The sequence below is a fragment of the Bufo bufo genome, chromosome 7 (assembly GCF_905171765.1).
Source record: "Bufo bufo chromosome 7, aBufBuf1.1, whole genome shotgun sequence".
Classification (NCBI taxonomy): Eukaryota; Metazoa; Chordata; class Amphibia; order Anura; family Bufonidae; genus Bufo; species Bufo bufo.
The window spans coordinates 35,318,833-35,607,190 of NC_053395.1; the positions used below are offsets into that span (position 1 = coordinate 35,318,833).

The following is a 288,358-nucleotide window of genomic DNA, read 5'->3' on the forward strand; positions in this document are numbered from 1 at the left end:
AATGCACAACGTGAGGTTGACTTTGCATCACTACATCCCCCTTGTCCTCCATCATGTGTCTCCCCCGCAGACGTCATTTTGCCGGTGACTCATTTGCACCTTAGCACTGAGAGCAGCAAAAGTTGTGGAGAGAGGGGCGTGTCCTGTGTGAGGGTGGGCGTGGCCTGGAGTGCAGGTGACAGCTGGGAGCAGGTAACACAGAACAGGGCGATCGACCTCACAGGAGGCGGGGAGATGGCAGACAGGAAGGGAAGAGTCCTCGCATCGGATCCCTAGAGAGATCTCCATGAATCCTATTCGGCTCCAGAAGCAAAAGAAAGTTTTCCACTTTGGGATTATCCGGTAAACTGAGCGACATCCAGAAGTCTCTCCTAAGTCTGGACACCGGGATCCGCAGAGGTACAGTACCTGCATGTGTAATGCTCAGCCTAATGTACAGAGGCGAGGGTCGCACCTGGGCTGTCAGGTGCCAGATTTACTAAACCGTAGTCGCCGCGCCAGGTCCAGTCGCTGACTCGTTTGGTTTAGGATTTGTTGCATGTGAAGCCGTTAAAGCAGGCTGGACTTTCCAGTCCCTTATCAGCCGCCTTCTGGCATTAATTAGTACTGGATGGTTAGAAATCCCTTAGGTCCCTTTCACACGAGCGAGTTTTCAGCGCGGGCGTAATGCGTGACGTGAACGCATAGCACCCGCACTGAATCCCGACCCATTCATTTCAACGGGTCTGTGTATATGAGCGTTGTTTTTTTTTCACGCGTCAGTTTTGCGTTGCGTGAAAAACGCAGCATGTTCTATATTCAGCGTCTTTATACGCAGCCCCGGCCCCATAGAAGTGAATGGGGCTTCAGTGAAAAAAACGCGTCGAATCCGGAAGCAAGTGCGGAGGCGATGCGTTTTTCACTGATGGTTGCTAAGAGATGTTGTTTGTAAACCTTCTTCAGTTTTTCACCACGCGCGTGAAAAAAACGCATTGCACCCGCGTGGAAAGAACTGAACAGCTGAACGCAATCGCAGACAAAATGGCGCGAGTTTCACTGAACGCATCCGGAGCCAATCCGTCACGCCTCTGTGAAAGGGGCCTTACTCTACACGATACCGCGACAGATATTAACGGGGTTTTATGATGAGTCTGTGGCACAAAGTCCGCAGCGTATGAACATATCCTCAAGGCACATTGGGGGTCATTTACAAAGAGCGGCTTTTTACGCCCCTGCGCTGCCGGAGGATTTGCCTCATCATAAATAAGGCGTACCTCGAGCCGGCCGTGCGCCTGGAGTAAAAACTACTCTGACCAGCAAAAAACTGGCGTAAAAATGTTCATAAATGACCCCCATTGTTGTGATACATTGATGCCTGATCTCTGAGGGTCGCACCGCTGGCACCACCACTGATCCAAAAATGCAGATTATGCCGCCTGCACACTATGCGGGATACGTGTGTTTTTTTTTTTTTCTTCTACGTGGATTCCCGTGCAGAAAAACCGCAGTTCCAGCAAAGTGTATGAGATGACACAAATCTCATGTGCACTATGTAGATTTTTTTTCAAAATCTGCAGCATGTCAAATATGTTTGCGGTTTGAGCAACGGATTTCACCCTTTTCAATGGAAGCGAGAAATCTGCGGCGAAACCGCATCAAATCAGCACCAAGAACCGCCGTTAGACATTGCGGATATGCTGCAGAAACACATACATCCACACAGAAATGAGTGCGGATCTTATGTGCGTTCACCAACACTCGTGCAGGTGGCCTTAGACCGTAGAGCGCGCGCTGTTTTCACAAGGGGATGTACATAAGCAGGTGTCGTACATGTCTGGCGCCGCTTTTCTTAGAGGGAAACAAAGGATCAGACAGGTTAAATCCAAGCCATGTTCTGCTGGACAGGAGCTATCCGGTTGGCTCCATACGAATCATATCGTGTCTATGACCAGCTTCAATGCAAAAAAATTAAGATACTTACTAATTAGCAGTCATTAAAAATTGCAATCCACCGCCTATATGATGACATATCCTCAGGTACCCCCGCCGATCAACTGTTTGAAGAGGCCGCGGTGCTCCGGCCTCTAATAGCTTACCAAGCACAGCGCCATCCATTGTATAGTGGTGTTGCTTGGTATTGCAGCTCAGGTCCATTCACTTGAACGGGACTGAGCTGCACCTAGGCCATGTGACCACTGGCCTAGGAAGAGGGTCTGAGAACTCGCAGAGCTCAGCAGCCTCTTTGTACAGCTGATCAGCAAAGGTGGCGGGAGGATAGGTCATCAATACGTAAATCCTTGAGATGAGGTCACCAGGAAATTCCGTGTTACACTAGGGACAATGCTTTGTAGGGCTCGCTCAGCTGAATGTAATGATAACTTTTACTTAGGGCTCTTTCACACTTGCGTTGTTGGGATCCGGCATGCACTTCCGTGCCGGAGGTGCCCGCCGGATCCGGAAAAACGCAAGTGTACTGAAAGCATTTGAAGACGGAACCGACGGCACCCAGGACGCTATTAAAGTTCTGGCTGCCATAGTAGGAGCGGGGAGCGGGGGAGCGGTATACTTACAGTCCGTGCGGCTCCCGGGGCGCTCCAGAATGACGTCAGAGCGCCCCATGCGCATGGATGACGTGATCCATGCGATCACGTGATCCATGCGCTTGGGGCGCCCTGACGTCACTCTGGAGCGCCCGGGGAGCCGCACGGACAGTAAGTATAATGCTCCCCGCTCCCCACTGCACTTTACCATGGCTGCCAGGACTTTAGTGTCCCGGCTGCCATGGTAACCATTCAGAAAAAGCTAAATGTCGGCTCCGGCAATGCGCCGAAACGACGTTTAGCTTAAGGCCGGATCCAGATCAATGCCTTCCAATGGGCATTAATTCCGGATCCGGCCTTGCGGCAAGTGTTCCGGATTTTTGGCCAAAGCAAAAAGCGCAGCATGCTGCGGTATTTTCTCCGGCCAAAAAACGTTCCGTTCCGGAACTGAAGACATCCTGATGCATCCTGAACGGATTTCTCTCCATTCAGAATGCATTAGGAGAATCCTGATCAGGATTCTTCCGGCATAGAGCCCCGACGACGGAACTCTATGCCGGAAGACAATAACGCAGGTGTGAAAGAGCCCTTAGCGGGCCTTTCTTCATCCTGCAGAAAAAGTTATTTTAATACATATGCAAATGAGCAGTTAAGTGCACTGAGGGCGGGCACAAGCCACTGTGCACCTTTGATCCTCCTGCTTCCCCTGCCAGTCCCTCCCTCTCCTTCTTGATAGGACCAGGTTCCTTCATAGCCATATTGCTTGGTCTTGTCAATCAAGCAGGAGAGGGAGGGGCTGGCAGAGTAAACGGGAGGAGCAAGGGTGCACAGAGTAGTTTGGGCCCGCCCTCAGTGCACTTAACTGCTCATTTGCATATGTATTAAAATAACTTTAAAAGTACTTTCTGTCCAGTATGAATGGATTGCTTAGTGAAAAGTATCATTGTGCTTGGTGTCACAGTGAATTTCCTGGTGATCCCTTTAAGACCGGTTGTGTTCATCGGTCATGTAATAAACCGGTACTCGGTCATATGACCTATGAGCGCTTTGACTAATCGTAAGTGGTCACATAGGACTCATTGTAGACTGTACAAAAAGCATGACCCAAGGGGGTGATATGTACATGAGACCACAGGGCTTTTGCAAGGTGGTGGCCCAGCAGTTAAATGGAGGCCAAGGTAATCAAAACCCCCCAACGGTGCCTTCATTTGAGATAATAAGCAGAATTATATAGGGACGTGTCAACAATATGGGTCCAGGAAGAAGGGTGGGCATCCAACGCGTCGCTTGGTTTTTAGGCATCTGCTGGGAACTGTTCTGCCACGCGCAACACTCGTCATCTTCGTATAATGGGAATCTCTGTTTTATACTGGTTTTGAACCTGCAGGTGTGAGAGTGGCGGCTGGGAGGGGTGATGCTAATCCTCCCTGTATCATCACTGGGTCATGCAGCTTTCATGACGGCTTGTGTCTTCCCTGCCGGAGAGTTGGGAGCACCTGTGTGAGTTTATATTGTTGTACCGTACATCAGTCAGGTGTGGCCTTCCCATAATCCATTCCGGATTATCTGTCGTTACAGGAATTTATAGGATTTTTATAAAGGAGGCTAAAATACCAGAGCACTAGACGCATGGACGCTTCTCTTCTAATACAAATTCTGGTCCCTCGGTGTAAATGTTGAGGACCGCATCTGTAGGAAGTGAGAAAGAGGAGCCCATGTGTATGGGTGGCCCTGTGAATGGCAGGTAGATCTGTATGGACATATAATTTTCTGCTCTAGGGATGGCATGCACACGTAGATTACATGCACTGAATGGGCACTTTGCTAGAGACACCTATCTAGCAGCACTTTGGACCTCCTTTGGCCTTCAGAACCACAGCAATTCATCATGGCGGAGATTCCACTAGATTTTGAGACCATTCTGCAGGACTATTTGCTCATGTCAGTACCCATAAAGTACTGGCATCCTCTGAACAGCCTGTTCTACCTTGTCCCAAGGATGCTCTATGGCAGTGTTCCTCAACTCCAGTCCTCATCGCCCAACTGCCGGTCATGTTTTTAAGATTTCCTTAGTATTCAGCAGGTGATACAATTAGTGTCAATGCATCAGGATTTACTACAGGTATTCATTCTGTGGCATATTCTCAAATCATGACCGGGCCCTGAGGACTAGAGTTGAAGAACACTGCTCTATGAGATCTGGAAGGCTGTGAAGGCCAGGGAAGCAAGGAAAACTTGGTTGTGTTTCTGGAACCAGTCCATGACCCTTGTAGCATGGTGCAGTGTCCTTCTGCTATGACAGGATGAACTTAGCCAGCCACAAGCTTTACTGTCCAAATGTCCAACCACAGGTTTTAGAGGACCCTGGGTGTGCCAAGAAAACATTGCCCACACCATTACACTAGTCTGAAAGGAAGGGTTCATAGAATTCTAACCCGCATCAGCATGGTGTAGAAAAAAACCTGGGTCCATCTGACCAGACCTAGATTTTCCACCACTTGGTGAGCCAGTTTTTTGTCTTTCTGTTTCACCTAACCAGTACCAGTACCATTGCTGTTTATCTCTCGTTGGTACTGGTTATCTCTCGTTTTAGCCCATTCATGCTCAGAAACATGTTGTGCATACATAGGTGTTAGTTGGAGCTCCAGCATTGCATTTCCTTGACTGTGCACCACCTGAACGACTCCTGATCTCCGCCTTCGACCCCTTTCGTCGGCAAGTCATGTGCATTCACAGGAACCCCTTTAGACCTCGTGCACACTATCATATCCATTTTGCGTTCTGCAAACTGCTGATACGCAAAATACAGACACCGACCATGGGCATTTCAAAATGTTTTCACTCCCAAAACGGACCAGAATAGGACTTGTTCTATAATTTGCAGAAAAGCCACATGGATGCGGACAGCACACAGATCACATCCATGATTCAGTGTAGACCTCCTCCAATGATGGATCCAGTGTGGATCAGTAATCCATAACCTCTGGCCCTCCAGCTATTGTAAAACTACAACTCCCTGAAGGTTGAGAATAGTAGTTTCGCAACCACTGGACTGGTGTAGAGGCTCAACGCACGCGCTATGCTGTTGATGTAGCATTTCCTCAAAAGCTTGAGAATAAGCAAGACGGAAGGTAGTTTATGAATCACAATGAAGTGAATTTATGTCACAATGACTTGCAGGCCTTCAAAAAAGATTCTGCCAAAGCTTGCATGCAGTTGGGTAGCCGTTATGTAGGTTCTTTGGAAAATATATATGGAGGTCATATATATAGAGAGCCATTATACTCACCTAAAGAATTATTAGGAACACCATACTAATACGGTGTTGGACCCCCTTTTGCCTTCAGAACTGCCTTAATTCTACGTGGCATTGATTCCACAAGGTGCTGATGGCATTCTTTAGAAATGTTGGCCCATATTGATAGGATAGCATCTTGCAGTTGGTGGAGATTTGAGGGATGCACATCCAGGGCACGAAGCTCCCGTTCCACCACATCCCAAAGATGCTCTATTGGGTTGAGATCTGGTGACTGTGGGGCCATTTTAGTACAGTGAACTCATTGTCATGTTCAAGAAACCAATTTGAAATGATTCGAGCTTTGTGACATGGTGCATTATCCTGCTGGAAGTAGCCATCAGAGGATGGATACATGTTCCCATTCTGTTTAGGCCAAATTCGGACTCTACCATTTGAATGTCTCAACAGAAATCAAGACTCATCAGACCAGGCAACATTTTTCCAGTCTTCAACAATCCAATTTTGGTGAGCTCGTGCAAATTGTAGCCTCTTTTTCCTATTTGTAGTGGAGATGAGTGGTACCCGGTGGGGTCTTCTGCTGTTGTAGCCCATCCGCCTCAAGGTTGTGCGTGTTGTGGCTTCACAAATGCTTTGCTGCATACCTCGGTTGTAACGAGTGGTTATTTCAGTCAACGTTGCTCTTCTATCAGCTTGAATCAGTCGGCCCATTCTCCTCTGACCTCTAGCATCCACAAGGCATTTTTGCCCACAGGACTGCCGCATACTGGATGTTTTTCCCTTTTCACACCATTCTTTGTAAACCCTAGAAATGGTTGTGCGTGAAAATCATAGTAACTGAGCAGATTGTGAAATACTCAGACCGGCCCGTCTGGCACCAACAACCATGCCACGCTCAGAATTGCTTAAATCACCTTTCTTTCCCATTCTGACATTCAGTTTGGAGTTCAGGAGATTGTCTTGACCAGGACCACAACCCTAAATGCATTGAAGCAACTGCCATGTGATTGGTTGACTAGATAATTGCATTAATGAGAAATAGAACAGGTGTTCCTAATAATTCTTTAGGTGAGTGTATAATGTTATAACTTTCCACCTGGGCACTTGTCAGGCTGTTGCCTTGCACACTAGGTCACAAGTGGATGCCACCAAAATCATAAGTCCCAAATCGGTACCTTTGAGGATCTCACTAGTTCATTTAAAGATTGACTCCAGTAGTAAAAGGATGTGCTGGTGGTTCGTAAGCACAATCAGCTTTTCTTCGGCAGAGTGGATGACTAGAACTCCAGAACCCACATAGAATCACGGAGGATAATTTAAAGGGGTAGCAAACCTTTGCTAAAAGCTTCTTTCTCTATTAGAAATCCACATGTCTTACATTCTTAATTTGGGAAGACATTTTGGAGGCTTTGGAACCAATGACTAGACTAGTGTTGCGGTCTCCAGTTAAAATGGTCCCAGAACCAATTCATATTGTAACCTGCGGATCCACCATCAGATTTTCTAAAAATGGATGTCCCTGACAGAAACTTCCATGTGCTTACATCTTCTTCAGACGGAGGTAGCATGATATTTTCCACCTTAGGGTCCACTTCTACCTTGAGTAGGTAGGCTTTGACTTCATTATGTAGACCTAGTTAAACATTGCACTATTTACCCTCTACTCTCGCTTGCGTATCCTGTTAACACTCTTTTCCACACAAAGGTCGGCATGTGTGATTTGTGGACACGCTTACTGGAGTAGTTTAGTGCTTTTCAGTCAAACTGTGACCTGATATTACAGACCCACACTCCAAAGTGTACAGGTGAAGGCCACTGCAAACATTGACAGGCTTTAGTCAGTGTAACATCAGTTGTGTGTGTTATGGAGTGAGGAGGGGGCACCAGGACTGGAATACTAAACCTCGTACCTCAGTAAAACATCCTAGGAAAATAAAAGAGGTTGTCCATCTAGATTTACTTGTAAAAAATCTGATTAATAAAGCATGAGGAGATAGAGAATGATTTGAGGGCTTGGGCTAAGCTCTTCCTCTCATTCCTGCTGTCAGTCCAGTGATAATGGCTCCTCGCTCCGGCACCATCCTCCTGCATCTTGTTAGCATGGCCAGCAGTGGTGTTGGGAACAGGACATGGCAGCTGGACTCTATTCAGTTCTGGTAGCTTATTTAAGCAAGTAAGGGCCTCCTGACCCTTGTCTGAGTATCAGTTGTCTTTCTTGGATTTCACAGTCTTTGTGTTGGACTCTTGCCATGCCCCCTGGATTTTTTTTCCCGCCTTTCTAGTTTGACCTCTGGGCAGTGAGTGTGGACTTTGTGCTAACTTTAAGGGCATTATTCTGGCAGTCCCCTGGTTTTAACCCCTGTTCAGGGATCTGGACTTCACAACAGGGTAGCTGACCCATGAGGTCAGAGACACCGAGGGGTCAGGCAGTATACGTAGTCTGTTAACAGGCCGAGGTCAGGGCATGCAAAGTAAAATGAATCCGAGAAACAAGTCTGAAGTCAGGGCAGGTGGCAATGGGACAACAGGCTAAGGTAGGGGCAGGCAGGTAGGGAGCCGGTTGTCAGGCTGAAATTCAGTACACAGATAATCAGGCAGAGCATGACACTTGCTGGTAACTAGAGACTAGGTAACCTAAAGCTCAGGCAACCTCCCACTGGGTGCCCTAAATAGTCATAAATACTGGCTGGGGAAGGATTTGGATGCACTTTCTGGCCCTTTAAGTAGCCGAAAGCGAAGGCAGTCCCTAAGGAACAGGCCAGCAGGACTACAGAGTAGACATGAAGGCTGTAGCCTGCAGAAGATGCTGGCGGCCAGAACATCCATGGCCAGAGAGAGAAGAGCAGTACCAAACAGCAGGGTGAGTAGCACAGCGCCTGTGCCTGCAGAAAAGAGTGGGGCAGCCGCAGAAACAGGACTCCAGCACAACATGGACTTCTGATTCTGCCTCTGCTTTGCCCACTGCATTTGTCCACTCTCCCTGACTACCTAGTTCTGACACCCTTAGCAAAATGCTGGTTCACTTACTTGAACTGACCCAGGCATTTTGCTAAAATTTGAGCACTGGACCTGTTCAGTGCAGAGCGCACATCTGGGAGTCCTCAGAGTCACAAGCTCCTGGCTCCCGTCCATGTCAACGATTGCTATATGAAAAAAGAGATGTCAGTGAGTAGCAGGGGGCATGAAGAGCTGGGCACCAGAATTTTTATATTTCTTGCTGTACAAAGGGTAACTTTTTCATGCCTTACCTAGAAGCTCTTAAAAAAGTGACAACCAATATGGCGGCAGGTGCAAACGTCACTTTTAATTTCAAACGGACGCTCCAGTCACGTAGAAACGTGCCAACATCTTTACAAATAAAGACAAAATATTACTATCGCCTTTTGGAGCATGTTGACATCATACAATGGGGTCTTGCTCAAAGACCCCTCTGAGTCAGATCGGAGAGTCTCTAAGTAAGAGCACCCCTCTTCTGGTCTGTTCATATACTACATGTCATGTAATACCACATTTCTCCTCCTCCATTACATTTGATTACCTGATGTTCCAGTAGTTAGGCCCACAACAATAGGCTGATCCTCAAGGTGGTTGGTTTCTCCTGGTAAGACAACCCTTTTAAGTGGTTTTTAGGACTTTATGAACTACTGGGTGTTGGGTAAATCGCTACCTTGGCTTTTATGGATATTCTCCACTTTTCACAATCATGTTGCCACCATTTGCCATCATGGATTTGCCACATTTAGATGTTGGGTTCAGACCTTCAAAACCCAGTAATGGGTGGTGATGTTTGTGAAGGCAGGTCCCTAATCAATCCACCGTGTATAAAATGTTCTTCCTTCTTTTAGGCTCTGTTCACTGTGACTTGCATCCTTATTGGAAGCCATAAGGCTATGTTGGATCAATTGTAAAATGGATCCCAGTAGCCAAAATACCCCCCCCCCCCCCCCCCCGAGTTGACTTACAGTGGAATCCAATGGGGTACCTGACAGACTGAACTGTTGATAGAGGCTCATATCGAAGCCTCCAATGTCAGTGGGAACTGAGCCTTTTATGCTCCTTTAAGCCCAACTTTTTATTTCGAGAATAAAATGATGAATTAGGGCGGTCAATGTCACTCCGGTGGATGGTACAAGAGGCATGCCTGGAATGTACGACTATATTGACTGCAGGGGATTCAATATTGTTGACTTCCTGTTTGTATTTGACAGTACAAAATGTCATCCTCTCCTCTAAACGAACATCAAAGTCGACCAAATCTATAAAAGCCTTGAAAGATAAGAAACACAATAGAAAACCACTAAGATCCTCTTCTGTTGGGCTTGTGCATTAAATAAATACCTTGTGGATTGATTGCATCACTTAGATGTCTACCAAACAATCAATCCATGTATCTTCTCCATGATCCGCAACCCGCAGAAGATGGGAGTGGGTGGTGGATATTTATTTACAGTGGCATCCTAACACCAATGCTCCCTAGGGCAGGGGCAGTGACTGGAGGACGCACCCTTTCTTCCCTCAGGGCACACCCTGATGTTGGGGTTCCTGTCTGATGGTAGTTTTGGTGCCCTTGTATGGGTGCGAGGCAGAGCGTTTAGGTGCTGTGGCTGGCAGATGGTGCTGGAGTCAGTAACCAGCTGTTTGGAGGAGATGCCAGGTGTCGGGTCTTCTATTCTTGGAAACCCCTTTAACAGTAATAACTGTCAAAGAAGACCTCATGTCTCTCACACCAATGTTCTCGGAACTGCCTGCTCCCGGTGACCGCATGTGTTTCAGAGCGGCTCGCGGCGTAGGCACAAGTAAGGACTTACCTCTGCATCGCCGGGCTTGGGAATAAAGATGGCAGATTGCATGTGTTCGTCGGCGAACACTGCGAACTGGCCATCACTGATGATTGCCCCAATTGCTATAGTACCGCTGTAATTGACAATCTTCGGCAGTCCCATAGAGATATATGGAGCGGCAGGGCACATGCTCAAGCACTGTTCCATTCATATGGGGAGACACGAGTCCCCCATTCTCAGTATCGGTGGGGGGCCCAGTAGTCGGCCGGATCAGACTCTTATCTCTTATGCCTTTGGATAGAGGAGTATTTTAAAAATTGCCACCAACCCTTTAAGAACAGAAGGTTCATCAATACATATAATTGCTTCTGATTTATCTTTACAAGAGGTTCTGCAGCAGCTAGAATCCATGTATTGTAAGATACAATGTTTTTGTATGATAAATATTGGCTCCTGTTGCCGGATAGATATTGTATTTCTATTAGGGCAATGGCAAGATCCAAACTATAACTTGAAGCTCATTGGCCCAAATGCAAAATCTGTACCAGGGCCCCCACCTCTCATGTGCCATGGCCTGGGCACGGCTTATATCTCTGCATCCCATGTAATCTTAGCCTAGCACAGGCTGTGATGGTACAGGTCTACCCGAACTGTGCCCGGGTGCCAGAAGTAGACTGTCTAGATGAGGTGGCCTTCAGGGTGAGCAGAACTTGGAATGGGGTCAGGACACTTCTTGGTCTACCACTGATCTGCATTCATTTTCCTAACCTTGCCCCCCATCATCCACAGCGATACCCAACTAACCTAGCACCTCTGAGTGGAGAAGGCACCCCAAAAGTTGTTTGACCCCCTAGCCGCTGCTATCCTAGCAGTTCCTCCTATAGATGTCTTAGCATAGAACTAGGCATATTTGCCCTTCAGAAGTCTGGGAAAGCTGGGCAACAACTGCATTTGTGAGAAATAGTTACGACAATACTGATTGTCACCCAGGTTTCCCAGAAACAACCACAACCAAAAAATCGTTTTGGGAAGTGTAATGTAAGCATGCAGACCGGTGACGATGCCATGGGCCATGGCTGAGGGTAAGGGTTAGTTACAGGCAGGCGACATGCATTACACCAGGACTGACAATAGTAACAAGTCATCCTCCTCCTCCTCCTCCCTTGGGGAAGATGATCGCTGATGAGTTACAGACACAGACCATTGAATTATTCATAGACCCAACCTACAGCAGAAGTCAAACATTAATGAAGCTTATCTATACTATTAATTACATGAAGCTGGGGGCATGACCAGCCTGACCTAAAACACCCCCGTCCTCAGTCCACTGCACAATGATATCGCCTGGATATGCATTATATTTATGATAGCCTTGAGATAATACAGCATATGTGCCTTTTTTTTTTTTTTTTTACCTTTCAGTGGCCTGGACTAATACATCAGGGAATCGCATAAATAGCAATTCCCCATTCTGTACGGATTTGCAATTGCAGTGGCAAACACCCTGGAGCAGGGAGTAGCTATATGGGTGCAGAGATTGGAGTCACATAGGTGCCCAAAGAGGCCCAAAACCAGTGTAGTAAACGGCACATGGTGGCTAAGGGGCCCTATTGCCAAGCGAGCGTGAGCAGAAGTGCCATAACAGTGAATAAAGAGGGCAAAACGCATGCTTAGCCACCTCTCCACTCACTGCTATGGTAAATACAAATAAAGCCAATGAGCGTGAGCAGAAGTGCCATAACAGTGAAGGAAGAGGACAACACACATGCTTAGACACCTCTCGACTCACTGCTATGGGAAATCCAAAAATAGCCGAGCAGGAATATGTATACTTCTTTGAGTAAATATGTTTTGCCCTGCACATTGTTGCTTCATCTGTCTAGGTCACTGACACTTGGAACCGCTGAAATGTCACATTGGCGCCACGACACATATTGATCGTCAGTTCTGCACCCACCTAATGCAAAGAATGAGATGAAATTTGAAACGCCAGAGGAGGTGAAGTTGTCAGGATGGGATCTCGCATTGTTACCCTATGCAAAGCTACCGTTCAGAATGAAAAGGAGCAAATATCTACCGTGCTTTAACATATCCCAGTCCTCCTACTGGGATGATGGAGGAGACCAGGGCTGGCACCAATTCACGTTATCAAATTCAGATTCTAATGTACTGTCTTTCAAAATGTGACACCCTACCACCCCACCCACCTCCGGGTTCAAAGCTGCCTGGAGAGACCATGACTGTATTGGCGATACATTTCACCTTTACCCCTCTTTGGGCACGGCTGTACGCGACACTTCATGTAAAGATTGTCAATAGTGTCCTAATGTGGCATGTGACATACTGGGACGCCACAGTTGCAAAAAATCCAGAAATGCTGGTTTTTGTGTCGCTGGTCACGTGTCTCATGCAACATTTCATCCATTGACTTTAATGTAAGTTGTGCGCCACACGACTTGACTGTTTTCACAGCCAAAACAACAGCTCTAAAATACTCGATCGACTGCAAGTCGCACATTTTTTTTGTATTGCGCAATGCATGTCGTGGTGTAGCCGTACCCTCATTAACACACATTTGGTAGGTGATCTAGAAGTAGAGTACGATGCAGGATCCCAATACACAGGATTTGTTGGTAACGTAATCATGGAAACTTATAGGTCTGCATAGAAGCCGTATACACAAAACGGCATAAGATTGCTTCCATAGTTTTTTTAAGCAACAACCCCTAACTATACACAGAGGGTACTAGGATTCAGGCCGGCACTAGCAATCTACCCTACCAAGCAGATTCCCGGTTGGCCCATCTCTTTTAAAATGCGATAAGCGCAAAATTGTGATAACCCTGCCGTGATACTGCCACAATTTGAGCAGAACTGCATTATTTCTAGTGCGTTTATGGGAAAATTCAGGTAAAATTGCAGTGGTTCTGCAGCAATTTTGCTCCAGTCGTCTCAAAAACAAAACAAAAATGGGTGAAGGACCTTTGGTGACATTACATGGAAATAGTCACATGAAAAAGGTCCTTCAACACCAGCAGACAGGAGAAGGACACAGGCTGGAAGGGGATGGAGCAGGAAGGCACAGATAGGAAGGTGTAGGAGGCCACAGAAGCAGATGGACCGTTCTGTGTAAGAAAGGGGTCACCTTGGGGAGCTGCGTGTCAGAAAGGGGAGAGGACCATGGGGAAGGGTGGGGAATTAGGAAAAGGGGGACCATGGAGAATAGTATGTGAGAAAGGGGGAACCATGGGAAATAGTATCTGACAAAGGAGGGAGGATCGTGGGGAAAAGTAGGGGGATGATGGGAAGCAGAATCTGAAAAAGAGGCGAGACCATGGGAAGCAGTATGTGAAAAACGGAGGGATCATGGGTCGGAGAATGTGATAAAATTAGGGGGATGATGGGGAGCAGTATTTGACAACGGGGGGCATGGGGAGCAGTGTGTATGTTAAAGGTGGGAACCATGGGGAGTGGTATGTGATAAAAAGGGGCATGGGGAGCAGCATGTGAAAAACGGGGGAACCATGGGGAGCAATATCGATAACTAGTGACATGCGGAGCAGTGTGTGATAAAGGAGAGCTGCCTTTATTGTTAGTGATGTGTGGACACGTCATCGCTGAGGCCAGTCATTGGCTGCAGTGGTGCAGATGGCCCTGTCCACCCAGTAGTTTACAGGACAGAGACAGGAAGACCACTGAAGGGATCCAGGGAAGCAGAGCGGAGCTGCGAGGAGCAGGCGAGTATGATTTGTACAACAGGCTGGGGGCGTTAACAAAGTCCAAAAAACTGGACAAATCCCTTTAAGGTCTCTGACTGGATGCATCACTCATTATTGGGCAATACAAGAACCTTTCTGACTTCGCTCGCAGCCGTGATGGTCCGCCACCTCCCTACCAGGCATTTTACATGCTTCAATATCCTGTATGACGTCCATGATGTTTTTCACTAGTGTTTTATCTGCTGGGAACCTGGAGGTGTCAAGTAAGTTAATAATAGGGCAGCGGTTAAATATTTACCACCAAGTTCCTGGCGAGCACTGGTACCTGAGAAGTGGGTGCTAAGAAAAAGCATTATGAGTGGAGCTTACTAAAAACATCCGCTCGGTACTGTCAGGCGGCAAATCCCGTACTGAACAGGTCCAACCGGTGAGACATTTCTGACCTTTTCCTAGAAAAACAGGTTCTTAAATCCACTTAAATGTGCGATACAGTATGTAGGCAGCAATCAATAAAATAATTTGTACTCCCTTGGCGGCAGTCTTCGGCAGTATTGAGCCATAAGGTATTGATTTTACACACCATGCGACCATGATCAGTCGGATACCTACCAAAGGACCTATCACTGAACCACACTGGTATATTGGTATCTTCCAGAGTTCCTTAGGGGGCGCTCACTGCATTCAGAGCTATACAGCTCCTGTTGAGTTCAGTATGCAGTTGGCTCCCCCTAGTGGTGGCTGCATGTAGCCAGAACACATCCATTTTTTTATTTTTTTTTGTACGGACACAAATTTCAGACTGTCCATGAATTTACAAATGGTTGGCAATCCTGAGCCTCCGTCAAAGTGCCGCATGCTGCACTATTTTTTACAATAAAATGTCGGACACCATGAAAGAACCCATTATAAGTCAAATGTAGGTATTTTTACTGCAGTGACTTAGGATTTTCACCCTCAATGTGTGGACATAGACCCCATTCACAGGTCATTATTATTATTATAATTATTATTATTATTTATTATTAAAGCGCCATTCATTCCATAGCGCTGTACATATGATAAGGGGTGCACATACATAATACAGACAATTGCACTAATCATAAACAAGATAAGTTACAAAACTGGTACAGAAGGAGAGAGGGCCCTGCCCGTGAGGGCTTACAATCTACATGGTATGGGAGAAGGACACAGTAGGTGCGGGTGAAGTTGGTCGTGGCGGTATAGAGGCAGCAGGGTCACTGGTTGTAGGCTTGTCTGAAGAGGTGGGTTTTCAGGTTTCTTTTGAAGGATTCCACTGTAGGTGAGAGTCTGATATGTTGGGGTAGTGAGTTCCAGAGTGTGGGGGAGGCACGGGAGAAATCCTGGAGTCGATTGTGGGAAGAGGCGATAAGAGGAGATGTTTTTGAGTTGGAGGCGACAGGTGGTGGAAAGGGCTTGGATTTGCGGTCGGAAGGAAAGGGCAGAATCCAAGGTCACTCCAAGGCAGCGGACTTGCTGACCGGGGAGCAGGGCCGGTGCAAGGATTTTTGCCGCCCTAGGCAAGATAAAAATTGGCGCCCCCCCCCCCCCACGGCTTCACTGAGATCTGTGGATGCCGCACTGTTATGGGAGGGGATCTGTGGATGACGCACTGTTATGGGAGGGGATCTGTGGATGACGCACTGTTATGGGAGGGGATCTGTGGATGACGCACTGTTATGGGAGGGGATCTGTGGATGACGCACTGTTATGGGAGGGGATCTGTGGATGACGCACTGTTATGGGAGGGGATCTGTGGATGACGCACTGTTATGGGAGGATCTGTGGATGACGCACTGTTATGGGAGGATCTGTGGATGACGCACTGTTATGGGAGGATCTGTGGATGACGCACTGTTATGGGAGGATCTGTGGATGACGCACTGTTATGGGAGGATCTGTGGATGACGCACTGTTATGGGAGGATCTGTGGATGACGCACTGTTATGGGAGGATCTGTGGATGACGCACTGTTATGGGAGGATCTGTGGATGACGCACTGTTATGGGAGGATCTGTGGATGACGCACTGTTATGGGAGGATCTGTGGATGACGCACTGTTATGGGAGGATCTGTGGATGACGCACTGTTATGGGAGGATCTGTGGATGACGCACTGTTATGGGAGGATCTGTGGATGACGCACTGTTATGGGAGGATCTGTGGATGACGCACTGTTATGGGAGGATCTGTGGATGACGCACTGTTATGGGGGGGGATCTGTGGATGACGCACTGTTATGGGGGGGGATCTGTGGATGACACACTGTTATGGGAGGGGATCTGTGGATGACGCACTGTTATGGGAGGGGATCTGTGGATGACGCACTGTTATGGGAGGGGATCTGTGGATGACACTTCTGTCATCCACAGATCCCCATAAGTGTCATCTACAGATCCCCCATCAGATGCATCAGTGTGGAGGGAGGAGGCAAAGACACTCATGGTGGGGCCCGTTGCAGTGATTCTACTCTAATACACTGGGCCCCGCCGCAGCTGTTAAGTACATTCAATCTGAATGGGTCCGCAATTACTGTACTTACTGTAGTACCTTATGTATAGCATTAAGATGGCGCAGACCAGCAGCTCCCTCCTCATGCGCCGCCTGCCTGCTTATCTCACTTTATGAATGAACAGGCAGACGGGCAGACGGCGCATGAGAAGGGAACTGCGCAGGAACTTCTCATGCGCCGCCTGCCCGTCTGCCTGTTCATTCATAAAGTGAGATAAGCAGGCAGGCGGCGCATGAGGAGGGAGCTGCCGGTCTGCGCCATCTTAATGCTATACATAAGGTACTACAGTAAGTACAGTACAGTAATTGCAGACCCATTCGGATTGAATGCACTTAACAGCTGCGGGGCTCGGTGTATTAGAGTAGAGTCACTGCACCGGGCCCCGCCATAAGTGTCCCCGCCTCCTCCCTCCACACTGATACTTCGCTGGCCGCGCTGTGCAGCATAGCGGCCAGCGAAGTATCCGCAATCCGCTTTATAAGACGCACGGCCATTTTCCCCCCACTTTTGGGGGGGAAAAAGTGTGTCTTATAAGGCAAAAAATACAGTAAATAATAAACATATTGCATTGTCTACTGACTACTTACCAGTCCAGGACAATAAGATGAGCTGGTCTCTCGTCTCTGGCTGCAGTCTGGCTCTGGGGACTGGCCCTGGAGACAAACACACGGTAGTAAGTACACCATTCACTGTGACCAATGTCGCCCTGGGGTCCGTCCTGGGGAAGAAGAAAGCAGCTGCACCTGTCCTGCACTCCAATCCAGGTAGGATGGTCTGGAGCCCACTTCTGTTCTGTCCCAGAACTAGGAGAAGGCAATTTAGGCACTGCCTACGCTGGTTCCTCACAGGGGGTCGGGGGAGGCAAATTGCTGGTGGTGGGACTGCTGGACCGTGGCCGTGGCTGGCTGGCTGGCTGGCTGGCTGCTCGACTGCTGCTCAGTGTGCGGCCTGAATCTCTCCACCCCTCTCTCTGCGTCACGTGATGTGCTCAAGGTGGGAGGGGTCAGGTGGTTCAGTCCAGATCAAGATCATTCAGGGAGGGCGGCAGAGCTCCGCCTCCGCTCCACCCTCAGCAGCCCAGCAGCCACAGCCAGCCAGGTAAGCTAGCACAGCAGCAGACGACGCAGTTAGTCACTCAGTGACGACAGCAGAGCAGTCATCACTGAGCGGCGCCGGCGGCCGGAGATTCTTAGAGCGGCAAAGCGCTCAGCCTCAGCCGCTCAGGCAGCGCAGCATGAGGGGCGCCGCCGGCCGGCCGCCTGAACCCATATTATAACCAACATTTTTTTTTTAAACCGAAACGGGCGCCCGACTGCCTAGTTCGCCTTACTGGTGGCGCCGGCCCTGCCGGGGAGAGTCTGCAGCCATTGATCATGATGGATAGATCTGTTGGGGGGGTTGAACAAGATGGGGGAAAGATTATGAATTCTGTCTTATCTATGTTAAGTTTTAGAAAGCGAAAGGAGAAGAAGGATGATATAGAAGATAGACATTGTGGGATATTGATAGTAAGGTGGTGATGTCTGGACCAGAGAGGTAGATTTGTGTGTCGTCAGCGTAGGAGTGATACTGAAAGCCATGGGACTCTATGAGATGTCCCAGGCCAAAAGTGTAGATAGAGAAGAGCAGGGGTCCTAGGTCAGAGCCTTGCGGGACACCAACAGAGAGGGAATGAGACGAGGAGGTGGTGCGAGAGTGGGAGACGCTAAACGTCCGGTCTGTGAGGTATGATGTGGTCCAGGAGAGGGCCAGGTCAGTGATGGCAAGAGATGAGAGTTTGCAACAGAAGGGAGTGGTCAACAGTGTCGAAGGCAGAGGACAGGTCAAGGAGAAGGAGGACAGAGTATTGTTTCTTGGTTTTGGCTGTCAGTAGGTCATTGGTGACTTTGGTAAGGGCAGTCTCGGTCGAGTGGTGGGGTCGGAAGCCAGATTGTAGGCGGTCAAAGAGGGAGCAGGAGGAGAGGTTGGAGGACAGTTCTAAATGGACATGTTGTTCAAGTAGCTTTGAGGCATACGGAAGAAGTGATATGGGGCGATAACTGGACAAGGAAGATGGGTCAAGTGAAGGCTTTTTGAGGATGGGTGTAATGGTAGCATGTTTAAAAGCAGAGGGGAAGACACCAGAGTTTAGTGATAGGTTGAAGAGATGAGTTAGGGCTGGGATAAACACTGTGGTGAGGTTAGGGATGAGGTGGGATGGGATTGGGTCAAGTGCACAGGTGGTCAGATGAGATTTGGAGAGTAGAGTGGAGAGTTTTTCTTCTGTAATGATGGAGAAGCGGGTTTTGGGAGAAGAGGACTGAGCAGTTGTGTAGAGGGTCTGTGGGGACTGTGTAGTAAAGCTTTCTCTGATGTTGACTATCTTTTGTTTGAGAAGAGAGGAGAGGGCTGGGGGACGGAGAAGGGAGTTAAAAGTGCTAAAAAGTTGTTTAGGGCTGTGTGACAGGGAAGATATGAGAGATGAGAAGTAGGCCTGTTTTGCATAAGTAAGTGAGGATTTGAATATGAGGAGGGATTGCTTGTATGCGGTGAATTGATCTTTAGAATGGGATTTCTTCCATCGACGCTCAGCAGCCCTGGAAGCTTGTCTTAGTTTTTTGTTCAGGTTGGTGTGCCAGGGTTGTCTGTTGATTTTTCGGGTTTATTTGTGTGTGAGGGGGGCAACAGTGTCCAGAGCTGTACTTATTGTGGTGTTATATAGGGTGGTAGCAGCTTCTGGGTCTTAGAGGGAACAGATGGTAGAGAGTGGGAGAAGAGAGTCAGAAAGCAAGCGAAAATCGAGATGTTTGAGGTTCCTGCGGGGGTGTGCTAGTGTGTGGACCGGGGGAGCTGCAGAAGAGACCAGTGAAGAGAAGGGGAGTAGGTTGTGGTCGGATAGGGGGAGAGGCGAATTAGAAAGGTTAGATAGGGAGCAGAGGCGGGTAAAGATCGGATCCAGAGTGTGACCATCTCTGTGGGTGGGAGCTGAAGACCACTGTGATAGGCCGAAGGAGGAAGAGAGTGACAGGAGTTTAGAGGCGGCCAAGTGGCACGTGTCAATAGGGATGTTGAAGTCACCCATGATGATAGTGGGGATGTCGGCAGAAAGAAAGTGTAGTAGCCAGGTGTTAAAGTGGTCAAGAAAGATGGTGGCTGGGCCTGGAGGGCGGTAAATGACGGCTACTTGAAGGTTGGAGGGAGAGTAGATGCGAACAAAGTGCTCTTCAAATGAGGTGAGCGTAATAGAGGGTGGCAGTGGAGTTGGGCTGTAGGAGCAGGTGTCTGATAGGAGAAGACCAACTCCTCCACCATGTTTGCAGCCGGGGCGGGGGGTGTGAGTGAATTGAAATCCACTATAAGAAAGTGCAGCAGGGGAGGAGGTGTCTGAGGGTGTCAGCCATGTTTCTGTGAGACCCAGAAAGGAAAGGTTCTGAGAGATGAAAAGTTCATGAATGTAGGACAGTTTGTTACAGACAGAGCGTGCGTTCCATAATGCTCCTGCAAGAGGAACGAAAGGAGCAGGGGTCAGAGGAATAGTAATTAGGTTTAAGGGGTTGCTGAAATTTGTAGAAGATTTGTAGTGGGACGTGGAGGTGATAGTGGGGATTTGTTGACTGGGTCCTGGATTTGGAGAGATATCACCAGGAGTAAGGAGAAGCAGAGAAAGTGTTAATAGATGAGAATAAGAGAGGGCATGAGGTGTCTGTGTGTGTTTGGGAAGGAAGTGTTTTATGTTGGCAAAAAGGTTTGTGCAAGCTGTCAGATGAGAAGGTAAGATGGAGGAAGAGATGAATAGTTCCTTGCTGGGTGAATGGATGTGTGGGTATTTCAGGAGGTTGTGGAAAAGTAGGAGGAGTAAGAGGAAAAATTTAAACATTGTTAGCATTGACTATGTCTGTAAATACCTGTGGTCCAATTCTGGTATAATTCAGTCTGTGCACTTAAGAGTTGCACTTGAGAGATGTTGCATTTGGAAAGACCAAAGGTCATGAATGATATATAAGGGGGTAGGGAAATCAGGGGCAGATTTTGCATTAATGGGGCCCCCAAGCAAAGTTTTATGTATGGGGGCCCCATTGTACCGCTAAGCTCTGCCCCATCTGCCTAAAAAAAAACACACTCAGCTTAGCGGTGCAGCCTATGTACTTCTGCAACCACTCTACAGTTCAAAAGGCCCCCCCCCCCCCCCCCCCCCCGGCCTCAAGCACTTTCTTGGTTTGCATGGTGGTACAGTCCGACCCTGGGGGCAATGAGCTATGTATTTGCCTCTTGTGACAGAAGGTCTAGATTCGATTCTGCATAGATCTAATCATTTTATCCCTCTGATCTGATGACTGGTTCGATATTCTTTATCATCAAGACACTTGTCAGGAACCTGACTGCAGTCCTATGTAAAACCATAGATAACAATATTGCTATAGGCCTTAAAACAAAGTCAGCTCTGCTACATCTGTGCATCATCTGCTCTGTGCCATGCACATTGCCCCTCCTCTTGTATGAGACGATCATTGCTTCTGTAACCCGTCCTGCGCCTGTCATGTGTCTCTGAATTTACCTTTGCACCTTTTCTCCCTTTACAGAGATTGACAACACAACGGCAGAACCGATGGAGTTAAACGTGTCGCTGTCCACTCAGGATCCCACGCCGGTGGTTCAGAACACGCTAAGCACCCTGGCAGAGTTATTTACTATGAAGGTTAATACCGCCGCAGAGCTTCGGACCGCTTCCAATACTTCCCTCTGATCTGATGACTGGTTCGCCCGCTGTGCCACCATGACTGTCTCCTGCTCCGTATGCTAATTACTACTATTGGGGCAATGGGGAGGAGACCTCAGCTTCTCTCCTGGGCGTTCCTTCTCCCTGGCTGTAGCGCTGTCCAATCGCAGCACAGAACGTCACAGCAGGGAGAAGGAACGCCCAGGAGAGAAGCTGATGTCTCCTGCCCATTGCCCCAATAGTAGCATACGGAGCAGGAGACAGTAATGGCGGCACAGCGGGCGAACGGAGCGGTGCCCAGGAATAATAGTAAGTGCAGGGAGATCCCTGGGCGCCGCTCTGTGTAGCCTGCTCATGAAACGTCGTCTTTAACTTTTAATACAGGAGGCGGGTGCCGGCAGCAGAATCATTTTATCCCTCTTATCTGATGACTGGTTCGATATTCTTTATCATCAAGACACTTGTCAGAAACCTGACTGCAGTCCTATGTAAAACCACAGATAACAATATTGCTATAAGGCCTTAAAACAAAGTCAGCTCTGCTACATCTGTGCATCATCTGCTCTGTGCCATGCACATTGCCCCTCCTCTTGTATGAGACGATCATTGCTTCTGTAACCCGTCCTGCGCCTGTCATGTGTCTCTGAATTTACCTTTGCACCTTTTCTCCCTTTACGCAGATGGACAATACAACGGCAGAACCGATGGAGTTAAACGTGTCGCTGTCCACTCAGGATCCCACGAAGCTGGTTCAGACCACGCTAAGCACCCTGGCAGAGTTATTTACTATGAAGGTTAATACCGCCGCAGAGCTTCGGACCGCTTCCAATACTTCTGCAGATGGGGAACGGTTATTTCTGACAACTGCTGCTGCGAAGGGCATCTCGGGCTTGTTTGTCTGGACGGCTCTGCTACTGACGTGCCACCAGGTAAGAAAAATGCCACTTGCATCATTGTAGGATTGGACGTATCATTGTAAAATTGGAATGTATTGTTGTAGGCCTGAATGTACAGTACAGACCAAAAGTTTGGACACACCTTCTCATTCAAAGAGTTTTCTTTATTTTCATGACTATGAAGGCATCAAAACTATGAATTAACACATGTGGAATTATATACATAACAAACAAGTGTGAAACAACTGAAAATATGTCATATTCTAGGTTCTTCAAAGTAGCCAGCTTTTGCTTTGATTACTGCTTTGCACACTCTTGGCATTCTCTTGATGAGCTTCAAGAGGTAGTCACCTGAAATGGTCTTTCAACAGTCTTGAAGGAGTTCCCAGAGATGCTTAGCACTTGTTGGCCCTTTTGCCTTCACTCTGCGGTCCAGCTCACCCCAAACCATCTCGATTGGGTTCAGGTCCGGTGACTGTGGAGGCCAGGTCATCTGGCGCAGCACCCCATCACTCTCCTTCATGGTCAAATAGCCCTTACTTTCAAAGTTTTCCCAATTTTTCGGCTGACTGACTGACTGACCTTCATTTCTTAAAGTAATGATGGCCACTCGTTTTTCTTTACTTAGCTGCTTTTTTCTTGCCATAATACAAATTCTGATGGTCCCAACCCCATTTATAAGGCAAGAAATCCCACTTATTAAACCTGACAGGGCACACCTGTGAAGTGAAAACCATTTCAGGGGACTACCTCTTGAAGCTCATCAAGAGAATGCCAAGAGTGTGCAAAGCAGTAATCAAAGCAAAAGGTGGCTACTTTGAAGAACCCAGAATATGACATATTTTCAGTTGTTTCACACTTGTTTGTTATGTATATAATTCCACATGTGTTAATTCATAGTTTTGATGTCTTCATAGTCATGAAAATAAAGAAAACTCTTTGAATGAGAAGGTGTGTTTAAACTTTTGGTCTGTACTGTATATTTATAGAATTGGATGTATCGCTGTAGGACTGGGTGTATCGCTGTAGGACTGGGTGTATCGCTGTAGGACTGGATGCATCGCTGTAGAATTGGATTTACAATTTGACGTATCATTGTAAAATTAGAATGTACTGTTGTAGGACTAAATGGTATAATTATAGGATTGGATGTACAATTGGACATGTCGCTGTAGGATTGGATGTATGATTTTAGAATTGGATGTATCATTGTAGGATTGGATGTAGGATTGGACACCTTGTTGTAGGATTACTCAGCTGTGTCTTTCAGGAGTCTGGAAGTTGAAATGGCCACCATCTTTTGTGCCTCACTGCTTTACAGAAAGCTGTCAATGACAATTACCAAATAAGACGCCACAGTCAGCCCTATATACTCAATGGCTGACCAGGCAGACTTTGTTCTAACGATCAGATTAAATCGTATCTGTTGGACCCCTACCCACTGGACTTTAATGGTATATTTTAGGAATTGTACAGAATAAAAGAAACATGGCTTCTTTGATCTAAAAAAAAACAGCGCCACACCTGTGCACAGGTTGTGTGTGGTATTACAGCTCAGCTCCATTCACGTCTGTGTTCAGCTGCAATACCAAACCCTACCAACAGACAAGTGTGGTGCTGTTTCCCGAAGAAAGCGGCCATGTTTTTCTAATCCTGCACCGCTCCTGCTGTTTTCTGACTGCCTGCCATTATCTGATAATTGCAGCTCTGACTGTGTAATTATCAGGGATCTCACAACTAAAAGGAATGTAACTGTTAAAATGTCTTAGTATTGAATATATGGAAGATAGGACCAGTATATTACATGCCATAAAGCATCAGAGCCACAGACAGTCATCCGCAAGAGAGCCCCTGACATGATGAAGTCAATCACTGCCAGCAGTCTCTGACCGATGGAGAACCCCCTTTTTAATGACACCCTGTCACTAGGACCCCCGCTCCTCGCATTTGCTTTCTATGCCGGACATTAGAGCCTGTATATAGAGCAAAAAATGCAATTCTCAGATGTACTGATCTCTCTCGAGCTGAAGGCTTGTTCATTCAGAGAGCAGCTTCCTGGCATTGACCACAACTAATGGTCTGGTCTGATTTCAGAGTTGGGAGAATATGGCGCACCCTGTAGGGGCCCCTTGTAGGGACTGACACCTTATTTAACCCCTTCTTCCTGTATGCATTTTTGGGGTAAATAACACTTTTTGATAAAAAAAAATTGTGTTGTTGCGGGTATTGAAATTTCGATACCCAATTGATACTTTTGTCCCCGTATCAATACGATACCGGGATTTCTATTTTTTCTATACTGGGCTGCGGTGCTGCGCAGTCTAGTATCACAGAACATGAGCGCGCTGCTGTCAGCACGCTCATGTTCCCTCAGCAGCACAGGGGAGAAGGAAGCAGTGTCTCCCTCCCCCCTGTACTGCTGCCGCCGCTGCCACCAATGAGGAGACAGGGGCGGGCGCACAGCGCCACCAATGATAGGAGGATTTTAAATGGGCCCGGACTTTAAGTTACCAGGCTACATAGAGCGGTGCCCAGGGATGTCCCTGCACTTACTATTATTCCTGGGCGCCGCTCCGTTCGCCCGCTGTGCCCCCATTACTGTCTCCTGCTCCGTATGCTAATTACTACTATTGGGGCAATGGGGAGGAGACCTCAGCTTCTCTCCTGGGCGGTCCTTCTCCCTGGCTGTAGCGCTGTCCAATCGCAGCACAGAACGTCACAGCAGGGAGAAGGACCGCCCAGGAGAGAAGCTGATGTCTCCTGCCCATTGCCCCAATAGTTCACTGTGCAGGATGAATTAGGTGATAATTGTATAGTTTGGGTCATTACAATCATGACGATACCAAATATTTGGAGGAGGTTTTTTATTTTTGCATTTTTTTTTTTCCACTGAAAATTTTTAATGGAAAAAGGTTTTTTTTTTTTTTTTACCACTTAGTCCCTTTTGAAGTGTGATCTTCTGATCACTTCTATAATACACTGTTCTACTTATACCCTACTACAGTATTCTAAATCCTGGCAGTGGGATACTGACTATGAGGCTGTGCCTCTGACACAGCCTTATAGGCATATACAGTGGGGCAAAAAAGCCACCAATTGTGCAAGTTCTCCCACTTAAAAAGATGAGAGGCCTGTAATTTTCATCATAGGTACACCTCAACTATGAGAGACAGAATGGGGGGAAAGATTACAGGAAATCGCATTGTAGGATTTCTAATGAATTAATTAGTAAATTCCTCGGTAAAATAAGTATTTGGTCACCTACAAACAAACTTCTTCTTTAAGAGGCTCCTCTGTGCTCTACTCGTTACCTGTATTAATGGCACCTGTTTGAACTTGTCATCAGTATAAAAGACACCTGTCCACAACCTCAAACAGTCGCACTCCAAACTCCACTATGGCCAAGACCAAAGAGCTGTCGAAGGACACCAGAAACAAAATTGTAGACCTGCCCCAGGCTGGGAAGACTGAATCTGCAATAGGCAAGCAGCTTGGTGTGAAGAAATCAACTGTGGAGCAATTATTAGAAAATGGAAGACCTACAAGACCACTGATAATCTCCCTTGATCTGGGGCTCCACGCAAAATCTCACCCCGTGGGGTCAAAAATGATCACAAGAACGGTGAGCAAAAATCCCAGAACCACACGGGGAGACCTAGTGAATGACCTGCAGAGAGCTGGGACCAAAGTAACAAAGGCTACCATCAGTAACACACTACGCCGCCAGGGACTCAAATCCTGCAGTGCCAGACGTGTATCCCTGCTTAAGCCAGTACATGTCCGGGCCCGTCTGAAGTTTGCTATGGATGATCCAGAAGAGGATTGGGAGAATGTCATATGGTCAGATGAAACCAAAGTAGAACTTTTTGGTAAAAACTCAACTCGTCGTGTTTGGAGGAGAAAGAATGCTGAGTTGCTTTCAAAGAACACTATACCTACTGTGAAGCATGGGGGTGAAAACATCATGCTTTGGGGTTGTTTATCTGCAAAGGGACCAGGACGACTGATCCGTGTAAAGGAAAGAATGATTGGGGCCATGTATCGTGAGATTTTGAGTGAAAACCTCCTTCCATCAGCAAGGGCATTGAAGATGAAACGGGGCTGGGTCTTTCAGCATGACAATGATCCCAAACACACCGCCCGGGCAACCAAGGAGTGGCTTCGTAAGAAGCATTTCAAGGTCCTGGAGTGGTCTAGCCAGTCTCCAGATCTCAACCCCATAGAAAACCTTTGGAGGAAGTTGAAAGTCCGTGTTGCTCAGCGACAGCCCCAAAACATCACTGCTCTAGAGGAGATCTGCATGGAGGAATGGAGTGTGAACACCTTGTGAAGACTTACAGAAAACGTTTGACCTCTGTTATTGCCAACAAAGGGTATATAACAAAGTACTGAGATTAACTTTTGTTATTGACCAAATACTTATTTTCTACCATAATTTGCAAATAAATTCTTTAAAAATCAGACAATGTGATTTCCTGGATTTTCTTTTTCTCATTCCGTCTCTTATAGTTGAGGTATACCTATAATGAAAATTACAGGCCTCTCCTATCTTTTTAAGTGGGAGAACTTGCACAATTGGTGGCTGACTAAATACTTTTTTGCCCCGCTGTATACAGGCAGACCTAGGGGCCTTCATTAGGCCCCTGGATACAGTGTATAGACATCGGCACCCCCCAATCTCATTTGCAGGGTGCCGATGACTGAGAGAGGAAGCCCCTCCCTCTAAACCACTTAGATGCCGCAGTCGCTATTGACCGCAGCATCTAAAATGTTAAACAGCCTGGATAGGCCCTTCTGCTGATCCAGGCCGTTAAAGCAGTAGCCCAGCCATCATGTGAAAGCTGGGCTCCCGGAATAGAGCCCATTAATGACTGCTGTAAAAACATGCATCAGCTCTCATTAAAGGGGTTTTCCGGTAAAACATTTTTAATCAAATTTCTGCAGCATGGGCCATGAAACAAAAGATTCCTACTTGCCTGCTCCATGCCGCTCCGGGCCTCCATGCTGCTCCCGTTCTCTCCATCTTCCGGTCCTGGCACTGCTTGCATCCAGCATGGTCACATGCACCTCTCCAGCCAATGACTGGAATCAGCGGTGATGTGACCATAAGCAGCGCGTCACTGGTAAAGTCAGTCATTGGCTTTCAGCAGGGGTGCACCTAGTCTTTCTGCCTGCCTGAGGCAAAAAATGAAACTGCCCCCTCATGTACCTACCTGTGATCGCCTCACCTGGCCTCATTGGTGGTGCACCCCTGGCTGGAGCGGTGCATGTGACCATGCTGGATGCAAACAGTGCCAGGACCGGAAGAAGGAAAGAACAGGGGCAGCATGGAGGGCAGGAGCGATGTGGAGCCGATAAATAGGAATTTTATGTTTTACCGGAAAACCCCTTTAAGGAAGTTAAAGGGGGCTGTACGAGTATCAAAACTTACCAGTCCACCATATAGGTGATCACTGGGATCTCCACTGATCACAAGAACAAACCTCCTATTGGACCGGAGCGGCGAGCGCGTACGGTTCTGCTCCATTCAAAGTCTATGGGACTGACTGAGAAAGCTGAGCGCAGTACTTGACTATCTCTGCCAGTGCCTTAGAGATTGACTGAAGCCGTAGTGCACATGCTTCACTATCAGTCCATTCAAACGGGGGGGCATGAGACCCACATTCTTATGTTCGTTGGAGTCCCCAGCAGTCGGAGCCCTGGCGGATTGGTGGAAAAGTTTGGATTCTGGCACAAAGCCTTTTACAGAGAAATATACATATCTGACCAAGCGCTTTTTCAGACACGTCGGAAAGTTCTGCCTCTCTCACGTGAAGGCGTTGATTCCCTGATCATTCACATATTGATGGCTTATCCTATGTACGAGCCTCAGGGATATTAGAAACCCCGTATATGATAATCTCCATATCTTCCCAGTCATATGATACATTATAACATGTGACCCTGATGACGTCATGTCTCCCCTACTATAAATCCGCACGTGTCACTCATCTCTTACATGTGACACATGAGTAATTGTCTTGCATCCTTATTCCCTGCCGTCAGCTATAACTCAGCCGTTCAGTCCGGAGGTGGGGGTGGGAGGCTATGAGATAATGGCTGATCCCACATGAGGTATTGAGTCATATATGACATAAGGCTAATCGCCAACCCTGTGGCGTGTAATCAGCAGCTGAGCATGCGCAGTGAGGCCGAGCCGCTCGGATCCCATGCTTTATTGCCTGTTGTCATACCTACAGCGATATCTCCATCTGCCACCGGCCCAAATGATATTTGATCAGGGACGTGACCCTTGTACCGCGCTCGCTGACTGACTAGCGTCGCCCTCAGGGATCGATTGGTCGGTATGCAGGTAGAGTAGACTTTATTGTACTCATGGCTGGGTCATTCCCAACACGCCTTTTCCTACTGTAAATCCGTAACCTGTGTTTTTTCTTATCCTATTCACAGATCTACCTTCATCTACGAAATTACACGATTCCCAAAGAGCAGCGTTATATCATCCGGATCCTCTTTATTGTGCCCATTTACTCCTTCGACTCCTGGCTGAGCCTGTTGCTCATAGGCAACGACCAGTACTATGTGTATTTCGACTCAGTCAGGGATTGCTATGAAGGTGAGGAGGAAGAATTAAAGTGTAACTCCACGGTCATAGCCCGGTTAAAGGGGTCTCTCGGGACTTAAAGGGCATCTGTCAGCAGTTTTGTCCCTATGACACTGGCTGACCTGTTACATGTGCACTTGGCAGCTGAAGGCATCTGTGTTGGTCCCATGTTCATATGTGCCCGCATTGCTGAGAAAAATGAAGTTTTACTATATGCAAATGATTCTCTAGGAGCAACGGGGGCGTTGCCATTACACCTAGAGGTTATGCTCTCTCTGCACCTGCCGCACTGTCTGCATTTTTATGGACCAAGCAGTGCAAACGTCATCACACCTGCCCGGCCCTGACAATCAAAGTGCAGAGGGAGTGGCAGTTGCAGAGAGAGCAGAGCCTCTAGGTGCAATGGTAACGCCCCCGTTGCTCCTAGAGGCTCATTTGCATATATTAAAACTTCATTCTTCTCAGAAATGCGGGCACATATGAACATGGGACCAACACGGATGCCTTCAGCTGCCAAGTGCACATGGAACAGATCAGCCAGTGTCATGAGTTTGAAGAGACCCTTTAAACATTGATGACTTACCCTCGGGTTAGGTTATCATTGTCAGATTGGTAGGGGTACCCGCTGATCAGCCGTTTTATGGGCCGCAGCACTTTGGTGAGCACTGCTGCCTCTTAGTTAGCCTGTGACATCATGTTTAATGGTCGTATGGCCTTTACGCAGCTCAATGGCATTGAGCTGCAGTACCAGCCATGGCCACTATGCAATGTATGGCGCTGTGCTTGGTATAGTATGAATATTCAGCATTGCTCGTCCAAGTCCTGCAGCCCCTTCAAACAGCAGATTGGAGGGGTTTCCCGGAGACAGACCCTCCCACTGATCGGATGGATATTGATGACCTATCCTGAGGATACCTCCTTAAAAACCTGTCACCGCTCCAGACATGTCTGTTTTAGCAAGTAATTGTATTCCTCGTGAAATAGCACTAATGAATAGCGTTCTATCGGCCTCATGAACTCCCCTTTTATTTTTGTCACGCAGCCTTTGTTATATACAGTTTCCTCAGCCTCTGCTTCGAGTATCTCGGCGGAGAGAGCGCCATCATGACGGAGATACGTGGAAAGCCCGTAAAGTAAGTGCCTTCATGGATGATCTGTATGCCGAGTGCTCGGAATCTGGCTCACGGTCTGCACGTCTCTCCATCAGATCCAGCTGCTTCTATGGGACCTGCTGTCTCCAAGGAATGTCCTACTCCATTGGCTTCCTCCGATTCTGCAAACAGGTAAGGAGAGGTGTTTACGCCGGAGCTTGGATAGGGTTACTAGCCCACCAGAGGATCGTTCGGTGGGCCCAAGCTCTGACAATAATGGACCCATAGCGGGCCCTTAAACTCCTATATACACAGAGGGTGGGCCCTCAGAATCATTTCCTGACTATAGGTATATGATTCCTGGATATAAAAGGCAGCAAAGTAGGGGTTAAAGGGGTTTTATGAGACTCAGATATTGCTGACCTCTCCTCAGGATAAGTTCTCAATATCAGATTGACTCCAGGCAACCCCCGCCAATCGGGTGTATGAAGACACGATGACGTCTCTTCCTAGGCCAGTGATGTCACATTCATCGGTCACATGACCTAGGCACAGCTCAGTAGTCCCATTCAAATGAATGGGGCTGAGCTGCAATACCAATCACAGCCACTATGCAATGAATGGCGCTGTGCTTGGTAAGCTTACCGAAGACCTGCAGCCTCCTCAAACAGCTGACACCTGGGACCCCCTGCCGGGCAGCCATTACAACATCATTCTGTCCGTAGTACTGAGATATGGAGACCCACAGGAGAAGTCCTGCCGATGGAAACGAGAGTATGTAATCGGGGAGGATGAGCGTTGTAGGTCGTTGACTGAGCAAGAACCAAGAGAGGGTTGATAGATGGAGACGAGAACTGAAATAGATCTATGGACAGGGGTGCACAGCATGGCGGATGGGTCCACGATACAGACCCCGGTAGCAGTCCATGCGCCTCCTGTTGCTTCCGAAGGCTAAAGGCACACAAAAAGACTGCAAGAAGGAAACCGACTTCACAGGACTGGGTGGATTCCTTAGTGTCTACCTATAATTAGAGAGGAATTCGAGAGCAGAGAGAGAAACCGGGATGAGTCAACGCTCGGCTGTTCCCAGGACGTATGCACAGTGCAGAGCCGTCGCAGGGTTAATTAATGCAAAAGACTGCAAATAAGGTGGTGACTACCTAGACCAGGGATGCTCAACCTGCGGCCATTAAGCTGTTGTAAAACTACAACTTCCATCATGCCCTCCTGTTGGCTGATGGCTGTAGGCTGTCCGGGCATGCTGGGAGTTGTAGTATTACAACAGCTGGAGGGCCACTGGTTGGGCATCCCTGACCTAGACAAAAAAAAAAAAAGTTGGGAGTCTGACTGGTTAGTCCTCGGTGTACGTGAACCTTGGGGGTACATTGCTTTGTGGGAATATGGTCTTCTAGGAAGATTTTCCTTTAAATGATCATTTTAAGAATGTACCACAGTGTATCGGTGAGGAGGCAGAAAAAGTGGTTCCACTGGGGCTCGAACCCAGGACCTTCTGCGTGTAAAGCAGACGTGATAACCACTACACTATGGAACCATCTGCTGCTCCCAGTCCTCAGCTGTGCACTAACGTCACGTGTGGGGGGGGGGGGGTCTCCAGGACAAGTGTCACTGCCCCTTTAACCGTTACCCATGTGAGGGAAGATATGGATGGGGGGGAATGAGCGATTCAAGGGAGGAAGCATTACATGGCGTCCATAGGAATGAATACACTCTGTCCGGCAGAGATAACTGTGCGCCTCCGAGTGGCTCTCCACAGTACTACAGCTAATAACGGGAATAACCTCATGATGGGGTCTAACCAAATAATAATAATATAACTAGTTACCCATTTCACATTTATTTGTATGTACAGTATTCAAGATGGATAGATATTAGATAGATATGAGATATAGATATTAGATAGATATGAGAGAGAGAGATAGATATAAGATGGATAAATAGATATGAGATATAGATAGATATTAGATAGATATGAGATAGATAGAGATGGAAGGATAGATAGTATAATATTACACAATCGGAGAAGGACTTGTACGTTCTTTCTACACGGTATATCATGGCGGTATTCTCTTCTCACAGGCCACCCTGCAGTTCTGTATAGTGAAGCCCATCATGGCGGTCGTCACAATAATCCTACAAGCATTTGGGAAATACCATGACGGGGATTTCAAGTGAGTGATTATTAGGTGGTATTAATACTTTTATGCAGATATGGCTCTGCACCCTCTTCCCGCCTCTGGACCTACTATTACGTATGGACTTCGGGTAGATGGCACAGGTACACAGCTGTGTCGTGTAACGGCATCTAAGGGCTGCCATCTCTCCCCCCGATGGCAGATACCAGGGGAGATGAGGAACGGCTGTTGAATTCCAACATGACCGATCCCCTGTTCTCAGGGGTGGTAACCCATCCCCAGAGGAGTCTGGCAACGACTTTCACCCCTGTCATCGTTCAGCACACATGCATGCCCGGCTGAGCTGAGTGTGCAGATATATGGATCGGGGAGGCGGGAGGGATGGCCATCATCCAAACAAACCTGATACAATGCTTCCTAACACTAGAATGTATTTTATTTATAATATTCCATCTTTTAAAAAAAAAATGTTTTTTGATTTATATATATTTTTTAAATAATTCATAAATTATGGGATAGGTGATTGCACTGGTTACTGTATTTCTGGACTATTCACCCCTTACATTCCCATATAGAAGATACCATGTGACAAGCGCTACTCCCTGTACATAACACTATATTAAACTGGTGCCCTCTACAGGCCAGCTGTGGAATTACATGCCATTGTAACACTCTTAAAGGGCCAGTAAACAAATGAATGAACCTAAAGGTTTTTTTTCCATCTCAGACAATGGGGGCATCTCAATAGGATATGCCCCCATTGTCTGATAGATGCGGGTACCACCCTCTGAGACCCACTTTTACACTGAGAACGGAGCCCTGAAAGTGGTGGAGGGCGCACTGCACATGCGCAGCTGGCCTCTATTCATTTCCATGAGGTTGCGAAAAATAGCTGAGCGCTGGATCGGCTATTTCCGTCGTGGCCCGTAGAAGTGAATGGGAGCGGTGGCCGCGCATGCGCGGTGCTCTCCCATTGACTTCTATGGGGAGAGCACTTGGTGGTGGCCGGGCCCAGGGTCCTCCGGCCACCACTTTCCCCGCTCTGTTCTTGATATAGGTGTGGGTCCCAGCGGAGTATTCCAGTTCCGTTAAGTTATCCCCTTTCCACAGGATAGATGATGCAACCCCCACCTATCATGAGAAGCCCCCAAAATGAACGGAGCGGGAGTTCCAGAGATAGCTGTACTCGGCTATCTCCTGAACTCTCATAGAAATAAACGGAGCGCATGTCCAATCAGTCGATCCATTACGAGGGGCTGCGCCGGGTGTGGGGGCCCTGTACTTGTGATCGTGTGGGTCCCAGTAGTAGGACCCCTACTGATGTAATAGTTATCACCTATCCTGTGAATAGGGGATAATGTAACGCAGTCAGAATCCCCCTTTAAACAAGTATTCCTGTAACGTTTTTTACTAGAACTGTTCACAAACATCTTGATTACTCTGCTCTTCTCTTTCAGCGTTCAGAGCGGCTACCTGTATATCACAATTATATATAACTTCTCCGTCAGCCTGGCTCTCTACGCCTTGTTTCTCTTCTACTTTGCCACCAAGGAGCTGCTGCACCCCTTTGAGCCCGTGCTGAAGTTTCTAACCATCAAAGCGGTCATCTTTCTATCATTTTGGCAAGGTTGGTGCACATCACTGGCTCAATACTTTCTAATCCCCTTGGTGGCTCTCCTGACCGGATTCCTCCTAGTCATCACACCCTCAGTGGCTACCTGGAGTGATGTCATGGTCCACGCTATAGATACGTCCGCTGGATATGATCTGACACAGAGAGCGTGTATATGACTGTGGACTATGACAACACTTACGGCTATGGTGGTCATGATCAGGAAGATGCAGGCAGCAAGAACCCCCAAGATCTCTTTCTCATGGAGGGTAGGATTTGGGAACTGTATTTTTATCCTTGATTAACTACTTAAAGGATCACTTTGGACAAAGTGAGGGGCGGTAGATGGCACATATTCAAAGAACACATGGAACAGAGTGAGAATCCCTGTGTCATACCCCACCCCCTTAGAATGCTAGCGTGAAAATCCCTGTGTCATACCCCACCCCCTTAGAATGCTAGCGTGAAAATCCCTGTGTAATGCCCGCCTCCTTAGAATGCCAGAGTGAGAATCTGTCATGTCCCACCCCCTACAATGCCAGAGTGAGAGTGTCATGCCCCACCCCCTATTGACTTAGAATCTTAGACTGAGAATCCTTGTCATGCCCTACCCCCTTGGAATGCTAGAGTGAGCATCCCTGTCATGCCCCACCCCCTTAGAATGCTAGTGTGCAAATCCCTGTGTCATGCCCCACCCCCTTAGAATGTCGGTGAGAGTCCCTTTGTCATGCCCGCCCCCTAAGAATGCCAGAGTGAGAATGTGTCATGCCCCACCCACGCCAGAGTGAGAATGTCATGCCCCACCCACGCCAGAGTGAGAATGTGTCATGCCCCACCTCCTTAGAATGTCAGAGTGAGAATCCGTCATGCCTCACCCCCTAGATTGCTAGAGTGAGAGTTCCAGTGTCGTGCCCCACCCTCTTCGAATTCTAGTGTGAGAATCCTTGTCATGCCCCACCCCCTTAGACTTCTAGAGTGAAAATCCCAGTGTCATGCCCCACCCCCTTAGAACTCCCAATAATTCCAGTCATGCCGCCCCCACCCACCCCCCAGAACACCAGAGGACACCAAACTGAGCACCCCTTGTCATGCCCCGCCCCATTACATCCAGCACCAGAGATAATACAGTGTATCATTTTTGCTCTGAGGATTCCTTCAAATAGACATTTGCTCTGGGATTTGCTGTCTCACTATCTCACCCATTTTTCCTCTAGGAATGCTCCTGGCAATACTGGAGAGATGCGGGGTCATTCCCGAAGTACAGATCATCAATGGTAACCCAGTTGGTGCAGGGACAGTAGCTGCCGGGTATCAGAACTTCATCATCTGCATTGAAATGCTGTTTGCGGCCATTTCCCTGCGGTACGCCTTCACCTGCCAGGTTTATCGGGAGAAGAAAGAGAACTCAACAGGTAATGTCTCCATTCTAGGATTGGGAAATAATTTGGGCATCATTGACACCCCTCGGTGGAGAATAGGACCTGTACACTGTCACTGTGTGGCGGCAACTGTACCGCCCTGCATCTTTCCATGGCAGATGTCAACTATGGAGAGAGTATGGTATTACTCAAGATATTGACTCTTTAAATGCAAAATTTACCATCTCCATAGATAATTTAAGAACCTTACCAGTGATGAACACCGCCATGCTAAAACTGTTGCTGTCCCACTTTTTGAGACCTGACTGACAGTACTGGATCTTTATGAGAATTTCATGATCTGGTCGTGTTCTTCTGCTAGCTCTGATGCCAACATGATCTGAGATTTTTTTTTTAGGGGTTTTCCACTTTGTAGGGTCCCCAGAGATAAGCAGATCATGTGGTCTGCTGGGACTGCCAGCGATCAGCTGGTGAGTTTCTCCACAGCACCACCGCAGGGCAAATTAAGCATTACATATTTTGGGTCCTCCAAAGCTGAAATTTTCCATAACGCTGTTCCTTGTTTCTTACAGCAAACGTGGCTCCCATGCAGAGCATTTCCAGCGGTTTGAAGGAGACAATGAGCCCCCATGACATTGTGCAGGATGCCATCCACAACTTCTCACCAACGTACCAACAGTACACCCAACAGTCCATGCAGGACATGCAGCAAAAATCACAAGGACAGAACGGGCATGCAGGTGCCAGCAAAGGACCGTCGAGCAAGAGAAGGAAACAGAATGAGAAGATGATGCTTATTGTATCTGACGATGAACTCTAGGGACTAACCAAAACTCTTGGTTTCTGGCCCGGTGATTGTAGCTGCTTTGTGGTTTACCAATGTTTCTGACTAGTGGGTGTCTTAAAGGATCCATTCAATGCATGGGATTGATGACCACCCAAAAAACTGTACAGAGACATATATGTAATGTATTGGTCTGCATCAGGTCATGACCTTGCCAAGGATGGAGCATCTTCAGCCAATTGTCTTCTGTTTGTTGTATTGTATTTGTGCAGAGTAGATGCGTTTTACTTTTTTTTTTAATGTTTTTTATAATAATTTTTGCATCCAGCCAAAAAATTATTTTTTCTATTCCTGTAATTTTTATTTTATTTCTGTAAATCGCTCTTCTGCAATCCCAGAAATCCACGGTGGAGTAATTTTGAGTCCAAGGTCAGTTTGGCGGACAGTCTTTTCTTCGTTTACATTGATATTCTTCTCACACCCAATAATAACAGATGCAGAATAAAAAAATGGGACTATGCGTCAAAGTCATTTCAAAGAATACGGTCTGTGTGCCGCTGTTTCCGGAAGATGAATGGAATCATTTTATGGACAGATCTCTCTGGATTACAGAACGATGGACTGGGATTTTCTTAATATTTCCGTCAAAATGGGAGTTTATTAAAGATATGGATTCAGAAAAAGAGTCAATTACGTGTTTTTGTCATTTCCAGTATACGTTCAGAGTCAGGATAGAGCAGATAAATGTTATCAGTTCATTGTATGCCTTCAAATATTGGTGATCTGCACCCCTAACTGGAAACCAGACAAAGACACAAGCTTGTCGCCCTGATGGAAAATACAAAATCAACCACAATGCAACAGCACTCTGCAAACACAGAATATATAAACTAATGCTATACTCACTATATAAATGAATGTGAGGTTCTAAGAAAATACATTATCTACCACAGCAAGGTGACCTCTACTGGATAGGAACCTATGCTAATTGCTACCTTTGCTGGTGTCAGTCGGCCGCCAATGGATAAGCAGATTCTACATGCAGTATATACTGGACCTGTAGGCTACCGCTACTGGAGCTAGCAAGCCTCCAATGAATCCATTGAAGGCTGAATGGCATCAGAAAAGATAGCATTTAGCGTAGGTTCCTATCCAGTAGAGGTCACCTTGTTGTGGGGGATGGGCACAAATAATTTTTATTAAAATGCATTTGCAAATATCCTTAAGGGTACTTTCACACTAGCGTTAGTGTGATCCGGCAGGCAGTTCCGTCGTCGGAGCTGCCTGCCGGATCTGCCGATCAGTGTGACAGCATTTGTAGACTCATCCGGGTGCGGATCAGTCTACAAATGCATTGCAAGAACGAATCCGTCTCTCCGCTTGTCATGAGGATGGACGGATCAGTCTTGCAGTCTTTTTCACAGGATCCGTCCTTCAGTTGTTTTGCAATGCCAGATCCGGCACTAATGCAAGTCATTGGGAATTAATGCCGGATCTGGCATTCCGGCGACTGATCAGGCATTTTGGACGGATATAATACCGCAGCATGCTGCGGTATTATGTCCGGCCAAAACGCCTGACAGTGACTGAACGGAAGGCAAACTGAACGGACTTCTATCCATTCAGAATGCATTGGGATATGCCTGATCAGTTCTTTTCCGGCATAGAGCTCTCCTTTGCCGGAAAAGAATAATGCTAGTGTGAAAATACCCTAAAATATATATATATATATGTGTATGTATATATATATATATTGTGATCATGTACTTTATATAAGCAGAGTGCTGATAGAGAACCAGGAGAGGTGAGAACTAGAGATGAGCAAATTTAATATTTTGAAATTCGTTCACGTTTTGTTTGGTGGTAAAAGCAGAATTGCGTTATGGATTCTGTTACCACTGACCATAACGCAATTCTATGATGGAATGCATAACAGAATGCCTTTAGAGGCATTCCGTTATTCATTTAGTCATAATAGAAGTCTATGGGCTGCAAAACGGATCCGTCCCATTTCTGTTATGCAGGGGAGTCCTCTCCTGCATAACCGAAACGGGACGGATCCGTTAATAGAAGTCTATGACCTGCATATGACTAAATGAATAACGGAATGCCTCTAAAGGCATTCTGTCATAGAATTGCGTTATGGTCTGTGGTAACGGAATCCATAACGCAATTCTGCTTTTACCATCAAACGAAGCGTGAATTAATTTCATAACATGAAATTTGCTCATCTCTAGTGAGAATTGATTATCATCACTAGTATAAGGGACAGGAGAGGTGAGAACTGATTATCTATCACCACTAGAACAATCGCTGTTTACAGTATAGAGACAGGGGAGAACACAGGAGAAGTGAGAACTGATTATCTATAACTTCTAGAACACCCTGCTTATCACTGTTTATAGTATAAGGACATGTGAGAACACAGGAGAGGTGAGAACTGATTTTCTATCACCACTAGAACACCCTGCTTATCGTTGGTTATAGTATAAGCACATGCGAGAACACAGGAGAAGTGAGAACTGATTATCTATCACAACTAAACCACCCTGCTGATCACTGATTATAGTATAATGACAGGAGAGAACACAGGAGGGGAGAGAACTGATTATCTATCACCACTAGAAGACCCTGCTTATCACGGTTTATAGTATATGGATAGGACAGAACACAGGAGAGGTGAGAACTGGTTATCTATCACTTCTAGAACACCCTGCTCATCACTTCTCATAGTATCAGGACAGGAGAGGTGAGTACTGATTATCACCACTAGAACACCCTGCTTATCAACGTTCTTAATAAATAGGGGCATTTCTAAACTTTTCTAAATTTTTATGAAAGTTATAAAATTTATTACACACCATTAATAACATATAATATTTGTACATTTCTTCTGAATTCACAGCCCTGGGAATAACCTAATGTGTGATACATAACACATTTTCCTTTTCCACATTCTGGACGGTGAGAGACAATGGAAGGAGGGTGATATAACCGAGCTGCTGGACAGTGTAAACAATGGGGGCAGATATTTTATTTAGAAGGCCTATGTAAATCACACATTTTCCTTCGATGTCACTTATGTTTGTTGTTTACAGGCCTATGCTGTGATCTTTGTATGTATCAGTTTACCCAGAAGAACATCTACCATGGCTATCAGCTTTCACCATCAGCAGAGATAGGGGGGGGATTTCACAACCTAGTTAATGTAACACTCTGCAAACTGTGCTGTTCCTTTCATATTGAATTTCTGCACTGTATTATTTCTTGTTTTACCTATGTTGTTTAAGTCTATTGTTCTCTGCTGCCATCTGCTGGCCGGAATTCGTATGCTGCACGCCTTCGTTCTTGTTAAATAAAGTTTTTCCTCTGGGCGTGGTTTTAGCAGCCTTGGGCCTGGTCACTTCCTGTAGCCTTTTTCAGTGCTGCAATCTTTGTGACTGGAGACACACACCTCGGCTTGTGAAGGCATCAGTTTTTGACCAGCAGTTGCCTCAGCAGTTAGCCTCAGGAAAGACATCCACATGACAGCATCTACTGCATTCCTGTATTGTATCACTGTATGTCACTGCTCTGGATCAAATAAACCCACGTTTGATTGCATCCTCATGTCCACGTCTGGATCCATCTAACCTGAGCATCTGCCGGTCCAGTCTGCTCCACTGCTTGGATACGAAGGTAGGCCAGTCACAAAGTCATTATCAGTTACACCTTCATTCGCCTTCATGTGGGGACAGAACAGTCAAAAACTGCCTTAAAGCCTTATACCCCAGTCAATACCCGTCTGAATGTCCAATGCCCGGCTGCAGGTTCCCTCAGAGCCCAGGGCCACACTCAGGAACCTCCCCTGCAACAGGCCCACTCCCAGCAAATCTGCCCAGCAACAGTGCATGTCCCATAAGCCTAAGGGGAAGCACGGCGTGTCCGCAGTAGATATACCCTCGCCTGGAAGTCCTCCACTACTCGCCAAGCCACTTTCTACATCCTATGCTAACCCTTGCTCGCATGATATAAGAACTGTTCACGCACGCGGGGCCTCCCTCAAACCAAAACCCTGCAATTCACTCAAAACACCTTGGGAAACTCATCGGGGTGCCTCATCTGAGCCGCACTGCAATTTTCAACCCCCAATTCAAAAGTTCATTTTCTTAACCACCTCAGCCCCTATGGCTTAAACACCCTGAAAGACCAGGCCACTTTTTACACTTCTGACCTACACTACTTTCACCGTTTATTGCTCGGTCATGCAACTTACCACCCAAATGAATTTTACCTCCTTTTCTTCTCACTAATAGAGCTTTCATTTGGTGGTATTTCATTGCTGCTGACATTTTTACTTTTTTTGTTATTAATCGAAATTTAACGATTTTTTTGCAAAAAAATGACATTTTTCACTTTCAGTTGTAAAATTTTGCAAAAAAAACGACATCCATATATAAATTTTGCTCTAAATTTATTGTTCTACATGTCTTTGATAAAAAAAAATGTTTGGGTAAAAAAAAAATGGTTTGGGTAAAAGTTATAGCGTTTACAAACTATGGTACAAAAATGTGAATTTCCGCTTTTTGAAGCAGCTCTGACTTTCTGAGCACCTGTCATGTTTCCTGAGGTTCTACAATGGCCAGACAGTACAAACACCCCACAAATGACCCCATTTCGGAAAGTACACACCCTAAGGTATTCGCTGATGGGCATAGTGAGTTCATAGAACTTTTTATTTTTTGTCACAAGTTAGCGGAAAATGATGATTTTTTTCTTTTTTTTTTTTTTTCTTACAAAGTCTCATATTCCACTAACTTGTGACAAAAAATAAAAACTTCCATGAACTCACTATGCCCATCACGAAATACCTTGGGGTCTCTTCTTTCCAAAATGGGGTCACTTGTGGGGTAGTTATACTGCCCTGGCATTCTAGGGGCCCAAATGTGTGGTAAGGAGTTTGAAATCAAATTCTGTAAAAAATGACCTGTGAAATCCGAAAGGTGCTCTTTGGAATATGGGCCCCTTTGCCCACCTAGGCTGCAAAAAAGTGTCACACATCTGGTATCTCTGTACTCAGGAGAAGGTGGGGAATGTGTTTTGGGGTGTCATTTTACATATACCCATGCTGGGTGAGAGAAATATCTTGGCAAAATACAACTTTTCCCATTTTTTTATACAAAGTTGGCATTTGACCAAGATATTTATCTCACCCAGCATGGGTATATGTAAAAAGACACCCCAAAACACATTCCTCAACTTCTCCTGAATACAGAGATACCAGATGTGTGACACTTTTTTGCAGCCTAGGTGGGCAAAGGGGCCCATATTCCAAAGAGCACCTTTCGGATTTCACAGGTCATTTTTTACAGAATTTGATTTCAAACTCCTTACCACACATTTGGGCCCCTAGAATGCCAGGGCAGTATAACTACCCCACAAGTGACCCCATTTTGGAAAGAAGACACCCCAAGGTATTCAATGAGGGGCATGGCGAGTTCATAGAATTTTTTTTTTTTTGGCACAAGTTAGCGGAAATTGATATTTTTAATTTTTTTCTCACAAAGTCTCCCGTTCCGCTAACTTGGGACAAAAATTTCAATCTTTCATGGACTCAATATGCCCCTCACGGAATACCTGGGGGTGTCTTCTTTCCGAAATGGGGTCACATGTGGGGTATTTATACTGCCCTGGTATTCTAGGGGCCCTAAAGCGTGAGAAGAAGTCTGGAATATAAATGTCTAAAAAAATTTACGCATTTGGATTCCGTGAGGGGTATGGTGAGTTCATGTGAGATTTTATTTTTTGACACAAGTTAGTGGAATATGAGACTTTGTAAGAAAAAAAAAAATAATTCCGCTAACTTGGGCCAAAAAAATGTCTGAATGGAGCCTTACAGAGGGGTGATCAATGACAGGGGGGGTGATCAATGACAGGGGGGGTGATCAATGACAGGGGGGGGTGATCAATGACAGGGGGGGTGATCAATGACAGGGGGGTGATCAGGGAGTCTATATGGGGTGATAACCACAGTCATTGATCACGCCCCTGTAAGGCTTCATTCAGACGTCCGTATGCGTTTTGCGGATCCGATCCATCTATCAGTGCATCCGTAAAAATCATGCGGACATCTGAATGGAGCTTTACAGGGGGGTAATCAATGACAGGGGGGTGATCAGGGAGTCTATATGGGGTGATAACCACAGTCAATGATCATGCCCCTGTAAGGCTTCATTCAGACGTCCGTATGCGTTTTGCGGATCCGATCCATCTATCAGTGCATCCGTAAAAATCATGCGGACATCTGAATGGAGCTTTACAGGGGGGTAATCAATGACAGGGGGGTGATCAGGGAGTCTATATGGGGTGATAACCACAGTCATTGATCATGCCCCTGTAAGGCTTCATTCAGACGTCCGGATGCGTTTTGCGGATCCGATCCATCTATCAGTGCATCCGTAAAAATCATGCGGACATCTGAATGGAGCTTTACAGGGGGGTAATCAATGACAGGGGGGTGATCAGGGAGTCTATATGGGGTGATAACCACAGTCATTGATCATGCCCCTGTAAGGCTTCATTCAGACGTCCGGATGCGTTTTGCGGATCCGATCCATCTATCAGTGCATCCGTAAAAATCATGCGGACATCTGAATGGAGCTTTACAGGGGGGTAATCAATGACAGGGGGGTGATCAGGGAGTCTATATGGGGTGATAACCACAGTCATTGATTACCCCCCTGTAAGGCTTCATTCAGACGTCCGGATGCGTTTTGCGGATCCGATCCATCTATCAGTGCATCCGTAAAAATCATGCGGACATCTGAATGGAGCTTTACAGGGGGGTAATCAATGACAGGGGGGTGATCAGGGAGTCTATATGGGGTGATAACCACAGTCATTGATCATGCCCCTGTAAGGCTTCATTCAGACGTCCGGATGCGTTTTGCGGATCCGATCCATCTATCAGTGCATCCGTAAAAATCATGCGGACATCTGAATGGAGCTTTACAGGGGGGTAATCAATGACAGGGGGGTGATCAGGGAGTCTATATGGGGTGATAACCACAGTCATTGATTACGCCCCTGTAAGGCTTCATTCAGACGTCCGGATGCGTTTTGCGGATCCGATCCATCTATCAGTGCATCCGTAAAAATCATGCGGACATCTGAATGGAGCTTTACAGGGGGGTAATCAATGACAGGGGGGTGATCAGGGAGTCTATATGGGGTGATCACCACAGTCATTGATTACGCCCCTGTAAGGCTTCATTCAGACGTCCGTATGCGTTTTGCGGATCCGATCCATCTATCAGTGCATCCGTAAAAATCATGCGGACATCTGAATGGAGCTTTACAGGGGGGTAATCAATGACAGGGGGGTGATCAGGGAGTCTATATGGGGTGATAACCACAGTCAATGATCATGCCCCTGTAAGGCTTCATTCAGACGTCCGTATGCGTTTTGCGGATCCGATCCATCTATCAGTGCATCCGTAAAAATCATGCGGACATCTGAATGGAGCTTTACAGGGGGGTAATCAATGACAGGGGGGTGATCAGGGAGTCTATATGGGGTGATAACCACAGTCATTGATCATGCCCCTGTAAGGCTTCATTCAGACGTCCGGATGCGTTTTGCGGATCCGATCCATCTATCAGTGCATCCGTAAAAATCATGCGGACATCTGAATGGAGCTTTACAGGGGGGTAATCAATGACAGGGGGGTGATCAGGGAGTCTATATGGGGTGATAACCACAGTCATTGATCATGCCCCTGTAAGGCTTCATTCAGACGTCCGGATGCGTTTTGCGGATCCGATCCATCTATCAGTGCATCCGTAAAAATCATGCGGACATCTGAATGGAGCTTTACAGGGGGGTAATCAATGACAGGGGGGTGATCAGGGAGTCTATATGGGGTGATAACCACAGTCATTGATTACGCCCCTGTAAGGCTTCATTCAGACGTCCGGATGCGTTTTGCGGATCCGATCCATCTATCAGTGCATCCGTAAAAATCATGCGGACATCTGAATGGAGCTTTACAGGGGGGTTGATCAATGACAGGGGGGTGATCAGGGAGTCTATATGGGGTGATAACCACAGTCATTGATCATGCCCCTGTAAGGCTTCATTCAGACGTCCGGATGCGTTTTGCGGATCCGATCCATCTATCAGTGGATCCGTAAAAATCATGCGGACGTCTTATGGAGCTTTATAGGGGGTTGATCAATGACAGGGGGGTAATCAATGACAGGGGGGTGATCAGGGAGTCTATATGGGGTGATCAGGGGTGATCAGGGGCTAATAAGGGGTTAATAAGTGACGGGGGGGGGGTGTAGTGTAGTGGTGCTTGGTGGGACTTTACTGAGCTACCTGTGTCCTCTGGTGGTCGATCCAAACAAAGGGGACCACCAGAGGACCAGGTAGCAGGTATATTAGACGCTGTTATCAAAACAGCGTCTAATATACCTGTTAGGGGTTAAAAAAAACACATCTCCAGCCTGCCAGCGAACGATCGCCGCTGGCAGGCTGGAGATCAACTCTCTTACCTTCCGTTCCTGTGAGCGCGCGCGCCTGTGTGCGCGCGTTCACAGGAAATCTCGCGTCTCGCGAGATGACGCATATATGCGTGACTGTGCGCAGGGCTGCCACCTCCGGAACGCGATCCTGCGTTAGGCGGTCCGGAGGTGGTTAAAGAGACAGCGCACCTTAAATCAAAATGGCCGAAAAGGACCTCGTACAGTTCCCCAGTGATGAAATAAAGCAGATACAACCTGATACTGATCATTATGAAGAGCTGGAGGTAGAACCCACACTTCCAGCAGACCAAGTCACGCGACCAAGGCGCTCTCTCAAACCAACTATAAAGATCACAGAAAACTATCACACCATGAAAGATGAGCTATGTGACAACCTGGAAGAGCTATGGGAACGAGTTTCCTCCCTCATATCAGGACTTAAGTCCTCCTCAGGCGATGCCACCAGTTTACAAGTTGCCGTCGGGCGGCTGAACGCAGCCCATGAAAGATACAAGAGACTGTCCACAAGGTATATAACCTTTCTAAAAGACTCTAATATTGAAGAAGCCCCGTCAGAATTGTGCAAGGCAGAATCAATAGACAGACAAAGAGACGCCATGGTGCTGGACGCTAAAAATAAAGTGGAACTCCGCATCTCTCATTTGCAAGAAACTAGATCACACAGATCGCATTCATCCAAACATTCCTCGCGGTCCTACAGATCATCATGCTCTAGAAGCTCCAACCTGAGCGACAGATTACTAGAGGCCCGCATAAATGCAGAGCTATCCAAAGTGAGGCGTTCCTTCACCGAAAAAGAAGTTCTTGTGAGAACAGAAGCACAGACGGCGGCGGCCAAGAGGGCAGAAGTGGAGGCTGAAGCCAAGAGGGCAGAAGCGGAGGCAGAAGCCAAGAGGGCAGAGGCAGAAGCCAAGAGGGCAGAAGCAGAAGCCAAGAGGGCAGAAGCAGAAGCCAAGAGGGCAGAAGCGGAAGCCAAGAGGGCAGAAGCGGAGGTAGAAGCCAAGAGGGCAGAAGTGGAAGCAGAGGCTCGAATAAAGATCCTCGAATCAGAGAGGGAAGAGGAAATCGCATTAGCAAGAGTAAGACTACTTGAGCAAGCATTGAGCCAAGGCCTTGATTCAGTCTGCTTACCACCAGAGGAGATAGACGATCCAGTTGATCGCACCAGCGACTACGTACTGAAACAGTTATCTGCACCACCCCCAGTGTGCAGTACCGTCCAAGCCAACAAAACTGAAACTTCCAAGTCAGCTCTACCTGCAGTGCCAGCGATACCCGCAGCACCCGAGCAATCCAATAACAGTTGCCCAGACGCGCCCTCTCAAGGGCAGTTATTACAGCAAGATGGCTACCAGGTGTTTCCTGGCCTACCTCCACAGCTCAAGCAGCAGTCATCAGAATCTACAGAGGCTAGACCACAGCTCAACCCTGCAGCAACATCATTCTACCCGGAAGCATCTCACCCTTTCACGCCACGCAGCCTATACGACCCAGGGGCATCACAAGTTGTCATGGCAACAAGCAGTGAGAAATCAGATATGTCTGAGTTTGCCAGGTTTATGGTGAGCAGAGAGCTAATTAACACCAGTCTCTCAAAATTTGATGACCATGCGGAGAGCTACAGAGCCTGGAAGGCAACCTTCAAAGCCGCCATCGCCAACCTCAACCTAACTGCAGAGCAGGAGCTCGACCTCTTGATCAACTGGCTGGGCCCAGGCTCCACAAATTGCATCAAGAGCCTTAGAACTGTCTATGTGGGACAAGCACAAGCAGGTCTCGCTGCGGCCTGGCAGAGACTCGAACGCACCTTTGGCAGTGCAGAAGCAATAGAGAAGGCACTATTCAGGAGACTGCAGAACGTCCCCAAGATCAGTCTCAAGGATGTCCACAAGCTTCAGGATCTAAGTGATTTGCTCATGGAACTGGAGCTTGCCAAAAGAGACCCTCGTCTGTCCGGGCTGTGCTACCTAGATACAGCCCATGGGGTGAACCCAATTGTCGTGAAGTTACCATACAGCCTGCAAGAGAAGTGGGCGGCATCAGTCTCAAGGTACAAAAGAGTGCATGACGTCACTTTTCCCCCATTTATTCATTTCTGTAGATTCATCGATGAACAGTCCCAGATGAGGAATGACCCCAGCCTCGACTTCCTGGAGTTCAATACTACAGCTTCAGTGACACCATCATCAAGGTATGAAAGTATTGTGCATAAACACAGAGACTTTAAGAGCAGCGTGAATGTTAGAAAGACTAACCTACCATCATCTGCAGTACCCACTGGTAGACAGTACACTACCTCATCAGGAGACAAGGCCTTCAATCGTGAATGTCCCATTCATAAAAAACCACACTCACTGAACAAATGCAGAGGATTTAGATCCAAAACCATACAGGAGCGCAAGAAAGTCCTCACCGAGCTTGGGGTATGTTTCAGGTGCTGCGCCTCATTGGAGCACATGGCTAAGGACTGTAAATCCATTATCAAGTGTGAGGAGTGTCATAGTGATAGACATGCCTCAGCTATGCACCCAACTCCACTCACAAGGGACTCACCTGCTGCAGTCACCACCAGTCCTGCTCCAAGTCATGGCGGGGAGCCCCAGAACCACGCTAACACAGCCACTGCTGTTTCCTGCTCATGCTCGGACGTATGTGGGGAGGGCCAGAGTGAGAAATGTTGTGCCCGCATATGCCTAATCAAGGTCTACCCGGAGGGGCTACCAGAAAAGGCAGTAAAAATGTATGCCATCATTGACGACCAAAGCAACCGCTCCCTAGCAGGACCTAAATTCTTTGAAGCCTTTGGAATAAAGGGACCGTCAGAACCCTACATCTTAAACACCTGCTCGGGTCGCATAGAGACTAGCGGCAGGAGGGCACAAGGATTCATCGCTTGTTCCGTCAGTGGAAATACGGAAATACCTCTACCGACGCTGATCGAATGCGATCAAATACCCAACCATAGGGATGAAATTCCTACCCCGGAAGCTGCATTTCACCATCCACACCTAAGGCACCTAGCCAACGTTATCCCACCTATGGACAACAACGCTGAGATTCTACTCCTGCTTGGCAGAGACAATCTAAGGGTACACAAGGTGCGTCAACAGTGTAATGGTCCCGACTATGCACCATATGCCCAGAGACTGGACTTGGGATGGGTAGTCATAGGAAATGTATGCTTGGATCAACCAAAAATCCGCTCATTCAAAACGTACGTGCGTGGAGATGGACGCACAACTTGCATTAAGCCTTGCCCTCATCACTATGAGGTGAAAGAGAAGCCTCCAGACCTCATACAACCACCTGACGACATTCCTCCCTTTGCTGACAACTTGGGAAGATTAGTCTTTCACACAAGCAAGGACGATGATAAAGTAGCTTTGTCAGTAGAGGACAGAGAATTTATCAAGATAATGGACAATGAGTTCCTTAAAGACGAAACCAATCACTGGGTTTCTCCATTACCCTTCCGAGCTACCAGGGTGAGACTCCCGAACAATAGGGAACAAGCTCTGTGTAGATTTAACTCTCTTCAGCGTACCATGAACAGTAAGCCTGAGATGAGAGAACACATCGTTGCCTTTATCGACAAAATATTCCGCAACAACCATGCAGAACCAGCTCCATCCTTAGGGAAGAACGACGAGTGCTGGTACTTGCCTTCATTTGGAGTGTATCACCCACGGAAACCTAATCAAATTAGGGTTGTTTTCGACTCAAGCGCCAAACATCAAGGTGTATCGCTTAATGATGTCCTTCTCACAGGTCCTAATCTGACGAATAACCTAGTTGGAGTGCTGATGAGGTTCAGAAAAGAGCTCGTTGCCATCACCGCTGATATTGAATAGATGTTCCACTGTTTCGTAGTCAGGGAGGATCACCGGAATTTCCTCAGGTTTCTGTGGTACAAGAATAACGACACCACGCAGAGATGGCAGAATATCGTATGAGGGTACACGTATTTGGAAACAGCCCTTCACCTGCCGTGGCAACTTACGGCCTTCGGCGAACTGCATTAGAGGGAGAATCAAAGTACGGTAAAGACGCCAGAGACTTTGTAGAAAAGGACTTCTACGTAGACGATGGACTCAAATCACTACCGACTGAAGAAGCGGCTATCGATCTGCTCAAAAGGACTCAAAGTATGTTGTACCAAGCTAAACTTAGACTACACAAAATTGCTTCAAACAGCCTGGCCGTTATGAGGGCCTTCGAATCAGGCGATCATGCACCAGGATTCAAGGACATTAACTTGGGACTGGACAGTCCACCTGTGCAGAGGAGCTTGGGCCTCAGATGGGATCTCTCGGCTGACTCCTTCGGTTTTCAGATAAGTTGTGCAGACAAGCCATTCACAAAACGAGGTGTCCTATCAGTGGTAAACAGCCTATTTGATCCGCTGGGATTTGTAGCGCCCATCACCATACAAGGTAAATCTCTACTGAGACAGTTTTCTGAAACAGTCAAGGATTGGGATACCCCACTTCCCTCCGAGAAAGAGCAAAAATGGGAAGCCTGGAAGCGATCTTTGTGTGGCTTGGATGAGATCCACATCCAGAGATGCTATATTAAAACTTCACTTTCCTCTAGCATAAAGAAAGAACTCCACGTGTTCTCGGACGCCTCCACGGAGGCCATCGCAGCGGTTGCCTATCTGAAAGTCACAGAACCCAACAACCAAAATCACGTTGGATTCGTCTTTGGTAAGGCTAAGTTAGCCCCCAAGCCCGATCATACTATTCCCAGACTGGAACTCTGTGGGACTGTGTTGGCAGTGGAGATTGCGGATTTCATACAACAAGAACTGGGTGTCGACATAGCTGAAGTCCAGTATTACACCGACAGTAAGGTCGTTTTAGGTTACATCCACAATCGGACCAAGCGATTCTATGTGTACGTTAGTAACCGCATAGAGAGAATCAGGAGGTCCTCCAAACCTGAGCAATGGCACTATGTACCATCCGAACTTAATCCAGCAGATCACGCCACTAGGCCTATGTCTATAGGTTCCTTTATTAACTCTACTTGGCTTACAGGTCCAGAGTTTCTGCTTGAAGAGGCGGACGAATGTGTACAGGAAGTTTTCAGCATCCAGGATCCGGATAATGATCCAGAAATCCGCGCTGAAGTTAGTGCACTAGTCACTGGAACAAAGCAGAGCGCCAGCTTCGGTTGTCAGCGCTTTGAACGTTTCTCCAGCTGGATGAGACTCGTCAGAACTATTGCAAGGTTAGTGCACATTGCAAGATGTTATCATAATACTCACCAAGATAAAGATTGTCATGGTTGGCATGCCTGTCATAAACCCTTCTCTGCTGAGAACATCTCTCATAGTGAGTACCTCATAATACGTCACGTCCAGCAAGAAAATTTCAACATAGAATGGAAGTGCTTGCACAACAAACAGCAGATTCCTTTAAAAAGCCCTCTTGCCAACTTAAATCCAGTTATCGACAGTTTTGGCTTGCTAAGAGTTGGTGGTCGTTTGAATCAAGCCCACCTGGGAATTGCAGAACAAAATCCTCTCATCATTCCCAGCAAACATCATATCACCGTCTTGCTAATCCGACACTACCACGAAAGGGCCGAACACCAAGGCAGGCAAATTACTGAGGGCAAAATACGGTCTGCTGGCCTTTGGATTATAGGTATGAAAAAACGTGTGGCCCAAGTACTGCATGAATGTGTGCACTGTCGTAAAGCAAGAGGAAAACAACTACACCAACAAGTGGATAGACTATGCACAGAGCCGCCTTTCACCTATGTTGGCCTAGATGTCTTTGGGCCATGGATGGTGTCCGCACGCAGGACCCGCGGCGGTCACGCAAACAGTAAGCGTTGGGCTGTACTATTTACTTGCATGAGTGTGCGAGCAGTTCACATAGAGGTGATAGAATCTATGGACACATCCAGCCTTATCAATGCCTTAAGACGGTTCTTCGCAATCAGAGGACCAGTTAAACAATTGAGGTCTGACCAGGGAAGCAACTTCATCGGAGCTTGTAGAGAACTTAACATCGACACCAAGTCCATTCAAGATCAGTTGGCGGAAAAAGGTTGCACCTGGATTTTCAATCCTCCTCATAGTTCCCACATGGGAGGCTCCTGGGAGAGAATGATCGGCATCTCACGCAACATCTTAAATTCTATGCTGATGGATGTAAATTCGTCAAGACTCACACATGAGACTCTAGGCACCCTTCTCGCTGAAGTTTCAGCCATTATCAACTCAAGACCCCTTGTGCCAGTGTCTATGGATCCTGAAACACCAGCCATACTGACTCCGGCTATTCTGCTTACCCAAAAAACTGAGAATACGCTAATACCTAGTGGAGAATTTACTCATGCTAACATCTACCAAAAACACTGGAAGCGTGTACAATATCTAGCAGATTACTTCTGGAACAGGTGGCGAAAGGAGTACCTCAGTATTCTTCAAGGAAGAAGAAAATGGCAACACAACAAACCAAACTTGAAGGAAGGAGACCTTGTATTGATGAAAGAGCAACAAACCGAAAGGATTGACTGGCCTATCGGACTAATTTCAAAGGTTTTCCCTAGCAAGGATGGCAAGGTCAGAAAGGTGGAGTTGAAGATCTTCAGGAAAGGCGAGCTTAAAACGTTCTCAAGACCAATCAACGAACTAATTTTAATATTACCCATCGAGAACGTCCCTGCTGGGTGAACAGGACTGTATCTAGCTTCGCAGATCTTCTCTATTTCAAGTTGGAAAACAGGACTTTCTATGTTTTTGCATTCTAACATGTTTTCTTTTACAGGTTGTTTATATTTTATGGACATTCGTCATAGTGAAATCCCCAAAGTGAATTTCAGACGGGGAGTGTGCTGTTCCTTTCATATTGAATTTCTGCACTGTATTATTTCTTGTTTTACCTATGTTGTTTAAGTCTATTGTTCTCTGCTGCCATCTGCTGGCCGGAATTCGTATGCTGCACGCCTTCGTTCTTGTTAAATAAAGTTTTTCCTCTGGGCGTGGTTTTAGCAGCCTTGGGCCTGGTCACTTCCTGTAGCCTTTTTCAGTGCTGCATTCTTTGTGGCTGGAGACACACACCTCGGCTTGTGAAGGCATCAGTTTTTGACCAGCAGTTGCCTCAGCAGTTAGCCTCAGGAAAGACATCCACATGACAGCATCTACTGCATTCCTGTATTGCATCACTGTATGTCACTGCTCTGGATCAAATAAACCCACGTTTGATTGCATCCTCATGTCCACGTCTGGATCCATCTAACCTGAGCATCTGCCGGTCCGGTCTGCTCCACTGCTTGGATACGAAGGTAGGCCAGTCACAAAGTCATTATCAGTTACACCTTCATTCGCCTTCATGTGGGGACAGAACACAAACTGAGACGCCAAAATGGCTAATTTAGCAAATGCTGTGGCAGCCAAAGAATGGCTATGAGTGCACAGGCCTGTTAAAAGACATTACTGAAGTGGGACCCTCCAGACATATGCTGTATATACATTATTGTAATGGACCAGTTGGCACAAGTGACAGAAGCTACAGCTGATGTAGGATCGTAGATAGGAGGCTTAAAAGGGAACTGGTCACCAGGAAATATTACAATTAATTATTGCTCCTATGGATCATGCACACGACCATACCCTGGTTTTTGGGCTGCAAATTGCGGATCCCGACCGCGTGCATTCCGCATTTTGCAAAATGGAATGTCTGGCCATAGTAGAACGGTCCTATCCTTGTCATTAATGCATACAAGAATAGGACATGTTCTATATTTTTGCCGGCGCCATGGAACGGACAGCACATGGCGTCTTTTGCGGCTCCATTGAAGTGAATGGGTCTGCATCTGATCCGCAAAAAATGCAGATCGGATGCAGAAAGAGTATACGGTCAGGTGCACGAACCCTTAAGCTAGCTGCACACTGGTGCGCATTTAGAGATTTTTCACAGATTTACATGCAGACTTCTCTGAGTTTCTGTTCCAAAATCCGCATGTGCTGCTTGTGGATTTGCACCCGGTCTCACCCTTTCCATTGCAGCCGCAGCATTTCATTTGTTGCTGTGTATTTTTAGTTCAGATTTAAAAATCCGCACTCCAAGTCAATTTCTGTACTGACGTGTACATGAGGTTTGTCTAATCTCATACACTTTGCTGGTATTGTATTACACTGCGGTAATAATCTGCAGCGTGTGCACCCATACCTCCCATCATGTTGTATACAACAGCAGCACAACACATGCTGAGCTCCAACCAACTCCTCTATGACGCCGACGTGCTGGTAAGGAGGGTTGGAGAACTGGAGAATCCTGTTCCATTGATTGGTGGGTATCCAAGAAGTCAGATTCCCACCAATCTAACATTTAGTACATATCCCGTATAGAAGTGATACATGATTAAAGGGGGTATTCCAGGACTTTACTAGTCCTCGGGATAGCCCATCAATATCTGATCGGCGTGGGTCTGACGTTCTGCTGTCACGGTTTCTCCCGTGACCAGGGTCAGAAGATCTAAGAGACTGGCTGCAAGTGATGTGATCTGACAGCCTCTATGGTTTTGTGTTGTTGCTGGTTAAGACCACACTTCTCGTCTCAGGTGTAGCTTATGTGGTCATTCCAACTCCTATATTTAGTCTGGTCTCACCCATCATGCTATGCGGTTGTTCGCTCCTTTCTGGTTGTGGAAGTGCTGGGTTCTCCATCGAGTTCCTGCTCATCCGTGTACTTTGGAGTTAAGTGTCCTTTTCCTATTTCTACTTTGTTCTATTCCCCTATCTTTTGGTATTAGGCCTGAGGGAGTCCCCTGTTCCTTCAGCTGGGAAGGAACAGGTCTCATTTATCCTGACACTGTTTCCAGGGCCCTTTAGGGTCAGACAGGGCTCTAGATTCCTGTGTATGAACATTCCTACCATTGAGGCCTGTTCATACTGATCGTAAGTGAGGGCTCGGTTTAGGGATTCACTAGGTAGTGACCTTTCCCTAGTTTCCAGGTCCAGTAACTCTTCACTTCCCTCCTGTGTTCGGTGTGGAGATTACCACCCACACTGGCAACTGAAGTCAGCTACAAAATTGTACAGCTCCATCCAGTGTCTAGTGGACGTAGCTGGTTACTCCAGCGCTGCTCCTGCTGAAGCGTATAGTAACCAGCTCCATCCACTTCAGATCAGATCAGATGTGGATGGGCCACCAATACGATAATCCTGGTTCTCCCATGACTGATGTAAAAACAAAAAATAAATAAAGATATATATACACACACACTCACCTAAAGAATTATTAGGAACACCATACTAATACGGTGTTGGACCCCCTTTTGCCTTCAGAACTGCCTTAATTCTACGTGGCATTGATTCAACAAGGTGCTGATAGCATTCTTTAGAAATGTTGGCCCATATTGATAGGATAGCATCTTGCAGTTGATGGAGATTTGAGGGATGCACATCCAGGGCACGAAGCTCCTGTTCCACCACATCCCAAAGATGCTCTATTGGGTTGAGATCTGGTAACTGTGGGGGCCATTTTAGTACAGTGAACTCATTGTCATGTTCAAGAAACCAATTTTCCAGTCTTCAACAGTCCAATTTTGGGGAGCTCGTGCAAATTGTAGCCTCTTTTTCCCATTTGTAGTGGAGATGAGTGGTACCCGGTGGGGTCTTCTGCTGTTGTAGCCCATCCGCCTCAAGGTTGTGCGTGTTGTGGCTTCACAAATGCTTTGCTGCATACCTCGGTTGTAACGAGTGGTTATTTCAGTCAACGTTGCTCTTCTATCAGCTTGAATCAGTCGGCCCATTCTCCTCTGACCTCTAGCATCCACAAGGCATTTTTGCCCACAGGACTGCCGCATACTGGATGTTTTTCCCTTTTCACACCATTCTTTGTAAACCCTAGAAATGGTTGTGCGTGAAAATCCCAGTAACTGAGCAGATTGTGAAATACTCAGACCGGCCCGTCTGGCACAACAACCATGCCACGCTCAAAATTGCTTAAATCACCTTTCTTTCCCATTCTGACATTCAGTTTGGAGTTCAGGGGATTGTCTTGACCAGGACCACCCCCCTAAATGCATTGAAGCAACTGCCATGTGATTGGTTGACTACATAATTGCATTAATGAGAAATAGAACAGGTGTTCCTAATAATTATTTAGGTGAGTGTATATATCAATCATCATATGGTACAAGAGAATCTCTAACAAAGATAGAATCAGCCCTGTGCCTCACATGTACCCAGAAATCTCCCCATTCATTGCTCCAATTGCTTTGGTAGAAATCTCTTTAGAGTGGCTGCTCAGAGGGCATGTCCTTTTTGCTGCAGCTCTAGGATGCGTGTCGGAGGGTCCTTACTGCTGCAGCTTTCTCCTGGTTACTGTCAAAGTTTCCAACGGTAGACACAGCTGGTGGCAGCTAGAGAATATACCTGAGCACGTGCAACCACCTCAGTAGGTGGACATGCACATTACTATACAGATTAAACACCAGGTGGTGCCGTTATAATGAAGTAAAAAGATTATCAATAACTGGAGCATTTCTGTAACAAAGTAAATTACAAAAGTAACTCGTTTTTCATGCTGAATTATATTAAAATAAAATTTAATAAGGACACAACCCCTTTAGATGCCACATATTAATAGCAACACCATCCGCAATACCCAGTCCCCATAGCTCTGTGTGCTTTTATTGTCTAAAAAAACCCGATTTGATACATATGCAAATTAACATAAAAGAGTCACATCTTACTTGTGTGACCAGAGAAGAGTCATATTTTTAAGCTCTGACTCATCTCAGGTTAATTTGCATATGTATCAAATCGGTTTTTATACACAATAAAAGCACACAGAGCTATGGGGACTGGGTATTGCGGATGTGCTAGCGGCCATCTAGCAACCCATGTCCTCAGCTCTATACCCCAAATCCCGGTGACAGGTTCCCTTTAATTTATTTATTTATTTATTTAACACAACTCACATGAAGTCACAGATCTTTCAATGAGAACTCTTTATTGGAAAGGTACAAAACCAGTCACAGCAGTATTATATACAGCAATAAATTACTTTGTGGCTGTCATATAAGGAGAAATTGGTGCACACGTACAGTACACAGGATTACGGTCTTGACATACAAACATAAATCCACAATTACTTGGATATATCCCAATAATTTATTTTTTTATTTTATTTTTTTAAAATTTATATATGTATAAAAAAGCAGCACAGGAAAAAAATAAAATAAAAATAAATATTGAAAATCAGCCTACTGAATAAAACCACAGAGACGAAATCAGGAGGCGATGAACTCTACAAATGATCTCTATTCTTATTGACAGAAAAGCAAAATTTGACTGCCCTCGTGGTTGTCTTTAACCTAAAGACGCAGAAAAAAATAAAAGATGTCGATATGAAGATAAAAAGGAGGAAACAAATCACATTTGAAAAACAGCATTTGAAAAAAAAAAAAAAAAAAAATAATAATGATAAGAAGAGGTATTGGGTATAGGAATAATGGACTGTGAAATCACGCTTACATCCAGCTGAGGTTCCATACGTTTACAGCTCCGGATATAAAGACGGAGGATAAGTTTTTCGTAATATTCTCGTGAAGGAAGCGATAAGACGGGTGCTTTCACTCTTACAAACGTGTGCAATATAACATTGTAAATGCTCCACCATACAATCACTGTTCACTTCAAAAAAGTATATGCTTTTTAAACATTTTATCAGGGGATTATAATATATATTTTTTTTGATAAAGAGCAAAATTTTGTGAGCATGTTACTGAATCACAGACACGCGGCACGGACAGGTGCAATACACACGGTGGCGTTTTCAGCTGCGGAGGCGTGACGCCATAGGGGGGGGGGGGGGGGGGGGGCGTGCCTCCATTGACATAACCAGATTAAAAACCCAAAAACACTCACAGCGGCTTCTTAGCTTGGACTGATAACAGCTACGACACCGAAACAGCAATTGGGTTATGTTGGCTTAAATAGATGCTTGGAGATTAAGGCAAATGCACCATTTAATAGTCTGGATGTGGGGGGGGGGGGGGGGGGGGGGGGGGGTGGTATGTGACGCTATACCGAGTCAGGATTATTTTTTCTGTTTTTACAACCTTTCACATACGAGAAAGAAACACTGCAGCTACCGAGATGGTAAGAGGACGATTTTTGAAGAACACAGCGCGGGTGGAACGTATATACGGCGACGACCTGTAGAGGCCGTAACACAACAGTACAGATAGCATCACGGGACGACATCTGAAGGCTTACGTTGCGGATACGTGGTGAATAACTTAAATCTGGAAGAAGACGCAGCATGTTAACCCCCCCGGGACCATTGTTACAGAGCAACATATAACAAGACTTAACCACTAGACTGTGAAGAAACACGTGGGACTCGGTCTTCAAGGTGATGGACAGCAGCATAAACTGACTACATGTGATAGCACAGAGTCTGAAAAGACAGCGAGTAATGGGGTTCAACACGTACAGTTGTTTAGGATTTCCGAAGGAGGGAGGTCGGACATTTTCTAATGCACCCCCCCCCCCCCCCATAGATATGCGTTCACCGATCCAAACAGGTGCGTGAAGTACATGTATATTAAGGCAACCTTGGACAAAGGTTAATACTGCAAGTGCAAGTCATTCTCATGGGGAACCTGTCTCGATGGGACGCTCCATCCGCTCAAAATGCAAATCGGGAGGGGTTTAATAAACCAAAAAAATAAAATAAATAAACAGCTTGACCCACAAACCCCTCCCCTCTGTGAGCGTCTCCAGCCATTCAGGGGAGTCAGCAGTGGTCACGTGATGCTTCCTAGCAGCCCCAGGGTCCCATTTTAATTAAGAGGCGGATTGCCCTTCTCCCAGCTGGCACTTTGGGGTCGTTCTGTGGATGCCAAAATTAGTACAAAAATGTTACAGTGAGGCCTCATGCACACGAACACGATTTTGTTTCCGTGTCCTTTCCGTTTTATTGGCGGATAGGATGCAGACCCATTCATTTCAATGGGTCCGCAAAAAATGCTATCTGCATCCGTTCTGTAGCCCCGCAAAAAAATAAATAAAATAGAACATGTCCTATTCTAGTCTGTTTTAGGCATTGTTACAATGGATCCGCAAAACGGATGTCATCCGTTTTTTTTTTTGTTTTTTTGCAGACCGCAAAACACATACGGTCGTGTGCATGTAGTCTAAACCAATTTTTTTTTTAGCTGGTATCAATATTAGATAAATTATCAATATTCCAGGTGTTTGATCTTATTCCCACCCAGGTGATCACAAAGCGTCATCAACCTCTAGCATCAGCTTAACGCCTCATGCACACGACAGTATTTTTTTCACAGTCCGCAAAACGGGGTTCCGTTGTTCCGTGATCCGTTTACGTGTGTCTTCCTTGATTTTTGGAGGATCACCAGACATGAAAAGTGAAAAAAAAAGACCTAAGTCAAGTTTGCCTTGAAAATGATAGGAAAAAAAACGGACACGGATCACGGACGCGGATGACAATCCTGTGTGCCTCCGTGTTTTTTCACGGACCCATTGACTTGAATGGGTCCGCGAAAAAAATAGGACAGGTCATATTTTTTTGACGGACTGGAAACACTGATCACAGATGCGGATGACAAACGGTGCATTTTCTGAGTTTTCAACGGACCCTTTGAAAGTCAATGGGTCCGCAGAAAATCACGGAAAACGGAACAACGGACACGGAACACAACGTGTGCATGAGACCTTAAAGGGGTTGTACAGGTTTAGGGAAAAAAAAAAAACTGCTTTGTTCCAAAAAGCGCCACCTCCGTCCATTGGTTGTGTCTGATACGGCAGCTCAGCTACAGTGAAGCTAAAGGAGCCGAGCTGCGATACCACACACACCCCGTGGCTAGGCGTGGCGCTGTTTCTGGGAGAAAGCAGCTATTATTTTTCCAGTCCATTACAACCCCTTTAAATCTGAACTAGCAGCCCAATGGCAGAGCTTTGATTTAGTTTAGTTTTTTATATAATATAAAACACAAACTTGAACTGGGGGAGTAGGAGGTCAGCTCAGAGGAAGAATAAGATCACTTTCAGCGAAATTCCTGGACAAAAAGGAGTGCTTGGGGGACGAATTCAATTAAGAACATCCACAGAATAAAAAAAAAAAAAAAATAATAATAAATCGGTTAAAACAGAAATGACATACATTATATTAACCCATAGATGAAATACAATTGTGCAGAACGAAAGAAAGAAAATGAGGAACGTTAACCCCTTGTGCACCACATCAGCCTAACTGTACTCACTTGTAGGCTACTGCAGGAAGCAAAGGGGTCACAATTATTATTAATAATTTTTTTTTTCTCTAATAATTTTTGATCTTGAAGTCAAGTCTGGCGGGGCCGATAGAGATCAAGAGGGAGGACATTATTTTTCCTCTTACCCTACAATATTATTTTCACAGTAACCCATACACGATTGCATCGTCTTCCATCAAAAGAACTGCATTTACTAAACGTGAAGACGAAAAAAAAAAAAAAAAAAAGTTTTTTTTTTCCTATTAAGAAAAAAAAAATCTTTGTATGATAACTTTTTTTTTTTTTTTTTAAATCTCTTTAAATATTTCCATATGTTCCTTATGGATATCCAATATGGATTACCTACCATTTCCATGGTATCAACAGCATAATGACACCTAGGTCCCTGTTCTCCCTTTTTCTCATTTAGCTTATCCGCCTCCTATAGGGCAGGAGGAGAGGAGTCACTTTTTTTTTTTTGCTTCTTTCTTTGATTCGGGCTAGCAACTTCGTAGCCAAAATAAATTATTTGGCACACGTCAAATAAATAGATAAAATCTAAAATAAAAAAAATAAAAAACATCATAGAATCCTTTTTTCTGTTCCTTTCTGTAATATATCACTATAACCTATGTGAGGACTGTGTGTGGTCATATACCCTACCGCTAGGGAGCACAGGCTCGGCTATTTAGACACATGTCCCTGAATGAACAGGACTTCGCAGACAGATGACGGTAGGAGGTTGTTTTTTTGTCTCCCCCTCCCCCGTTACTTAACTGTCTTTGAAACTTCATCGTCCAATTCAGGAACTATGAGCCTTGCGATAGTACCAAGGGAATCTGCCCGGAACATGTGATGGATAGGACTCGGACACCTTCAAAAACCTCTTGTCGCTGAAACAAAAAACAAAAAAACCCACAAACACTTAAACTCCCCACCATCCACATTTTGAGTAGTTAGCGGGTTGGAGTCTGACAAAGGATAATGCGCATCACCGATGTAACAGCCACTAGTTGCTGCAATGTAGAAACCATACTGTAACATACCGATGGCCGTACACATTAGATGAACACGGTCGTTATAGCCGAGACTGCACCAAGACAGGACACGTCCTTTCTCAGCACGATTATGGACGTAAACCGCAGCCTGCCATTGAAAACAATGGGAGGTGGGTTCCGTGCAGCCACTTTTTGGCGCGGAATCTGCTCCAAATTCTCACAAAAAAAAAAAAAAAAAAAAAAAGACGCCATCTGGACATCCCCTAATGTGCAGGGCCACCTTTAGGGACACACAGAGGAAGATTTAGCAAAACAGGTGCAACGGAAAACTGGCTTAGCTGCCCATAGCAACCAATCAGGTTCCGCGTTACATTTTTCCAAAGGAGCTGTGAAAAATGAGAGGTGGAATCCGATGGGTTGCTATGGGCAACTAAGCCAGTTTTCCTTTTTCACCAGTTTTGATAAATCTGCCCAAGAATGTGAAAGCTCATTTCCCAATTCTCAATGTAGTTTTTCATTAAAGTTGCACAAAAATAAATAAAAAATTTCACAGCGGCCATGAAACTAGTGCTTTTGAAATGATTATAATAATAAGATAACAAGTTGGAAGTTGAAAAAATAATGGAGGTCACTGCCGTCGTTCTTCTCCCATAGGCACTTTTTCAGCCTATGCAACGCAAAATCTTTGCAGGATAACAGTCGAAATGAAGGGCCACCAATGAGCAGCAAAGTGAACAGGAACATGCAGCATAAGCGAGTTCTGACGTGGATCTGATGGTGAATTATAAAAAATTATATTATGATAAAAAAAAAAAAAAAAAAAAAAAATATATATATAAATATATATAAAATGCGCCTACTCTCCAAAACCAATGAAATCTTGCGAGACTAAATGCATTGTCCTTCAGTCACCTCCTACACAAAAAAAACCTTTTGGTCGCTGACCTCTTCTTGTAACACACAAGTATATCAACAATCCAATAATCGCCCCTCGATCGATAGTTTTTCTCGATGGGCCTCCCCCCCCTGACCATCTGCCTTATAGCTGCAGTCCGACGTCACTTGCACAGACTTGTCAAGCATCAAAAACCCCCACAAAGGTCCAGTCGAATAAACTACTACATTCTGTATACAATTGTGTAACTGGTTCACATTAAAACGATACCATCCGATGCCATCCCTGCCAATACAGCAGTGGTCGATTCGAGCCAGGGACGTAAAAACCGCCTACAGAATACCTACCAAGTGCCAAACAAAAAACTCTACAAGAACGATTTCGTCATGGCCTCATCAACTAAATGGTGGAGGAGATCTGTCCATGACTATGTCCAATACTTTCAGGATAAATACAAGTTAGCACTCCTAAACCATACAATACGTAGAATAAAAAAAGAGAAAAAAAAGAAAAAGAAACAAAAAAAGAAAAAATACCAAAAACCACCTACAACACAATACAGGTCTTTAGAAACATACAATGTCTGCTTATCATACAGATAACACTTACAGAGTCCATCAATACATCTCCGTCTATATAACGCTAACTCTCTATAAGGGTGGTTTCACACTCCCCCCCCCCCCCCCCCCCCCCCAAAAAATACCATATCTTTTTATTTATTTTTTTTTTGCAAAAAGGCAACGGCTAGGTATTACACGTTGGCCTATAGCAAACTATGAAACAACCTAAAAACAATAGGGGAAAATCTAACTACTCCCCTGGGTTTGCAACTTTTTGAACGCCCCTGCGACTAGATTTAGTCGCATTTTGTGTTTTACACTGCCATTGCCACTTTCCAAAAATGGGGGGGGGAAGGGGCGGTGTGGGCGGGGCCTCGGCACAGTTATCCTTTACGCCAGTTTTCTGGTGAAAATGATGACCGAAATCTACACCGGCAGATCTACAGGCGCGCGGACTGCCGGAGGATGCGTTTAATTAAAGGATTTATCCGGGAATTTATATTGATGACTAGGGATGGGTGAAATGGTGTTTTCAAGTTCGGCGTAGTACAAGGTTCGGGTTATCTAAGAATTCAGTCATGGATTCCGCTACCACGGATCATAAGTTAGATAACTCAAACCTTGTATGCCGAACTTGAAAACACAAGTTCGCTCATCCCTACTGATCACCTATCCTCGGCGCTGTCCTTGGAAAGCTCCCGGGAGTCGGCTGCACTCACAAGAGCTTCAGTGAGGGCGGCTGTTCCTGGATAATCCCTTTAATGACAAAGCGTGCGCCTCATCAGAAGGCCTCATGCACACGAATGTATTTTCTTTCTGTGTCCATTCCGTTTTTTTTTGCGGACCATATATGGAACCATTCATTTAAATACGGAACGGAAATATGGACATACGGAATGCACACAGAGTAACTTCCGTTTTCTTTGCGGACCATATACGGAACGATTCATTTCAATGGGTCCGCAAAAAAAAAAATGAAGTTACTCTGTGTGCATTCCGTATTTCCGTTCCGCAAAAAGATAGAACATGTCCTATTATTGTCCGGATTACGGACAAGGATATGACTGTTCTATTAGGGGCCAGCTGTTCCGTTCCGCAAAATACGGAATGCACACGGACGTCATCCGTATTTTTTGCGGACCGCAAAATACATACTGTCGTGAGCATGAGGCCTAAATGAAATGCCTCCTCCGGCTGCTCAGGGGTTAGCACAGGCTGGTCTTAATACATCTCCCCCGTGTCTTTTTGTACTGGCGTTTTTGGTTTTGTTTTTTAACTAAAAAAAAAAACAAAAAACAAGGGACCAAAATCAGCCACCCCCCCCCAACCCAAAAAAAAAGAAAGCGTGGCAGCACCGTCACACCTTCATAGCACAAAATCATTACCAGCTGTAACGTTCAACCACTGCAATATCACAACACTAATAAAGGAGCCCTCCGAGCACAACAGACCGCGCTGTGCCTAGTGCAGGGAATAAGGAGGCGTAGCGCGACACAAAGAACATTACATAGAAAAGTCATGCTGCGCCACCTCCTCGGGCCCTGCCCTAGGCATATAGCGTGGTAACAATTTATCTGGTGGTTCCTTTAAGCCATCAACAATACTACTATTTGGGGAGCCGCAACGTTTCCAGCAGAATGTACGGCATTCGCTGGAAATCGAATATGACTGGATCGGCCAGCCAATACAAAACAGTGGGTAGCAAGCCAGTCTACCTCAGCCCGTCACTTTGCCCAATGGCTGCGGGATTACAAATGCATCAGTGTGAATCACGAAGATCAATCTACAAACAAAAGAAATAAAAACAAAACAAAAAACACACAGAGTAGAAAAATTGCGCTCTACAATGGTTTTACGTCATCACCAGCTGTGAAGGATTTGTGAGGACGGAAATTATTACAAACACGTGGATGCCACCTTGGTACATTTCAATATTTAAGGAAATCCTGAGATTCTTTACAAAGGCCATTAAAAAAAATGGAAAAAATTAAATAAAACATCCCACCGGAGAACGACAAGCGACAACTCCACAGGCGCTGACCACAATCCTCACAAGGACATGACGTCGGCAACATATAAATTATTACATATTGATATTCTGCTTTCATTTCTGGTTACCCAGAAAATAAACAAAAAATGTCTTAAAAAAAAATTTAACAAAAATAAATACAAAAAAAAAAAAAAGAAGCCCCTGTCACTTTCCTAAAGTGATGTTTATGAAGGGTCCGAGAAGATCCATAATTTAAACATAAAGTCCTATTGAGAATGAAATTAAGGAACCTCATCCAACGCAACGAGACATATTCCCTGGTACAACTACGACAAGGCCATAGTGTTGTGAACCTGCGTGTAACCTCTATGCGTCATGTCGGGGTGGGGTACGGAATCAAAGGCAATGCCTAACATCTGAATAGGCCGGGAAGGAACTGAGAAACGATATTAAGCGAGTCCCATAATGTCCCTCTCAGAACAGGCATCTAGTTCTCTCCACCGCTCGCTTTTCTGGATACTAGGACGCTGCGGAGAACGGTATGGACGCCGAGGACAAGTCGGCAGACTTCACAATGGTGATGACGCTGGTGGTGGCAACCTTGGTCGGGGTGATGGGGCCCCTGGCGACTGTGCGGGCGAAGGTCTGGAGGGCTTCGTACTTGGACCGTAGAGCATCCAGCTCAAGCTTCATGCTGGAGTTCTCTCGCGCCAGCTTGTCCACTTCTTGCTGCAACTCCACGCGCTGTCTCTCGAGCTCCTCTTTTTGGGTGACGCGCTTTACTCGGCAGCTGGCAGCGTAGCCGCGGTTTTTCAGTGTGCGCCTACGTTGCTTTAGGCGGATGATATCCTCTTTTGAGAGACCTCGGAGGTGCTGGTTTAGCTCCCGCACAGACATTGACACAAGCTCATCGTCGCTTAATACTGGGGCGTTCTCTCCCGCCTCCTTCTTTACCTGGAAGAAAGGCGACAGGTTACTACAGTGGCCCAGAGACATTTACCACATTACATAGGTAAGCGATCATCGATTATAAGCCGGTTCCACCTTTTTATTGTTTTGAAGCATCTAGGGATAGATGAAGAAGCTTTGAAAGTATTTTCATCCTATTAGCCGCTCTACAATATAGTATATTGAACAGGACGCTGTGCGCCAGGGCCCCTTTAAACGGCTGACTGGTGGGGGTGCTGGGAGTCAGACCACCACCAATCTGATACTGATGACCTATACTAAAGAGTCCTGGAAAAAAACATTTAAATATTAACCAGATTTCCCCTTTACGAATGAATCAGCCCACAAAATATTTGGTGAGACGGGAACTTCCATCACGATTAACGATGCGGATCGCTCCATGTAAAAGACAAAGTTCACGGCATAGGTTGTGGCAATTGACGTGAAGCAAATTTAGCATTTTTAGCCGTTTCCAGATTAAGGGAAAAAAAAAGAAACAGAAAATGACAAAACATGAACCAGGTTCTCTATAGCTTCTACTTCAGCTGCCAAAAGCAAAAAAACGTTGCCTATAAAAATATCACTAAACAATAAAAAACTGTGGAATTTCCTACACGGAGACTGGACCCTAAGCCGATGGCACGTCAGATAATTTATGGCGGCTGTTGCAAATAGAGATGTCTAGGGAAGACCACAAAGAGAAACTATTTTAACTAGAGTTGAACCAGAGGTGCTGCAGGTGATGGTGCCAACCTAAAAACGACCCCTGGGTGATGGAGCAGGAGGCCATCAGCACCCATCATCACGTAGCGGCTGGTTTAGATGGGATGAGAACGGGGGGGGGTCCACCTCTTTTCTGGTACCGCAACAATCCCATAAACCCCTTTAACATTTTATAGACCTGGCATTATACGGTTTGATATAAATAAGGAGGCGTCAAAATGGCATTTTTACATTTTTGCTGCAATCTTGCACAAATCGCAGCAAAGAAATGCATGTTGATTGCAACATATAGCTGTGTCTTGACAATATGAAGTCAGGAACGGCGCTCACAGCAGAGAATGGTCTGTTTGCTCTATGTAGTCTATACATGAAGTACGGCGCTATGGCTGCTGTGGCTCATAATGACCACTTGTACGGATAAGTGGGCCATAAACAATGTGTGGTATCCACATCCACAAAGGACGCGCTAGGAGATGTCATCTATAGTTGGCTTGGGTGGCAGTACTTATTCCAGAACATTATCTGGTCATATAGATCACGGCTATGTCATGCCCAGGCCCGGCCCTTAGGCGCTGATCACGGGGTGGGCAACCTGCAGCACTCCGGCTGTTGTGAAACTACAATTCCCAGCATGCTCCATTTATTTTTACGAGAGTTCTGAAGAGCAGGGCAAGTATGCATGCTGGGAGTTGTCGTTGCATAACAGCTGGAGGGCCACAGGTTGCCGACCCCTGCAGTAGAGTCCTCGTTCCAGGATGGCCAAGCCACGGCTATTTTTAAGTGGACACAGAGGAAGGATTACGAACCCCTCTGACTGATAAGGGGTCAGCCAGGTTTCCATTAGGGATTTGAGAACAGCACTGCAGACTGCTCTTCTTGCTTTTAAAAAAAAAATACTGGAAACCCTGACTAATGTGAACACAGTCCTCCTAGCATTAGTGCGACCTATTGTATTCAAAAGCCTAATGCTGTAATTGACCAAAGCCAAAGCCCATTATGCTTATAACAGAAGAGGTTCACCAAAATGATAATGAATGTATGGCTGATGGTTCATCATCAAATGCTAGGTAATCGCTTATGGCTATTTTGGATAGACATGTACATCTATCCAGATCAATGAACTCATACTTTGGGGGAGGACCATAAAAACACACTGATGTTTGCTTCAAGGTTTCTCTTAAAAGGTATCTGTCAGCAGTTTTGTCCCTATGACACTGGCTGACCTGTTGCATATGCACTTGGCAGCTGGAAGGCATCCGTGTTGGTCCCATGTTCATATGTGCCCGCACTGCTGAGAAAAGGGATGTTTTATTATATGCAAATGATCCTCTAGGAGCAACGGGGGCGTTACCATTACACCTAGAGGCTCTGCTTTCTCTACAACTGATGCCCTCTGCACTTTGACAAGACCAGGTGTGATAACGTCCTCACACCCAGCCCTGTCAAAGTGTAAAGAGTGCAGCAGTTGGAGATAACAGAGCCTCTAGGTGTAATGGTAACGCCCCCGTTGCTCCTAGAGGCTCATTTGCATATATTACAACTTCATTTTTCTCAGCAATGAGGGCACATATGAACATGGGACCAACATAGAGGTGAAAATGCCCCAGGGTCTAATGGGGCAAATACTAATGAGCGCTTCCATTATGGAAACACTCATTAGTACCGGAGGACCGGGAAGCGGTGAAGGCTCTGTACTCACCGCTTCCTGGTCCTGTGCTGTGGCTGCGCACAGTGAGAGGGCGCCCTGTGAGCGTCAGATGTCACAGCACAGCCAACGGTAGGAGGAAGTAGATCGCGCTTGAGTAGAGGAGCGTCGGCGTCCGGAGCAGGAGAGGTAAGTGGATAGAGGTCGCACTACGTTTTTTGCAGAAGAGTAAAAATACTTCTCTGACCATTTTTAAGGAGTATTTTTACCCGAGGAGGAGTACGAAAGTTACGGTAGTTCAAATACATAATACGTAGGCCTACACTTGTTCAAATCTGCGTTTGGAGCCTCTATTTCAGATTATGTCGGAAGACCACACAAAAAAAGCCTTGCATGCGGCACTTTGTTGTCCGGTAAAAAGAAAGGATCCCGTACAGAAACTAACGGATCCCATCATAGTTGGTAGAGTCTGTTCAGTTTCTTCCCTGTGGGGTGACAGGAGGAGGGGGGAAGCAAAGTCACTAGTGGTGTGACAGGAGGAGGGGGAGAAGCAAAGTCACTAGTGGGGTGACAGGAGAAGGGGGGAAGCAAAGTCACTAGTGGGGTGACAGGAGGGGGGGGGAAGCAAAGTCACTAGTGGGGTGACAGGAGGAGGGGGGAAGCAAAGTCACTAGTGGGGTGACAGGAGAAGGGGGGAAGCAAAGTCACTAGTGGGGTGACAGGAGGAGGGGGGAAGCAAAGTCACTAGTGGGGTGACAGGAGAAGGGGGGAAGCAAAGTCACTAGTGGGGTGACAGGAGGAGGGGGGGAAGCAAAGTCACTAGTGGGGTGACAGGAGAAGGGGGGGAAGCAAAGTCACTAGTGGGGTGACAGGAGGAGGGGGGGAAGCAAAGTCACTAGTGGGGTGACAGGAGGAGGGGGGAAGAAAAGTCACTAGTGGAGTGACAGGAGGAGGGGGAAGCAAAGTCACTAGTGGGGTGACAGGAGGAGGGGGGAAGCAAAGTCACTAGTGGGGGTGACAGGAGGAGGGGGGGAAGCAAAGTCACTAGTGGGGTGACAGGAGGAGGGGGGAAGCAAAGTCACTAGTGGGGTGACAGGAGGAGGGGGGAAGCAAAGTCACTAGTGGGGTGACAAGAGGAGGGGGGAAGCAAAGTCACTAGTGGGGTGACAAGAGGAGGGGGGAAGCAAAGTCACTAGTGGGGTGACAGGAGGAGGGGGAGCAGGGTCACTAGTGGGGTGACAGGAGGAGGGGGGAGCAGGGTCACTAGTGGGGTGACAGCAGAAGGTGGGAGCAGGGTCACTAGTGGGGTGACAGCAGAAGGTGGGAGCAGGGTCACTAGTGGGGTGACAGCAGAAGGTGGGAGCAGGGTCACTAGTGGGGTGAATCCTGTTAGATTTTCTGTCTCCCCTTCTTGTATTTCTGTAGGTCATGTCCTCATCATACCTATTCTGCACACCTAGAGACTACGCTCCTCATTATCCTGCAGCCGGAGGGGGGTGCTAGTTATGGGGTGATGGCAAGGTGGACAGGACGACAACTCTCCCACCCCCCTCTACCCGGGGGCAACACATGCCTGGGGGCAGCTCTTCTCTCAGACCAGTCATATGAGTCCGCGGCTCCTTACCTCTCCAGCGACCCCGTCATGTTTCCTGGGGTCCTCAGACAGCGCGCCCCACTCTCCTTACAACAGCCACCCCGGAGCCAGCCCCTCCTCCTTCCAGCTCCCGCCGGCTTCCCCTGCTGCAGGACCTGTAAAGCTCCGGCGTGCGCCTATACAAACCAATAACAAAGCTCCTTGCTGTAAGGAGCTTTGCTATTGGTTATTTGAGGCACAGGCAGCATCGCTGCGCTGCCCGTGCCGTTCACAGCGCTCACGACTGTGGGGGAAAAAGTCTAAGGCGCATTGGTATGCCTTAGACTTTTTCAGGGAGAACAGGCTTGTACAGGCGTTAATTGCGACCTTTGTAAGTGGATTTTTTATTTTATATGCTCTGTGGCATGGGGGCTGATATGAGAGACAATGGGGCTCTTATCTGAGGTCTGATTGGGGGGGGGGGGGGGTCATTCACATTGGGGTCTGATCTGAGGTCATAGGTGGTCTGACCTGAGGTCTAATGAAAAAATTTTTTTTCCTCCTCTAAAACCTAGGTGCGTCTTATGGGCCAGTATGTCTTATAGGGTGAAAAAATACGGTAAATGAAAAAATAAAATGGGGAGTTTCTTACCTTTAATGCCTTGTTTGGTTTGAGATTAGTCGTCATAACCTGTAAACAATCACCAGGACAGAACGGTGCAGAAAAAGCAGCTAAAAAAGAAAAATGTAAAAATACTTAAAAGCATTATAAAAATCTTCACTCTACTTAATGTGCATATATTCATAATTCATGTAATATAGATAAAAAACTAAAACAAACAACAACCCACAAGATCCCTTACAAACGGCCTTACCATGGAGGTATACAAGGAAGTGGATCACCCAAAACAATAACTTTTAGCAAATGTCAAGGAACCTAAACGGTATCTAGAGAGGTGTTGGGAGATCTAGTAAATCTGACCAGTAAGCACATATTAAAACCAGCAGCTGCTCGGTGCAGGGGCCATCCGGAGAGAGCGCAGAATCAGAGGTCGGGAGCCTCCCTCCTGGCAATCAAATAAAACGGCACCGGAACCGGATTCGTGCCTCCACACGATATGACAAAAAAATAAAATAAAAATCACGCACTGCTTATTACAAACCCCGGCATTTAAATCATTGATGAAAAGAAAATGTGGCTGAGACACTACAGATTTCCCAAGGATGGTTGCCATGGAAACCATGAAAAAACAGCCAACTTGGAGACTGTAACCATGGAGACAAACGACGATGAAGAAGGGGGAAAAAAAAAAAAAAAACATAAAAGTCCAAGTGTGCAGATGACTCAAGGGCAAGTCCAACAAAGACGGCAGAAAAAGAAAAAAAGAGCGAACCGTCTCATTGATGGCGCTGGAGGAGGACGTGTTGGGAAGAGAACCGCTGGAAAGATAAAAGCAAGGCATCCTGGGCGCTCACCGTTGTAGGAATTAGATCAAGACGGCTCAAAAACTGGAAAGGAGCGTGGGGGGAAAAAAAGTGGCCTATGACGTCTTATTTCAATATTATTAACACCCCTATAATGATGACTTTTTTTGTCACTAGTTTAAGCCAAAAGGATTAGCCTGGAGCAAGGTACAGCTCGTTTCACTCGCCTTGGTCATGATAGGCTTCAGAAATTCATAAAAGAAACCGTAAAAAAAAATAAAAAAGGGAATGAAGAAAGTCATTACTAACTCACACGACGCTCGCAGTTGGCTGCCCGGCGATATCTCGTAGTGAAAGGAAGAGGTCACAACCAACAGCGCACGCTTTAATGAAGAAGGAGGACTATTTCTATCGCGTCTCATTCTACCGGGAGGGAAGATATCTCATCGAAGCAATCTCTTTCAGATATTCGCCCTAGACAGGGGAGGGGTCGGATAAGGCGCTGGCCATCCTGCACTTACCAGAAAAGGGAAACCACTTGAGATTGAAGCTTCCAAAAAAAAAGGAGCGCCATCCTTCTTTTTGATAGGGCCAATGCGCTCTTGCAATAGATTTGATAATCAATGTTTAGGCTCATGCACAGGACAGTAGGTAATTTGCGGTCCGCCAAAAAATACCAATGACGTACCGAGTGCATTCCTTGTCCGTGATGCGGACAATAATAGGACATGTTCTAATTTTTGCGGAACGGGCCACACGGACGAGTAACTTTTGCGGACCCATTGAAATGAACGGTTTCGCAAAAAAAAACAAAAAAAAGTAACGTAACGGACATAGAAAGAAAATACGTTCATGTGCATGAGCCCTTAACTTCTATAGTAAAAACACACAACCTTGAAAAAAGTACGATCTGCTATCTCCGTCCATTCCAATCATGTGCAATGCATTGCCCCAGCATACCAAGATAAAAACAAAACAACTTTTTAAAAACCTCCATAAAAAAAATAAAAAAAAGTTTCCTTGCGCCATACCTGGCTGTTACTAACTAGCATCACTGGAGGGTCTGGATGTTATAAATTGGCGGCTCCTGTGGTCGGCACTGGGGTCCTGACCAAGGACGACATCTGCATGGAGTTTGGAGCGTGGGGAGGACATACAAATAGATGGACAGTGAGCAGCAATATTCTGTAAAGCGCTATATAAGTGAATAAAATGTATTAAAAGATTACGCAAGCGTCAGGCCTGCGACTCTACTACTCGTGTCCTCCTCACGCTCTATTATCAAAAAATGGGGGAAATAAAGAAATATAATAATAATAATAATAATAATAATAATAATAACGCAAATCCAGCCATGCCGGACTCTGCGTTCTCACCTGGTACTGAGCGCGGTGCTTAAGTGTAAATATGCTGGAGGAGGCCCTGCTCCCTGTAAAGACATTGCCTGCGTACACCCCACCAGCTCGCACAGAAGGGAAGCCACACTGAGGGAGGCCCTCTCGCTGGTGTGACATAGCAATGCCGTGACTCATCGGCTGTTTACAGGCTTTGCAGAGCTCGCATCCCACAGACAGACCAACACTCCCCCCGACTCCCACGTGCTTGTGGCTAAAAAACTATAGTAGTACCATAAGGAAAGTCCCCCCCCCCCTCCTAAATTTGTATTTATAACTCTGCACATGGGAAGCCTGATGCAGCAGCAGTTTATTTATTTATTTATGTTATTTTTTGTATTTTGTTTTTTTTTTTGCACAAAAAGTACCAAGTGGAATAAAAACAAATAATATTATTATAGGAAAAAAAACGTAATCCAAACCCAATGACAAAAATGAAACATTCCCTGAGGCGTGGAGGTGTAACCGTTTCTGTGGGGAAAACAAGGAAACGAAAAGAAAAGTTGGAACGGCTTAAGAATAAGAAGATGATGCGGTTAGAAAAAAAAAAATAATAATTTGAACATTGCCAAATCTAGAGAAATCTATGGTTCCAGGCTCTGCACCAGCAAGGTTTTGGAGGGGAATTATATAGCGGACGTAGCGCGTTTTCATGCCAGTCTAGCTTAGGGGAATTTTACAAGACGCACAGTAAACAACCTCCAGGACAATCTGCTAGTCACGCTGCTGGACGCTGACTTGGTGTCTGTGAGCAAAGTTTGTTTTTTGGTTTTATGCACATAGCTGTATAATGTATGACCTGTAAGCTGCACAGAGCCAGAACGCTGCATCCGAACTCTTAAAGGGGTTATACGGCTTCCACCTCCAGGGGGGATCGACTTGTAATAAAGAATAAATGGTGACTTACCAAGGGGGTCCTGCGCCGCAGCTTAGGTTTTTCCCGACTGCAGCAGAGTAGTTCAAATTGACAGCAAGTCACCTCTGCAGCCAATCCCTGGACTCAGAGGTGACTGAAGCGGACAGTGATTGGCTACAGCGGTCACATTTTGTCAACGTGACATCACCTCTGCAGCTGGGAAAACAAGAGCCCTGCCGGACAGAACCGCCATGGCGGCGCGGGATCTGTCAGGTAAGTAATCGTCTATTCTTTATTACGGGTCCACTGGAAAAAGGACAATCCCTTTAAGGCAGGGCTTGACAAATTTCCTTGGAATCTAGGAGCCAGCTAAAAAAAGTTAGGAGACGTTTTTTTTTTTAACCTTATAAAGCCATATTTCAGCGACAAAAATAACATATAAAAGAAGTCTAGAACCAAACAACATGGGCATTAACAAGAAAATATTATGATGTGACACCAGATTATTTATATGAAATAGATCATTTTTTTTCACTTGGCTTTTTGTGGCCATGATTATTATTATTATTTTTTTTAAAGCACTGCACCCCTTCTGGTTAGTAACCCTGATGTGTATCTTTACACAAACGTTTGCCTCTCGATTTTTTCGCCCAATTAACTTTCTAAGAAGCCAAAGTAGATGAAAAATAAACCCGCAAAATCAGTGAATCAACTTGCACGTGTCACATCGGACTAATAAGTGACGTCTCCTTGTGGGCCCCCTCTCCCCGTGGCTGCCCTGTGCCAAATAACATGACCCATGAAGGATAGCGGCAGCACCGCACCCCAGTCACCATAAAACCAGTTCACAACATTATGACATTTCTCCATGGTGAAAAATCTATCAGATGTTTGTGGGAAATGCGTTGGTTTTTCACCCAAACTATTTGCAGAGGGTGACATCATGCTCGGTTTCCGATGATGAAGATGACTGGACAAAATGAGTATTTCCCCAATCAATGCTCCAACTTTTGCCAGTTTTGTTTTGTCTGCGCTGCCGTAACAGCAGCCAAGTTACAAACGCCGCACGTTGCCTCCTTCCGTGGAGATGCGACACCCCCTCTGCTGGAATACGAATGTGTTACCTTATTAATATAACTAACACATCAGGACTTTGCCGCCCGCGTATTAGGGCATGTCAGAAGAAGGATTTTGGGGCGCAGATTGAGCTAAAAATGGGACCCCGAACATGCGCTGAAATCGCCTCCCACGTTATTAATAGGAGGCAGAGCCACCAGCTTCACGTGGCCAAGTATTTTGCCACTCCGCAACGGACCCCCTCACAAAGCCGCAGTGGGAGTATGCTCGCGGTTTTAGCGCCAATCAAATGGAGCTAAAAATAACAGTATTCTAGCGGATCTGCTATAGGGTTAATTCCATTGTGAGGTACCAGTGCCAAAGAACGAGGATGCCTGTACATTTTAGGCGGGGTCATAACAAACCGTGAGCAAAACCCGGCGCCACATGGAAACTGCAGCACAGCCTCCTATTGAGAAACAATGACAGGTGGCTTCAGCCAAGTTACACTGAAAACTGCCTCAAAATCCGACATCTGAACATAACCCACCTGCTGCAATATTTCCCGTAACTGAAATGGGGCAAGCGGAAACCCGTGTGCTCAGCTGCCCCCAATCAAACGAATGGAAACTGATTTTCAGAAGCAGAAAGTCCTCAAAACAGGAACGTATGGAGCCTGTCTGGCAGTGTGGGGAGCCAAGAGGCTCCATACTAGAGACCTGCATAACCTCCACATTCAAGGCTCCGCCGAGCGCAGGATACCAGATGCAGTTTGTGGATCCAGCCCCCACTCATCGTTCGGGTGCACAGAGCTAAAGGACTGCATACATAGTGTTTTCAGTGGGGCAAGTTCTATGGGGACCTCCACGACTCTCCCCAAACATTATTAGCGGTTGATCCATTTGCCGGTCTCAGGAGATCACCACCACTGGCTCTTCTCTCCCCCCACTGAAAGCACATACTGTTCATACATATATGGGGGAGTCAGGGGAGACTGAGGGTATATGGCACCTCAAGATATGTAGAATCGGCCCTCATGTGTAAGGTAAGGGTCGGCTCCTACCTGCGCCGTCCCTCCCCGTCTCCATCTGACATCTCCCAAGCCGCTCACCTCGTCCTGCAGTCGCAGAGTCACAGTTCTGAGGAGGAGCAGACGCGCCGCAGCGATGAGGAGCCCGAGCGGTACGACGAGGACAGCCTGAGCCAGTAGCGGTCCTCTTCACTGTAGTCTGGGGCGGGACTAGTAGACGCGGACTCCTGCATGACGCCGCGTCTACTCTAAACTTAAAGTGATACTGCGCCCGGCTGCTGGGCCTATTTTCAAGCAGGGGCAAATACCCAGGCGCCAGGACAAAATTCATGATCGCCATGGCGACCTGGGATTTGTCAAGCCCTGCCGGCCGGGCCCGTGCTATGGACCGCAAATTGCGGTCCACAATGCACGGGCACCAACCGTAGGATCCATTCACTTGAATGGGGTTCACGATCCGCAACGCAAAAAAAATGCGCATGCACAATTTAATATTTTTTTTTTTAAAGTGCGGAGGCATGGACAGAAAACCCACGGAAGAACTCCGTAGTGCTTCTGCGCCGCACCATACCTTCCTGATTGCGGACCCATTCAAGTGAATGGGTCCGCATCCGTGATGCGGTGCACAAAGGGCCGGTGCCCGGTGTATATTGCGGATCCGCTATGTGCAAGCCGCAATACATGGGGATCTACTATGTGCAAGCCAACAATGGTGGTGTGCACGAGCCCTAATACAGAGACATACAGAGGTTTTGCTGTCTGATTATGTAAAAGAGAGAAAAAAAATTAATAATAAAAGACCAAAACTGTGCAATGTTCACGGCAGGCAGTAGAAGGTCGCTTTCACACAGTCTGCGTTTTGGTCAGGGATTTCCATCAGTGATTATGAGCCAAAACCAGGACTGGAGCCTCACGGAGATAAGGTATAATGGAAAGATCTGCACCTGTTTTGGCTCCGATCACTGATGGAAATCACTGACCAAACACTGACTGTGTGAAAGAGGCCTTACAGCAGGCATGGCCAACCTGCGGCTCTCCAGCTGTTGTAAAACTACAACTCCCACCATGCCCTGCTGCAGGCTGATAGCTTTAGGCAGTCTAAGCATGGTGGGAGTTGTAGTTTTGCAACAGCTGGAGAGCCGCAGGTTGGCCATGCCTGCCTTAGGCTGGGTTCACACTTGAGCGTTTTACAGCGCGTTCAAACGCGCTGTAAAACGCTCAACACATGAAAACCAATAGCTTCCCTATGGCCCTGGTTCTCACTTGAGCGTTTTACAGCGCGTTTGAACGCGCTGAAAACGCCCCTACGCTCAAACAAGTTCTTGAGCTTCTTTGGGGCGTTTTTGACGCGCGTTTGTGGCCATAGGACACTGCAGTCAATCACACAAAACGCGCGTCACACGCGCGTTTACTATTGCAAAAATGCGCACAAAAACGCGCGTTTAAACGCGCATATCAAATACGCTCAGGTCTGAACCAGCCTTAGAGGGAGTTAGGCACGGCCACACGGGATCGGACTTCTGCTGCTGAATTTCAGTAATGGAAATTCAGCGTTGAGTTTTTTCTGAAGTCTACGGCCTCATGCACACGAACGGAGATGCGAAACGGAAGCACGGATCGAACCCCATGGAAAGTGTTACGTGGCGTTTCTGTCCATGCCTCCGCACCGCAAAAAAAAAAATAGAACTTGTTCTATTTTTTTTCGGTGCGGACGGATCACGGACCTATTCTAGTTGAATGGGTTCTCGACTCTCTCCCCGGCCGCCCACACAGACGTTGCCCGTGCATTGGGGACGCAAATTGCGGCCCCCAATGCACAGAACGGATGCACAACATTCGTGTGCAAGAGGCTTAAGGGGAAAACACTATACATAAGGCGCGCAGCCGCACAAACAACGACATGCTGCGGATCATGGCAGGTGTACACAAGATTTGGCAAATCTCCTTCACGCTGCGGGTACTGTATTACGCTGAGGTTTTTCTGCAAAATATTCTGTTCAGAAAAAAATACGCGCAACCACCATAGTGTGCAGTTACCCTAATAGGGGTTAGCCTGGGACTGCAGAAAAAGGCATCACCCCCCACCCCCCCCCCCCCATAAACAGCACCACTCTTCTCCACTGGCTGTCTCTGGTATTGCATCTCATCCCCTTTCAAGTGAATGACGCTGACCACCAATGCCAGACACGGTCCGTGGAGGGGGTTGAGAAGAATTGTTTTCTTTAATCTGGACTTTAATCTTTTTCACAACAGAAGAGGTCTTTTTGGGCATGGAAATGCCATTTAACCCTTTCATGTTTCTTCCTCAGTAAATTCTGTGAAGTGAGGAAAGTAATAATAATAAAAAAAAGAAAAAAAAAAAAGGAGAGTTGAAAGAAAAAAAGAAACGGCAGAGGAATTCTGACAGCTCCAGAGGAAGCACTGGGACATACTTCTCCGCTGACTCACGGCTGGACCTGGCCAATAAAGAGAAGCTCGCTGCAGTAAAGAGGCATAGAAGGGAAAACACTGGAATATAATGGAAAGACATAAGAGGAAAGAGAGATGATATAATACTAAAGGACTTTGGGGGGAAAATCAACCGACGGTTCAGAAAAATATTCAAAGTCATAAACTAATCAAAGGCGAAGAATCCATAAGTTTTACGCCACAATACGGCACACAAAACGTGTGGTTTTTCCATGTGGATTCCTGTGCGGAAAAACCGCAGTGTATACAGTACCAGCAAAGTGTATGAGATTACACTAAATGATTTTTTCCGTGTGGAAATTGATTTCAAATTAAAAAGCCTGTCCATTATGTTTGGGGTTTTAGGGTACTTTCACACTAGCGGTTTTCTTTTCCTGCGCTGAGTTCCGTTCCTAGGGGCTCTATACCGGAAAAGAACTGATCAGGCATATCCCCATGCATTCTGAATGGAGAGTAATCCGTTCAGGATGCATCAGGATGTCTTCAGTTCAGTCATTTTGACTGATCAGGCAAAAGATAAACCGCAGCATGCTACAGTTTTATCTCTGGCGAAAAAAACCTGAAGACTTGCCTGAATGCCGGATCCGGCATTTTTTTCCATAGGAATGTATTAGTGCTGGATCTGGCATTAAAATTGCTGCATTGATGGATCCAGTATTCGGTCTGCGCATACCTTTAAAAAATAAAAAATAGATCTGTTTTGCCTGATGACACTGGAAAAACGGATCTGGTATTGAAATGCATTTTTCAGACTGATCAGGATCCTGAGCAGTCTGAAAAATGCCATGCGTTTGCATACAGTTTGCCTGATTAGACAGGCAGTTCAGGCAACGGAAGTGCCTGCCGGAATCAAACAACGCAAGTGTGCCCTTAGGTTACTTTCATACTTGCGGCAGAGTCGCCGGAACTGCCTGCCGGATCCAGCAAAACGTATGCCAACCGATGGCATTTGTAAGACTGATCAGTCTTAAAAATGCCTGGTCAGAAAAATGCATTGAATGCGTTTACGTAGCGCAGCAAGTCTAATGTATTTCATGTCGGCTTGTTGCTTTAGCGGCAGCTTTCTGAGCATTTACTAGCCGGTCCGATATTATAAGGGCTCATACACACGAACATGTGCCGCCCATTGGGGACCACAATGCACAGGCACCATCGGTGTGGCCTGCGCTAACGGATGCAGCCCTATTCAATTTGAATGGATCCGCAATAAAATAGAGCATGTTCTATTTTTTCCGAAATGCCACGGAAGCGTTCCATAGTGCTTCCCTGGTCTTCCGTTCTGTATCTCCCGGATGGCGAACCCACTGAAGTGAACGGGCCAATGCCCATATATTGCATACCCGCTGTTTGCGGCCGGCAATACGGGCACGGCCGGCACACGTTGGTTTGCACAAGTCCTAAAGCAGGGGTGCACAACCTTTTTCTGGTTGGGGGCCACACTGTCAGACTGAAGGAATCCCAAGGGCTGAAAATAAAGGTTAAAGGGGTATTGCCAACTGAAATATTGTATTTATGGCGTATTGTACTTACAGTATATACTATAAATGCCAGGACTCTCATCTAATGGGAGAATACATGAAAAATGCATGTGAGCAGCCACAAGACATAGACATACATGTCTGTCACCAGATGGTTGGGGGGGGTCGCACAGAATGATATTGAGGGCTGCACCCCTGTCCTAAAGCAACTGGAAAGAAAAAAAAGGAAAGAAAAAGAAACGCAAAAACAAATAAGAGCGTAGAAATATATGCAAGATCAGGCTTACATCTGGGTGGCTTACGTTTTCAATTCTGGCACAAAGTCATGCGGCAGTGACTGAGTTTGGCAGGGTCCTGGGTGACCCCTTCCATCAGACACAGGCAGTGGCCTCTATGCCAGGTGCACCCAGTACCGTTACCTACTATCTTCACCATGCAAGGACTGGGCAAGCACAATCCACTGCCCAATGCAAAGGGCACAGCGGCCCATCGGGTTCATCTGTCGGTTACCTCTGTCCACAGCACAAGGCGGATGAGATCGGATCCCGTCAAGCACAGTATGAATCACTTACGATATCCCACTAAGACACCCTGGCAACTTGAGTAACATTTAGAGGGAGGTAAATGTTGAAATCACCTCTCCTATGTGACAGTCACATTCATGTGACATCGGTGTGTGACAGCATCTTTTCCAGGAAGCCCTGGAGCTCTGTTGCTGCCGCTTTGTTAGTAAAGCTACTTTCACGCTAGCGGTTTTTTTCAGATCCGTCATGGATCTGCAAAAACACTTCCGTTACAATAATACAACTGCATGCATCAGTCATAGACGGATCCGGTTGTATTATGTCTTCTATAGCCATACGTCTTGAACACCGTTGAAAGTCAATGGGGAACGGGTCCATTTTCTATTGTGCCAGAGAAAACGTCAGACGGACACCAAAACCCTGCAAGCAGCGTTTTGTTGTCCGCCTCCAGAGCGGAAAGGAAACTGATCGGAGGCAAACTGATGCATTCTGAGCGGATCCTTATCCTTTTAGAAAGCATTAGGGCAAAACTGATCCGTTTTGGACCGCCTGTGAGAGCCCTGAACGGATCTCGCAAACGGAAAGCCAAAACGCCAGTGTGAAAGTAGCCTTGTGCTGCACCATGAACATTGTAAATTTAAAGTGCCAAAAAACGGAACTGTTTTTCATTACCACACCAAAGAAATAAAAGTTATTGTCATCAATATGTTTTATGTACCCCAAAACTGTGGCGCTAAAAAATACAATTTGCACAGCAAAGAAAAAAACACAAAGCTCTCAAATGGCTAGATTGACAAATAAAAATAAAGTTGATAATGGCGAGATTATTTTTTGGTTTGGCCAAATCGCCCGGCAGTAAGTGTGGAAAAATAGAAGAAGTCAGAAGTCTGGCTTAAAGGGAAATGCCGGCAGGAAGGTCATGTATATGACAGAGGGGGAGACGCCGAGCTCTGCCAGGCATACATTAGGTTTATATGATTTCTCAGAGCCGATCCCGGCAGGACTCCTAGGAGAGCCAGTGAGAGTCCTGATGACCCCGCCCACCCAGGATGAGTGACAGCCTTCAGTCTATACACTCTGAGGGCTCCTGCAGACGGCCGTTGTCCAGACTTTCCCTGCAGGGGTGAACGGCCAATGAGGCGAGGCGATTGCCTCAGGCAGCACCAGGTAACGACAAGTAGGGGGCAGCGGAAAGGCCTCGGAAAAGGGGTGCTTTCATTTGTCGCACAATATGTAATGTTTTCCAAGTATGCCTTTAACAGTAAAGCCTCATGCAGACGTACGCGGAACACGGTCCCCGAGATACCGGACTGGCATTGTAGGAGCGCACAGCATCATAGCAACCAATGACGCTGTGCGCTCCTACAATGCCAGTCCGGTATCTCACGTACCGTGTTCCACGGACGTCTGCATGAGGCTTTAAGGCTGGAGGAAGGTGGTTGAGTTGAGAATTTGGCATGGCGGAGGTGGATTGTCATTTCAGTTTTCTCCTCAGACAGCAGAAAGGCTAGATGCGCCCTGATTTGGTCCAGTAAACTTGAAAGGGTCCGTGGATCCATCTGCACCGCAAAAAAGTTGTGCATACACTGCTTTTTTGCGGTACAGAGGCACAGAGAGAAACCCCACAGAAGCACTCCGTAGAGCTTCCGTTCTGCACCGCACCTTCCAGATCTGTGACGCGGTGTAAAAAACGGCCAGGGCTCTCCTAGGTTTCCTGCCGGGATGTACTCTGTTACTTTTAAAGGATACAAGAGATCACCTGACAGGTTTCGCTTTAAATACTCAGTGCCACAAGGCGGCCGGCACATGACTGCGCGGTTGCTGTAACCTTAATAAACGCCTATTCTTGTGTTTTGAACTAAGCTACTAACTATATCACCTTTATCTGTAAATAGCTCAGACAGAATAAAGGTCAGAACTGCTGCCGCATTCCCCTGCCAGCACGAGCACAACAATCCATGCAGACTGCTCTCCTGGACAAATTCCAGAACCTCCTCGGACACCGACGGCTACGTTTTTGGAGCCACTTCTTGGTTTGTTTGACGACTGAAGTTATTTCGACCATAGTCACTTACCTGTAACTTCATAAGACTTCCGACACGTCTAATATTTATACTGGAAGCTGATCCCCCCCCCCCTTCCTTCATGATCACTATAAAGCCTCATTCACACTTCAGTGTTCGGTCAGTCATTTCCATCAGTGATTTTGAGCCAAAACCAGGTGCGGCTCTAAACACAGAACAGGAGCAGATCTTTCCCTAATACCTTATGTCTGTGCGGGCTCCAGTCCTGGTTTTGGCTCATAATCACTGATGGAAATCACTGACCAAAACACTGAGGTGTGAATGAGGCTTAAAGGGGTTGTCCGGGTTCAGAGCTGAACCCGGACATACCTCCATTCTCTCCCAGACCGTTCCCCTGACTTAATCATCACAGCAGTCCATGCTCCGATGCTCTCCTTTGCCCTGCGCTAAATCTCACAGGGCAAAGGCATTTTCAGGAGATCCGGTGACGAACCAGGCTCTCCATGGGGCCGCCAGGAAGCTGAGTGACGTCACTGATGGGCGGGCTTTAACGCTGCCCTAGCCAGTCAAATGGCTAGAGCAGCGCTAAAGAACGCCAATCAGAGCCGGTGACATCACCGAACACACTTCCGGACGGAAGCTTCCACCAACAAAAGAGCATGAGATGCTCCGATGCTAACATCAGGGGGGCTGCCTGGGTGAAAATATGGGTATGTCCGGGTTCAGCTCTGAACCCGGACAACCCCTTTAAGGATGAGGCAGCAAGCCTAAATGAGACCTCTGCCCTGTCTGCGTTTTGTCAGCTCTCCTGTAAATACAGCTTGTAGAGACTGCACAACCAGAAGAGATGCAGCCAGACGATCAGTTGGGGTCTCCACACCCAGACCCTCCACCCGATTAAATATTCCAACCTGAAATAGTTACAATGTAAAGGGGTGCTCTGCTTTCTGCTAGAAGGGCTCCTCTGAAAATAAGTGGATCACAGGGTGTCCTGCTGCGAGGATCCCTAATGATAGACTCTATTCTGCAGGGAAACCTGGCAGCGAGTGCTCAATGTCATTGCAGCGCCACCACAGGGGAAATGAAGCATTACATGGTGAAATCGATAGGCTGTTCCGGGTACTGCGGAGCGACACGCTTTTCCTTTTTATGGCCGCTGTCAGCTGTGTTTCATTGATGGAGGCCTTCTATATAAGCCATATTAGGGCATAAGGACGTCATAAAAGGGGGTCCCACAACCAGGACCTCCTCTATAAGGGTCCATTCAGACGCCTGTAAGTGTTTTGTGGTCCAGAAATTGCATATCCGTTAAACACGTATACCGGCCATGTGCATTCTGCGGACCACACATGGCCGGCCCTATGATAGAAATGCCTATCCTGTCCTTGATTGCGGACAAGAATAGGACATGTTTTATCTTTTTTGTGATGCCGCGGAACAGGACTACAGAGGCGGACAGCACACAGTGTGCTGTCCACATCTGTTGTGGCCCTATTGAAATGAATGGGTTCGCACCCGTACCCTTACACCTAGGAGACACTGCTCTCTCTGCAAGATCCTCTAGGTGTAATGGTAACGTCCCCGTTGCTCCTAGAGGCTCATTTGCATATATTAAAACATAATTTGTAGATTGTAAGTCTGTAGTATGTATGTGCACCCCTTATCATATGTACAGCGCCATGGAATGAATGGCGCTTTAATAATTAATAAATAATAATTTTTCTGAGAAATGCGGGCAAATATGAACATGGGACCAACACAGATGTCTTCAGCTGCCGTGCGCACATGTAACAGGTCAGACAGTGTCATAGGGACAAAACTGCTGACAGATGCCCTTTAATATCCGAGAGAAGCCGGCCCCTCTAAGTGCAGCACGCTGCGCGGTTTCGTCCAGTAAAATGCTGGGCTCCTGGATGGAAACCTGAGGGACCCCATTAAAGCTGATGAGCTCCGTACGTTTCCTTCCGATGACGAATCCAGTGCTGCATTTTTCTGCTTCGTTAGAGGAACATTTAGTGCAAATATGAGCGCAGCCTTATTCCGGTCAGTGATTTCCATCAGTGATTTTGAGCCAAAACCAGGTGCGGCTCTAAACACAGAACAGGAGCAGATCTTTCCCTTATACCTTATGTCTGTGGAGGCTCCAAATCAGTGACGGAAATCATTGACCAAAACACTGATGTGTGAAAGAGGCAATAAGCCCCATTCACACGTCCATGTTCAAATCCGTGAGCAGGTGGTCAGTGATGCGTCCGTGAAGGATCCGTGTTGGGTCCGTGTGTCCGTTTTTTGCTGTCCGTGTTTCGCCGACACTGAACAGCTGTAAAATAATTTTCAAAGCATCTCTTCTTAATGATCCGTGAAACACGGATGCAACCCGGATTGCAGCCGTGGTTTTCACGGACCCATAGACTATAATGGACGTGATGGATCCGTTAACAAGGACGAAATAGAGCGTGCATCCGTGCTGAAAACACTGACCCACGGACCGTGCTAAAAAGCACCGATGTCTGAATACACACATTAAAGTGAATGGGAACGTGTGCGGTTCGTGCACATGTCCGTGAAACACTGACGTCTGAATGAGGCTTTAGTACGCGTTTTTTTTTCTTCTATACAAAAACTACATTCACAATCTTACGTGCATTTAGGTAACATCAGAGAAATGCGAAGTACTAGCCCAGCCGTATAGCTCAGGCATGCTCAACCTGCGGCCCTCCAGCTGTTGCAAAACTACAACTCCCAGCATGCCCGAACAGCCTACAGCAGGGCATTGTTGGAGTTTTACAACAGCTGGAGGGCCGCAGGTTGAGCATGCCTGGTATAGCTTACACACGACTACTACCAGGACAGGCACATGGAATTGCACTTGATAAACTGTCCATTAGGGTCCATTCACACGTGCGTATGTGTTTTGCCGATCCGCAAAAAACGGACTGCACATCGCCGGCACTCTCATAGAAAAAGCAATTTTTTGTCCGCAATTACAGACAAGAATAGGACATGTTCCATTTTTTTGCGGATCCGGAAGTGCGGACAGCACATTACAGCCCCATTGAAAATAAACGGGTCCGCATCTGTTCCGCAAAAATTGCAGAACGGATGCGGACCCATTTTGCGGACGTGCGAATGGACCCTTACTTAGATCTCCTATTTGCACCTCTATCGAGAGGAAGCTATAAACCCTGCAGCAATGCGCTTTTACGCTCCAGGAACCCCGAGGTCCACGCCGTGACACAGGTGGTAGACCGTCACGTCGGACACACGCTGGAGTCCACGGGGGCTGCGGAAAACAAGGTCTGACCTGTTGCCGCCGGATTAACGCTTTTATTTTTGTATATGATCGATCATCGTAAAGTTCTAGTTGCCATGGAAACAGGGCTTGGAGCATTAATGGACGTATGGCTGTGACAGCGGTGTCACCGGGGAAGGATTTGCAGCAGCATACCACAAAAAGATAAAACATAAACGTAAAAAAAATGTAAAGTAACGGGAAGGAAAAAAAAATATGATGTGACCTTTAACGTCACCTACAGGGAACCGAATTGTGAGCCCAAAGGGGGAAAAGAAAAAACAAAAAAGCATGGGCGTGGTACAAAAATGTGTGACTAAGCTTTATGTGCAGAGAACTGAGTCATCAGCCGGTGTCCGCACCTCGCACCGCCGACCTTTATACAAGGAAAATGCTGATTAGTCACCTTTGCCGGGGAGGACGACCGTTAATATTAAATGTGCACGCTTTAACCCGTTAACCGCCACAACAAAGTGCTTGCCGAGGGGCGAGTGAGGGGGACGCAGTGTCCCATGACGAAGAAAATGTCAGGCATGGAATGCCTAAAAATAGTGGGACTGGGGGGGGGGGGGGGGGGGGGTAATAATGATTAAGAGGGTGCGGGGCTTGTGAGACCCAGATCTGACAGGTGACAATTATTATAATAATCCTCACTCGTAAATGATCGGTTCAACCAAAACCTCAAAAATTGGTCCCCTGTGCTGCAAGATCACCATCCTCAATCATCCTATATGTAATATAGTCCTTCTGCGGGAGAAACAACCTTACAGATTGCACGGCTACCAATCTGATACTTTGTGTCTCGCAGATAAGCGGCGCCAGATACAGAGAAATACTACATTCCTTTGGTATAGTATTACTAAGGCCTTGTTTGTGAATCCGGCACAGAGCAGCCTGCCAGATCCCAACTGACTGCAATGGAGTCCGGCAGTGATCCGCTGGGTTTCGGCTGGAATAGAACCAGCATGGCCGGCCCTGTGAGATCCGGCAGACGGCTCTGTGCCAGAACAGGAACCACAAACGGAGATGTGAACGGAGCCCAAGGGAGTCAGGGCGGAGAGGTGATGGCAGACATTAGATGAGATTTGGATGTCAGGTGCCCGATCCCTTGGTCAACAGAACAGAAAACCCAAAAAAATCGACCACAACAAAAACTTCAGGATACTCAGCGAAATGATCCAAATGAAAATACGCTCCCAGATTTTCTTCCAACTCAAACTGACCCCATACCAACCCCAGAGCAGCGGATGTGGAGAATCCGGGAGGCAAGTCTCCTGCAGAACTGTCCAGTACAGGCTTCTTTCCTACTCCCACGAGAAATATTCTGTGTATGGCTGGCCTAAAGAGCAGCTGTCAGCATGATCAACCCTATCAAACCAGGCATATAACCTGGTAGGGATGATCATGCTGAAATGAGGGTCCATTCACACGTCCGTTGTTTCTTTCCTGATCTGTTCCGTTTTTTGCGGAACAGATCTGGACCAGTTCTGTACCCATTCATTTTCAATGGGTCCTGAAAAAAAAAAATCAGACATTGAGCTGTCCGATTTTTTTTTCAGGACCCATTGAAAATGAATGGGTACAGAACTGGTCCAGATCTGTTCCGCAAAAAACGGAACAGATCAGGAAAGAAACAACGGACGTGTGAATGGACCCTAAAAACGATACCCTGATTATGTATTTCTGTTATCCCATTCCCGATATGTATGAGATTACTGGAGTCCCGGGCCGAGCCCTCTGAGCACCAGTTAGTGACACCCCTACAGCTTTTGTCCTCCCACACTTTCCCCATCTAGCCCTGTCTTCTTGAGCCTGTTCCGTGTCTCCTGGTCTTGGCGTCCTGCTCAGTTGGAGCGCACTGCTTTAGGGCGCAGGCTCAGATCCACTGCGCAAGTGTCAAGATCAGGAGGCACTAGAGCTTTAGGTGTGTTACTACCTAGTGCTCCGAGGGCTAGGGCCCGGACACTCGGTGCTCCGGTAAGCTCATTTACATATCAATAACAACCGGCTTTTCTCTGGAATGGGATAACAGGAATACATAATCAGGGTCTATAGTCTTTGTCAGCATGATCAACCCTATCAGGTTATATGCCTGGTTTAATAAGGTTGATGATGCTGACAGATGCTATGTACACCTACAAAACCATTTTTTTTATTTTTATTGAATCGTCCAAAATAAAAAATAAAGTCTTCATTACAAAATGTTCTACCATTTTGTGTCTACAGCTGCGATGTCTCTATGGTAACAGACTACAAAGAAACCCTGTGTAGTCTGATCCCCCGTTCACGTTCTCTTTGGTCACCAACTAATATGTCTAGTGTAAGCCAAGAAGAAATGGTTAACCATGGAAGGTAGCGTGACCGCGCGATCAGACTGTCGCCGTGGAGACACACAGGACTGCATGGCCGCTGTAGACACAAGAGCAGGATAGTTTTAATGAAAACCATCAGCAGTGTTGCTTCTCTTTCTATTCTCGATACACTGGAGGTGTAATAATAATAATAATAATAATAAAAAATAATACTAGTTACAAAGGCGCACGTAGCTTTCATTGCTCTGCTACTCCTCTATTGAAAGGGATTGTCCCACAAAAAATATTCGACAGTTTTCAAACCAGCACCTGGGTCTGAACAGTTTCGGAATCGCACGTAATTAAAAATGTATTATAGCCACTGAGTTCGGCTACATGCACACGACGGTTGTGCGTTTTGCGATCCGCAAAAAACACAGATGGCGTTGCGGAACGGCACGGACAGCCTTTAATATAACTGCCTATTCTTGTCCGCAAAGCGCGGACAAGAATAGGACAGGTTATATTTTTTTGGCGGGGCCGCGGAACGGAGCAACGGATGCGGACAGCACACGGAGTGCTGTCCGCATCTTTTGCGGCCCCACTGAAGTGAATGGGTCCGCACCCGAGCCGCCAATACTGTGGCTCGGATGCCGACCAAAACAACGGTCGTGTGCATGAGGCCTTATTCAATTGATGTTATCTGTATAGCGCCACCTGCTGTCTGTTCTCTTTCTAATTTCTCTCTACTGCTCAGTGAGGTGGATGCACATGCTCAGTTGCATCCTTCAACTGCCGCTACCTCTAAAAGGACACGCCCCCGTGATCTGCTAGCGGGATATAAATCGAGCAGAGTACCTGGAACAATGAATGGGGAGATCTCTGGATCCATGTGAGGTACAGGGCTGGTTCTAGGTTTTCTGGACATTGTCATGTACTGCATGATGTCCGATTTTCATGGGATAACCTATTTAAAGGAGACTTCTCTGCTCCAGAAAATTACACTGATCAAGAAGCGAACCTCCCTGTGTGTGCACGGAGCAGGTCTCTGAGGTATGGCCCACTCATATCTGGCATTTATGGTATAGCCTAGCGATATGCCATTCATTTCTGAGACAGGTCAACCCCTTTAAATGGGTTTTCTGAGATTTCTGGCCTAACAGATTGGCAGAGGTCAGACTCCTGGCACCACTATCAGTTAAAGGGGTATTCCAGTAAGATTAAGTTATACCATAACCATAGGATAGGGGACAACGATTAGATTGGTGGAGGGCCTACCACTGGAACCACCACGATCATGAGAACGGGGGTCCCGTATCCCTTGCAGCCCCCCCTGAAAGGAACGGATGTGGGATCTGCCGCTCCATTCATTTCTATGGGAGTCCCGAAGATTGCCAAGCACAACGCTCAATCCCTTAGAAATGAATGGAGCGGCCGCACGCATGCCTGACAGGCTGCAGGGCCCCCATTCTCGTCATCAGTGGGACCTCCACCGATCTAATAGTTATCCCCTATGCCAGGGATCAGCAACCTTCGGCACTCCAGCTGTTGTGAAACTACAACTCCCAGCATGCTCCTTTCACTTCTGTGAGAGTTCAGAGAACAACCAAGCAAGTGTGCATGATGGGAGATGTAGTTTCACAACACCTGGAGTGCCGGAGGTTGCTGACCCCTGCTGTGGATAGAGGATAACAATCTAACCGGAATACTCCTTTAACTGGTTCCACCTGTGAAGCTCCAGCACCGGAGATACTGCAGAACGGCTGATCGGTTCTGTGCCAGGAGTCGGACCCCCGCCAATCTGCATAAGGATCAGCTGTCAATAGAAGCGTCCGGAGAAGCAGACCACCCTTTACCAGACTGCCCGCTTGGCCTTGGTGAGGCTGGTATACCTCCGTGCACCCCTACTCCATACGCAAACATCACACACAAATAAAGCATAGGGCGCAATGATGGGCGGTTTTTAACATCGTCCAGTGAATGTCTAGGCGTGGGCATAGGTCGGAGGCACCCATGTGCAGAACGCAGAGGAAACCCAGTGTGAACAGGCCCTAATGCTCACACATTTCAAGGGCTACTCTGACATTTTAAGAAAAAAGGTTGAAAGTGGGCAGAAACTGTACATGTATAATACTGTTACCTGTCTGACAGACGTTTTTTGTATTTGAAAAGCCCCTGGTGTTCTGCACTGAAACATGCCCTTCTCCAGCTGTTAAAGAACTACAACACCCAGCAAGCTCAGGCTGTTTGCTGCAGTCAGCTAGGAGTCGTAGTTCCAGCAGACTGCAGAGCTGTGGTCAGCACCTCGCTGTGTGGAGAGCAGCTCCTCCGGTACCGCACATGGCCCGCTGTCATGGCCCCTCCATGCTGAGGCCTACTCCCCACCTGTCATGCCTGAGGCCTGGGAGACCCCGACCACTCGGCGCTCACACCGGTCACTCACACACACACGACAGTGAGACGCAGTTACCGGAACTCCAGCCCGCTCGGTCCCGGCTCACTGGGCTCCCCGCCGGCAGCTTACCTGCTAGGGGTGCCGGGGGCGCGCCTGACACTTCTCACCGCCGCCACCACAACAACAACGGCCAGCTCCGCCGAAACGCACTCCACTTCCGGGAACTCTCGGTCACAGCTGACGTCATCGTGACGTCGCCACGACCTCACTCCCCCCTCCTGCGTTATCCATTCATTCGAAAGACAGGGGTGACGTCATGGGAAGGGTCACGTGCTCGTGTCAGGACAGTAGAGCGGCTTGTCCTCCCTATAGAGATATAGCCTTCGGGGATTAATTATATTTCTTCCTTTATTCTTGCGTCCTATTAGTCTTTATTATTATTACTAATGTAAGCTAGCGTGGTTGCTCATAGCAACCAATCAGATTCCAGCTTTTATTTTCCGGTAACAGAATGAGAAACGTCATGTGATTGGATGCTATGGGCAACCAATAAGATTCCAGCTTTCATTTTTCAGTAACAGAATGAGAAACGTCATGTGATTGGTTGCTATGGGCAACCGATCAGATATTCCAGTTTTCATTTTTCGGTAACAGAAAGAAAACCGTCATGTGATTGGTTGCTATGGGCAACCATGGTTTTTGTTTTTTGTCCACCCCCCCCCCCACTTTTTCTTTCTGTTACTTGTACTTGAAAATGAAACCTGGAATCTGTGGGCATCCCAAAGTGTCTTCTAAAAAGATGAGGCCTTAGTTCATTGATCTCCAGCCTGTGGCTCCAGCTGTTACAAAGATACAACTCCCATCATGCTCCCTATAGTTTTGCAACAGCTGGAGAGTCACAGGTAGGTGAACATTGCCTTAGAGCAGGGTTCAGCAACCTGGGGCACTCCAGTTGCAGTGAAACTACAACTCCCAGCATGCACACTTACTCGGGTGTTCTTGTAAGGCTACTTTCACACTTGCGTTCGGGGTTCAGCTTGTGAGTTCCCTTTGAAGGCTCTCACAAGCGGCCCCGAACGCATCCGTACTGCCCCAATGCCAGACATCCCAACCTGCAAAAACTCATTTCAGGGAGCTGCACTTCTCATTTCAGGGAGGTTTTCTTTTTCTTTTTTTCACAAACTTTTTATTACATTTTCCAAACATAAGCAGTATCTGCACACTTTGCTCTATGGTGTGGAGGACTGGGCTCATTACCCTGTCCCAAATTATCCTATTTATATATATGATTAAAGCATCCAGGGGGTGTGAATTTAACACTGGGGTAAATAATATAATTAAAATGGAGGGTTAAATGTGTAAATGTATTTTCAAAAAAATGCATCTCTCTCAATAGTTCTATAGCTACTGAATGAGACAGAAGAAGGGATGCCTTTAACATATATATCTCCTTGAGAAGCCAATTTGACCCTAAAGGGTTAATTCAACCTGTAAACTAAACTCTGTGTCCTGTCACTTCTCTTATCTCTCTGCTATCTGACTGAGATAAACCTTTCGGGATATATTGTCTCACATGCAGGCGTCAGGGAGCCAATAGCGGGAGACTCCCTGAACCTCCGGGAGACTTGAGATCCCTGCAATGCATTCTGAGTGGATGCGGATCCGCTCAGAATGCATCAGTTTGGCACCGTTGGCCTCCGTTCCGCTCAGCAGGCGGACACGCGAACGCAGCTTGCAGCGTTTTCATGTCCGCCTGGCCGTGCGGAGCCAAACGGATCCGTCCAGACTTACAATGCAAGTCAATGGGGACGGATCCGTTTGACGTTGACACAATATGGTGCAATTTCAAACTGATCCGTCCCCCATTGACTTTCAATGTAAAGTCAGGAGTTAATATACCATAGGATCGGAGTTTTCTCCAATCCGATGGTATATTTTAACTTGAAGCGTCCCCATCACCATGGGAACGCCTCTATGTTAGAATATACCATCGGATTTGAGTTAGATCGTGAAACTCAGATTCGACAGTATATTCTAACACAGAGGCGTTCCCATGGTGATGGGGACGCTTCAAGTTAGAATATACTAAAAGAACTGTGTACAAGTACATGACTGCCGCACTGGCCACCAATGATGGGGGATTCGGAACGTGATTTTAACTAGGGGGGGGGGGGGGGGGGGGGGGAGAGGTGAGGCCGCACTGGCCACCAATGAGTTAAAAACAGGGGGGGGGGGGGGGGGTCTGCCCTTGAAGCGTCCCCATCACCATGGGAACGCCTCTGTGTTAGAATATACTGTCAAAGTGAAAAATCTGATCTGAAAAAAAACTGTTATGCAAACGAATCCGTTCTGAACGGATCCAAGCGTTTGCATTATAGTAGCGGATCCGTCTGTACAGACACCAGACGGATCCGCTCCAAACGCAAGTGTGAAAGTAGCCTTACTCCTAAAGAAGTGAAAGGAGGCTTCTGGGAGTTGTAGTTTCAGGAGGGCAGGCCTATGGGCTGCAGGTTTCCGCTGCAGAAATTGCAAATCAATTTAGGCTACTTAAATGAGTCTGGATCCGACAGTCGCCTAGCGCTGCGTGCCTGCTGGACCCTATTGACTATAATGGTATGCGGCCGCTCCCCAGTATATCAGCCAGGATTCAGCTGGACAAAAATTGCTGCAAGCAACAGTTTTTGTCCATTTGAATCCTGGTCGGATCCCCACCGCATCCCATTATAGTCAAAGAGGTCCGGCAGGCACGTGGCACTATCCGGCGACGCTGGATCCAGAGAACTCCGGGTTTCTTTGACGCCTGTGTGAAACTAGCCTAAGGCTTCGTTCACATCACCGTTCAGCCTTTCCGTTCTCCTGCTCCGTTTAGGAAAAGGATGGAGAAGGGACATAACTGAGGCAAACGGAGCCCTTAGGACCCCATAGACTATAATGGGGTCCGTTATCTTTCCGCTCAGAAGATGATTTTGGAGCGGAGACAAAAGTTGTGCGCGCAGGACTTTTGTCTCCGATTCAAAATCATCTTCTGAGCGGAAACATAACGGACCCCATTATAGTCTATGGGGTCCTTAGGGCTCAGTTTGGCGTCAGTTATGTGCCTTCTCCGTCCTTTCCGTGAACGAAGCCTAACACTAGCCTCTTTTTTATTTTTGCATGGTAGGGGTGACATTTCTGAGAACACATTTCAGAGGCACATCCCAGGTGGCAAACTGACAGCAAATCTCAGCATTTTCACGTAGCTAATTTGCTGCGGCAGATCTGCAGCTTTTTACAGTGCCAGCAGAGAGGATGAGACTTCAAGAAACCCCATCCATATGCTGCAAAAAAAATGTAGGCAATGCATCATGCACACGACTGTGGGGCCGCTGTGCCCATGCTCCAGTCCGCAAAAAACGGGCATTGGCCGTGTGCACTCCACATCGCAAAAGATAGTGCTATCTATCGACCCATCTTTCAGATCCTAGACCCATCGAAGTCAATGGATCCGCGCCGCGATGCGGAGTGCACACGGCCGAAGCCCGAGTTTTGCGGTCCGCAACATGGGCATCGCGGCCCCATGGTTGTGTGCATGAGGCCTTAATTTGACCCGCAGTGGGGATTTTTAAAGGGTCACTGAGTTTTCTTAAAACTTTTCATATATCAGAGCAGGCATCCTCAAACTGCGGCCCTACAACTCCCAGCATGCCCGAACAGCCTACAGGTATCAGCCTACAGCAGGGCATTGTGGGAGTTGTAGTTTTACAACAGCTGGAGGGCCGCAGTTTGAGGATGCCTGTCATAGAGGCATAGCAAATGTTTTGATCGGTGGGGGTCTGAGTGCTGAGACCACCACCAATCCCTAGAATGAGGAGAGAGAAGTGGCGCATATCGCACTCTCTCCTTGCCGCAGGGGACGGAATTGAGACGGGCCCATAGACTTCTATGGAGTCGTCTCGTGCAGCGAGGACAGACAGCACGATATACCCTCATTCTATGATTAGTGGGGGTCTCAGCACTCAGACCCCTCACCGACTAAAACCTTTGATATATCAGAAGTTTTATGTAAATTAATTGACCCTTTAAATACGCAGCATGTCAATTTTTTGCCGCAGATTTCACGCTTTGCAATGCAGAGGGAGAAATTGGCTGCAAAATCCGAACAATGCAGTGCTGAATCGCCACTGCAAATGTGGATATGCTATGTGTGACCGTACTCTTAAGTCTCCCCGAAATCTTGTGCAAGGAAACCTATCAGCTCCCTTCTGCTACCCTGTGTGAGGGGAGCATAGTACAGAGACATTCTGATTTCAGCCTTCCGTCACTTATGTGGATGTGTGGTTTTCCAGAACTTACATATTATACGCTGCAGCAAGGATGGTCTGACAAGATAAAATATAATATTTTCCATCAGACCTCAGAGCAGACTTCCGAATCAGACCCCCATTCTTTATTAGACCTTCAATCAGACCCTTATGAGACCCCCAATCCTCATCAGACCTCAGATCAGACCCCCAAGCTCCATTAGCCTCAGTAAGACCCTTCAACCACCATTAGCCTCATATCAGACCCCCCCCAGCCTCCATTAGCATCAGATCAGCCCCCTATCAGACTCAGATGGGACCCTATCAACCTCAGATCAGACCCCCCAGGTCCACTCAGCATCAGATCGCACCCCACTTAGCCTCAGATAACACCTGCCCCAGCACCCATCAGACCCCCCCCAAGTCCTCTCAGCATCAGATCGGACCCCCCATCCCATATCAGCCTCTGATCGGACCCCACTTAGCCTCAGATAGCACCTGCCACAGCACCCATAAGACCCCCCCAGGTCCTCTCAGCATCCGATCGGACCCCCCAGCCCCTATCAGCCTCTGATCGGACCCCACTCAGCCTCAGATAGCACCTGCCCCAGCACCCATAAGACCCCCCAGGTCCACTCAGCATCAGATCACACCCCACTTAGCCTCAGATAGCACCTGCCCCAGCACCCATCGGACCCCCCCAGGTCCACTCAGCATCAGATCGGACCCCCCAGCCCCTATCAGCCCTATAATCGGACCCCACTCAGCCTCAGATAGCACCTGCCCCAGCACCCATCAGACCTCAGATCAGACTTAAAAAATAAAAAAAAAAATAAACTTACCTCGCTTGCTCAGGACAGTGCCGCATATCCAGGGCTCACCGCACCACTTTTTCCAGGTCCCGCAGTGTACTGTGACCTGATGATGCACAGCGCGTGGTCAGGACACCACAGCGAGACCCGGGAGAAGACCAGGGGAGGTAACTACAGCCAGCGCAGCGCTGCTCTCACCTCCACATGCCTCCCGCATGCTAATGACTACTTCCATAATGGAAGCGGCCATTAGCATTCATACTATAAGATGTGCTGCCATATAACAATTCAAATCACCTCCCTTTGCCCATAATAAAAATAAACAATAAAAAAAAAATACAGATCCTTTGCCTCGCCACATCCCCAAAACGTCTGTACCATTAAAACATAAACGTATTCATCCCATACGGTCAACGCTGTCATGGAAAAAAATAATCACAACGTCTGATTCACAGCTTTTTCGTCGCTTCACCTCCAAAGAAACAAAAAGTTATGGAAGGCAGGAAGCAAAAACGCAAAAATGGAAAATTGCCCTGTCCTTAAAGGGATTGTCTCACTTCAGCAAATGGCAGTTATCATGTAGATAAAGTAATGCAGGGATGGAGAGGTGGTCACTGTGCATCGGTCTAATCACTTCATTAGCACTTCCGAAAAGAGCGAAGTAAGCGCACTCAGCCATTTTCAGAAGTGACACTGAAGTAAATGGAGGCAGACACGCACGCCTCTCCATGCCCATCTGGGTGTATTGGGACCCAGTTCTTGAGATGGGAGTGAGTCCCAGAGGTGGGACAGACATCTATTGGACATTTATGGCGTATCCTTTGGAATACCCCTTTAAAAACCACACATCCGTATAAATGACAGACGGCAGAGATCTTACACCATGCTGTCCTGACAGAGAGGAGCTGGAGGGACCTGATGGGTGCAAAGGAGAAGGGACCACAAGGGCTCATCACGCCGAGGTGCTGTCCGAGTGCAGAACAGATTCACATTCGCCAACTATTACACCGACCATTTGGTCCATGACGGGAAAATGGAAGCCTGCCCCAACCGGCTCCGATGTTGACGAAAGACTCGCTGATGTGAGTGAATGGTCTGCAGGAAGCGTGAGTTTACGACACTCAGAACTGACATGTTCGTCTGATGTTGATATTTTCTTAAAGTCGTGAAATGCAAATCTCAGAGCGGGTGATTCTAATGGCTGGTGAATCAGTGAGACCTCTGGTCACTGGAGTGCAGCAGGCACTGTTATGACTGGCACCATGCCAGGGGCACTTACTACTAATACTGGAAATAGCAATGTATTAGACCCCTGCTCTCTAATCTGTGGGAATCCAGCTGCTGCAAAACTACAACTCCCACAATGTCCTGACAGCTGCAAAACTACAACTCCCACAATGTCCTGACAGCTGCAAAACTACAACTCCCACAATGTCCTGACAGCTACAAAACTACAACTCCCACAATGTCCTGACAGCTGCAAAACTACAACTCCCACAATGTCCTGACAGCTACAAAACTACAACTCCCAGAATGTCCTGACAGCTGCAAAACTACAACTCCCAGAATGTCCTGACAGCTGCAAGACTACAACTCCCAGAATGTCCTGACAGCTGCAAAACTACAACTCCCAGAATATCCTGACAGCTGCAAAACTACAACTCCCACAATGTCCTGACAGCTACAAAACTACAACTCCCATGATGTCCTGACAGCTGCAAGACTACAACTCCCAGAATGTCCTGACAGCTGCAAGACTACAACTCCCAGAATATCCTGACAGCTGCAAAACTACAACTCCCACAATGTCCTGACAGTTGGAAAACTACAACTCCCACAATGTCCTGACAGCTACAAAACTACAACTCCCACAATGTCCTGACAGCTACAAAACTACAACTCCCAGAATGTCCTGACAGCTGCAAAACTACAACTCCCACAATGTCCTGACAGCTGCAAAACTACAACTCCCACAATGTTCTGACAGCTGCAAAACTACAACTCCCACAATGTCCTGACAGCTGCAAAACTACAACTCCCACAATGTCCTGACAGCTGCAAAACTACAACTCCCACAATGTCCTGACAGCTACAAAACTACAACTCCCAGAATGTCCTGACAGCTACAAAACTACAACTCCCACAATACCCTGACAGCTGCAAAACTACATCTCCCAACTTTCCCTGACAGCTGCAGAACTACAACTCCCAAACTGACTTAACAGCTGCAAAACTACAACTCCTAGCATGCCTTGGACAGCTGCATGCTGGGAGTTTTAGGTCGGTCACCAGCCTATTATATTGGGGCTATCACTCCAGTGCCCACATCTCAAGGATCTTGTATGAGGTTCGATCGCCCCGCCCCCTCCTCGCATACAACCACTCACAAGAAGGTCTTGCCTCCAGGGGGCGGGGCGATGTGTCGTACGTCCTTGCGCTGCAATGACGTCACCAGGACGCGGCACCCGGAAGACTTGGAAGTAGAGAGGAGTCGGCGCAGAATGGCATTGTTGTGCTGAGGAGCGAGGATTCCCGTTCTCCCCTTGAAGCCCCGGTCACAGGCAGCTAGTGATGGGGCGGTGTGAATCCCGGATGTAGGACAGGCCGGAGCATAGTCTGCGTCTTCTCCCGGTGCCCTTTTGTGGTGTGTACGGTGCCGTGTATGTGGTATACGCTGTTTTGTATGGAAAAGTCTTGGGAGATTTTATAGATGGCGCTACTTTGTCCTAGACGTGCGACATGTGATTGAAATGTCGCACAGTGACTACCATGACAGCAGCATAAAAATGTCTCATGTTCTGCTTGTTCTCTGGGGGAGATGTATCAGAACTCCATAGAAACCAATCAGATTGCTGCTCTCATCTTCCATAAGGTCAGAAAAAGAAAGCTTGAATCTGATTGGTCCGGGCTCATGCACACAAACGTATTTTTTGTATTTTTTTCATTTCGATGGGGCCGCTAAAAAACGTAAGTGACTGTGTATTCCGTGTCTGTCCACAAGTCCGTTTTGTGGAAAAGGACAGGCATTATTACAATGGATCCTCAAAAAACGGATGTCGTGAAATCCGCCGCAGATCTCCACCAAAATCCTCATGTGTTGGGAAGAACTTGCTGAGCTGCAATGCCAAGCATGGCCACTATACAATGGATGGCGCTGTGCTTGGTGTCGGTACCTTCTCAAATAGTTATCGGCGGGGATCCTGGGTGTTGGACCCCCACAATCCGATACTGATGACTTATCCTGAGAAGAATTGACTATTCATGGCCTATCCATCAGATTGACAGGGGGTCAGACTCCTGGCACCCACACTAATCAGTGCTCTGTGAGTGCCTCGGCCTCCTCGCGGGTCGCCGAGCACAGCGCCGTACATTGGATAGCGGTTGTGCTTGGTATTGCAGCTCTGCCCCATGCCTAGACCAGGGATGGCCAACCTGCGGCGCTCCAGCTGTTGGAGAACTACAACTCCCAGCATGCCCAGACTGTCTACAACTATCAGCCTACAGCAGGGCATGGTGGGAATTGTAGTTTCACAACAGGTTGGCCAGCCCTGGCCTAGACCATGTTGACTGATGAACATGACGTCGCCGGCCTAGGAAGAGGCTGCTCTTCTCCCTGGAGGACGGCGCCCTCTTTACGGGGACCATATTGTCTACCACTCAGGCGCAAGTCCTGATGTGTTCCACTCCATCTTTCTACTGAAACGATCTGTCATTTTGTAGTGTACTGTGTATCTTAGTTCATTTTCAGGATCACTGTTTGCTGTCAGTGAATCAAGCTGCTAATAATGACTTTTGATAGAATCAGAAGGGATCTTGGGCTCCGTCAGTTGACTCCTAGGAAGTCCCTTTCAAGTCTGTCTCCTCCTATGTAATAAGTGAACACGGACGTCGTCACTCTCTGCCTATGACTATAGCCGTGCTCCCCAACCCTTTAGTTTGTCAGCTGTCAGAGCATGCTGGGAGTAGTAGTTTTGCACCAGGTAGAGGAACATTGGACTATTTGCTGGTAGTAAAGAAGCATTATGTTGCTTTACGCCCCATATTTCTTTTTGTTTGCAGGCACCTGAGATGTAGAAGGATTCCAGAACCTCCTGCTCGTCCTTTCACCATACCGTGAAGATATTTTAGGTAAGGTTATTTTCATTTTGTAGGTTTAGCCGGTGGCTACATGGTGATCATTGGTGGCAGTAAAAGCGTGGGACCACTGTAATACGGCCTCAGCGTTTCCTAGAAAGCTAGTTCACGTGCAGTGGGTCAGTGAAGCAGTATGTTCCACGTCCTGGGGAGAAGGTGACATAACGTGGAAGCAGAGAATAGAATAACTATGGCTTTGGAAATGTGAAGAGGTGGCACAGTGCATCCTGGTGTTATACAGTGCATGCGCCGCCTGGTTTTGGGGTCTGTGCGGGGGATACATGTGACTGGGTTTTGGAATCTCTGCACGGCTCCTATGATGGGGTCACAATATATTTATCTTCCATGATGACCTCGGTTGTTCTTAATAATGTAGTGCTGCGGGCCCTATTCCGGTAAGATCATACATTTCATACCTCAGAATTTGGAAAAAGCACCATCGTTCACTAGGAAAATGTCGGCTCGTCTTATTCATTTTTCTCCATTGTGCTTTATTTTCCATAGGGTTGACACGATGAATCGCCCGAAGGCAACTGCCGTGCGTCGGCCCAGCGCTGCAGGGAAATCCTCAGGTATATCAATGTTGTCCACAATGTGAAGAATGTTCTCTGTCAAATCCCCTTCAAAGGGGTGTTCGCATCTTAGACAATGGGGGCACATCGCTAGGATATGTCCCACCGCTGGGACCCGCACCTATATCGAGAACGGAGCGGGGAGCGCTATGGCTGAAGGACCCCAGATTTCTCGGGGTCCGTCCACCACCAAGCCCTAATCCCCGCTTCTCCCATAGAAGTGAATGGGAGCGTGCCACACATGCGCGGCCGATGCTCCCATTAGTTTCTATGGGGCAGACGGCAATAGCCAAGCCAGTGCTCGACTATTTTCGGCGGCCCCATAGAACTGAATGGAGGGCGGCTGCGCATGCGCAGTGCACCCTCCTTCACTTTTGGGGCTCCGTTCTCGATATAGGTGTGGGACCCGTACCTATAAGACATTGTCTGAGATGAGAAAACCCCTTTAATTCTCATTATTATATATTTTTTTTATCAAATTTTCTTTGAATTGTATAACAACTAAATTGTAACCAACCCACTATATAAGTGACCTGTAAAGCTGCCCGCACATCTTCAATAGCTGTTGGTGGAACGGTTGACGACTATATCCCCCCGACTCCCCCATGTACATACTAGCTCTATTTGGCCAAGTATGCATGCCTTGTCAGAGAGAGGAGTTATCTGACAGCTCTCTCAGGAAAGCAAAAGAATCCGGCATGAATTCAAAGCACCCAATCCTTCGCTCTCTCAACATCAGGGGAGACTCGGGAGCTCTCCATACACATTAGATTGCTGATCGGTCCGAGCTAAAATGGCTGGGGCAGCCAACCATACCCTAATATGTATGGGGGCATGCATTTAAAGGGGTTTCCCTTGCTTTTAATAATAATGATGATCCATCCTCAGGATAGGTCATCAATATCAGATCGACGGGGGCGCAACACCCGGCACCCCCGCCGATCAGCTGTATGAAGAGAAGGCGCGCACTGTGCGCGCGTGCCGTCTCCTGTCTCTCTCTTCCTGCTTGCCATACACATAGCAGCAACGAGCAGGAAGACAGACAGGAGACAGCATGCAAACACGGCGTGTGCCTCCTCTTCATACAGCGGATTGGCGAGGGGTCCCGGGAGTCGATCTGATATCGATGACCTATCCTGAGGATAGGTCATCAATATTAAAAGCCCTTTAATGGGGTTATCCGGTGATTATATAATGATGACCCATCCTCAGGATAGGTCATCGTTATCACATCCGCGGGGTCCAAGTCCCGGCACCCCCCGCCGATCAGCTGTGTCAGGGAGCCATCGCACTCACCGGAGCTCTGGGGACTGCAGATATTGCTCTGCTCCCAGTTTCTTACTGGTGACTATTTAGTGACCACGGTTTTGTCCTCTTTGTAAATAATTCTTTGTGCAGTAACGGGTTCCGTTCAAAGAGTCACAGTGCACTTCCCTAGTAAACTCAGAATCATAAATGTGGGCAAGTGCTCTTACATAATGCCTGCCTTAAAGATTGTCAAATTAATTTAGGGGTTCTGCAGGCATACTCCGCTGCCCGATCTGACATTGATCGACGAGAGTCGCAGCTTCACATTGGGTGATACATTTCCCGAGGAAAGCGTACAAAGCTCAGCAAGTGTCTGCACAGGTTCTTTTTCAGCTAATTGGACCCATGCTGGATACTAGCTTGACTGGACAGTCACCTCGCCATCCATGTGCCCAGTGTGTGGTTGCATCTCCCCATACCCAGTGTCAGATCGGAGAGCATGCCTCCTGGAAAACCCTCTTAGGGTCCGATTTTTTATTTTTTTTTTCCCTGCATTTTTTTTATAGGTCGTACAAATAAACTACATACAAGCTTTTTTTTTTTTGTAGTGTTTTTAGTCTCTATCCCCAAAATGCTGTATGTATTTTATTTTTCTGTCATTATTCCCATATTCTTCTCCTGGATTTTAAAAATACGAGAATTTTTCTTTTTTTTTTCTTTAGATATTTAAAAAATAAAAAAAGACGCCAATATTTCTTGTAAAAAAACAAACAAAAAAAAACATGGAATTCACTTCAAATACAGGGCATTTTTTATACAAGTGTTTTGTTTCTTCTGTTTATTTGCAGGTCATCCTCCTCCAGGGGATTTCATTGCTTTAGGCAACAAGGGGCAAGCCAGTGACTCCAAAGCCCCCACCAATCTTCTTAAGCCACCCGCTCCTGGATTGACCTCTGAAAGGAAGCGTGAGGCCTCATCTGCCTTAGCCAGCACTTCGGCGCTGACTCAACTCACAAAACGCCCTAAGCTTTCTTCCACCCCCCCTCTGAGTGCATTGGGACGACTGGCTGAAGCTGCCGTAGCTGAGAAGAGGGCCATCTCTCCATCCATCAAGGAGCCGTCTGTTGTCCCAATTGAAGGTGGTCATCCTAATTCTGATATTCTCTATTGTATTGATGTTCTGTACTGAGTTTTGTAACCTCAGAGATCTAGAAGAAGAGTTGCTGATGTACTTAAGACATGCAGTATTTATCGCTCGTATCATTGGGGGACACAGGACCGTGGGTATAGCTGCCGCTAGGAGGCGACACTAGGCTGAAAAGTGTTAGCTCCTTCCGCCGGCTATATCCCCTCCAGCCTGGAGAGAGCAGATCAGTTTCTGCTATTTTTTATTTTTATTTCGTTCCTTTTTCAGGTTGGAGGAACAGGGCAGCCTGGCCTCCCGGGGACCATGGCCTCTTCCCTCCCAGTCCAGCCTCCCCAAGAAGAAAAAGAGGTCCAGGGCAGCCTCGCTACCCGGCTTCCCGCCAGCCAAAGGGTCACCTGGATCCTGCCCTCCCTCCTTGCCAGCTTCCTGCTACTTTGGTGGACCCGTCAAGGGAGGGTGAACAAAAGAGCTGGAAGATGGGGTGCGTAGGCCGGATTGGGTAAGTATTCCTGTGTTCCCCTTCCCCCTATTCCCCACTCCTTCACTTCTTCCCTCCCTGGGGCCGAAATGTCCTCCTCCCTTGGGATTACCTGGCTATGGGTGGTTCCCGCCGCCCGCCCCTCTAATTTAGGCTTCAGTTCCTATTTGGGCCTACCTCGGTTGGCGGCCTTCCCAGTCCCCCGTACGCCTCGGCCCTTTTTTTTCCTTCTCCCCTGGCGGCCCCCGCTCCTCCTGTGCCACCTTTTTGTTTTCGGCCAGCCAGAAGTGCTTCACAGCCGGCCGCCGCAACTAATTTAGCCCCCGGTTTCCTTTGCGGCCTACCCTGGTTTGCTGCCTTTCCGGCCTCCGCGTGCCTCGGGCCCTTTTTGTCCCCTCTGGTGGGGTCTCCGGTGTGCGCCCTCTCCTCCAGTTAGCCTCCGATGCTCCTGTGCCTTGTCCCGGGCAGTAGAAGACCTATCGAAAGTTTCCCAATCCACCCTTTCTCTCATGGGTCAATTGGTTGACCAGCCCTCACCTGCGCATCCCGTGCCTTCCTCGGGCGACCAACCTAGGGTCAGACCTTCCCACAAGTGGTCCAGAACAGGACATTTTTCCTCTTCTGACGCCTTGGTGTCTCCACCTCCCCCGAGGCCACGCTCGCACATGTCCTCCCTCCCAGGCGAGACACTGTCCGAAGGGGAGGTACTTGATTCAGACTCTGATCTGGCTCAGGAACAATCTTCTAAGATTGCTTCCATGGCAGATAGCCTGATCGTGGTTGTCAGCGACACCTTTCAGGTTCAGTACGACTCTCCTTCGTCTAGCTGCCAGGGAGTTTCGTTTCTCCGTTCGAGACAAGCTCCTAAGACCTTTCCCTTGCATGACGATTTTTCTGTTATCGTTGCCAAGGCATGGGACATCCAGATCGCCGTTTCAGCGCTTCTAAGCACCTCGATCTGTTAAACCCCTTTCTGCCAGACTTGGTTGCAAAATGATCATCCCCGCCCGTCGCGTGTCTCGCTAAGCATACCACTATCCCCGTGGCCGATGGCACGTCCCTTCAGGACCCGTGGATCGCCGCCTAGAGTCTTTTACTAAGTCTGCCTTTGCGGCGGCTGGCTCCGCGCTTCATCCCATTTTTGCCTAAGCGTGGGTGGCTAAGGCTGTCTCTGAATGGGCCCTTTACCTGCACCAGGACATCGTGGCTGATCTTTACCTGGCAGACCTCCAGTCTTTGGCCCTGCAGATCTCTCTGGCGGGGAAGTACCTCTGTGAGGCCTCTTTGGACACGGGCTCTCTTGTTGCCCGCTCATCCGCACTCACGGTCGCCATACGGTGTGAGGTGTGACTTAAAGTGTGGGCTGCAGACTCCTCGTCAAAGTGTTCCCTTACAGGGCTTCCCTTTTCTGGTTCTCGTCTGTTCAATACTCGGTTTGACGAGATCATCTCTGAGGCCACGGGCAGTAAAAGTACCCACCTCCCACAGGGCAAGGCCAAGTGTCCGGTTTGCTCCAGGCCCTCAAGCTCCTGTTTGCACTCCTTTCGCTGCTTCTCCGGCACACTCCCTCTCGGGTGGGGGGTCGGCTCCTTCTTTTCCAGAATGTTTGGCGGTCCCACATTTCTGACGAATGGGTATTCAGTTCGTGGCTCTACCCTTCGGCCTAGCAACAGCACCACAAGTGTTTACGAAGGTGCTCGCTCCTCTCCTCGCCCTTCTCCGTTACAGGGGCATCGCCCTGATCCCCTATCTGGATGACATCCTCGTCAAGGCTGCGATCTTCGGTCAGAACGAGGACAGTTTACGCATGACTCTGGACACCCTGGCACGTTTCAGCTGGCTGGTGAACTTCCAGAAGTCAGCACTGCATTCCAGAAGTCAGCACTGCATTCCAGAAGTCAGCACTGCATTCCAGAAGTCAGCACTGCATTCCAGAAGTCAGCACTGCATTCCAGAAGTCAGCACTGCATTCCAGAAGTCAGCACTGCATTCCAGAAGTCAGCACTGCGGATTATTTTCCTCTGCATGATTGTTGACACGGCCGCGGCGACGGTCTGCCTCCCCTGGGCGATATAAACGATATAAATTTGGCCAACGATAGAGATTTAGTCTATATCACCCTACCGTGATAGAACATGGCATGCGCCGCTCTCGGCGCGTACCATGTTATCCTGAGCCGGCACAGTGGAGAAGGAGGAGTCCCTCCCTCCCCACTGTGGGCAGCTGCCGCTGACCACCAATGAGAACAGAGAGGAGCAGGAGGGGTGGGACGGTGGGCACTGCGCCACTAATGAATATAGTTAACGCTTAAATACAAACGTAGCCTGTGTGTGCCGGGCATATCCCATACCCAGCCTCTATGACTGCATGCTGCGATCTGTAGCAATTAATCCCTTAGGAGCTGAGGGGTTAATTGTGGCGGATCGCAGCGCGCAGTAATAGAGGACGGGTATGGGATATGGCCGGCACCCGCAGCCTTTGTTTGTATTCAAGCATTAACTATATTCATTGGTAGCGCAGTGGCCACAGTCCCTCCCTTTTACTCCCCCTCTTCTCAGTATAAATTGCGGTCCCTTTCTTCCGAAGGTAATCTCCGCCTTCCATGTCAACAAGGACATAGTTCTCCCCTCATTTTGTCCCTCGCCTTCACATCCTAGGGAACGGGCCCTCCACCAGCTGGACGTGGTTCGTGCCCTGCGGATTTATTTATCCGCTTGAGTCGTTACGGTGTACCGACTCACTGTTCGTTATTCCTGAGGGTCCTCGCAAGGGTTTGCCATTGCCGAGGCGTATCACTCCCGGCCATTTGCCATTGCCCCTAACGTATCACGGCTCATTTGACCAGGGCGGTGGGCGCTTCTTGGGCCCGTTTCCACCAGGCTTACACTTTACAGTTGTGTAAAGCGGCAACCTGGTCTTCCTTGCACACGTCACATACCTTTGCATCAACAGACGCCACTCTGGGCCGCAATGTCTTGCGGGCTGCGGTGTCTTAGACTCCCGCAGCTGTGACTTCCATGGAAGTGTGGTTTCTCCCTCCCCGTGGACTGCTTTGGGACGTCCCACGTTCCTGTGTCCCCCAATGATACGAGCGAGAAAATTAGATTTTTGTGGACTCGTCTGTAAAATCTCTCTCGCTGAGTCCATTGGGGGACACAGCGCCCACCCGTTGGTTTTTGTTTCTAATTTTGCTGCAGGTGACGGCAGTTGATTAACTGGTAGGGTCCTCAGTTTTGGGTTCGGACCCACTGGTTGTTATTTAATTTCTGTTTTCTTTTCCTCCTACTCCTTGTGCACAAACTGATCTGCTCTCTCCAGGCTGGAGGGGATATAGCCGGCGCGAGGATCTAACACTTTGTAGCCTAGTGTCGCCTCCTAGCAGCAGCTATACCCACGGTCCTGTGTTCCCCAATGAAAGAAGGGAAGTGTTGATATTAAGCCTAAAAATTCACAGCCAAAACTATGTGTCAGTACTTGAAGTTTTCTAGGGGGACATTTTTTGTCTCGTACCTTGAAACTCTCCACACGATCTGCTGCCTTCACTGCTCTCATCTCTTGTAATGCTGGGTCGGGATGTTCATGTTCAGATGACTCGGGAACCCCCAACAACCCAATCCACCTTAGCTGGTAAGCTTCCTTGTGTCAATGCCGAGGCTTCAGTTTCCTAGGGGTTGACAATATGACTTTGTTCTCTTAGTTGCCCCGGCTTCACTGCTGGATGACGTTGAAGCTTCGGAGCAAGATGGAAACGATGACAGAATTGAAGGAGTGCTCTGTGGAGCCGTAAAGCAGATGAAGATGAACCGTGCAAAGCCCGACCCCACGTTGTACCTGAGTCTGATGTTTTTGGCAAAAATGAAACCGAACATCTTTGCAACCGAGGGTGTCATTGAGGTAAGAATTTCTCAAGCAGGTTTCTCTGCTCTTGTGTTAAGGTTTTGTAACTAATGTCAGATCCCTTTGATCACAATAAAATAAGTAGCACTCATCTTACTAATCCTCCGCCACTCTTATTCTGATGCTTCCCGGGTCCTCTTCCAGTCTCTACTGTGGCCAATGGTTGGCTGAGCGGCCACATGTCCCTGTCTGCAGAGACCGTCAGGGAACCATCGGAATGCGAGCGGCAGAGGAACAGTAGGTTGGGTATTACTTCTATTATTCTGATCAAGCATTCTGAGTTTATTTATTTCAAATGGGCAGACAACCCCTTAAAATATAATTATAGCCATTAGGATAACTATATTGGGGTAATACACTGCTGTCTATTTCATCGGGTTAAGGCTACTTTCACACTCGCGTTTGGTGCGGATCCGTCATGGATCTGCACAGACTGATCCGTTCAGAACGGATCCGTTTGTATTATCTTTAACATAGCCAAGACGGATCCGTCTTGAACACCATTTAAAGTCAATGGAGGACGGATCCGTTTTCTATTGTGCCAGATTGTGTCAGTGAAAACAGATCCGTCCTTATTGACTTATATTGTGTGTCAGGACGGATCCGTTTGGCTCAGTTTCGTCAGATGGACACCAAAACGCTGCAAGCAGCGTTTGGTGTCCGCCTCCGAAGCGGAATGTAGACGGAACGGAGGCAAACTGATGCATTCTGAGCGGATCCTTTTCCATTCAGAATGCACTGATCCGTTTTGGACCGCTTCTGAGAGCCCTAGACGGATACCACAAACGGAAAGCCAAAACGCCGGTGTGAAAGTAGCATAAGTCGTGACAGGTGACCCCTTTAATATCTGAGCCATTCACCACAAGTCCAACCTCCCCCTTGACATCTTGCTGGTTTTGGCATGGGAAGCCAGCTGGACATTTCCCTGAAATACATGGATGACTAAAATCGCCAAGGTGGGTGCCACTCGTAGAGAGCAGCTCTCCAGTCTTACTCCAGGAGGGTGGTCCTAAGCAGGGGCCTCCACTCTGATGTCTTTATGGCCTTGTAGGACGTATGGAGAGGGGTTGCCATAACGAGTCAACTCGTTTAAAAGGGTTGTGATTACTTGGAACTCAAATTAAGGTGGTAATGGTTAATGAAACGCTCTTCTGCAGGCCCTGTGCAGCTTGCTGCGAAGAGACGCCTCCATAAATTTTAAAGCCAAAGGAAACAGCCTGGTGTCCGTGTTAGCCTGCAACCTGCTTATGGCAGCTTATGAAGAGGATGAAAACTGGCCAGAAATCTTTGTTAAGGTAAGTGTGCTATTTTTTTGTAAAAATAATAAAAAAATGAATAAATAGAACTATTGATAGAAATAGTTGCCTATTTGAAGTTTAAGCAGTGTTCACATACGGTTTTGAGCCTTCATTTGGCATTTAAGGCACAAAAAGCTTCTGGCGTGTACATGTAATGTATCCATAGGGCTCCATTCACCAATGCCAGCTCATACTGGCCCAGTGGAGGCCAAAAAGACAGTCTTTTGGCCTCCGTCAGGTGAGTGGAGCCCTGTTGATACTTTGGATGTGTGCGCTGAGAGTTTTCTCGCTTTGCACTGACTGATTCTTTTATACAGTAGGACACTACATACGGCTGCTTTGTTTCTTTATGACGTTTCATAACCAGTTTACCTTTTTTTTTTTTTAGGTGTATATCGAGGACTCTTTAGGAGAGAGGATTTGGGTGGACAGCCCTCATTGTAAAACCTTTGTTGATAACATCCAGACTGCGTTCTGCACAAAAATGCCCCCAAAAAACATGGCACTACAAGGAGAAGCTGGTCGTGTAGCCGGGGACCTGAGCGCTGGTACTGATTGAATAATTAATTCACGAATTGACTTGCCTGGTGCCTTAATCATTAATTTTGATGAAGCTCTTCCACGGAGTGTGAGAAGCTACTGAAAAAGCTGCATCTTCTATTTTCCTTTCAGGCAACAGTCCTCACCCGTCTATGGCAGAGGAGGAGGACAGTCAATCAGAGCTGCTCATCGCAGAGGAAAAAATGAGCCCAGAGCAAGAGGGACAGTTAATGCCTCGGTATATTATCTCCTAGTGCTCATCTTGTTTGCCATTCATAACTCTTAACCTCATAACTCTTGATTTATTTTTCCCATCACATTATACACTGCTCGTTACCAGGGAGTAAGACCACCGTGCAATCCAGCAGTGGTGGTCGTGTTTGCACACTATAGTAAAAAGCGCCTTTTTCTCTAGTGTGCAAGCACGTCCGCTGCTGCTGGATTCCAGGGTGATTGGAAGTAGTGTTGCGCGAACTTGTCTTTTAAGTTCGGGCGTCTAAAGTTCGAGTTATCGAAGAATCCCGTTATGGATTCCGCTACTACGGGCCATAACTGGATTCTTCGATAACCCAACGCCGAACTTAAAACACAAGTTCGCTCAACACTAATTGTAAGCTCTGGAAACCAGCAGTGTATAATGTGATGGAAAAATAAATCCAGCCACCAAAGGAAGCAATATGGACAATCACAGTACATTAGTAAGTGCCTTGTATTAACTTGATCTACGTGATAAATGACATTTGCTAAAGTGCGACAACCTTTTTTAAATTAAATGAAGTTAAAGGGGTATTCCCCATCCTGAAACTTGTGGCATATCCTGTGGATGTGATGTCTATATGGGACAGACTCTTTATTCGGAACAGTACCCCATTTTGACCAGACTGTTGATGCTTCCCTCATTTACAGACTTTTACAGTAGCAGTCTGACAATGCATGTCACCCACGTCAATACAGGAGCTCTTGGAAATGTCCTAAAGCTTTCTCGCCGGCATCATGTATTACTCCACATATAGGGAATGGCAAATGAGACACTGTTCTGAGCCCTGCCCATTATCTAATGTGTATGCTAAGGCTACGTCTACACGATGTCATTTGTCGCGTGACAAACAGGGCAAAACTACACTGCAACATTTGTAGCGCAACGTTTTGTTGCACGAATGTCGCGCGACAATTTTTATAATGGCAGTCTATGGTGTTGCACTGCAACATGCAACATGCTGCGACTGCGACGGAACAGTTGCAGAAAAATCCATCTCGAATGGATTTTCTGCGACTGTTGCGTCGCAGTCGCAGCATGTTGCAGTGCGACACCATAGACTGCCATTATAAAAATTGTCGCGCGACATTCGTGCAACAAAATGTCGTCGTGTAGACGTAGCCTTATTCCCCTCGCCTTCCTGAGAATACATGCACACCTGGCCAACCTGACAGAGGGGTGGGCTGGGGGTTTAGCTATCGTTTAGGGGGAAAGTTTTAAGCTGACTGATGGATTTTGGAGGTCTGATTGGCTCCCTAGGTATGAAGAGTTGGCAGAGGGTGTGGAGGAGTATGTCCTAGATATGCTAAGAGATCAGCTCAATCGCCGACAGCCCATGGATAATGTCTCTAGAAATCTCCTCCGCCTGCTCACTGCTACTTGTGGATATAAAGAGGTGCGACTAATGGCGGTGCAAAGACTGGAGATGTGGCTGCAGAACCCAAAGGTACCGTCTGAGCTTCTTTTCAACTGATTTTGGGTGAAAACCCTTAATTGAATTAGTAGGCAATGTAATAAAGTAGTACATGCATAATCTGTCAGAAATATTCAGACATTTTAAGAGAATATCCAGATATGTTAAAACTTTTCTCTTCCAAGGCAGTATTAATTTTCAACAGTGGAGAGAAGTGGTGGCCATGTTGTAGACTGTGACCTACTGGTAGACCTCAGAGCAGCGACCAGTAGATCTGGATGTCGCTAGCTTCAAGGTTGAAGCAGAAAATTGTCTTTTTAATATGTTTTTAGTGGGTATGCCACTCACTTTTGATAGTAAAATGCTAATTCCCTAGTCATGTAGGGGCTTAAATGGGTCGGGCAGTGATTTATGTTGATGATCTATCCTCATAGGTCATCAATATCTGATCTGCGAGGTCCGACACCAGCACCCCCGCTAATCAGCTGTTTGACGAGGAGGCAGCGCTCCATGCGAGCTCTGCTTCCGGGTCTTTACACTGCATGTTGTCTCCTGTGGAGCGGCGTAGTGCAATTACAAGTACTTGCTCCATTCAAGTGAATAGAATGAAAGTGGAAGAAGTGCTCACATGGAGCGTCGCCTCCTCTTTAACCAGCTGATCAGCAGGGGGGCCGGGTGTCAGACCCCTGCTAATCTGATATTGATGACCTATCCTGAGGATAGGTCGTCAATATACAGTGGATATAAAAAGTCTACACACCCCTGTTTAAAATGTCAGGTTTCTGTGCTGTAAAAAAATGAGACAAAGATAAATCATTTCAGAACTTTTTCCATCTTAATGTGACCTATAAACTGTACCACTCAATTGAAAAACAAACTGAAATCTTTTAGTTTTGATCAATATGCAAATGAACCTGATATGAGTCCTGTGTCCGGAGATGAGTCCAGCGGAAAGGAGCCCAGCACCGCCGCGCGTCCTCCGAATCTCCTCCTTGCTGGCTGACGTCACAGAGCTGGAGCGCCGAAATCTCGCGATGCGCGAGCTAGCGCATGCGTAGTTCATTCCCTGTGCTGATGCCAGCACAGGGAATGAACATGATGCCGACACTGCGCATGCGCTAGCTCGCGCATCGCGAGATTTCGGCGCTCCAGCTCTGTGACGTCAGCCAGCAAGGAGGAAATTCGGAGGACGCGGGGCGGTGCTGGGCTCCTTTCCGCTGGACTCATCTCCGGACACAGGACTCATATCAGGTTCATTTGCATATTGATCAAAACGTTTTTTTTAACACAATAAAAGCACACAGAGCTGTGGGGACTGGGTATTGCATATGTGCTAGCGACCATCTAGCAGCCCATGTCCCCAGCTCTATGCACAAAATCCTGGTGATGGGTTCCTTTTAAATAGAAGTCAGCATACACCGGCCATCATTTAAAGCGCCTCTGATTAACCCCAAATAAGGTTCATTTCGCCGGCCTCATAGAAAATGAATGGAGGGCTGCTGCGCATGCACAGTGCGCACTCCTTCACTTTCGGGGCTCCGCTCTTGATGTAGGTGCGGGTCCCAGTGGTGGGACTCGCACCTATAAGACAATGGGGGCATAGCCTAGCGATATGCCCCTATTGTCCATGATAAGACAACCCCTTTTAAAGAGCACCCTCTATTTTTGAAGACTGTATATTCCTATGGGATTATAGTATTTACCAATATCTTCCACTGGTTCATAGTGGGATTTCTGTCTCCCATCCACCTGATTGCTATGGCTTTCCGTGCCAGAAACAAGACTTCCCGTAGGACGGTTCTAGTGTACTGTGGATAGGTGGCTTCATCAAGAAATCCAACTAAGCATACAGGAAGGTTCAATAGGTTAGATAGAAAATCAGTGATGTCTTTCCAAAACTTTTGGCTATATGAGCATGCCCATATAAGATGCCAAAAATGTGCTCCCTCCACTGTGCATCTGTGGCATCTAGGGTGCGAAAGCCTGCCCATTTTATATAGTCGTGAGGGGGATAGGTAACTTTGGTGTATAATACATAATTGTATGAACTTATTATTGATGGCAGGTGACACCAGTGTGGTTGGCTCTAAAACATCCCTTATATTATCATCCTTGAGGTCTGGGCCCATGGCCCTCCACTCATCAATAACTGCTAGCTGAACAGATTGCAGTTTGATACCCGACAAGTGAGTGTAAATAGCAGAGATGAATCCTCTGGGGCCCTGGGAACGGAACACCCCAATTAGCGGGTAGGTAGATATAGCCATTTGAGTGCCACTAAAGGGTGAGCTCAGGGCATGCCCGAGTTGAATATATCCGTAGAATGTCGTTCTAGGTAGAGCACAGCGAGTGCGTTTTGCGTTGCTGTTACTTCATTACTCTTGTCTTTTTGCCCATCACCAGCTGACTCGGCCTGCCCAGGACCTGCTGATGTCCGTCTGCATGAACTGTAACACACATGGCTCCGAGGACATGGAAGTCATTTCTAACCTGATCAAAATCCGACTTAAGCCCAAGGTTCTCCTCAATCATTACATGCTGTCTGTGCGGTAAGAATGTGCCTCGCTGACTGTAAGCGTTGAACGGCGGGCTAATGAAAGCACGCTAATATCAGCCACCGATGCTAACGGATGCCTTTGCCTTGTTTCAAGCGGCTCTGTCCTTTTGTTTTCGTGCAGGGAGCTTCTGAACGCTCACAGAGACAATCTCGGAACAATGGTGAAGTTTGTGATTTTTAACGAACTCTCGAATGCCAGAAACCCAAACAACATGCAAATCTTGTACACTGTGCTGCAGCACAGCTCCGAGCAGGCACCAAAGGTAACGACGTGGATTTATTAACCCCCATAATGGCCACCTTTTTCTGTTTTTGTCCTTCTCTTTTTCAGAAGGACCAAGAGTTGGGGTAAGATTTAACTGCCCTTTACACTAAGTGATGTTCGGGCACATTATCGGTTACGAGCGTTCATACGGACACTTGTTAGCGTTAATCTGCCTGTGTAAAGGTGCCGCTGGTTACCCGATGAACAAACAAAACGCTTGTTCATCAGGTAATAGATGGTTGGTGTGGTCACCTAAATCATTGCTGTGTAAACAGTGATCTGCTGGCTTGTTTGTATGGGGATGAGAGATGGCGATAGCGATAGCGATCACTCCTCCCTATACTGTAGAGGGGATATCTGCATGTAAATGGATAGTTGCGATAGTTGGGAAGGAATGTTTCCTTCCCCACAATTGGTTGTTACATTGGGCCATGTTAAGGGACCTTCAGTGTGCCATTACAGCAGGCTTATTGTTCAGACAGGCCAAGGGTTGTTTCGAGGTCCCCAGGGCTGAACGTACAAGGGTCTCCCAGACCCCCGATCGAAGAGGGCAGTCCCTTCTTGATTGGGTTGCCCAAAGGGTTATATGGCCAGGACTGGAGGTTCCATTGATCCCGGCCATTAGAGCAGCCTCTCCAGAACACCGCAAGACACCTATGCAAGGCTTGCGTTTATAGCATTGTAAATGAAGACCCCTTTTCAGCCACCAAAACACAGTTGAGCAAAATAATTTTCGCTCCTCACTTGCAGAATGTCATGGATGTATAAAAAAAAAAAATGTAAAAGGAGAAAAAAGTTGGTAAATTTTCCTTAGCAACCAATCAATCGGACAATTGATTCTAGTGCAGGGATGGGCAACCTCGGCCCTACAAATCCCATCATTACCAGTCTGCCTACAGCAGGGCATGATGGGATTTGTAGTTTTAACACAGCTGGAGGGCAGAGTTTGCCCATCCCTGTTCTAGTGTCTAACCAGCACAACACAAATAAGCACTGCCATACGGCTTAGGCATGATTATGTTTTCCCTTCTTAGTTTTTAGCTATGGTTTTCCAAGACTTGCTCACCAATAAAGAGGACTATCTCCGGGCCTCACGTGCCCTGCTTCGAGAGATAATCAAGCAGACGAAACACGAGATCAATTTCCAAGCCTTCTGCCTGGGACTCATGCAAGAGAGGAAGGAGGCTCTGTACACGGAAATGGAGTTTAAGGTAAGGAATGATTCTCCTGTATAGGAGACCACCCTCTCAACGCTGTTCCACAAGGGGTATATGAAAATGGGCTATGGAAAGTGGACTGTCCCTTTTAAAAATAATATATATATATCACCACATTCCGCATAGAGATTCTCCCAGAGCTTCTGGATTTGTCCAGAAGAAAAATATATTCACCTTAGGCTACTTTCACACTTGCGGCAGGACGGATCCAACAGGCTGTTCACCATGTCGGATCCGTCCTTTCCGCTATTTCGCCGTGCCGCTGGACAGCCGCTCCGTCCCCATTGACTTTAATAGTCGGACATGCAGGACTTTTTAGTCCGGCAGCTTTCGCCGTGCTGCGCCGGAGCTCCGCCCCCGTCCCCATTATAGTCAATGGGGACGGAGCGGCGGCACGGCGAAATAGCGGAAGGACGGATCCGACATGGTGAACAGCCTGTCGGATCCGTCCTGCCACAAGTGTGAAAGTAGCCTAACAGGCCTAGTTCGCAGTGTTTATACATATTTAACAGGGTTGTGCACTAAAGTCCAAACATCTGAGCCCAGACTTGCAGCACAGTCGGTGTTCCCAGGGAGGCCAGGCACTGGCCTCAGTAGCTTATTAGCAGGGTTCACGGGAAGAGCTAAATTGGCAGATTATCTGCATATCCTCTGGGCTGGCAGCACGGGATAGAATGCACCTTGCAGAGGACAGACTGTGCTGTAGTTCATTGGACATGATCAGAATCCATGCAGATTTTTCTGCTGGGTGGGGGAAATGGCTCTTGGACTACACCATTCTTTCTGTGCATAGCTTCCGTAGCTTATGCCTTCGCTTTGCTCATTCTGTGCTGTAATAATGAAGAAAAGAAAAAGTAACTCGTGTGCTGGACCCAAATAGATTAAAGGGGTTGCCCCACCGTTTCATAAAATTTTGTTTTATATAGATCATGAAACGGGCATATGCATTTACTTAGATAATATGGCGCCAACTAGTGTTCAGTTTGTATATGAATTTGCTTTTTCACCTACTGCAGGGATGCTCAACCTGCGGCTCTCCAGCTGTTGCAGAACTACAACTCCCAGTATACCTGGACAGCCTACAGCTATTAAGGCATGCTGGGAGTTGAAGTTTTGCAACAGCTTGAGGGCCGCAGGTTGAGCATCCCTGACCTACTGGTTGGCACATATATTCATTCACTGTCCCCACAGCCAGTACTCTGCATGGAGATCAATAGACATAATAGAGCAGAGTGTTTGCAGTAGCACTCATTTATAGCTGAGAAGACTCCTTCTGCAAGGAAAGTAAGAGGGGTCATAATGTCATCTAGAGATGCCTTGCTGGTTCGCCCAGCGGTCGTTTCGCGGCGAACTTTGCTTGTTCGCCGAACATATGGCGATGTCCACCGGTGCCATATTCTTTTGCATTGTGCCGAACTTTGACCCATGACACCTCCATCAGGTGGTACAGGACAGCCAATTAAGATGTTTCAGCCCATGGACACACCCCAACCCTATCAAAGAACTTGATCTGGCGGCCGTTTTACATTCTGTGTTTTGCCAGTGTAGGGAGAGGTTGCTGTGTAGAGCAGGGACACCAAACACTAGCTAATAGGGCCACAAAAGTCCTTTAAAGCACTGGTATAGGGGTGCTATTGAAACGTGTGATATAAAGGGGTGTGATATACCTATAATATACCTTCTAACATAGAAAGTATATTATAGTGCATTTGTATTGTGCAGCAGTTGTGTGCGGTTCTGCTGCGATACTTCATATAGATAGAGGGACAAACGCTATTCGAATAACTAATTGCAAATGGTGTGATATACCTGTTGCCCCAAAAAAAACGATTGAGGGGTGTGATATACCTTCTTCCACAAAATATTGATTGAGGGCTGCGATATACCTGTTGCTCTAAATAAACAGGGTGGTGTGATATAACTGTTGTGGCAAAAAAAATAATTGAGGGGTGTGTGATATACCTGCTTCCACAAAATACTGATTAATGCTGCGTTCACACGGGCGAGATTTCTGCGCGGGTGCAATGCGGTAGGTGAACGTATTGCACCCGCACTGAATCCCGACCCATTCATTTCAATGGGGCTGTTCAGATGAGCGGTGATTTTCACGCATCACTTGTGCGTTACGTGAAAATCGCAGCATGCTCTATATTCTGCGTTTTTCACGCAACGCAGGCCCCATAGAAGTGAATGGGGTTGCATGAAAATCGCAAGCATCTGCAAGCAAGTGCGGATGCGGTGCGATTTTCACGCACGGTTGCTAGGAGATGATCGGGATGGGGACCCGATCATTATTATTTTCCCTAATAACATGGTTATAATTGAAAATAATAGCATTCTGAATACAGAATGCATAGTAAACTAGCGCTAGAGGGGTTAAAAAAATTAATAAAAATGTAACTCACCTTAGTCCACTTGATCGCGTAGCCCGGCATCTCCTTCTGTCTCCTTTGCTGAACAGGACCTGTGGTGAGCATTAATTACATAAATTAAATAAACGGTGCCAATCTGCTGAGCGCACTGAAACAGATCAAAATGACACACGTGCCGTGCATGGCACATGTCCTGAACTTAGTCGTGCAGCGATTCGTTGTCAAATACCCTTGGGTCCAGGACGTCTTGCGGCAGGCCACGAAAATCTCTGGGCATTTTAGATCTTACACGGCCATGGCTCGCCTTGCTGACGTTCAGTGGCGCCACCACTTGTCCGTCAGACGTCTGATTTGTGACTGCCCGACGTGCTGGAACTCCACCTTGTATATGCTCGATAGACCGCTCCAGCAGAAACGTGCTGTTAACGACTACCTGTACGAACTCTGCAGCAGGACAGGTTCTGGGAAGCTTGGTTTCTTTTCACCGCGCCAGTGGCTGCTCATGCGCGACGCATGCAGACTTTTGCACCCATTTGATGAGATCACCAAACTGGTCAATCACAGCCAAGGCGCCATCAGTGACATCGTACCTTATGATGGCAAACTGCATATGCCTGTACGAAAGCTGTAGAGCAGAGAAAAGTGCTGGTTCGTGTGGTTAAAGGGTGCTGTACTGATACTGACTCTCTCTTTAAAGGAACGCTTTGTGAGCCATATAACTGATCTGCTCGCGGTGTCCATGATGTTGGGGATTACCGTTCAGGTCAAAGAAGCCGGTGTAGCATGGGACAAAGGAGAGAAAAAGAGTGAGTCCCCAGTGATGTTGAATCTATTGTCTTTTGCATTGTGTTAACCATTCATGCTCTGCAAATTATTTATTTTGTGTTTCCCTTATCTATCAATAGGTTTGGAGGTCCTACGTTCATTTCAGAACCAGATTGCAGCAATTCAGCGGGATTCAGTGTGGTGGCTTCACACAGTGGTGCCGTCTATCAGCAAGCTCTCTCCTAAAGAATACGTGCACTGGTATGTGGCCTTACCGTTCTGTGATTTATTTATTTTTTTTTTATTTTTTTTTTAAATAAAATGGTTAGGGTACTTTAACACTTGCGGCAGAGTGATCCGGCAGGCAGTTCCGTCGCTGGAACTGCCTGCCGGATCCGTCAAAACGTATGTCAACTGATGGCATTTGTCAGACGGATCAGGGTCCTGATCCGTATGACAAATGCATTGAAATGCCCGATCCGTCTCTCCGGTGTCATCCAGAAAAACGGATTCAGCATTTATGTTTTTTTCAAATTTTTTGCGGTCTGAGCATGCGCAGACCGCAATGCCAGATCCGTTATGCCGGATCCGGCATGTGTTTACGGAATTTTGGACGGAGATAAAACCGCGGCATGCTGGGGTATTATCTCCGTCCTGAAAAGGCGAAAAGATTGAACTGAAGACACCCTGATGCATCCTGAACGGATTGCTCTCCATTCAGAATGCATGGGGATATACTGATCAGTTCTTTTCCGGTATAGAGCCCCGAGGACGGAACTCTATGCCGGAAAAGAATAACGCTAGTGTGAAAGTACCCTTAGAATGGCCCTCTAATAATTTGATCCTGTGGCTTCTCACTGCTGGGGAAACCAGACAGCAAGTGGTCACTTGTCCTACAGATCCATTCCAAGGAGTTGTACCATAATCGCAGTTTATCACCTATCCACACAATTGGTGATGTCTTTTTGCCAGGGTTTCCATCTCTGAAACCTCCTCTGATCATGAGACTGGCGTGTCCACCGTTTGAATTGATCGGTGGTCGCACGTAGGTGCTGCCACTTATGCCACTTGATCGGTGGTCGCACGTAGGTGCTGCCACGAGGACTGTACTCGTCCTTCTCTGTCAGTTCCCATAGAGATTGGATGGAACGTCAATGTGCATGCGTAACAGTTGCTCCATTCAACTGAGGGACGCTCATGATCAGTGGGAGTCTCTGCGACCAGACACTTATCTATCCTGTGGATAGCTGATGTCCTGTTATTGTGGGGGCAATGCTTTTAAAGGTATCAGACTGCTGGGACCCCCAGCAATCCCAATAACGAGAGTCCCCTCTCTGAATAGGGTGGTAGAGCATGCTGGCCCCCTGCCTCATTCACTTCTGTGGGACTGAATTGTCTGTGTCACTCCCATAGAAGTGAATGGAGAGGTGGATGAACATATGCACTACTGCTCCATTTGCGGAAAGGACCTCTTATTCTCAGGATCACCAAGGGTCTCAATGGTTAGACCCCTCACGATCTGACATTTATCACCTGTCCTATGTGATCTTTTGTGGGATAATCACTTAAAACGGGTATTCCGTTTATAACAAGTTATCCCCTTGCCACAAGATGGGGTATAATTAGGTGGACCCCCACCGATCACGAGAATGGGGTCCCCCGCCCCCCTGTGGACCCCTCACCCCCCCTGAAATGGATGTAGCGGCTGGTTGGAAAAGCGCGATCTCTCCAGTGCTCCCATAGAAATGAATGTAGGGACGGCACACATTTTCAAACAGCCGCTCCGTCCATTTCAGGTGGGCTCTGCAGGGTACATGCACCCCTGTTCTCGTGATCGGTGGGGGTCCCAGCAGTAGGACTCCCACCAATCTGATGGTTATCCTCTATCCTGTGGCAAGGGGATAACTTGTTATAACCAGAATACCCCTTTAAGTACACCGTTCCCATAGAAGACTTCTCCAGTGCAAGAGACTATCTTTGTAGCTTTGGCTAATTAATGAGCGCCCCGATCAGTCCTCCCAACTCCTCTATAAACCCCCTTCAGCTTTGTAGAGAAAGCACATAGAATAATATACACTACATCATCTAAACCGTAGTATAATGGCGAATGCATCTCATGGCCCTCCTGTGATCTCGACCGAATCCAGTAATCTTCTGGCCATTTCTAATCTTGCACTTATTTATAATGAAAACCCGACATGAGATTGATTGACGGTCCTTCAGTCTTGGTCCCATCTTGATCAGTATGGGAGTATTGAATTGCTTACCGATGAATATGAGCAATCGCGCCTCAGCCACTTTTTATTACCCGTTTATTCATTTGCTTTTTTCGTATTTCCATTCTGTTTCGCAGCTTGCACAAAGTTCTGTTCACTGAACAACCGGAAACTTACTACAAATGGGACAACTGGCCACCAGAAAGTGACCGCAAGTATGTCATCGTATACTGCTTCCTTCATTTCCCAGCGTGCCTGTGACTTTGCAATGGCATCACCTAGTGATCCGTATATGAATTCATTCCCAAAGTATTGACTCGTAAAGACCGATCAAGAAAGCTGAGAGGTTCTCACCACAGATATTGCTGGCGTATCGCTAGGATCTACCCTCACTTTCTTATTGTTTGGGGGCCATTCGCTCTTATGAAGTAGCGCTAGCAAAGTGCATCCTTTTTAAAGGAAAAGTCCAATTTACCTAAGGAGTCCCGGCAGATGTGTCCAAGCTTTCTACCCACTACTTTTTTTTTTTTTCTTTGTCCGTTTAAGCTTCTTCCTTCGTCTCTGCTCTGAAGTGCCCCTGTTAGAAGACACCTTGATGCGTATCCTGGTCATCGGTCTGTCACGTGATCTCCCTCTTGGTCCAGCTGACGCCATGGAGCTTGCTGATCACCTGGTGAAAAGGGCAGCAGCTGTGCAGGCCAATGGTACACAATCTAGAGTGGAAGCGTCCGTATGAATGATCTGATGGACGATTGACTGAACGCCTTGTGTCCAATCAAAATCTTGTGTGAATGGCCGGTGTGAGCGTTGTAACAACCTAATCATAGATCTATATTTTTCACTCTCTTTGTAGACTTTGACGTCCTCAAAATAGAAAGGATTCAGCTCCTTGATGCCGTATTAAATCTCTGCACCTACCACCATCCAGAAAACATCCAGCTTCCTCAAGGGTATGGCCTTGCTTAACTTCAGTTGTTTTTGTTAATTTTTTGAGTTTTCATTTACCAGGTTTTTCTCCAAATTAGGGGAAATTATTTGTGTGTGTTTTCCCTCTCCCCTTGTATGTAACGCACTAAGGCCCCATTTACACGACCGTGTCTGTAACATGCGGATCGTGGACACATTGAAGTCAATGGGTCCGCACTGCAATGTGGGGTGCGCATGGCCAGTGCCCGTGTTTTTCCAATCTGAGGTTTGCGGTCTGCAAAACTGACATGGCTTGTGAATGTGGGCTAAGGCTCTGTTCACTTAAGACACATGCTGCTGTAGCGACACATGGGGACTTACAGTAGTTAGGCCATTGACTTCCATCAGAAAAAAAGTACAGCACGAAGTATACACTTTTTACTGTGTCGCTGTATAGGAAAGTGCAGCTACTGTAAAGAAAGGAAAGGTATGGCATACACTGGGTGCAATGGACCTGATGAAGAGTGATGCAAAATGCCGCACTTGTGTACTATTCAAATGAATACTATCCATCAACCAACCAATCGCACAAAACAAAAATGCATGTGAGCCTTGGGCACCTGTTTGACAGTCTGTATTCTGGACTTGACAGCCAGACATCCCTGTGGATCTCCTGAACTGAACTTAAAGTACTATACATCTGTAGGGTTTCGTCATGACTCATTTCATCAAAACTGCTGGAGGTCCGGGTATTGAGTCCATGATGCATGCACCGAAGTGCAGCTGTGTCAACCCCAGTCAAAAACCTCCTCAGAGGTGTGTTATATCGGTTTTGCTCTACTTTAGTAATGTGGGGCATTGCTATACGTTCTATTCCTATATTGATAGGCCTGTGTATGCCTTCCATTCCTATTCTATGCCTGTCTTTTAATAGACCGTAAACGGACGATATTAGTGACTTGTAGTGTTTTGTTTTTTTTTTTGTTTTTTTTTAATGATTTTCTTTTGATATTTCTAGGTATCAACCTCCTAATTTAGCCATTTCAACACTGTACTGGAAGGCCTGGCCACTTTTGCTTGTTGTTGCTGCCTTTAACCCTGACAATATTGGTAAGCAATGTAATGGCTGGTTATCTACTTTTGGGTTTTCCTTTTTAAATAAATGACTCTTTAAAGATCAGTTCTGATTCTTTGCTTTCACCCCCTGTTGACTTTAGGCTTGGCGGCATGGGATGAATATCCAACTTTAAAGATGCTTATGGAGATGGTTATGACAAAGTAAGTAAAAAGGGGCTGCAAAAGAAGGTAGAAATGCAAAGCATTTATTATCTTAGTCCTTGAAGTTGTTACAGGGTGTATTGCTTTCTTGGATACCCTGCAGGTGTTTTGGTGCACATTGCCAAATCTTTTGCTGAGTAAAAACCGGTAAATTTTGTCAAGTTGCAGCGATTAGAACTTATATAAAAATTGTATAAATGTTCACATTTTATTTGCTTATATATAGTGGCAACATATTTAGCAGGGCTTTACAGACATTAGCATTGCGCTGTCCCCAATGCAGCTCAATATATGAATTCCCTGTCAGTATGTTTTTGGAGTGTGGGAGGAAACCTGAGTACATGGCGGAAACCCACACAAACACGGGGACAACATACAAACTCCATGCAGATGTTGTCCATGGTGGGATTTGAACCTAGAACCCCAGAGCCGCAAGGCACAAGTGCAAACCGATGAGCCACCGTGCAACCACTTACATGCAGAAAGCCTAATATCCTTTAATGACTATAGTATGTGACTATTCCTTGTGCCTTTTGTACTGAGGTTTTTATGCTCAATCCCCGGCATATAATATATATATATATTTTTTGTGATTTTGCAGCAATTACTCTTTTCCACCGTGCACCGTCACAGATGAAGAAACCAGGACGGAGATCATAAACCGAGAACTTCAAATTTCTCAAAGGGAGAGGCAGGAAATTCTGGCCTTTGAGAGTCACCTGGCAGCGGCTTCCACCAAGCAAACCATAACCGAGAGTAACAGTCTGCTCCTGTCACAGCTAACCAGCTTGGATCCACAGTATGTAGTTACCTGTTGTGTCTGAGCTATGTTCTGCCAGTTTACATTATACTTGTCTTGGATTTTATTTGTAGAGCTTTTGGCTTTGTTAAAGGGGTTTTCTCATCTCAGACAATGGGAGCATATCACTAGAATATGCCCCCATTGTCTTATAGGTGCGGGTCCCACCGCTGGGACCAGCAACCTATATCGAGAACGGAGCCCCGAAAGTAAAGGAGGGCGCAATGCGCATGCGCAGCCGCCCTCCATTCATTTCTATGGGGCTGCCGAAAATAGCTGAGCGCTGGCTCGGCTATTGCCATCTGCTCCATAGAAATGTATGGGAGCATGGGTCGTGCATGCGCGGCACGCTCCCATTCACTTCTATGGGAGAGGCGGGGATTAGCGCTTGGTGGTGGACGGACCCTGGGAAATCTGGGGTCCTCCAGCCACAGCGCTCGCCGCTCCATTCTCGATATTGGTGCGGGTACCACCGCTGGGTGGTCTATCAGACAATGGGGGCACAGCCTAGCGATATGCCCCCAGTGTCTAAGATGGGAATACCCCTTTAAATAGCCCTTCACGTAAAGGCCTGATAGCCTGTACTGTAATGTTTTGCATCTGTGCTTTCAGAGGGCCGCCGCGTCGGCCACCCCCTAGTGCCATCGAGCAGCTCAAATCCTTGAACCAGTCATTACGCCTCGGTCACTTGCTTTGTCGTAGCCGCAATCCTGACTTTCTTCTGAATATCATCCAAAGACAGGTTTGTTGAAAATAATATAAAAATCCATTTGTACAATGATAGCCTGGAATACCTGCGTGCAGGTATAAAAGTGCCAGATGGTAGTTATCTTTACAATGGACAGACCACAATCACACCGTCTCCCCCAAAATCATGTCGAGTGTTTGTGCTGTTTCTATGGCTAGTGGAGATGATTGGCACCCTTTTATCTAGGTTAAACAAGCAACCAGTCAGGTAAATATCCAACCTGTTTGCTTGGTTTTCCCTGACAGGAGATGCCCGGGGCTGTCCCTATAGATATCTGGTGCCAATTTCAAATGGATCCGTGGACAATCTGGCAACAAAAATGTCAGTGTCTGCAGCCAGCTTCACTGTACAGAAGATATGTAGTATATTGACGACGGTGGATGCATTAAACCTGTCGTGAACTGTTTATTTCAGGCATCATCGCAGTCTATGCCCTGGTTGGCAGATTTGGTGCAGTCTAGTGAAGGGTCCTTGGATGTGCTGCCTGTACAGTGCCTCTGTGAATTCCTCTTACACGATGCTGCTGATGAACAGGGGGAAGACGATGAAGAGAATGAGAGCAAAGAACAGAGAGCCAAGAAACAACAGGTTGGCTGGGACGCGAGACTTTGTATTAGGGTCACGTCACACACGTTGGGAAGATTTCTTGATGCGGACGCCTCAGATGTTTTGCTACTGTCTAGTGATATAGTAGCATATGCTCAGATTTAGTTTTTGAGGATGCTTCTATATGGAAGAGCGCAGCAGGCTGAAAAAAAAAAGTTTTAACTTGTACCAGCCTGACTGAGGCCAAAAGGACACTCTTTTGGTCTTGGTCAGGTAAATGGGGTCAAACGGACAATTCAAAGGCAATGTGAATGCAACTTTTGTTTGTATACAATGGAGTGTAAGGCTGAGTTCACACGGGCGAGTATTCCGCGCGGGGGCAATGCGGGAGGTGAACGCATTGCACCTGCACTGAATCCGGACCCATTCATTTCTATGGGGCTGTGCACATGAGCTGTGATTTTTCACGCATCACTTATGCGTTGCGTGAAAATCGCAGCATGCTTTATATTGTGCGTTTATCACACAACGCAGGCCCCATAGAAGTGAATGGGGCTGAGTGAAAATCGCAAGCATCCGCAATCAAGTGCGGATGTGGTGCAATTTTCACGCAAGGTTGCTAAGATGACAGTCTATTCACTGTATTATTTTTCCCTTATAACATGGTTATAAGGGAAAATAATAGCATTCTTTAATACAGAATGCTTAGTAGGTGGTCAATTGAGGGTTAAAAAATAAAAAATAATTAACTCACCTTCTCCTCTTGATCGCGTAGCAGCCGGTCTCTTCTTACTTCTTTAATCATGAGCTGCCGGCTAAAGGACCTGTGGTGACGTCAGATCACATGGTCCAATCACATGGTCCATCACCGTGGTGATGGACCATGTGATTGGACCATGTGATCTGGCGTTGTTCCTGCTCCTAGAGGCTCCGTTCTCCCAACTTTGTCGCCTCCCTCCAAGTCCTGATAGATGCGAGCATTGCCTGGCCCTGTCAGTCTGCCAGCCCTGTGCTCTGGTGAAATCTCGCGCCGTTCAGCATTCGGCGCGGTGAGTGAAAGATGCTCGCAGGCTGCCAGGTTCCTCACCGCGCCTGCGCCGAATACTGAACGGCGCGAGATTTCACCAGAGCACAGGGCTGGCAGACAGATGCGAGCGCTGCCTGGCCCTGTCAATCAGGACTTGGAGGGAGGCGACAAAGGTGGGAGAACGGAGCCTCTCGGAGCAGGAACAACGCCCCCCCCCCCCCCCCCTGCAACTAGAGGCTAATTAGCATATTATAAAGTTAGATTTCTGGTGTAACGGGGGCATAGATAAAAGTAGGAATAGACTAGTTAGCTTTAGCTGACATTAGCACATCGCCTATGTCATCTAGCTTAATAGGGTTAAATCTGGTGACGGAATCCCTTTACGACCGGTGTCTAAAACGCCGGTCTTAATAAATGACCTCCAAAGTGCTCTGAACAGTTCTAAAGTAAGCTATGACGTTTTATGTGATATTTTTGCTGTATATCTGTTCACCTCTTAGAGGCAGCAGAAACAGAGGCAGCTCCTTAGCCGGCTTCAGGATTTGCTTCTCGGACCAAAAGCTGATGAGCAAACGACATGTGAAGTGTTAGATTATTTCCTGCGACGCCTCAGCTCCCCGCAGGTCTCTTCACGCGTCCTGGCTATGAAGGTAAACCAATAGTTTCACCACATGGGATTTACATTTACTGAAAGTATCTGATAATATTGGTGAGAACCGACTGAGTTTGGATGGTTTTTTCCTGTTTTCTCAGGGTCTGTCCATGGTGCTAACATCCAGAGATCTTCAGGACGGAGAGGAGAAGGATCAGTCAATGGATGATGTTTCTTCTGACTCTGAGCTGATTCCTGGGTATCAGTGGCTGCTTAGAGACTTACCTAAACTGCCGCTGTTTGGCAGTGTCAAGGGAACTACAGCTGTGGCATTACAGCAGGTACCTGGACTTGTCTTAAGGGCATCATAAATGGAATTGACATTTCACACTGGCAAGGGGTACACTTCCTGGGATTGTGCACTGTAATGATATTGATGACCCATCCTTTTCATTGTATAACTGCACGACATCTAGGTCATGGCGGCAGTGCAGTGTAATTACTGATGCTCGTCCCATGCAAGCTAGATGGCGTGCAGGTAAACATTGAGGAGGTCTCAGCGCTGTGTCCTCTTCAAACAGCTGATCGGCGGGGGTGCAGGCAGTTGGACCCTTGCAGATCTAATATTAAAGGGCATCTGTGAGCAGATTTGTGCCTATGACACTGGCTGAGCTGTTACATGTGCGCTTGGCAGCTGAAGGCATCTGTGTTGGTCCCACGTTCATATGTGCCCGCGTTGCTGAGAAAATGATGTTTTAATATATACAAATGTAATATAGCAGATGATCTTCTAGGATCAATGGGGGCGTTGTCATTACACCTAGAGGCTCAGCTCTCTCTGCAACTCCTGCGCCTTCTGCACTTTGACAGGGCCAGGGAGTTTAAATGTGATCACACTTAGCCCTGTTAATAAAGGAGAGGGCTCGGCAGTTGCAGAGAGAGCAGAGCCTGTAGGTGTAACGGCAACGCCCCCGTTGCTCTTAGAGGTGTTTTTGTTTCTCATTTATTATTTTCTTCTTTCAGGCTATCCATATGGAGACTGACCTAAGAACCATCAGCGCTTATCTTGTCTACCTCTCCCAGTATGCACCAGTTGAAGATCAAGGACAACATAATGAACTTGCACTGGTGAGGGCCAATTATTTTTCAGTTGGAGTCGCCTATTAGCAAGGGACTCGGAAGAGGGGAAGTAGATATAATATGAAATTCAAGGCGTTGTCTCCTCAGAGACGTTTGCCACCCTTGTCTGTCATGAGACAACCTCTTTAAAGGGGTTAGCCAAACCCTATAATGCCCCCTCTAATTCCCGGACCTCTAATCACCCGCGATGCCAGGGAGGCTCGTCCCTCTTGCGGCCTACTATTGGCTCCCCCATAGACACACCCCCCCCCCCCCCCCACGACGCCGGATGTTTTGATTTGCACGAACGGGAAATGCAGCAGTGGTTGTGCAGGCATCATACGCGACGCAGGTGTCGGGGAGCAAGCTAAGTACAACCTGTGTGAGGGGCCGGGCATTATAGGGATTCCCTTTAACCGAAAGGGGATTTACGAGGTTTTTAAAAACTTTGCCTAGAGCAGGATACTGTGTGCTATGAATAAAAAAAAGAACATGCCTTTAAATGTCCTGCCAGTTCCAGGTCGCTCCTATTCTCGTGACCGCTGCAGTTGATTGCCGACCACAGTCATCACATGTAATTGATCGGCATGTAACTGCTAGTGGCCAGTGATTGGCTGTAGAGGTCACATGACTGAGTGATTTCTGCAGGCTCAACAGTGATTGAAGTGACGGAAATGCGAGGTGGGTCATTTAAAGGTGAGGTTTATTCTTTTCGCACAGTTCCCTTCTCTAGGATAACTTTAAAAATCGCAGAAAACCATAGTTTTTTTTTTTTTTTTTCTCAAATGGTTTGCATAATGACCATGTTTGTCTTCTACTGCGCAATAAGGTGAATGGGGCTAAGCTGCAGGACCAGCCCATGGGTAGTAAGAGTGGCATTCTTCCTGGGGAAAAAGGTAGATTATTTTTTTTTTTTCCCCTTCCCTATCATTTACAACCCTGTTGTGGTCTTCTGTCTGGCATTTTGATGGAATTCAGGGAACCCACTTGAACGGTTTCAGCGGGTGTAAAGACCCATTTGGTTCATAGGGCCTCTACCCAGTCCACACCTCAGAGCCTTGCTATCACTTAGGATGCTCAATGGTCATTGCATCTGTTTGTCCCTCTGTTGCAGGATGTGGCTCGTCTGACAGTGGAACGCTCCACAATAATGGGTCACCTTTTCTCCAAGCTGTCTTACTGCCCAGAATCCAATGCTGTTCTGTCCGCCCTCCTTTCCATTTTCTCACGCTACGTCAAACGTATGCGAAAAAGCAAAGAAGGAGATGAAGTGTATAGCTGGGTATGTATTTTCATTCATTGTTTGTTCTCTTGACCTCAAGTTTGATTTTATTCCTTAACAATTACCCTACTTGTACTCCAGACGTTGGGTCTTTAAAGATGGTACCCACTCAGGAGCTGAGTTGGCGCCATAGATGCCAGACGCCTAATGTTTTACACAGCAGGCTCCCAGTGGCAGAGTCCGTAATTGGTCAGTTGTGACCACAGCATCTGAGCAGTTATTTGTCTCCCCCCGCTCAGAGATCGAGGGATCTGTTCAGTTGCTCTGGCAGCCTCGGGCCTTCTGAAGGCTTGATAGGAGCATAGTGATTCTCCCATAGACTGCAATAGTAAATCCTTGCAGTCTGTGGGAGAAGGGATCAGACCATGTCATGTTAGTCACTTAGGGGGGACTAAAATAGTGGTTGAGGTTTTTAATTATAAGTGATTCATGGTGTAGATTACTAATCTGTTGTAGATTTTTTTTTTTTTATTAATCTCTGTCAAAACCGTATGGTTGCTTAGGTTAGTTTCGTACATGTATCAAAGAAATCTGTTTGGCTGTTCAGGCAGAGAACAGCCTGCCAGAGTTCTGTAGATCCGGCATGGGATGCAGCGGAGATCCAGCCACTCCCTTGCATATATGGCGAGATTGCGTGCTGTGATTTTTGTCCATTCAAATCCCGGCTAATATGCCAGGAAGTGGCGGGATCCACATTGCATCCCATTATAGTCAATGGGGTCCGGTGAGCACACAGCACTATCCGGCTATGCCAGATCCAGAGAACTCCAGCAGCCTGTTCTCTGCCGGAACAGCCTGTTCTCTGCCGGAACAGCCTGTTCTCTGCCGGAACAGCCTGTTCTCTGCCGGAACAGCCTGTTCTCTGCCGGAACAGCCTGTTCTCTGCCGGAACAGCCTGTTCTCTGCCGGAACAGCCTGTTCTCTGCCGGAACAGCCTGTTCTCTGCCGGAACAGCCTGTTCTCTGCCGGAACAGCCTGTTCTCTGCCGGAACAGCCTGTTCTCTGCCGGAACAGCCTGTTCTCTGCCGGAACAGCCTGTTCTCTGCCGGAACAGCCTGTTCTCTGCCGGAACAGCCTGTTCTCTGCCGGAACAGCCTGTTCTCTGCCGGAACAGCCTGTTCTCTGCCGGAACAGCCTGTTCTCTGCCGGAACAGCCTGTTCTCTGCCGGAACAGCCTGTTCTCTGCCGGAACAGCCTGTTCTCTGCCGGAACAGCCTGTTCTCTGCCGGAACAGCCTGTTCTCTGCCGGAACAGCCTGTTCTCTGCCGGAACAGCCTGTTCTCTGCCGGAACAGCCTGTTCTCTGCCGGAACAGCCTGTTCTCTGCCGGAACAGCCTGTTCTCTGCCGGAACAGCCTGTTCTCTGCCGGAACAGCCTGTTCTCTGCCGGAACAGCCTGTTCTCTGCCGGAACAGCCTGTTCTCTGCCGGAACAGCCTGTTCTCTGCCGGAACAGCCTGTTGCGTTTCTTTGTCACATGTGATTTGTTTTATTAATCAATTTCATGTAGTAGTAATAATCTTTATTTTTTTATAGCGCCAACATATTCTGCAGCGCTTTACAAATGTAATTTATTTTTTTTTGCTCAGTCTGAATCACAGGATCAGGTTTTCTTACGTTGGATCACTGGGGAGACTGCTACAATGCATATTCTGGTTGTCCACGCCATGGTCATTCTGCTGACCCTCGGCCCTCCTCGTGGTCAGTATTTTTGTTAGTATAGTTCCTTGAAGAATCTGTAGATGCAATTTACACGATTGTGTACCTTTTTTTTTTTTTTTTTTTTTTTTTTTTTTTTTTTTTTTTTATTGTTTTTAATGATAGGCCCTAGTGACTTCTTTGCCTTGTTGGACATTTGGTTTCCTGAGAAGAAACCTCTCCCTACAGCATTCTTGGTGGACACTTCAGAAGAAGCGTTATTGCTTCCTGACTGGCTAAAACTCCGGATGATTCGTTCAGAGGTTCCTCGTCTTGTGGATGCCGGTAAGTTTCAAGACCATTCGGGACAAACGAGGTCACATCTTGGTTTTTGGCCATGTGTACATCAGGAGCATTCTTATATGTGTCCATGTACCCCTGTGCATCCAACATATACCAGAAGAGAGCAGCCTATCTGAAAGCATATTCTATAATGTCCAAGAATGTTCCGGAGTGTACCTCCAAGGGAATGCAAAAGGATATATGAACAGAGCCTTAGATTTCATGTTCAAACAAGACGTCACCTGCCTTGAAGTTTTTTGGGAGCCCCTCGTAATGCAAAGGAGGATGGCGTGCTCTGTGTAGACGGTGATTGTCCATCAGGTCCTGCCTTCACCCGAACACTTCAGATTGTCCTGCCGATCCTGCGTCTAATGAGGGGATCTGCCAATGAAACAATGTTCTTTGATCACTGGGACTGGTATCTACATGTTTGCTTTAGGAAAAGGCATAAAACGTGAAAAAGATTAGTCAAAATGATCATATCTAGTGTAAAGGACCTAGTAGACAGTCTGAACACAAGCATACATATCAATCTCATGTTTTAGCGCATCTTTTAGAAAGGGCATGTTATTTTTCTTAATGTTGGGTTTGCTTTTAGCATTGCAGGATTTGGAGCCGCAGCAGTTGTTGCTTTTCGTCCAGTCTTTTGGTATCCCGGTGTCCAGTATGAGCAAGCTCCTGCAGTATCTGGACCAGGCGGTGTCCCATGAACCTCAGTCGCTGGAGCAGAACATCATGGATAAGAGTGAGTTCTGGAGCCTGAGCAGCTTGGTGTTCTTTCTTGTGTATTTTGGCACGTGGCATATTTTATTTTTTATGACCTTTAGGTTGCATAAAATGAAATATCCATCTTCTCATAAACAGCAGAATAAAAAAAGACAGATCTGTCCCATTTTTATGATTTTTTTTTTTTTCTTTTTTTTCTTTCAGATTACATGGCGCATTTGGTGGAGGTTCAGCATGAGAGAGGTGCAACTGGGGGGCAAACTTTTCATAGTCTGCTGACTGCTTCAATACCACCTAGAAGAGGTGGGTAAAAATCTACTAACTTGTGGCAAAACAGGGGTCTCAGGACCCCCTTCTAGTGATTGGTGGGGGTCCCGGGCGTGGATCCCAATTATCACCTAACCTGGGGATAGGTGATACGTGTTATTTGTGGGATAGCAGATTTAAAGAGGAGCTGTCCCCTCTCCTGACATATTTGTGTTAGTAAATATTTGCATTCCCCATGCGATAACACTTCTGGAGTATTCTGGTTAAGCTGCACCGTTCCTCTATTATTCCTGTAAGAAGTTTATGGATAAATTGCCAACTGGGCATTGCAATTCCTGTTGTCAAAGAGGTACGTCCCTGCACAGCCTGCCGCTGCCAGCACTGATTGGACAACGTCAAACTGTGCAGAGACACCTCCAACTGGGGACAGCAGATAACTTGGCCGTAAACGTCTAATAGGAATAAGAATTGTCATTTCATTTGGAATGTAGTTATGTTACTAAAACAGCCATGTCAGGAGAGGTGACAGGTCCCCTGTCAGTGATTGACAGCTATCTCTGCATACACAGTCATAGAGGGAAGGCTGTCAATCACAGATAGGACCTCCTCCACATAGAGGGAAGGCTGTCAATCACTGATAGGACCGTCTCCTCATAGAGGGAAGGCTGTCAGTCACTGATAGGACCGTCTCCTCATAGAGGGAAGGCTGTCAATCACTGATAGGACCGTTTCCTCATAGAGGGAAGGCTGTCAGTCACTGATAAGACCGCCTCCTCATAGAGGGAAGGCTGTCAGTCACTGATAGGACCGCCTCCTCATAGAGGGAAGGCTGTCAGTCACTGATAGGACCGCCTCCTCATAGAGGGAAGGCTGTCAGTCACTGATAGGACCGCCTCCTCATAGAGGGAAGGCTGTCAGTCACTGATAGGACCTCCTCCTCATAGAGGGAAGGCTGTCAGTCACTGATAGGACCGCCTCCTCATAGAGGGAAGGCTGTCAGTCACTGATAGGACCGTCTCCTCATAGAGGGAAGGCTGTCAGTCACTGATAGGACCGCCTCCTCATAGAGGGAAGGCTGTCAGTCACTGATAGGACCGCCTCCTCATAGAGGGAAGGCGGTCAGTCACTGATGAGTTTGCCTCCTGGACTTCAAAGCTCAGAATGAGAAGTAATTTAAATCAGTCACACGTGCTGCTGAATCTTTTCCCGTAATTTTATATCTGCTCAGCTCCTCCTGCTCTACAACATGCTGCTTGCTGATTTGCACTGCATTTTCATGGTGACAGATTTCCTTTAAAGACGACCTGTCCATTCTCCTGACATGTATTTTAATAAAATGCTTACTCTCCCTATAAAATAACAAATTTGGGGCACCATTTGTGCATTGTGCCATTCCTCTGTTCATCCTCTGGGTAAAGATATACATTGAGAACTCGCCAGTGCCTTTTGCACAGATTTGACAGTGGTTTATTCATACATTTCCATGTAGGATATGAAAGGAATATCACACGACTAATTACTGAAGCAGGTCAGGAGAGCTGGCAAGGTCTTTGTAAATGTTTGTCATTCTAATTTATACCTACAAAGAAATGCCGAAATTTCCCCACACCTCACACCACGTTTTCTGTGTTGGGCTGCACGTCACTTTGTTTGCTGGCTGGAAATGGAGAGAGGGTTTAACGCGTTTCCTTTCTTTGTTGATGCCTCAGATAGCGCAGACGTAATAAAACGTAAACCCAGCACTGAAGTCCCTCAAGGACAGGTGCGACCCAGAGGTCTCACACAGATCCCCGTGCTCGGACCAGAAGATGACTTAGCCGGAATGTTTCTGCAGGTAAGTGATGCAGGACTGCTTTACGTATCTTGCACTAAGGACATTGGGGCTGATTTACTATTAGTGTGGCACTTTGCACTGTCTACTAAGAATATAAAGGGGCACATTTATTAAGGCCGGCGTTTTAGACGCCAGTCTTAAGAAAGCCCTAAGCTGGCGGTGGATCCGCGGAGTTATGAAGTTACACTTCTGTACTCTCTATACTATGTCTAGGTATGTGTACTTTGAGTCTAGGGTGTTGACAGGATTAAGTGGGGGGAAAATACAAAAAGTAAGATGTTGCTAATAGTAAACAGAAACTTTGCAAAAAGTTAAAATGTGGGGTAAATTGAGGATTTTTAGATTATGCCTTTAGAAAGCATTTGAGACTGCACCATACAGCTCAGACACATTCAGATGAGTGGGACTATATTGCAGTACCAGACATAGCCAGTACCAAACTAACGGCTCTGCCCCTTTAATCAGCTTTATAAGTAGGGGTGCCAGATGTCTGCCCCAACCAGTCTGACACTGAAGGTCCATACTATGCAGGTGCATGAAGTCCAATTCCTCAAACCATGGCAGGAGTCAGCAACTTCTGGCATCCCAGCTGTGAAACTACAACTACCAGCATATACCATTTTACATTGCTGGAGTGCCCAGAGGTTGCTGGTCCCTCCATGTCCTTGTGCACATTGTTTTATGGCTTTATACGCATTTCAATTTGTGTGGAACTGCAAAATGTTACTATACAAATCCGGGGGCCTCTAATGTGACTGTTGCTGCTGTTTTCATGTTAAATGGGTTGTCTCCGTTTATCATGTAGTGGCATTCATCCTATAGACGAAATTAATACAAGGCCCTTACTAATGTATGGTGATTGGCCATATTGCCTCTTTTGCTGGCTGGATTCATTTTTCCTTCGCATTATACTTCTCGTTTCCATGGTTACGACCACCCTGCAATCCATTAGTGGTGGCCGTGCTTGCACAATATAGGAAAAATCGCCGGCCTCTCTGGTGGCCAGGACCGTTGGAGCCCAGATATTCCAGCATATATTTTTTTTTTATAGTGTACAAGCACGACCACAACTGCTGGATTGCAGGGTGGTTGTAACTATGGAAACGAGCAGTGTATAATGTGATGGAAAGATTATAGCCAGCAAAGGAAGCAATATGGACATTTACAGTACATTATTTAAGTGCCTTGTATTAATTTTGTCTACATGATAAATGCCATTTGCTGAAGTGAGACAACCCCTTTAAGGAATGGATGGGTTTTATGGGGGGATGGGGGGGAGTGCCATGTTCCATCGGAAGGTGTTCTCTAGGAGCCTTCCAGGATCATATCATACAGCAGCACACACAATAGACGTGTGCATTTAAAGTATTACCTCTGTTTTGAAAGTTTGGTTCATGCAGTGAAATCCCTCTCATTCTATTCCTATGGCCTGCTTTCCCCCTGCATTGCCACACCGTAATGGCTTGCGCTTCGATGTGACAGCAGTCAATCTGTGCTGGCATTTAATTCCAAATTTTTTTTTTTTTTTTTTTTTTTAAAGCTAACCTTTATTGCTTTGCTTTTTACGTATAATACATGGGTGATATGATATTTACTAATTAACTTTTGTTCCCTTTTTTTTTTTTTTTAGCTTTTTCCTCTTAATCCGGACCCAAGATGGCAGAACTCCAATCCAAGGCCTATATCCCTTGCTCTGCAGCAAGCGCTAGGTCAGGAGCTGGCTCGTATCCGGCAGGGCATCACTCAGCTGTCCGGTATTGCCGTGCGTTTGCTGCAGGCTGTGGCAGCCCTGCTCAGCTCTCCTCACAGCGGTGCCCTGGTTTTGGCTATGCACAGGAATCATTTCATCTCTTGCCCACTTATGAGGCAACTCTTTCAATATCAGGTGAGGTCAGACACACAATGTACTCTGCATAGTTATTAACTGTAGCCTAAAATGATTGCTTCACATACTGTATGTAAGGCCTCTATTCACATTTATAGCTGAGGTTCTGTCATCTTTTACAGAAACAGTAACTTAAAGTTAGGGTTTTCAGGAGTACAACCTGTCCTCAGGATAGGTCATCGTTATCTGATTGTTGGGGGACCGACACCCAGCACGCCCCCGCGACAGCACTCGGACAAGCACTGCTGACAACTCATGGCTTAGGCTAGTTTCACACTAGCGTTAAAGAGAACCATCGGGCTGTTCCGGCAGGAATTGCCGGACGCAGCCTGATGAGCATGCTGGCCCCATTGACTATAATGGGGACCTGCAGAGATCTGGCCACCACTCTGCAAATATGCAGAGAATCAGCTGGGGAAATACCATTTTGAATCTTACCGTGGGTTGTATGGCAGTTTTGAATATTATTGAACCATTATTGAGATATTACCGTATTTTTCGCCATATAAGACGCACTGGCCCATAAGACGCACTGGCCCATAAGACGCACCTAGGTTTTAGAGGACGACGATAAGAAAAATATATTTTTTATTAGACATAAGATCAGCAATCAGACCCCCAATATTAATCAGACCTCAGCTCACAGCCCCAATCAGATTACCAATTTTAATAAGATCTCAGATCAGACTTCAGCTCAGACCCCAATGTGAATGACCCCCAATCAGACCTCAGATGAGACCCCCCCCCTAATCAGACCTCAGATGAGACCCCCCCCCTAATCAGACCTCAGATGAGATCCCCCCCCTAATCAGACCTCAGATGAGATCCCCCCCCCTAATCAGACCTCAGATGAGACCCCCCCCCTAATCAGACCTCAGATGAGATCCCCCCCCCTAATCAGACCTCAGATGAGATCCCCCCCCCCTAATCAGACCTCAGATGAGATCCCCCCCCTAATCAGACCTCAGATGAGATCCCCCCCCCTAATCAGACCTCAGATGAGATCCCCCCCCCTAATCAGACCTCAGATGAGATCCCCCCCCTAATCAGACCTCAGATGAGATCCCCCCCCCTAATCAGACCTCAGATGAGATCCCCCCCTAATCAGACCTCAGATGAGACCCCCCCCAATCAGACCTCAGATGAGACCTCCCCCCCCCCCCCCCCCCAATCAGACTTCAGATGAGACCCCCAGCCATATGTGAGCAGCCCCCAGCCTCAGATCACGAAATAAATAAGCCACTTACCTCTTCTGCTCCTGGACGCCGCCGCTCCTCACCGCCCGCGCTCTTTTTCCTCCTGCTGTCCGCTGTGCTTTGAACCGGCGCGCACAGCCGACAGCTGACGACCAGGTAGCGGGGAGTACTGAGCCTTTACCGATTCCCGGTCCTCCGGTACTAATGAGCGCTTCCATAATGGAAGCGCTCATTAGCATTTACCCGAAAAGAGGCAGGTAAATTTCCCCCCCACTTTGGGGGGGGGGGGGGGGGGAGAGTGCGTCTTATGGGGCAAAAAATACGGTAGTAAGTGCCATGTAATTCACAGTAAAATTCTCTGGCATAAAGTTGAAATAAAGTTTCCAACCCCTTTAATATTATCAGATTTCCTTTTTCTGATAAAAATAAGTCTATTAATAAATTGCCCACATTACAAATGTGTGTGTGATTCTTCTTCCAGCGCTGTGTGCCCCAGGATACGGCCTTCTCGTCGCTCTTCTTTAAAGTGCTCATGCAGATGTTGCAGTGGCTGGACAGTCCTGGTGTGGAAGACGGGCCCCTAAAGGCTCAGCTCAAGTCATTCGCTACACAGTATTCGTCAAAGCACCGCATCAGCGACGGTACAGCGATCTGCTTAATATTTCTTATACTCTGTTTAATAGTTTGGAAATGTCATGCAACCATTGAGGGAGATTTATCAAGACTGGCCTTCTCTATGCCGATGTTGATATTCCCCCAGAGGATGCTCCTAATTTATGACGAGGCGTGTCCTCTGGCAGTCCGCGCGCCTAGAAGGAAATCTACGCCAGATCGCAGCGTGTATTTCAGTTATCATTTACACCAGATAACTGTCATAAATGATAACTCTGCCAGTGCCTTTGATTGCAACTTTTTACTCTCCAGTTTTTTGATGTACAGGGCTCATAACTCCCCCAAAATGCAGAATCTGGAGATGAGGTGGCCTCATGAACTGATTGTCCCATGTCCTGCTCCCGGTACTCCAACAAACTATTGATTCTGCCCAGGGTAGCCACCGCCAGCCATTCAGATGAATGATCTTGAGCCTGCAAGAGTCACTCCTACAGAAGGGCTCTTTGTTTTGGCTCATTGATGAGGGGCTACCCTTCTCTGTGATGTCCATATAGCCTGCAGTTGTCTTCATGAAACAGCCCCTTTTAATGTCAGATGTTAAGTGACATTTTATAAGCTTTAGGCCTCATGCACACGACCGTTCCGTTTCTTAGCGGTCCGCAAACTGCGGATTTGCCAAAAATGGAAGCCGTCCGTGTGCCTTCCGCAATTTACGGAACGGGCGGCCCATTGTAGAAATGCCTATTCTTGTCTGCAAAATGGACAAGAATAGGACATGTTATATTTTTTTTGCGGGGCCACGGAATGGAGCAAAGGATGTGGACAGGACACTGAGTGATGTCCGCATCTTTTGCGGACCCATTGAAGGGAATGGGTCCGCATCCGAGCCGCCAAAACTGCGGATCGGATGCGGACCAGAACTACGGTTGTGTGCATGAGGCCTTAGGTTAGGTTCACACTTGGGTTTCTAATGCTGTCTTCTGCACTTTTAGTGCCATTTATTCGCACTTGTATTTATTTTATTTTTTTTGCAGCCAGCTTCAGATTTTAGCTGAGTCTATGTTCCATCTTTGAATGGATATACGGAAACGGAAGGCATACGGGGGAGTACCTTCCGTTTTTTTTTTTGTGGATCCGTTGAAATGAATGGTTCCGTATACGGAACGTGAATGGAAAAAAAAAACATTTGTGTGCAGGAGGCCTTAGTAGGTGTTTTTTGAGACTCTAGTATTTTTGTAAAAAGGCAGCACGCTGAGTCATTTGGTGGTGTTTCTTTTATTTTGTCATCTCCTCTATAGGAGAAAAACTGCAGGAAAAAAAAAAGTTGTTCCCACAGTTGTTTAGAAAAAGAAATGCAGATAAAAACATAAACCGCTTGCAGTATTAAAAAAAAAAAAAAAATGCCAGAGGTTTCTATGGCTTTTTTTGCGGTAAAAATCATGTGTGTAGGGGCACAATTTCGGTCACTCCTGATTTACTATAACCAGAATTGGTGTGAATTCAGTCCAGAACCTCTGTACATCTCTCTAACAAGTACCAATCTTTCTTGGGCAGTGCGCGGCGGGTTTTTGCATTTGGCAGAAGCATTGGCATTTTGTCGGGAACCAGACGTGATCAATTCCACCGTATGTGCCATCATTACTACCCTGAAATCTGGAGATAAATGCAACGTGGAACCTGAGCTGATCGGCAAAGGTGAGACTTCTGTCCATAGGGAGGTTGTTGTTTTTTTTAATTTTTTTTTATTGTCTGTCTCCTTATCAATATTTTTTTGTAAAATACCCTGGAGCAAAATGGAGTGTAATAATAACGTTCTGGACACTGTATTCATGTACCACCTATGCACACACATAGCATCTAACTATATAGGATGACCACACCTATGACCGAGCAGAGCAGCAGGGGGTACTGTATTGCCACTTCATTTTCCAACCCTATAGAAGTCCGGATAGTTAGACCCCCTCTGATCAGAGGATGATGGAGTCATTCCCCATAAATGTTCGGGATAGAGATGCAGATTTTGGGGTTTTCATTCTTTAGAACTGGGAGCTTCTCCAGAGATGATGATGATTCCTCTTTCTTTCTTCACATTTTATCACGGTTCTCAGTTCTCCAGGGACTGATCGAAGCAAAATCTCCCTATTTGGAAGAGTTTCTGTCCGTCCTGCTGTCAGTAACAATAGAAACCACATCGCGGTTCACTGCCACCGGCCCCGTAGCTGTGGTGAGCTCTCTACTACTGCAGGAGCAGGAAGAGACACCAGGAAAGAAGGGAAGTGAAAACTGCAGGTAAGTCGTTCTTTTCTGTGCTTTGTTCTGTACCATAGATCACCACACGAGGGTGCCTCTGCATAGAAAAGTGGAGTTGACAGACATATACAGGTCTCCGGCCTCTGTAGGATGAAGCATACAATGCATTGGGAAAGTCTTCAGACCCTTTCACTTTTTTCACGTTTGTTATGTTCCGACATTGTGCTAAAGAAAAATGAATTTCCCCCATAAATCTGCTCTCGATACACCATAATGAGAAAGTGAAAACAGAATTTTAGAAATTTTAGCAAAAAGGAAAATCTAAAATTTCACCTGGACATAAGTATTCAGACCCTTTACTATGATGCATGAAATTTAGCTTTGGGGGCCTTCTATTTCTACATTCAGTTGATTGGACATGATTTGGAAAGACTCTGCCCCGTCTATATAAGGTCTCACCACTGATAATGCGTATCAGAGCAAAAAAAACAAGCCATGAGGAGGAAAGAACTGCCTGTAGAGACCAGAGACAGGATTGCGTGCAGGCAGAGAGAAGGGTACAAAAATCCTGCTGCACTGAGAGTTCCCAATAGCAAAACGGCCTCCATACTTGTTAAATAGAAGAAGTTTGGAACAACCAGCACTCCTTCTCGAGCTGGCCGCCCCACCAAATTAAGTGTTTGAGGGAGAAAGGTGAACCAAGAACCCAATGGTGACTCTGCTGAGCTCCAAAGATCCTGTGTGCAGATGAGGGAAGCTTCCAGAAAGTCAACCATCACTGCAACACTCCAACACTCCACCAATCTAGAGTGGCCAGAAAGAGGCCTCTCCTCAGTAAGAGACACACGAAAGCCGTCTGGAGTTTGCAATAAAGAACTTTGACTGTGAGAAACAAGATTCCCTGTTCTGATGTAACCAAGATTGAACTTTTGAGCCTCATTTCTAAGCGTTGAGTCTGGGGGAAACCAGGCACTGCTCATCACCTGTCCAATACCATCCCTACAGTGAAGCATGGCTGCAGCATCATGCATCGGCGTTGTCACGAACCAGCGGGTGTGAACCCACTGTGCCACGGGTCCTATCTGCCCTAAGGGCGTTGTCTAAGTGAACCCCTCGATTCTTCTCAGTACCCCTGATGGTGGGGATGGACTTTCCTGAGGGGAATGCCAGGTCACTACCTCTTGAGAAGGGTAGGCACACGAGGCAGCTGGTCTAGGAGGTACCTGAGATAGGTACCAGAAGTACAGGCGTAGTCAGGCATGCAGAGTCGTTACCAGGAGCAACAGTGCAGGACCGAATGATGAGGCAGGGGCGTAGTCAGGCACGCAAAAGGTCAGGGCAGGCGGCACAGGTACAGGTCAGGAAGTCTGGATCGTCAAGCAGGCAGGGTTCAGACAGTTAGCAGAAGTCAGGAACACACGTGAGTATCAGGATCTTTACCAGGACCTTGACACTGAGGCATCTGGGAAGGGGGCTGAGCCACTTATATAAGTGCAGGAGGGCTAGGGTTGGTCAGCGAAGTCACATGACCTAACCCATAAAGCCCAGGAAGTGATGCGCGCCGGCCCTTAAGGAAGTGCTGCAAGAAACCAGCAGCAAGCATGCCGTGGCCAGGGCTGAGGGGAACCTGTGGAGTGGATCCTCAGAACCACAGCACCTACACAGACAGAGCCCAGGGCTGCAGCGGTGAATGGGAAGCACTGGCAACAGATCACCCGGGACCGCGGTGGTAAGCAGGGGAACAGCGGCGCACAGCTGCCACTGTTACAAGCATTGGCTTCAGTGGATAGGACAGAGAGACTGGTCAGGGTTGAGGGAAAGATTTTTTTTTTTTTTTCTTCTTCTTTTAGCACAAGGCCGCAACATAACAAAATGGGTAAAAAGTATAAGGGTCTGAAGACTTTCAGAATGGACTGTAGATCATTTTTAACATGGTGGCTTCCCGGGATTATGACCTATCCATGGTCTAGTCCAAGTGTGTTCAGGATCAGCAGTTGCCTGACAATCTTCTCATTCTCACTAACGTTTTAGTAGCTTATAGTTTATAATAATTCAGTCTTTGATGTCAGGGAAATCTTCTCTTCGTGCATTGATGTCCTGGGTATCTTGCTGTGCGCTGTCTCACAGCAGCTAGTCTGGTGAAGCAGAGTTGTAGTGTAAAGCATCCAGTGCCTGTAGAGATAGTTGTCTTAGATTTTCACGTTGGCAAAAGAAAAACAGAGTCCTAAGAGTGACGTTTATGGACCGTTAATGCCATTTTATTCTTTTGTTGCAGCTCTGAGGGATCTCGTGCCAAACCCTCTTCTGGTCTTCTCATTGACTGGCTGGATCTTCTGGATCCTGAAGTGATCAGCAGTCGTCCTGACCTGCAGCAGCAGCTGCTATTTTCATGGAACAAGGCATGTAGTCATGGTCATAGTTTGTCAAATCAGACAACACTTTGTAGGAGGGGGAAAAAACAACAGCTTCTGGTTTAAAGGAGTTCTCCGCTTTTATGACAAACTCTACTTATAGTGAAGGGTACCATGACTATAAGTTGATCACAAGGTGTCTCCCTGCAGGGACCCCCGGCAAGCAGCTGTAAACCTGTGGGGAAAACCTGGGAGTAAGGCCCCTTTCAGACGAGTGAGTTCCACACTCCGGACTCGTAGCGTGAATATGCAGCAGCTCCCGTCCTGACCTCCCAGCACTGATGGGGGCGCATAGCATTATATTGATTTATGATACTATGTAACCCTTAGCGTTCTGGAATGTACTGGATAACAGTGACCTAATGCTGTTACATAGCATCATAAATCAATATAATGCTATGGACCCCGGCAGTGCTGGGAGGTCAGGGCGGGAGCTGCTGCATACTCGCGTGTGGAACTCGCTTGTCTGAAAGAGGCCTAAGTGTCCAGTTTCTCTGCAGCGCCACCCCATGGCAGATTGAGCATTACACAATGCCCATTTAGGTCAGTGGAACAGAAGGCAGCCTCTGTTAACTCAGCATTCCCTAATAGTGTATGAAGATAGATTTTCTACACTTGACTAACCCTTTAAAAACTGGCATCAGACTATGGAGAGAATGCTTCAGAGCTTATGGACGTAGCCATCAGTGGGGTTTTCGGTAAACTTTCAGTAGCGATGAGCTGCAGTATCAAATCCCTCCTGTTGACGAGAGCTGTAATAGGAGATTGGTTGGTTGATTTTCAAATTTTCAGTTATATCCACCAATAGTGTAACATAGAGCCTTTCCAGGCGTGATCCGGCTAATAGCATATTCATGGGATACCTCCATTACAGTGGAGTTTTGGAAACATGCCCCCAATTCTCTCACCTGAAGGCCAGATCCTAATGTACAATGTGAGATATGTCTGTGGATATGTTAGAAATATCTTTTCTCATACTTTTTTCCATTGGGGGACACAGACCATGGGTATAGCTTAGAGATATTAGTAGGAGGGACACTATGCAAATGAAAGAGCTCCTCCTCCTCGGGCTATACCCCCCGACTCCACCAGGAGGAACTCAGTCTTTGCTTAGTGTCTGGTGAAGGAGGTTGACACTTTCATTCGTCTCCCTTTTGTTATTTTTCTTCCAGCTGGGGACGCAGGTCGGCATGGCGCCTTCCTGGTCCCCCATGGAGTGCCCGCCGCCGTCTGTTTGACGTTGCCAGGCTGCCTCCATTATCCCCCCAAGAAGGCAAGTGGATCCGGGCTCGACCTGTCAGCTCCGGCATCCCACCAGCTCCTGGGTCACCTGCTGCCACCCTCCTCCAGAGCACTGCACTCCTGAGCAAGGAGTCAGATGTCTGAAGAGGTGCATCCCTGCTGGTCCTGGAGTCGAGGGAGAAGATCTGCAGGAGCAGATAAGTATGAAGCTGCAAGGCAGCCATGTCCTCTGTGTCTCCCCCCTCCCTCCTTCCTCCCTGCTCTGAGACCTATGGGCCTCCTGGGTGAATGGGGATCTAGGTGGCATTGTTGTTCTGTCTGGGCCCCCCCTTAGCAGCCCCCCCCCCCCCCCCTTCCCGGTCACTGCGGAGCCTGCGGCCCCCGCTTGGGCATCTGCCATGTCCAGCGCGGCCGCTGATTTGGCCCTGTTCGCCAAGGCAGCCATGTCTTTCATAGAACGTATGTCCGTTTCCAATCCTGCGGCGCCAACCACTCCGTCCCCTCACAGTGGTTCCTGCAGCGGATGCCTGACTACTAAGAGGCAGCGTGAGCGACAGCATCCCTCCTCGGATGACTCCGCTTCTTCCCCTCGGCTAGAAGCTTGCTCAGACTCCTCTCCCCCCCCCCCCTTAGGGAGTGCAGGTCTGAAAGGGAATTGTCCGGCTCGGACGAGGTCACGGAGCGGGACCTTCCGCCAAAGCTCTCCACCATGGTGGCTGATCTAGTAGCGGCTGTCCGTGACACCTTTAATCTCCAAGGGGATTCTCCTCCTTCCACTAGGAGGGAGTTCGCCCTTTTTCCTCCCAAAAAACTGGAGGCTGCTGTCTTTCCGGTCCATGAGGAATTTTCCGCTGTCATAGCCAGGGCATGGACCCGTCCTAATCAGAAGTTTTCCGCCACAAAACGCATGGATACTCTCTATCCTTTCCCGGCGGACAGCGTGGAGAAGTGGTCTTCTCCCCCTAGGGTGGACCCCCCGGTAGCCAGGTTGGCCAAAAACATGGCCCTCCCTGTCCTGGACGGCTCCTCTCTGCAGGACGCTGTGGACAGGCGCCTAGATTCTCTGGCAAAATCCATATTCTCACTGGCGGGCACGTCCCTGCGACCTGCCTTTGCCTCGGCATGGGTGGCCAGAGCTCTCTCAATGTGGCTGCAGCGCCATCACCAGGACCTGGCGGACCAAGGTGCGTCGGCGGACACGCTGGATTTGATTCTCCAGATGTCTCAGGCCTCCAAATTCCTCTGTGAGGCTTCCATGGACATTGGTCCCTTTTTTGCCCGCGTTTCGGCCCTCTCGGTCATTCAACGCAGGGAGGTCTGGTTGAAGGTATGGGATGCTGACGCTTCCTCCAAGCGTTCCCTTGCGTACCTCCCCTTTGAGGGTTCCAGACTTTTTGGGGCTCAACGGGATGAGTTCATCTCTGCCGCTACTAGGGGCAAAGCACTCACCTTCCTCAGGCTAGGGCTAAGCACCCTTTCGGGCGAGGACTTCCGGTTCTCGGTACCAGTCCTTTCGCCGCTTCTCTGCGAACAAGTCGCCGCCTGCTTCCTCTGCAGGAGGGTCACAGGACTCCCGCAAGCAGCCCTCTTTCAAACCCCAGCCTACCTGGCGCCCGAGGACACAGTCGACCCGCCCTTCCGCTCCCAAGCAATCTTCTGCATGAAGTGGCGCCCCCACCCCTCGTGGTGGGGGGCCGCCTGCTTTCTTATCAGCAGATTTGGACTCCTGTTCAGGACGCATGGGCTCTAGAGATTGTAACGTCTGGTTACAAGATAGAGTTTGCGTCCAGACCACCGGAACGTTTTTTCTCCCTCCGCTCCGTTATTATTTCTTTTCTTTTCTTCCAGGGGAGTTCCTCGCGTCCGTGGACATCCATGGCGCTTATCTGCATGTTCCGATCGCAGAATCTCACCAACGATTCCTGCGCTTCGCCATTGGGGCTCGTCACTATCAGTTTGTCGCCCTTCCTTTCGGGTTGGCAACCGCCCCTTCGGTCTTTACCAAGATCCTGGCACCGATCATGGCGCTTCTTCGTACCAGGGGAATTCCTTTGCTGCCCTATCTGGACGATATCCTGATAAAAGCCCCCTCGCTTCCGCAGGCCGAGGACAGCATCTGGATCACTGTTCAGACTCTGGAACAGTTCGGCTGGATAATCAATTTTCCAAAGTCCTCTCTGCTCCCATCCCAGAAGCTCCCCTTCCTGGGAATGGTTTTTGGACACCTTGTCCGCCAGAGTGTTCCTGCCACCCTCCAAGTCCTCCCAGATCCAGGGGGCAGTGTCGAATCTACTGCGATCCCAGTTCCTCTCCATACGGGAATGCATGCGGGTCCTGGGTCTTATGGTGGCCTCTTTCGAAGCCGTTCCATATGCCCAGTTTCACACTCTCTTGTTACAACAGGAGATCCTTTCCCTCTGGGACAAAAACCTCTCGGGGTCTAGACGATCGCATCCGCTTGTCTCAGCGGGTTCGGGCAGCTCTCCGTTGGTGGCTATCCCCATTGAGAACTGAGGGTGATTTTTCTATCTATCTATCTATCTATCCAGGCGAGTGGTCTATGCATCCAGAAGTGTTCGAAGAAATCTGCCACAGATGGGGCCGTCCGGATGTGGACTTAATGGCGTCCAGGTTCAACAACAAGCTCCCAGTGTTCCTGGCTCGCGCCCGAGATCCGAAGGCGTACCGATGGACGTGCAGGTGTCTCCGTGGCAGGACTTCAGCCTCCCCTATTTTTTCCTCTCCTACCAAAGGTTCTACGCAAGATCGAGGCGGAAGTGATCCCGACCGTTCTCATCGCCCCAGGGTGGCCTCGCCGCGCGTGGCTTTCGGACGTGGCTCGGATGCTGGCGGACGCCCCATGGCCTCATCCCGACAGACAGGACCTACTGTCTCAGGGCCCGCTCTTCCACTAGAATTTACGGTCTCTTCGTTTAACGGCGTGGCTGTTGAAACCGCCATCCTGAAGAAGAGGGGGTTCTCGGATTCAGTGATTAGGACCACGATCAGAGCGAGGAAGTCTTCTTCCTCCCGGATTTACTATCGTACCTGGAAGGCCTTCCTGTCCTTTTGTGAGAGTTCGGGGTTCCCTCCCCTTCGCTTTTCCATCCCGATGGTACTGTCTTTTCTTCAGTCTGGGCTTGAGCTGGGACTGTCGCTTAGTTCCCTGTAAGGTCAGGTTTTGGCGCTGGCCGTCTTTTTTTTGCAGAGGTCCCTTGCTCTTATGGGTCCTGTGAAGACCTTTCTTCAGGGGGTGGCACATTCGGTTTCCCCGTATGTTCCCCCTTTGTCTCCTTGGGATCTCAATTTGGTCCTGCGCGCTCTGCAGTCGGCCCCCTTCGAGCCTTTGAGGGAGGTCTCTCTGACTGTTCTCACCTGGAAAGTGGTCTTCCTTGTGGCCATAACTTCTAATACAGCTACATAGCGTAGTGATTAAAGTTCTGGGCTATTATGCAGGAGCTGTGAGTTCAAATCCCATCACAAGCTTTTAAATCAGACTGGTGTTGGAGCTGGCCGCTTTTTCCTGTCAGGAGCCTTTTCTGGTTTTCCACCAGGATAAGGTTGTGCTCCGTCCGGTCCCCTCCTTTTTGCCCAAGGTGGTCTCTCCCTTCCACCTTAATGAGGATCTTGTCCTGCCTTCCTTTTGCCCTTCTCCGGCTAACCCAAGGAACTGCATTCCCTGGATGTCGTACGGGCCCTGAAGGTGTATCTCGCGGCTACTGCTTCCGTCCGCCGTTCATGACGCTCTGGATCTGCTTGGCTATTTCCGCGGGTTATCGCGCTTGTGGTAGAGTTCCCCCGGCTAGGATTACCGCTCACTCCACTAGGGCGGTGGGGGGGCTTCCTGGGCAAGACGCAATCGTGCCTCTGCGTCTCAGCTGTGTAAGGCGGCCACCTGGTCGTCCTTACATACCTTTACGAAGTTTATCAGTTGCATCACTGGCTTCGGCTGATGCGGTCTTTGGCCGCAGGGTTTTGCAGGCTGTGGTTCCTGTTTGACCGTTGGACGTTCCTCCTGGCGGTGCTGAGATTTTTTCCCACCCCATGGACTGCTTTAGGATGTCCTATGATCTGTGTCCCCCAATGGAAAAAAGTACGAGAAAAGGAGATTTTTGTGAAACTCACCTGTAAAATCTTTTTCTCGTCTTTTCCATTGGGGGACACAGCTCCCACCCATTCTGCCTGTTGCAGGAGGGGTCTTCAGTTCAGTTTCTGTTTATGGTTGGACCTTATGGCTTGGTCCGATGGTTTCCATAATTTTTTTTCTTGCTCCTTCTCCTACTGCTTGTGCAACGCCTGAGTTCCTCCTGGTGGAGTCGGGGGGTATAGCCCGAGGAGGAGGAGCTCTTCCATTTGCATAGTGTCCCTCCTACTAATATCTCTAAGCTATACCCATGGTCTGTGTCCCCCAATGGAAAAGACGAGAAAAAGATTTTACAGGTGAGTTTCACAAAAATCTCCTTTTGTCCTAATCCCTCTATAAGGGTAGGCCACTTGCGATGGATTTCGGAACTTCAGTCTGCGTGAAATCCGCAAATTTCCACATGGACTTCTGGGTTCGTAGTGGAAGAAGTGGCACGTCGGTTAATTTGGATGGAAACATTGACTGACAGTGGGCTAATCCTTGTTGGTTTCTTCTGCGTATCCGCAGCACATTCGCAGTAGAATCCAGAGAATGCAATCTCGGATTTCCGTCACTGAAGTAGATGTCTGATTTTAATCTACAGTGTGGGCCATACCCTATGTCTTACATCTTTTTATATTGTGCCCTCCAGGTGAAGTCTCCCTCGGGCTCACAGTCTCTTTCCTTCCGACCCTACCTTCTGGCTCTTCTAACCCATCAGTCTAACTGGAGCACTTTACACCAGTGCATTAGCATCCTGCTGAGCAAGCATCGAGAACAGAGGTAAATGTTCATTTGCTTTATTATGTTATATATTTTTTTTAACTCCTACACCTGATGCATAATGTTAGTAGATGAAGTAAACACGTTTCTAGAAGGGTCCATTCACACGTCCGTGGTGTATTGCGGATCCGCAATACACCCGGCTGGCACCCCCCATAGAACTGCCTAATTGCGGACAAGAATAGGACATGTTCTATTTTTTTCGTGGAGCCGCGTCCCGGAAGTTCGGGGTTCACGCTCCGGAAATGCGGATGCGGAGAGCATATAGTGTGCTCTCCGCATCCCGTTCTGCCCCATTAAAAAACTAATCGGTCCACACCCGTTCCCGACATTGCGGACCCATTTGCGGACGTCTGAATGGAGCCTAATTTTTGGCTTCTGTCTTCCTTCTATGTTTGTGCTCTATCTCCCTCCTCTTCATCGCTCCTCTGCTTGGTGTTCTATTAGCAGAGCAATGTGGGCCTGGTCTGAAACTTGTACTAATTCATTCCACCTCTCGAAATTAAAATAAAAGCAATAGTTTTATAAAGCACATAATCTGCAGCGCATGCACAGTTCGGTAAGGCATGTAACGAACTTGCATGAAATCACAAAGGCACATGTGCAGTTGAAGTATTCAGTGAGCCAAGTGCTCCCTGGAACTCCAGCGGTGGTCACATTTCCATGTGGAGGTGGACCAGGAGGTAAAAGACTGGTGGTGGAATCGGGAGCGATGGGGAATCGGGGAGAGGAGTATGACCTGTGTCCTCCGTTATGCTGAGACTGACACTGCACAGGGTGGAAAAGCAGAAAATCGGCTATAACCTCCAGGGGTAGAGCTAAAGGTTCAAGATTTCAGCTTGGGTCCCCCTTCCCTCAATGCTTTGTGGCTAGGGGCCGGGAAGCACATAGCCTTCCTGCTGGAACGGCCCTCCCCATGACAATTTCTTGACCTAACCCCTTCCCTCCAGCCAGAGGTGTAACTCGACCAGCGTGCACTTTCTATAATACTGGTGTCTTCTTATGTGGCACAGGGGTCTCTGGGCCCCCTCAGTCTCCTGGGCCTGATAGCAACTGCTACCTCTGCACCACCTACAGCTACGACCCTGATAACCTCTAATCTCCATAACCTTTCACAGATCTCTGGTCAAACCTGTCCATTGCGGGGAAGAACCTTCTCTGTACAATTTAAAGGCCACTTTTTTTTTATTATTATTATTATTATTATTATGGCTGTTCTTTTCTATAATACAAATCTTTAATCTAAAAATGTTTTTTATTTTATTTTTTAAATAATGCCTAGGTTTGATCCATCTGCCTCTCTGGACTTCCTATGGGCTTGTGTTCATATCCCACGTATATGGCAAGGAAGAGACCAGCGCACTCCGCAGGTAGAGTATTGGACATTTTGCAAACATATTTTTTATTTTGTTTTAATTTTTAATTATTTTTTTTATATGTTTTTGCTTTCCTCTCACAGAAGGGTCGTGAGGAGTTTGTGCTGCAGCTTAAAGCCTCAGAGCTCATTTGCCTTGTGGACCTTATTATAACCGAGTCAGAAACCAGGAGCCAGGGGTCCGAGGGAGCCTCCTGCCCGCTGATCCAGTCTCGCCTGCCGCTACTAATTAACTGTTGCCATGGGAACCAGGAGAGCATCAGGAAGGTTATGGAACATTTAACAAACTGCATAAAACGCTGGGGAAACAGGTGAGGGTCTGAAGGCTTTACGTTCCGTCGCCCTCTGAATCATCACTAGGCCAGTCCTTCTTGTCCGGGTGTTATCAGTCTGCTTCACCAAAGCCGTGGGAGATTTTCTGTGGATTGTAGAGTTAAGCAAACACATTTGTTACCTGATCCTCTCAATAGATTCTCCGTTATTTCACGCGTGATCTAAAGGGTCAGGAGAAATCCTCTAATGCAGTGTTTATCTCTTCAGTTCTTTGGGGAAGCATTGCCGAGACTTTCTTCTGCAGCTTTATCTGCAGCTGCCCGAGATGATAACTCCAGTGCCGGAAATCCTGCTGAACAGCGAAGGCGTCACTGACAGCAGTACCTGTAAGGTAAGCAACTGCTACAACCATTCCCTTATGATTTTTTGGTAAGATATGTTAGTCATTTACCGTTTAACTCTTTAAAGGGGTTGTCCGGGAATACATTTTCTAACAGTTGCTGGCAGCTTGCCTCCTGTACTGAAAGCATCTTACTTACATGCTCCCTGCCGCTGTCCTCTTCGCTGGCTTTTGCATCACGGTCTTACGGTCCGGGATTTGTTTGTTTTTTCCCCTCCCTGGTATGAGCATGGTCATCTGACCTGCTTCAGCAGTGATGACCCGTCGAGAGACCTTACTGCTGAAGCCAGCGGATGGCTGCAGAGGATAAGGTGACCATGCCCATGTTGGTGGAGGAAGAAAACAAACCCCTTGCCAAAAGATGGTGGCGCATGAGCAAGCGTGGAGGACCAGAGCAGCGGGGAGCAGGTAAGCATGATCATTTCAGTACGAGAGGCAAGCTGCCAGCAACTGTTGGAGATTATGTATTCCTGGACAACCCCTTTTAAAGGAGTTTTCTGAGGATAGGCCATCAATATCAGGCTGGTGGTGGTCCAACACACAGCACCCCCCACTGATCCGCTAGTTGAAGAAAAGCCTTCTGTTCATTGTTTACCTGCTCGCCATCGACAGCGCAACCGCGAGCAGCTGTAGTTACAAGCCGTCCCATTCACTTCTATGAGATGGCTCGTTCCTATACACTTGAATAGTAACGAGCCGTCCCATTGAAATGAATGGTATGGCCAGCTGATCGGTGGGGATGCCAGGTGTCTGACCCCCACCGATCTGATATTGATAACCTGTAATATTAAAATCCCAGAAAACCTTTTAAAGACAAGCTTTTTTTCCCTCATTTTCTTACTCTACTCCTTCTTCTTTTTTTTTTTTTTTCCTCTTTTTATACATACATCTTAATCGACTTTTATATCGACTTTTATTCATTTTCTTTACAGGCTGATTGGGGAGAAACAAGAATTCTTCCATTGTTTTTGTAGTTTATTAAATGTGGGGGTTTTTTTTATTTTATTTTTATTTATTTATTTTTGGCCATTTTATAGTACCATGAGACCATTGTGATATGTATATATCTGTGGCAGAGCAATAAGCGTTTAATGGAATTTTTCCATCTTCTCATGTTATGGATTGTAATTACGATATAACAGTGCGGGTCTGACCTCTGAACCCTTTGGCATTTTGCCTGCACAGCGCCACTCCCAGCCATCTGCTGTGCAGGGAGCTGCAACAGAGGCTCATTTAGAGGGGTAGGCTCATCTCACATATTGATGGCATGTCACTAGGATATGCCATCAGTTTCAGGTAGGTGTGGGGTCCCACCTCTGGAACCCCCTCCTATCACCGTAACGGGGCCCCCAAAGTAAAGGAGAACATGCGTCGCTCCCTCTATTTTCAGAAGTCCCATAGAAGTGAACAAAGAGATCACTGCGCACGCGCGGCCAGCACTCCATTCACTGCTATGAGACTGCCAGAAATAGCCGAGCCAGCTCTATTTTCGGAAGGAGGGTGGCTGCCTTTGCTTGACTGCTCTCCGTTCACTTCCGGGGGCCCTTTTCTGGAGATAGGAGTGGGTCCCAGGGGTAGAACCCGGACCTATATAACATTGATGACCTATCCTAACGATATGTCTTCAGTGTATAATATTGTACTGTCTGCACCCATTGGTCCAGTCCCACATTCCCATCCATGTTCAGGTGAATCCTGGAGCTTACCGTATACCTATGACTACCTATCGGACTATACAAAGTGATCACCCTTTTTTGCTATGTGTGTTATCTCCTTTTTATAGAAAAGTTAGACCCTTAAATGTCTGTAACAATATAATTCATTTTCATTCATTCATTTTTTTTTATTCTTTGATTAATTTCCTTCATTTCAATAATTTCATTAATAAACCTAAGTGCAGCATTAAAACCCAAACCCTCCCCCATTAATGGAAATAGTCAACGCTGTTAACAATAACTGTTTTTACGAAATGATTAACGCTTCAATTTCCAACAAACTAGCCAAATTTAGAGCTACGTGGCATTACTGGCTTTATTCACGATTTAACAGAGTCTTAATTAATGTATGATGTAAAGAAGACCTTACCAATCCTGGTCACTCTCCCCCTTTTATTTACCGTTTTATCTTCTTTTATTTAAAATTCCCCCTTTCTTTTCCTTGATATTACTAAATTGTAATGTTACTACATCTTCTGTTGCCCTGTATCCCTATGTTAAGGGAATACAAGGTCCATGCAGGTTACATTAATGTTTGAAAACAAGATATACAATGTATTTTTCTGCATGTAATACTCTATTTCTTTATTGAAAACAATAAAACATATGTTTAAAAAAAATAAAGTTAATCCTAAATGCTGGCTTAATCCCCATATTATCCGAATGAAGGGTCGGGACAGACAATTGTCATTTTGTGAGCCCTGTCTCTGCCAAACATAGAACACTTGGATCCACTGACCTTGATAGTACAGATAATCCACTGATTGTTTCCATGCGTCCTCCCGTCTGTAGTGTTCACGCTCTGCCTTCATTGTTTGCTTTTCTGCTGAGGTTATAGCTGACTAACGCTCTTGCTTTCCCACCCCCGTTCCCGTCAGATGGACGTTCTCATACACCGCTTCATTACACTTCTGGCCGACACCAGTGACTGCAAGGAGAGTCGAATGTCAGATGCCAATATGGCTTGTCGTAAGCTCGCTGTCGCACATCCCATCCTGCTGCTAAGGTACATAGTCAGCACCAAGCTTAGGTCACTTGTGGACTATCTGCATCCGAGGAATACCGTTGCCATGTCCTAGTTTAGGTTTGTCACAATACCAGAATGCACCTCACATTAACCCCCCATTGTCCATTATGATACGAGGTCCATGATGGGGTTACTTACTATTAATGTGAGGCGCATGGAGATACTAAAGTAATAACACCTTGTGCCTCATATTAATAAGTGACTCCATCATTTATCTCACATAATGGCAACATTGGGGTTAGTATGTGACATTAAAGCCAATGTTCCTCTATGCTTCTGGTCAGCCGTGGCGCAGATCACTGGAAGGAAGCGGAACCCTCTGCTCACATTCTCTCTCTGTCTCTGTCTCTGTGTCTCTGTCTCTCTGCCAGTTTTTTTTTTTATTGGTGGCTGGTGGCTTCACAGTCCCTCCCTGACTTCACCCTCAGCTTTTTCATAGGTGGCAATGGCCGGCGTCTCAAGAGAACAGCTTAGTATTCAAAAACAGGAATCTCTGTATCGAGTTGAACCGGGTAACAAAAAATTATTGAGGCTTCGATACCTAATGCCTGGCTTAGTAAATACTGGTATTGCCCCAAATTAATGATGTCTGAGCATCTTTTCTAAGATATCTGCATTTGGCCAGTGTTCCGCCTGCAAATAGGTAAATAAATTGGCAAAGGGGGGGGGGGGTTCCCTTTGTGCTTGGACAGGTGTGCGCCTGCACAGTATGCCAGTGTCCAATCAGAGCACAGCGTATCGGACACAATCGCTGACAAGGGGAATGGTAACCGGTTTCAAGAGCCCTGCTTTAGGCACTGAATGCAAACTTTCATTGTTTGCTTCCAGAAAATGTATTTGGTACAATTGGCGAATTGCGGATGACTTTTCATAATACAAAGAATATTGCTAAAAACTGAAATTCCTCTTTTAAAAGGAATCTATCACAGGTTTTATGATGCCCTATCTGAAGGTAGCCTGAAGCGCTGACAGATCCGGGGCAAAACGCTGCGTCACTTACTTGGATCCGTCTCTTTGCTTAGATCACTATTGAGCAGCTCCATGAGCTGGAGTCCATTCATTACAGTGCATGTCCTTGGGGGTCTTCATATTTGTGAGCTACTGGCTTTCCCCGCCTTTGCCACTAATTGACAGTCCTCTTCCTATAGCAATCAGCAGCGGGAGGCACAGAGCCAGGAGCTCATGTGAATATGAGGACGCACAAGCTTCTTGCACTCTATTCCAGCGCTCGTCTTGCATCGGACCTGCTAAATAGAGATTTTAACAAGTAAGGCTACCTTCACATCAGCTTTTATCCTTTCCTGTATTGATATCTGTCGTAGGATCTCGATACCGCAGGACAACGCTTCAGTTTTGTCCTCATTCATTGTCAGTGGGTACAAAACGGAACTGAACGGAACAGACTGCGCCAGAATGCATTTCATTCCTTTTTGGTTTCGTTCCCATGCTGCACAGAAAAACGCCACAAGACGGATCCGGCACTTAAAACCATTGTAAATCAATGGGTGCCGGATTCGTCATGGCTATTTTAGAGATAATACAAACCGGATCCATTCATAATGGATGCCGCCAGTTGTATTATCTTAACGGAAGCATTTTTGTTGATCCATGACGAAGGTAGCTTTAGCGACCCAGCGTTTTGCTCAGGGTCTCTGTCATCGGTTTATGCTTCCCTTAGAGAGGTGACAGAGAGGTGACAGATTCTCTTTAAAGGGATTCTCCTCTTTGGACGGTCTCTACTTGTTAGAAGGATCCCTTGACAATAAGCTGATGACAAAGGGTCCCCCTGCTGGGACCCCTTGTGATCAGATGTAATCTAATGGGAACCCTGGCAGTAAGCATTCACTTTCCCTGCAGTGCTTTCACAGGGGAAACCTAGTATTACACAGTGTCCATTCAAATCAAGGCAGGACATGAGACGCTCTTTATAACCTCTCTCGAATCTAGACAAGAGGCAGAGCATCTCCCCTCCCCCATTGACTAATTCTCTAATGGGTTTTCTGAACTGGATAGCCCACTTCAAGTGGTTTTCCAGTAACGATTATTTTTAAGCAAGTTCCCGCTGCATGGCCCCTGAAAGAGAAGATTAAAGGGGTTATCCCATCTTAGACAATGGGGCATATCGCTAGGATATGCCCCCATTGTCTGTCTGTTAGGTGCGGGTCCCACTTCAATGGGAGAGGCGGGGAGCTCCAGCCACAACTCTGCCCAGCTCCGTTCTCCAAAGGTGGGACCCGCACCTATCAGACAATGGGGGCATACCCTAGCGATATGCCCCCCATTGTCTAAGATGGGATATCCCCTTTAATACTCATCTGCTTCATGTCACTTTAGTGATCCGCCTGCCTTCACACACTCCAACCCTGGTCCTGGCATTGGACAGTGTCACACGCACCGCTCTAGCCAGCGGTGATGTGGCCACGGGCAGCACTTTACCACTGGACCATGCCCACAGCCTGCCAGATCTAAGCAGTGCCAGGACTGGAAGACGGAGAGAGCAGAGGTGTGCAGACCACTGGATCGGCGTGGACGACGTGAATCTTCAGGGGCCATGCTGTGGGAACTTGTTGAAAAATCTTTACCAGAAAACCCCTTTAAGTTGTCTTCTGCATAATGTTTATTGGTAAAATGCCCTGCTTGTGTATAAGTCTGACCATTTCCTTTTAGACACTTGACGATGATTGCCGTTCTCCTTCACGGCCGCGTGCACCTCAATTTCCACGAGTTTCGTCAGCAGAACCATCTCCCCTTCTTCACTCATGTCTTGGGCATTCTGGAGCTTCTTCAACCCCAAGTTTTCCACAGTGAATACCAAGAAGCCTTGTGGGACTGTCTTATCTCCTTCATCAAACTTTTACAGGTACTGCATGCTACACCTTTTACGGGTGCCCTCACCCTGCTGATGTATATAGCCTGTAGACGAGCTAAAGAAATAAATTCCATCTTCTGTTCAGAATTACAGAAAGTACTCCAGGCAGCTGGGCGGCTTCATCAGTAAGTTTGTCCAGTTCATCCACAAGTACATCACGTGTGACGCTCAGGCAGCTGTGTCCTTCCTGCAGAAACATTCAGACCCCCTACAGTAAGTGGTGCAGACCATGGCTGCTCTCTGTTCTCGGTGCATATATTAAAGGGGTTGTCTCATCATAGACAATGGGGGCATATCGCTAGGATATGCCCCCATTGTCTTATAGGCGCGGGTCCCACCGCTGGGACCCGCACCTTTATCGAGAACGGAGCCCCGCAAGGTGGTGGCTGGAGGACTCCGGTCCGGCCACCACCAAGCCGGCTCCGCGTAGAAGTGAATGGGAGTGTACAGCGCATGCGAGGCCCCCGCTCCCATTCATTTCTATGGGGCCGACGGAAATAGCCGAGCCAGCGCTCGGCTATTTTTGCCGGCCCCATAGAAAATAGATAGAGGGCTGCAGCACATGCGCAGTGTGCCCTCCTTAACTTGCAGGGCTCCGTTCTCGATATAGGTGCAGGTCCCAGCGGTGGGACCCACACCTATAAGACAATGGGGGCATATCCTAGCGATATGCCCCCATTGTCCATGATGAGACAACTCCTTTAATGTGACTGTTTTCCTTACTGCAAGCCATCTCTGTCAGTATTGTTCTGTACGACGCTCTTCAATGTCACTGGTTCTGTGAAATCTACCTTATATTGAATGTGAGTTTACCCGATTTGGGTACAATGTATGTTTTTAGGGGGAACAAGCAACGTGCATGGCCCCTGCTTCCCTACATTTTAGATTGCTGCAATCTGTAATGTATATACCTTAAAGGGGTATTGTGGTTAGAACATGTCATCCCCTATCCACTGGCTAGTAGAGAACAGATGCTGGGACCCCCATCGATCACAAGAATGGGGTGCCTGTGACCGCCGTTTGAATAGAGCATGCAGACAACCGCGCCATTCATTTCTATAGGACTGCTGTAGACTATCTCCATTGGTCCCATAGGCTTTGAATGCAGAGGTGGAGTACATGATCGACCAGAGCTGCATTCAAAAGGGGGATATGATTCCAATGTACTTGCGATCAGAGGGCGTCTCGGTAGTCTTAAGGGTCCATTCACACGTCCGTATTTCTGGCTACCCATCCGTTCCACAATTTTGAGGACCCGCGGACAAGAGTAGGCATTTCTATCATGGGGCCGGCTGTGTGCATTCTGCAAAATGCGGAGCGCACATGGCTGGTGTCCGTGTTTTGCGGATCCACAAATTGCGTACCGCAAAACGCTGACGTCTAAATCGACCCTAACACTTATCCCCTGTGTAGTGGATATGGGGTAACTTGTTGTGATTGGAATATCCCTTTTAGCTGACAAAATACACCAGCTGACAGCTGTTCCTCCTACCCCCCACATACACATGGGCACTGTTTGGCTGAGCATGCACATTTTTGCACAAGGTAGAGGGGGAATATGCTGCTGCCAGAGACCTGAGCAGTATTGGGACGCTCCCATACATATTAGTCAGCCAGTGTGTATGCCCAACTTTCAGGCTGTAGTTCTCCAGCCGTCGGTGCACAGAGCTGTTATCGTTTGCATTACTAGTGAACACGTCTTTGTATCATTTCTTACAGTGGTTTGTCATCGGAGAACAATGACCTTAACACCCTCAAGTCTCTCCTGGCCGGTCTGAGCTTGCCCAGCAGAGGTGGGACTTTAGAAAAAAGTCAAGATGAAGAGAAAGAAGGTATGTAACCTGCATACTTCATAATTGTCCGCTACCCAGTATAAGGCTAGTAAAATCACGAGGAACAAAGAGCTTCATGGTGAAATGTTTATACCAATAGTCCTCTGCTAACCTAGCTTGCAGTTGCAGCAAGCTTAAAGTGCATCTGTCAGCAGTTTTGTACCTATAAAACTGGCTGACCTGTTACATGTGCACTTGGCAGCTGAAGGCATCTGTGTTGGTCCCATGTCCATATGTGCCCGCATTGCTGAGAAAAAGGATGTTTTATTATATGCAAATGAGCCTCTAGGAGCAACGGGGGCGTTACCATTACACCTACAGGCTCTGCTCTCTCTGCAACAGCAGCATCCTCTGCACTTAGATTGACGGTTGCTGGGCGTGATGATGTTTTCACTGCCTGGTCCTGTCAAAGTTGAGGGTTGCAGAGAGAGCAGAGCCTCTAGAAGTAACGTTAACGGCCCTATTGCTCCTAGATGGGTAAGAAGCATCTGGCATGTTGGTTTTGTGAGGTGTCTATAGTCTGAAGTCATTTTCTGCCGATTATCGCTGTGTGTTTATATATTTTTTTATTTTTTATTTTTTTGCTTTGGCACAGATGAACCTGCTGCAGGCTCCCTTCCCTTGGTCAGTGTGTCCATGTTCACAGCTTTAACTGCAGCCGAGATGGCCCCTTACCTGAAGAGAATCTCTCGCAGCCACACAGTGGAAGGTGACCATACCATTTTGTTCTTGAACTGTGTGCACATTGTAAAATGTAAAGTTTTGCTAACCATGAGTGAGGGCGTTATTACAGTTGTCTAGAGCATCCTCCAAAACGGTCATCTGCAACCTGTGACTTTTCAGCCGTTTTGAAGCTATCCCATATGTTTCACCCTTGTTTTGATTTATTTTAAAGGAATGTCATTATTAAGGGATTGAAGTGGTCTTGTTAAAGGGGCTGTCCGGTATAGTCAATATCAGATCGGTGGAGGTCCGACACCCAGCACCCCCGCCGATCAGCTGTATGAGGCGACGGCGCGCGCAGTGTCATCTCCCGTCTCTCTTCCTGCTGCTATGGCAAAGCAGCAGAGGACAAGAAGGGAGATGGCACGTGCACACTGCGCGCGCCGTCTCCTCATACAGCTGATCGGCGGAGGTGCCGGGTGTCAGACTCCCACCGATCTGATATAGCCTGAGGATAGGTCAATATTAAAAGCCAAGACAACCCCTTTAAGTAAGCCATTGTATGAAATGTCCATAGAATTATTTCTATGTGAAAACATAGATTTTTTTTATTTTATTATTTTTTTTTCCTTTTGCCCTACTAATTTGGCAGCATAAGCATTTCAAATCTTCGGCTGAATCTCCAGTGACCGAAATCACAGTACATTGTATGTGAGGTGTTAGTTTCCTATCATTAAACGCTATGAACACAGCTGAACATTTTTAATAATGACCAATTGCAAAAATTATTTTTAGCCCAAAATGAGTAGAACGCAGTCATAAAAAAATGTGTACATTGCCTTTCATGAAAAGGATCTTCTTTTACCTTGCATTAGTTAAAACTTGGTTAGGCAATGAATATTAGATCGGTGGGGGTCTGACTCTTTTTACCCCCATCAATCAGCTGCTTGAAGTGACCACCGTGTCTGCCGGGCGCTGTGTCCCCTTCATTGTTTACCGAGCACAGCTCTATACTCCTAGCTGAGGCTGCGTCCGGTATTCCATTCACCGCAGCAGTGAGCTGTAACACCGGGCACAGTTACTACTAAGTACATAGTTGTGCCCCTTCAAACGGCTAATTGGGAGAGGTGTTTAGATTTGCACCCCGCCTGATGGATCAAATATTGATGGCCTAATCTAAGTATAGGCCATCGATTTTAAAGAACTGGATGATCTCTTTGATGATGCCGAGCAGCTCCTAGAACAAGTATCTCTGTGCAGTGGTCTGATGCCGTCAGTTGGGGGCACACAGGTAATGGAGGGGCTTGGACTATTCTAGGGCTGAACAAAGCAGATAGATGTCAGTTGTATGATTGTTCACACGACAGCAGACTTGCTTGGCTCGGCTGAGCATGCATGTTTAGAATAACGGAGAGAGCGGAAAATCCCACATCTGGTGTCCAGTAATTGTCTGACGGCTCCATGCAGTAGTGAATAGGGGGGGGGGGGGGGGGGGCTGCTGTTCCCTGGGAAAAATGACAAGTGTACTTGGCGCTTCACAAACACGGCATCTTCTTCATTCGGCATACCTGCTGTGGTGTTAAAGGTGAACCTACACCTAAAAATGTAGTGGTCCCGAGAGATTGGCCTAGCCCTCAGTTTGTTGCCTTTCATACTTCACACGGACCCGGATTGGCTTGAAGATGCATTCGGTAATATGTAGCTGCGTCTCCTCGCCCACAGGCTAGAATCGCTTCTGATATTTCCGAACCTTTTGGAAGCACTCCGCGGTCTGAATTTATTAGAAAGAGCCAAATCTAATTAAAGAAATCCCACAAGCGACCGAGATCTATTGAGTTTTTTGATTTCTTTTATATATAGATTTTTATTTATTTTTTCATTTAATGCACCTCGGTGACACTGCTGGTAAGTCTACGTCCATGGCTTAGTCTGCCTGCAATCTGATCAGCTCTTGAAAGCCAAAGCCTTGCCCCAGGCAGCGGGAGTCGTGCAGAGCTGGCAGCTGGGCCCCCTCTCCCAGGATCCATGCCGATCTGTCATCACACTTCATTCTCTCCGCAAAATGAATTGCTTGATTGAAAAGACTGTGTTCTGTCCCAGCCGCCGATTGTGTCCTGCTGACCCCGCTTCTCTTCTGGCGTCGGCTTGTGATGGATTTAAGTTGATGTATGTTGGACTTGTTTCCTTTTCTTCTAGACATCCTGCAGGTCCTGAGCGACATAGATAAAATGTCCATGCGTAGGCCTGAAATCCTCTCCTTCTTTGCTGTGAGTATGTCCATCTGTGAATGCTGTGTTGTAGGATTTTGCGCTGTTTATCTGACAAGACGCTTCCTTTCAGTCGTAAAAACTGCATCCAAGTGATTACATTGGTGTCGCCTACTACATGTGTAGCATAAAAACCATCTAAATCACATTTTAGGGGCGCGTCGTATACTGTACTATCGTACCCTGCTGAAAACGGGCAGCAAAGCGACCTCCACAAGTGTCGTGCATGACTGTCACTCAGCATGCTAGGAACATCAGTATGGCACAAGGCTTGCCCTCATAACCTGACCGGTTTAGACCGCACCTTGTATTATGGTCCGCATTTTGCAGATCCGCAAAACACAGATGCCGCCCCGCGTGCGTTCCACAATTTCCGGAATGGAACGGGCTGCCCATAATGGGAAATAGAAATGCCTATTCTTGTCTGCAAAACAGACAAGAATAGGACATGTTCTATTTTTTTATTATTTTTTTGTGGCCCCACGGAACGGAGCAGCGGATGAGGACAGCACATGGAGTGCTGTATATATCTTTTGCAGCCTCATTGAAGTAAAATGGATCTGCAACCGAGCCGCAAAAAATGTGGCTCGGAGGCGAACCCAAACAACGTTGGTGTGCATGAGGCCTTAAGGCGATCCTGCTGTTAGATCCCTCCATGTTATCAGTCCTGGCACACCTTGCTAGTCAAGAATGGTGCTTTTTTTGTGTTGGATGATAGGAGGTCTTTACTGGGGCACCCTATCTATATTTACCATAAGAAAGGGTGTCAGACGGTTAAACCATAAAGGCCTGACCCGGAACAGACCTCTATTGGTGCAGTGTAGAGTTGTTGCGATACCAAATTTTTGATTCGGTTTCGATACCATGAAAAAGTATTGCGATACTCGATACCATTCGATACCACGCGAAAAAAATAAACAAAAAAAGCCACGTGCATTCCTCATTTTTAAAAATGGCGAATCGCGCAGTTTTTATTTTATTTTTTCTGTTCCGGCATTCACCACCTAGATTTTTTTTTTTATATTTTAATAGTTTGGACTTTTCTGACGTGGCGATGTAATATGTTTATTTATATATTTTATATGTGAAATTGGGAAAAGGGGGGTGATTTATACTTCATATTTTAGTGTTTTTTTTTTTTTCACTTTTTATTTAATAACTATTTCCCCCCTTAGGGGCTAGAACCTGGGATCTTTCATCCCTTTTCCTATTCACCCTGATAGATCTCTATCAGGGTGAATAGGACTCCACACTGTCCCTGCTGCTCTGTGCTTTGTGCACACAGCATCAGGGATGTTACCATGGCAACCAGGGCTTCTGTAGCGTCCTGGCTGCCATGGTAACCGATCGGAGCCCCAGGCTTACACAGCTGGGGCTCCGATCAGAAGCTGCCACTGCACCACCAATGAGGGGGAGTGGAGAGGTCCCTGTGGCCACTGCCACCAATGATTTTAATACTGGAGGGTTGAGAGGGGCCGGCGCACTGTGCCACCAATGATTTTAATGGGATGGGGGGATTGAGGGAGGGGGGCACACTGCACCACCAATGATTTTACCCCTTTATACAGGAGGCGGGTACTAGCAGATCAGCGGCAGTTAACTGCCGCTGATCGCAGCTCCCTGTCAGGGGCAGGGTGCCGGCAATGCGATTCTGCTGCCGGCACCCGCCTCCTGTATGTGTTAAAGACTGACTACTGTATATGAGTCCAGACTTTCACTATTAGGCCACACAGAGCGGCGCCCAGCGATGTCTCAGCACTCACCATTTAGTCCTGGGCGCCGCTCCGTTCGCCCGCAGTGCCCCATTACTGTCTCCTCTCCTGCTCCACATGCTGCTGATTACTATCGGAGCGATGGGAGGAGACATCAGCTTCACTAGTGGGCGTTCCTTCTCCCTGGCTGTAGCGCTGTCCAATCGCAGCGCAGGGAAAAGGAACGCCCACTAGTGAAGCTGATGTCTCCTCCCATCGCTCCGATAGTAATCCTATCATTGGTGGCGCAGTGCGCCCACCCCTCCTCCGCCCCTCTCTTCTCATTGCTGCCCCTCCTCCACCCCCTCTCTTCTCATTGCCGCCCCTCCTCCACCCCCTCTCTTCTCATTGCCGCCCCTCCTCCACCCCCTCTCTTCTCATTGCCGCCCCTCTCTTCTCATTGCCGCCCCTCCTCCACCCCCTCTCTTCTCATTGCCGCCCCTCCTCCACCCCCTCTCTTCTCATTGCCGCCCCTCTCTTCTCATTGCCGCCCCTCCTCCGCCCCTCTCTTCTCATTGGTGGCAGCGGCAGCAGCACAGGGGGAGGGAGGACAGCTTCCTTCTCCCCGTGCTGCTGAGAGAGAACATGAGCGCGCCGATAGCAGCGCGCTCATGTTCAGAGATACTAGACTGCGCAGAAGCGCAGCCCAGTATCGAAAAAACGGAAATCCCGGTATCGTATCGATACCGGGACAAAAGTATCGATTGGGTATCGAAATTTCGATACCCGCAACAACCCTAGTGCAGTGACACGACCATTGGGTAGGTGAAAAGGTTTCTTTATTGGAAGGCTAAAAATTCTATATAGACAACGCGTTTCAGAGCTCTAGGCCTTTTTTTTCAAGTCTGATTGTAGCCGGGATGTAGTCTCGTCAAGCCGTGGTCCATTTGAAGGATGTTGTATACTATATCAGCAGCTGCAAGCAGTCCTTTCAGTTCCATTGTGTTGCATGTCATCATCCGTAAGCAGTCCATTCGAAAGGTTCGCGACTTGACAAGACTACATCCCGGCTACAATTAGACTTGAAAAAGGAGCCCTAGAGCTCTGAAACGCGTTGTCTATATAGAATTTTTAGCTTTCCAATAAAGAAACCTTTTCACCCACCCAATGGTTTTGTCACTGCGCCAATAGATGTCTGTTCCGGGTCAGGCCTTGTTACATGGGGTTCTATCAATAGAACCAATTTTATGGGGTTGTCTTGGGGTCCTTATTAGGGTACGTGAAGGTCATAGGTGGTGGGTCCACCATGAGCCAGAAAAGCTCTATAGAACATCTAGTTGGCCATTCAGTGGCCGCTGGTGTTCTTTGGCTGAGAGAAGCGTGACCCATGGTGATAAAGCGATAGGCTGATCTCGCATCCGGCTTCTGTTTAAATAGGGGATGTGTTTTGCAAGAAACCCCCCCTTGTAAAATTAAAGGGGATGTCTTAGATTAGACAAACATGAGTGCTGTCTGGTGCCACTGTTGTCCACGAGTTGTTTCTCTCCAGTGGAGCTGAGCTCCAATACCGGACTCCCCCTGCAGGTAAGTACAGTGCTGTTTCTGGGGAACAGCGGCCATGTTTTTCTAATCCTTGACAATCCCTTTAAACCGGTGAATAGGTTTATATGAAGGAAAAAAATCCAGACCGAGGAGATTTAATTGATTTTACCATCTGCTCATCAGGATTGCAGTCGGTGCATAGAAGCCAGGAACACCATCGTGCTCGCCTGCGAAGCGAGCAGTGTGTAATTTCCTAAACCGCCAAGTATTCCTGGTGGGCCTGTTTGCTCTTATTTACACAGCAGGGGACACGGCCATCTTGTTCTAGGCCAGTGCGGTGTAACCAGGGAGCAGGCCGTGGATCGCCTGTGATCCTATGTACCCAGTATGGGGGAGAATCAATGTCGTACGCTGCGCACTTTCTCTATTGATCTAGATGCCTCTTCTTTCTCCTTTTCACAGAGTGATTTTCAGAGACTTATGAGCTCCACAGAGGAATCGTGTCGCAATCAGGCCTTCGCCCTGGCCTTGCGCGCCATTCAGTGTAATCCCAGGTGAGATCCGCCGCTTTGTTTGTGAAGGTACCTTTTTGCTTCGCATTGTTTCTTTCCTTTTAGCTCGGATGTGTACAGGAGGTCTCGGTTACATACATGGGCAGCATATTAATCAGCACAATGAGGAAACGGAAGATTTACCATGTGAAAATGGTGCGAATCTGTAGTAAGTCCTGCCATTTAGAAAGCCCTTCTGCAATGTATGCCGGGTGTAGGCTGGTCGACCCCTATCATACACATGCACGTTATAGGGGTGTGAGAAAATTGGGCCACATTGAAGGCCATAGGCTTCTGGTAAGTTATGTGTAAAATGGCACATATGAGCGGGATTCTTCATACACATGGAGTAAAGCGCTGAGTAATATCTTGGCGCTATACACCTCCATCAGTTTTGCTGGTTACTGCAGCGCTACTTTCATTCATTTCAATGCAGTAACGAGCTCTATGCCTTGCACACCATGGACAGGGCTGTGTAGGTCCGGCACCGACTTGCGGTGCAAGAGCTACTGCAAAACAGCTGATGGTCGGATACTGATGGCCTGTCTTGTAAGAGTGGACAACCCCTTTAAAGGGTCATTCTCATCTCGGACAATGAGGGCATATCGCTAGGCTATGCCCCCATTGTCTGATAGGTGTGGGTCCCACCGCTGGGACCCGCACCTATATCGAGAACGGAGCACTTAAAGTGGTGGAGGGCGCATGCACTGGCTCGGCTATTTCCGTTGTGCCCATAGAAGTGAATGGGAGCGGAGGCTGGTCATGAGCGGTGTGCTCCCATTCACTTCCATGGGGATAACACTTGGTGGCCGGACCGGAGTTCTCCAGCCATCACTTCGCGGGGCTCCTTTCCCAATATAGCTGGGACCTGTACCTATAAGACAATGGGGGCATATCTTCACGATATGCCCCCATTGTCTGTGATGGGGTTGGCTTTGGTACAGATTCTGCATTGGCACCTGCTGGCTACACCTCTGAAGAACATTTGTTTCAGACTCTCTGCTGCCCCCTCTGGCTGCCTCGTGGATGTGCTGTTTTACATGCAGCCTGTGCCCTGGCATCCACTAGCTTAGTGCTCACACTCTAGAACAGCAAAGCTTCCTAGTTGCACCATTGCGTCCCCCCACGTGTATCCCCTTTACTCTTGTGAATGACTCTTTCCTCTTTTGTGTGCAGCATTGCTGCAGATTTCCTGCCCACCTTCATGTACTGTTTGGGCAGCCGGGATTTTGAAGTCGTCCAGACGGCGCTGCGGAATCTGCCAGAGTACACGTTGCTCTGCCAGGGTAAGTGTGCTTATACCAGTCATCTGTTAATTCAGCTAAAAGCCGTTTTCATCTTTCCATGAATAAATGCGGTTATAATTTAATGCCTATAATGGAAAATAATAATAGCCTTATCGGATGGTAGCACAGGAGGATCCATGCAACCAGAAAAAGCCAATATACTATGTCATGCATAGTACAGGGTCTGAGGTGGCATCGATTAGGGTTCTCACCTTGGGTTTTTTTCTATTATGCTCCACGTCCTCGTAACAGTGTATCCGTTTTGCAATGAGTATGTAAAGGGCATTCCCTTCCTTTTAAAGTTATGGTATTTTGCTAGGATAGGCCTTTACTTTATGATCGGGAGGGGTGTTACATCTGAGAATTAAAGGCTATGTACACCTTCAGGGGCATTTTACTCATTTTGGGCTGAAAAAAACTTTTCTCGCCCATATTCCTTGGGGGACACAGGAAACCATGGGTATAGCTCTGCTCCCTAGGAGGCGTGACACTAAGCGAAAGCTGTAAGCCCCTCCTCCATCAGCTATACCCTTCAGCCTGGAGAAGAGACTGCCAGTTTTTGCTTAGTGTCCAAGGAGGCAAGACACCCCCTGCTTATGCAGGGTTGTTATCCTATGATTTTTATTTTTTACGTATTTGTTGTTTTTAACTCGGTTTTTTTCTACCTACAGGGACAACAGAGGCGCATTAGACCCCTCTGTTTCTCCCGGGGTTGAGTTGCGCCAGTGCCGGTAATTCCGCACTGCCGCCTCCCCCACAGAAGACAAGGTGGACCAGGGCAGCCTCGCTCCCCTGCGTCCCGCCAGCTCAGGGTCGCCCGCACGCCAAGTCCCTCCCCCGGCTTCCTGCCACCGCGGTGCCAGGAGCTGAAGGGGCGACCCCGCTGGATGGACTGAGGGCGAAGACAGCGATGGTGAGAGTGGCTGCTCCAGCCTCCCCTTCCTCCCTCCCACCGCTGCTACCAACAACCCCCCCCCCCCCCCCCCCCCCCCCCCCCGCATATCGGGACGTTACCGGGCATAGTTGGAGGGCAGTCTATCTGGGCAAGTCCTAGAACGCTGCCTTACAGGGGACGGCTGCAGACTTGCAAGCCGTCTGCTACATCTAGGCGCGGTGGGAGCCGTTCTCCTGGCATGAACGGCGCCATGTCATGGCCGGCACTTCAACATCCTTGGGGGTTAAAATCATTTTGCCGCGCGCGCGCGGCTCTGCTTCGGCTTCAGCGCGGCAGAGGGGGGGCGGAGCTTCCTTACACATTCAGCTCCGTGCTGCTGCGCTCCGCTACTTCCGGGTTCATCTCTCTGCCGTGCGATCCTGAAGCCTTTCAGCTCCGTGCTGCTGCCTCTCCTCCACAGCCTCCTCAGTCTGTTCCCCTTACAGCTGCCGCTTGTATCATCGGGTCTGGTAGGACTGTTTAACCCCCTCCGTGCCACAGTACTGTTGCTTTAAAGTGCAACATCTTTCCACCATGTCAGACCCTTCTGCAGCCGCCAAGCCATGGTACCATGCCTGTACCGCTTGTAGGGAACCCTTTCCCCGGGGGCAGTCTGATCCGCACTGTACTGCATGCCGAGCTCCACCGCAGCCTCAGTCGCCCGCTGTGTCGCTCCCTGCTTCCTCTGACCCGCCTGACTGGGCTAGATCCCTGTCCCAGGCCGTGGAAAGCCTCACTCATGTCGTGGGCCGCCTAATAGACAGGCCACCTACCCCGCAGGACGCCACTCTGACTGTCGCGCCCTCCGGGTCCACTGCTTCTGCCGCTGCAGCGGGTTCATCCTCTCCTAGTGACCCCTCCCGAGCTAGGCACTCTCAGAAGCGTATTAGAGTAGAGCGAGCCTCCTCCTCGGATGCCTCCCTCTCCCCGCCACGCGTGCGCACCCAGACGAGCCTCTCCTCTCCAAAGGATTCGCTCTCTGAAGGTGAATTGGCGGCTTCAGATTTGGAAATGGACTCGGCCCTGCCGTCCAAGCTAGCCTCAGCGATGGCTCAACTCATCTCTGATATACGTGACACCTTTAAGGTGCAGGATGACCCCCCTAGCTCGGACGCAGCTAGCGTCTCCTTTATCAGACCCAGGCAGGCCTCAAAAGTCTTTCCAATCCACTCTGATTTCTCCTCCGTGGTGTCTAAGGCTTGGGCTCGCCCGGACGCCCGTTTTGTCAACCCAAAGAAGCTGGACATTTGCTATCCTTTTCCAGCCGATGTCGTGGCCACCTGGTCTTCCCCACCCAAGGTAGACCCCCCTGTGGCCCGGCTGTCAAAGAACACGGCCATCCCTGTTCCCGACGGGTCCTCTCTTCAGTCAGCGGAGGACCGTCGCATGGAGACCCTGTCCAAGGGCATTTTTGCTGCCTCCGGTTCTGCCCTCAGACCGGTTTTTTTGCCTCTGCTTGGGCAGGGAAAGCAATCTCTGCTTGGGGTACGCAGCTGGAACAGGAGTTGGACTCGGACATCCCCATCCAGGACCTACGTTCCTTGGCCCAGCTTATTATTCGGGCCGGGAATTTTGTCTGTGAGGCCTCCCTTGATGCGGGAGCCCTTATTGCGCGCTCCTCCGCCCTGGCAGTTGCCGTCAGGAGGGAGCTCTGGCTGAAGGTCTGGAAAGCGGACGCTGCCTCCAAACGTTCCTTGGCGGGGCTACCGTTTGCGGGTTCCCGCCTTTTCGGGGTCCGCTTAGACGAACTTATTTCAGAGGCCACGGGTGGTAAAAGCACCCATCTTCCTCAACCCCAAGCCAGGGGCGCCCCCCGCGGACGCCCTGGTGCGTCTCGTTTTCGGTCCTCCCGCAGGGCCTCTGGGGCTCCCACCACAGCTGCCGCTTCGGCTCCTCCCCAGGACAAGCGTAGGAAGCCGTTTTTTCGGGCGCAGCCCTCCTGGCGCAAGCCGCAGGCTGCCCGCACACCCGCAGCAAAACAGTCCTCTGCCTGAAGGCGCGCCCCCACCCACCCGGGTGGGGGGCCGGCTCCTCCTTTTCAAGGACGTCTGGATGGCTCACGTCTCCGACGCCTGGGCCCTCGAAATTGTGTCCTCCGGATACAAAATCGAATTTGCATCCTTCCCTCCGGATCGGTTCTTTCGCTCCCGCCCCACGCGAGACCCGAAAGACGCGGCCGCGTTCTCCGCGGCCGTTCAAGCTTTACTGGACAGGGGGGTGATTACCCCCGTTCCTCTAGAGGAAAGATTCCAAGGGTTCTACTCGAACCTCTTTGTAGTTCCCAAGAAGGGAGGTTCGGTGCGGCCCATTTTGGACCTCAAAAAGCTCAACCGTTTTCTCCTCCTTCGACGGTTTCGGATGGAGTCCCTCCGCTCCGCGGTGGCTTCCCTGGAGCAGGGAGATTTCATGTCTTCCATCGATATACAGGATGCCTACCTCCATGTTCCGGTAGCCCAGTGTCACCATCGCTTCCTTCGATTCGCCGTGGGGGATCTCCACTTCCAATTTGTCGCCCTTCCCTTTGGACTGGCAACAGCCCCCCGGGTGTTCACCAAGGTCCTGGCCCCGGTTTTAGCCTTACTCCGTTCCAGGGGTGTTTTTCTGCTACCGTACTTGGACGATATCCTCATCAAGGCTCCGTCCCTTTCTCAAGCGGTTGCCAGCGTGGATCTCACTCTAGAGACTCTGGCGAGGTTTGGTTGGGTCATCAACTTCCCCAAGTCCTCCCTTCCCCCCTCCAGACAACTCGTCTTCCTGGGAATGCTTTTAGACACGGGAACGGCGGAGGTACGTCTTCCCTCGGAAAAACGTCTGATCCTCCGTGGGGCGGTTCGGGGTCTCCTTCTCCACCGTCGACCGTCCTTCCGCTTCTGCATGCGGGTATTGGGGCAGATGGTTGCCTGCTTCGAGGCGATCCCATTTGCGCAGTTTCACTCCCGCCCTCTCCAACGGGCGATCCTCTCCTCCTGGGACAAATCGCCGCAGTCTCTGGATCATCCCTTCCATCTGTCGCCTCCGGTGCGGTCATCTCTCCGCTGGTGGTTACAGTCCCCTCTTCTGGGCAGGTCCTTTCTGCCACTCAACTGGTTGGTGGTTACAACCGATGCCAGTCTCTCGGGCTGGGGAGGCGTGTTTCCTCCCCGATCCGTCCAGGGCATTTGGTCTCCATCGGAGTCCAAACTCTCGATCAATGTCCTGGAACTGAGAGCGGCCCTTCTGTCTCTACGACACTGGACTCATCTGCTGAAGGGTCATCCAGTTCGTGTACAATCAGACAACGCCACGGCCGTGGCGTACATAAACCACCAGGGGGGCACTCGCAGCGCTGCAGCGATGCGGGAGGTCACCAGCATTCTCCGTTGGGCGGAAGCCCACGTCCCGGCCCTATCTGCAATTTTTATTCCAGGGGTGGACAATTGGGCGGCGGACTTCCTCAGTCGCACCACCGTCGACCCCGGCGAGTGGTCTCTTCACCCGGAGGTATTCGAGGCCATTTGCCTTCGTTGGGGCATTCCGGACGTGGACCTCATGGCCTCAAAATTCAATCACAAGGTCCCCGCCTATCTGTCCAGGGCCAGGGATCCGGGAGCTTGCGGAGCCGACGCCCTCGTTCTTCCTTGGCGAGGCTTCGCGCGCCCATACATATTCCCTCCCATCCCTCTCCTGCCCAAGGTCCTTCGGAAGATCGCGGCGGAAGGCGTCTCGGTGATTCTGGTCGCTCCGGACTGGCCCCGCCGGTCTTGGTATGCCGACCTCATGCTGCTCCTGGCAGACGCGCCCTGGCCACTGCCCGCCAGGGAAGATCTTCTCTCTCAGGGACCGATCTTCCACCCGCGTTTAGGGTCCCTACGTTTGACGGCGTGGTTGTTGAGACCACCGTCCTGACACGTAGGGGTTTTTCTGCGGATGTCGTCCGCACCATGATCCGCGCCCGTAAGCCGTCCTCTTCTAGGATCTATTATAGGACCTGGAGGACTTTTTTGGGGTTCTGTACCGATCTGGGGATTCCTCCGCTCCGCTTTTCTCTCCCCACCGTTTTGTCCTTCCTGCAGAGCGGACTGGCCCAAGGTCTAGGCCTTAGTTCTTTGAAGGGTCAGGTATCTGCGCTGTCCATTTTGTTTCAGCGCCCACTGGCCCCCCTTGGTCCTGTCAAGACCTTCCTTCAGGGCGTGGCTCACGCGGTTCCCCCGTATCGCCCTCCGGTACCGCCCTGGGACCTGAACCTGGTTCTCTCAGCGCTCCAGGCTTCTCCTTTCGAGCCTCTGCGGACGGTTTCCTTGCGACTTCTGTCCTGCAAGGTTATTTTCCTTGTAGCCATCACCTCTCTTCGGAGGGTGTCCGAATTGGCTGCACTCTCCTGTCTGGAACCTTTCCTAGTGTTCCACCAGGACAAGGTGGTTCTTCGTCCGGTCCCTTCCTTCCTTCCTAAGGTGGTCTCCGCCTTTCATCTGAACGAGGACATCGTTCTCCCCTCTTTGTGTCCTTCCCCTTCCCATCCGCGGGAGAGGAAGCTTCATCGCCTGGACGTTGTCAGGGCGCTCAAGATTTACCTGGAAGTAACCAGATCTTTCAGGCATACTGACTCGCTCTTTGTGGTCCCGGAAGGGTCGCGCAGAGGGATGGCGGCATCCAAAGTTGCTATCGCTCGTTTTGTCAAGATGGCTGTTACTGAGGCTTATCTCGCCAAGGGCAGGGTTCCTCCCCTTGGTGTTACCGCTCACTCCACTAGAGCGGTCGGGGCTTCCTGGGCTCAGAGAAATCGGGCTTCTTCGGAGCAGATTTGCAAGGCGGCCACTTGGTCCTCCTTGCACACCTTCACCAAGTTCTACAGGGTGCATACTCATGCGTCGGCTGACGCTGCTTTAGGCCGTCTGGTGTTGCAGGCGGCAGTTGATTGATGCCTCTGGCGTTGGTTGAGTTTGTTCTGGTCCCTCCCTTCTGGGACTGCTCTGGAACGTCCCATGGTTTCCTGTGTCCCCCAAGGAATATGGGCGAGAAAAGGAGACTTTTGTATTACTTACCAGTAAAGTCTCTTTCTCGCTCTTCCTTGGGGGACACAGCACCCGCCCTTCATTGGGTTACAGTTGTGGTTCCGGCTTGGTTGCCCCCGTTGGGGCTCGACAGTTCTTTTTCCGGTTGGTGGTTATCTTTCACTACTTGGACACGCAACTGGCAGTCTCTTCTCCAGGCTGAAGGGTATAGCTGATGGAGGAGGGGCTTACAGCTTTCGCTTAGTGTCACGCCTCCTAGGGAGCAGAGCTATACCCATGGTTTCCTGTGTCCCCCAAGGAAGAGCGAGAAAGAGACTTTACTGGTAAGTAATACAAAAGTCTCCTTTTTCAATTGGTCTTTATTAAAAATGTTCAGCCTTTTCAGAGATACAAGGGTTAAAAATGAGTCTGTTTGCAAGCTGTCACAGTCCGTCTTTGAATCCCATCAGCTGCCGACTCATGCGTAGCTCTTATCTCTGATCTTCTGACCTCATAGACACTTATTTAAGCCATACTCTTATCTGGTTGATAAGAACTAAGCTGTAATGAGTGTCTAGGACATCAGAGATGAGAGCTGTACATGAGCCGGCAGGTGACGGGATTCAAAGACGGACTGTAACAGCTTGCAAACAGACAGATTTTTAACCCTTGTATCTCAGAAAAGGCTGAACATTTTTAATAAAGTTCAATTGAAAAAAGATTTTTTTTTTTTTAAAGCTTAAAAATGAGTAAAATACAGTCATAGTTTTTTCTAACAGCTGGTATTATGTGATCTTATATTTTGGCTACATTACCATCGTCATGTTGTCTGTGGAAGATTTTGCTTCACATTTTGATACTTGCAAAATGAAAAATGTTTAATATGCATAAAGTTAAAAAAAAAATACAGTCCTAAAAAATTGCCCTAAGGCAGGTATGGCCAACCTGCGGCCCCTCCAGGTCTTTCAAAACTACAACTCCCAGCGTGCCCTGATCTCCTACAGCTATCAAAGCATGTTGGGAATTGTAGTTTTGCAACAGCCGGAGGGCCGCAGATTGGGCATAGCCTTTAGTGTAGGGCAGTCATTTGAATGGGAGTCGAGCTGCAATGCCCTGGGCATGGTCAGCCACCCCTGTGCAGGACCAGTAGTGAATAGGGACACGATGCTAAATCGTCATTTCAGCCACTTCATTCTCAAGATCTGTGTGGATCCAGAGGTTGGACCCTCATGACGTATTCTAGCAATATGCCTTACCTGCCAGGAATAATACCCTTTTCACTTTCTGTATTGATGTCCTCACTGATGTACTGCTGTGTCCCAAACCCAAATTCCGGTAGATTTGTTACCCAGCGCTGCGGCTCATCTTCCCAAGCATTGAGAAGGGTTCTAGTTGACGGACCCCCTTCCCCATATGTTGTAGAAAAGGTACTATTGTCTGTATATCTGTTCTTCTCTGTCTCCACAGAGCACGCAGCCATTCTTCTGCACAGAGCCTTCCTGGTGGGGATGTACGGACAGATGGACACCAGCCCTCAGATTTCTGAAGCTTTGAAGCTCCTGCACATGGAGGCCATGGTGTAAATCCACAACTAGGACTGTTTTCATAATGGAAGAGGACAGCGTGACACAAAACATCTCATCGTCCTGTAATTATTTTTTATATTAAAATGGTTTCGGACTTGATCACGGCTGTTCTGTTTCATTGACATTTTATATAATGTACAAAAGGGATCTGTTCTGAATGCCCACGCATGCCACACTCTTTCACAGCCTGGAAATTCATGCGGGCATCCACTTCGTCTAGACATTTTACACTGGACCCCCCTGTGCCACATGATGCTTTACAGATTTTACTGCCAACCGGAAGAGCATATGTGGGATGACGACGGTGGTTCACCAGACATCATGTCTGCCGGTGCCCAGGACACTTCAGCTTCCAGGGTTCACAGCACTGCAGAGCTGAAAGCGGGCCTAAACTTTCAGGTTACTTTCCAGAATAAGGCTACTTTCACACTGGCGTTTCTGGGTCCGCTTGTGAGATCCGTTTCAGGGCTCTCACAAGCGGCCCCGAACTGATCCGTTCATCCCCAATGCATTCTGAATGGATAAGGATCCGCTCAGAATGCATCAGTTTGCCTCCGTTCCGCCTCCATTCCGCTCTGGAGGCGGACACCAAAACGCTGCTTGCAGCGCTTTGGTGTCCGTCTAACCAAACAGATCCGCACAAAACGCGAGTGTGAAAGTAGCCTTAAACTGCCCCTACAAACCACATGGGGGATGTTTATCAAGACTGACGTTTTCCACGCCGGTCTTGATTCCCCCCCCCCCTTCCCCCGCGCAGCCAGAGGATGCGCAAAATTAATGTATAGGCCCCTTTGGATTTGTTGCATTGTCTGCAGGCCACGTGACAGTCTAAAATGTATCAGCTGCTGTAAATTTCTGTCTTTTACTCATGGCGGAAAACAGGCTTGAATAAAGATAAATGTGGCGGACCTGCTGCGACGCCCCGTTTTTGTTTTTTTCCGCCACTTCCGAAATGTGGAGCAAATGGGGAAAAATGGCAGGCCTCAAAATCAGCGACTTAAATGCGCCACTGTTGTGGTGAAGATCACTTAATTATCCCCCACAGTTTTTGTAGGGCATTCTTAAGGGCGCATTCAGACGGCCGTATGCTGTCCGCAAAATTTCGTATCTGTTTTTTTCCGGATTAGATGCTGTCCCGTTCACTTCTATGGGGCCCTTTTCTTCCATTGCACGGCTCAGCAAAAAAAAAAAATGAAACGTGTCCTATACTTGTCAGTGAAAATCAGGACATGGCCCTATCGAAGTCTATGGATCAGCAAAAAAAAAACTAAATGCAATCTGTTTTTTTGCGGACATGCTGAACTGTCCGCAAAAAAAAAAAACGGATCTGCATTTTTGCGTACGGCCGTCTGAATGAGCCCTAAAGGGATTTTCTGATTGTTTTATACTGATGACCCATCTTCAGGATCAATTATGCCAGTGTCTATTAAATCTGGCGGGTCGCGGGGGCCACGCCCGTCAAGGAAGGCAGATTATTGCGTAAATATGGCTTCCGACATAATTTGCAACTTTTTCTAAGCCACAGTAGTGGTGTAAACACTTTAATAAATCTCCCTGTGCAGAGCGTCGTATTATTTCCTATTATATAGAACATCTGACCATGGTGTTTTTGCAAAAAAAAAAAAATCTAGAAATTCTGTGTGTAACCACAAGAGCTGGTGTAATGTGAGCTGACACTTTGAAGTCCGCAGTGTTTTTGTTGCTGCGCTCCGGACTCCTCGCACGTCTGTGGCTTTGAAGTCTGGGGGGGGGGGGATGCTTTCTTAGTTTGTGGCTTTTCACCATGAAGAGAAGTTTCAGTTCTCGCTTCCTACACTTTGCCAACGACCCAGAACTAAGCCCTCGGCCTGGCAGGAGATGAGATGGTTGCAGGCTGCGATACCATGGGAATACCCCGGAGAATCCTGACACAACAATGGCGGAAAATTATTATTATTATTATTATTATTATTATTAAAGGGCCATTCATTCCATGGCGCAGTACAAGAAGTACAGAAGGAGAGAGGACCCTGCCCGCAAGAGCTTACAATCTAATGTTCTGTGTGTGGTTCGGGTAAGGTTGTCTTGTGTTTTATGCCAAAAGGGATCACACCATTAGAAGATCTAGATTTAAAGGGGTCGTCTCACTTCAGTAAATTGCATTGATCATGTAGAGAAAGTTAATACAAGGCACTTACTAATGTATTGTGATTGTCCATATTGCCTCCTTTGCTGGCTGGATTCATATTTCCATCACATTATACACTGCTCGTACCCAGGGGTTACGACCACCCTGCAATCCAGCAGCAGTGGTCGTGTTTACACACTATAGGAAATAGCACCGGCCTCTCTGGTGGCCGGGAGTGTGAGCCTAGGCTGGTGTTTTTTTTCTATAGTGTACAAGCATGACCACTACTGCTGGATTGCAGGGTGGTCGTAACCCCTGGGTACGAGCAGTGTATAATGTGATGGAAATATGAATCCAGCCAGCAAAGGAAGCAATATGGACAATCACTATACATTAGTAAGTGCCTTGTATTCACTTTCTCTACACGATCAATGCCATTTACTGAAGTGAGACAACCCCTTTTAGGGCCTCTTTCACATGAACGTGTGCGCCCCGTGGCCGCGCACGAGCACCAACCGTGGGGCAGCGGATCGCGGACCGATTTCACTTTAACGGGTCCGCGATCCGCCTGTTCCGCAAACAGATAGGACAAGTTCTATCTTTGTGCGGGACGAAACCCCACGGAAGCACTCCGTAGGCTTTCGTTCCGCATCTCCGGATTTGCGGACCCAATCAAGTGAATGGGTCCGCATCCGTGATGCGGAATGCCCACGGAACGGCACCCGTGTATTGCGAATCCGCATAACGGCCATGAAGCGCACACGTTCGTGTGAAAGAGGCCTAAGGGTGCTAAAGCAAGTAAGGGCTTTTTTTTCTTTTTTTGTGTGAGTCCGACTGTACAGATTTTTTATTTTTTTTTTGTGCGGATTTTAAAATCCACAGCATGTCAATTTATTTTATTTTTCCTGACCGGATTTTTTTTGCCATTCACTTCAAAGGGAAGAGTCAAAACCACATGTAAATCCGCACCAACTAATGCATATTGTCCGCACGGATTTCCATGTAGATTTCGGTGCAGATTGTCCGCACATAAATCCTAACCCTGTGCATTTACCCTTAGACGGATCGATAGGTAGATTATTGGGAATGAACTAAACGTTCCTGATAACTGCCCGATCATCCGGGGAGATGGGGGCTGCATTTACGTGACTCAATCGCCTCCGCTGTACGCGGAACAAGCCATCGCCTGTCTCTATAGAAAACCATTATTCAATCGCCGGCTTCATCGGGTGATCGCCAGCACCTTTTATACAAACGCACATCCCCCAGTAATCTGCCTGATCATCGGTCCGTATAAAAAGACTAGTAATGAGCGAAGCGAACTTCAGATGCGACTTCGCAAAAAACTGACTTCCGCTCATCGAAGCGCGTAAATTTTAATGCTGTAGGGAGACGGATCTCCGTACAGTAATAGTCCAAAAAGTTTTGAACGAAGCGACTTCGGATCTAGCATTCGAAGTTCGCTTATTACTAAAAAGGACCCCAACTATCTTTTTTTTTTTTTTCTTTTTTTTTTTTACTTACAGGGGATATTTTAACATTTTTTCACAATGGGCAGCTATGGGTCCGTCTTGGGTAAAATCGCCATCATGCTGCAGGGCAGCGCGGTTCTGGGTGAATTACCCTGGTAGACAGCTGGTAATGTGATTAATGCAGGTGAGTGGAGCTAATTCAATTACCTGCCATTTGTAAGTGATTTGGGTTGTCACGCTTTCTGCTGCCTTCCAGAGAGAAGGAATTTTCTCCTCTTTGAGAAAGTGATCTGGCTTCAAAGCTCCTCTGGAGGTAATCCTGAGACGGAAGCAGTTCCTTATTTTTTTTTTTTAGGCGTTAGCACAATTCAGTGGAACGGTCATTTATTAAAGAATATCGCCATTGCTTTTTGCTGAGGGGAGCCCAGATTATGAGCGGTGTCTATTCAGTTAAAGGGGTTGTATGAGATTAGAAAGAAAAAAAAAGGATGTTTTTGTAAACGGCGCCCCCTTTGTCTAAAGTCTGTGCCTGGTATTGCAGCTCTGTCCTTTTTCAAGTAAATGAGGCAGGGTTTGCACTACCAGGCACATCCTATAGATGGCAGTGTTCCTGGAACCTTCTGAACAGAATTTGGGCAAGTGATTTGCAAACTGTGGCGCTCTCGTCTGGTAAAACTACAACTCCTAGTATACGTTAGCTTACTGCCTGCCGGTGTGCTGGGAGGGCCTCTCTCCACAGCTGGAGGGCCACAAGTTGTAGCATACTGATATATAGAGAAGGTGCTATTGCCAACAATCGGCGGAAACTGCACGCGGATGTTAATCGCCATGCGTTGCCTGTGCTGGTCGTGGTTTTGCAGCAAGTACAAGTGAAACTTGGTAAGGCTACTTTCACACCCGCGTTTGTTGCGGATCCGTCATGGATCTGCGCAGACGAATCTGTTCAGATAATACAACCGTCTGCATCCGTTCAGAACGGATCCGTTTGTATTATCTTTCACATAGCGAAGACGAATCCGTTTTCTATTGTGCCAGATTGTGGCATAGAAAACGGATCCGTTCCCATGGACTTTCAATGTGTGTCAGAACGGATCCGTTTGGCTCAGTTTCGTCAAGCAGCGTTTTGGTGTCCGCCTCCAAAGCGGAACGGAGGCAAACTGAGCGGATCCTTCTCCATTCAGAATGCATTAAGGGCAAAACTGATCCGTTTTGGACCGCTGGTGAGAGCCCTGAACGGATCTCCCAAACGGAAAGCCAAAACGCCGGTGTGAAAGTAGCCTAAGGCGCGTGTGGTTAATGGGGCACATTTATCAAGCTCGCCTGTTATCGGCCATAAAATTAGACAGGCATATTTCATGAACATGAAAAAAGTCGCATTTGTGCGGGGAAAAGTCGCATGTCTCCTGGAAAGTGCAATTTTTAATGCGAAAAAACTCGCACTTCAGCACTGAAAACATACGAAGAAAAGCTTGCCAGCCCTGGAGTGGAGTAGAAATTAGACTGTTTTTGTGACAAATTCAGGTGCAAAAAAAGACGCACAAAGTTTGAGAACTTCTGAATTGGTCTAAAAAAAAATCAAAATCGGCAAACAGCCCCAAAAAACAGGCGCAATTTTAGTAGTAAATGCGATTAAATAAATAAAACTACTGACTCTTTAGTAAATGTGCCCCAATGCGTCTTGACTGTAACTCGGCGTGGAATAACTTGCAGCAAATCTTTATCATTTTACAGAACAAGTTGCAAAAAATGAAAAAATAAAATAAAATCCACAGGGTAAATTGACCTGCGGGGTGGACTTTAAAATACATTTCTACTCCAGATTTCTGCCTCTGCAGTGCACGTGGTATCATCCGCAGTGACATGGGGATGGAACACATGCTGCAGATTTTGCAGTGGATTTGTTGCGGATTTTGCCGCCATGTTGTTTTTTTGGTTTTTTTTCCAATCCCATGACAACTTTGTCCGTCATGCGATAAGCTGATAACTGATGCATATTAAGGGACCATAAATTGCAGATCTGCAAAACACTGCTGCGTTCCGCAATTTGTGGGCGGCGCATTATAGAAATGCCTATTCCTGTCTGCCCAACGGACATGCTCTATCTTTTTTGTGGGGCCGCAGAACGGATGCGGACCCATTTATACAGTCGTGTGGATGATCCCTATGGCTTGGTTTACACATCACTGATTGACTTAGGTGTGCGGTCCCTGGCTTCCATGCCAGGTTTCCTTTGCACCAGTTTTGATAAATCTCCCTCTGTGGGTCTAGTGTTGAGCGAAGCGAGCTTCCGATGCTACATCCAAAGTCGCTTCGTTCAAAACTTCGGATTAATGCTATTCTGAGATCTGTCTCTGTACAGTATTAGAATGTATGGGCTCCGATGAGCCAAAGTCAGTTATTTACGAAGTCGCTCGTGACTTCGTTCAATAATATTGGTAGTTGAACTTTTTAAGTTAAAGGGATTCTGTCACCTCGTTTTAGCTTATAGAGCTGACGGACATGCACGGCTAGATCGCCGCTAGCATGTCCGCAATATACCTGTCCTATAGGGCTGAGTGCTGTTATTGTGCTTAAAAAAAGATTTTATAGATATGTAAACGACCCTGGTAAGGGGCCCAAGGGGCTGTACGAACCTTCCTGGAGCCCAGCCAGGCGCCCCTGTGAAGGAGCCCAGCACCGCCTGCGTCCTCCAAATCTCCTCCTAGCTCACAGTTAGATCGCCGTAATCTCGCGATGCGCAGTGCTGGCATCAGCCTCAGGGAAGGAACTGTGCATGCTCGAGCTCGCGCATCGCGAGATTACGGCGATCTAACTGTGAGCTAGGAGGAGATTTGGAGGACGCAGGCGGTGCTGGGCTCCTTCACAGGGGCGCCTGGCTGGGCACAATATTAATCCGAAGTTTTGAATGAAGCGACTTCGAATGTAGCATCCGAAGCTCGCTTCGCCCAACATTAATGGTGACACCACGGAAGCACGCCCTATGTTGTTCGTGATGATGGATCCCTCACACACATTATAGTCTTTGAATCCTTGAAAACCAGGGACACAATACAAATAAAACCTGTGTTTGGTCCGTTGTTTTCACGGATTGCTGCTAGAAGATGCTCTGGAAATAAATGTTAAGCCTAGCCTTGTCCGTGAAATATGGAAGACACACAAACTGAAAACCATAGAACCACGGACCAAACGCTGATAGATCACGCACTGTCATGGATAAAACACGGACTGGGATGTGTAAATGAGGCCTAAGTTGAATTGTGACCCTCAAAATGGTAATAGAGGTTAGGGGTAGTAGTACCGAGCATGTAATTCTTATTTTTTTTATCCTGCTCCCCCCCCCCCCCTTCTCATTACGCGGTTAGGGCGCATTCACACGAATGTGGTTTGGTTCCCATCGGCTCGGATGTGGACCCATTCATTTCAATGGAGGAGCGGCAAAAGATGCAGACAGTGTGCTGTCCGCATCCATTGCTCTGTTCCGTGGCCCCGTAAAAATTATAGATCATGTCCTATTCTTGTCCGTTTTGCGGACAAGAATAGGCATTTCTATAATGGGCCACCCATTCCGTTCTGCAAATTGCGGAATTCACACGGGCGGCATCCGCAATTGGCGGACCGCAAAACACTGCACGTTCGTGTGAATGCGCCCTTAGAGAGAGTCGGCGAAGTACATGTCGGGCTCAGCCATTAGTACATATGTGTTATGGTTCATTATCTGCATTTGAGCTGATTTCTTTTCTGCGTTCATCACTCGGTTGTGAATTGTGCGCAATAACTGGCAAATCCAGCTCTGGGGGCGCTAGTTATGTCTCATCCCCCACTCCTGCTCATACAAAGTGCGTTTAGGGGGCAGCAATGGGCGGTGGGTACAGAAAAAAACAAAAACATCTTCCTCCAAAATCAGAATCTGAAATCTGTGCTTCATCCCTAGTCATTTTTTTCCCCCAGCACCACTCCTGTCTCGGGGCTGCCCCTGCAATGGCAGCAGTTATTTGTCAGGGCCTGACCTGCAATACCCGATTCAACCCAAGAAAAATAGTGGCGCCGTTTTTGAAAAAAAGAAAGGAAAAAAAGTCAATTTTTCTCTTCCCTGACAACCCCATTAAGTTGTGGATCAAAGTAAATTGAATACTCAGGGCTTGAGGGGGTGGAGCATGACACAGATCCAAAGAAAACCAAAGAGCGAGTCCCTACGTCATGCTCCGGCCACTCCCTTAGGTCCTGCCAGAGGCATAACACAGTGTGTAACGTGTGCCCGGAAATACCTAGACTGATACATTACTGCTTTAATACATACATACTGGACAACTTTTGACCTGCAGCCTCAGAAAGAGGGGATGTTTTTAAACCTTACCCCGTCCCTTTTAACAGGACTTGACCCTTTTCTTACAACATCCTGCTCCGTCTACGGATCCTCGTGTGCTGGGCTGTGTCTTATGATTTGCCAGCTCTATCAGGAGTCTGGGAGGGCTCCCCTTTTTTTCGGAAGAGTTGGCAAGTATTAGTATGATGGTGAGATACCCAGGGACAGTTAATGATGACCATAATGTGGTTTCATTTTAGCATCTGTTATGGCCCTAAATGATCAGACCTTTAAATGTTCCTCGCAAACAAATTAAAATTTCCATAGGGGTTCATGGAGGTTCAGGGACACGTCAATGCGACCATCTGAAAGCAGCAGGGGTGGACAGGCCATAGACCCTACAGGGAAATTGACTGGTGGGCCGATTTGATGCTACAGCATTAATTAAAGCTAGGAGCACCAGATCCACGTAGGTCCCCTCCTGAGTTCAACTGTATCGCTGTCCCCAGGGCGGTGATACGGGTGAATACTGCAGCGAGGGTGGCGGTATTTTGTGCTGCACTGTGGCACTTGGTTCTGCAGGGGTGGTACTTTGTGCTGCACTATGGTATTTGGTTCTGCAGGGGCGGTATTTTATGCTGCACTATAGTATTTGGTTCTGCAGGGGCGGTATTTTATGCTGCACTATAGTATTTGGTTCTGCAGGGGCGGTATTTTATGCTGCACTATAGTATTTGGTTCTGCAGGGGCGGTATTTTATGCTGCACTATAGTATTTGGTTCTGCAGGGGCGGTATTTTATGCTGCACTATAGTATTTGGTTCTGCAGGGGCGGTATTTTGTTCTGCAGTAAGGTATTGCTGGCCCCGCCTACTTGTGTTGGCCCACCTGCCTATAACATGGGGCCACTTTTAGTCCACCCCTGGAAAGCAGTGATTTTCCATGTAGGATGCCCACCAAAATGTGATATTCATATCTGCAGCTGCCCTAAATGTGAATTTTTTTAATGTCTTCTGGATTTTAGGTTCTTTTATGGTGAGTTTTGTAATGTGCTGTATTATAAAATGTTCTTTTACTGATAACCTGCCTTATCTTGCCGTGGTTTTGGCACCAGAAACAGCGCTGAGACTGCGGTGGGTGGCCACATACTGATCAACCCCACTGAATAAAGCCTCATTCACACGTCAGCATTGGAAGAGATTTATCAAACTGGTGTAAAGGAAAACTGGCTTAGTTGCCCATAGCAACCAATAAGATTCCACCTTAAATTTTTCAGAGCTCTTCTGGAAAATGAAAGGTGGAATCGGATTGGATGCTGTGGGCAACTAAGCCAGTTTGCCTTTTACACCAGTTTGATAAATTTCCCCCAAGGTTTTATTTTCCTTAAAGGGGTTGTCTCATCTTGGACATTGGGGGTAGCGGTGGCTGCACTTGCATGGTGCGCTTCCCATTAATTTCAATGACACTTCCGAAAATAGCCGAACGCACGCTTGGCTATTTAGAACACTCCCATAGAAATAAATAGAGGGGGGGCAGTGAATGCCTGGTGCACCCTCTGTCACTTTGCGGTCTCCGTTCTAAGGATAGGTGCCGGTCCCACTTTTATCATTATGGCATCTTTTGCGGACCCGTTGAAGTGAATGGGTCCGCGTCCGAGCCGCCAAAGCTCAAAAAACATTAGAGGAGATTTATCAAAAGTGGTGAAAAGGAAAACTGGCTTAGTTGCCCCTAGCAACCAATCAGCTGGATCCTTTCATTTTCCAAGGGAGCTCTGAAAAATGAAAGGTGGAATCTGATTGGTTGCTGTGGGCAACTAAGCCAGTTTTCCTTTTCACCCCTTTTGATACATCCCCAACACAGTTTGGTCTCCCTGTGTGGCCACATAAGATTATAAATGTCACGTGGTAGGTGTTTTTTTTAGGACCCCGATGCGTTTTGCACTGGGGGCCCAAAATCTTCAGGTTCTGTGATTACAGCGTACATCTTCGCCTCACTTAGCAGCACTTTTTACGGAGCCCGTCTCGGTGCTGACAGCTCGTTTCTGGGTCAGCGCTGCAGATGCATTAAGGATGAATATTTGCTTAGTAATTTAATCTCCCGTCTCAATCACACTTCCCTCTAATTGACTGAAGAGCCTCTTTGAAGTTTTTTTTTTTTTTTTTTTTGAGAAATGGCTCCTTGCCTGCCAGCGAATGATTGAGCGGAGACGGTTCCTTGGAAGGATATACTGCAGGTATTAGAGTTCACACCTGCCTCAGGTGCCTGCCTAGTAGCGTCCGCGCTCTCGGCGTTAAACCCTCATTTTCTCCTGAATGGGAGGACGTGTGTGTGTGGGATTTGCAGACGTTCAGTCGCAGAGTCTGGAGGCAAACTGATTGGGAAGCTCCTCAACAGGTGAGTGAAGGTTTTCCGGGATGGCAGACCCTTCGGCCATGTCACGCGCCTGCTGTCTGGTGTGCGTTTTGCTGTGATTGTGCCTTTTGCATCTATTTTTACGGCTGCACGCATTTCCTAAGTTTACCTAGTATTAGGTGCCGTATGGTGCCACGCAGGTCTTCCTGCTTCGAAGGCGCGGTGCCAAGTTTTAAACATACAGTACTTCCTATCTACAGTATATGGGGATGTGTCTGATCAGTGGACGTCCGACTGCTGGGGCACCCACCGATCGCGAGAATGGGGATCCTGTGTATCCATGTACCAATGGACCAGCCCTGGAGCATGTGAGCTGCCGCTCCATTAATCTCTATAGGACTGCCGGAGATATTTTTTTAAGGTCGCTTTTTTTTTTTTTTTTTTAGGAGTCAAAAGACTGGAATATTTGAAACGCCTGTCTTTAAATTGCCTCAAATTGATGCTCAACCTGCAGCCCTCCAGCTGTTGTAAAACTACAACTCCCACCAGGCCCTGCTGTATGTAGGCTGCCAGGGCATGCTGGGAGCTGAAGTTTTGCAACAGCTGGAGGGCTGCAGGTTGAGCATCCCTGCGCTTAATGAATCAGCTTAATCGTATTTGGTTAAAGTCTGACCTCTAGTGGTTGTTTTCTTGTAGGACAGGTTCATATTTACCAAGACTTGTCTTATTGGTTTGCGCATGTGTAACACCCCAGAGTGGCGTTACCACTTCTGCACCTTGCTACTGTCTTTATTGGTCTAACCTCATGTCATCTTGTGCATTTATTCCAGGTCCTCCACACTGTGCATTTCTAATGTTATGTAACTGTTCATGTAATGTGCCTGGTTCACCATCAGGTGGCAGCAAATATGGCAGAGCTATAGTTAAAGAGAGTGGAACTTACCCTTCCAATCTAAACCCCCCCCCCCCCCCCCCTGTAAGGAAGTGGGCTAGTCCGACTTCCTGAAGGGAGGGTGGGGACAAGTTAGTTCCAGACGGTCTAGAGTACCCCCTGCTAGGGGAAGGGTGTGCAGGGGCACATTTCTGCTGGACGTGCCCACGCCAGCCAGAGCACCCTAAGCTCTGCTGGCCATGAAGGCCAAAGTTTAAAGCCTCAGGAGCCAGGAGGAAAGTTCCCTCAACATACTGCAGGCATACTCAGGTACAGTTTGGATCTATGGACATAGACTACAAAATGGATCAGTAATACGGCTGTGTCCGTGAGCCCTACGGTCGTATCGCGCTCTTTCGTGAGAATGTTGACAGCGCAGGGGGAGAGATTTATCGATGGCGGTGCAGGGGAAAAAGTGGGGCAGATTTTTATCCGGAGACCTTTTAAAACTTGATTGCTATGGTCAACAGCTTCTCTTTTCCCTTTGCATCTTGATAAATCTCCCGGTGCCTCTGGAACCATGCACATAATCACCTGCATACCCGGAGCTGGTTAGTCAAGTGCAAAGTAATTGGGGGGAGGGTGCAAAAATGACATGGAAGACTATCCTTGTTATAGCTGCATTTTTTTAAATCAAATAATGCTCCCGGAGTTACATGGAAGTCAATGGAAAATATGAAATGCTCCACAAACTTTATTTTATTTTTTTAATGGCCTTTTGTGTGTTTTTGGGTCAATGGCGTTTTCTTTCAAATTTCAGCATGCTCTGGGTCTGGTATATGTATGTGTATGTATATATATATGTGTATATATATATATATATATATATATATATATATATATATATATATAAAAAGAAAATCCGCAGCACTCCTTCAAGTAAAAAATGTGCAATTTATTCACATTGCACATTTTTTACTTGAAGGAGTGCTGCGGATTTTCTTTTTCTACTGATTCCGTCCTATATCGAGGGACCACCGCGGGCACCCATACAATTACAGCTGTATCTGAAGGAGTGCTGCCTGACCTTCTCCATGTGTGTGTGTATATATATATATATATATATATATATATATATATATATATATATATATATATAGTCTCATAGGCATCCATGGTTTGCAAAAAAACACAAGTGCCAGTGTATGTTGCATTTAAGGCAAGGGCTCCACTGGTCGTGGCCAGGATCGTTGAGTAGCGGTGATCCCATAGAAATGAATGGGATCCCGCGGCAGTTGCAAGAAATACAACACGGCTGGATTTCTTGCGACTGCCGCGGGATCCCATTAATTTCTATGGGATCATCGCTGCTCAGCGATCCTGGCCGCAACAGGTGTCACCGTGTAGCCCTAGCCTTAATGCCGTTTTTGCATGACTTTTTTTAACCAGTGCATTCCCCCCCCCCCCCCCCCCCTACATACTTTCCTCTATAAAAACACCAAGCATGCAAAAATATGCCAGTAGAATCCTTCATTTCCACCCACCCCTATTCCCCTACCGATTCCACTACAAGTGTCAGGCAGAGGCATGAAAAGGTCCTTTAAAAGGGGTTGTCCAGGATTTTGATCAGCCGAGGTCCAACAGCCAACACTAGAGATGAGCGAATTTCCACTTATGAAATTCGTTTGCGATTCGTTTACTGGTAAAAGCAGAATTGCGTTATGGATATCGTTACCACGGACCATAACGCAATTCTATGACGGAATGCATAATGGAATGCCTTTAGAGGCGTTCCGTTATAATAGAAGTCTATGGGCTGCATAACGGATCCGTCCCGTTTCTGTTATGCAGGGGAGTCCTCTCCTGCATAACGGAAACTGTACGGATCCGTTATGCGGCCCATAGACTTCTATTATGACGGAATGCCTCTAAAGGCATTCCGTCATAGAATTGCGCTATGGTCCGTGGTAACTGAATCCATAACGCAATTCTGCTTTTACCAGTAAACGAATCGCAAACGAATTTCAAAATATGAAATTTGCTCATCTCTACCCAGTTCCACAGCCGATGGATTTCACCTGAATAGGAATTGTATGGATTTTATATTTGCTGTCACAATCACTTGCTCCGTCCTGTGCTGGTTATCCTCAGCGGCATTGTGCCGATGATGACCGTGGATAACTACTGCTATGTGTTCATCCAGGTTTACTTATTCTCCATCAGATCCGGAAATATGGAGTCTGTACCGGTTGTAATGTTTGCACTGTCTTCGCTGGCAGTCGTGTACTTTTAGATTATGTATTGACAGACACCATCCTTCCTTCTAGGCTCTAACATGTTTGGTCCCGGCCACAAAGTCACTTCTCCGCCATTGGCCGCGCACATCTACAGTCACATCTTGCCCAACAGGTTTTCCAGCATCTTCCTCCCGTCTCCTATTTTTGGATTTCAGCTGTTCCAGCCCTGCGGCCATTCTGGAGCACGTAAGGATGCCACTCTGTTCTCGCAGACAAGGCCTTGTCATTTGCCAGGTAATTAAAATACATCAAAGAGGTTCTTCTGTGAACGCCATTTGTTTTTCTGTTAACTCTAATTCGACCCAAAATCCAATGCCGATTCCTATTTCAGCAGCTATTTACCGCAGTCTCCTACGTTTTTATACCGGCCAAATGTAAAAGAACGTAAAGACGGACAGATCCTGCAACATTCATAACGCACCACAATATACATTAAAGTGGTATTCCGCCACTCAGCTGTTCGGCGGTAGCTTTGTCCACGGAACTACACAGCACCATCTATCGTGTAGTGGACAGAGCTGTCTACTGCAGAACGTCCATTACACAGTGGACAGAGCTGTGTAGTTCCAGCACCAGAGCAACTCCCGAAACGGCTGATAGGCAGGAGTGCAGGGTGTCGGATCCCTGTCGATAGCAGATCAGATATTGTAATTACCCCTTAAAGGCGCCAATATCTGTCCATACAAACCCAGTCCCATTTACGCCCTCCAAACATTTAGGGTAACTGCATAGGGTGCGGATTTGTATGCAGAAAATCCGCATGAAATCTACAAAAAAAAAAAGCCATAAATCTGCACTATTTATTGCAGATTTGGTGTGTTTTTTTTATGTGTTTTTTTGTGTGGATTTTCTGTGTATGTTAAAAACCCCATTGAAGTCTAGGGAGAAAAGCACTCTACATAAGGTGAGGCATTGTGCAATCAATGCTGCAGATTTTAAAATTCGGGTCAATTTCCACACGGAAAAAATACTCAGTGTCCATGAGATCTGACGAATCCCATTGACTTTGCTGGCACTGTATTAGGCCTCTTTCAGACGACAGTATGGCTTTTTCAGTGTTTTGCGGTCCGTTTTAAACGGATCCGTTGTTCCGTTTTTTGTTTCCGTTGTGTTTCCGTTTCCGTTCCGTTTTTCCGTATGGCAAATACAGTATACAGTAATTTCATAGAAAAAATTGGGCTGGTCATAACATTTTAAATAGATGGTTCCGCAAAAAACGGAACGGATACGGAAGACATACGGATGCATTTCCGTATGCATTCCGTTTTTTTGCGGACCCATAGACTTTAATGGAGCAACGGAACGTGATTTGCGGCCAAATATAGGCCATGTTCTATCTTTAAACGGAACGGAAAAACGGAAATACGGAAACGGAATGCATACGGAACACATTCCGTTTTTTTTGCGGGACCATTGAAATGAATCGTTCCGTATACGGACCGTATACGGACTGCAAAAAACGGCCCGCAAAACGGAAAAAAAAAAACGGCCGTGTGAAAGAGGCCTTACACTGAGGTTTTTTTTTGCACAAAAATAATTAAAAATGCAAATTTTTTTTGCATAATCCACATTGTGTGCAGGTACCCTTAGTGTCCCTTGTGCCCTCTCACACAGTAAGGAGGCACCCTTAATGCCTCCACACTCTGTAATGATGCCCCTTTAGTGCCCCTTCACAGTAGTGAAGCCTGCCTAATATATCCCACATTATGGATGCCCCTTATTGCCCTCCACACAGTAGATGCCTTATTAATACTTCCCCACAGAAGAGATGGCACTTAAGTGCCCCCACACACTAAAGATGCCTCCTAAGTTCCCACCAGAATGCCTCTTGGTGCCCCCCAACATTATGATGCTGCATCCACAACCTTACCTTCTTTGTGCCTCCGAAATAAATACCCACCTAACCTCGTTCTCATGAGGAAAGCATCAGATCAATCATTGGAGGTCCACTCTGATCTGCCCTGTCTGCGCTTTGCTCTGCAGGGGTAATGACGTCAGGGGTGTGAGTGGTGGAGTAGGCAGCCTTGTTCTAAGGATGCCGATACAGCTGAAAACAGGATATGTGGCCAGCTTTCCGGAACTGTGCCGCTTAATCCAGGCTGTCTCGTTGTATCAGACATGGTTGAGAGGCGTGTATGTTTTTAATACAAAGCTTCAAAATCTTCTGCAGGGAATAACATTCAAATATGTAGCCACCACCAGAGGGAGCCCAAGAGCTGACTGCATACAGTAATACATTAAACTCCATAATAACACCGTGTGCAGTGAGCGCCTTCTAGTGGCAGCGGCGGCAAGTGGCCAGAGTGTATGTTCATAACCCTTATAGGTAATAAGTTGCTCCACTTATTTTATAAATGAAGCCCAGGGAGCGCAGGCCCGGGTCCTGGAAGTGACTGTCTTCTATATATTGTAGATTGTCACATAAAAACCTGAATGGAGCATCTTGTAAAAGAGGTTTCCCTCCAGGCACAGTAACCATATGGATGTACTATCACTTTTCCCATCAGGTTTACATCGCTGCCTAAATCTATTCTGAGAAAACCTATAAATCCCGTTTATCAGTCTCGACATGACTTTATATCGCCAGGCTGAGCGCGGACCAGATTATTGCCTTTAAATATTAATTGCTGTCATTGCGTAATGCTACAACCAGTGTCCTATCTGTAAGGTATAGTCTCTAAGTGCCCTATGAATGTTTAAAAGCTGATATAAGGCTGGGGGGGGGCACCATTTTCTGATTGGAAAACCAATGCGCAAAATCTACAAAAAGAAAAAAAAAAATTCTAATAAAACATCTGTCATAAAGGGTTAGGCCTTCACACGACCGTATGGCTTTTTCAGTGTTTTGCAGTCCGTTTTTCACTGATCCGTTGTTCAGTTTTTTTGTTTCTGTTCCGTTTTTCTGTATGGCATATACAGTAATTACATAGAAAAAATTGGGCTAGACGTCAAATTTTCAATAGATGGTTCCGCAAAAACGGAACGGATACGGAAGACATACGGATGCATTTCCGTATGTGTTCCTTTTTTTGTGGACCCATTGACTTGAATGGAGCCACGGAACGTGATTTGCGGGCAATAATAGGACATGTTCTATCTTTCAACGGAAACTGAATGCATACGGAGTACATTCCGTTTTTCTTGCAGAACCATTGAAATGAATGGTTCTGTATACGGACCGTATATGGAACGCAAAAAAGAGGTCTTAATCTGTTCACTGCTATGGCAATAGAGGCAGTGTAGAGCCTCTAGAATCACAGTTAGGGCTCATGCATATGGCCGCTGGGTGTTTTGCTTTCCGCAAATAGTGGATCCGCAAGACACGGATACGGGCTGTGTGTATTCCTCATTTTGCGGAACGGGACGTCCGGCCCCTAATAAAATAGTCCTGTCCTTGTCCGTCATATCACATTCTATTCTATTTTTTCGGCCCCATTAATGTGAACGGTTCCGCATACGTGCCACAAAAAAACGGAATGGACACAAAAAAAAAAGACATTAGTGTGCATGAGCCCTTAGGGTTGTTCCCTCCGGATCAGGCTGCAGTGAAGATGGGCAAGTACTTACCTGCCAGATCTTCCACCATCACTCTGGTTCTTCACCCGTTGCTTACCTGTTCTTCATGGCATCTTGATCCGGAGGGTTGTCCAGTTTCTCCTGAAAGTGGACAACCCTTTGTAGTACATTCCCTATAGAGTTATTCTCATCCAGACGACAGGTCCAGGTCCCATCTATTAAAACGGGGCCCTATCTTCATGAATGGAGAGGTGGCCATGAATGTGTGACTCTCTCCCACCACTTCTATTGGAGTTCTGAATATAGTTGAGCACCCCTACTCGGCTCTCATGGAACTGAATGGAAAGAGCCGGGTTAATAAATTGTTATACTGGAGGTGCAACTAGCAACCTAAAGTTTAAACTGGTTGGTTCATCTCAGACTTTGATAACATATCACTAGGATATGCAGTAAAAGTCAGATAGCTGCGGGTCCTATTTCTTGAACGGGGCCCCCCAATGTGAAGAAGAGCGCACCGCTCATGCGCAGGTGCTCCCCATTCACTAGGATTGGAGTCCCGAAAATTGCAGAGCGAGTGCACACAACTATTTTCTAAAGCCTTGAGGAGGATGGAGAGCGCATTGTGCGTACACAGCCAACTCTTCTTGAAATTCCCATAGAAGTCAATGGAGAGTGTCTGCTCGCTTTTACTTCAGGGGGTCCCATTCTGGAGGTAGTTGTGGGTCCTAGAGATGGGACCCTCACCTATCTGACATTAATGACATATCTTAGCGAGATGCCATCGCTGTCTGAGATGAGACTACCCCTTTAATGCTTTATAAATTCCCCTGTTTAAACTAGTCCTGTAAAATAAGTTCCCTTTAAAGGGGTTGTCCAGTTTCCGATATTGATGACCTGTCTTCAATGTCAGATAGGCGGGGGTCTGACGCAACTGATCAAAGCTGCCTTCTCTTCCAACAGCTAATCAGCTGGGGATGCTGCGAGTTAAACCCCTACCGATCTGATATTGATGACCTATCGTGATAGGTCATCAGCATTGGAAACCAGACAACCTCTTTAAGTGCAACCGACCATGGGATGTTTGACGAAGCGAAATGCACAAACATTCTGTCTGAATTTGCCCCCAAAAAGTGGGATACATAGTTGGTGCCAAATTTTTTGACACTTTTTTTGAACCCTCTTTGACCATTTTTTAAAAAGTGTCATGGAAAAGGCCCATGACTTAGAAGGGTTGCAGCAAATGTATTACATGTTTCAGACTTACACCTTCTACAACCTTTTTGAAAAATGCGATGTAATTTTCGCTGTAAAAACACTAGGATTTACCAGTGAATGAGTCTGCACATGGGGCTGAGTATTTCTTGGCTTGCTGTCTCCTAGAAGATAGATAATGTTATTGAAAGGGGTCAATAATTTGAAGTACCCCCATCTCTTCTTTATCATCCTAAATTGTATCATAGCTGCAGGTCAAATGGGACCCATGTAGACATGATAGACCACACCATAGAACCATTACTCAAGGACGCTATAGATGTGGATGTTATATTCCTCTGGATCTTGTCACCTTGGTTGGAGTCTTCTTCTTCAGTCGTCTTTCCGTTTCTCCCTGTTAGACAAGAGCCATTGCATGAAGCAGCGGAGATCGCGAGCCAATTACAGCAGCTGGCAACTGGAAGAACTGGAAAACGTGTTCCAGACCAACCATTACCCAGACATCTTCATGAGGGAGGCCCTGGCACTGAAGCTGGACCTGTTAGAGACTAGAGTGCAGGTGAGACAGGGGGGTGATATATATCCTCTCATCAGTATGGTCATAGACATAGCGTGAAGGTCCACGAACCTCCTGATTTCGATGAGCTCGGTCGTCCATCAAGTGTATATGGAGAATTTACAACTCTGCCCATTGGAAGATGTTATAGAAAAGATGGATTGGGCAGTAGCACTTAAACATGTCCAATCTACAGTATTTGTTCTCAAAGGGGATAAGCCGTCATCGAAGACCATTCAGGAGTCAGGGAAAGTGTAGTGACTATCCTGTGAAAGGTAATCGTGTCCGCTATCACCTACATTCACAAAAACAGATTTAATGAAGTTCCGATTTTAGAAAAGGGAGTCTGCTTTTTTTCTTACTCCTTCCAGTAACTAAATCTCATTTGGTGGTTTCCAAGCTTACCTCCCTCTTCCCCTTCAATATCACAACATTAATTTAGAAACTCCATCAGCCTAAGGGCTCATTCAGACGGCCGTATGTACGGGTCCGAATCCGTTCCGCAATTTTGCAGATTGGGTGCGGACCAATTCACGTCAATGAGGCCGCAAAAGATGCGGATAGCACATGGCCGATATCTGTGTTTTGCGGACCGCAAAACACTTAAGGCCATCTGAATGAGCCATACGTTAGATCCTTAGATCAGTGTTTCCCAACCAGTGTGCCTCCAGCTGTTGCAAAACTACAACTCCCAGCATGCCCGGACAGCCTTTGGCTGTGCGGGCATGCTGGGAGTTGTAGTTTTGCAACAGCTGGAGGCACACACACTGGTTGGGAAACACTGCCTTAGATGACGTCCTATGATATTCTATTACTTACCTGTGATTTTGATCATGAGTATTTGTGCACTCTTCCAAATTTGCACACAACCATGGGCGAAGTCTCTTCCTATAAATGATGTAGGCACAGATAATACTGCCTCCTTTTCTTTCTGTAAACGATGTAGGTACAGATAGTACTGTCTCTCTCTGTAACTGATATAGGTACAGATAGTACTGTCTCCCAGTCTCTACCTGTAGATGATGTAGGTACAGATAGTGCTGCCTCCGTTTCTCTCCCTGTAGATGTAGGTACAGATAGTACTGCCTCCCTGTTGCTCTCTATAAATGATGTAATCACAGGTATCACTGAGTCCCTTTCTCTTTCTGTAAATGGTGTAGGTACAGATAGTACTCCCTACTTGTAAATACTTTAGCTACAGACAGTACTGCCTCCATGTCTCTCCCTGTTATATAATGTACACATAGTACTCCCTTCCCATCGCTCATGCCCTGCCTCCCAGCTATTCTAATTTACTCCCACAGCACAAAGCAATGAAAGCACAAAGTTCCTGATAGAAACGCAAACTGAAAAAATATGGCACTTTTAACAAAGTGTTTGTCCAAAATAGACAACCACCAACCACTTTAATTTTCTTGAAAGTCAAACTGATCTCAGCTAAATGAAGTTACTGACAGCCACTTCAGCTCAGACCTCTAGCAGCGTCTGCAAGATCTATTGCCAGAAATATACCGTACGTATTATTTCTAGTGTAGACTTCATAGATAACAGAATTCTTCCCCAATTTCTTCCTCAGGTATGGTTTCAGAACAGGCGAGCAAAGATGAGAAGGCAAATGAAGATGCAAAATTATCAAGTCCCATGGGAGGATAAGAGTAGTTCAGACTGTAATACCAATAGAAGACCAGAGGAGAACCCATTAGAGGACAGAAAATGTACCAGAAACAAAGTATTGGAGCCCCCAAACCAAATGACGGAAGTTTCAAACCAAAGAGAAGACAATACAACCCGTAGCATTGCCACCCTACGTACAAAGGCACGAGAGCATGAGGCTGGGATACATGGCTTGGTAGCAACACAAGAGAGACCTCAGAAGTTCACAATGAATCCAGAATCGGGGACAGATGTTACAGTTCAATAGCAGCAAGACGTAACATCTCTTAAATGACTGATTTTGGAAGATAGGGGCAGGTTTATGCTAAGTGCCATGTTTTTAATAATGGATGTCTATTGTCTTCTGATTTGGTCAAGCAAAATATATGTATAGGAGATATCACCATCCTACACAATAATTCTTTGTGCCTTCTGTCAAATAAATCAGTGTTGTTGGGGTGTTTACCGGGAACATATTCATCTTGTCATCTTCCAACCATCTGCTAACTTGTCCTGGCTTGAGGAACCCTCACCAGAAAGCTGGAAGTACAATGAGAATGAATGGAATTAAGGTGGTGTGATTTCCTCTAAGAGCCATAACAAAACAGGACTTTGTGTAAAAAAAGACAATGTACATGGGATCTTTTCCTTGGGATGATGTGCAAACAACTGAAAACTAGGAAAGATGATGGCCCACCAGGTATTCTCTATCAATCACTTCAGTTAGATTCTCTAACCAGGAGGGTGAAGTAGTAAAATAGACAGAGGTTGAATAGGCCCATCAGGAGGTTCTAAGAGATCTCAGGTTCTGACACGATAAAGCAGCCCAGCCAAAGCCGAACCCTACAGGTCCAACAGAGGAAAACCCCATTTGAAGGCAACACTTGGGTGGGTATCACTTTCATAACCTATTGGTTCTTAAGGATATGACTTGAAGACATTAGATGTGGCAAGGAAATGAAAAGCTGCCATGGACTTTCCTGTCGTGGGACTAATGTATCCTAGTCGTACACTGGCAAGACAATATTTGTATCTTCTATATTACTCTGCCATGGACATTTTTTTTTGGTATCCACAACCTTGAAGACCAATCATGCCAACAGCCTTCTAGGTTCTTGAGGACCATCTAATATAAGTCCTGTATGTGTCTTCAAGGGGATGTTGAAACATTTTCATTACAAAGGGAATAAACAGGATCCTTGTGATTTTTACATGCAGTCCTTCTGATGATTCTTGACTTCATGGGCAATGCCAGTCTCAATTTCTCTTTCTTTCTCTTCTTTTTGTTCTCCTCTCTTCTATTCTATTTCTCTTGTCTTGTTTCTCTCATTCTTTCCTCTCTTTACCTCTTTCTTTCTCCCCTCTATCTCTAATCTCTCTCAATCTTTTTCCTCTCACTTCTATCCTTTCTCTTTCTCCTCCCTTCTGTTCTTTCTTTCTTCCCTCCTCTATCCTCTCTCCTCTCTTTATTTTCTACTCTTTACCCTTCTCTCTCCTCTTTCTTTGATCTCTCTTCTCTGTTCCTTTCTCTTTCTCTTTCTCTTCTCTATCCCTCTCCCCTTTTTCTCACTCTCTCTTTGCTCTCCCTCTCACACTTTGTTTTAGTTGTTTCCCCCCCCCCATAAATCAGTAATATAATCTCCCATCCCATGAGGACAATATGGTTTCTGTGCCACCCTGCGATCTCTGCAAATGTACAGGAGGTTCCTTAGTTCACAAAAAATCCACCTAGTGTAAAACTGTAAATAGAAGACAAGGAGGAGGGGGATGCAGCTGCAGTTTCTCACTGAATATTCCAGTAAAACCATATGAAGGAGATGTAGATCAGCAAGGAGAAACAGCTCATTGGTTCAGAGCACCCAGCACTTCCTTACATTGCACCAGGATGAGCCACACAGGTTTCCCGATGCAGTTTTTGGAAAAAAAATAAATAAATCTGAAGTGGATCATAAAAGGAGAGATTAAGTATAAAGGACAAATACAACTTTTCTTTGAATCCACTCCTGGTTTTGGTTTCCAAAACTGCATGCATAAACCTGATTGTGTGGCTGCACCGTAAGGGAAGCCCAATAATGTGGTGTGAACCCTTCCTAAGGAGGGCGGTAAATGTTCTTCATTGTATTGATACTTTCCCCTGAATTTAGTCTCCTCCACGTTTTACATGAAGGTTTTATACGATTATTGAAAATTGCATTGTATCCATTTGTATAGTTTTTCTTTTATTTATTTTTTATACTTGTTTGTAAATTAAATTTAAGAATAACCAACACATATGCCAACTTTAGAGGGGTATCCCAGCCAAAGACATATATGCCATTAAATGTCCGATGGGTGAAGGTCTTCCCCTCTGGGATCCCAGCTATTTGGAGAATGGGGTGTCTTCGACTCCTCTTCAGCAGCACAAATCTATACAAATAAAGTTCTCTCACTGACTGAATTCAGAAAATACAGCACATAATTGTGCCTAGCTGCAGTACTCAATTATGTCACTAGAGGGAGCCAATACCTTACTGATAAACACAAGGTAATTAAAAAAATAATAAAAACATAAAACTATCCTAAATAAAGCATAGAAAGTAAATTCCATACCTTGCCTCAGCCTATACATCCCATTTAGTACAATTCTGCCGGATGCAGAAGAATTTTAATTATGATGCAAAAATGCATTGTTAAAATGAAGCTCTGCTTTTGAGAGCCACTGGCTGTATAGTCAGCAAATGTAAAATGTAGCTTCTGTGCACTATACCACTGATAGGCAAACTGCGGCTCTCCAGCTGTCGCAAAACTACGACTCCCATCATGCTCTGCTGTAGGCTGAAAGCTGTAGGCAGTCTTTGCATGCTGGGAGTTGTAGTTCTGCAACAGCTGGGGAGCCGCAGTTTGTCTATCACTGCACTATACCATCAGTGCATGGCTGCATGCTTTCTTATTTTTATCCTGCACCGTGTAAAAAGTATATATTCTACCTGGAAGCCATCAGCAAGCAGGTTAACTGGCACTAAGAAATGCTTTATGGATTTACATTATTCTAATGGCTTGGGTGAATATTAAAAATATTCAGCCATTCTGTCACAAAGGTTTAACTGGTTTTCTAACTGTGTGGCTGGTACTTTCACTTTCATGTTGTGCCAGAGGTCATCAACACTTATTTAAGCCAAATACTCGGGAAGATAAGAACTGAGCTATAATGAGTGTTTATAATGTCAGAGATAAGGAGCCCGTCAGCTCCCCAACTGACGGAAAAGAGAGAAAAACCAGAGGCTGCATCTCAGCTCTGTACAGAAATTCCATATTTTTTTAATAAAGACCAATTGAAAAAATGATTTTTAGCTTAAAATAAGTAAAATGCAATAATTAAAAAACAAATTGCCTCAAAGGTGTACATAGCCTTTAAGCACAAAAACAAAAGAGTTTAAACATTTTGGTGGAAAATATTGGTCTAAAGTGAGACAGACAAGAAGAGACGTAAGGTAGCAAGACACTCCAAATCTAGTGCGCAACGTGAACCACCATAATAAATTTGACACATCTTTTGGTCTGTAATAAATGAAAATCAGACATCATATAGTGCATGACAATCTCTTTCTAACAAAGCTAGAACCAGCCCTGTACCTCACATGGATCCAGAGATCTCCTCATTTATTGTTCTGCTAGGTTTATATCAAGCTGACAGCTCAGAGGCCGTGTCCTTTTCCTGCAGCTGGTGACAGTTGAAGGATGGAACTGAGCATGTGCGTCCACCTCACTGAGGCGGACAGAGAAATTAGAAATAGAACAAACAGCAGGTGGCGCTATACAGATAGATTTCATTGAATATCTCAGTGACTATACTAAATAATTACTTGCATGCAATTACAAAAGTATTCAGATCCAGGTCCTGGTTTGAAAAATGTAGAATATCTTTCGTGGGAGAACCCCTTTAAGGCCTCTTTCACACGAGCGTGTCCGGATAAGGTCCGGATGCGTTGCGGCAAACCCGCGCAAGTAGGTACGCAATTGCAGTCAGTTTTGACTGCGATTGCGTTCCGTTCAGTTTTTATCGCGCGGATGCAATGCGTTTTGCATGCGTGTGATAAAAAACTGAATGTGGTACCCAGACCCGAACTTCTTCACAGAAGTTCAGGTTTGGGTTCAAGGTTGTGTAGATTGTATTATTTCCCCTTATAACATGGTTATAAGGGGAAATAAATAATAGCATTCTGAATACAGAATGTATAGTACAATAGGGCTGGAGGGGTTAAAAAATAATAAATAATGTCTTGTTCTGTGAGGAATAGGACCTTTGATGACGTCACTGCGCTCATCACATGGTCCGTCACATGATCTTTTACCATGGTGATGGACCATGTGATGAACGTAGTGACGTCATCAAAGGTCCTATTCCTCACAGAACAAGACAGAAGAGATGCTGGCTGCGCGAACAAGTGGATTAAGGTGAGTTAAGTTTTTTTAATTTTTTTTTTTAACCCCTCCAGGCCTATTGTACTATGCATTCTGTATTCAGAATGCTATTATTTTCCCTTATAACCATGTTATAAGGGAAAATAATAAAGATCGGGTCCCGATAGTCTCCTAGCAACCATGTGTGAAAATCGCACCGCATCCGCACTTGCTTGCGGATGCTTGCGATTTTCACGCAGCCCCATTCACTTCTATGGGTCCTGCGTTGCTTGAAAAACGCACAAAATAGAGCATGCTGCGATTTTCACGCAACGCACAAGTGATGCGTGAAAATCACTGCTCATGTGCACAGCCCCATAGAAATGAATGGGTCCGGATTCAGTGCGGGTGCAATGCATTCACCTCACGCATTGCACCCGCGCGGAAAACTCGCCCGTGTGAAAGGGGCCTAAGAGGCTAAATTTAAGACACTTTTTTTTTTGCATAATGCTCATCAGGTAAAGGGACTGCATGAAGAGATATCGCCCTAGTATGAACGTAGTCACCATAAATCATTTGTACTTTGGGTCAGATTGTATTGTGTGCACTTTTCTCTTAGGCTCGAGGTCCGACTCCCCTTTGCACCCTTCTATTGCTGCAGCCTAGTATGACAGCTCTTCCATCGGCCATTCTTGTGGGTCCGATGTTGTATTTTTCATACGATGTAAGGGTACTTTCACACTAGAGTTAAAGTTTCCCAGTATTGAGTTCCGTCATAGGGGCTCAATACCGGAAAAAAACGCATCAGTTTTATCCCAATGCCTTCTGAATGGAAAGCAATCTGTTAAGTATGCATCAGGATGTCTTCAGTTCAGTCCCTTTTACAGTAATTGGCCGGAGAAAATACCGCAGCATGCTGCAGTATTTTCCAAAATTCCAGAACACTTGCCTGATTGCCAGATCCGGCAATAATTTCCATTGAAATGTATTGATGCCGGATCTGATACCGCAGACCTTTAAGTCTATGAAAAAGATAAATACCGGATCAGTTTTTCCGGATGACACCGGAGAGACGGATCCGGTATTACAATGCATTTGTCAGACGGATTCGGAAACAAATGATGTCCGTTTGCATCCGGGCAGTTCTTCTAATGCTAGTGTGAAAGTACCCTAAAGCCTCATTCACACGTCAGTGTTTCACGGACGTGTGCTGTACGTGTTCTCCGCGGACAGCACGTCTCCATTCATTTGAATGTGTGTATTCACACATCAGTGTTTTAGCACGGTCCGTGTTTTCAGAACGGATGCATGTCCTATCTTGGTCTGTGTTCTCGGATCCCTTACGCCCATTATAGTCAATGAGTCTGTGAAAACCACGGATGCCATTCGTGTTTTACGGATCATTAAGAAGAGATGCTTTGAAAATTATTTTTCAGCTGTTCAGTGTCAGTGCAACAGGGACAGCAAAAAACGGACTCACGGACCCAACACGGACAGCTTCACGGATGCATCACTGACCACCTGGTCACGGATTTGAGCACGGACACGGACGTGTGAATGAGGCCGAATGCACATGGCCGTGTTCTGCGGCCGAGAGCGGTCCGTGGTATGCCGGGCTGGATTCCTGTTCAGAGCAGGAGCGCACGGCGTCATTGGTTGCTATGACGCCGTACGCTTCATGCCGCCGCTGCACTACGGTAATACACTCGTATAGTGTATTACTGTAGTGCAGCGGCGGCATGAAGCGCACGGCGTCATAGCAACCAATGAGGCCGTGCGCTCCTGCACTGAACAGGAATCCAGCCCGGCATGCCGCGGAACGCGGCCGTGTGCATTCAGCCTGAGGCTTTATATGTACCACGTTTGAGACAAATCTGACCAATTTTCCCTTTCCACATTTGATCTTGTAGTGACACATCCCCCCCCCCCCTCCCCCTCCCTTTACTATACAAAAACCAGTCATTATATCTATGCAGATGACATCCACGGCCGTGCGGATCACATAGGTGTTATCTGCCTACATATAATGACTTGATGAGGTAACACCTTTCTGTACATTTGACATGTGCTGATGGCAGATATCCTAATTAATTTAGTTTCATTTTCCTTTGGAGATCGCTTAATTAAAGGACCACTGAATATAAATGCAGGTAGAGGGTGATTTATATGCAGAATTCACACCAGGCTCAAATGCATCCAAGCTGATTGTTCAACTGATACAATAAATGCAAAAAAATAAATAAATAAATAAAAATAAATCATTTATAAAAATCAACATTAAATTGAATGGCATCTTGAGGCATTCCTGGGGGAATAGTTTATCCTGCAACTCAAGGGTTGTGTGGTCGGCCATGAACTTGCTCTATGCCCTATTATCGGGCTCTCTTCCCACTGAATCTGAACATTACTGCCAAACCTGAAAGCTGCCAAACTATAATTAGTTTAGAAAACACATGTTCATAGGCTCCATTGTGAGTTAGCGGTGAGGTGGGGGCTCTAATACAAGACCCTCATCTATTAGCCAGAAGTGGACCACATCTACAAAGAAGCATCTCTCATTCTGGAGGACCCAGCATTCCCATGTATTACACCGACAACCCATTGATTTTAATGGTCGCTCTGTAATGCTCCATTTATCCTGTGGTGGCGCTTGTCACGGACGAGGTAAAGGAGTAAATACCACACCGACAACCGGGGGGGGGGGGAGGGAAGGGAAAAGCCACTAGGCGTCAATGCTAGGGAAAGGGTCACCACCTAAAGAACCCTACTCCTGGCCCTGACTCCTAACCGTATGGGCACCCCTTCAAGGTAGGAATGCCCATACACAGGAACCTGGAAGCCCTGAGGATCCCTAAAGATATTGGCAGGGCTGAGACAACCCGTTCCTTCCAAGATGAAGGAACAAGCATCTCCCTGAGGCCTAGTAACAACAACCAAGGGGAAAAGGCCAAATACAAACAAGCGAGACACATAGCTTCTGTTGTAGAAGGATGAGCAGGAACTCAGGGAGAACCACACTCCAGCTCTTTCCAAAAAACCAAATGAAGCTATCTACCGCATAGTCAGAAGGGTGGGGTCAGACTATATAAAGGGTAGAAGTGATGACCACTGAGCAAGAGCTGAGACAAGGGAAGTGGCCATTAACCCTATCAACGCTGAATCAAGAGAAATCAAGGAGGCTGTTAGATTTCTCCACGCTCAGCCAGTCTCCTTGATCTCCTGACATCAGTCACCTGAGGGACTGTGACAGCGCTGTAGAGAAATTGAACATCTGCTGCCAGGTTCCTGCACATCTCAAGTGTCCCAGCAGTGGGAGACCCTGTAATCAGCGTATTCTAAAAGTCTGGTAGAGACATGCCCCACCTCTGAGACTGACACCTATCTCCAAAAAGGGTGACCAGCCGGGTGAGGTGGTCACGGATATGCTTTCTCGGGTGTGTCTGTAGAAATGAATGGAGAGAGATGAACACATCTGTGGCCCCTTCTTCATTTATTCTCCACCTCTCTAGACAGAATGGGGGTCGGGGGACCCCCCGTCTGGATGTAGGTGCACGTTCCAGAGGTGGGACTTGCATGTGTCAGATATACATGAGAGAACCCAAGCCCTAAATGTCTCTAAAAGTTGGTATTGCCCCTTTGAGATATAGCTTTTGTCAAGCTGGCATCATGCATACAGTGGTATTACTACAGGCTGATACCATGCCTCCGATTTTATCCAGATGAAAAAACGTGGCATGCTCCGAAGCTTGTCGTATTATGGATGCGTTCTCCCCGGAGGCTTTTCTTTACAGGGGAGAATAGGCTGCCTTGCAGTGATAGCATAAGGCGGCACAACTCCTCTACTCTACATACCTGTATGGACTATTGTGCCGCCATACGGTGTCCATGCACACCGCAATGCCATGCACACCGGCCCTTGAAATATAAATGATACATAATGTTTCTAAGAACTTGTTGAAAACTATAATGAACAAAAAAATCTTCTTGAGATGAAGCTGTGCTTCTTGGAAGACGTTTTTCAGCGCGGATCAGATGTGCCCGTGAGCCCATTAAAGAACCCGCCAGGGGAGCCCGGGATGGAAATAACACGACAATGGTTTTCACTTGCCGAGAAACTCTACGACCGTAAATGTTTATGTAATTTTTGGAGTGCGCCCCCCGCCTGGCATGAAGAAGCTCCTGTAAATGTGGGATATAAAACACACGGACGCCGTGCAGACGAGAGATCCTGCGCAAGGAGGTGATTTTGTTTCCTTTGTGCCTGGCGGGGTCACAGGTCGCTGCTTGCAGTCATGGTAACAATGTTTCTTATGGCGGATGATAACTCCCAGCAGAGGCGCCCTCTGACATCACCCTTGTTAATCTGCGTCTTCCAACCCCATTGATTATGCATGGGGGGGGGGGAGCAGTAACAAGCAGATAGCTTCCTGAAGACAACACCAATAATGGCAGGTCTTACGTGACGGCGAGGGTTTGAGCTGACCGCGTCTGATCTCTAGGGGGGCGTGCCGGATCAGCTTTCCTATAGACATCATGATATCCAATCATTGATGACCACCGATGGATAAGATGGTGGTCTTTCTTGTCTCAAGATTTAAATTTAAAGGGGGTTTCCAGCAGTTCATCTGATATCTGATTGGTGGGTGTCCGACTCCCAGTTGTTTGAGGCACAGTGCCGTATGTTGTATAGTGGCTGTGATTGGTATTGCAGCCATGTGACCTATGAACATGACATCACTGGCAGCCTTTTCAAACAGCTGATCGGTGGGGGTGGCGGGAGTCGGACCCCCAGTGATCAGACATGCTGGAAAACCAGGATAGACCATCAATATTGAACTCCTCGAAAAAACCACTTTAACCCCTATCCACAGATAGGAATAGGTGTCTGACTGCCGGGCCCCCGACTGATCACGAGACCAAGGGTCCTGTGTCCCCCTGTATGAATGGAGCAGGGGTCGAGCATGCCTTCAGCTCCTCTATTCATCTCTATGGGACTGCGGAAGACAAGCGGAGTACAGCGCAGTCCGAGAAACGAACGGAGCAGCAGCGCTTAACAGTCTGATCGGTCCGATCGCCACCGATCAGACACTAATCCTCTACTTCCCCCTGCAAATCCTAAATCTGTCATGTCTTCTGCATATAAAGGTGACAGATATTCTGAAAAATCCCAATGGACCCCTTTGACTTTAACTGGTTTTGCCTGAGTTCTAATATTTTTTGACAGCAGGAGTCGCTCTGAAGACCAGACCCATCAAAAATACCAAAAAGGGTAAGAGGAACTTTCTGCAGCATTTATTCTCATAACTCTATGTTGTGCCATTCCTCCATTATTCCTGGTAGGAATGCTTTTTTCAGCAGTTTGCAATAAAGGTCCAGATGGGTGTTACCAGTTGTGCAAACTGCTAGCAATCCATTCATAAACTTCTAGTAGGAGTAATAAAGGAACGGCACAACATAGAAGTCATAAGAATAGATGCTCCAGAATTGTTATTACATGGGGGAATGTGAGTAGTTACTAAACCAGACGTGTCAGGAGAGGCGACCTCAGTCAACGAGTATACGCAATCATTGTGGGGTATATTCCCTTTAGCTTATATACGGCTGCTTTTTAACCCTTTCACTCCTGGTTGAGGAAAAGACGGTGTCATGGATATGGGGCACAGAGAACAATATAACAGTGCTGACATGTGCTGAGTGACCGTCACCGGCCCAGGATCATATATCCGACCTCATTACTTCTGGGCCTAACGTGACTAAGACTTTCAGGCTGACTCATTCTCCATCTGTTTCCCTGACAAACAGTTATCTGCCGTAAGACATTCTCCTTATGGTCAGACTAAACATTTATTTCCATGCTGTATATGGAATATAAAAAAAAAAAAACAATACACAATACTTTCCAGCCATAACATATGATAAACAGTGTGGTTTCCCGTCCTGTCCGATGGTAACCTCTGTACATCCTGATGATTTCTCCAGTGATAAGCTTTGTATTAAAGAGGACACGCCCCCTCTCCTGACATGTCTGTTTTAGTAACTACTTGCATTCCCCATGTAATAACAATTCTGGAGCATCTATTCTTATGAATCTAGGTTGTGCCATTCCTCTAGTATACCTGCTAGAAGCTAGGAATACATTTCCAGCAGTTTGCAATAAAGGTCCAAATGGATGTTACTAGTTGGGGGTGTGACTTATGTGCAGGGACATGCCCCCAACTGGTAACACCCATCTGGACCTTCATTGCAAACTGCTAGCAATTCATTCATGACTTCCAGCAGGAATGATAAAGGAATGGCACATCATAGAGTCATAATTTCTCCACATCTTTATCCCTGATCTGTCTGGCGTGTTCCTTGGTTTTCAGGATGCTGTTTGATCACTAATGTTCTCTAACAAACCTCAGAGGCCTTCACAGAACAGCTGTAGTTATACTGAGAATACATTACACACAGGTGGACTCGATTTACTAATGAAGGCAATTGGTCAGACTGGATTTTATTTTGAGGTATCCGAGTACAGGAGGTTGAATATAAATGCATGCCACACTTTTCAGATTTTTATTTATTAACATTTTGAAAAACCATGTATCATTTTCTTTTCACTTCACAGATACACTTTGTGTTGGTGAAAAAAGTATGGGATCCAGCTCCATAAAACAGGTGTTTCTTTATTTCATGCGGTTAAAAAATCCAACACTTAATGCACAGTAAATAGTCTACGCGTTTCGGACTATAAAATACCAGTCCTTACACATGACCATTTTTTTTTTTTTTCTAATGTGTTGGTCTATCACATAAAATCCCAATAAAATACATTTAGGTTTGTGTTCGTAACGTGAAAAATGTGTAAAAGTTCAAGGGGTATGAATACTTTTGCAGAGCACACCCAAGGGACACCAGCCTAGCGCTTTAATTTGCAAGGGCAGAATTGGAGCCCATTCGAAGGGTTATGTCATGACTAATGTAAATAATGAAAATCAGACATCATACGGTAAATGACGACCTTTTTGTAACAAAGCTAGAACCAGCCCTGCACCTCACATGGATCCAGAGATCTCCAAATTCATTGCTCTACCAGATACTCTTCAGGTTGGCAGCTCAGGGGGACTGTTTCTGCTATAGTTCAGAGGTATGTCCTTTCTGCTGCAGCTCTCTTTCTATCACTGCTCGGGGGGTGCCCTTTCTGCTGCAGCTGACAAACTTGTAGGTCCTACAGGAGGTGGCCACGCTATATAATGGGATGCAGGCACAGCTTTTAGTTCAGACCTAGAGAGGCAGGGCCCCCAGAGTGGGAAACAATACACAGCTAAATATACAGCTAGTGTATAGATAAAGAACAATCGTAAGGGGAAAGGGGGATTGACCTGAGAAATCATCAGGCACCCCGCCAGATCAAAGTGTATCTGATATAGTGATACAATCGTAATGAAAAAACACATATCCCTACCCCTCTAATTCTGAGGAATTTTAATCCTTTTCAGTTAGAGTCCCAGAGAATTTTTAAGTGGAATCAATAAAAGTGTATGTTTTATAAAAAAAAGAGTAACATAGTCAGAGAGGTGCTACCAAGCCACGCTCTGGTCCTAGAGACCCCTGAATCTCACACTTTCTGCTATAGTTCAGAGGTATGTCCTTTCTGCAGCAGCTCTCTTTCTATCAGTGCTCGGGGGTGCCCTTTCTGCTGCAGCTCTCTCCCTCTAACAGCTAAGGGAGCATGTCCTTTCTATGTTAGCTCTCTTCCTATCACAGCTCAGGGAGCATGTCATTTATGCTGCAGCTATCTCCCTATCTCAGCTCCAAGGTATGTCCTTTCTGCTCCAGCTCTCTCCCTATCACAGCTCAGGAGGTGTGCCCTTCCTTCTCCAGCTCTCTCCCTATCATAGCTCAGGAGGCGTGTCCTTTCTGCTCCAGCCCTCTCTCTATCACAGCTCAGGAGGTCTGCCCTTCCTTCTCCAGCTCTCTCCCTATCGTAGCTCAGGAGGCGTGTCCTTTCTGCTCCAGCTCTCTCCCTATCACAGCTCAGGAGGTGTGCCCTTCCTTCTCCAGCTCTCTCCCTATTACAGCTCAGGTGTGTGTGCCCTTCCTGCTCCAGCTCTCTCCCTATTACAGCTCAGGTGTGTGTGCCCTTCCTGCTCCAGCTCTCTCCTTATCATGGTTTAGGGTGTGTGTCCTTCCTGCTCTAGCTCTTCCCCTATTACAGCTTTTCTGCTGCAGCTCTTTCCCTCTCACAATTCAGGGGGTGTATCCTTTCTGCTGCAGCTCTCTCCCTATCACAGCTCAGGAGGCGTGCCCTTCCTTCTCCAGCTCTCTCCCTATCATAGCTCAGGAGGCGTGTCCTTTCTGCTCTAGCTCTTCCCCTATTACAGCTTTTCTGCTCCAGCTCTCTCCCTATCACATCTCAGGGGGTGTATCCTTTCTGCTGCAGCTCTTTCCCTATCACAGGTCCAGGGTTCATCCTTTCTTCTGCAGCTCTCTCCCTTTAACTGTCACAATAGATACAGCTGGTGGCAAGTTGAAAGATGGATCTGAGCATGTGCGGCCATCTCAGCAGGTGGACATGTACATCTCCATACAGATTAAACACCAGGTGGCGCCATTGTATTGAAGAAGGGAATATCTCACAACTGGGGAATTTTTGTAACAGAAAGTAAATTACAAAACTAACTCATTTTCATGCTGAATTATATATTAATATAACATTTAATGGAGGCACAACCCCTTTAAGCGTCCAAACGCCCAGGCCTTTATTTGAGTTTTTGGCACCCTGGAGTAGACCACATCACTCCCTGCACATAAATCAGTCTGCCAAGCTTGCCAGGGAGATAGGTTTGCTAACATTTCACTATATACCTCCGACTAATCCCCTCCACCGCCGCCTTCGTGGGGTACAATGTGCGGCTTTGCAAAGTTACGTTTCACTTGGAAGATTTTAATGAAATCCCCTTGCTTTTCCTTGCTTCCCTGCTCCCGAGAGATATCTCCCCTCTCTAGGAATACGGTTCCTTTATATATTTTTTTTCCCCTCTTACTCAATTATTTTTAGCAAATATAATCCAACCCAATTTTTTTTTTTTTTTTTTTTTGCGGCGCACATCTTTAAATCGTGCCCTTTTTACCAAAGGCTAATGCTTCAGCTAATGAAACCTGAAGATTATAACGCAGAACTGTTGGAACTCTCAGCAACAATTAAGAATTTAATTAAAATACAATAAGATAGTTATTGCCGGGTAATTAAGATGGAATAATTGATAAATGTCCTATTAGCATTTAATAATTACAAATAGAACTGATAACATAAAAGTTAAAAACCCGCTCTTCTCCGAGTCCACAGAAAATCGTCTCCAAACTCCGCCACAATAAGAGATTCCCAAGAAGGTTTACAGAATGCCCTTCAATGACTTGTAGGAGCCGATGTACTAACTAAGGGCTAAGCTGCAGAATCGCTGCAAGGACAGTTCATTATTCCACGCGGGCGCCGTTAACCCCCGCCGCTGGATTGTTTTGATCCTCAAAGTTTCCGTTTATTCTTTTATGTGACCCTCAAGGGGGTAAATACGGCATGCACTGGCACAGACCGCGTGGTACGTGAGATTGCGCCGACTTGTGCGATGGATAACCTACATTCAAGCCGAAATTTACATCTCAGATAAGACGGAGGTCACGCTTATGATACGGCATAATATAGCAGTTCCCTGCAGGATGCCAATTTCTGGCCTAGTGCCCCTTCTTACCCCAAAAATGTGGCAAGCAAAATTAAAGGGGAGGTGTCGCCTCTCCTAACATGTCTGTTTTGGTAACTAAACTGCATTTTCCATGTACAATTCTGGGTCATCCATTCTTGTCACTCTATGATGTGTCATTCCTCTATTACTCCTACTAGAAGCGATAAATGAATTGCCAGCAGCCTACAAGAAAGGTCCGTCTGGGTGTTACCAGTTGGGGGGGGGGGGGGTGTCCCTGCACAGTCTTGACACTGGCAGCAGTGATTGGATAATGTCAGACACACCCAGTGACAACCATCTAGACCAGGCATCCTCAAACTGCGGCCCTCCAGCTGTTGTAAAACTACAACTCCCACAATGCCCTGCTGTAGACTGATACCTGTAGGTTGTTCGGGCATGCTGGGAGTTGTAGTTTTGCAACAGCTGGAGGGCCGCAGTTTGAGGATGCCTGATCTAGACTGTCATTACAAATGGTTAGCAATTCATCCATAACTTTTAGTAGGAATAATGAAGGAATGACACAACACAGAGTGATAAGAATAGATGTTCCAGTGGTCTCCAACATGTGGTTCGCCATCTGTCAGTAACTACTTGCATTCCCCATGTGATAACAATTCTGGAGCATCTATTCTTATGGTTCTATGATGTGCCGTTCCTTTTTATTTCCACTAGAAGTCATGAATGAGTTACTAGCAGTTTGCAAAATGAAGGTCCAGCTGGGTGTTACCATTTGTGGTGTGTGCCTAGTATGACACTGGCAGCACTGATTGGATAGTGTCAAACTTACCCCTAACTGGTAACAGCCATCTGTACCTTTATTCATACACTTCTAGTAGGAATAATAGAGGGATGGCACAACATAGAGTCATGGAAACAGATGCTCCAGAATTGTTATTGCATGGGGAATGTGGGGAGAAGGGACAGCTCCTCTGTAAGTTTAGTATCTTTTGTCAATCAATGTACAACAATCCGTGCCATATAAGTAAATGCCTTAGCTTCATATGCCACCCGATTGCCACCAAAGTGCCAGCCACAGATGCCCCTCAGATATATGCAGAGTGCATGCTACAGATATGTCTTCCAAAGCGTAGGACACAAATGCCTTGCAGATTACCTGCCACAAGTGCCCTCATCCTGGGCATCAAGTGCCCTCAGCATGCCGGCCAACATCGTGATGCAGGAGGAGGCAGAGCAGATATGCTACAAAGCTATAGACCACCTACATGGGTAAAGCTATATGTACCATGGAGGCATCCCAGATGGCCGCTATAGGGGGGCTCCGTGGTTCAGGGGCTTAGACCCTTGGTGCACCTCTGTTTTCCAGTGCACCGAACCCCTATTTTGCATAAAGAATGAAAGTCTTTTTTTTCCCCTCCGGAACACTACAACCGATTTTCACAAAAAAGGTATTTCTTTAATCCGCAGGATCAACCCTACCAGACGGCATGTCTAGTTGAACAGGGTTGATCCTGCTGACAATTGAGCGTTTACCCCCCGGAAGAGAGGGTGCCCTAAATAATGCGGCTGGAAGACTGTAACAAGGTAGCCCCTGAAACTGATACAGTGGGGGGGGGGGGGGGGGGGGGCAGAGATTAGGAACCAGGCAGCCCATTAGGTTCTGCAACTGCCCGCTGTAGGTTTACTGAAGACTGAGAATAGTGGCCTTGTTAATCTGTAGCGTGAGAGACTGTCCTTTGGCCAGTGGCGGCCACTTGTACACCCGCTGTGAATGTGGAAAGCAACTGTCAAGTACAAATGCCTTTGCGTGGCTTTACGTATATATACGTGCAATCCCTCTAATCTTCCCACTGATAATTTAAGGGCGTTGCAGTTTCTGCACTTCCCTTGTATAATATGTGACATAGCGTGCCGAAAAAGTGCAGAAATAAACCTTCCACTGTGCTACAGGAGACGTGAGGATCGTTCCGATCGAAGGTCACCAGGCTAGATTAGATAAAAGTACTGCTGGTGGACGGCGGCTCCTTTAGTTTCACTTGCATATAATGGACGCCGGCTTACGGGAATCCATTACACCGTTCCGTCTCATTAGTTATGCCGGGTGTGCACAGGGACCTGTTAATCAGTTTCTTGTAAGTTATACTGTAACTGTACACGGGGAAATGTATACTGTCAGCCAGGAGGTATCAGCTTCTGATATTGCATGGGAGTTGATGGGAAACAGGTGTTTTCAGTGTTTTTTTCCATCCTTGAGGTACAGTACAGACCACCTTCTCATTCAGTTTCAGAGTTTTCTTTATTTTCATGACTATGAAAATTGTAGATTCACACTGAAGGCATCAAAACTATGAATTAACACAAACAAGTGTGAAACAACAGAAAATATGTCATATTCTAGGTTCTTCAAAGTAGCCACCTTTTGCTTTGATTACTGCTTTGCACACTCTTGGCATTCTCTTGATGAGCTTCAAGAGGTAGTCCCCTGAAATGGTTTTCACTTCACAGGTGTGCCCTGTCAGGTTTAATAAGTGGGATTTCTTACCTTATAAATGGGGTTGGGACCATCAGTGGCATTGAGGAGAAGTCAGGTGGATACACAGCTGATAGTCCTACTGAATAGACTGTTAGAATTTGTATTATGGCAAGAAAAAAGCAGCTAAGTAAAGAAAAACGAGTGGCCATCATTATTTTAAAGGGAACCTGTCACCGGGATTTTGTGTATAGAGCTAAGGACATGGGTTGCTAGATGGCCGCTAGCACATCCGCAATACCCAGTCCCCATAGCTCTGTGTGCTTTTATTGTGTAAAAAAACCGATTTGATACATATGCAAATTACCCTGAGATGTGTCCTGTACGTGAGAATAGTCAGGGAAAGGACTCATCTCAGGTTAATTTGCATATGGATCAAATAGTTTTTTTTACACAATAAAAGCACACAGAGCTATGGGGACTGGGTATTGCGGATGTGCTAGCGGCCAACTAGCAACCCATGTCCTCAGCTCTATACACAAAATCCAGGTGACAGGTTCCCTTTAAGAAATGAAGGTCAGTCAGCCGAAAAATTGTGAAAACGTTGAAAGTAAGGGCTATTTGACCATGAAGGAGAGTGATGGGGTGCTGCGCCAGATGACCTGGCCTCCACAGTCACCGGACCTGAACCCAATCGAGATGGTTTGGGGTGAGCTGGACCGCAGAGTGAAGGCAAAAGGGCCAACAAGTGCTAAGCATCTCTGGGAACTCCTTCAAGACTGTTGGAAGACCATTTCAGGGGACTACCTCTCAAAGCTCATCAAGAGAATGCCAAGAGTGTGCAAAGCAGTAATCAAAGCAAAAGGTGGCTACTTTGAAGAACCTAGAATATGACATATTTTCAGTTGTTTCACACTTGTTTGTTATGTATATAATTCCACATGTGTTAATTCATAGTTTTGATGCCTTCATAGTCATGAAAATAAAGAAAACTCTTTGAATGAGAAGGTGTGTCCAAACTTTTGGTCTGTACTGTATGTCTTTTTGGGTCAATATTCTTTTTATTTTGTAATCGCAGCATGTTCATTGGTGTTTTTCTTCCCATAGACATCCATTATTTTTATTTTTTTGTTTTTGCTCCCACTTAAAAAAAAAAAAAAGGGCCGACGTGTGTTGGATTTTTTATTCCCCCCCCTGCTGCTCTAAAGAGAAAGTGATATTACAGGGGGTGCATACTTAAAGGGATTATCCCATGACTGTACCTCACATGGGTCCAGAGGTCTGCCCATTCATTGCTCTGCTAGATTTATATCAAGCTGACTGCTGAAGGGGAGTGTCTTCTCTGCTGCAGATAAGGGGGCGTGTCTCAGCTCTCCCTATCACAACTCAGGGGGCAGTAGAAGGATGAAACTGAGCATGTGCGACCATCTCAGTGAGCAGGACAGAGAAATAAGAAAAAGCACAAATGCTATACAGATACATTTTATTGAATAGCTCAGTAGTCATACTACATTTTTAATTACATGCAATTACAAAAGTATTCAGATCCAGGGGCTGGTTTGAAAACTGTACACCATTATTTGTGAGACATCTCTGTTAAGTAAATGCAAGGCATGCAAAAAAAAGAAAAAGAAAATGCTAATCAAGTTCAGTGATTTTTAAGGCCCAAGAGAACCACAGTGAAGACTGACACTAAGGATAGAAGGAGCATAACAATGCCGCAGGGACATAGCAAATAATGATAGGGCCCCACTCCACCATGACCACTTTTAACAGCGAGTTCAGAAAAGCTTATGATTGGTTTCCCTGATGCGTAGGTCTAATGCACACAATGATGTCACAGTACAGGGATAATAAACACAGTGATGTCACAGTACAGGGATAATAAACACAGTGATGTCACAGTACAGGGATAATAAACACAGTGATGTCACAGTACAGGCATAATAAACACGTGATGTCATAGTACAGGGATAATAAACACAGTGATGTCACAGTACAGAGATAATAAACACAGTGATGTCACAGTACAGAGATAATAAACACTGTGATGTCACAGTACAGGGATAATAAACACAGTGATGTCACAGTACAGGGATAATAAACACAGTGATGTAACAGTACAGGAATAATAAACACGTGATGTCACAGTACAGAGATAATAAACACAGTGATGTCACAGTACAGAGATAATAAACACAGTGATGTCACAGTACAGGGATAATAAACACAGTGATGTCACAGTACAGGGATAATAAACACAGTGATGTCACAGTACAGGGATAATAAACACGTGATGTCACAGTACAGGGATAATAAACACAGTGATGTCACAGTACAGGGATAATAAACACAGTGATGTCAGAGTACAGGGATAATAAACACAGTGATGTCACAGTACACAGATAATAAACACAGTGATGTCAGAGTACAGAGATAATAAACACAGTGATGTCACAGTACAGAGATAATAAACACAGTGATGTCACAGTACATGGATAATAAACACAGTGATGTCACAGTACAGGGATAATAAACACAGTGATGTCAGAGTACAGGGATAATAAACACAGTGATGTCACAGTACAGGGATAATAAACACAGTGATGTCACAGTACAGGGATATTAAACATGCAATGTCACAGTAAAGGGATAATAAACACAGTGATGTCACAGTACAGTGATAATAAGCACAGTGATGTCACAGTACAGGGATAATAAACACAGTGATGTCACAGAACAGGGATAATAAACACAGTGATGTCACAGTACAGGGATAATAAACACAGTGATGTCACAGTACAGGGATAATAAACACAGTGATGTCACAGTACAGGGATAATAAGCACAGTGATGTCACAGTACAGGGATAATAAACATGTGATGTCACAGTAAAGGGATAATAAACACAGTGATGTCACAGTACAGGGATAATAAACACAGAGATGTCACAGTACAGGGATAATAAACACAGTGATGTCACAGTACAGGGATAATAAACACAGTGATGTCACAGTACAGGGATAATAAACACAGTGATGTCACAGTACAGGAATAATAAACACAGTGATGTCACAGTACAGGGATAATAAACACAGTGATGTCACAGTACAGTGATAATAAACACAGTGATGTCACAGTACAGGGATAATAAACACAGTGATGTCACAGTACAGGGATAATAAATACTGTGATGTCACAGTACAGGGATAATAAACACAGTGATGTCACAGTACAGTGATTATAAGCACAGTGATGTCACAGTACAGGGATAATAAACACAGTGATGTCACAGTACAGGGATAATAAACACAGTGATGTCACAGTACAGAGATAATAAACAGTGATGCCACAGTACAGGCATAATAAACACAGTGATGTCACAGTACAGTGATAATAAACACAGTGATGTCACAGTACAGGGATAATAAACACAGTGATGTCACAGTACAGTGATAATAAACACAGTGATGTCACAGTACAGAGATAATAAACACAGTAATGTCACAGTACAGGGATAATAAACACAGTGATGTCACAGTACAGGGATAATAAATACTGTGATGTCACAGTACAGGGATAATAAACACAGTGATGTCACAGTACAGGGATAATAAACACAGTGATGTCACAGTACAGGGATAACAAACATATTGATGTCATAGTACAGGGATAATAAACACAGTGATGTCACAGTACAGGGATAACAAACATAATGATGTCATAGTACAGGGATAATAAACACAGTGATGTCACAGTACACAGATAATAAACACAGTGATGTCACAGTACAGTGATTATAAGCACAGTGATGTCACAGTACAGGGATAATAAACACAGTGATGTCACAGTACAGTGATAATAAACACAGTGATGTCACAGTACAGAGATAATAAACAGTGATGCCACAGTACAGGCATAATAAACACAGTGATGTCACAGTACAGGGATAATAAACACAGTGATGTCACAGTACAGGGATAATAAACACAGTGATGTCACAGTACAGTGATAATAAACACAGTGATGTCACAGTACAGAGATAATAAACACAGTGATGTCACAGTACAGAGATAATAAACACAGTGATGTCACAGTACAGAGATAATAAACACAGTGATGTCACAGTACAGGGATAATAAACACAGTGATGTCACAGTACAGGGATAATAAACACAGTGATGTCACAGTACAGGGATAATAAACACGTGATGTCACAGTACAGGGATAATAAACACAGTGATGTCACAGTACAGGGATAATAAACACAGTGATGTCAGAGTACAGGGATAATAAACACAGTGATGTCACAGTACACAGATAATAAACACAGTGATGTCAGAGTACAGAGATAATAAACACAGTGATGTCACAGTACAGAGATAATAAACACAGTGATGTCACAGTACATGGATAATAAACACAGTGATGTCACAGTACAGGGATAATAAACACAGTGATGTCAGAGTACAGGGATAATAAACACAGTGATGTCACAGTACAGGGATAATAAACACAGTGATGTCACAGTACAGGGATATTAAACATGCAATGTCACAGTAAAGGGATAATAAACACAGTGATGTCACAGTACAGTGATAATAAGCACAGTGATGTCACAGTACAGGGATAATAAACACAGTGATGTCACAGAACAGGGATAATAAACACAGTGATGTCACAGTACAGGGATAATAAACACAGTGATGTCACAGTACAGGGATAATAAACACAGTGATGTCACAGTACAGGGATAATAAGCACAGTGATGTCACAGTACAGGGATAATAAACATGTGATGTCACAGTAAAGGGATAATAAACACAGTGATGTCACAGTACAGGGATAATAAACACAGAGATGTCACAGTACAGGGATAATAAACACAGTGATGTCACAGTACAGGGATAATAAACACAGTGATGTCACAGTACAGGGATAATAAACACAGTGATGTCACAGTACAGGAATAATAAACACAGTGATGTCACAGTACAGGGATAATAAACACAGTGATGTCACAGTACAGTGATAATAAACACAGTGATGTCACAGTACAGGGATAATAAACACAGTGATGTCACAGTACAGGGATAATAAATACTGTGATGTCACAGTACAGGGATAATAAACACAGTGATGTCACAGTACAGTGATTATAAGCACAGTGATGTCACAGTACAGGGATAATAAACACAGTGATGTCACAGTACAGGGATAATAAACACAGTGATGTCACAGTACAGAGATAATAAACAGTGATGCCACAGTACAGGCATAATAAACACAGTGATGTCACAGTACAGTGATAATAAACACAGTGATGTCACAGTACAGGGATAATAAACACAGTGATGTCACAGTACAGTGATAATAAACACAGTGATGTCACAGTACAGAGATAATAAACACAGTAATGTCACAGTACAGGGATAATAAACACAGTGATGTCACAGTACAGGGATAATAAATACTGTGATGTCACAGTACAGGGATAATAAACACAGTGATGTCACAGTACAGGGATAATAAACACAGTGATGTCACAGTACAGGGATAACAAACATATTGATGTCATAGTACAGGGATAATAAACACAGTGATGTCACAGTACAGGGATAACAAACATAATGATGTCATAGTACAGGGATAATAAACACAGTGATGTCACAGTACACAGATAATAAACACAGTGATGTCACAGTACAGTGATTATAAGCACAGTGATGTCACAGTACAGGGATAATAAACACAGTGATGTCACAGTACAGTGATAATAAACACAGTGATGTCACAGTACAGAGATAATAAACAGTGATGCCACAGTACAGGCATAATAAACACAGTGATGTCACAGTACAGGGATAATAAACACAGTGATGTCACAGTACAGGGATAATAAACACAGTGATGTCACAGTACAGTGATAATAAACACAGTGATGTCACAGTACAGAGATAATAAACACAGTGATGTCACAGTACAGAGATAATAAACACAGTGATGTCACAGTACAGGGATAATAAACACAGTGATGTCACAGTACAGTGATAATAAACACAGTGATGTCACAGTACAGTGATAATAAACACAGTGATGTCACAGTACAGGGATAATAAACACAGTGATGTAACAGTACAGTGATAATAAACACAGTGATGTCACAGTACAGGGATAATAAACACAGTGATGTCACAGTACAGTGATAATAAACACAGTGATGTCACAGTACAGAGATAATAAACACAGTGATGTCACAGTACAGGGATAATAAACACAGTGATGTCACAGTACAGAGATAATAAACACAGTGATGTCACAGTACAGGGATAATAAACACAGTGATGTCACAGTACAGTGATAATAAACACAGTGATGTCACAGTACAGTGATAATAAACACAGTGATGTCACAGTACAGTGATAATAAACACAGTGATGTCACAGTACAGAGATAATAAACACAGTGATGTCACAGTACAGTGATAATAAACACAGTGATGTCACAGTACAGTGATAATAAACACAGTGATGTCACAGTACAGAGATAATAAACACAGTGATGTCACAGTACAGGGATAATAAACACAGTGATGTCACAGTACAGTGATAATAAACACAGTGATGTCACAGTACAGGGATAATAAACACAGTGATGTCACAGTACAGAGATAATAAACACAGTGATGTCACAGTACAGAGATAATAAACACAGTGATGTCACAGTACAGTGATAATAAACACAGTGATGTCACAGTACAGAGATAATAAACACAGTGATGTCACAGTACAGTGATAATAAACACAGTGATGTCACAGTACAGTGATAATAAACACAGTGATGTCACAGTACAGGGATAATAAACACAGTGATGTCACAGTACAGTGATAATAAACACAGTGATGTCACAGTACAGTGATAATAAACACAGTGATGTCACAGTACAGAGATAATAAACACAGTGATGTCACAGTACAGGGATAATAAACACAGGGATGTCACAGTACAGTGATAATAAACACAGTGATGTCACAGTACAGTGATAATAAACACAGTGATGTCACAGTACAGTGATAATAAACACAGTGATGTCACAGTACAGAGATAATAAACACAGTGATGTCACAGTACAGTGATAATAAACACAGTGATGTCACAGTACAGTGATAATAAACACAGTGATGTCACAGTACAGAGATAATAAACACAGTGATGTCACAGTACAGGGATAATAAACACAGTGATGTCACAGTACAGTGATAATAAACACAGTGATGTCACAGTACAGGGATAATAAACACAGTGATGTCACAGTACAGTGATAATAAACACAGTGATGTCACAGTACAGAGATAATAAACACAGTGATGTCACAGTACAGGGATAATAAACACAGGGATGTCACAGTACAGTGATAATAAACACAGTGATGTCACAGTACAGTGATAATAAACACAGTGATGTCACAGTACAGGGATAATAAACACAGTGATGTCACAGTACAGAGATAATAAACACAGTGATGTCACAGTACAGTGATAATAAACACAGTGATGTCACAGTACAGAGATAATAAACACAGTGATGTCACAGTACAGTGATAATAAACACAGTGATGTCACAGTACAGGGATAATAAACACAGTGATGTCACAGTACAGAGATAATAAACACTGTGATGTCACAGTACAGAAATAATACACACAGTGATGTCACAGTACAGGGATAATAAACACAGTGATGTCACAGTACAGGGATAATAAACATAATGATGTCACAGTACAGAGATAATAAACACTGTGATGTCACAGTACAGAGATAATATACACAGTGATGTCACAGTACAGGGATAATAAACACAGTGATGTCACAGTACAGGGATAATAAACACAGTGATGTCACAGTACAGGATAATAAACACAGTGATGTCACAGTACGGGAATAATAAACACAGTGATGTCACAGTACAGGGATAATAAACATAATGATGTCACAGTACAGAGATAATAAACACTGTGATGTCACAGTACAGAGATAATATACACAGTGCTGTCACAGTACGGGAATAATAAACACAGTGATGTCACAGTACAGTGATAATAAACACAGTGATGTCACAGTACAGAGATAATAAACACAGTGATGTCACAGTACAGTGATAATAAACACAGTGATGTCACAGTACAGTGATGTCAAAAACGAAGAACACACAGTGGTGAACTCTATCTTTTTTATTTTATTTTTCTGTTGTGTTATTTGTTATTTTATTGAAGAGACAAACTCAGGCATGCAGCAGTTTGTGTCCCGCTGATTCTCTGCATTTTTGCCAGATTGTGGCCGGATCTCTGCCAGACCCCATTATAGTTAGGGTCTATTCACACGTCCGTGTGTGTTTTGCGGATCCACGGATCTGCAAAACACGGACACCGGCAATGTGCGTTCCACATTTTGCGGACCGCACATCGCCGGCACTAATAGAATATGCCTATTCTTGACCGCAATTGAGGACAAGTTCTATTTTTTGGGGGAATGCACATCCGGGCCGCACATTATGCAGCCCCATAGAAATGAAAGGGTCCGCAATTCCGTTTCGCAAAATGCGGGAACAGAATTGCGGACGTGCCTCTTGCCCTGGGCCCCATAGCAGTCGCATGGTCTGCCACTATGGTAGTTACGCCCCTGGAATGGACCCTAAATGCTGCCGGCGGCGGGCATTCTGTCTGCATTCAGAAGTGCTGGAGCATTCCGGCAGGTTGTTCTCTGCTGGAACAGCCTGCCAGAATCACTAACTCAGATGTGAAGGAAGCCTAATACAGCGCACATACCTCATACATCCAGTGACATCTCCTTTGATGTAGATGTTCTCTGTCCTCATCTTCTCCTTTCAGACCAGACCGCCGTGAAGATTTCTTTCAGCCATCTCTTCTCTCTGCAGAGTTTGACAAACATCTTAGTTTCCTATTTTTCCATCATCCTCCCACCTTCTGAACACCCCATCCTGCCACCTCTAATACTGTGCCTGCTGTGCTCCCTATACTAGTTACACACAGATAGTTCCCCTTCAATAATTATTGGCACACTGTGTCCTAAAAAATAGCTGCACCCAGGAAAGAGAGTCCCTGACACTAATAGTGTAAAACATAATGTTCCCCAAAAATAATTGTGCTAAGCTGATACCATACCAAGGTGCCCACCAAAATCCCACCAATTGAAATAATTATCTACCAGACAAACACGTAGTAGTAATAGTGCCCCTACAATAATAATGTCCCCACTGTGTCCCAGAAGTAATAATGCTCCCATAGTGCTCATACTAGTATTCATGTTCCTCATAGTCCCTCAACTGTAATAAAGCCCACCATAACGCCCCGGTAGTAATAATTCTCTTTATAATGTGCAACAGTAGAAAAATGCCCCCTTGTAATGTGCGCCAGTACATAAAAATGCCCTGTTGTGTGGCAGTATAAAAAATACCTCCTTAGTGCCCCCTGTAGAGTCAATGTCGTCATAGTACCCTCATAATGTGTGCCAATGCCCCCTACTGTGTGCCCAAAAGACCCTCTTAGTGCTCTCTGTTGAGCCAAGGTCCCCATAGTGCCCTATAATTTGCGCCAATATAAAATACTCCTATATCGTGCGCCTCCCCTTGTCCCCATGGTGCCTGACAATGTGCCAGTATAAAATGCCCCCATAATGTGTGCCAGTATATAAGATAGGGTCACCAGTAAATGCCCCCATAGTGCTCCCCCCTTCTCCATAGTGTCCCCATGTGTGCTAGCATATAAGATAGGGCCCCATAGTGCTCCTCCCCCTCCATAGTGCCCCCCATGTGTGCCAGTATATAAGATAGGGCCCCCATAGTCCCCCCATGTGTGCCAGTAACTAAGATAGGCACCCCATAGTGCTCCTCCCCCTTCGTAGTGCCCCCCATGTGTGCCAATATATAAAATAGAGTCACAATAGTTATCCCCCCTCCATAGTGCCCCCCATGTGTGTCAGTATTTAAAATAGGGCCCCCATAGTGCTCCTCCTCCTCCATAGTGCCCCCATGTGTGCCAGTACATAAGATAGGGCCCCCAGTAGATGCCCCCAGGAGTGCCAGATAGGGCCTCTAGTAAAGTGTAAATAAAAAAAAAAATAAACTCACAAACTTACCTCCTTGCCGCTTTCAGCGATGCGATGCAGGCCTCTTCCGGCCTGTGTCCCGCGCTGTACGGCTCAGGAGGTGTGATGACGTCATTGTGCCACCTGCGCCGGCCTCTGATAGGCTACAGGCACTAGGCCTGCAGCCTATGAGAGGACTGGGGAAGGGAGACACTTTTCCCCTGCCCCGCGGCAGCATCCATCTGTATGGCCGTCCTAAGGACGGCCATAAAGATGAATATAGAGAGATGAGCGCTTACACAATGGAAGCGCTCATCTCCCCGTGCCGCCGGTAAGAAGGGGACCCTCCTGCACTGGGCCCCTGTGCAGCAGAACCGGCTGCACAGGCGGTATGTCCGCCCCTGTGTGACAGTACAGGGATAATATACACAGTGATGTCACAGTACAGGGATACTAAACACAGTGATGTCACAGTACAGGGATACTAAACACAGTGATGTCACAGTACAGGGATAATAAACACAGTGATGTCACAGTGCAGGGATAATAAACACAGTGATGTCACAGTACAGGGATAATAAACACAGTGATGTCACAGTGCAGGGATAATACACACAGTGATGTCACAGTACAGGGATAATAAACACAGTGATGTCATAGTACAGGGATAATAAACACAGTGATGTCACAGTACAGGGATAATACACACAGTGATGTCATAGTACAGGGATAATACACACAGTGATGTCACAGTACAGGGATACTAAACACAGTGATGTCATAGTACAGGGATAATAAACACAGTGATGTCACAGTACAGGGATAATAAACACAGTGATGTCACAGTGCAGGGATAATAAACACAGTGATGTCACAGTACAGGAATAATAAACACAGTGATGTCACAGTACAGGGATACTAAACACAGTGATGTCACAGTACAGGGATAATAAACACAGTGATGTCACAGTACAGGGATAATAAACACAGTGATGTCACAGTGCAGGGATAATACACACAGTGATGTCACAGTACAGGGATAATAAACACAGTGATGTCACAGTACAGGGAATAATAAACACAGTGATGTCACAGTACAGAGATAATAAACACAGTGATGTCACAGTATAGGGATAATAAACACAGTGATGTCACAGTACAGAGATAATAAACACAGTGATGTCACAGTATAGGGATAATAAACACAGTGATGTCACAGTACAGGCATAATAAACACAGTGATGTCACAGTACAGGGATAATAAACACAGTGATGTCACAGTACAGGGAATAATAAACACAGTGATGTCACAGTACAGAGATAATAAACACAGTGATGTCACAGTATAGGGATAATAAACACAGTGATGTCACAGTACAGAGATAATAAACACAGGGATGTCACAGTACAGGGATAATAAACACTGTGATGTCACAGTACAGGGATAATAAACACAGTGATGTCACAGTACAGGGATAATAAACTGTGATGTCACAGTGCAGGGATAATAAACAGTGATGTCACAGTACAGAGGTAATAAACACAGTGATGTCACAGAACAGAGATAATAAACACAGTGATTTCACAGTACAGAGATAATAAACACAGTGATGTCACAGTACAGGGATAATAAACACAGTGATGTCACAGTACAGGGATAATAAACACGTGATGTCACAGTACAGGGATAATAAACACAGTGATGTCACAGTACAGAGATAATTAACACAGTGATGTCACAGTACAGGTACAATAAACACAGTGATGTCATAGTACAGAGATAATAAACACAGCGATGTCACAGTACAGGGATAATAAACACAGTGATGTCACAGTACAGAGATAATTAACACAGTGATGTCACAGTACAGAGATAATACACACAGTGATGTCACAGTACAGGGATAATAAACACAGTGATGTCACAGTACAGAGATAATTAACACAGTGATGTCACAGTACAGGTACAATAAACACAGTGATGTCACAGTACAGAGATAATAAACACAGTGATGTCACAGTACAGGGATAATACGCACAGTGATGTCACAGTACAGACATAATAAACACAGTGATGTCACAGTACAGGAATAAAAAAACACAGTGATGTCACAGTACAGGGATAATAAACAGTGATGTCACAGTACAGAGATAATAAACACAGTGATGTCACAGTACAGGGATAATAAACAGTGATGTCACAGTACAGGGATAATAAACACAGTGATGTCACAGTACAGGGATAATAAACACAGTGATGTCACAGTACAGGGATAATAAACACAGTGATGTCACAGTACAGAGAAAATAAACACAGTGATGTCACAGTGCAGAGATAATAAACACAGTGATGTCACAGTACAGGGATAATAAACACAGTGATGTCACAGTGCAGAGATAATAAACACAGTGATGTCACAGTACAGAGATAATAAACACAGTGATGTCCCAGTACAGGGATAATAAACACAGTGATGTCACAGTACAGGGATACTAAAACACAGTGATGTCACAGTACAGAGATAATAAACACAGTGATGTCACAGTACAGAGATAATAAACACAGTGATGTCACCTTCTGAATGGAAATGGGCCCCTTAGTTGTTGAGCCCCATAGCAGCTGCTATGTCTGGTAGTTAATGCCAATGTAATCAATGCAGATCTCATGCATTCAGGGTAAATAGAAAGTTGGGTTGCTTTGATGGCATGTGTCACCCATCTAAAACAACTGAGTACAAGAGTAAAGAAAACTTGGGGACTTGGAAGTGCTCTTCAGTGGATTCTTGGCTGGAAAGGAGACACTGATATCTGCAGGGTGGGTATCACATAGACTTGTATGCTGCCTCCATACATTACCCCCATGCCTACACGTCCATGCTGCTGATGTCACTTGACTCCAGTTTCCTAACAGCTTCCTCTTACTCACCGCTCACAATACTTGTGTCACTGGTAGACAGGATGTAACCAATATATGCGCCGCAGCAGCCGGTGACCCCCCGGACACTGTATTCTATCTATTCTGTCTGCTATTGTCCATATCTTTCCTCTATATACAAAGATAAAAAGATGATGCAGCAGCAGTCCATTAAATCCAGGGATGCAGGTACCAACATGCTCATGCACGCTGAGTCCACTCTATACTTTTCCTGGTGCCAGGAGAAGTATAGAGTGGGCTCAGCATGCATGTTGGTACCTGCATCCCTGGATTTAATGGAGACCAATATGGCACCAAAAATGGTAATAAGCAGAGTGGACCCAGCATCCATGTGGAACCTGCACTCCCTGAATTTTATGGTGGCCATTATAGCACATAACAGGTAGGATTTAGTGTTAGGTTCCCGTCTTATAGGGATCGCCTTGACGTTTGGCAGACGGGCCCAAATAACTTTGTACAACATGTATTTTCCAAGAATCTCAAATTTGCAAAATAAGCGTAGCATTAGCACCAGAATGTTCTCTGTTAATTGTGTTTGCAGAGTGCTGCTGCATCGTCTTTTTTTCTTTGTGTTTCTAGCCATGACAGCGTGTACCTGCACATGGGAATGTGCTGACTGACCCCCTTTTTTCCTCTACATACATCATTTATCTCCTTCATTCTTCTCTGTTCACATTCAAAGCTCCATTCCAAATTGTGCTTGCTTCCTATTACCTCTCAGTTTGCATTTGGTCACATCTTCCCCCAGCCCCTGCATTTTCTTATGTGCATGACTGGATGAAACGGTCACATTGCAACTCTTAAAATGATGCTTGTTAACCATTACATGTCCCTAACTCCTTGGGAGAGGATGACTTCTTGGTGCTTGTTTGCCTCCCCCCTTTCTCTTTCTATGATACTTTGCATTTTCTGTAGGAGAGGGGATTCCCACGAAGGTTCTCCCCTATATATCCGACCTGAGCCTCCTCTCCCTCCAGGCGCACCATATGAGCCATGTAGCCTGCCACCATTGTTAGGATATGCTATAACTTTATGATCGGTAGGGGTCTGATCTCTGTGACTCCCATGAATGAAGGGGGCCGCAGCACTGATTCAGCCGGCCTCATTCACTTGAATGGAACTGTGCAGCTCCCCTGCAGAGCCTGGTGTACGGGCACCGCTGTGCACGGGAAGGGGCTGCAGTGCCGAATCAGAATCGATGGGGGTCTCAGACATCAGACCCCCACCACTCACAAAATATTGCAATATTGGCCTACTCTAGCGATATGCCATCACTTTATAAGGCTACTTTCACACTAGCGTTCGGGGCTCTGCTTGTGAGCTCCGTTTGAAGGCTCTCACAAGCGGCCCCGAACGGATCCGTCCAGCCCTAATGCATTCTGAGTGGAGGAAGATCCGCTCAGAATGCATCAGTTTGGCACCGTTTGTCCTCCGCTCAGCAGGCGGACCCCTGAACGCAGCTTGCAGCGTTCGGGTGTCCGCCTGGCCGTGCGGAGGCAAACGGATCCGTCCAGACTTACAATGTAAGTCAATGGGGACGGATCCGTTTGAAGTTGACACAGTATGGTGCAATTTTCAAACGGATCCGTCCCCCATTGACTTTCAATGTAAAGTCAAAACGGATCCGTTTGCATTATCATGAACAAAAAAAATTTTTTTTCATTTTTTTTGGTCATGGTAATGCAAACGGATCCGTTCTGAACGGATCTAAGCGTTTGCATTATAGGTGCGGATCCGTCTGTGCAGATACCAGACGGATCCGCACCTAACGCAGGTGTGAAAGTAGCCTAAGGCCTTATTCACACGTCCGTTGTTTCTTTCCTGATCTGTTCCGTTTTTTGCGGAACAGATCTGGACCCATTCATTTTCAATGGGTCCTGAAAAAAAACGGACAGCTCAATGTCTGATTTTTTTTCAGGACCCATTGAAAATGAATGGGTCCAGATCTGGTCCAGATCTGTTCCGCAAAAAACGGAACAGATCAGGAAAGAAACAACGGACGTGTGAATAAGGCCTAAGGCTACTTTCACACTGGCGTTTCTGGGTCCGCTTGTGAGATCCGTTTCAGGGCTCTCACAAGCGGCCCAAAACGGATCAGTTCAGCCCCAATGCATTCTGAATGGATAAGGATCCGCTCAGAGTGCATCAATTTGGCTGCGTTTGGTCTCCGTTGCGTTTTTGAGGCGGTCACTAAAACGCAGCTTGCAGCGTTTTGGTGTCCGCCTGACGATGCAGCGCTAAACGGATCTGTCCTGACTTACAATGTAAGTCAATGGGGACGGATCCGTTTTTCACGGACACAATATGGTGCAGTTGAAAACGGATCCGTCCCCCATTGACTTTCAATGTAAGTCAAGACGGATCCGTTTTGACTTAGACTTTTTTTTTGAATGAATAATGCAAACGTATCCGTTATGAACGGATCCAAGCGTTTGCATTATCGGTGCGGATCCGTCTGTGCAGATACAAGACGGATCCGCACCCAACGCCAGTGTGAAAGTAGCCTAAGATGGGAATACCCCTGTAATATATATTCTTCATTATTGAACCATTTCAGGGTGGGGGTAGATGTGAGGGGCGGTATTCTCTCATTGCCCCCTATTATACATTTTACAGATAATTCCGTAAAAAGCTTCTGTGGTCCAGACCCCTGGCAAATAGCTGACATCACCAGGAAAGTTGCTGCACGCTGCTCTATAGTGACTACTACAGGTGAAATGAAGTATTACATGTGTCATACAGGTGGATTGTATCTGAGAGAGTGAGGGCCCCTGCTTGTTAGTGGCACTAAGCGTGAGACCCCTGCTCTATGACATCCATATGCTCTAATATAGCATGCAGAAAGATGAGACAACCCCTTTAAAGGGGCCAAAGCTCGGTCACTAGAGGTCTGCGCCTTCTTTTTCTGAGCCTGATACAGGATCGGTTCTGTCTTGGATAAGCTTGAGACTGAGACAGAACCACATAAGCGACTGAGGCGTATTTATACCTGGTGAGATATTAGCAGAACCTGAAATATTCAACCGAAAACACCTCCACACAACCTCGGGCCGCACTTCTGCTTTCTGCTCTGGGTACGAGGAATTGTTTTCCGCGCTCTGCGGCGCAGGTTTAGTCATGTTACATGTGATCTGTATGGTGAGGGCCTGCCGAAAGAAAAGGGACGCTTCTCTGCTAACCCCTTAGTGACCAAGCGTTTTTCATCATCACGTTCCAAGAGCTATAACTTTTTTATTTTTCCGTTTATATAGCTTTATGAGGGCTTGTTTTTTGCGGGACAAGTTGTAGTTTGGGGTACACATAACTTTCTGATCCACTTTTATTATCTCTTTCCGGGAGGGAGATGGGAAAAATAGCAATACTGCCACTGCGTTTTTACATTATAAATTTTACGGCGTTCATTTTTCGCTATAAATAACATAATATCTTTATTCTCTGGGTCAGTACGATTACAGCGATACCAAACACATATAGTTTTTTTTACATTTTAAAACTTTTTTTACAATAAAACCACTTTTTTTTTAAAGAATTTTTTTTTTTTGCATTGGCGCTTCCCAAGACCCATAACTTTTTTATTTTTCTTTCTATGGAGTTGTGTGAGGGCTTGATTTTTGCGGGACGACTTTTCATTGGTATCAATTTGGAGTAAATGCCGCTTTTTGATCTCTTGTTATTAAGTTTTTTCGGTGGCAACTAAGAATAAATTAGCAAGTCTGTATTTATGTAGTCCGGGTCATTACGGACACACACATCAGCACCCGGCAATCGCATTTGTCCCGATAGAACTTGCCCTATCTTTTTGCGGAACGGAAGGATCGCTGACCCATTCGCCTGCCCCACGGACGGTACCTGTGCATTGCGGACCGCAATTTGTGGTCCACAGCACGAGCAAGGGCTTCTCTACTGGGATTTGGCTCACAAAAACTGATGGAAATAACTGATCAAATAAGTGAAGTGTGAACTTGTCCTAAACATACAGGACTAAGCTACATGGATGACCTCTAGAAGTGAGGTACTAAGGCCCCGGGCAAGTTTTCCGCGTGGGTGAACGCATTGCACCCGCACTGAATCCGGACCCATTCACTTCAATGCGGCTGTGCAGATGAGCAGTGATTTTCACGCGTCACTTGTGCGTTGCGTGAAAATCGCAGAATGTTCTATATTCTGTGTTTTTCACACAATGCAGGCCCCATAGAAATGAATTGGGCTGCATGAAAATCGCAAACATCCGCAAGCAAGTGCGGATGCAGTGCGATTTTCACGCACGGTTGCTAGGAGATGATAGGGGTTGACCAACCCAATTAAAGTCTATTAACTGTATTATTTTCCCTTATAACACAGGGAAAAAAGGACCTTTGATGACGTAATTGCGCCCACCATGTGGTGACGTCAGCGCAGGTCCTGCTGAATATAGAAGGATTACGTCATCAAAGGTCCTTTTGCAGGTCCTGAAAGATGAAGAAAGAGGACGATGCCGGCTGCGCGATCAAGTGGATGAGGTGAGTTAATTTTATTTTTATTTTTTCAACCCCTCAAGGCACATTGTACTATGCATTCTGTATTCAGAATGCTATTATTTTCCCTTATAACCATGTTATAAGGGAAAATAATAAAATTAATAGAACACCTAACTAGGGATCGACCGATATTGATTTTTTAGAGCCAAGACCGATAATCTGTGAACTTTCAGGCCGATAATTTATACCGATATTCTCTGCATTTTCATTTTTGAAAAAACTAAAAATTCCTACACAAATCTGCTGAAAATGAACATGTTTATTGTTAACGTGTAGCTTTTTTTTTGTAAATCTTTCTTTTTCATTTATACTTAATATTTTGGTGTTTGTGGTTTTTTTTTTTACTAACTTTTAGCCCCATTAGGGACTAGAACCCTTGTCCTATTCACCCTGATAGAGCTCTATCAGGGTGAATAGGACCTCACACTCTCCCTGCTGCTCTGTGCACACAGAAGCAGGGAGCCGACTATGGCAGCCAGGGCTTCAGTAGCGTCCTGGCTGCCATGGTAACCGATGGGAGCCCCAGGATTACACTGCTGGGGCTCCGATCAGAAGCTGCCACTGCCACCAATGAGGAGGGGAGAGGAGACCCTGTGGCCACTGCCACCAATGATTAATACTGGGTGGCCTGGGGGGGGGGGGGGGGGTGCACTGCGCCACCAATGTCTTTAATACCGGGGTTGGGGGGGAAGGGCTGTGGCCACTGCGCCACCAATGAAGATGACTCGCCCATTAATTCATATACAGGAGGCAGGAGCTGGCTGCCGAATCATATAGCCGCACCCGACCTCTATGAGCGGTAGCTGCGATCCGCGGCAGTTAACCCCTCAAATGCGGCTATATGATTCTGCAGCCAGCTCCTGCCTCCTGTTGAATTTGAATGAATGAGTTAACATCATTGGTGGCGCAGTGGCCACAGCCCCTCCTCTTCTCCTCTCATTGGTGGCAGAGGCACAGGGAGGAGGGAGACACTGCTTCCTTCTCCCCTGTGCTGCTGAGGGAACACGGAGAGCGCTGATACATGTTCCCGATTCGTTATCGGTATATCGGCAAAATAGATGCTGATACCGATAACTTTGAAAATCCTGAATATCGGTAAAACCGATAATCGGTCGATCCCTAAACCTAACCCAAACCCGAACTTCAGTGAAGAAGTCCGGGTTTGGGTCTGGGTACCACATTCACGCATTGCACTCGCGTGGAAAAAACTGAACATCGGAACGCAATCGCAGTCAAAACTGACGCCAATTGCGTGCCTACTCTTGCGGTTTCCCGCAATGCATCCGGAGCAAATCCGGGACGCCCGTGTGAAAGAGGCCTAAGGGTAGATAGATAGATGTTAGATTACTATTTCATAGTCTTGACTATCCCACCTGACATGGTTCACATATATGGCGCAGGGCTACAGAATACACGGCTGACCCACGCATCTTCTCATGTTGACATCTTGTTACTCCTACTATGTTCTTATATCGGATGAAGTGATAGAAGCCATTACTGGCAGATAAATGCATTACACTGACATACACTGCACCATCATGGAGCGCGTCCACATCTCCCATACAGACTAGAGATCCCCCCGGAGGAATATCTCCTCTCATGTAAATAACTTACTAGAAGAATTCGTTACGGGTTTCTGCCATGAGGCTGGCCCCCGGGGACACAGGAACTCGAAGAACATTATCCACAATGAAATGTATCCCTGTTTACCAGCCACTTGTACTTTATAAAATCCCACTTTACCATGTGATTAGTAGATGCTCGCAGAAGGGTTGTATTCCCTATGGGCTAGAAATCCTTTAGAGGTCCGATTTAGGTTAATTCAATCTTAATAGAATTGAGTTACTGTCCATTTCGTGCTGGAAGGTAATGGACGCACCTCTAATGTGGGCTCCGTGTGGCTCGCCTTGTTTGGGTTGCATTTTTACATTTGGCAGCTGAGGGATTTGTAGTTTAGATGATTGAAGAACTAAGTGGAGATGAGGTCTGTAGGTATCTGCTGCTATCATGAAGAGTCAGCTGGCTGAAGGTGATAGATCTAGATGGTTAGGGCCAAAATGGGTCAAAACCGATTCAACTGAGTAGTCAGAAATAATACGATTTTAATATTTCATTCCAGTTCAAGGGGGGTGTCCAGTTTAGGAAACCCATTTTCATATATCTCATTCCGAGTGAGGTCCATTGTTCAGTATCCTCATTTCTTGGCCAGAGTAGACAGTGTATCTCCAATTGATCAGATGGATTGAAGAAAATGGAGAGAAGCCTGGTTTCCAAAGATGTACCTACCATGGAAGTAGACCATGAGACTACTATGGGGCCCACCAATGAGCTGCTTCTTGGTACGGACAGTGGGTGTGGAACTAATGTGCCAACCAACCGGTTTGACTTTTGGCTAGTCCTAAGGGCGTTATTCTGGCGTTCCCATGGTTTTCACCCTTTAACCACTTACAGGGTTCTGGACTTCACTGCAGGGAAACTACCAGGCCGCTAACTATTGGAATAGTCCCAGTGTGGTTGGATGCTCACCCATGGGGCTCAGAGACACTGATGCGAAGCACGGACAGAACAGGCAATATTAGTAGTCAGGAACCAGGCCAAGGTCAGGGCAGGCAGAGTTTATGTGAATCCGTGAAACTAGCCCAAGGGCAGGCAGCGAAAATAAATACAGCAAACAGGCCACAGTCAGGTCAGGCAGTGGAGAATCGGTCAAAAGGTAGAGATCAGTACACGGGCAGACAAACAGGAACAGAACACCTTCACAAGTAAATAGCTGGCTAGACTAATGGTTCAGGGGAAGATTCCTTATATACCCACAGATGGCCAGCCATAGGATGGAACAGGGAGCATGTGCCCTGGCGCTTTAAGGGTCAGCAACTATAAAGGAGGAAGGGACCTCCACAGCAGGGGCAGGCTGTGGCCTGCTAGAAGAAGATACGTGGGATCAGCGAGTCTGAAACCTGGGGAGCAAGGGCAGTATGAAGAAGGTGAGAGATGCGGCGCCCATCCCTGCCCCGGACCACCAGGCAGCAGTGGGCATGGAGCACCGCCATAACACAGCATTTTCTTTCAGGCACTATTAGGGTAAGCACTGTGCCAACAGATTTTCACGGCTTCCATTGCGGTCAGTGGTATGTAAATAAATTCCTATTCACTGAGCTCCCCCTAGTGGTGACTGCAAGCAGCCAGTTTTATAATACATTGTATGTAGACCAGGCTCTAACTCTTAAAGCCAGATGAATCAGATCTTGTAAGTATAAATGTAGGTGGAGTCCCCCTTTAAGCAGCAGTTACCCCAGGATTAGCAGCAGTATTCTGCATTCTACCCTCATGAATAATAGTACATGAGACACTTCTACAGGAAAAAGCCCTTTTGAGTAAGACGGCAGCTTCTCGAGGTCATCCGGGTGACGGCCTGTGAGTCTCTATTGCACTTTGCAGTGCAGACTTTTTATTGCCATGACACATTTTGTTTCTGACACCTGATTTCCAGTAATTAGAATCGTGTCCTACCAGAAATCAGCAGTTTTGTATTAATTACAAGAAAATGCCATGTATAGATGTAGCAGAGCTGATTTGGTCATATAGTTGCTTACTTTACATACCACCTTTATTATTATTTTCCCATGATATGCATTTACATATACAGATGGCAAATCGCGTACACATAATATTAATGGAACAGCAATGCGGCCACAGCTACCGGACACTCCTGACATTCTGCTATTTCCAATAATTGTCTGGGGGTAAAGAACAGAACTGGATCGCACATCCACAATGCTATGCTTTGATCTAATTCGCTTCTCAGCGCTATATTAAAGTGTACAGCCCCCCATACTACATGCTATACAAGAGGCATTTGTGTACATTTTGATCAAAAGGCTTAAGCCCACTCACCACGCCAAGGTCACCTCTTTGAGTGGGACATAGTCTGAAAAAGGCGCAGCGACCATGCGGTGACTATTACTACCAGAAGCTCCAGGTAAATGACCACTATATGCAGGCCTTGTCACCGCATGGTCGCTGCGCCTTTTTCAGAGTAGGTCCTACTCAAAGAGGCGACCTTGGCGTGGTGAGTGGGCTTAAGCCTTTTGATCAAAATGTACACAAATGCCTCTTGTATAGCATGTAGTATGGGGGGCTGTACACTTTAATATAGCGCTGAGAAGCGAATTAGATCAAAGCATAGCACTGTGGATGTGCGATCCAGTTCTGTTCTTTACCCCCAGACAATTTTGCTATTTCCAACCATAAGCATTGTCATGTATTCATGTGACCACAGCTCATTCCGACGGGTCAAGACACTCCACTGGGATCCCTAGCTGTGTCACAGTACTGTCACTAGACTAGACCATCTCTCCTAGTACCATCACTGTACTGGACCATCTCTCCTAGTACCATCACTGTACTGGTCCATCTCTCCTAGTCCCATCACTATACTGGTCCATCTCTCCTAACCCCATCACTGTACTGGTGTCACGGCCTATGGTGTACGCTGTGACACTGTTGCCACACTTGCAGTTGCCCGCGGCAACGTGTTGCTGTGTGAGCATGCGGTGGCAGCGTCTCGGCTTTCTGGGTTATTGCTGTGACATGGTTGCCACGCATGCTGTTGCCGGTGGTTACGTGTTTGGTATGCTTGTGTGTGCACTTCCCCTTTAAGTTGTAGCCTCCCTCTGTCTGGTGCTTTAAGGGTTAACTCCCTGACTGGGTGTGGTCAATTGGCTTATATCTTCTGTGGTTTCCTGGCTGGAGTCAGTTGTACTTCAGCTGTCGGTGCTGGAGCTCTGCTCCAGTCCAGGGTGTTCCATCTGTCCAGTGAGGGCCACCCTTGTGGTCATCAATGTCATCCCGGTGTCTCCTTCCCTTCCTGTTCCTATTTGTATGGAGTGGATTTGTTCAGGGTGTTTGTATGTCTAGTTTGGTGTTACATGTCTGGTGGTGTTTGGTGTCATGTTTGCTAGACATTCCCCTGTCTCATGTTTATTGCAGCTATGGGTGTCCTGGGTTCCTGTGTGGTTTGTGGTGTGTGCTGTGTCCTTAATGTTGGTGTGGACACCAGCACTAGTGCACGGGTTCCAGTCAGTGTGTCTGTGGCAGGTAAGTGTGTTATGGGTTTCGCTTACCTGCCATCTCCATATGCTGTATGTGTTCGCTTCTCCTTGCAGCCTGGCCTCAGATAGAGACTCCTGTTCCTCCATTACTGGGATGAACAGGTCGTCTCTTCCCTGCTCCTTGGTGAGGGATTACCAGGGCGACTTAGGGTCTCTAGGAATCCTGAGTATGAGTCGTCCTACCATCGGGGTCCGCTCATACGGTGAGGAGTAAGGGAGAGGATTAGGGACGCTGTAGGAGGTGACCTGCTCCCTTATTACTCCTTTTGGCCAGGCTGATCCCCTTTTACCCTTTGACACCGCACGTTGGGGGGTTTCCCCCACTCCCCACTGTGACAACTGGACCATCTCTCCTAGCCCGATCACTGTACCGGACCATCCCTCTTAACCCCATCACTGTACCGGACCATCTCTCCTAACTCCATCACTGTACCGGACCATCTCTCCTAGTCCCATCACTGTACTGGACCATCTCTCATAACCCCATCACTGTACTGGACCATCTCTCCTAACCCCATCACTGTACCGGACCATCCCTCTTAACCCCATCACTGTACTGGACCATCTCTCATAACCCCATCACTGTACTGGACCATCTCTCCTAACCCCATCACTGTACCGGACCATCCCTCTTAACCCCATCACTGTACCGGACCATCCCTCCTAACCCCATCACTGTACTGGACCATCTCTCCTAACCCCATCACTGTACCGGACCATCTCTCCTAACCCCATCACTGTACCGGACCATCTCTCCTAGCCCCATCACTGTACTGGTCCATCTCTCCTAACCCCATCACTGTACCGGACCATCTCTCCTAGCCCCATCACTGTACTGGTCCATCTCTCTTAACCCCATCACTGTACCGGACCATCTCTCCTAACACCATCAATGTACTGGACCATCTCTCCTAGCCCCATCACTGTACCGGACCATCTCTCCTAGTCCCATCACTCTATTAGACCATCTCTCCTAGTCCCACCACTGTACTAGACCATCTCTCCTAGCCCCATCACTGTACCGGACCATCTCTCCTAACCCCATCACTGTACCGGACCATCTCTCCTAGTCCCATTACTGTACCGGACCATCTCTCCTAGTCCCATTACTGTACCAGACCATCTCTCCTAACCCCATCACTGTACCAGACAATCTCTCCTAGTCCCATCACTGTACCGGACCATCTCTCCTAGCCACAACACTATACTGGACCATCCACCCTATCTGGATCACCGTACTAGGCCATTGTGCCAATGAAAAGAATCAATGTTAAAGGTGTTGTCCAAGGCCGATTATAAAAAACATAAAACACCAGCTTTCAGGGTGGTTCCCATGCCTGCCTGGCCAGAAGTGTGACGAGCCGTCTACATGCGCGGCTCCACTACTGGCCAATCAATGGCCTCAGTGGTGTTGTGCAGGCTGAGGCCGCTGCGGTGACGTGTGCACATGTCACTATTGAGGCCATCGATTGGCTGGCGGCAGTGATGTGCACATTTGCATTTTGATAAAGTCCACCATTGTGCCTATGCATGATCCATACTTACCCTAAGCCCCCCTGTGTCTGGGAACCTCCACAAGCCTGGCGGAGCCACCCACTTATGGGAGGGCCCAAATTTACTAGGGCTGTCTTTGAAAAAAAAAAAAAACTATAATGCCCCCCAAAATGCCCGAGGGGGACGAGCCTCCCTAGCGTCACCCGCATTGCAGCCTGCTATTGGCTTTGCCGACAGTTAACCCCCACCCACCCCCCCTTGTCTCCAGATGTTTTGACCCACACGATGGGGAGATGCAGTGACGGCCATGCGGGCATCAGGAGCGATGTGGGTGCTGGGGGGGTGAAGTATCACCTGTATGTGGTGCCCAGGCATTATAGGTGTTGGAGAACCCCTTTATGGACCGACCCTGCAAATTCAAGACTGTTGACAACTACAGTAGGATGACCACAGCTCCATTCTCATAGGGGCACGTCCATTTTCATGACCCCAGGGGGGGGTCCCAGCGCCCAGCCCACCAGAGATCATACATTTATCACCTATCCTGTGCATTGTGGATGAAGGCTGCTGCTGCTGCTGAGAAAACCCCTCAGGTTTTGATGGCCATTTGTCTCCAGTTATCTCCGCCTAAGAACAGTGACGTCACCCACGCAGACCTGACGTGGACCTTCCAGCTGCTGCAACTAACAACAACCGCACGTCTCCAAGGAGCCGGCGTGTCCCTGCCGAGTGACGTCATCACCCACACTCCCCGCCCCTCACCCATCCAGCACGCCGGGTCAGCGTTAGCTCCGCCCCACAGTTCACCGCCCACCCGTCCATAGCCCCGCCCAGTCCCCCGAAGGCTCGGCGTTAGAGTCGGCTAGTCGTAGGTGCACAGGCGCACACGCCGAGCTCCGGGCTGGAAGTGACAGACGTTCTCCTGGGAGCTCTTCTGGAGGACGCCACATACATGTACTGAGGGGACGCCATAAAGTAAGCGGCTGCTCCTGCCTCTGACTGTCTGTTGCTGTGTGACTGTGGGCATGGCTTTATTATTATGAAGTGTATATTATTCTGAGGCTTCCCTGTGTACTGTAGCGTCTGCCTGGAAGTTGTGTGCAGGTCTTACTACATCTATACACTACTGTGTGCATGATTTATATTTTGGTCCTTTATCATAGCACTTCTCAGGTGTCGCAATAATTTTTTCAAATTTCCCAATCTTCCTTGCGATCCTGGCCAGATCGGCTTGCAAAGGGTTAAGTCCGCCACTGAGTTTGCATTGCTCTGTATGTGATTTATAGCTTGTTGCTCCTATGAAAGAGCAAAGTTCTTGGCGCTCATTGGTGCCTTGTCTGCATGGCATGGAGGCGCCTATTAAACCTTTGCCAATGAGGCGTCAGATCTTAGATTTTGGGATTGTCCCTTTTTTTTTATGTATGGGCGCTGCCTGGGGCCCCAGAGCAATGGTTGGGGGCCAAATGGTACCATAGATCTGTATAGGGTTGAGCTCGATTCTCAAATACGGAGGTCCGGGCGCTCTGCGTACTGTCATAGGATGTTTCCCACCATGGACATTCACGTTATAGGTGATATCCGATCACCGGGACCCCCCAAAGGTCAGTAGTAGGGAGGGGGGGGGGGGTGTCTCACGAGCCTCCTGTACCTGCTCACCTCGTTGGTCGAGCATGCCTGTCGGCGCCGCATTCAATGTGTTTCGGACGGAAAGAGGCAGCCTGCCCTGTAGACGTTAAATGATCAAAAACGCGTGGAAAAAATTCTGCCACTAGGGGGAGCTTACTGACTATAGTTTTATACAACTTCTACTGAGTCTAAGGGTCTATTTACAGAAGTGTTTTTTGAGTGGTCGATTTAAAGTTTGGTTTATAACATTTCGATACGGTTGTTAAATCCGTGGTAAAAAAAAAAACCTTAAAGGTATGTAAATAGTCCCATATTGCCCAGACCTGGTGGTATGGGCATCTGAACTGCCATCTTGTGGTCTTACTACACACACACACACACAGACTACACGTTGTGAAAGTGTAACATTAAAAAACGGGTAACATTTCTAGTTATTTCATCCAAGATAAATCCCAGGAACCATCTAGTCAATGGATCTTCAAGGGGTTGTCCAGGATTAGTAAGGCAAAGCTGATTTCTTCCAAAAATGGTCCACAAAGTATTACAGATGAGCCACCTTTACGCCAGTACCGTTGAGCTGCAGTAACCAGATTTGTCCACCACATAGGGAATGGCGCTGTGTAATTCCGGAGACGATCCGAACAGCTGATATTTGTTTGTTGCATGGGTTCAGATATTGATGGCCTGTCCTGAGCATAGATCATCTATATAAAAGGGATGGTGAGCCCCTTTAAGCTCACCATACACATTAGATAAATGTTGGCCAGGCCTGCCGATATTTGACAGGACCAGTCAACCATCTGATGTGCATGGGGGCCTCTTGATTCAGAGGAGATAAGGATAAGGGAGTTGGATTTCAACTTCCCAGTCCTTTTTTATTGTCAAGGAGATAAGCCTTTTTTCTGGAGGAGTCTGGCAGTGGCTCTCGCCCAGTTCAGGGCATGTGCATACTTGATCACTCTGAATATACATGTGTATGGAGGTCCCAAGAAAGAGAGCTTTCAGTCGAATAAGCCTTTGTCCAAGAGCTATCTAATGTGTATGGCCGTCCTTAGACCCACCAGTAATAATACCTTTGGTGGCCCACATCTCCAGCCTGTGGTATAAGTACATGTCCATCCATAGCTCTGCCATGAATAGGGGCTACGAGGTTATTGGTGAAATGAAGAAAGAAAGGGATGAACCCCAGTAGAAGGTATTCCACATTACCGTTATCATCTTGTAGGGTTGTCCTCTGGTGGACATCTGTGGTTTTTCAAGATGTCAGAAGGTGGGCCTACCAAACTTCTTTGATGGCTCCGTCCAAAACGGCATTGGTTCCAGGCTTTAGATCATGGTACAAAAAATAGAGATTCCAACATTTATTGGAGGGCCTCATACAATATAAAGTGTAGTGAACACGGCAGTGAGGGTCACCGATCAGCTTAGACCTGATGACTCCTATGTTGTTCGCTAAAGGTGTCCATGCACCATAACTCCCCCTCCTGCCAAGCAAGAACGTATTCTCAATAGGGAGAGGGCAATAAGTCTGACTTCTCTGATAGTAGCTGGTCTCCCATAAGGACAGAGGAGCAGATTCTTTCTTGCCCGGCATCTGCTGTTAAATGACTGTTGGGACACCCCCATTCACATAAGATGGTCAGCCAGTCCTGCTGAAGTCAGCGGGTTTGATTGACCTTCGTCTAGTGCAGGGATCGGCAACCTCCTGCCATCCAGCTGTTCTGAAACTACAACTCCCAGAATCCTCCTTTCACTTCAGTGAGAGTTACAAGAACGTGAGTAAGTTTGCATGCTGAGAGTTGTATTTTCCCAACAGCTGGAGTACTGAAAGTTGCTGATCCCTGATCTAATGCGTGTGGTCCGCTTAAAGGGGCTTTTCATGAATTAAGTACTGATGGCCTATTCTCAGGTAGGTCATCAATATCTGATTGGTGTTCAGCACCCCCGCCAATCACCTGTATGAAGAGGCTGCAGGGTTTGGACGAGCGCTGTAGCTTCTTCACACTACACCAAGCACAGCTCCCCGCCTAGTATAGTGGCTGTTCTTGGTATTGGAGCTCAATTCCTTTCAGGAAGGAAGAGGCCACATTGCTTGGCCGAGCGCCTTCCAAACAACTGATCGGCGGAGGTTCTGAGAGTCGGACCTCACCGATCAGATAGTGGTGACCTATCTTGAGGAATAAAAAATTCAATTGCGTGAAAAAGTTTACAACTTTCACAGGTTTGCTTTTCGTGAGTCTGACATGTTATGGGATGATACCTGCATGTTCTGAAGACAAAGTCAGTCGTTGAGTAGTTGTCATCCTGTGATCTTTTGTGGAATTAATCTTCCAATTTGCTGCTGGTTCTTTACAAGTTTGCCGTCTAGACTTGTTGAGCTCCTAACATCTAGAATCTGATGTGTTGCTGGTAATAAGATTATCTTTCCTTATGGCAAATCTGCTGTTTTGATCAGACGTAGGTGAAGAGGCTGTCTGGCTTTGAGTCTGGTTTTCATGTTCCCCATTAAACATGGCAAGGAGAAGGCTCATTCCACCACTTTTATGGTATCTGTGGAAGAGCAGAGGCATCAGATGGTTGGTAGGATCTACCAGTCAATCTGCTTTGAGTTGAACGTCCAAAACTGCATTGAAAGTGATCTTCAGCGGTGGGTGGGCATCCTGAAGAAGATGTCTACAGGTGGTTCATTATATCTAGTCTCTATTGCCATCTTAAAGGGTACCTCCATTGTTGTTGGCTTCTCTTCTCTCATCCTAGAAGATGGTCGGCTTCACTGCTTTGAGGTAGGGAATTCCAATTCAGCACGTAACATTGGAGGTCCTCTTTAATAGAACATTAGTATGGATACTCTTCCTGGAACAGTTTGCACTGGTTGAGGCAAGGACAAGGCTTTTTTTATTTTAATCTTTTACGAATGAATAGTCCGTGTATTCAGTCATTAGCCTGGCACTGGTATTGCTGCTGGTGGCAACACCCCTCCACCTCGCCAAATGAGTCCTCCATCAAATGAGTATATTCTTAACTCTCACAGCTGATACTTATTACGCTTCCCTACTCTTTGCACCAAGGACACATGCCCCAATAGAGTACGAAGTATACATTTATAAGTTTATTTTTATTATTATTAACCTGATTTTTGTTCTTTGCAGTCTCCTCCAGGATGGCCTCCTCCATCAAGGCTCTCCAGCAGTGGTGCAAGCAGCAATGCAATGGATATCGTGACGTGAGCATCACGAATATGACCACATCGTTCAGGGACGGGCTGGCTTTCTGTGCCATTCTACATAAACACAGGCCTGACCTCATGTAAGTATCTCCCCAGATGTCTTCAGACCCTTGTCTCATTTCTATGACCCCTCTTGACTGGACACTTGGTCCTTATGGAAGTGTGTGGAGACTGAGGGGGAGTGCCTCACGTGCCATAAGGGCCACCTCACATTAGGATATAAGACTGTGGGGAACCTTCAATGTTGCTGATGTTCTCTTGTCCTGCAGAGGCATAAAACCGATGGCAGGAGACACAGCCGTCAGCTTGAGGGGGGGGGGGGGTTCTCTTGCGGAAGCAACTGTATGATGCCCAAGGGCCTATTTACGTAGCAGAAGGTTTGGTTGCCTTTAGGGATGAGTGAATCGACTTCGGATGAAACATCCGAAGTCGATTTGCAGAAAACTTTGTTATTAGAATGTATTGGCTCCAATGAGCCGAAGTTATTGCTCCGCGAAGTCTCGCGAGACTTTGGGTAATAGCTTCATAAGTTAATTTGTACGGTAAAAAAACATTTCTCGAACCAGAGTTCGGGAAATGTTTTTTTTTATCGTACAGATTAATTTATGAAGCTATTACCCGAAGTCTCGCGAGACTTCGCGGAGCAATAACTTCGGCTCATTGGAGCCAATACATTCTAATACTGTACGGAGCTTCTGCTCCGTACAGTATTGGAACAAACTTTTATACAAATCGACTTCGCTCATCCCTAGTTGCCTTCCATAACTGTACCCCCTACTGCGGTTTCTCCTGCTATTAGGTGTAAATTTCTCTACTGCCAGTCTGTTTCAGTCACGGGCGGCTTATAGGTTCGGATCTGATCTGTTCTGAACTTCTGTTTCCCACCCATCTGCATCAGTCTCTTAAAGTGGATGTGCCACAAAACGCATCCTACATTTTTCAAACCAGCATCTAATACTTTTGTAATTGCATGTAATTAAAAATGTACTATAGTTATTGAGTTATTCAATAAAATGTATCTGTATAGCGCCACCTGCTGTTTGTTCTTTTTCTTATATTTATTTTTATTTTTTTGTCCCTCTCGCTGAGGTGGTCGCACATGTTTAGTCTACATTTTAAACTGCCACCAGCTATGAGTAGAGGTGGCATGTAACAAGGAGAGAGCTGCAGCAGACAGGACATGCCCCCTGAGAAAGGACACAGCTCATGCTCACATGAAATTAATCTAGCAGAGCAATGAAAATGGGAGATCTCTGGATCCATATGAGGTACCGGGCTGGTTCTAGCTTTGCTGGAAAGAGACTATCATGTACTATGTGATGTCTAATTTTCATTTTTATAACCCCTGACTCATCAATGCAGGTCAGTCAGCCTAAGGCTCCATTCACACGTCCGCAAATGGGTCCGCATCCGTTCCGCAATTTTGCAGAACGGGTGCGGACCCATTCATTTTCTATAGGGACGGAATGGAATGCGGACAGCAGCACACAGTGTGCTGTCAGCATTTGCGGAGCGCGGCCCCGCTCTTCAGGTCCGCAGCTCCGCAAAAGATAGAATATGTCCTATTCTTGTCCGCATCTTGCGGACAAGAAGAGGCATTTCTATAGGGGTGCCGGGCGGGTGTGTTGCGGATCCGCAGTTTGCGGGTCCGCAACACACCACGTACGTGTGAATGGAGCCTTAGGGTGGCGAGGGGAGCTCTCAGACTGCCCTAAATTAGGGGCCTAGCGGCAACTGCGACTGCTCTGACCCCTATAGCTATGCCACTGCTGGTGCCTCACACGTCAGTGATCTCCTGTCTTGGGATTTACACCTCAGTGATGTCATACATTGTGCCTCACGCCTCAGTGATGTCAGTATATGGTGCCTCATAACTTAGTGATGAGCTATATTCTGGTGGCATCCACTGAACCTCTAAACTCACTGTCATATAGCTCATACCACTGGTTGCAATGTATCGGCTTGGAGTCCAGGCAGTTAAGCTCAGATTATCACCTAGACAGGGTACAGTAGTACCAATCTTGCGCTTGATGATGTCATGTGATCAAGCCAGACAATCGCAGGACGTTTTGACCATATGATTGCGCTAGAGTGGGCAAGACAGCTCATGTGACCCGTGGTCGCAGTAAACGATGCATCGACACTCGCAGATGAAGAGGAGGACCAGTAGAGGTGCTGTGTCCCAGCGCTGCCTATGAACACTCTTTGTGGTATGGCCAAATGGAAAAAAAAACAAAAAAAAAAATGTTCCATTCACTGACAGCAAGCAGGGAGGATTTCAACTATAAAGTTTTTGGACAGTTGTATTGCTTTACATTATATAATATGAAAGGCTGTGCGTGTCATTAGATGAACATAAAAGTTGAAATGAATGGGGCCGAACTGCAATACAGCGCACGACCTGTAGACAGGTGTGGCGCTGTTAGGGGGGGGGGGAGATAAAGCAACCATGCTTTTCCAATCCTGCACAATCACTTTAAATTTTATATCTTTTTAAGACCTGCACTTGCACCAGATTTAGATCATCGGCTATACGGTGCACGGGGTGATGACTCGGGTATGGCGGAATAACGCAGGTGGCACTTTTCTTACCATGTGTCCCGGGGCATCAGCGTGGAAATAATGTCTCCTGGTGATTCAGAATTGAACCTGTCTGAGATCGTCAGTTTTACCCTGAAGAAAGGGCGTGACTCGGCCTCAGAAGTGAATGTGGCATTCAGGAGGCTCGGTGAGAATGAGCGCTTTGTGTGGGCAGCGCTGGAAAATGTGAAAACAGCCCGTCACCGAGCAGCGCGGATGAATGTCCAGCCTGTTCTGTGCGCCAGCAGCGTCCATGCCAGGCCAGAATGCATCTCATGATGTCACTGGTAAATATGTGCCCAGCAGATGACCTGAATAACAGAGCGGGGTGACATCAGTGGTTTTTCCAGCATACACATCACATGGGTTTGCCGCACTACACAGTCCTCACATTAGTCTTGCCTTTAAGGGCCATTCACACGTCCGTAATAATGGGTCCGCGTCCGTTCTGCAAATTGCGGACCCACTCATTCTGTATGGGGCAGGAATGGATGCGGACAGCACACAGTGTGCCGTCCACATCCGCATTTCCGGATCGCGCCGCCGATCTTCCGGTCCGCGACCCCGGAAAAAAAATAGAACATGTCCTTTTCTTGTCTGCAATTGCGGACGAGAATAGGCATTTCTATGGGGGTGGCGGCCGGGTGTACTGCGGATCCGCAATGCACTACGGACGTGTGAATGGATCCTTAAAGGGGTTGTCCAGGATTTCGATATCCTATTCTCAGGATAGGAGGGTCCAACACCTGGCACCCCTGCCAATCGGCTGTTTAGTTTGCACTCCACAGCTCCGTCCATTGAGTAGTGGACGGAGCTGGTAACTGCAGCGCTGCACCCATTCACTGCAGTCCATCCACTACACCAGGGGTAGGCAACCTCTAGCTCTCCAGCTGTTGTGAAACTACAACTCCCAGCGGGCTTACCTGCTCTGCTCTTCTCAGAACTCCAATAAAAATGAATGGAGCATGCTGGGAGTTGTAGTTTCACAACCGCTGGAGTGCCGAAGGTTGCTGAGCCCTGCACTACACAATAAGTGGAGTTGTGCAGTTCCGGCACTGAAGCCACAAGGTAACAGCTGATCGGGGTCGGGGGGGATGGGGGGGTGGTACATGGTGGTGGACCTCTGCCAGTCTGATACGGATAGGCCATCGATATTAAAATCCCGGACAACCCCTTTAAGGCTGTGTTCACATTTCCACAGTTTTTGACAAAAAAAATGGCATCCATTGCTCGTCTACCTGTCAAAATGATAGCCCCTGTGATGGAAATGGACTTTTAAGGGGGTCTGTTGGGTGCCATTGTGTCTTTTATAGGACAGATTCAGCACTCTGGCTGTATTCCTTTGACTGAGCCAAACAGGGTCCCACTCGGCAGAAGCGCATGCGCAGTGTATTCCTGACCGCTGAGGTCACATGCTGTATCCCGGTACGTCACATCTGCTGTTTGTAAATAAGCAGTGGCAGGGACCGCGCCAGGGCCGTTCTCTGAAAGGGGCGGGTATAACGTGATTTCTATTTTTTTTAAGTCATTGTAGTTCTTGCCACAGATTTTTAATGATCTCAGACAACCCCTTTAAGGCTTAGGATCACCATAACTTCAGTCACCTGTTGTGCTAAACCTGTAACGTGTGACATCGGAGCTGCCGGAAACCTGACCATACATATATAATATGGACACTACGTGAAGATGGCGGCGCAGCCCTGCCTCTCTGTATCATCTCCTGTCACAGTTTAAGAAGGGAGTTTTGCTTCTTACACTTGGAATTTCTAGTTAGTCACGAAGTTTTAAAGGAACCTGTCACGTTCGTTAAACGTGGCGGCCGATCTGCAGGCAGCACGTTATGGAGCTGAGGATAGACCGTCCAAACCCTGGACATATGGTCTAATCTGGCCGTAGACACTAGCTGCATGACGGTCAAACACTCGATTATGGTGGAATTGGACAAGCGTTCTCCGTGTCGGATCAGTTTTTTTTTTCTTCTGTGGCTCGTATGCGAAAACATGCACTTCAATAGGGCCGCAAAAAACCAGAAATGACCCAGTGTGTATTCCGTGTTCATAAGGGCACATGGCCGTGCTGCAAAAAACAGAACCCGTCCTATTATTTTCCGCAATATGGACAAGGACAGGACTGTTCTGTTAGGGTCCGACCCTTCCGTAAAATGCGGGACGCACGTGGCTGGTATCTGTGTTTTGCGGGTCTGCAATTTGCAGGACCAAAAGCAAAGGGACCTGTCTCTCCCAGCGTGATGACTCGGGTCCTTATTATTTTTTTTTATGTTAACCCCTGACAGGCCATTTTAATGAGTGTACCCGTTTTTAACATCCATTAGACGGGTGCACTCCTGTCTAAGTGGCCGTTAAAAACTGTTCCAGTGGGAGTCCGACTGGCCGTAAAAATGGACAAATATATAGGACATGTCGTATTTTTGGACGGCTCCTATTTGCAGACTTCAATGGTTCTGAAAACGGCCGTGTGTCAGCTGTTTAAAAAAACTTCTGTCATGCGTCCGTTTTACACTGTTGTGTGAATGAAGCCTTATTGTCTTTATTCCAACTCCGACATAACGTGCCGCCTCCTGCTGATCCTTTATAACGCACCGCCTCCTGCTGATCCTTTATAACGCGCCGCCTCCCGCTGATCCTTTATAACGCGCCGCCTCCCGCTGATCCTTTATAACGCGCCGCCTCCCGCTGATCCTTTATAACGCGCCGCCTCCCGCTGATCCTTTATAACGCGCCGCCTCCCGCTGATCCTTTATAACGCGCCGCCTCCCGCTGATCCTTTATAACGCGCCGCCTCCCGCTGATCCTTTATAACGCGCCGCCTCCCGCTGATCCTTTATAACGCGCCGCCTCCCGCTGATCCTTTATAACGCGCCGCCTCCCGCTGATCCTTTATAACGCGCCGCCTCCCGCTGATCCTTTATAACGCGCCGCCTCCCGCTGATCCTTTATAACGCGCCGCCTCCCGCTGATCCTTTATAACGCGCCGCCTCCCGCTGATCCTTTATAACGCGCCGCCTCCCGCTGATCCTTTATAACGCGCCGCCTCCCGCTGATCCTTTATAACGCGCCGCCTCCCGCTGATCCTTTATAACGCGCCGCCTCCCGCTGATCCTTTATAACGCGCCGCCTCCCGCTGATCCTTTATAACGCGCCGCCTCCCGCTGATCCTTTATAACGCGCCGCCTCCCGCTGATCCTTTATAACGCGCCGCCTCCCGCTGATCCTTTATAACGCGCCGCCTCCCGCTGATCCTTTATAACGCGCCGCCTCCCGCTGATCCTTTATAACGCGCCGCCTCCCGCTGATCCTTTATAACGCGCCGCCTCCCGCTGATCCTTTATAACGCGCCGCCTCCCGCTGATCCTTTATAACGCGCCGCCTCCCGCTGATCCTTTGGTCTGGGTGAAGGTTGTGGAGGGTGATGTCAGGTGTTTGCTTTGTAGGTGTTCCGTCGTCGCCTGTGGCCATAGTGCGCTGACAGCCGGTGATCACATCACCTGTCACAGTGCAGGAAGGTGCACTAAATCCCTTTGCACCAGCACAACCGTTCCTTGAAGTATGACGGCCGTCGGCAGGAATTTCACATGAATCATTTCTACATCCGCTGCAAGAACCGAACCCCACGACACAGCGCTGGAGTTCAGTAGGGGATTACTTCTTAATTGTGCCATCTAAAGAGGTCCTCCGGACATGCCTGTCTCAGTAACGACTTGCCTGAAATAACATATGGCACTGTTTCTTATAACTCTGCCTTGGATTGTTCCTCTGTTATTCCTCCTGAACATGTATCAAATAAATTTACTGCTGGGTGTCACCATTCCCCTCATCAAAGAGATGTGTCACAGCACAGTCTGAAAAGACAGTGTAAAGGGTCCATTCACACATCCGCAATTTCGTTCCGCATTTTGCGGAACGGAATTGCGGACCCATTCATTTCTATGGGACCCGGAATTGCGGATCCGCACTTCCGGGTCCGCAATTCCGATCCCGAAAAATATAGAACATGTCCTATTCTTGTCCGCATTTGCGGACAAGAATAGGCATTTTCTATTAAGTGCCGGCGATGTGCGGACCGCAAAATGCGGAACGCACTTCGCCGATGTCCGTGTTTTGCGGATCCACACACACGGACGTGTGAATGTAGCCTTAGGGTCCATTCACACGTCCGTAAGTGTTTTGCGGATCCGCACATCACAGACACTATAATAGAAAATGCCTTTTCTGGTCCGCAATTGCGGACAAGAATAGGACATGTTCTATTTTTTCCAGGAACGAAATTGCGGATCCCGAAAAAACGGATGCGGATCCAGGAAATGTGGATTTGCATCCGTTCCAGTCCCATTGAAAGTGAATAAGTCTGCAAATTGCAGAACGAATGCGGACCCAAATTACGGACGTGTGAATGGACCCTAAGAGTACGAATGGACACCCTCATCTATTCATTCATTCGTTTCTAGGAGGAATTATGGAGGAATAGCGCAAGGTGTTATAATATGGGGAATATTTACTGAAATTGAGATGTCAGGAGAACGGACACGTCCTCTAAATGCTGAGCTGGCAGGCACAATTGGCCCATCTAAATTGCCAAAGTGCCAATCAGGTGGTCTTTGGAAGCCAGGCACAATTCCCTAACTGTTGGGAAAAGAGCTCAAATGACCCCTCTGCTGAATGACTGGTGGAATCGCAGAGGGAAGGCAAATGTGGCAACCAAGTTTTTATCTCCTTCAAATGGTATTATTTAGGGTATCCACAGATTGAAGGGCTGTAGCACAGTGCCATACATATGAGTGTGGTGGTGTCTGGTACTGCAGCTCAGTCCTATTCACATGCCCATGAGCCGCTGTGTCTGTACCATCAGGGGACATGGCACCGCCTGGAGCACCTCTGCCCCTTCTTTCTTCTGATTGGCTGGGAACTGATCACCAAAACCGCCACTGAAACGTTGATGATGATACAAGCATAGGACATCAGTATTTAAGTCCTGGAAAACCCTTTTAAGGCAGCAGTAAAATGAATTTCTGTCTCATGTTAAGGGTCCATTCACACATCCGTGTGTGTTTTGAGGACCGCACATTGCCGGCACTAAGAGAATATGCCTATTCTTGTCCGCAATTTCGATCGGGGCCGCGCGTCGTGCGGCCCCATAGAAATGTATGGGTCCGCAATTCCGTTCCGCAAAAATGCGTAATGGAATTGCGGATGTGTGAATGGACCCTAAAGGGGTTGTCTGACATTGGACAAAATCTAGTTGGAGGAAATGCCATGAAGACGCGTTTCTCACCTGGTACATGCCCGACCCAACTCCCACCATGCCCTACTGTAGGCTGATAGCTGTAGACTGTCCGGGCATGATGGGAGTTGTAGTTTTTCAACAGCTGGAGAGCCTCAGGTAGGCCATCCCTGCTCTAGTCCATGAAGCTTTGTTTAGTTGCCGCCGTGTTGTAGTGACCTCTGCCGCTAAATAAGCATAGCCTTGCAGGTGGTGACCAGAGCGACGGCGCTGCAACAGCAGGGGATTTACCAGGTAAGTAAAGGATCTTTTTTTTTTTTTTGTCATTTGCCCCCTTGGCTAGATTTTTGGTATGATCTTGGACACCCCCTTTAATTAGTTGTGCAGTGCAATGATGTCTGTGGTTCCCTGTAAGCAGCCATTTGAGGATGCAGTGGAGCCATTGTCACCCATATTAATTTGAGCAGACACCTTAACATTCGCATGCACGTGGCGGAGAAACGAGCCCAAGGTTCCTGCCAATCCTCGCCTCATTTTGTTACCAGGTCTGTGTAAACTCTATCAGAAAGATGTCAAGGAAAGAGCAGCATAGCGGTAAAAAGGCCGTGTTTAAACCGAAATAGGAAGAGGTTGCACATCCTTGGGTCCAATCCAAACAAGGTTAAGAACCGCTGGGTCAGAAAATTGAACATACAGGGCCGGAGCCGGTGAGGAGAGGATGTGCGCTCTCATCCTTGTAAAGTCTGCCGCGCAGGAAGCTCGAGGAAGCCGGATAAAACAATCCTAATGCCTTCTTCTATTTTGGGTGCTGGGGTCTCCGAGTCACGGGGCCTTTCCTCCCGCTTGGTATTTTTTCCTGTGTTGTTCACTGAAGCTGGCTTGTTCTTTTACGTCTGGCTGATATCGAACAGCTGGACTCGCAGATAACGGATCTGTGTATGAGATGTCCTCAGTGGTGGAAAGAAGAGATGCGGCTAAATCCAAGGGTGGGGGGGGGGATATAAAGCAGGGTGTCTGGAAATTGTCCTTGTCAAGCTACTCAATAGGTCTGTCCTTCTCTGGGAGCCCTAAGAGCCGATCTGTCGGTTGTCACCCAGCTTTCCTAGATTCCCGATGGGCAAATGTGCCTCCCGATGATGCAGGTGTCTTGCTGCAAGGTTAGGATTCTCCAGTGCAAAGGAGCAACTGGGGCTGTGGAGCATTACTGCTGTGCGAGAATGGCAGATGTCTTGCTGTAGAGCTAGGATTCTACAGCGCAACGGAGCAACTGAAGAGGGATCTATGGGGCAGTGCAAAGGAGCAACTGGGAGCTGTGGAGCATTGTCTTGCAGCAGAGCTAGGATTCTCCAGTGCAAAGGAGCAACTGAAGGGGGGGGGGGGGCGGTTCTATGGGGCATGCACCTTGGGCGCTAGGTTCCAGGGAGGCACCAACAATCTACTCTGCCTTGGTCAGGGTATTTAGATCATACTCTCCAACTTCCGGGGAGGTTAGGTTGCACTATCGGCATGCCATACCCAGTTTCCTTTGGATCACGCACTTTTCTGTGCTGTGGCACCTGCCCTTCATCTGATGACGCAGCCTCCAGTGCCACACACAACCAGTGGCTAATCTCCGGTAAGTGCCAGGAGGATGCCTCGGCACCTGGGACACTTGCCAACTCTTCTGAGAGGACTCCCCTTTTTTCGGTAGCCTCCCAGACGTTCCAGAAGAGTTGACAAGTATTATTTAGGCTACTTTCACACTAGCGTTTTTTTGCAGAACCGTCATGGATCTGCAAAAACGCTTCCGTTACCATAATACCACTGCATGCATCCGTCATGAACGGTTTCGGTTGTATTATGTCTTATCTAACCATGACGGATCCATCATGAACACCATTGAAAGTCAATGGGGGACGGATCTGTTTTCTATTGTGTCAGAGAAAACGGATCCCTCCCCATTGACTTACGTTGTGTGTCAGGACGGATCTGTCTTGCTCCGCACCACATTGCGGACAGAAAACCGCTGCTTGCAGCGTTATTCTGTCCGGGGTGGGGACGCAACCAAATGGAACCGAATGCATTCTGGTGCACTCCGTTTCGTTCCGTTTTGTCCCCATTGACAATGAATAGGGACAAAACTGAAGCGTTTTCTTCCACTATTGAGATCCTATGACTGATCTCAATAGCGGAATTGAAACGCTAGTGTGTGATATGGGGATAGGGCAGTGGGCTGAAGCTTTGCCTAGGGTAAAACAAGGCTTAGCTACAACTTTTACTGTGTGCCACAGGGACAGTCTCATACCGAGGCCTCCACTACGGAATTGGCCTTCATAAAGGGGGTTCTCCATCAATCTGATTTAACTTGAGAATAAGAATTGAGAAAAAAAAAAGTGGTTTGAGTATTGCCGTGCCTCCATGACAGACTGGTTGCTATGGACATGCTCCTTGACAACCTTGTTTAAAACACCAGTCATTAGGCCTTGTTTCCTTAGCAACCAGTCCTGAAAACTGGAGAAAGTCGGTGTTATCTACTGAGATCTTATAAGTTGGACGCATGATGGTAACCAGATGTTGTACACGGGTTCGGGGACTGAGTCATGTCCCTCCTTCCCTCCTGTTATATATAGCTTGTGGTAGTGTGTGGTCATTGCCCCGGGACTGTCAACATGTGACAGGGCCAAGAAGGTGGAATTTGTGGTTTATGACATGGACCGCATTCGTAGAGCGTCTGCCAGCAATGAGTCTGCAAATTCTTCATGAGAAACTGCTGCTTTGCTGTTAATGTGAACATGTCGAAATAAAAAGTTTTATTCTTCTCATCTCTCCCTTTCTGGAAGATTTGTGATTGGACATAATGTCCGTAAATATGTGTTGTATGATGAAGCAGTGTGCAACTGTCTGATTTACTTTGAGGGGAATTTTTGAAGTTTTTTGGGGGAGATTTATCAAAACTGGTGTAAAGTAGAACAGGCTTAGTTGCCCATAGAAACCAATCAGATTCCACCTTTCATGTTCCAAAGGAGCAATGAAAAATGAAAGGTGGATTCTGATTGGTTGCTAGGGGCAACAAGGCTAGTTTCACACTAGGGGCAGGGGACTCTGGCAGGCTTCTCAGGCAGGTGAACAGCCTGTCGGATCCGTCCTGCTGCTAGTTCACGTGTGCCCCTGGACTGCTGCTCCGTCCCCAATGACTATAATGGGGGCGGAGTTCCGGCAGCGCACGGCGAGAGGTAGCCGGACTAAAAGTACTGCATGCAGTATCTGATCGGTGGGGGGTCTGACACCCGGGACCCCCGCCGTTTGAGAAGACAGAGGCAGTCTCGCAGTAGCACTCGACCTTCTCACAGCTTACACTAGGCCATGTGACATCACGTTCATCGGTCACATGGTCTAGGCGCAGCTCAGCCCTATTGTAGTGAATGAAGCTGAGCTGCGATACCAAGCACGGCCACCATAAAATGGACGGCGCTGTGCTTGGGGAGCTGCGAGGAGGCCGTGGCGCTAGTGCGACAGCTTTCTATAGCTGACAGCTGGGAGTCAGACCTTCACCAATTATACTGAAGACCTAGGTCAGGGGTCAGAAACCTACGGCACTCCAGCTGTTGTGAAACTACAACTCCCAGCGTGCTCCATTCACTTCTATGGAAGTTCCGAGAAGAGACGAGCAAAGCAAGGGTGCATGCAGGGAGTTGTAGTTTCGCCACAGCTGGAGTGCCGGAGGTGTCTGATCCCTGACCTAGGTCTTGGACAACCCCTTTAATTTCTTAAATCTGGCCTATGCCTCATTAGCATAGCTAACCACACCCACTTTTCATAACAGTCGCCAAGATCACAAAAAGTTGCACATCTTTGCACAAATAGCTGAAAGTCACAGAAGCCCTGTTTTGCTACTTTTTTGAAGCCAGATTTTTGGAGCGCAGGACATGTTGATAAATTCCCCCCCCAATTTCAAATTAACGAAGGGGTCTCAGCTGCAATACCAGGCAGGACCTGTGAACAAGAAGGGCGCTGTTTCAGGAAAATAAAGCAGTATTTTTTTTTTCTAATCCTGTACAGTCCCTTTCATGTCCCCTGTTATTCTCTGCCTATTGTTATGTCTGCTGGCCATTGTTTGCGTGTCCTGTTTCATTAGCCATGAGATGGTTATCTGTGTGCTGAGGTCCTCTCAGCTCCCGGCTGGGTGCTGTCATTCCCCCATGGGGCAGTGTCGTTGCATGCCGTGTTACAGGAAGCACCTGGACAGATATTAAAGGTTCGGACCATGCAAATGAATTCAGGATGTGACTGCATTCGCGGCAGGTTGCCCGGCTGTACGGTCCCGGCTGACATCTGAGACGACCTGACCGTGACTCCTGACGGGAGTCATTTATCTTGCCATCGCCATTGTTGTGTGTGTTTTATGTGGCTGATCATCGACTTTTATAAGACTGAACTTCAAATAAATGCGATCATAAAATGATCCTGGGAATGGTAACCTATTGGAAGGAGGCCAAAAATGTAGGGCTGGTCCTACGTGGTGGGTCATATGTGGTAGGATGTATGTTTGGTTCTCAGGACATGCTCCGTGCTGTGCAGTTGGGGTCCGCTCCTATATCTTTGAAACTTTTTCCATTGCAACAGACAGCTTGAACTTTTTTCCGTGTCACACGTCCTTCTGTATTGTCATCTCCAGTTCTAGGTCATTACTGAATGTAAGGTCATCTTGTGTACTTCTGTAATTCAACCCGGATGTATGATCTGTCCAGTTATCTCTACAAACACTCCCTAATATCAAACAAGCCTGTCCATGGACTTTAAATGATTTTCAGCTGGCCGCAATCTCTCCCGAACTACCCATACACCTACAGGTTCGCCTCTGCTTGATCCTTCTCCCCCCGACATCTGGCATAGCGGGAGAGCTGGTACTCCCATATACACATTAGATCTGCAGCTTTACCCAACATCAATGTATATGGTATTAATAGGAATTATGTTTTTTTTGTTTTTTCCCCCCTTTCTCTTCTATTCCTTCCTTCATTTCCAGTGTTTTCTTTAATTTTCTTATGTTCCTTAATTCCCTTCTTGCCCTTGCTTTATGTCCTTCTCTTGCTTCCCTTCTTTACCATGCTTCCCCTCCTTGCTCCCCTTCCTCCCTTCTTCCCCTTGCTTGCTTCTTTCCCTTCTCTTTTCCTTCTTTCCCTTGCTTCCCCATTCTCTTTCTAATTCTAAATAGTGTGAGGCCAATGATAAAAGCGTACATATGAGAGTTTCAGACCGTACAGCTGCTATGGGCCCTTGGGGTGCTATGGGGCCCAAACATAGGCGGTCCCCTTCCCTTTGCTATTGCATGCTGACACCTGCGTAGAACTGTACTGCCTAATTTGGGCTGAATTTAAAGGAAAAGGGGGGGGGGACCCCAGACCCTTCAGTTCTAAGTAGCAAAACCTGGCACCACAATGTGGGGGGCCATTTTGTCCTGTGCTGTGGGGCCCCTTCTCTTTTACACAGGCTGCTGTTTCTGCCCATGGCCTGCACCACCTTATGCTTCAGATCTTGTAGAAAGCTTTTTTTGAAAATTCTAAAGATAGATATAATATTTATATATTATATCTTTATAATATATATATCTATTATAAAGATAAGATTATGTGATGTCCGCTCTCTTAGCTCCAAATCCCCCATTTACCCCACTCATGTAGACTTTTCTTTTTCTCATGGAGACCACCATGTCTCTTCAATAAGAACCATTTCCCACCCCCCCTCCCTGAGCTTTCAGGACTTGGGGATTCTGATGGCGGGGTGTTCCACGGAGGCCTTTCTGGCCCGTTCTCCGCCCTGGAAGGTTTTGATTTTACATGTTTTTAAAAACCAGCATGAACGGACACATCTGACTGCACAAGAATGTCACCCAGAAGTTCTCAAGAAGTTTGACTTCACTTTTGCTTCATATTATGATTCGCTTTTTTTCATGTGTTTGTTTCCTTGATGCAATTGTGGATCTTGGAATTTAAAAGGAACTTGTCACCGGAAAATCACTGTGAACCAAGCAGAGTGTCTTGTAGGACTAGCTCTAAAGATACCATTCGCTTCATACTGGAGAAAAAAGTACTTTTAATCCATATGCAAATGAACATTTGAGTGCACTGGGGGCGGGCCCAGGCCTCTCTGTGCACCCTTGCTTCTCCTCGTTCCTCTCCTTGACTGATGAGTCCAGGTGAGACGACTGCAGGAACCTGCCCTGTAAATCAAGAAAGGGAGGTAGGGGCTGGCAGAGTGAGCAGGCGGAGCAAGGGTGCACAGAGTTGCTTGGGCCCGCCCCCAGTGCACTTAAACGCTCATTTGCATTAAAAGTCAACTTTCTCTATAATGAAGCAATGGATTACTAAGTGAAAGGTATCATTACATTCAGCTGAGCGAGCCCTACAAGCCTGGTGGGTATGTAGTCCAGGTCCACATTCTCCAGTTTCCTTCGGTAACCCCAATGGTGAGCTGATCATGAGGCTCAGGCAGCTGGCTCGCCACCATTTCATCTGCAGTTTGCTGAAGGGTAAAAAGTTCAATTAGACCATGACCTTTTTAAAGTCTATGACGGACCATGTAATACTATGTCCTCCAGAGCTAGAGACGCTCATAAGAGGGGCTTTGTTGAATGGTGTGGGGTCCCAAGCAGGCATATGGATGCCTTTAACTTGCAGGTTCTGCTTTGTTGACCATGTTCTTTAACTAGAGCATGGGGAGCTGCTGCTAATATTTCTTGGTATTGCTTAGTACCATCCAACCTGCTGAATCTGTATTTCCTCAGACATCACATGTCGGGGAACAAATGGCGTCCCCTATAGAGTTTAGTGCAGTGGTCTCCAACCTGTGGCTCTCCAGCCGTTGGGAGACTACAACCACCAGCATCTTTAGACGGCCGCAGCCTATAGTTCCGCAACAGCTGGAGACCATTGATTTAGAGTGTGCCAGTGGGCATTCAGAGGTGGCATTCTCACTTGGCTGCAAGATAAGATGTCTATATTAAAGGGTTGCAGCGATCTTGTGTGTTCCTTCAGAGTCTTAGCCCATCTGCTAAAGGACTGTAGACTTCTCCAGCCACCAAGACCATGGCTCACCATCACCACTGCTGTTCTTAAAGAGGACCTGTCTCCTCTCCTGACATGCTTGTTTTAGTAACTACCTGCATTCCCCATGTAATATCAATCCTGGAGCGTCTATTCTTATGACTCTCTGATGTAGCATTCCTTTATTATTCCTGCTAGAAATTCTGAATGAATTGCTAGTTGTCTGCAATGAAGGCCCAGATGGGTGTTACCAGTTAGGGGTCTGTTCCTGCACCAGTCAGTGCTGCCCGTGTTAAACTGTGCAGCGACATGCCCCCAACTGTTAATACCCAGGTGGACCTTTCTTGCAGACTATTCATCACTTCTAATAGAAGTAATAGAGGAATGGCGCAACATGGATACACAATAGATGCCCCAGAATTTATACATTTATACTACATGGGAAGGGGGGGTGACAGTGGGTAAATTTAAATTTTTAATCCAATTTTTTTATTTTTTTTTCCTCCCAGAAATTTTAACTCCCTTAGCAAGGAGAATGTCTATGAGAACAACCACCTGGTAAGTTCATATTCCTTTTTTTAAAATTTGTACATAAGGGGGCATTATCCTCGGTAGGACTGAATGAGTTCACATTCCTTGGAGATTTACAGCCTGTTGTGTTTAAAGTGTAACTGTCATATTTTTATTTTATTTACTAGTTTATTAGAGCTAGGCATGTATACCTGAGTTGGGGTCCATTCACACGTCCGTGTTTTGCGGATCCGCAAAACACTGACACCGGCCATGTGCACATCGCCTGGAACTATAATAGAAAATGCCTATTCTTGTCCGCTATTGCAGACAAGAATAGGACATGTTCTATTTTTTGGTGGAGCCGCGGACCGGACGTTCGGGTCCGTGGAACAGAAGTGCGGATGCGGACAGCACACTGTGTGCTGTCCGCATCTTTTCCGGCCCCATTGAAAATGAATGGGACCGCAACCGTTCCGCATAATAGCGGAACGGATCCGGACCATTCATACGGACGTCTGAATGGACACTTAGTCTGTCAATGATTGTCAAAAGATCTGTAATTACCTTATAATAACAGCTTTCATTAATGTCCTCTGTCCCTTTCCACTGCACCCGTAAAAGACTTGCTATGGCTTCTCTGTCTTCCCTTTAGAGTAAACAGAAGACAGAGGGGCGGTCCTTCACACTGCATGCCTGCATTAGGCTTCAGAGTGAGGAGGCGTGTCTCTCAGTAATCCAAACTGATTGGCTGGCAGGAAGCTGCTGGCTACAGCAAGTGTGTATGGGAAGTGAGGGAAAGCAGTTTTGGCCTCGGAGAACTGGCAGAGGAGCCATCTTGAGAAGGTCCTCATATTGTAAATGTTTAAACGGCTGTAAATAAGGGAAAAACTCAAGGAAAACAGTGGTATGTGAAGAAACTAAAGATTGCTTTATGCATAATGCTGCTGCAGCAGTAACATATGCTAAAATAGATTTTTTAATGAAAACATAACAGTTACCCTTTTAAATACTGTGTACATATATTTGCATATATGCTATTGACTAATCTGTGTGGGGCCCTTTAATAGCTTTGCCGGTAGTGCACTGCTGATGGTAGCTTCACTGGATAATGTCTTTGCACAGCGGGCTGTCGGAGGTCTGCTCTCCAGCTGCCGGAGTAACTAAGAACAGGCCTGGTAATCGCTGCCCTCGTTGCATTCGTGTATCCCATCAGTCCCTTGTTATCCTTTCATACTGCAGGCTTTCCGTGTTGCTGAGGAACAGCTCGGGATTCCAGCTCTCCTGGATGCGGAAGATATGGTCATACTGAGGGTCCCGGACCGACTCAGCATTCTGACTTACGTCTCCCAATACTACAATTACTTCCATGGACGCTCGCCCAGTGAGTAACCAGTTTCTTTTTTTCAGATGTTTTTGAGTGACGTTGCTTTAAGGGATGCAGAGGTAGCAGACCCCATTGGATTCAGGCGCCTAAAGACACCAGTAGTGGTGGGACATGAGAGCTTCAAGTTATGTCCCTTTAAGGGTGGCTTTTTGTTGTTTTAAAGTCAGTGCCCATATGCATGAATAGGGGCTTTATGAGACAGGGGTTACCTTGTGAAAACAACTTATCCCCTATCCACAGTCGAGGACCCCAACATTCGGCCTGTTCTCCCCCCCCCCCCCCCCCCCACCTTGTTTCAGTGGAGTGGTGGGCACATGCACGCTGCCGCTCTATTCAGCTCTGTGGGGCTGTCGGAGATAGCCAAGCGCTTGGGCTCGGCTATCCCTGGCAGTCCCATAGAGTTGAATTGGGGTGGCGGACACGTGTGTGTCTGGATCTCCATTCACACAGTGAGTATGGGCCCCTGTTCTTGTGATTGGCAGGGGCCCCACCATTCAGACTTTGCCTGATCAGACGCTTATCCTGTGGATAGGGATACTTCTTTAATGGATTATTTTTTTAGGACAGGATGGGCTATCAGTGTGTTATTGGTGGGCCCTGACCTTTGGGACCCCCTTGATTAGCATAATGACCGCCACGGACTCTTCTATAGCGATGTCTGTGTACAAGAGGCTGCATTCGGTACTGCAGCTCGACCCTATCCAGGCAGGAGCACTCTGTGATGAATGTGGTGATCATGTCATGAGGGAGAGATTATTGCATTTCCTCCATTTGGTTTTGCGGCATGTCATGTGTCGACCCACACCTGGGACCTGTTCCGATCTCCAGAAAGTGGCCCCAATCTGGAGGAGCGCACACCTTTCACTTCTGTGATATGCCACAAATCGGGGACCCGTATGCATCTCCGCAACCGGGTCCAAGAAGTGAAGGGAGAGCAGCTGCGCATGCGTGGACACCCTCCATTCGTGGCTGCGGGAGTCGCAAAAATAGCCAAGTGCATGCCTGGCTATTTTCGGAAGTCCCATAGCGCTAAATGCGGACATCCCTCCATTCACTGCTATGGGAATGGCGGAAATAGCCGAGCTCAGTGCTCAGCTATTTTCAGAACTCCCGTAGCAGTGAATGGAGGGTGTCCGCGCATACGCAGCTGCTGTCCCTTCAACTTGGTGGCCCCGTTCCGGGGATAGGTGGGACCCCCACCTATCTGACATTTGTGGCATATTTTAGCAAAACGGGACAGCCCCTTTCGCGCTGAAACGTATTCTTTAATTATATGATTATATATTATGAACCGCTGTAGTTTTTTACTTTTATTCGGTTGTTGTTTATAAAGGTAAATCCTTGACATTGTGTTCTTGTAATGAGGCATGTAGAGCTGGTTTTATCTGAGGCTGTTTGCAGAGAGGAGGTCGTGCCCCTCACCCTCCTCTGTGGGAAAGCCCTCTTCTGTGGAAAGGGAATGAAAAGGATCAGTCTCCCGGGAGGATTGTTCAAAATGTTTTCAATTGTGCGCCTCATATGAGGGTGAAACTTCATTCAACTGGCGAGGGTTGAGGAATGTGCACTGACAAAATGACCCCTGCTCCGGCTTTTTCCTTTTAGACATAGCGTGTCAAATAATTCAGAAGTGAGAGTGGGTTGAAAAATAAAAAACATTGAGAAAAGAACATTCCGACAGCTTTTCCCCTAAACAAAAAAAAAAAGAAAAAAGATAAAAACAGAAACAAATTTTTAGAGAAGGAGACGTAAGCCCACAGGTTTCATAGCAGTATCTATATAGTTGGGTGAAAACCAATATGGCCGACATTAGTTGCCACTCAACTTTTTGGTTTTTGGGGAAAGAGCATTTGTGACCAGAACGGTTGTCACCTAATTTTTCTGGAAGCAATTCTCACTAATATACCGCCCAATGGATTTTGTTTTTATTTCAGAAGGTATAATATGGAAAATGTTCCTTATACTCTGGACAATGCCTATTTGTTAGAAAGCTCTCCCAAGAATAAGCAGATTTCATAGTGTCCACCTATTGAAAACCCGGCCCAGCGATCAGTGTTAATCTCTACAGCACCACCGCAGGTGAATTGTGGTATTACACAGTGCCCATTGAAGTGTGTAATGCACTAACGTTCCAGGTCCTCCAGAGCAAGAGAAACGCTCTGTAGGTGATACCCGCTTTGCAGAATGGATCAGGGTCCCAAGTGAGGGACCACTCTATTAATTCCCTGGGGTACTTGACAATATGCTTAATAACGCAGTCCAGTTTGGTTTTTAAAGTTGTATTACATATAACCCATGCTTGGTTTTCCCATAAATTGCTGCAGTTAAAATGTAGGTTATACAGTCAGGTCCATATATATTGGGACATTAGCACAATTCTAAAATTTTTGGCTCTATACACCACCACAATGGATTTGAACTGAAACGAACAAGATGTGCTTTACCTGCAGACTGTCAGCTTTAATTTGAGGGTATTTACATCCAAATCAGGTGAACGGTGTAGGAATTACAACAGTTTGCATTAGGGGTGCACCGAAATTCCGGCGGCCGAAAATGGGCCTAATCCATTTCGGCCGATATTGATACATATCGGCAGAAAATATGGGGTTTGGGATTTGTGGGATTTGTCAACCGCGCCGGGCGGGCGGTTTACTTTAAGTCACTGCATCTTTATTTTACCTTACAATCGTGACGCTCCAGTAACAACTCTGCAGGCAGAGCGGAGGGCGGCGTAACGTCACTTACTCACGTGACGCGCCTGCTCCGCCTCCTTCATTCATAAAGTGGGCGGAGCAGGTGCGTCACGTGAGTAAGTGACGTTACGCCACCCTCCGCTCTGCCTGCAGAGTTGTTACTGGAGCGTCACGATTGTAAGGTAAAATAAAGATGCAGTGAGTGATTAGTCTGCTGTGAGCAGCAGGGCCGGGGCTGTTATGGGTAGGGGGATCGGTCTATGGCACTGCTATGGGGAGGGGGGATCTGTGCACTGTTATGGGGAAAGGGATCTGTGCACTGTTATGCCCATAACAGTGCACATATCCCCCCCTCCATAACAGCGCCACCCACAGATGAATTTCATTCATGAAAAAGAATTATTAATAAAATCATTTAAAAAAAAGTATTTTAAAAGTATTTGGGCAAAAAGGCGGTTTCGGTCAAGGGCATCCTGAATTTTCGGTTTCGGACCAGAATTTTCATTTCGGTGCACCCCTAGTTTGCATATGTGCCTCCCACTTGTTAAGGGACCAAAAGTAATGGGACAATTGGCTTCTCAGCTGTTCCATGGCCAGGTGTGTGTTATTCCCTCATTTATCCCAATTACAATGAGCAGATAAAAGGTCCAGAATTCATTTCCAGTCTGCTATTTGCATTTGGAATCTGTTGCTGTCAACTCTCAAGATGAGATCCAAAGAGCTGTCACTGAAGCAAGCCATCATTAGGCTGAAAAAACACAACAAACCTATCAGAGAGATAGCAAAAACATTAGGCGTGGCCAAAACAACTGTTTGGAACATTCTTATAAAGAAGGAACGCATCGGTGAGCTCAGCAACACCAAAAGACCCGGAAGACCACGGAAAACAACTGTGGTGGATGACCGAAGAATTATTTCCCTCGTGAAGAAAACACCCTTCACAACAGTTGGCCAGATCAAGAACACTCTCCAGGAGGTAGGTGTATGTGTGTCAAAGTCAACAATCAAGAGAGGACTTCACCAGAGTGAATACAGAGGGTTCACCACAAGATGTAAACCATTGGTGAGGCTCAAAAACAGGAAGGCCAGATTAGAGTTTGCCAAACGACATCTAAAAAAGCCTTCACAGTTCTGGAACAACATCCTATGGACAGATGAGACCAAGATCAACTTGTACCAGAGTGATGGGAAGAGAAGAGTATGGAGAAGGAAAGGAACTGCTCATGGTCCTAAGCCTACCACCTCATCAGTGAAGCATGGTGGTGGTAGTGTCATGGCGTGGGCATGTATGGTTGCCAATGGAACTGGTTCTCTTGTATTTATTGATGATGTGACTGCTCACAAAAGCAGCAGGATGAATTCTGAAGTGTTTCGGGCAATATTATCTGCTCATATTCAGCCAAATGCTTCAGAACTCATTGGACGGCGCTTCACAGTGCAGATGGACAATGACCCAAAGCATACTGCAAAAGCAACCAAAGAGTTTAAGGGACAGAAGTGGAATGTTATGCAATGGCCAAGTCAATCACCTGACCTGAATCCGATTGAGCATGCATTTCACTTGCTGAAGGGAAAATGCCCCAAGAACAAGCAGGAACTGAAGACAGTTGCAGTAGAGGCCTGGCAGAGCATCACCAGGGATGAAACCCAGCGTCTGGTGATGTCTATGCGTTCCAGACTTCAGGCTGTAATTGACTGCAAAGGATTTTCAACCAAGTATTAAAAAGTGGAAGTTTGATTTATGATTATTATTCTGTCCCATTACTTTTGGCCCCTTAACAAGTGGGAGGCACATATGCAAACTGTTGTAATTCCTGCACCGTTCACCTGATTTGGATGTAAATACCCTCAAATTAAAGCTGACAGTCTGCAGGTAAAGCACATCTTGTGCGTTTTATTTCAAATCCATTGTTAGAATTGTGTCGATGTCCCAATATTTATGGACCTGACTGTAGGTCTTTAACTCAAACAGTCAGAACATGAAGTAACACAGCAAAGCTGTAAAATGAAACTGGAGTCACAGTTCTCCCAGTGCGATTTAATAATCCTTGCAAAAAGTCCCGAAGAGCACATTAGTTTCACTCCCAGTTATGGGAAATCCCTGGCTCTGGGAATGTTTATGTAACTAACTAGAGATCTTTTCAATTAGAAGGCAATGTGTCATCAGAAAATGCAAAAAATGACATTGTTTACATCACGTCTTCATGGTAACCTTTTTTGTTTTTTTAGAATATTTTTTTCTTCTTCATTTTTACATGTCACTATGCAGTTTTTGCACTGGCAACTAGTGGCCTAATAATATGTTGAGACTTCCTGTTTTGTATAGGTAACTTTTCAGTAGCCATCACAGCAGAATTACCATGACAGATATCTGTATAAATAACACAGGATCCACAATTCACAAGAGGTCATATTACAGCTTATCTGCTCCCTCCTGACCTCTGCACAGGTCAAAGAGCATGTCGAGAAAACTCTCCCATAGAAGTCAATGAGGTCCCATCCTGTCCATTGTGTCTATGGCCCATGTAGCTGCTTCTTAAAAAACAGGAAGTCTTGACCTATTTTAGGCCTAGTGGCCAAAGTGAAAACTTGCAGTATTTTAGGATTTATTAAAAATATTAATCGGGATGTGGAAGAAAATAAATAAATGTAGCATGAAAACCTGGGTAATTTTTTTGATGACCCATTCCCTTTAAGCTGGCCGTACCCTTCAGATAGGTGAATGCTCATTCCGTTGCGTTATCCCGTAAGTCTCTCGACTATCCCCCTTGGCGATGCTGAGCGTGCTTGTTTTTTGAATGGGCAGAAGGGGATAAGCCAGCACCAGACACCCCTCGTGGTGGCTTCACTCCCGAGAACCAAAGGATTGGACATGATAAAAGGCAAGTGTCTGATCGTTTGCTGCCTCAATATCAGGAAGCCGTCCCCGCTGAAATCAAGGGGTTCTGCAGATGTTAATCTAATGTGTATGGCCAGCTTTAGTGCTGTACTGTTGACTGTAGGATTTCAGGCTGTCCTCTGGCAAAAAGTTTTGAAAATAGATTCTTTCCAAAAAGAAAAGACGGTTCAGCTTTCTTTTCTGTGTAGAAAGAGAACTAATTTACCTAACTGGTCATCAATATTCCTCTAGCTCCACTACTGGCCACTGATTTCAACTTCATCTAACTGTAGGTTGAGCGTCTGTAATTGTTGCCCCACTATTGTTCTCCAGTCATCTGTCAAATTTATTGACAATACCGATGGGGGGCCAAATTGGGGCACCTAATCTAGTACATTGTATGAGAACATCCAGACCTCTCCTCAATAAACCTTACTGATGTAAACCTGGAGAACAGCTGTGCAAGAATGGGGTATGTTTGGCAAACCATCCTCCACTTGACTGGACTGGTAAGGGGAAGATAACTTACCTGCTTCCTGGTGCTTGCTGCCCAATCCTTTTCTCCCGGCCTGTGATGCTTCACTAGGCCCCCTCGCTGTAAACATCCGGTTTGACATTGCCTGCAGCAACATCCTGGCCGGGATGGTCTGTGGCTCCTCTTGATAAGTGATCACATGATGCCAAGGGATCCAGTCACCGCTACAGCCAGTGATTGGCTGCAGGCGATGACAAACCAGATGTTTTCATCGAGGAAGTCCAGCTGAGCATGGCAGGCCTGGAGAAGAGCGGAGAGCCAGGAGGCAGGTTAATAATCTTCTATTTACAGGTCTAACCAAGTTGGGGGGTGGACTGCCACCCCCTTCCCCCGCCCCAATTTTTGTGCAACCTCTTTAAGCCTCAGCATAACAAAAGGTTCCTAAGAAATAATTGCAGGACTTTCCACTCTTGTATTTTTTTTTCTTTTTTTTTTTGCCTTTTTCCTTCTGTGTTTGCACCTGATTTCTTTCTAATTTGTGCTCTGGATTAAGGTGTGTACTTCTCGGAAATCAAATATTTCCTCGATAAGTACACAAGCTGTTTAAATAGAAGTTGGCTGTAGTTCTGCCATGGAGGAGGCTTCAACATGTTCTTGTTTGGCTTTTTGGCTAGAACGATGTAGTGGAAAAAAAAAAGTTACTCTTTAATTGGTCCCTTTTTGTTACTTGTCCGCCGAGTAATGAAGAAAACAGCATTTGTATTGTTTCGCTACAGACGCGATTTGTGTTCTAATGGGCCTGTAGGAAACACTCCTTGTGCGGTGAGATTTGATTATCCTAGTTAATGGATCACTGGTTAGCACTGCGTACATAAATACCTTCCATCTGATTTCTGGCTGAGGAGCAAGAATAATAAAATTCATCGGTATTCAGCGTTAAAGGAACCTGGTCTGCTAAAAAGACGACAAACTGTTACAAATGCGGATTCTGAAGCGGTTTTCCGTTGAAATCCTGCTGCCGGACTGGCAAAGGGATTTTTACGTCCCCTTAGACCAGGGATGGCCAACCTGAGGCTCTCCAGCTGTTGCAAAACTACAACTCACATCATGCCCACACTGCCTACAGCAGGGCATGGTGGGAGTTGTATTTTTACAACAATTGGAGAGCCTCAGGTTGGCCATCCCTGCCATAGACCATCGTAGATGAGTGAAGGGCAGCTGCAGATCAACAATAAGATTATAATATTTTTTTTATTTTTTTTGTACTGAATCAGATTAAAAAAAAGAGGGAAAGTTGATTTCAGAGAAAGCAACCTAACCCATGAAATCCAATGGCATTGTGGGAAAGCAAACCTAATGAGGATGCCATATATGCAATGGTAGACGGTGTTGCAGGTTGCTAAAGATTTCAGAATATTTCCTCTATGCTGATAAATTGGCCCTCTAACAAAAGTAAAAATGTGTTCCCAAAACTTACCACCATGTGTTGGTCCAACCAAGAAGGACACGGTTCTCATTCAAACCCTTTACCTCCTTATACTTTCCTAACGCAATAAGATTACCTATCATTAACACACATGACCTTCTCTTCCAGTTGGAGGCATGGGAGCTGTAAAACGACCTCCTCCAGACACTTCTGAAGAACCCGCTGGAAAAAAACTAACCAATCATGTTCCTCAGCCCACAACCACTCCTCAACCAGCACAGAAGAGCAGCCCGGCGGTTGTAGAGAATGCTCCTGTTCGAGCGGTAAGACCATATGTATTTCAGTTAGTGTTGAGTTTGATGTTGTCAACCCAGAACCTTCTGAACTGCATATCCCATCATCCAACAATACCAGCACTGATTCTGTAGTTTTAAAATCACAGAAGAACCGGTTAGAATTATTCAGACAGGTGACCATGGGTCCTAATGGATCATGTCATGAGTTTACTTCTTCATTCTAACATTCCCCTGGGTTCTCTTTGTCCTCTTGAACATTCTTATTGACAGACTAACAGTCAACGTTTCTATTTTTTTTTCCTTAGGGTATTAGAGAAATTAATCCTAACAGCGCCGTAAGCAGCAACTGCTCCATCTGTGGTAAACATGTCCACTTGGTCCAGAGGCACATGGCTGATGGAAAGCTCTATCACAGGAATTGCTTCAGGTAGGTCTTGTGGACATAGTGGTTGAGGCTATGTGAAGGACCTCCCGTATATACTTGGCCATTCAAAATTATTTTATGCCTTCTTTTCAGGTGTAAACAGTGTTCGAGAACATTGCAACCAGGCAGTTACAAAATAGGAGACCATCCGGGTACATTTGTCTGCACAAATCACCATTGTAACACTCCCTCCCCTACATCTACTAGTGTCTCTTCCACTGGACCATATGCACCTGTGGTATCTTCTTCAGGGGGTAATCGGAGCAGCCCAGTTCCAACTAGTCAACCATTTAGCTCTCCGAACAGCAGAAGTTGGCAAAGTACCACAAGTCCATCTGTCCCAACATCAACCAGCAGAACTGCTACTGGCTTTGCCAACAAAAACACTACTGATGTCCCGAGAACAATAGGGCAAGAGTCTGGATATAAGACCACTCCTACTGTACAATCTCCAGTCAATAAGGATGTTCCTACTTCTGCAAGCACAACCAAATATGACTCCACAAACAGGATGGCACTGGGATTTTATGGTAGCCCCGAATCAAGAAACAATGCCTCTAGTCCATTGGGGCCAAATAAGGACAGAATGGCTACAAATATGTCCAACAGTCCAACAACTGGTTATTTACAGGCAGGCAAAGGAATCAAAGATATGAGTCATTCTTCTTCATCCCAGAACAACTCTCAGAGAGACGCCCAAAAAGATTTGGGGCGCACTGCTCAACAAACCAAATTGACTGGTGCCTCGGGAAATACCATAACAGTGTCTTCTCTGTCTACTGGAAAGTGGTCTTCACCATCTACTAAAGATGACACAAAGGAAGCGGATACCTCCTCGAAGCCTTGGGTTTCATCAGCTGCAAAAAAAAAAGAAGCCCGTGACAAGTTTTTTCAGTCAAGTCCCATTGTTCCGGAGCCAACCACAAATCCGTCATCAAATGTTCAAGAATCTCCAAAAATATCTGTGTCCAATGGACTTGGAAGAACAGTGGTTATTAATGTAATGCCACGAATGTCTGAGGCCAACACTGAAAAGGATAAAGTCGTTATTAATGTAACGCCACGAATGTCTGAGGCCAACACTGAAAAGGATAAAGCTAGGAACTTTCTTTTAAAAAATATTCCTAGTACAGAGTCTCCCAAGCCTTCCCAACCTGCCGACATTTCCAGCAGTGTATCCACTCCTAAAAGGTATGAGCCTGTTCATTTGTGGCTGTATTTTTGGAGTCAAACTTTTAATTTCATTTTACCCATTAAATTATATTTGGCTGTGTATTTTTATACTTTGGTAAGAACATGTTGCATGCAAATGCTTGTTTGGCTGATATTACCATCGACTGACCCAAACATCCATGTCCAGATAGGTGAAACATGTATGTTCTTTTCAATAGAGAGAGGGGAATAAACCACCACCAGACACACATCTACTAGTGTTTCATCCCCTTGACCATATACACCTGTAGTATCTTCTTCAGGAGATAGTCAGAGCAGCTCGGTCACAACTAGTCTACCAGTTATTACCCCGACCAGCAAGTCCGTCTGTCCCAACTCTAACCAAGAGAACTGCTACTGACTTTGCCAACAAAAACAATACTGATATCCCGAGAACAATAGGGCAAGGGTCTGGCTATAAGACCACTCCTACTGTACAATACTCCGTCATTAAAGGGGTTATCCAATTTCTCAAAACCCCCCCACATGTGCTGGGCCCCTCACCGGTAATATACTTGCCCCGCTCCTGGTCCCTGCACCGCCGCTGCTGCTGCTTCTTCCTTCACACGGATGAAAACCTCTGGTGTCGGGGCGGAGCGCGCCGGGAGCGGGGTAAGTATATTACCGGTGAGGGGGGAAGGGAGTTTGAGAAATAGGATAACTCCTTTTAAGGATGTTCCTACTTCTACACAACCAAATATGATTCCACAAACAAGGAACAAAGGATTGGGCATGTTGTCTAATGTGTTCCGATACACATTAGATTGTTGGCCGGCTGGTTCAGCCGACTTTGAAGGGGTTTACCACAACTTGTGAAAAGGTCCTTTCAAAATAAGCTGATCACAAAGTGTCTCCCTGCAGGCACCTCCAGCAATCGGCTGTAATCTTTGAGCAAACTTGCAGTCGGTGTGCAGTTTCCCTGCAGCACCACCACAGGAGAAATGGAGTATTACATGATGCCCATTCAAGTCAATGGGCTGTCTGCGTAATACAGGATAGGACAAGTCCTCCATAGTGAGATAGGCTGTTTGCAACTGCTTTCCACTTTTGCCAAGAGATGAGGACCCTGAAATGATGACCCCCTATTCCATTATGTCGTGTATGAAAATTATTATTTTTTTTTTAAATAGACACCCGTTTAATCCGCTGTGTAAGGACAACTTTAAGAATTTTAGACCATTGTAAAGGCCGATTTTAGAATTATTAGTAACTGACCGGAACCGCGGGCAGTGTTATGGACATGACAAATTTGGACTTGGGGGTCCTAAAGATCTGATTGAATAGGCTCTACGATGGTCAAGATGAGACAGGGGCCTACTGTCTCAGGTGCCCAAAATGGACACACACTCTGTAGATGCCTCTTTGATCATTAGTAGTTCCATTTTTAACAAAATGATTTCTTAGGTTACCGGATTCTCAGCCAAACGGAACAACAGTTTCTACTTCCAAAATGGAGCCTGAGAAACCTGTTCCGAAGGAAAGAAAAAATAAAGTGCCAACATCTGTGTCAAGTCCTGAGCCCCCAAAACGTCAGTCAACCCCATCAGCCAGTATCAACAAAGGAATTGGAACGCCAAGGCCAGATAAGAGTCCTGTACCAGCACCTCGTACACAAAGTGCACAGCCTAGTGTGCCTGGTCCTGGCAGAGCCCAGAAGGTGGACGACGACTCTTCGAAAAGTAAGTGTTCATCCAACACGGGTCTTACGTTGGGTTGACTTGTGGTTGAGCTTTGCTGAGAACAAGTGTACGATTTTGGCTCCATGTGCACATTCCAGCCCAATGTTTTCTCTCCTCCCTTCTGTCTCTGGTTTCTTTGATGTCCATGCCAATACGGTTTGGTTTTTACTTTCTCTTAATGAACATTTGTGCACATTGCAGCACAAAATACTGGCAATAAAGCGGCAAAATCTGAAGCCCCCGAGGACTGGAGGTCGATGCTGAAGTCTGTGGACAAGAAACCTGTTGTCCAACGGTAAGTTTTAATAGGATAGTCAAAAGGGTTTCCAGGATTAGACAAATGGGTTTACTATCTTTTTTTCCAGAAACGGCGCCACTCGCGTCCATAGGCTGTGTCTGGTATTGCAGCTGAGTCACATTCACTTAAATGGAGATTAACTGCAATATAGAATACGGCTCATGGACAACAGTTGCTCTGTTTTCTAACCCCTTAAAATCCTCGAAAAATCTTTCACAAAATCCTTAGAAGTTTTGACTAATGGGTGCCAGGCGGCCGGGTTCCCACCAGTCACTAAAACAAAAAGGGCAGATGACTGCTGTGCGCGCCTTTTGAGAGTCATAGAAAGTCCTTCCGAGGAAAGTCGAGCAGGGCCGATCGGAAATGAAGGTCACTGCTCTCCGCTTTGTACTTCTGCCTCCTCTGTTTAGTAATTGGTGGGGTCTCAGCGCCTTGCCCCCCATGATTAAAACTTCTCATATGTCACTATGACATGTCAAAATGTGCTTAAAATAATAGGTAGGTGCCCTTTAAAGAGGAGCTGTCCCCTCTCCTGACATGTCTGGTTTAGTAACTACTTGCTTTCCCGATGTAATAACTATTCTGAAGCGTCTATTCTTATGCCATTCCTTTATTATTCCTGCTGGAAGTTATGAATGAATTACAAGCAGTGAAGGTCCAGATGGGTGTTACCAGTTGGGGGGGTGGGGGTGTCCCTGCACAGTCTGACACTGGCAGCACTGATTGGATAATGTCAGGCGGTGTAGAGACACCCCCTAACTAGTAAGAACCCATCTGGACCTTCATTGCAAACGGCTATTAATTATATTATAACTTTTAGCAGGAATAATAAAGTATTGGTACATCAGTCATAAGAACAGATGCTCCAGACTTGTTATTACATGGGGAATGCAGGTAGTTACTAAAACAAACATGTCAGGAGAGCCTGGGGGTCCTCTTTAAGTAGTACTCTGCTCAAAAACTAATATTCTTCAAGCCTACTGAAGCAGCAGGTTATCAGTACTTATTGACCCATTTTCCATATATTTGCGTTGCCCATACCAGCAACCTTCGGCATTCCAGCTGTTGTACAACTATGACTCCCAGCATGCTCAAATCGCTTCTATGGGAGTTCTCTAAGAACAAGCAAGCAAGTGTGCATGCTGGGAGTCATAGTACTTTTATCACAGATGGAGTGCCGATGGAGGTTGCTGATCCCTGGCCTAAACGCAGATAGGAAGAAATCTGTCCATCAAGCAGAGACCTGCAGGAGAAAGCCACCCAGAGGACACTTGTCTCCATCCCTCGCTCTTTTTAAAACGATGCTTTCTCTTAAACACCTCAGCGTTTCAGAGTAAAAACAAGGTCTTTGTAAGGACGGAGCCTGTCTCACATTTTATGCCGCCCGAGGTTAGGGCATCGTGAATGAATCTGCTGATAGTTTCCCTTTAAATGGGGATTCTCATGTTGCATGGTATGTCCAATGTGAACTTCCCCATGGCTGCGTAACGGGGACAGTCGGCAGACACCTCTTGCATGTTTCCAGCATTACTTGGAAGATCTTACGTAGATCTTACGATCTTCCTGGAAATAATTCACATCCAGAACCTTTTTATGAAGCGGTATTTCCCTAAAATCACGCCCTGCTATCCTGGCGTCTTGGAATAGTTCAGATGCCTGGGTCTCCTTAAATAGAATCTTTTGAGTGATTAATTCCAGGCCCATTGCACCCAAGTGTCGGCATTAGGAATAATTGTATGGCTTGAGACAGATGTGTGTTTACAGTGTACGTCTGGGAAAATCCTGGGATTTTGGGCTTCTGACCCCACCGGCTGCAGAGCTGCGTGCGGAATAGCACTTCGTTACTGAATGCAAGCCATTCCTGCTTCCTGACCGCGGACATCGTCACACATCTTCCCGATTGAGGCTCGTGGCAGATGTTATTCTGTACTAACATACCGTATGTTCTTCGTAGTACCGTGCATGAGCCGAAGCCAGCGCCAAAGGAGCCGGAGAGCACTACAACTCCCAAGAAACAAACAACTATAACCATCATCGCTCCAAGTCCTGCAAACAAAGAGAACAAGCCAGTTGAGCCGCCTGCGCCCACTGTTACACCAAGCCGGGTGGTCACAGGTAAAAAAAGAAAATCCTGCTCTGTCTGTAAATAATAGAGGTCTAAGCTCTAATACTCAATGATTCTACAGAGATTGGCGCTATGTGGGCACCCGCTACGTTGGCATATGTGGTCTGTGATAGATTACGGTTTCATTGGACGCCAATAGAGTTAAGCGTGTGCAAGAATAGCAAAAAATGTCTAAACTTCAAGCAAATGTTGTATCCAATCCCCCTGTGCTGCCAGTCTGCATACAGCCAGTGCCAATCAGTATTATTTCTATATATTTATGCCCTTGTACATACCCTAACGGTGTGAATGAGACAATACGTTGGACAGAACTGAATATCACAAATAATTTCAGAAAGATAAGGCAAAACAGCGCCACCCCTGTCGGCGGGTTGTGTCTGGTATTGCAGCTCTGCTGCATTAAAGTGAATGCATACTTACCACTATTGTAGTTGGTAAATTCGGGACATGTTAGGCTTTTCTCCCGAAATGAACCCCCCCCCCCCCAACGCTGGACCACCCACATGGGCAGGGTTTACATAAGCCCCACCCATTTTGGCCCATGACAGCCCAAATTTGCCAGGATGCGGTCTCTGAAAATTCGTCCCACGGACCAGTTCATGGAAGAAAGTGGCCATGTTTTTCTGGTCCTGGATCGTCCCTTTAAAGCGGTTGTCTGAGTTTTTTTAACTTTGCATAGGTCATCAGTAGGGATGAGTGAATAGACTTGGGAGCCGAGCCCGAGTTCGGGGAAATGTTATTTTTTATTTTTTTTACAGTATAAATCAATTGCTGAAGTTATTGTGCGAAATCTCGCGAGACTTCGTGAAGTAATAACTTCGGCTCATCAGAGCCAATACATTCTAATACTGTACGCAGCGCTCGCTCCGTACAGTATTGAAACAAAGTTTTCTGCGAATCGACTTCGGATGTTTCATCCGAAGTTGATTCGCTCATTCCTAGAAATGGCTAGGATTTATTATAAATTTATATTTATAATATTTGTTTATTTTGTTCTTTGTCTTTTGTTGTTGTTTTGTAAATATTTATATTATTTTGCTCTCTGATCTTCTGATTGTTATATTCTGCATGGACCTATTAGACTCTCTTCACATCATGTTTGTGCCTCCTGTCGGAGGTATACATAGGGAGGATTTTTGTGATGTATACCTTCAGCGTTTGGCCTCCGCATACGCCACCTTTTATGTCACCCATAGAAGCCGATGCTGTAAAAAACAAACAAAAGGGCGCTCATTGGAATCCATCAGATGAATGGACCCCTATAGATAGATTTGACTTCTGCACCGGTAGCATACAAAGCAAACATAGGGCTCTAATGTGATGTGAACAGAGCACGACTTGTATACAGTAGAAAAATGGTCTTAAGTTTAAAAAAACAAAAAACAAAATGTAACCTGGTCGCCCATAGCAGCCAGTCAGCGACCACCGATTTCCACTACAGCTTAGAAGCTGAAAGCTGATCTCTGATTGGTTGCTGTAAGGAGGCCCCTCCCCTCATTGTATGTACATTGTTCCTCATGTATTGTACGATCTGACTGTCTGTCTTTCTTCTGCCTTTTCAACTTCTTCTTCTTCTCAAACCTAGCTGACAATGCAAACCGGGATCAGATAGGCTTCCCCTAAGGTGCGGCGTCCTCTTCGTGCCGTCATATGTAATCCATGCATGTCCCCTATCTTGTGCTTTGACCCCTGCATGTGTTTTGAAGTGAACTGCGATCTATTTCCCGGGGGGCCCTGTCGATGGATATCGCCTATGTAGCATGGCTTACTGAGGATTATCACATGTTACGTCTTCGGGGGCGATCAGCTGATTGCTCCATGTCCTGCTCTCTGCCATCGACAGGCAGCCGGATCGGGAGCTGCCCAAGCAATGGCCGACCCCTCACCATAATGTCCATGAGACAACCCCTTTAACCCTTAAGTCTCCTATCTGATGAGAATTATAGGTGGGTGTCGGCTGAACACAATTTTGGCAGGGTCAGCCAAAGGCCTCATGCACACGACCGTTTTTTTTTCCGGTCCGCAAAACGGATTTCCGTTGTTCCGTGACCGTTTTTTCTTCCGTGGGTCTTCCTTGATTTTTGGAGGATCCACGGACATGAAAAGTGAAAAAAAAAAAACTAAGTCAAGTTTCCATTGAAAATTATAGGAAAAACGGACACGGATCACGGACGTGGATTGACTTGAATGGGTCCGTGAACCGTTGTCCGTGAAAAAAGTAGGACCGGTCATATTTTTTTCACGGACTGGAAAAACGGATCACGAATGCGGAAGCCAAACGGTGCATTTTCCGATTTTTCCATGGACCCATTGAAAGTCAATGGGTCCGCGAAAAAAAATGGAAAACGGAACGGCTGCGGATGCACACAACGGTCGTGTGCATGAGGCCTAATGCAGTGGTCAACAACCTCCGCCGCTTCGGCTGTTGTGAAACTATAACTCCTAGCATGCATACTTGCTCGGGTGTTCTCGAGACGCCCATAGAAGGGAGCATAGCATGCTGGGAGATGTAGTTAAACAACAGCAGGAAACGCCGCAGGTTGCTTACCTCTAACCTAATGCATGTGGGCGACCTCCTGACTGGGAGATAAGGATCGGGCGTGTTGGATTTCAACTGCCCGATCCTTTTGTCCTCAGGGAGATAAGACTATGCAATACAGGTCCACGCACTTTTTCCTCAAACACTCGTCTACCAGTTGTCTCGTGTGTGCTTGGTTGGCTTTACTTATCCTGATTTTCTTGGTTCGCGAAGGGAATGCCAGAACCGCTGTAAAGACTGACACACAGAACAGAGCTAAATGCAGCTTTGTGCGATACTTTCTGTACATTACAAAACCTCCCAGGTCACTGTCATAGCCGCTCTTAGTGATTGTCACTTCCATCCAGTATCTGCCAGAGCAAGATAACTCAGAAACGGAGTGGGAGGAGGACTCCCTGGCCTCAGAGTGCCGCCATCGTCCTAGCGATGCTATCTCAGAATGGTCAGTCTCTTATGTGAGGTCTACGTGTGACAACACGCTCCGTCTCTTATCGGGAGACATGTTTCTACCTCTTTGTTGTGTGTGGGGGAGGAGGGAGCTGTTCTTTTCTTTCTTTTTTAAAAGACGTAACATTCAGTATCTGTGGCATGCGTGTGCACCAGCGTGGCCCATACCAGTGTGACTTGCCTGCCATGAGGGTTGTTTTATGATCTATATGATCTATACACAGATGTAGCAGAGTCGTGTTTGTCATTTGGTACAGTTTTCATTGTGGTGCATGTACATTTTGTGCATTATAAAGGGGTTGTCTTCGGGGGGGTTTAAAAAAGGCAGGGGCTTATGGTTTAGTAAAAAAAACAAGATGCTTTCTAATATCCTGACCATATTTTCCCCGCCACCGGAACGGTAGGGTAATTCTTTCACATATCTTGTGGATGGAAAAAATAGCCCTGCAATATGATAGACACCTCGGCTGAACCCAACGGATCGGGCAGAGTGTCGTGGCTCTGGTTTATTGGCACCATTAAAGTCAATGGGATCTGTTGATGACCCTTCCATTATAACTGGAAGTGATGATGCGACTGTGAACAGAGTCTAAAGTGACATGAGATCGCTGGATTCAGTCATGTGACTGCAGGATATCGTTACTACGGTTGGATTGTCGCTCTCTATTAGAAAGTGTCTTTTTTTTTTTTTTTTTACATTTATTTTCAGTCTCGTTCCTCATTGCGATGTAAATTTAATTTTTTATTTTTTCTATCTAGAATTGCCCAAAGTGGGCCCCGGTAAGAAGAAACTTCTGGTTGCCAAAATAGACCTGTTAAATGATTGGCCCCAACCTGAGCTAAAGTGGCAGGAAGGCGCCATGACCCACGACCCCGAGGTACCTGGTTGGCGTTCACACTGGACATCGGACAAAGAAAACTTGAAAAACTCTTCTGTTACAGACAAGACTTCTACAGATAAACTCCCTGGTAAGGAGACCGGCCCGAGAGGGTGGATTGTACTGTGTGGACTGAGATAAGAAAAGTATCTCGGGTTTCCTTAAAGGATAACGGTCATATTTATTTATTTGCTAGTTTATTAGAGCTAGGCATGTATACCTGAGTCAGTCTGTCAATGATTGTCAAGAGATCTGTAATTACCTTATAATAACAGCTTTCATTAATGTCCTCTGTCCCTTTCCACTGCTCCCTTAAAAGACAGTTGCTATGGCTTGTCTGTCTCCGGCTAGGAAGACGGAGGTGCGGTCCTTCACACTGCATGCCTGCATTAGGCTTCAGAGTGAGGAGGCGTGTCTCTAAGTAATCCAATCTGATTGGCTGGCAGGGAGCTGCTGACTACAGCAAGTGTGTATGGGAAGTGAGGGAAAGCAGTTTTGGCCTCAGAGAACTGGCAGAGGAGCCATCTTGAGAAGGTCCTCATATTGTAAATGTTTAAACAGCCGTAACTAAGGGAAAAACTCAAGGAAAACAGTGGTATGTGACGAAACTAAAGATTGCTTTATGCGTAATGCTGCTGCAGCAGTAACATATGCTAAAATTTATTTTTTGATGAAAACATAACAGTTACCCTTTAAAGGGATTTACCAGTTTGGATCAACTTCCCTTAAAATAATCTTTTATGAACGTTGCATTTCTTCTGTTTTGGGCTGCTTTTTCTTATTTCCTGTGATGTTATGTCCATGGACAGGGCAGTGATGGAGGAGTGTCTATGTAAATAACTTTGTGGGAGGAGCTATAAACTAGCTGGGCATATTTAGGGGCAGTCATAGGGGAGTGTCTATGTAACTAGCTAGGTGGGAGGAGCTATAAACAAGCTGGGTGGTGTTAGGGGCGGGGCTGAAGCTGTGGCAGGGGAAGGAGAAGAAGTGCATCATGGGTTTGGTTGGATACAGGAACAGGAAGTGCTACATACAGGATGGAAACAAACCAGAGTGATTGATCTACATGGTGAAAACGGGTCAGGAGAGGCCAAATTGAAAATAGGGAAAATTTACATAAAGTAAGCAACTATGTGAGCATGTCTGTTAAAAACTATAGTAACCCTAGAAAACCCCTTTAAGAGTGTGTGAACCAGTTCTCCTTGGGACCAGAGTGGTAAAATGTCCCTACCCATTCTAGTGGGAATATACAGAGGATGGGGGTGTGGGGACCATAACTCCACTATGCAGGCTCCGAGGGCGACATGACCTGGAGGGAGTAGTGAGAGAGGACCACCTTGCAGTGGCATTTTTTTTTTGGAAAAGGGATGGAAGGTCTTGGTTTTGCTTTCTGTGAAAGTGACGGACACATTGATGGAACTCCAACAAGCCCCATTATAAGTCAGTATGGTGGTACCCAGTATCTGGCTACATACACAAGTCACTACGCCCAGATGAAGGGGGGAATAATATTTTGAGTATTTTCTGGTGTCCCCCGTGTGACATACCATCATACAGTGTACAAATACCCATACCATACAGTGCAAATTATAGGCATAGCTGCCACCAGCACACACTACTGGAATAATGTACAAAGTGCTCAAGTAACACTATCCTATAGTGACCATATACCAGTTCACAATATTAAATACTGTCTGTTCACTCTATAAATACCGCTATACAAGATCTGTATTGCTTTCAAGCCTCAGCCGCCATTGTTGGTGCCCCCTTTCAGCAGCGGTCTCTAATGTACCCTGTTTTTCCGCGCAGGTCGCACACCCATAAGGTGTCGTCACCTAGGTGTTGATGTTATTTTTAACTCTCATTGAAAGAATGTAAGGGACTTCATGTGAACGTTCGGCCGATCACATAATAATGTGACAAGTTACACAAGTTTTACCTCGCCCATATGAGTCACGTTAACGTCCTGGGTTGTAGGAAATCATGGCTTGTATCAGGCGTGCACCAGTACTGCCTCCTCCAGGGCTAAGTTTAGAGGCAAGATCTTAATTTAGCCGACCTTTAAAAAAAAAAAAAAAAAAGCTCCTAAAGATAAAATAGCTGCCCAAAAAGTACTATCCTGTCTATTAAGATAATTTATTTTGTTTGCAGCTGTGTTTCCTGCATTCAATTATGACATCCTTTTGATCCTAATATGGAGGTAGCAGAGCTGAGTTTGTTGATGGCAGCTAAAACTTGCAGTTTTGTGACAGATGACAAGCTCACCTCTGCTGTTTGTGCGTTACCTTGTGTTGGTGACTCTGTCCATATAGGGTACTGTCATACAGTATATAAAGAAACATACCGACCTATAAGTAAGCTGAAAGTAACAGCGCCATAGGTCGGTCTGATTAGACTTTCATTCCATTCCTGCAAGGTATTGTACCTAAATAGCGCTCACTTAAAGAGCACCTGTCAGTAGGATCAACCATATTGAAGCAGGTTGGTAGGGTTGATCCTGCTGATTAAAATGATACCTGCCTTGTGAAAATCGGTTGTGGCGTTTCTGAGAGAGACTATTTTTTATACAAATGAGGACTTTGGTGTACTAAGGGGAGGGGTCTGACCCCCTCAGCTTTCCAGTGCTGGCCACTCCCCTTGGTGCACTGAAGCCCTCATTTGTATAAAGAATAAAAGTATTTTTTTCTCAGGAACGCCCCAACCGATTTTGACAAGGCAGGTATCATTTTAACCAGCAGGATCAATTCTACCAGGCAGCATGTCTCGTTTTAATCGAGTTGATGCCCTTTTAAAGTAAATATTATTATAAATGACATATGGTAGGTTGGGGCCTTGTTACAGATATGGTTATGGTTATAAACCTGACGCTGGAAAATGACTTCCCAGTTCAAATTCTGACATTACTGTGTGTTGTATACTATTACTGGCAGATGCCTTGTGCCTCAGATCAGCTTTCACTTTTGACTCTTATAACCTGGCTTATTGTCTTCTACAGTCAGCTGCTCCTTAGCCTGAAATGACTGATACACAACATCTGATTCTACTTAAAGAGCCCTTCACCTTTCCTGACAAGTCTTTTGTAGTAAACTGTGTTCCTCCTGATATAGCAACACTTCCCGTAGCATTCCTCTATTGCTCCTAGAAATTTATGAATAAAATAAACAGGTGGGGGTATGTCCCATGAGAGCTACCAGTGTCAGGCTATGCATAGACAACTCTTTGGCAGGGGTCACGGTAACGCCCAGTTGGCAATTGTAGATTGCAAGCTCTTGTGGGCAGGGTCCTTTGCCCCCTCTGTACCAGTCAGTTAATAATTTATTTTTTATTTTTTTGCACTTTTATATTATGCATGTGTAAGCCCCTCTTGATGTGTAGCACCATAGAATTAAAGGTGCTTTTAAATAAATAATAATTTATAAACGTTTCTAGGAGAAATAATAGAGGATTGGCACAACAGTGTCAGAGTTTTAAACAAAAATACTTCAGAATTATTATTATTTTATGGGGAATGAGTATTTGCTAAAATAGACTTGTCAGGAGAGGTGACGGGTTTCTTTTACCTGCACGTAGACATGGTAGACTCTAGGGTTGAAGATACCCAAGTTACGTATTGTTACTTCTAGGTCTATACGAAAGCCATTCGTTGCTCATTTCTTGCAGCGTATTCTTTACACTGTAGTTTCATTTCTGTTTTGTGACTTTTATGCAGATTTTGAGTATGTTCTCTGGCTGACATGTACGGGGAGGATAGCAGGGTGATAAAGCGATAAACCGCTGGCTTTCTCTTCTGTCAGGAGAAAAGTCAAATAGGGGAAGGGTGAAATATATGGGTTTATTACCTCACCTTTGAATATCACTGGTAAAGAGCGTGCCAAGGCAAAAAGTGAAATATCGCCCTCTACCTTCTGCAAATTGTAGGTAATTGCAAAAATGCTGCCCTCTGTGGTCAGAGAAGAGTACTGCCTCATCCTGATTGATAGTGCTGCTCAGGACGCCCTCATTAATAAATCCAAATGGGCCACTTTGGTCAATACCCTGCACTTTTAACGAATGTCGTGGTACCCCCGTGTTAAAATGTCTTGAGGGATCTTAGGACCCCCTCTACAAGACCCATCCATGTGCTTACTGATGTATTTTTATATATTTTTTTCTTTCTTCCAGTTAAAAACTCCAATCCAACTTTGGTGGAAACCAACGACGTTGCCTCCCCTAACAAGGTTTGTCTTTGGAGATTTAGTGACCCTCGTTAGGCCCAGAAATCCAACTCTAGTGTATAGAAAAACTGTTGTAACCCCCGCTTAGAGGTGTCATCACCTAACAACAAGGCGGAGATTGAGGTCGATGGAGGTTCCTGGACAGGAGATTTGGTTGGTGCCCCCATCCTACTGCTGGAACTTTAGACCTCATTTTGACCCATGATAGATACCCATGTGTATGGCCCTGTCCTCTGAAGTCTATGAGCTAGTTTAAATTATAGTAAATCTGGACCTGCACAGGGTTTATGGTCTGAATGGTCCATCTCATCCATTGCAGATTCGTCCTGAATACATTCCAGAAAAAGAGATCCAGAGACAGCTGGAAATCATTGAGCAAGAACTGGACTACCTAGAGCAGCAAGGAGTGGAGTTGGAGAAACAGCTGCGTAGTTGTGATGGAGGTAAGGGCCTTGGTTGGGATCGAGGAACATTTCTTTTGGGGGTTTGTAGATTCTGACGTTAAAACACCAGACCATTATAGGTATGAATGCCCCCAAGTATGAGCCTTTACCAAGGATGGCACTGGGACAGAAGACAGATGGTGGTAGACGTCTTGGCTTCAAATGAGTGGGACTGAGCTTTAGTACTAGGTTCAGCACTATGCTTTAGACAGCACTCACTATGCCTGGTAAACTATGAAGGAGCTTAGCAGATCCTTTAATCATCTGGGAATCTGACCCTCACCGATCTGATATTGAAGGCCTATCCTTAGGGAGGGGGGGTATACATAGAGGCATGGTCACCATCTCCTGTGTACGTAATGGTTACAACAAAGATTAATACAGTTCTAGGGGACTCGTACATGTTCTGTATAGATGGTTGGAGGCCCTCAGAATCATCTCTGGTGGTGGGACCAAGGAACCCCAGTTTGATGCTGCAGGGGCCTCTAAGATGTTATTGAATGGAGAAATACTGTTGTCCTCTCATGTTATGTAGATGATTCGGAGGACTCGCTTATGGTGGACTGGTTCAAGCTCATTCATGAGAAGCAACTTCTGCTGAGACAGGAATCTGAGCTCAATTACATGTGAGTATGATGCTGTAAATGACGTTGTCGTGCCTTCTATAGTGCAGCCAATTACATTAAAGGACATTGTCCGGGATGTGTCTGCTGGAAGACGTAAGATCTTGTTCTTAAGTACTTTTCCTTTTAGTCTGTAAGGTTCGGCGTACACAGAGCAAATATATATTCAGGGCTCTGAAAGATTAGAGGTTTGTCAGGATTTCAGGTAGTCTCGGGTCACTAAGTCTAAGACTCTTGTTCTTGTCTTTGTTCCTCAAAGTGGTTTCCAGGCTTCAGATCTTTAGGACTTCATACCTGGTTAAGATCTTCTTTTACAGTGTGCTCCTCCAAGGATCATGTTTCTGAATGACCCAACATATGTTAAAAATCCTTGTGATATTTCCACATACTTAGTCCAGTTTCAAACAAAGGTCTCAGAGGTGAGTGTCCTGGACAGGACCTGAACTCACAGCGTCACAAATCCCTACTGGTCCGCAATACGGGTGCATAAATGTGCTGGTAATACGCTTGTCTGAAACCGGTCTTAGTCCGGTTGCTTAATGGAGGATTCAGGTGGTCTGAATTGAAACCCTTTGCTCTGTCCACCTTGCTTTACTCTAATTTTTCAGCTATATACTGTATATTTTATTTTTTTATATAATATTACATAGACATAAGACTGTGGTTACACAGTATTATGCCATAGCCCTACTTAAAGGGGTTTAATGACCCCCCCCCCCCCCCTCCACCCTTTAATGCCCGGGCCCCTTGTATACATTATACTTACCTGCTACCTGGCACCCTCACCGCTCCAAATTCCTGCACGGCCACTGCCATGCTAGGGAGTCTCGTCGCCATCGTGGCCTGCTATTGGCTGCTCCACCGGCCATGCAGGGGGTCATTATAGGGTTGGATAACCCCTTTAAAGAAGACCCATCACTGCTCCTGACTTATCTGTCTTAGGGCTCTTTCACACTTGCGTTCTTGTCTTCCGGCATAGAGTTCCGTCGTCGGGGCTCTATGCCGGAAGAATCCTGATCAGGATTATCCTAATGCATTCTGAATGGAGAGAAATCCGTTCAGGATGTCTTCAGTTCCGGAACGGAACGTTTTTTGGCCGGAGAAAATACCGCAGCATGCTGCGCTTTTTGCTCCGGCCAAAAATCCGGAACACTTGCCACAAGGCCGGATCCGGAATTAATGCCCATTGAAAGGCATTGATCCGGATCCGGCCTTAAGCTAAACGTCGTTTCGGCGCATTGCCGGAGCCGACATTTAGCTTTTTCTGAATGGTTACCATGGCTGCCGGGACGCTAAAGTCCTGGCAGCCATGGTAAAGTGTAGTGGGGAGCGGGGGAGCAGTATACTTACCGTCCGTGCGGCTCCCGGGGCGTTCCAGAGTGACGTCAGGGCGCCCCAAGCGCATGGATCACGTCATCCATGCGCATGGGGCGCTCTGACGTCATTCTGGAGCGCCCCGGGAGCCGCACGGACTGTAAGTATACCGCTCCCCCGCTCCCCGCTCCTACTATGGCAACCAGGACTTTAATAGCGTCCTGGGTGCCATAGTAACACTGAAAGCATTTGGAAGATGGTTCCGTCTTCAAATGCTTTCAGTACACTTGCGTTTTTCCGGATCCGGAGTGTAATTCCGGCAAGTGGAGTGCACGCCGGATCCGGACAACGCAAGTGTGAAAGAGGCCTTAGTAACTACTTGCATCCCCCATGTAATAACAATTCTGGAGCATCTATTCTTATGACTCTGTGCTGTGCCGTTCCTTTATTATTCCTGCTAGAAGCTATGAATGAATTAATAGCAGTTTGCCATAAAGTTCCAGATGGGTGTTACCAGTTAGGGGTGTCCCACTGCATAGTCTGACATTGGCAACACTGATTGGATAGTGTGAGACTGTGCAGGGGCACACCCCCAGCTGGTAACACCCTGCTGGACCTTCTTTGCAAACTGCTAGCAATTCATTCATAACTTATAGCACGAAAGGCTCAACATAATAATAAATGCTCCAGAATTGTTACATGGTTGAATGCAAGTAGTTACTAAAGCAGACTTGTCAGCAGAGGTGAGAGCTCCCCTTTAAGCAGCATGGCGGCATTCTGTATTGTGTTGCACCTCTTTATTCCAAAGCTGCATGCGGTTTATTAGAATAGTCCACAACGGGATGCAGTATTACCCGTCTCCGGTAACATGTGATCCATGAGCCGCCGGTTATACAATCCTGCTGAGCAAGCATTGACAGCTTTTGATTTTCTTCTGCCCCGTGTATAAAACACATGAAAGGTTTAATTCAATGTAACCGTTTTCCCATTGTATCCTGAGCGGCGGTGGAAATTAGGTGGGGGGGGGGGGGGTTTGTTGGCAGACGCCGGCCTCTGTAAACAAGCGCTGATTGAAAGATAGTAGCTTGGCTGCTGCTCAACGTTTGTACAGTGTAGACAGCCTCCTAATGGTTTTGTCAATGTCTTCCAGATCCAGGCAGCAAGCTCTGGAGAACCAGCAGCAGGATGTGGAGACCGAGCTTCGCAACCTCATGAACAAGCCAGGTGAGGGCAAGAAAGCGCACGTCACCCAAAGGTGTGCTCAGGCGGTGCGAGTCAGACGGGTGCCTATTGTGACGCGGCGGCTGGAGATGAGCTGCAAGCCCCCGGGGGCCTAACGTTGGCCTGATGTGTGCAGCAGACACACCATAGAAAGGAATGGAGCAGCAGATTAGCCGGATGAATGGGCGGCAGATCATGTGTCCCGCTCCCCATCCCCAGCAGCTGCATCTCCTGTGAACAGCTCCATGCTCAAGATGTTGATACGAATGCCAAGACGAAATCGCTTCTATACAGTATATTCAAGTCCCTGCAGATGGACACACGCAGCTGAGGGCCCCTGTGTAAGGACAGTAGGTGGGGCCCCCTGCTGAACTCCGCTCCAATCCACTACTCATTGTGAGCCATGAAATGCATTAGCTCAGCTCCTTATACAGTAGAGTGCTCCTAGCTGCTTTAAGCGGGCAGTGGGTCCCTTTACTTAGTGGGCCCCTTTCAGCTGCACATGTTGTCCATAGGGCATGTCCGCCCCTGTTTAGCCATTACACAAAAAAAAGGGAAACGCACTGACTATTTTATTCTGCGATGGGATGACCATAGACCCTATATGCATCACGGCTCATGCAAACGAACGTATTTTCTTTCCGTGTCCATTCGTTTTATGCAGAACCATTCATTTAAATGGGTCCGTAAAAAAAAACAAAACGGAAGTTACTCCGTGTGCATTCAGTTTCCATATGTCCGTTCCGCAAAAAGAATAGAACATGTCCTATTATTGTCCGCATTACGGACAAGGATAGGACTGTTCTGTTAGGGGCCAGCTGTTCTGTTCCGGAATGCACACGGATGTTATCCGTATTTTTTTGCGGACCGCAAAATACATACAGTCGTGTGCTTGAGCCCTTACAATGGACAAGCCAAAAACTGTACCGCTGCCCCCTTTTTTTTTTTTTAAAAGGGTTTTGAGTGAGTAGAATATTAATGGCTTTTCCTCAGGTGATCGGTGGGGGGCAACTCCCAGCACCCCCGCTGATCAGCTGTTTGGCTTCCTAGGCCAATGACATTACGTTCATTGGTCACATCGCCTATTATTAGTAGTTCAGTCCCACTCAAGTGAATGGGTCTGGGCTGCAGTACCAAGCACAGCCACTATACAATGGATGGCGCTGTGCTCGGTAACCTGTGAGGAGGCCGAAGCGCTCACCAGAGCACCACGGACTCTTCAAACAGCTGATCGTGGGGCTGCTAGTTGTTGGAACCCCCCCTCCCCCCCACACTGATCAGATATTGAGGTTGTCAGCCGACCAGCTCACACACATGATCTTTTCTATCCTTTTATTTTATTTTTTTTATTTTCAGAGCATCTGAAATCTGAAAAGGACAAGACCAGGGAGAAGGAACTTCTGGATAAATATCTGCTCATAGTCAACGACAGGAGTGAGATTATCGAATGCCTGGATGAAGACCGATTACGGTAAGAAGTTGTCATGTGCAGACGTTACTGCTCCAGCTTAAAGGGGGTTAATACATTGGAATGACGTTGACTGAACCCACTAAGTTTGGCATGTCTAGTCTGCTATCTCATGGGTATGGGGTGCGTCCCTCGACAGATTATGTTGAGAAGGATCAGGCATGTTGAATTTTACATGTCCGATCCTTTGGTTGTCAGAAGTGTCTGACATCTGCTTCCTATTTAGAGCACACGCTTGCTTGGCAGAACCGATCATGCGTATGTACGGGGAAGGGGGGAGAGGAACAGCTCTCACCCGCCTGAGCATTCAGGCGGCATCTATCTGGAGTGTAGGGTCGGTTTTTCCGTAACTTCCATTCATGTCTTCCAGGTGGACGGTATGTCTGTCCTCAGTCTGTGCCTGATTTACGGCCAGTAATGTGGTTGTAAATGATCCGGTTTCCTCATTGCTGTTACTTGCCAGCGGTGTCATTATACCCGTGTACTGCAACGTGACCCGTAAGACTGGAAAGCCAGGTTACCTAAAAAACCTTTGCTCAGATATTTAACCTTGAACTTGCCTCGCCCTGAAGGTGCCCATACGCCTCCAGTCTCCCTCGTGCACTTGCATGCTTGGTTCTGTGGAGCGTGCATGTGTTTTCAGTGGGGAGAGAGGTGCCATCAGACGCCTATAGCAGTGGATTATCTCTTCCCTGATGGGATGTCCCTCGACAGATTATGTTGAGAAGGATCGAGCCTATTGAATTTTATATGTCCGATCCTTTGGTTGTCGGGGTAGGTAAGGCACCACCAGAGGTGTGTGACATCTTCTTGCGCTCTCCTTCCCATTTAACACATGCACGCTTGGCTGAACCAATGTGTATGACCAGATATCCCACTGAAGACCAAGCATCTGGTCGGCCATAACGTGATGAAGGACAAGATGGTATGCGATTTGGTCGTCCACATGATGGTCACCTTGGCTTGCTCGGCTCATAGATGGTGAAGCTGCTGGAGATGACCTTGTAGGTTCACAGAGGAGACGGACCATGACCACTAGCTTCCTTCATATTGCAGAGCGCTGCCATTGAGACATAGGTCCAGACATCTGCCAAACTTGGCAACCCTTAACCCTGCCCTGAAGAAGATAACTTATAGGTTGTCCTTATTCTTACAGGGAAAAGGAAGAGGATGAAATGATGGAAAATATGATCCGAAAACATTCAGGTAATTAGAGATCTTCCTTGGACTTTCCAAAGTCAAACATACAGGTTTCTGGACACCGTCTTAATTATTTGCAAGTCACATCTGATAAAGGCAGACCTTTTTGAGTCTACTGCATTATCTTTTCCAGAAACAGCGCCACTCTTATCTGTAGGCTGTGTCCAGTATTGCGGCTCCATCCTTTTCAAGCGAATGGGAGCTGAGCTGCAGGACCAGCCACGGCCACTGGATAAGAGTGATGCTCCTTCTCATGCAACCCATTTAAAGAGGTTGTCAGGACTTAAATACTGATCATCAGTATCGGACTGGTGTGGAGGGGGTTCAACGCCTGGCGACCCCCCCCCCCACTGATCATCTGTTTGAAGGGGCTTGGACCATTGCTGCAGCTTCTCTGTACATTGACTAGTGGCTGTGCTTAGTACTGCGGCTCAGTCCAATTGACTTGAATAGGACTGAGCTGCAGAAAGGCCATGTGACTGACGTCGCAGGGGGAGAAAGATGTTGCATCGCCCATCTGACTGCCGCCGTCACGTCCAGCAGTTGATCAGTGGGGATGCTGGGAATCGGACCCCCACCGATCAGTACTTAAGTCCTGGACATTCCCTTTTAAAGGGGTTTTCCTAGATTTACCTGATGACCTATCCTCTGGATAGGTCATCAGTATCTGATCGGTGGGGGTCTGACACCCAGGACCCCCACTGGTATCTGTGCTCGCAGTTGCGCTGAGGCCTTCTCTCAGTTTTCCCTAGGCCAGTGATGTCGCGTTCATTGATCACGTGGCCTAGGAGCAGCTCAGCCGCATTGAAGTGAATGGGGCTGAGCTGCAATACCAAGCACAGCCACTATACAATGGGCGGCGCTGTGCTTGGTGAGCACGGAGAAAGCCACTGCGCTCGCAGGAGCTGCTGAACAGTGGGGGTCCTGGGTGTCACACCCCCACCGATCAGATACTGATGGCTCATCGGTTAAAGAAAACCCCCTTTAATCCAGTATTTCCCATTAAATGTAATCTGCCTCTTTCAGATTCCCAACAGAAGCAGCCCAGTCCAGAGCCCAACCTGAAGAGGAGATCCCGATTAAGCTTCTCAGGCTGGTTAAAGCCCAAAGATAAGAACAAAACTTAAGACCGCCTTAAACAGCGGCAGGAGCCACTTTTGCAGTAAGCCGCGGTATCTTGCACGTGACGTCTTGTGGAAACACTGGATCACCATTCAGAAGCTGAACTCATCCCTGGACTTTATCCTGGTTGTAGGAAAATCGCGAGCGAATCTATTGCCGCCGCTAACCCTTCGCTCTCCGCAATGTTTGCACGGCGATGGTATATTACTGCAGGAACGCCTGTGGATATTCCGACGGTCTCAGTTTGCAGGTGGAGGTGTCGGGTTATACTAGCGCTGGCTTCCTTGAGTGAGTCATGCAGTATCTGAGAATTTCCCGTCTTGCGTCCTGATGTTTACACGTGGCCTGGACGATACTGTGAGCTGGCTGGATCTGCCAGTCGCCTTCCGTCGTGTGCAAGGGCTGGAGGAAGGTGATCCCGCAAGTGCAGGCCCAGGAAGCCTTCACGGATCAGGGCTGTACATAGTGACGAGGAATGCTCTGCAGAACACCAGCCGTGTCCTCCACCCCCTCCTTCTGTCTGCTGACTATGTCACCTATCTGTGAAGAGCCAAGTCCCTGCTGAGCGAGATCCAAAGTCTATTGTCTTGGGCCTGGCCTAGCACGATATGGAAAGTTTACACAGAGGACTGCGAAAATTCCTTGAGCGCGTTTTGGGCCGAGCTCGGTCAGCCCTGCGGGGACTCGTGTTTTCTTTCTCTTTTTTTATTTTTTTATTTTATTTTCTGTGCAATTTGCCTCTTCTATTTAAAAGCCGTCTCCGTTTTGTAAGTTTGGAGATTTCCTGAATAAATATATGGTTTATTATAAGGACGGGTCATTGTGTGTCTTTTATTATTATACTTTTTATTTGGTTGATAGGGAGTGAATGGGTGGGGGGCATGGGGCGTCCCTCTGTCTACCAGATGGCATATAAAGGGCACGAGGCAATGGTCGCTCCTTCCTGATCTCTGCTCCGTGTGACCAGCGACTGAACGACAAAGGATAAAATGTGCGTTTTGTCATTGATCGCCTTGTATGTATACCGTACCTAAATAATACAGCCATACGGTAACTAATGAAGGCCACCATACGGTGCACAGAGAATACCATCATACAGTACCTAAATAATATAGCCACACAGTATCTAAAGAATGCCACTATACAGTACTTAAAAAATACAGCCATACAGTACCTAATGAATACCGCCATATAGTGCACAAAGAATACCACTATACAGTGCCTAAAAAAATACAGCCATACAGTACCTGATGAATACCGCCATATAGTGCACAAAGAATACCACTATACAGTGCCTAAAAAATACAGCCATACAGTACCTGATGAATACCGCCATAAAGTGCACAAAGAATAACACTATGCAGTATCTAGAAAATATAGCCATACAGTAGCTAATGAATGCCGCCATACAGTGCGCAGAGAATACCACTATATAGGGCCAGATTTATCATTACACTTACATCTTGCTCCACTTTTACATATGTCCAAAGTCACTTTTGGCGAAGTCAGATTTATTAATGGTCCTTTAATACTGTGATAAATGTGGTTTGACGGTAGCAGTTTGTCATTCAGGAAGCGGCTTTACAAAAGTCGCATAAGATAAGCATGGTCCTCACTGGAGTGAAATTGCGCAATATTTTGTGACTTTTTTTAAATTGTCGCAATAGTAAATCTGTCTAGAGATTAATTTAAAATAAGAAAACACGCCCACTTTCCGAAAACTGCCGAGCATAGCGCGGAGCCAATAAAAGGCACACATTTTTGCGGAGTTTAAGGGATTGCGCAAAATTTTTTCCTTTTTCCACTCCATTATTTTGACTTGAGCTAATGATACAATCTGGCCCATAGTGCTTAAATAATACATCCAGACAGTGCACAAAGAATACCCCAATACAGTACCTCAATAGTACCGTTCAACATCACCTAAATAATACAGCTATGTCACTATAAAATACCTAAATAATACAACCATATTCTACTAAATAATATAGCCACCAATGAATACAGTACCCAATGAATACCGCCATACAATGTGCAAAGAATGACAGCATACAGTACCTAAAAAATACAGCCGTATAAGTCCTAAATATTACAGCCATGCATCACTAAAATAATACACCCGCGCATCACCTAAATAAATAATATAGCCATACAGTATCAAATGATTACCGCCACACTGTGCACAAAGAATACCACTAAACAGCCATACAGTACCCAATGAATACTGCCACACGGTGCAAAAGTCACAGAATCCTATACTGCCACAGGCTGCTGAAATATGTAAAGTCTCAATAACCACACTTTACAGAAACAGTATAGTTTGCTGTGCTGTAGCGTTTTGGTAACTGCCATTTACTTGTATGGGTGCTTAGCACAGCCCACCTGGCTGTTTGCATAGTTCCGACCACCTCTGGTCCCAGGATGGGGCAGTTCTCAACCCGCATCTATCAGGCATTAGAGCATATCCTGTGGGGGAGAAATAAAGGTCTGAGATGCAGTACATCTGTGCTCATTATTGTGCATTATAACACTAATGCTGCCACCTTGTGGTCACTATTGGGTATGGCAGCAGATGAATTATTCCCCAGCAGCGCAGTAACTACTCTAGTTGCTGGAGACTTAACACGAGGTGCCATATTTTATGCTAATGAATGAGAGGAAAGGTAATAAAATAATTCCGTCTACCCAGTGATTTACCTGCGTCTAGTAAAAAATAACTTTACACTTGACATATGCTTTAAGGGTTTTGGCGCTACATATAAAGGTTTTTTACAAATCCTTGCAATGTAACTATAATAACACCATATTCATTGCATTACTCAACAGCACAGGTTGTTGTGGTGGAAACAGTCAACATGGTCATGAAGCATGCATATACCCCATAACTGTTACTACATTTCATGGCTGATCTTGTGTAGATCCTGTATTACAGCTTCTCCAGAGCTGCATTCACAATTCTGCAGGTTTCAGAACTAACTGATGGGTCTCACTCTCTGCACAGAGATTTCTTGTGATTTTTAAACCATCTCTCTGCCTTATAAGAGCTCTGTGCCTGACATCAAGCTTGCTGACTGTTTCCACTGATAACCAGCAGAAACTTGAATGCACCTCTGAAATATGATACAGGACGGAATTATGGGAACGATGTACAGTTGTGCTCCATCTTTTTTTACGTAGATTACTTCTCTCCCTCTGGTGGTCAGTGGTGGACCTACTCTGAATCCAAGGGTCACATTGCACATCTCCACAAGGAAGGATTGAGATGGTCGGGTGCTTCTGACTTACATCAGCACCTACCCCCATTACTTGGTGTGGTTGTAAACCTATGAATTTAAAAAGTCTGGACCCCTGTTTCTACTGGACTGAACTGGGTCGATGGTGATCTAAGGTTGGTCAGCAGAACCATGAAGCAGGGGGAGGTTATGGTTGGGGTGCTGCAGCCATAAAATGCAGCTATATTACTGCCATATGGGGTGCTGGTTAATGCCAACCTCGTGTTTCAGGATAGGCAAAATGTGTAATTTAAAATTTTTGCTATGGTGCCCTCAGTTACTGGAGAAGGAACCACCCCAAGCAAAATGGCTTTGCAGTGTTCTTCTGGAATAGACCCCCTTGTGTTTTCTCAAGGTTTATTGAACACCTTCTATGGAGTTTCCTTTCAGTTTATTATAATATACAGGTAAGGCATATGTGGTCTATGTATAAGGTGTCCTCTGGATCAGATTCTACAACCACATCTCCATACCTTCTGCTCATCTGTAATCAATATGGAGATTGAGCAATGCCATTTTAATACTTGACCATTTGCCATCTTCTTGAGAACATTGTGTAAGTATCAAGATGTAGAAAAATGTTTCTGTTGACTGAGGTTTGATGAAATGGCTTCATTTATTTTGCTGAGACGAGCAGAAGGACATTCAGAAGAATACAGGAATGTGCAAAGAACGGAGATGAGCTCAGAGATCCCCCCTAGAGTCCACCGGTCACATACCGCAATTATAACCTCTAGAACGTTCTTCAAAGTATCTCCAGATTTATTACATGGGTAATGCAAGTATATAGTAAGACAGGCGTCACAGCAGAGGTGAGAGGTCCACTTTAAGGTTCTAGTCCAGGGATGCTCAACCTGCGGCCCTCCAGCTGTTGCAAAACTACAACTCCCAGCATGTCTGGACAGTCTTCAGCCGTTAGGGCATAGTGGGAGTTGTAGTTTTGTAACAGCTGGAGGGCCGCAGGTTGAGCATGCCTGTTCTAGTCTATAAATAATGTGCATCAAACTGTGACGTATATCTGTATCTCTTCAATCAGAATATCCTACGTTATGACGTCTCATATCATTATAGCACAGAAGCAGATATGGAAATATCAGCTTTATGGAAGGAGATATAAAACGATATAAAGAATATAAAACCATCATAAAATATGATAAAAAGTAGAAAGTAGTATTGGCCATAAGACATCACATTAAGACCTCTTTCACACGGTCAATATTTGACCACTATTTGTAAGCCAAAACCAGGAGTGGGTCCGAAACAAAGGAGAGTTGCAAATATTCCCATTATGTGTTATCTTTTTAGGTTCCGCTGGCGTTTTGGCTTTCCGTTTGTGAGATCCGTTCAGGGCTCTCACAAGCGGTCCAAAACGGATCAGTTTTGCACTAATGCATTCTGAATGGATAAGGATCCGCTCAGAATGCATCAGTTTGCCTCCGTTCCGTCTCCATTTCTCTTTAGAGGCGGACAGCAAAATGCTGCTTGTCTGACGAAACTGAGCCAAACGGATCCGTCCTGGCACACAATGTAAGTCAATGGGGACGGATCTGTTTTCACTGACACAATCTGGCACAATAGAAAATGGATCCGTCCTCCATTGACTGTCTCGGCTATGTTAAAGATAATACAAACGGATCCGTTCTGAGTGGATGCATGCGGTTGTATTATCTGAACGGATCCGTCTGTGCAGATCCATGATGGATCCGCACCAAACGCGAGTGTGAAAGTAGCCTTACAGATACTCTGCCATTATAGCGGTTGACTTGTCAGCCAGGACAGGCCCAGCTTCCCTTATAGTTGTGTATAGAGATAAAGAAGGCGGCACCCACCACTGTAGAGTATACGTTCCTTTAGTCTTCCATATATTAAAACATATATAGTGCTTTGCCGTTCGCTCCAGCCCTGATGTTTTAATATATGGAAGAATAAAGGAACGTATACTCTACAGTGGTGGGTGCCGCCTTCTTTTATCTCTATACACAACTATCGTTGGCACTTTGAATATTGGCTGAGCGCCACGTATACTGTTTGAAGATAGACAGAGTGTTAGAGGGGTTCGATGAGTAATGGATAGACACACGGCAGTGCCACCCATCTCTTCATTTTACCTGTTTTGTACCAGCTTCCCTTATACAGGGATCTCAAGTCTCCCGGAGGTTCAGGGAGACTCCCGCTATCTCCCGGAAAGGTTCACTGATAGCAGAGCAGAGAGAGAAGAGAAGTGACAGGACAGAGTTTAGATTACAGGTTGAATTAACCCTTTAGGGTCAAATTGGCTTCTCAAGGAGATATATATGTTAAAGGAATCCCTTTTTCTGTCTCATTCAGTAGCTGTAGAACTATTGAGAGAGATGTATTTTTTTTTAAATACATTTACACATTTAACCCTCCATTTTAAATATATTATTTACCCCAGTGTTAAATTGACCCCCCCTGGATGCTTGTTTTTTTCCTACAGTGGGGTAGATAATTACACACAGGGTTTTAAAGAATAAACTTCCTGACTCAGACCAAGAGCCGACTCAGTGAGTCAGCAAGTGAATCGCAGCATCCGCGCATGCGCATTGTGCAACCTAAGCTTCGGTTCACTTGCTTCTTGTCAGCTCAGCGAGTGAACCGAAGATTCGATTCATGAATCTGTTTATTTGAATGAACTGATTCAAATGAACCGATTCATGTGAAAGATCCGAACTTCCCATCTCTAGTTTACTCGCAGTGAACCTTTCCGGCAACCTGTGGCAGTGTCCCCTTCTCGGCGCGTGCGCACAGTGCAAGAAGAAGCCGATGCCAGCAGTCCGCAACGGCGCATCAGGCTGAGCCTGTGCGCACGCGCGGGAGGAGGGGGAGGGAGGGAGAGGCGGCACTGAGGAGTAGAAGGCGGCGCTGGGCACAAACGGTGATGCATGCGGCCGGGCACCATGCATCCACAGACCTCCCCTGCTTAAGCACCTTAATTCAATGATTGACAGGTTAGTAAAACCTGTTTTTCCGCAGAATAAAGCCACAAATAGCTTTTATAAGGCCACCTTAGAAATCCGAATGCTGCCCTGGACATGAGCAGATGTTTAGCTCACAGGGCTTATAGG

General features: G+C 46.6%; 5 protein-coding genes and 1 non-coding gene across 11 annotated transcripts; 4 read left to right on the forward strand and 2 right to left on the reverse strand.

Moving 5' to 3' along the window:
- The first annotated feature begins 204 nt into the window (after nt 1-204).
- On the forward strand, nt 205-36,704 carry TMEM184A (transmembrane protein 184A). Of its 4 annotated transcripts, none has more exons than XM_040441036.1 (10): nt 205-399; nt 21,366-21,479; nt 22,181-22,429; nt 28,847-29,012; nt 30,043-30,133; nt 30,208-30,283; nt 32,189-32,280; nt 33,702-33,871; nt 35,071-35,268; nt 35,808-36,704. In XM_040441036.1, the coding sequence occupies exons 2-10, from the start codon at nt 21,390-21,392 to the stop codon at nt 36,053-36,055; spliced, it is 1,380 nt and encodes a 459-aa protein (XP_040296970.1). In that variant the 5' UTR covers nt 205-399; nt 21,366-21,389; the 3' UTR covers nt 36,056-36,704. The 4 variants fall into 4 exon arrangements, with proteins under 4 accessions (XP_040296970.1, XP_040296973.1, XP_040296974.1 ...); XM_040441037.1 differs by lacking the exon at nt 205-399 and adding an exon at nt 14,506-14,538; XM_040441039.1 differs by lacking the exon at nt 21,366-21,479.
- TRNAV-UAC lies at nt 31,571-31,643 on the reverse strand. The gene has a single exon. It is a non-coding gene; the product is annotated as a tRNA-Val (tRNA).
- A 25,896-nt stretch (nt 36,705-62,600) lies between the features above and the next one.
- Nucleotides 62,601-88,382, reverse strand: MAFK (MAF bZIP transcription factor K). Of its 3 annotated transcripts, none has more exons than XM_040441059.1 (3): nt 88,104-88,382; nt 68,777-68,856; nt 62,601-64,189 (listed from the first exon to the last, which is right to left on the reverse strand). In XM_040441059.1, the coding sequence occupies exons 2-3, from the start codon at nt 68,810-68,812 to the stop codon at nt 63,755-63,757; spliced, it is 471 nt and encodes a 156-aa protein (XP_040296993.1). In that variant the 5' UTR covers nt 68,813-68,856; nt 88,104-88,382; the 3' UTR covers nt 62,601-63,754. The 3 variants fall into 3 exon arrangements, with proteins under 3 accessions (XP_040296993.1, XP_040296994.1, XP_040296992.1); XM_040441060.1 differs by lacking the exon at nt 88,104-88,382 and adding an exon at nt 70,926-71,018; XM_040441058.1 differs by lacking the exon at nt 88,104-88,382 and adding an exon at nt 70,443-70,750.
- Nucleotides 88,383-95,915: 7,533 nt separating this feature from the next.
- INTS1 (integrator complex subunit 1) lies at nt 95,916-170,510 on the forward strand. Its single transcript, XM_040439432.1, has 49 exons — nt 95,916-96,094; nt 97,510-97,578; nt 98,089-98,156; nt 100,253-100,543; nt 104,727-104,923; nt 106,084-106,221; nt 106,613-106,772; nt 106,897-107,002; nt 108,281-108,467; nt 110,838-110,983; nt 111,113-111,254; nt 112,291-112,467; nt 115,543-115,651; nt 115,751-115,871; nt 117,964-118,041; nt 118,373-118,530; nt 118,680-118,776; nt 119,751-119,842; nt 119,950-120,010; nt 120,612-120,809; nt 121,422-121,551; nt 121,972-122,145; nt 123,631-123,780; nt 123,884-124,063; nt 124,746-124,850; nt 125,956-126,123; nt 127,711-127,822; nt 127,946-128,104; nt 128,700-128,846; nt 129,032-129,130; nt 130,804-130,928; nt 132,559-132,813; nt 134,491-134,650; nt 136,176-136,316; nt 136,730-136,910; nt 139,147-139,270; nt 145,300-145,430; nt 146,713-146,800; nt 146,890-147,116; nt 147,346-147,469; nt 150,072-150,199; nt 152,888-153,080; nt 153,175-153,302; nt 154,809-154,921; nt 155,517-155,630; nt 157,781-157,851; nt 161,547-161,638; nt 162,812-162,921; nt 170,293-170,510. Exons 3-49 carry the CDS (start codon nt 98,099-98,101, stop codon nt 170,406-170,408), a joined length of 6,561 nt encoding a protein of 2,186 aa, XP_040295366.1. The 5' UTR covers nt 95,916-96,094; nt 97,510-97,578; nt 98,089-98,098; the 3' UTR covers nt 170,409-170,510.
- A 199-nt stretch (nt 170,511-170,709) lies between these two features.
- LOC121007490 (homeobox expressed in ES cells 1-like) lies at nt 170,710-191,781 on the forward strand. Its single transcript, XM_040439433.1, has 5 exons — nt 170,710-170,810; nt 180,461-180,686; nt 183,843-184,046; nt 188,942-189,099; nt 190,673-191,781. The coding sequence occupies exons 3-5, from the start codon at nt 183,851-183,853 to the stop codon at nt 191,015-191,017; spliced, it is 699 nt and encodes a 232-aa protein (XP_040295367.1). The 5' UTR covers nt 170,710-170,810; nt 180,461-180,686; nt 183,843-183,850; the 3' UTR covers nt 191,018-191,781.
- Nucleotides 191,782-232,270: 40,489 nt separating this feature from the next.
- On the forward strand, nt 232,271-282,809 carry MICALL2 (MICAL like 2). Its single transcript, XM_040439751.1, has 18 exons — nt 232,271-232,414; nt 236,215-236,371; nt 251,641-251,689; nt 252,884-253,025; nt 260,666-260,820; nt 261,099-261,220; nt 261,311-262,408; nt 263,834-264,108; nt 264,310-264,403; nt 266,361-266,521; nt 270,277-270,486; nt 274,557-274,612; nt 274,929-275,052; nt 275,588-275,678; nt 278,140-278,213; nt 279,567-279,681; nt 280,835-280,884; nt 281,905-282,809. Exons 2-18 carry the CDS (start codon nt 236,226-236,228, stop codon nt 282,003-282,005), a joined length of 3,063 nt encoding a protein of 1,020 aa, XP_040295685.1. The 5' UTR covers nt 232,271-232,414; nt 236,215-236,225; the 3' UTR covers nt 282,006-282,809.
- The last annotated feature ends 5,549 nt before the right edge of the window (nt 282,810-288,358 follow it).

What these genes read in the sequence shown, in the direction of transcription:
- TMEM184A (XM_040441036.1), top strand. Translation starts at nt 21,390, where the DNA reads ATGGAGTTAAACGTGTCGCTGTCCACTCAGGATCCCACGCCGGTGGTT. An exon ending in CAGAGTTATTTACTATGAAG is followed by an intron (nt 21,480 to 22,180) that starts GTTAATACCGCC and finishes CCCTTTACGCAG; the next exon opens with ATGGACAATACAACGGCAGA. An exon ending in ATACGTGGAAAGCCCGTAAA is followed by an intron (nt 30,134 to 30,207) that starts GTAAGTGCCTTC and finishes TCTCTCCATCAG; the next exon opens with ATCCAGCTGCTTCTATGGGA.
- MAFK (XM_040441058.1), bottom strand. Translation starts at nt 70,578, where the DNA reads ATGGCGCAAGGAAACTTTTTTTTATTTTTTTTATGGAGGTTTTTAAAA. An exon ending in CAGATCGTACTTTTTTCAAG is followed by an intron (nt 68,857 to 70,442) that starts GTTGTGTGTTTT and finishes TTTCTTTTTTAG; the next exon opens with CTGCTTTTTCTGCACCGTTC. An exon ending in AACCAAACAAGGCATTAAAG is followed by an intron (nt 64,190 to 68,776) that starts GTAAGAAACTCC and finishes CCTTTCTTCCAG; the next exon opens with GTAAAGAAGGAGGCGGGAGA.
- INTS1 (XM_040439432.1), top strand. Translation starts at nt 98,099, where the DNA reads ATGAATCGCCCGAAGGCAACTGCCGTGCGTCGGCCCAGCGCTGCAGGG. An exon ending in TAGCCGGAATGTTTCTGCAG is followed by an intron (nt 130,929 to 132,558) that starts GTAAGTGATGCA and finishes TTTTTTTTTTAG; the next exon opens with CTTTTTCCTCTTAATCCGGA. An exon ending in TCGCAGCCACACAGTGGAAG is followed by an intron (nt 155,631 to 157,780) that starts GTGACCATACCA and finishes CTTTTCTTCTAG; the next exon opens with ACATCCTGCAGGTCCTGAGC.
- LOC121007490 (XM_040439433.1), top strand. Translation starts at nt 183,851, where the DNA reads ATGTTTGGTCCCGGCCACAAAGTCACTTCTCCGCCATTGGCCGCGCAC. An exon ending in AAGGCCTTGTCATTTGCCAG is followed by an intron (nt 184,047 to 188,941) that starts GTAATTAAAATA and finishes TCTCCCTGTTAG; the next exon opens with ACAAGAGCCATTGCATGAAG. An exon ending in TGTTAGAGACTAGAGTGCAG is followed by an intron (nt 189,100 to 190,672) that starts GTGAGACAGGGG and finishes TTTCTTCCTCAG; the next exon opens with GTATGGTTTCAGAACAGGCG.
- MICALL2 (XM_040439751.1), top strand. Translation starts at nt 236,226, where the DNA reads ATGGCCTCCTCCATCAAGGCTCTCCAGCAGTGGTGCAAGCAGCAATGC. An exon ending in GGACGACGACTCTTCGAAAA is followed by an intron (nt 264,109 to 264,309) that starts GTAAGTGTTCAT and finishes TGCACATTGCAG; the next exon opens with CACAAAATACTGGCAATAAA. An exon ending in CTGGATGAAGACCGATTACG is followed by an intron (nt 279,682 to 280,834) that starts GTAAGAAGTTGT and finishes TTATTCTTACAG; the next exon opens with GGAAAAGGAAGAGGATGAAA.